The sequence below is a fragment of the Chelonoidis abingdonii genome, chromosome 1 (assembly GCF_003597395.2).
Source record: "Chelonoidis abingdonii isolate Lonesome George chromosome 1, CheloAbing_2.0, whole genome shotgun sequence".
In the NCBI taxonomy this organism is placed as follows: domain Eukaryota; kingdom Metazoa; phylum Chordata; order Testudines; family Testudinidae; genus Chelonoidis; species Chelonoidis abingdonii.
In genome coordinates this window covers 116324182-116583627 of record NC_133769.1, presented here as the reverse complement: position 1 = coordinate 116583627, position 259446 = coordinate 116324182, and the positions used below count along the sequence as shown (strand labels likewise).

General features: G+C 46.5%; 3 protein-coding genes across 5 annotated transcripts; 1 reads left to right on the top strand and 2 right to left on the bottom strand.

Moving 5' to 3' along the window:
* The first annotated feature begins 19354 nt into the window (after positions 1 to 19354).
* NINJ2 (ninjurin 2) lies at positions 19355 to 94789 on the top strand. The gene is made up of 4 exons (XM_032796735.2): positions 19355 to 19469; positions 84908 to 85139; positions 89199 to 89379; positions 92302 to 94789. The coding sequence occupies exons 1-3, from the start codon at positions 19437 to 19439 to the stop codon at positions 89354 to 89356; spliced, it is 423 nt and encodes a 140-aa protein (XP_032652626.1). The 5' UTR covers positions 19355 to 19436; the 3' UTR covers positions 89357 to 89379; positions 92302 to 94789.
* Positions 94790 to 95286: 497 nt separating this feature from the next.
* B4GALNT3 (beta-1,4-N-acetyl-galactosaminyltransferase 3) lies at positions 95287 to 226164 on the bottom strand. The gene is made up of 20 exons (XM_032796731.2): positions 225875 to 226164; positions 135618 to 135721; positions 128798 to 128875; positions 117940 to 118035; positions 117451 to 117541; positions 115936 to 116036; positions 115493 to 115560; positions 113128 to 113206; positions 112618 to 112684; positions 111033 to 111176; positions 110537 to 110646; positions 109843 to 109943; positions 108289 to 108368; positions 106257 to 107280; positions 105124 to 105422; positions 104477 to 104630; positions 101869 to 101941; positions 100561 to 100714; positions 99380 to 99506; positions 95287 to 98590 (listed from the first exon to the last, which is right to left on the bottom strand). Exons 1-20 carry the CDS (start codon positions 226014 to 226016, stop codon positions 98482 to 98484), a joined length of 3201 nt encoding a protein of 1066 aa, XP_032652622.1. The 5' UTR covers positions 226017 to 226164; the 3' UTR covers positions 95287 to 98481.
* A 10440-nt stretch (positions 226165 to 236604) lies between these two features.
* CCDC77 (coiled-coil domain containing 77) lies at positions 236605 to 256007 on the bottom strand. 3 transcript variants are annotated; one of them, XM_032796727.2, is made up of 12 exons: positions 255935 to 256007; positions 255190 to 255244; positions 253038 to 253254; positions 251159 to 251301; positions 249699 to 249795; positions 245216 to 245288; positions 244813 to 244910; positions 242918 to 243066; positions 242346 to 242595; positions 240508 to 240633; positions 240226 to 240378; positions 236605 to 238923 (listed from the first exon to the last, which is right to left on the bottom strand). In XM_032796727.2, the coding sequence occupies exons 2-12, from the start codon at positions 255225 to 255227 to the stop codon at positions 238777 to 238779; spliced, it is 1491 nt and encodes a 496-aa protein (XP_032652618.1). In that variant the 5' UTR covers positions 255228 to 255244; positions 255935 to 256007; the 3' UTR covers positions 236605 to 238776. The 3 variants fall into 3 exon arrangements, with proteins under 3 accessions (XP_032652618.1, XP_032652619.1, XP_032652620.1); XM_032796728.2 differs by lacking the exon at positions 255935 to 256007 and adding an exon at positions 255888 to 255909; XM_032796729.2 differs by having other exon boundaries at positions 238681 to 238923; positions 240508 to 240624.
* Between the last annotated feature and the right edge of the window lie 3439 nt (positions 256008 to 259446).

Sequence of the window (259446 nt, the reverse complement as noted above, 5' to 3'; positions counted from 1 at the left end):
CAGGGCCCTAGGCTGGAACCCAGAGTAGAGGGCGGGCCTGGGTTCCCCCAAAGCTCCCAACTCCTGATCAGACACATGAGGAGTTGACCCAGACTGTGGGGAAGATCACTGAGGTGAGCAAATCTGCCAAGAAGCGCAGGACCCACCAAGGTAGAGGAGGAACTTTGTCACACTATGCAGAAGCACCTTCATTCTAAACTCGCAAGACTGGGACAACACAGAACCCTAGCGCAACCTTAATTATTTTTCTTCTACATTTTCAGTAGCTCCTGCTGATGCAAATATGATGATGCCCAGTGCACAAAAGGAGAAAATGTCCATGGCTCCCTAAGATGTCTCCACATCCCACTAGTGAGAATTTGAGGAGACAAAGCAGGACAAACACACAGTCTCTTAGCAACTTGAGAAAAGAGAAAAGATGCCAAGGGACAAAATATTCCTGGAGCTGAAGTGGGAGATAAGGAAGGAGTTGAAGCTGCAGGAGAGGGAATGAGAGAAGGAGGCTGCTGAGACATCTGGCGGATTACAGAATGCAGGACAATTAGAGACTGAGACTGCAGATGAAAAAAAGAGACCTAAACCAACACAAATACTTTTATTTATGCTCTTATTTTTTCCTATTTATACAGTTTGCTTGTCATAGTATGAAGACAACAACTTTAATAACATGTAAAATAGTGCATGGAACATGAAATCTATATCAGGCAGATGGTGATAAAAAGTTTGCCTTCATTTATTAGGCAGAAGATAGAGAGATTTCATAATGTCATGAGAAAGGAACACCAAGATCTTAGCTGAGCATAACAACATAGCATCTCCTCCACCAGCTTTGGTTAAGTACTGTACCTTCCAGTCTAACAACTCCTACTTTATATTCTTCACACCCTCCAGACTTCCCTCTGCCTAATCACTGACTCCTGCACCCTCTCCCCATCCACTCAAGCAGTTCATCTTCCATGTATTATTCTGATTGTTTGGACATGGTACTTCTGCATTAATCTACAGATTATATCCTTACCTGAGCCTTGCTTTGTCAGATTTGGTTAGTGTGTATTCAATGTTTGTCATAAAATCTGTGGTGTCATTTTTGTTGTTCTGCTAGAGGAAATGACAACTTATTTTAAATGCTTTGATGAGCGTCAACAAGAGAGGTATATTAAAATAACTGGTGATTATGCTATCAGAAAAGTGTTCTATGTTCCCACCCGTTCCCACTTACATGATGAAATACCCAAACATCATATTGGAAAAATGATGACTAACATCAGCTAATTCATTGCTCAATCTGTTGCCCACAGCAGCTACTGGACTGATTCAAACCTGCTGGCACAGAGGGGTGCAATTTGTAGCCCTAGAGCCTGAGGGCAAATTAAGTCCCAGAGGTTCTCTTGGGAGACCACAATTTTAAACTGTAGCCAGAACTCCACAAGACCCTAACAGCAGAATGGAATGTTTTGAATCAGCATGTCCCCTGGCTACCCTAGCCATGACCCTCCCTGGCCAGCACTGTCCATTTTTGGTGCAGTGTGCTAGCCAACTTCAGGCTCCCTTCTAAAGCAGCTGCTGCAGCCTTTCTGCTGCTGCATCTCTCTGGAACACAGGGACCCAAGAGGAAATCAAGCTCACTGGATCTGGATGTCCATTTATATTTTTCTCCCCATGTGCTGCTGCAGGAGCAGAACCTTGGCAGAGGGCTTCCTGTATCACATTAGATCTTGTGACACTTGCAGCAGTGTTGGACTCTAGCACCCTAGGCGTTTCCAGATGATGAGATGTAGTAACCCGTCCTGACTTCTCATTCCAGTCCTTACAGAAAACCTCCATTTTGTTTTCTCAAATGCTGGGCCAAATAAAACATGGCAAAATAATATCATGGACAGAGAAGGCACCTCGGGCCTCAGATTTTTCTTCCAGAGTCAGTTCACCTTTTGACTCTAGCTGAAGCAGTAGGTGGAGTAATCCTGATATAATCCAGGCAAGGTTTCACTAGCATCAAATTATAATCCAAGCAGGTTTGCCAAGAATTGTTTTATGAACACAGACCCCCTTTTTCTCTGGTTTGTGGTGGGAAGAGTGTCTCTTTCTGTCCCTTCTCATACAAGGCAGAGTTCTTTGTGATGACTGGTGTTCGTTGGTGGTACCACATAATGGTAAGAGGTTTAGGCCTCTGTTAGCTATGCCTCTACTCTATCCCCTGGGACATCCCCATGCCAGGAGGCAGCCTTTCTTTCATTGGGGTTTGACTTGACCCATTCTTCCAATTCTCTTTCTATACCTTCTTTCTTGCAATTAGAGTAATTGTGGACAGTTCAATGAAAACCATTCGGTACACTGTAGTATTAAAAATACAAACAAAATGTTAGGATGCAAAAGGAATCAGATGGAAAATAATACTGAAAATATTATAATGTCATTATATAAATTGATGGTGCATCCTCACTCTTCTCAGTTCTGGTCGCCGGCCCTAATTTCAAAAAAAGATATAGCAGAAAGAGAAGGGATTCAGAGATAAGCCACTGAAATTATTAGAGGCATAGGAAAAAAATCATCTGAAGAAAAAATGATTGTTGCACCAAGGAGGGTTTCTCTGGGGTAAAGGGATGGCTGCCAACTTTTGTGCTAAACGTTCCATACAGAGTACAAAAATAAGTGAGGAGTTTTGCCTGTGGCTTCCTATTGTTTAAAACTGTCAGTACTATGCTGAGATCGGTATTGTTATTGGTGTACTTAAGAATAACATAAAATAGTAGATGAGTGGAAAAAGGGGAGGGGTGAAGAAGGAATAGGAAATGCCAGTGCTGCTGGAAAAGCAAAATATGTAGGATTCTTATTTAGACCACTTTTACACCAGTTGAACACCACTGACTTTTTTGGACTGATTCCTGATTGACATTAGGAGAGGAGAATCATCCATTTATAAAGTAAAAGGCATTTAAAATATGAATAAAAATATTTAAATATAATAAATGGGGTTTTGAAGTGGGTTTTGTTTTATTTTATTTTATTTATTTATTTATTTATTTTAGGTTTTCTTAGCTGTGGAACAGCAAGTTCCATTTCTGGCAGGCTCCACCAGGTCTGAACTAAACAGAGTCCCATGCAGTTTTTTGTGGCGGGGTGGGGATCTTTCAGACTTTCAAAACTAAAGCCCAGTCCACTCTACACTTTTCTTACAAGATGAGTTTCGCTCAAGTGTGATTGAACAAAATTTCTCCTTCCCGTTTATAGTGCAACTTGCTGTGCATGAGCGGGCTGCTTCCCTCAATCCCACAAGAGGCTGCACTTCAATGGGTCAATGGCACCGATTCTGAAAATGCTTTTGTTATCTTACATTTTGAAAGGTGTTCTACAAATATACATTGTAATGTGATTATTTCTTAAAAAATTGTGCTACATTTTAGTTCCTGCTTCTGTTTCTGCAATTCAGTTTTCTAACATTTTTCTGTTGTTTAACCCGACACTCTAGCATGTTGGCATCAGGGATGGTTTAAAGCCCAGAGTGGCTCTGTTTTACATACACAAAAACTCACGCACATGTGTAGGGCCCTACCAAATTCATAGCCATGTAAAACATGTCATGGACTGTGAAATCTGGTCTCCTCCTGTTAAAACTGGTCTTTTGTGTGCGTTTACCCTGTACTATACAGATTTCATGGGGGAGACTAGTGTTTCTCAAATTGGGGATCCTGACCCAAAAGGGAGTTGCGGGGTGGGAGGGGTTGCAACGTTATTTGGGGGGGGCACGGTATTGCCACTCTAACTTCTGTGCTTCCTTCAGAGCTGGCCGACTGGAGAGCGGTGGCTGTTGGTCAGGCGCCCAGCTCTGAAGGCAGCCTCCCACCAGCAGCAGTGAAGAAGTAAGGGTGGCAATACTATACCATGCCATGCTTACTTCTGTGCTGCTGCCTTCACAGCTGAGAAGCTGGAGAGTGTCGGCTGTTGACTGAGGGCCTGTTCCAGTCTTTTTCTCACTCCTCTCCAGCCCACATACCTCCATGCCAGCGCAGTGTTGCCCAGCACACTGCCAGAAACCTTTAGAGGAGAACAGCTTGGTTTGACACTCTCAAAGTAGGGAGGTGCTTAAGGCTCCAACCCTATATTTACAGGTGATCAAAATAAAATTTAAGTTTCATGGGAAGACATATCAGTCTGACTCTTTGTGCTGTCTGACAGAGAATTTTCCAAGCACAGTTTTCAAGGAAACAAATGACTGTTTATGCAAAAATAGTTCATATATTGACGTAGAGAAAAAACAAAACTTAGCCAGAATAAAGAACAGAGGGGTTTTAAATGTATTTTTTTATCTCTACTTCAGAGCTACAGAACCAAAATGAGTGACAGTCCTGCCAGAATGGACATTCACAGTCCCCCTGTCGCATGGAAGCCGACCATTCCACTAAGTATTAAGTCACACACAGACTGTGATTCTCCCTTGCCTGCTTATGTCACAGTGTTCTATGTAACACCTACACCTTGGAATAGTCTAGAAACTGACTACCTCTGTGATAGGATCACAGATGTCTAACATAGTCAATGTTGTACTTTGCATTTCTATGAAACAGTGATATTTGTATGGAGTGGCTCTATTATCATATTTCTTGGCATCTTCAGCTCAGGCTTTTCTGTCCTACAATAACAATGTGTTTAATGGGCAAATGAAAAAATAGAATATTTTTCCTTTGGGAACATTTTTCTCTATTATAATGATAGGGTTAGCTAGAAAAATTCCTAGTTTATTCCAAAATAAACTGTTAATGTTCTAAACTATCTTTTGTAGGTTTCTATCTAATTTAATCTATCTAAAGTATTTCCAGAGCACCAGTAATCATAATACATTACAGCACTGGTCTGTGAAACCAGTTGGGGGTCTCAGTCCAGTCCCTAGTGGACAGCTATATCACAAAAAGCAATTGACACCTTTGTTGTCAGTCCCAGCAGAGAGGTCAAGGACTTAGTGGGACTGGCTTATGAATTCTACTCAGAGTTAAGACATATGATCGGGGACCAGTATGAAGTTGGGTTCTAACGTTGCTTGCGGTGTAACTGTTCTGTAGACGAAAAGAGGACTCCATTGCCCAGGGCTATCAATCTGGCACCTTCCAAAGTATGAAATTCACTAAGACCTAAGTTTGGGTTAAGTGGTTAGAAGTATTTATTTTATTTGCCGGCATGTCTAGGGTGCTTATCACCTAGTATATAACTGTTGGCACATGTAGAGTTGCCAACAGTCCCTTATTATAAAGGATGTTCCTTATTTTTTTATCTCTGTACAACAAGATTGGGAGTTGCTGAGTGCTGCAAAAAGGATCAAGAAATGCCCTGGCAAATGTAGGTAAGTACTGCTTATTATTATTAAAACAAGGGACTGTTGTCTTAGCACACCCTCCCCATCCGTCCTCCCAATAATAATTAGTATTGGGAGGAAGGGTGGGATGGGATGCTAAGAAAACAGTCCCTTGTGTTTGAAATACAATGTTGGCAACCCTTGGCACATGTAACCAGCCTCTGGGAATGGAAGGTCTCAGAGCACAGAAATTAGATCTTTTAATTACATAGTGTGGTGGCAGTGGTGTCCAGCCAGGAGGGTCACATAAACCTAAACACAACCTTGTGTGGGACAAATAGATTCTACATATTGTAGTAAGATATAAAGTCACCTGTACTGAGTTATATTTTAAGTTCAGCTTGTTTCGTATGTATTTAGATAGGTTGTTTCTATGTACAGTATTGTGTGATTACACACTTGTGTAAACATGATGACAAAACACTAAAGAACTGGCTATTAGTACAGTGTTTGAAGCAGGCCATGGGCCTTATGAAATGGTGGGCCGTGTATTGCCCATGGGCTATAGGTTGGGCACGATCCAACCTAGGGCATGGTCCAATGCCCATTTAAGTCAATAGGAGTCTTTCCCCTGACTTCAATGCCCTGTGAATCAGGTCTGTCACAGTATTCCCTCCCGAGAGTGCCCCATGGCTCTTGGTGGGGCCCTGCACTCATTCAGGACTCTGCTCTGCCATGTCTGAGTGTTCCACCACATCAGTCCCATCGTAAGAGGCTCAGTCCTCCAGCTGAGCCCTGAATAGTCCACCCCTTCCACAAAAAGAAATTAACACAAATGAATTGTTCTACAGGTGGACTAAGGGTCTCTTTCTTCAGAGGGCTTCTGTTAAGATATGGCTCCAACCAACCTCTCCCCGAAATCATAGAGAAGTAGTCCCATCAAAGATGGCTCAGCATCAGGCCCCCCAGCCTTCTTCTTTCAAGTCTGCTCTCCTCTCTGGTCTGCTACCAACTGTGCTGCATTTTATCTTTTGAAGCTCCTCCCTCCCAGTCTGACATCTTTCACAGGTGTGGTGTGGTGGGGCCCCATAAGCCCACAATAACTCATTAACCTAGTGTTGCCCGGTATGCGGTTTGTATACCGCATCACACGGCCCTTAGAACTTTTGAAGTATGCACGTGTGCAGTCCTAGGATATCTTTAGCATTCATGTCACAAAACCATCACTGCACCAGAGTTCAAGAAACTTGAGCACTTGGCATTGAACTTCTCTGATTCCTAGAGGTGGTCCCTTCAAGTTAGGGATGCGACACATTGGTAGGGTAGCATGGAGGAAAGTTTACACTGCCACTGGTCATTCTGTAGCCATATTATAGATAAAGAGAGAACTTTGTTTTGGGGTGCTATTTAGCACTTCCCACAAGTACAGTACCACATTCTTTTTAATTTTATTGTTTCAAGAAAATAATATTTTTAAAAATATAGAAATAAAACAGAAAGAGGAGAAATATGAATAATCACTCTAAGGATTTCTTGCTATAGCCTAAGACTGACTCCTAACATTTCTATTGCACCTGTCATCCAAAGATTCTACAAGCACTCTACCAGATAATCACTAGTGTGTATATAGTATCTTTCATCCAAAGATCTCAATGCACTTAATAAGCTTTACCAACTGCATATTAATTCTATATACAAATTGATTTTCACTCACCACTGAAATTCAGCCATCTTTGGGATGGAAGGTAATATTTGAAATAGGGCATAGCCAGGGCCGGCGCTACAATTTAGGCAGCCTAGGCAATCACCTAGGGCACCAGGATTGTTCAGGGGGCGGCATTTTGCCAGCGGGGCTGCAAGCGGCTCCGGTGGACCTCCCGCAGGCATGCCTGCGGAGGATCCGTTGGTCCACGGCTCCAGTGGAGCTGCCGCAGTCATGCCTGTGGATGGTCAGCGGCTCCGGTGGACCTCCCGCAGGCATACCTGTGGCAGCTCCACCAGAGCCATAGACCAACGGACCCTCCGCAGGAATGCCTGCGGCAGCTCCACCAGAGCCGCGGGATCAGCACGGGGGGCGGCGAAATGGCCGTGCGCCTAGGGCGCGAGAAACCCTGGCGCCGGTCCTGGGCATAGCAATAGTATTTAATTGTTCTGGGCAGAAAGTTGAGAATACCATCTTCCAAGTGAAACTAAAAGGGAATTTTAGACAGGCAGAATTTCACTACCTATCTAGAATTTAGTCAGGATAATAGGGTTAATGATACCCCTGCTCTTCAAAAAAAAGTGTCATGGGATTCTTAATTGCCACAGATAGTCAGGACCCTAGTTTCAAAGCTGACCTGAAACACAAAACTTTCCAATAAATAGCCTGCTGGGAATTAACTCAGTTTTGACTCACAAGAAAGATTGCCACCTATTGAAATACCAACATCACTTTCTGTGGCACTAGATTTTCCTTGGGGGATATAACCCCATCCCCCAACTTCTAGCACATAGAAACTGGTAGAACCATGAAAGATGGATTTGCATGTCCACCGAAAACAGATAGGGCAGGAGATTTCTCTCATTTTGTACCAGTTCCCTTCAGTGATATCAGCATGATTTACACAATAGTGGGAATAGGTTTAATCAGTCATCTGCTGGCTGTAGACTAGCGAGGAGAGCTTATACATTGTTTTTGGTGTGGCACACGAAACTGATGGCAATTTTTTTCAGTTTACCTCCAGACACACACACACAGAGGAATGGATATGCTGATGTAATATGTTACAGGTTCTCCCTCTGGGCTAATCTGCAGAAGGTATGAATCTCTAATAGCCCCCACTTCAGTAGCCTTGCTGCTTTAGCTTGTTAATTCTAGAAGTCCCTGGTTCAATCCCTGGTATGTTGGCCAAGCTGGCTGTCATCACACTGACCCAGAAGTGGCTTTCTTCATCCATGCTCAGTGAAAGGTGTCTATGCAGACAGACTGCACCCCATTCTGCTCTCATTTAGCAATTGTGATGGGATTTCCAGGTGCAGTGGAGAGCAGGACTTGGCTTATTTGAAGATATTCATTGGACTAGATTCAGATCTCAGCTACACCTGTGTAAATTTGGGATCTCCAGTGAAACCAAATGAGTTACTTCAAATTTATACCAGAGTAAATGAAAACAAAATATGGTTCCATAATACTTTAGTTAGGCCTGCTCCTTGCATGATTCCCAGTGCTACAAGAAATTATTCTAAACATTTCTCATCCCAGAAGACTAATTAAAGAAACAATGCTTTAACAACTGCTTGTCCTCACAGTCAGAAACATAATTTCTGACTTGGGATACACAGATGAATTCTGCTGTTGATGCTCTCTGGGTTTTAGTTTCCATGAATTCATGTCCCAGACCTGGTCTCAAAAGGTGCTGAACACGTGCAGTGGTGATGCCTGAAAGCAAGTGCATCATTGTTAATGCAACATAAAAGCAACTGAAGTCCAGAATTTACTGTACAAAATTTGCATTAATCTGTATATGAAGAGAACCCTGGGCCAGTTTCTTAGACTGTTAACTTTTAACTTGTCTTTGTATGTGTTCGTACAATGCTTAGCACAATGAGTCTCTGATCCTGATTGAGTGCTACTGTAACAGAAATATGCATGTATTGTTATTACCTCAGTTCCCCCAGCGTAAATCAGAAATAACTCTGCTGAAGTAAATGGAGTTGTTACACGAGTGCAAAACTGGAGAGAGTTAGATCAGAAACGGGACCACTGGGGGAAAAAGGCCATGTTTCATTTAATTAATCCTTCCGGTATGACACTTTGGAGTATCCACTCAACTCACAAGCACATTTGGTGTTTTAGGAGCATTGTATTCAACAGTAGTAAATGTTCTCAGAAACCAAGACAACAAATGAGAAATGAACACATACTGGGCCTGATTCAGATCTCACACCGGTGTAAATGAAAAGTGATTCCAACAATAACTGAGTTTGTTCGGAATTAAGCTCTCAGAAATAAGCAGAAGAAAAGACACTGCTAGGACTGAAATTCATACATCTTGAACTACAAACTTTTAATTGCATGGCTCTTCAAAAAATTTCCTCAACAAATGTCATAAATGCTGTGGAATTGATAATACAAAAACAAAAACATTTTACTAGGTTTCACATAAGCACTGCAAAATGCAAGGTACCTGTCAGGCAGATTAAGAATAAGTTTTTGATTTGTAATTTGCAGCACAAAAATGAAGTTTGTCTGCAGGTTAAGCACACATTTTACATTCAGTTACTTGATTGTCTGAAGCCTACTGAAGTCAAAAGAGAGTCTTTCCACTGACAGACTCTAAGTGAAATGTCTTCAATACCATCGCTTTTTGAATGCTATATGTAGCGGCTCTTATTTTATGTCTTGGCTTTATGCACTGTCCTTACTATAGCATTTGTAAAACTAGGCAATTTAGTAAATAGATTGTCTGTAAAAGGTGGGAATTTCTCAGTTGTATTGGAGAAACTTTTTGAAGAGTCTAGAAATTAAATCCTTATAGTTCGCTATTTTGGGGGACACAGATCCTATCAAGGAGGGACAGCATGTTTATAGCTCACCACGATGAAACTTTTTTTATCCCCGAGACTGAGAATTCTGTCTTCAGCCCAGAATCTGATGGCAAAGGATCAAACAAATATAGAAGTTAGAAATAATACCAATAACCACATTAAGTTTTTCCATCTTATCTCCCTTTGTAGGATTTTTCCCTGTTGTTGCACACTTACTAGCTGGGATCTGTTGCGAAGCCTAATAGATCATACTGTTAGGTAGGTTTTCTGATATTCAGCCAGAGTATTTCTTTAAATTAATTCCTTTGCTCCTAGTTTACCCGTGTGTACCTCCCTAAATTCCCCTCCCACCTTGATGTTTACATGCGTCCAAAATATGCAGATTATTTTTCTCTCCCAGCTCCTTTCACTCAGGGCTAAATCCAGAGCCCACTCTTATCAGTGGGAGTCTTTCAGTTGACTTCAAGGGGCTTTGGATCAGGCCATTAATCATCATTTAGCCAAGCACTGCATACTTAACTTTTAAAAAGTTTCTTTATAAACTAGTCTTCCCGGTACCCCAGTAAATTTTTGTTATTCTTCTCTGAGTCGCCTGCAGTTTGTCAATATCTTTGTGGCAATGAGGTATCTAGAACTAAATGCAGTGTTCCAGGTGCAGAGATGTATAGAAAGACTTGTGTCTCTGCCTTTTTACTCTCCTCTTACCTCATGATATCCTCTTAATGTCCACATAGCCAGGGGTCTCATGTTATTTGACTTTGGGTGCAATGGGCATCAGATAAACAATAAGTAGAATCCTTGGCCCTAAGACTAGAAGTTCAGTAAGAAACATTTGGGTTTTGAGGCAAAAGTTTTATGTAACTGGCTCCTGGATCTTTAATTGGTTACAGATTTCACAGCTGATGTATCAGATTTTTTATTTCTGTGTTTTATCTGGGGATTTTGTCAGGCAGGGTAAGGGAGAGAATAGAGGAGACTGAAGTTTTTTACATGTTTAACTGGGGCATTAACCTGGTATAATGAGGTGGAGTGGCCTCATTCCAATGCAGAGGGGGTTAAATCACCCTATTGGACTCAGCTAACCCACCCCATCCCCCTCACAGGAAGTACAGGGTTGGGGCAGGAAAGATAAGAGCAGGGCCCTGCTGCTCAGTGAGAGCCAGACCAGATGTCCTTTCCAGGGAGCCCATGACTGGTTGTGGTGGGTGATGACTCCTGAGAGCTGGCCTGAAGAGAAGGCAAAGTGCTCCCCTGTGGAGGAGCCCCACCAGATGCCAGTAGAAAGTAGTCCAGGGAAATCAGACTTTGGTCCTGTTGTGTTGCCAGGAGGTAAGGCAGTGACCCCAAGTTTCCACGTTAAGGCTGTGATGGGGTCACCTGTTGCTTCTAGTGACTTGGGGTGGGATCTGGTGGAGTAGGGTGGGCCTGGGTCCCCCTACCCCAGGCCCTGCACTTCAGGTTGGGTGAGCGCTAACCCTTAGGCCGGACAGCCTGAGCTACTGACTGATTGCTCAGCCCTCATTCAGGAACAGTTGCCCAACTGCAAACCAAGACCCCCGATACACTGATCTGGCATGAGTGTTGATTCTCCTGATGCTGCTGAAGGGGACACCCAGACCCTGACATTCAATAAACATTACACAAGAGAATGAAGAAAGATGTGTCCATGATTTTTTTTTTTCAGGTTCACCACACAACTTCATTGTTGGGTTAATTCCTTACCGTGCTTTTCATCTTCCTAACCCACATCAGGAGACCACACTGAAAGGAAGCATGAGAGTCTGAAAGAGGGAATCAATTATCTGTTCTTTCCAGAGGCCTTCCTTCCTGCAGATGGGAATAACTTCCTCTGAAGCCAATGAGAGTTATTTTGATCCTGTGAGGGAAGAATTAGACTCCCCAAATGCCCCATGGTTGTGGGGCCCCATATGAACATCAAAACTTAGAACCTCATTCTGCCTCAAAATCATGAAATCTACATTTAGGTTAAGTCTTTTTTTGCCATGGAAGGAATTCCATGAGAATGGATCACAGTGTTCAGAGGTGGAGATTTGGAGAGAAGAGGTTTTATGTGAGAACAGTGGGAGGAGAGAGTGCAAATAGGAACACAGAGAGGTAGATCACTGTTCTGACCATTTCCCAAGAGACAGGCTCAGAGGAGTCTCCTGGAAGAAGAAAAAGTGAGTGCATAAGAGGAAGTCACATGGGATTAGTTTTCTGACCTTCTCTCATCCTCACACTGGAGGATGGTTTTGAGAACTGCCAGTCACAGCAGGGTAGGAAACACTACTAGGGTCAAAGTCAGATCTGGGGTAAATTGGTCCAACTGCATTAAGGTCAATGGAGATACTCTTAAGGATGGTTTTATCCGTATGAAGATAGTGAGTTTTTAGATTCAGAGATCCTACTGAAGGAGAAGTTCTTCTGGATGTTTGGAGAGTCAGGGGGAGGGTTTATGATGACTACTGAAAGGCTGAGTTGCTGCTAACTATAAAGTAGCAGTAGCTGGGCCCTCTCCGGTGTCGGGGGCGGGAAATAGGTATGTAAAACAAGACTCTGTGGTTGAATATAAACACAGAAAAAAAGTAAATCGCAAGTGTGGGAAGAACTGAAACAGTCCCTTTAGTCTCATAATTCATATCTACAGGTTCCTTCTCTCCCCAGCTTCTTTGTCTCCTTCTCTTTTCTAACACAAGGGCACCTATCTCTGAGTGGGGACCACAATACCAACTTGCTCGGAGACTGAAGACTGCATCTTGCAGATTGCAATCACCCTTCCCATGACACATATTTGTATTTTGCCTTTTAAAATTTTCCATCAGATTGATTAGAATCTTTTATTTGTTCTCTATTGATTTCTACTGTCTCCATTTGCTTCTACTGGTCTCCCAGTTTGAACTGAAGAATCTGTAACCATATTAACTCATAGCCCCACAAACCAGTAGCCCAGAAGATTTGTTGCTCTGTTCCTAATCCTAATTGTCATTTGGAATCAGTAAGAGCCAGCTGAAACCAATCAGCTGTAAGTTCCAGTACATATGCAGCCTATGGAAAGTGCAGTGTGTGGAGTAGCATGCATTGCATTGCTCTATCTTGATCCAAGCAGAAGGCTTTGCTCACTTCTTCTTCAAAGTACCCAGGGTGACGAGATTTTGCCTATTTCTTGAATGATATCCTCTCCTAACACTGCTGTGGTTCTAATGTCAGCATGAGGCAGGGGCTGGAGCAGCTTCCTTAATCCCCATTTCCCAGGGCAGGTGATGGTCTAGGAAAAATGATAAGCAGTCTGGCATCAAAGCCTTAAATTGAGGCTTCACCAAGATCTGCTGCCCCTAACTGATCACAGTTTCACCTCTCTGAATCCTTAACTGAAAACCAAACCAAAACAAGACTGCAAAGTTTTCCTGGGAATTTCAGGAGCCATTTAGTAACAAGAGGTTTATCTGGTAATTGGGAGCTGATCTCTTGCAGCCTGGCCCATCCTCACCACAAAATTAAAATAAATTTAGTTCTGCAGAAACAATCTCTTTCTTGTCTAGTAACTATCCTGCGTCTTCTGTTTGGAAGTAGTGTTTTTCTCTAAAGGGCAGGCAATTCACTCTGAGTCAGACCTCACTGTAATTGTAGACTGTGCCTTGAACTCCCACTATCAATCTACACATACAGGAGCTGCTTTCTCCACTGCCTAGAACCTTGCATTGCCTTTTCACCTTTGTAAAATGCCACCAAATCAGAATCATGCTGCTAGCCTTTTACACTCACTCTTCCTGGGTGTGAATGACTACACAAGGTGCTTGCAGAAGAAAACTGGACCAAGGGCCTCCCTGCTCCCACACAACCATTATCCATCTCTAGTCTGACTAGATCCTCAACTAGCGTAAACTGGCATAGTTCCATTGACTTCACTGGCGCTACAGTGATTTACTCCTACTGAGAATCTGCCCCATAGTCTCACCCTTCCCTACTAGCCAGGTTGAGAACTGAATCCAGAGCCTAAAGGTAAGGGGTTTTGAAAGGTGAACCCCTACAGAATTTCATTTCATAGGCTACCTGTGCTGTAATGTAATATCCTTGAACAAGTTAATTTGTAAAACCTTCAGCTCTTAGAAACTGCTTAAGGAACACAAGCTAATGACATTTTACTTGTCTATTAAAAAAACATTCATCTGGAGCAAGTAAGTGAGTAGAATTCCAGTGTTCTGTCTTAGGGTATGATCAGCCAATGAGAGTTCATTCTTTTGATACAGTGCCTCTATCTTGTTTTCACTGGCTGAGGATCTTTTCACTCGGTATCCTGAAGGGAAAGTTTATGGATTATAAGGCCAGAAGAGACCACTATGAGCATCTAGTTTGAGGCCATATGAATTCCCTGAATTAATTTGTCTGAACTAGAGCATATCTTTTAGGTGGACTTCCGGCAGAATGGGTCTGAACTGAAATACACTGCTACCTCGATATAATGCCACCCGATATAACACGAATTTTGATATAACACGGTAAAGCAGTGCTCCGGGGGGGTGGGGGGGCAGTGCTGTGCACTCCGGTGGATCAAAGCAAGTTCAATATAACACGGTTTCACCTATAACGCGGTAAGATTTTTTGGCTCCCAAGGACAGCAGTATAGCGAGGTAAAAGTGCATATCCTTGGTCCTGTAGTTTCAGTTAAACAATTGAATCAATCTCTTAATAAGAACAGTTGTTTTTCTTCTAACTCTCCATGAGTTTCTTTTCCTCCAGTCAGTACAATACAGTCTATATTCCCAATGGCCACCTGTCATAAACAGATAGCTAAGGGTTAATGTTTCTTTTACCTGTAAAGGGTTAACAAAGGGAACCAAACACCTGACAAGAGGACCAATCAGGAAACCGGATTTTTTTTAAAAGCTTAAGGGAGGGAATTTTGGTGGGTCTTCTTTGTCTTGGGTCAGAGTCTTTTGTCTGTCTCTCAGCTATGAGAAGGTTCTTTCTATCTCTAATCTTCTGTTTCCAAATTGTAAGTACAGGTAGAAAAACAATATAGGCTTTTATGTTGTTTTGGGTGTATTTACATGTGTGTAACTTGCTGGAAATGTTTAAATGATTATTTTTTGAATCAGACTGTTTATTCATATTTTCTTATAAGCAATAGCCCTGTATTATTGTCATCTGACACAGAGAAATTTTGATGTCTTTTTCTTTCTTTTTTTATATAAAGTTTTTTTTAAGACTATTTGAGTTTTCTCTCTGGGTAGGCTAAGAAAACAGGGAGGAGATTCTCTTTGTGTTAATCTACGGAGGATAGCTCTGCGACCAGAAGGAATTGGTGGGAGGGGGAAGAGAGAATAGAATCATTTCTGTTCCCTTGTTTTGGGGTTTGTCTCTTTGTGGAATAGAGAAGACATGCTTCTTGGTATGTGATGTAAGAGATTGCATCAATACTCTCAGGTGAGCCCAAGAGAAGTCCTGGTGGGAGAGAGGGAGAAGGAAGTGGAGTATTCCTTGCCCGGTAAGATCGAGCTTCTGGGTCTGGGTCCTTCCAGGAATGTGGGGGTACCAGAGCGAGCAGGCGTCATTCCTGTCTGGTGGCAGCAAGATAAGATCCAAGCTGGTAATTAAGCTTGGAGGTTCATGCTAAGGACCCAGATTTTGGACGCTAAGGTCCAGATTTGGGAGAAAGGCTTATGATACCACCACAGGAGGAACTGATCCTGAAAGTTAATATTTAGACACTTGGACTATGTCTACACTAGAAATGCTGAAGTGGCAGCATTGTAAGCTCTGTAGTGTAGACACTTACTATAGCAATGGAAGGAGTTCTTCCATCACATAGGAAATCTGCCTCCGCAAGAGGCAGTAGCTAGGTTGATGGAAGAATTCTTCCATTAACCTAGTGGTGTCTACACCAGGGGCTTAGGCTGGGTTAACTACTTTGTTCAGGGGTATGAGGTTTTGTAGCATAGACTAGCCCTTAGAAGCCTACATCTCATTGAAAGTCAGTGGAACATAGGCTCCTAAATGCCTACATCAATTTTGAAACTGGGACTTAGGCTCCAAAATCACATAGGCACTTTTGAAAATTTTAACCTCTCTAGTATGCCCCACAATATGGGTTATCAGTCTGGGGGTTACAATGCCCCAGAGAGAGTCGCAAATGGGTCATGATCATCCTCCTTTTCTTTGTGACAAGATTGCAGAGGTTCCCCAAAATTGTTGGAGGGAGAGTCTCAAAAATATTTTCTCTTGTAACATGGGGTCACGGTATGGAAAAGGTTGAGAACTACTACCATACAAACACACCTGTTCTCTTAATCAAGGCACAAGATTTAAGGTCCCTCTGGAGCATTGTGATGCATCTTAGAGCTCCCAGGGAATGTTTCTGAACCTCCCTAAAGACAGCATGGACTCCTCTCTGCAACCAGCAGTCTCTGCTGGCTAGTGCTGTGGGAACAGGGTCATGGCTCCATCTTCTTACCCAGTCCTGTTGCAGGAACTAGCACCATGAATGGTACTAGCACCTTAAGTGCAAGAACTCCCTTTGTACCTGGGCCCTGTGTAAGGAGTGGGGAACAAAGGGAAGAGGCTCCTGTACCCTCTCACCCCCTAGCATAAGAGCTGGGTACAATCTGGCTCCAAATGGCAAATAGCTCCACAGTCACCTCATACTGCTCTCTTCTCTTTAGAGACTCTTTCCCCACCAAACTCCCCTTTGCATCGTCAAGCGTATATACAAATTACTCTCTTCTACTCTGTTCAATCATCATTAGTTACACCAACAACCAGCTCTGGAAATCTCTTGTCTTTCTGGTGCACTCAAACTCTGTGCAGTATTTTATGTACTCTATTTTACACCTTCAGCCATGTTGGTTGTGAAGAAAAGGTGTGGAGCTTAAAAGCTTGTCTTTTTCACCAACAGAAGTTGGCCCAATAAAAAATTATCACCTCACCCACCTCTCTCTCTAAGGATTATTAAAGGCATTTTAAAAAGTCATATTTACTCTTCTTTGCAATCAGAAGTAGTGATCAGAAAACCTTTTCTATTACACTGGGATTTTCCTTTGATGAATTTCATCTTCCCCTGGCAATTCTGAGAGTTAAATGGAAACAGACCCATTTTCCTGCATGTTTAGACTCATAGCTTTACTATTGATATGATATACAAAAATAATCTCCAAGAGAGATTTTGCTGTTTGAAGTTGTATCATTTTAATGCATTTGGCTCCAGATGCCCTCAGAGAAGCTGCATAGAGTCATTATTACTAATATGCTCCTGCAGAAAGATTCTTTCATGCTATCTTGGATTTAGCTTTGCTTGTCTGGGAGGACACGGGAGTTACTATAGGTCTTGCTTAATTTCTCTGGATATTCTGAAAACACAGTTTAAGAGTATTGTTCTTTGGGATATCTCCCCGGAGAGCAAAGCAAAAGTTTCAGCATAATACTTAGATAAGTGCTGGAGGGAAACTGCTTTAAAAGACACATTGTTATATATCTTGTGTTCTGGCCTGAAATTAGCTCCGTACTCATCTTTGGTTGTCTTCTAAAATAATAGCTGGACACTTCATTCAATTGTTACCACAGAATGATATTTCCGGCCTACCACGATATAGGTAAGATACCTAAGGACAGCAAAACTTTGGCATGAACTCCTGGGTCTTTCCTCATAGACTCTGTCCACAAAGAACAAGCTTAGCATGAACTCCTCTCAGGAGTAAGTTTGAAAGATGTGGTGGATGCCAGAATCAGATAAATGATTCATTAACAGACTGCATCTATATATAATCTGAGCTGTGGCATCTTATTATAGACATCTTTAAGGAAAATAATTTAGAATAGGTAATTCTTTGTATTAGTGCCTCTGCAATAGTATGCTTATAGGGAAACGGGTAGGCAATACAGAAAGAGATTTCAATCCCTCCCTCTAAATAACAAGAAGAGCAAATCGCTGCATGTTGTTTTCAAAACTTCTTACGGAGAATTAAAAAAATCAAATGGGAAGCTGCTGTCATGACCGTCTGATGTAGATTAGGATTTAGAAGCCTGTATTCTGACCCCCAACCTGTGCATCACAGGGTAAAAGTAACAGTCACTGATTTCCATGCTAATAAGGCTCATGAATTGTGCATGATTACATGTAATGGACAGCTGACTTTAAAAACAGTTGTTAGATAAGTCTCTTATGTAAACTGATGTAAACAGTAGTCACCTTTTAAGAGAACCAAAAATGTTTTTTAACTTTTTCAGAAGTACATTACAATAGCTTTGACAGCTGCTTGCCTTTTTCATGCTTTCACACAAAAACTACATTGCCTGGCTCCCAAGGTACATGACGGGAGGAAAGTTGTTCATATAGATAAGCCACAGGACTGAGAGTAAGATGATCTGGGTTCTAGTCCTGACTCTGCTACAGATTTCCCGTGTGAACCTCAAGCATGTCACTAACATGTACTTCTGTGCCTCAATTTATCCATCTCTAAAATGAGGATATTATTATCTACTTCACAGGGATATTGTGAGGCTAAATTCATTAATGCTTTGAAATGATGCCACAGAACTGCTAACCATTAGTGTAATTGTCAAACTAGGCCTCCTGTTGAGAAGTATCAGTACAATGGCAGTTCCCACTGAGAGAGACTTCAGCACCTTTCACAGGCCTGAAGATACAGAAACTGTGATGAACACTGGTTAACTACATACATACTACATAGCATGCTTCTTAACAAGATAATCTTCTTTAGTAAAAATATAACTTTCTGTGCCATTGTAACTGATCAGTGAGGTTGTCCTTCAAAGGACAAAACCTCGCCACCTGAAACTTGGTTGATGTAAAACTTCATAGTTCCTCTGAAGTCAATGGGGCTATCCTGATTTTCACCGTCTCAGGATCCCACTTGTATTCTGTTCACGCTTTGTGACTTGATTTTGGCTGCATATATTTCCATTCTAAATCAATTTTTGGTCACTTCTCACCTACCAATCAAAAGAAAACCTCATTTGGGGCTGATACCAGGAATAGAAATTCCATACCTAAATGATGCTTTCTTGGTTGAGAAAGGAGAAGTAACTGAGAATGGGTTTAGAAAGGAAATTCCATCTCAGCCTTCTCTAGAGCTTTGCTGTAATGCTGTTCAGCAGTGAAGGAACATGACTTTCTGGCCCGAACCTTCTCAGCCCCTAGTTTTCAAACCATCGTCATGTGGTAGTCCTGTTATGAACAGAGGGGCTCTGTGGCTACAGAGAGGATTCAGGATTGTTGCTAAATGCTCTGTACAGTCTGTGCCATGACCCTCATGGTACGCTAGCTGCATCACAGAATTCCAGCCTGAGTGATCTCACAGGGCTCAGCTGGACCAAGGGAATTAGTGGAGATACATAGTGAACAAAACTGTCATAGCAAATCTAAGAGGGATGTTTATTCCATGGACCATTCAGCATTTTGAAGACAAAGAATTTGTATGCCACCCCCTTCTTTCCCCACACTCTTGTGCCAAGACGGGCGTCTCACATTAGGCAAATGAATAGCAGGTCTGTTTCAGCCACTGTGCTCTCCTAACCAGAGGAAGCAATATAGAGTCCCTGGGACTGCAGAGTCCCAAGCTATTGTGCGGTCTGCAGAAGGCTGAGGAAGAGACCTAAGGGCAAAAGAATGGCATCAGAAGGGGAAATCATCAACCTTCAAGTGAGTCCATCTTGGGGAATTACCAAGAGGGAAGTGGGAGGGTAGAGGGAGGCAGTATCAATTCCTGTCATTTACTCCTCTGTGTTGGTACTGTTTTGAAGCATCTTTGCTGAAATTTTCAGCCCCATTTGGAGAGAAGCTGATTGCAGGTTCATCTCAACACGCTGCTAATGAAAGGGCTTATTAGCTCCTTATTGGGAAGGAGACAAGATGAAAGAAGAGTTGCAGGATCTTACTAGAAAGAACTATTTTTGTGGAGAGAGTGAAACACCAGAGGTGGTTAGTGTCCAGGTCTGAGAGGGAAGCAGTGCGTATTTTACTAGCTGTAAGAGTTTGAGCTGTTCCCCTCCTCACAAAGCCCTTCTGTGTTTGGCAGAAAATGCTCCCAGTCTAGAGAGGAGGAAAAGAAATATATATAGCAAATGCTGAGAGAGAGCACAAGCCGGGCTTTCCTATGTGGGGTTGATAGAGAAACAAAACATACTGGTAAAGCTCCTTCAGTCCTATGTGTTTCTTTTTGCAGGTGTTTGTTTTTTAAGAAGGGTGTTTCTTTGGACTCAGTATGTCTTTTAGGAAAGGGCAACTCTCCAAGGGTTTGGAAAAAAGTTATTAGAGATTGAAATCAAACCCCCTGATTAGAAACATTTGCCAAATTTGGGAAAGTTCAGATTCACATCTGCACCTGGCAGCTGGCCCCTTCTCTAGAACTACTCCAAACATAGTCCTAGACTCAACTCCCAGTAGGGTGACCAGACAGCAAATGTGAAAAATCAAGATGGGGTGGGGGGTAATAGGAGCCTATATAAGAAAAAGACCCAAAAATTGGGACTGTCTCTATAAAATCGGGACATCTGGTCATCCTAACTCCCAGATTTGGGGAAGTTTGAACCAGTATCCAAACTTTGTAGTTGGCCTCCACCTTTAGAGTGGCCTAAGCCAAATTCTTAGAACTGAACAGAGAAAAACCTTAGGGAAGTTCAGATCTAGGTCAAAATCTCTAGAGACTATAATGCAAAGAATTGGCCTGTTGTTATGGAAATCATCAAAGGAGTAATGAAGAGGACTCATTCCCAGAATCCCAAAATTTGATAACAGGGAATGGCAGAACAATGAGAGTGACTGGCTGGGGCAGGGGCCTGATGCAGGCAGATTCACAAGGTCACTTCAGCAGTGGAATGAGATGCAGTGCAAGCTCTTAAAGGGCTGGAACGGGTGTCCTCAGATACAATAGGAGGAAAAAAGAGCAGTATTCAAAGGTAGCTTTGCCAAGTGGTGAAGCTGGATACTGCTACGGATGCTTCTGTTTGATCAGGAAAGAGAGAGGGGTGATCTTTTCCAAAACAAGGTAGAAAGGGTAAAGGCAGAGAGGTATACAAACCAGAATAATTGTAAAGGGAAACAGGTCAAGAAACATAAATTAAAGACAAGCCAAAACCCCTGCATCTGAATCTACCACAATTGGGAAAAATTCAGATTTGTATCTGAGTTTTGTGCATGAACCCAGCCTCCATAACAGGACAAAACAACCCCCTGGATCCAGATACTCCTGACATTCAGAAAAGTTTGGCTCTGCATTTAGATTTGAACCTTGCAGCTTGGGTCCATCTCTAGTGTGACTGAAGAGCTGTTAAGGATCACTTCAGTCAAGGGAGATAGTATGTGAGCAACTGAGAAGAGAGAGATGGTCTGAATTTCAAAACTAAACTTAACGTGTTTGTTTCTGAACCAGGCAAGGGCAGGATGTCATCCGCTTCTCTGCAAAATCCCACAAGACAGAATGTTTTCCTGAGATTCTCCTAATGACACCTCATGGGGATTTTGGTAAACCAGACTTCACAAAACTTAGGCAAATATTCATAGGTTCCTGCATACTTGTCACTAGGAAACCTCCTGGATGATACTGGCAAAGGAAAGAGAGCATTATGGATCATGTAGGTGAGGAAGTAGAGGGGTCCTTGGAGGGCCAGAGTGTAAAATAGCCTTAAAGGCAGAGCAAAAGAAGCAGGAGATGAAAGAGAGAAAAAAAAGAAGAGTGAGGGAAAGATAGTGTATACACTCTTTAATTAAAGACACTTTTGACAGTACCCCTTGGTTCTTTGTTCTGGCTAATAAAATGCAGGTGTCCACTCTGAAGTCCAACAGCTACAGCCCTGGAGACCCCTGCAGGTATAAGCACTGCACACTCTGGGGCAATCCCACAGCTGCTGCATGAATCTTTACCTGAAGGAACTACTGTATGCTATTACAGTAGTAGCCAAGAATTCTAACGTACATTTATATTGTTTTCATTTGGTTTTATTTTGTAGGCATTCTGTGCCTAAACGGCTGCTCACTGCCAACTAGAATTTTCATAGTGACTCACATTTAGAGGCTTTCCATTTGAGAAAAGAATTCAAAACTTATGATCCTTTAGCCTGCAATGGAGGAGGTATTTAAGATTATGAAGGCTCTAGTGAGAACTGATTGGTCTCCTCTTTTTTTAGCCTGTCCCATAACACGAGAACAAGAGCTCAGTAGATGAAGTTAACAGAATAAAAATAAATACTTTTTCTCTCAGCATGTAGTCAACCTGTGGAATTCACTGTGTCCTGGAGCAGGTCAGAGAGTTAAACATTGTAGCTAGCACTAAATAGGGGACAGGATAATTTTATGACCAATAACAACATTTGGAGTTATGCAAGCTACATGAGGCACTTTCAGATCTCCTACTTCAGCTAGTGGTATATGGACATCAGGAAGATTAGCCCTTCTGCCACCGAACAACACTATAAAATTGCTCAGGTACATTGAAAAGGATACCTGCCAACTGTCCCAGCGTAGGAGCCACAGCTGCTTTCCTAAAAGCAAAGTAGCTAGCATTTCCCACTCTCTTTGCCCCCCAAACTCTCCAAGTCCAGAGCACTTCTGTGGAGTTTATTTTTCAACTCCCACTTCTAGGCACACGTACAAAATATCAAACTACACACCGATCCTAAAATGAGACAAAACCTGAGTAAACAGATAAAACTATAACCCGAATTCAAAGGTGTATCTGTATTTTTCACCCCAACATCTCTATTTATGGCTTTCAGATTTTGCCAGCAATAGAAGCTTAATTTTTCTCTATAAAATACTTGGTATTGGCTGTTGACAGGAAGTCAGACTAGGTGGACCAGTTTTCTGATCTGTTATGGCAAATTCCAAGTTGAGATAACTGGGAGCTGAAACAGCATTTGGGATATTGACATAAACAAAACAAAACCCGTCACCAGGCAGCCCATCCTGCCTCAGAGTTGGTGTTTGATACCAAGGTGATGAGTCCATTAGAAATTAAGAGATTGGTGAAATGTATTAGAGTTAGTGAATACCACAAGATAATATCAGTGAATGTATGCTCCAATTCTGATTGGCCATTCAGTGAGATCATAGTTGCCACCTTATTATTTGTTATCCATATATATCTGTGCGAATGGGTTTGGATTCAAAGGGATGCTCACAGAATGAATGTTGTTCATATTCCTATGTGAACAATGATATTTGAAGATGACTGTTCTGTATTCACTTTTGTCAGTTTTTTAGATAGCTGTTCTTCTTAAAAAGTTCCAGTCATCCAATGCATGGGGCAGAAATGATACCTTGCAATCTAAGTGATCGATCACACAGTATAAATAAGAAAGAACGAACACATGAAGTGAGTAGTTTGAGAACACCCCATAGGCTGAAATTTGCTTGCATAAACAATTGAGTGATTACTTATGAATATCAAGTACATTTCCAGAAATCAGAATGGATTCATAAACAATTTGTAACCAGAAAAAAAAGAGTTAAATTCATTACATAATTTACTCCCAACTGGTAGTTTGATCAGATCTAGATTAAATAGATTTTAGACAGGCAGATTAATAGAATTTGCATGACTTAATGAGTGGCAGCTGGGACTTTTCTAAAACATTCACAAAATGAATGGAAAGTCCCACATAACTCATAAATTCTCTCTCCCACATCTCACTTTCACACTGTGCCTGATGAAGGAATGTAGTGGGTTTGTTCACAACTGGATGAGACTTCTGTTTATTCTTGTTTTTGTGGCTTCAAGTTTTGACCTCAGGCAGCGTCGTGATTACAAGTTCTCTGTCTGGGTACATAGTTGTCTGCTTCTTCTGCAGGAATAGCCAATTTGTGCTTTCTAGTGCTGCAGAGACTTTTACCCTCATTCATCAATTTCCAAGAAAAACACCTCTATCTCAATATAACGCTGTCCTTGGGAGCCAAAAAATCTTACTGTGTTATAGGTGAAACCGCATTATATCGAACTTTCTTTGATCTGCTGGAGCGTGCAGCCCCGCCCCCCTAGAGCACTGCTTTTCCACATTATATCTGAGTTCGTGTTATATCGGGTCACGTTATATCAGGGTAGAGGTGTATGATAATGTGATGTTATAGTCCAAGCAGTGTTCCTGTCCCAGAGGGCTTCAGTAATGTCATTTCGGCACCGGGCAGAATTATAATACTGTATTTTAATAATGATACTCTGCATTCATACAGATCCTTTCATGTGAAGATTCCAAGTGCTTTACAAACAGTAAGTAAGCCTCATAATATCCTTGGAAGGTAGGAAAGGATTATCCCTATTTTTCAGATGGACAAACTCAGCCACATAAGTGACTTATCTAACTGTATGCGGTAGTTATTCAATGGCAGAGAGAGGAATAGAGCCCAAGAGATCTCCTGTGCTCCCAACCTCTAACTATTAAATATCATTAACTCAAACTGTGAAATTTAGGGAATAAGAACAGATTGTATATAATGAAAAGTCTAGGGTAGGATGGAAGGAGTGTAGAGGGCTAGGGAGAAAATTCACTGTGAAAACACAGCTCTTCTAATGTAGTCAGCAAAACAAGAGATGTGAAATCTGATATCAGACTGGGGAAAGGGAAAGATCTTATGTCTGTTTCCCAAGTCATAGGGACTGTGATTCTGCACAGCACTATCCAGGCTATTCTCCAGGCTGCCTGTAACACTAATGCTAGAAGGCTTGGAGATGTGGTGCTAGCACATCGCTGTGGAGAATGGGATTTTTTTACAGCAGTACTAATTTGATCTTTGTTCTCGAATAACATTGTGATATTTCTCCTCACTCCTACAAATTCCTCCTGCTCCCCCTCTATTCCTCTCCCTGGCTGTGGACAGCAACTTTACTTAGAAAGGGAGAGGCACAATGGAAATTTTTCAAGCACAGTATTTTTTGGGGAGGGAGGAGGGGTCTTGAAAAAATTGAACCGGTGCTAAAGGAGATCTAGAAACTGAGAGCATTGTGGAATGTGATGTGTTCATACACACACACAGATTAGGGGCCAGATTCATCCATGGTGTAACTCCACTAAAATTAGAGGCCTTCAACAAGCATTAATTTGGTCCCAGGTGCTCCACCTCAGGGAGTTTTGATGAGAGAAAGGTATCAATATTTTAATGAATGTTATTGAGGAGTCTTATCCATGCTACTCATTCAGAAGCACAGGGCCACAATAGGGTTACAAATGTGAAAATATATACGGGAGTGGAAGATATTAATGGGTATTCTCCCATTATATGCAGAACACACTAAATACTGAATTAATCCTGCTGACTGTCTGTAATTCTCCCTGAAACAATGTGCATGAAGAGGGATCACTGGATACCTGATCTTCCCCCAAATGCCACATTCAGAGACCCCATCATACCATGTTCCCGGTCCTTCTAACCAAATGCTCTCCTTCATTCCCATTGTTAGATATACTGAAATATATATAGAAATACTGTTAGATGTATTTCACCTTTTATACACTGTGCACATGGGCTCCCTCATTGAGTGGATCGCTGCACAGCAGAGAATCTGGCCCTCTGTGTCCTGACATTGCGTGGAAATTGACAGTGCTGCATTACCCCAATACATCTTTTGCTAGGTATCAATGCAGAAACATTCTCTTCTTGTTTTGTCACCTCCCACATGCTAAGTGGAGGTGTTCTGCACTGTAATGTGATGGGAGATCCTCGAGGATACCTAACTGAAGGACGGAGTGGTGTTTAATGTTACAGTAGGTGGGACTTCTGATCATTTGTGGGCATCATAGAATCCATAGCATTCTTTGGAAGTTATATTGGGCCAGACCCTCAGCTGGTGTAAATTAGCATAGCCCTACTCAAATCAATGGAGTTTTGCGAATTTACATGACTTGGGGATCTGGCCCTGCTGTTCTGGCCAAAGTACAACAGGGGTAATTATGTTCTCCTACCTAAACTGCCTCTGCAGTTTCTGCTGGAAAACAGACTCTTGACTTCCAGTCTTTAACTGTTGTATAAGACTACTGTATGCTATTAAACAGTCACTCCACTTAACCCTAGGGGTGGATGGAGTGAATATCCTGTGTCAAGTTTGAAGATTAGTTTATAAAGTACTTTGTGATGAGAGTGCTACTGTACATGAAAACAAGATGTTATGTTTACTCTGTGCTGCCAAGCAACAGTTTGAATAATCCATGGCCTCACTCATGGGTAAGATTAGCATAATTCCTGCTACTACCAGGACCAGTATTAGAGGAGGAAAAAGTCAATGACTCAACACAAATGGTACCATGAACTTTCCCTCAGGTACAGTGAACTTTCCCTCTAGTGCCTGTAAAGGTCACTTGCCATGCTGTAAATTACTCAAGTGAGAGGAAACAGATTCTGAAGATTCTTAAACTTAAGCCATGCTGGTAATGAAGTCTGACTCTTGGCCCGCCTGAGTGGAGGACTGAGCAGGTGTAGCTGTTACATAAGCAATGTCCCTCTCTATGCAATGGAAAGGGCTAGTGATGAACAAGCCTCACAGGGTTTGGATGAAGATCCAAACATTGTATCTACGCAGGTTTCTAAAAGGTAATCTACCTCTCAGAGTGCCTTCAGGTGCCAAATCTGTCCTTAGGGTAACTCTACTGAAGTCAATGGAGTTACCTCAGGGATAAATTTAATCCCCTAAATCTGAAATTCATGGAACAGCAGGCTCTCTCAGGAGGTTGTGGATGCCTTCTTAGAACACCCTTCTTTATGGTTATTAAATATATATATTGCAGTACTGCCTAGAGACTTCAGCCAGATCAGGGCCTGATCATGCAAGGCACTGTACAAACATATAATATATGCACCAAAGAGTTTTTGTGAACCCTTTGCACAACGACCGGTGCAAGATCCCTTCTCAACTCTAACCAATATGGGGCACAAGATGACAAACTACAGCAGTTTAGTCTGTCCCTGTTCTACAGTATCAGACCCATGAGCCCAGTCCTGCTCCCATTATGTTTGTACAGCTCTGAGCACTCAGCCAGAGCTCATTATATAAAAATACTATCATCTGCTTCATTGCCTCACAAGTCCTCCTATCCCAGCCAGGATCCTGAAGTGAACAAACCTTTTCTGAACATTTCAGAACCACCAAAAACAGTTAGTTCAACTCTGGAACTAGAAATAGACAAAGGTTCTGGGAGTTTATTGTATAATAATCTGGAGTAATTTACCCACCCCTAAAGAGGACAAAGGTGCGGCTGAGTCATCACAATGCCTTGAGCCAGAGGGATTCCAGCAATGGATCATATCCAATGCTGCAGCATTCTCCAGGGTGAGCAAAAACAGTGCTTGTGGATGTTGTGGCATAGGGTGTTGAGACCCGATGAAGTGGGTATTCACCCGAGAAAGCTCATGCTCCAATAAGTCTGTTAGTCTATAAGGTGCCACAGGACCCTTTGCTGCTTTTAGGGCATTGATACTAAAATCAGCCAATAGGATGAATGAGATGGAAGCACATGCTTCTTTGTCAGCAGTGCTTTCTGTGGATAGGGGGACCCTGAAATGTTTGGAAGCATGCAGGGTGAGACACAATGAGTTTGGGGAATGAAAGCATTTTAAAAATAAAATATAAGTGTTTTTCTTTGTCTGTTATTAAAACTCACAAGAATGGAGGAGGAGGTAGTGGAGGGGGATGGAAAGCTTTGGAGAACCACAAAAACAGCAGGTGCATGGAAAGAGAGATGAGACACTCTGCGGCTGAAGGGCCAAGACAAACCCATGTGGTTCTTGGGGAGAGGAATGGGGATGCCAAGGGCCTTTGCATTGAGTGGTACCATTTTCACGCAGAAAGAGGCAGCAAGTCTGCACAGCTGCACCATGACCATGAACGAGGGGCAGCTTAGAAAAACAAGGTCAGCTGACAGGCGGAGTAAATAGGCATGGGGACAAAAACATCCCCTCTTCCCTGTGCTCTTCCCTCCAGCCCATCCTGGTTTGTTTGGCAGCTTTTGTAGGTCAGTGGCCTTTGGTATTTTATTGTTTAGTTTCAGAGACTCCGCCTCAGCACACGATAAGCGGGAGGCAGTCCAAAGCCACCTGGGAGCTCCCTTCCCTCAGAAGGGGCAAAGGAGAACACATGGCCTGTGAACTCCCCCACCCGCTCACAGGAAGGAACATTACATGGCTGACAGTCCAAATGCCAAACAGCGAATGAGCTCTTGATTTCTGCTTAACATCACAGGGCCAGTTGCATGCCTCTGAACTGAGGGCCAGCCTGTGGTAAAGTCCCCTTTAGGGAAGGGCTGGCCAACCTGAGCCTGAGAAGCAGCCAGAATTTACCAATGTACATTGCCAAAGAGCCACAGTAATAAGTCAGCTCCCACCCTCTAGCTGCCCCGCGGATCAGTGCCTCCTACCATCAGCTGTTTTGCATGCGCAGGAGGCTATATGGGGGAGAGGGAGGAGTGAGGGCATGGCAGGCTCAGCGAAAGGGTGAGAGTGGGGGCAAGGCCTGGAGCAGAGCCAGAGGTTGAGCAGTGAGTACCCCCTGGCACATTGGAAAGTTAGCATCTGAAGCTCCAGTCAGCGCCTATGCAAGGAGCCGCATATTAACCTCTGAAGAGCCACATGAGGCTCCAGAGCCACAGGTTGGACATCTCTGCCTTTAGGGGGTCTCACCCTCAGTACCAGCATGGAGTGTAGCTGTCTCTGTTTTTTTCCAGATGGAAAAGCAGCTCTCCTTAGGCTCCTCCATCCTCAGTGTATCCCTTAAGAGCTCCTCCGTGCTCCTGCTAGGCCACTACGCAGCCCCTGCCTCCATATACAGAGGCCTATGGTGCAACCCCACTGGACTCCTCATTATTCAGTGCCAGTCGGTATGAGTAGAAGAATGGGTTTTGTTCAGCATATAATCATAAGCCTAAGCATGGCTATGGTGATTTCGTGATCGTCCAGCTAAGATGATGAATTGCGATCTCAGAATAAAATAAAACAAATCTTCCCCAGAGCTGATGGTTTTTGCCAGTAGATGTGTCCTTTGTAACTTACAAACCAAAGCAGATTAGCCAGGATGGATAAGGAATGGTGTCCCTAGCCTCTGTTTGTCAGAGGATGGAGATGGATGGCAGGAGAGAGATCACTTGATCATTACCTGTTAGGTTTACTCCCTCTGGGGCACCTGGCATTGGCCACTGTTGGCAGACAGGATACTGGGCTGGATGGACCTTTGGTCTGACCCAGTATGGCTGTTCTTATGAATGACACGCCATATTGGTTTCCATGTCTTTCCCTAACGAGAACTGCACTTTATTGTCTACATCAGTCTGGACCTCTCCTCAGTTTCCATGTTCTCCCAGTTCCTAAGAATTGAGACGTTGTACCCATTCATCTTCCCAACTAGAGATCTATATGCTATGGTAATACAAATAATATATAATAATCATCACCTACCCTGCCATCTCAACAATTTAAACAAGAATTTAACTATCTTCATCTTTCTTCATGTCCTTCTTCTGAGAGCGAAACTCTTATGCTCGAACTGCCCCCGAGAGTGTGTAATCCTTTTACTAGAGCTTGTCTCAATTACACCAAGACCCCTTTTATAGTAGGTGTTATTTACATCCACTTTAATACCTCTTTACACTGTTAGAATGGTGTACAGTCACCTTAGTGCAACTGAAAATCAGGCTAATTTTTGGTGTGAGTCTCTGTGTTAGCACCTGTCCTCTACCCTTAGTTGGATCTCAGATGCCTAGACGGCATGCTGATGGGTGCTCTAGAATACATATTTAGATGGACAGCAAGTCTCGAAGTCCCTTCCTTCAGCACCAGCTTTTGTGCATCTTGCTTCCTTCCCTGCTAGAGCTGGGCCAATCCAGTTTTCACAGCTTCTGAAAGAGTGGCTAAATCTGCTGCAGTAGCCACTAGATCTAGGGGATGTAAGACAATCTTTCCGAAGACTGATGATGTCTCTCAGAAGTTGTGGTTTCTACACCTGCCTCTTCAAGAGAGGTGCTGGCTCTCATTCTCCATGGCCTAAATGCATAGCTGTGCAAAGTGGATGTCATGAGCTATCATTCTGATTCTGTAGCATTTTATCCCCACTTTGTGCAGGTGTTAAAGATGGCCGAAAGGGCAAGGCAAGAAAAAAAATCAGACCCATTGTGTTAATTTCAGCAAACAATCTGGACCAGAATTTTCAAATTTTGCCCCACAGCAAGGCCCCAAGATTGCTATTTAGGCACCTAAATAAAGGAAGTAGAGGGACCTGACAACCAAATCTGCAGCTCTCATGATCTCCAGTGAGAGCCAAGGGTGCTCAGAAACTGAAAAAATAGGCCACTTGTTTGGGTGCTTGATTCTGGATGTAGGGGCATAACTTGCAGCCAACATTTTCAAAGTTGTCTGGTTAAACTGGTCAGAGCTTGCTTTCTTGTCTGTAAAATGACGATAACATCACTTACCCGCCTCACAGGGAAGTGAAGAGCCTGAGAGTTCATATTTGTAAAGCATGTTGAGAACCTTAGCTAAAAAGCACTACCAAAGGGCTAACTATTATTATACAAAGTGCCTGCAAAAATCTGCCTGTGTGTATACCATCACGTACAGATGGAGATATGTCCACAAGTGCAGGATTTGTGCTGGTACAAAGGGTGCAGGGGTGTTTTTAGTGGCATATCCATTGGGTCCACATTTGAAAATATGGCTTGGGAGTCAAATGTGTATAAAAACATCTCTGGAAGGATGGGACGTTCCTGAATCATCTGTACCTCATAGCACTCACCAGCACTATCATTTTGGATAGCCCCCAGGCTGGGACTATGTAATAAGGAGTGTGAGAACTACGGCTACAGAAATCTGACACTAGTTTCTTTTTGCCTGGGAGAAGGATACACTCATGGACGCTGCAAGAGATTTGCATGTTAATGGCTACAGTTATAACTCATTGCAGCTTGTACACTGGGCAAGTCATAATTCCCTGTCATGTTACATAATGAAGTTGTGTGATGTTATAATTATGGTTGTAAAAGCATTTCTATCCCGAGCTCTTATATTCATGCACTTATAAAATTTTCCCCAAAATAAAGCCCTTTGGATTGAAATTTCTCATGCATATTCTCAGCTCAAAGGTAAATTGATTCTGGAAAGTTTTGTGAAATCCCATCAGTTGTTCTTGAGTGATCACAGCATGAAAAAAAGTTGTTGGGTTTTGGTTTCACCATTTAAAGATATTTTCAGGTTTTTTAATTTGCACACAGATATCACAAATACAGCATTTTTTTAAAGATCTCAAATTCATCACAAACTTTGTTCCTCTGAAAGAACTTGTTTTTCTTCAATAGAAATGAAAGTGAAAGTACTCACCCTCACTATACTGTGCCTTTGTGTTGAAAGGATTCCTATTCACAGGCAATAACACAGTGATGCTTTATTCTTCCATAGCACTTTTTATTCCAAGATCTCAAAGCTCTTTGAAAACATCAGTGAATTCAGCCTCACAATTCCCTTATGAAGTAGGAAGTCTTTTTATCCCCATTTTACTGATGGATAAACTGAGGCCCAGATGGATTAAATTACTTTCCCAAGATCACACAGAAAGTCAGTGGCAGAACTAGAAATGGAAGACAGGTCTTCTGTCACCTAGTCATGAGTTTTAAACAACATATAGTGTGATAGATTTTCTTAAATAAAGCAGTAGCACCAAGGAGGCAATCTGCTTTGAGCTTTGGGACATGGCTTGGGATTGATTAATATTTGGTGGTCCTGCTGACAGCATCAGTTTTTGAAAAAAATATTATTTTTTTAATCCATCACCATGGTATCTGGGCACCTCACAAAACTTAAAGTAAAATATTAATTGAAGATCTCAATGACAGGCTGAATATAGCACTATTCTGCTACCTGTAGCAGAAGCTTTACCAGTCAGCTGGGAAGCAAACGTAGGACTTGTCTACAGATAAAGTGCTGCAGCTGCAATACATCTGGTCAGCATAATAAAACCACCTCCATGAGAGGCAGTAGCTATGTGGCGGGAGAAGCTCTCTTGCCGACATAAGCACCTGTGTGGACAGCACTATGTCACTGTAACTTATGTCACTCAGGGGGGCGGTTTATTCACACCCCTGAGCGACATAAATTATGCTGACATAAGCTGTAGTGTAGAAGAGCTTTAGTAAATTGGAAAGGCACAGAGGTGTGTCTTGCACCTTTTTTGTGGCCAGATTCATGCTGAACCATATTTCTGCAGGGAGCAATTCCAAAGCCTTAGTATAACTGAGAATCAGGTCTCAAGCTGGGTAGGAAGGAAATCTTCCAAAGAATAACCAGTGCCCTCCCATCTTCCCAAGTCTGCAGACAGATGAAATTATAGCTATTTAAAAAGGTGTTGAATGCCCCCATCCATCTCACTACAACATAATGATGATTATTTAATTTACCACATTTATTTCACTGTTGATCATTTTACCATCTGGCTCCCTTGGGATAATGGGTAGAGGCCCTGTGCTGATTTGGCTGTTTGCTCCAACCCTCCTCCTTTGCCCCCCTCCCTCTCCCTCACAGTATCTTCACCTCAGCTTCTCTCCACACTAGTGACCGGCCCCTCTTGACCATCCCTCCCCTTCCCTGTCTCTCTCACCCTCCTTCCCTTTCTATGTAGCTGATCCCCTCCTAGGTAAACACAGCCAAAAAAATTTAATAATCATGGCACTAACATGACATTTGCCACATTATTCACTCTGCTTGTGTGTTTTATCCCTTCCCTGTGTCTCTCTTGCTGTGAGGGGGCACATAGGCCCCACATAGGCAGCAAGGGGATTAATGAGGCATCTAGGCTCACTCTGGCAATCAGAGGATTAAGGAGCGTCTGTTGGCCCAACTCTGCTACATCTGCAACACACGTCAGGCATGGAGAGGGGCATTAAAAGGAGGTGACATAGCTCAGCTCAAGGCTGAACAGGGAAGAGTGCACAGCTCTGCTTCGTCTTTGATGAAGGAAGCCTGGTTCAGCCAAGATCCTGAGACACTGCTACCTGGACAAGCCTCCTGCTGGATGGGACAACTAGACTCAGGAAGACTGATAAGAAAAGGACTAATTGAGACAAGCTCTGTGCAGAAGGGTGAGGTCTGCCAATGAATCCCGAGACTAGCCTGATTTTGAGTTCACTGGTTTTCCTTTCATGCTGGACCCTAATACCCCAGAAGAGGTACTTAAATCATGATCTGAGGACTTCAGTCATTCAGCCAGTCAGAGATTATGGGCCCATTGCAAGTGTGGGTGGGTGAGGTTCTCCGGCCTGCCACGTACAGGAAGTCAGACTAGATGATCAGGATGGACTCAAGTGTGCCATAGGCAAGCACCATAGCAATGGACCTGCAAGGAGCGATACTTAACTGTTGGGACCTGCAGCTGGGTGAGCTGCCCCATGATGGGCCACAGGAGGGGACTGCTTAGCAGCCTGGTTACACTTGTTCATTTAGATGAGGTTGCCTATTTGTTTCCTTGTACTCTCCCATCTATGGTCTCTTGCCATATACATTAGACTGTAAATCCTCTGGGGGCAGGAACTGTCTGTTCTGTTTGCACCTAGCACAATGGTATGTGACTGGGGCTTGGAGATGCTATGATAACACAGATTACAATAAAATGCCACTTGTGATATATGGAATCTATGGCCCTTCTTAAACAGAAGGCATTTAATAAAGAAAAACATAGAAATACAGACACAAAGAAAGGGATTTCCACACATGAACTCCAGATTTTTCTGGTTTGTTGACCAGGCACCGCACCCTGTTTGGAACTCTGTACAGCACAGCGAAACAGCTAGTGACTGAATAGTGTATTGCAAGTAAACAGAATACACCACCACTTTTTCTTTCTCTTGTTCAGACTAGCTTTGACCTCTGTCTTGATGTTCATGTGCTAGATTCTTGGGAGCTGGTGCTGGGCTGATTCCTTAGGCAGACCCCATTTTTGGCATGTAATTGTGAAATAGTTGCTTGAGGAATATACACCATTTCAGTCTCACTGGTGAGCTTTGTCAAAAGGCTTTTGCTGTGACGTGGTGGCTCCACATATATTTCTAAGGAATTTGGAGCTCTCACAAACTGTGGTTCTCCCTCTGGTGTTTGCTGTTCAGCTGCTCAGCAGCTTAACCTTTAAAAAACATTGTGAAGAGGATCATGGGTGCCAACTTCATGGGTGCTCCAGCGCTGGAGCACCCACAGGAAAAACCGAGCGGATGCTCGGCACTCACTGGTAGCCCCATTGATTAGCTCCTACCCTTCCCCCCCAAGTGCTTCCTGCACACTGACAGATCCTGCCAATCAGCTCCTCCCTCTCCCTCCCAGCGCCTCCTGCCCACTGGGAACCAATCAGCTGTTCAGCAGCGTTCAGGAGGTGCTGGGGGGGGGGAGTGGGAGCAAGAAGAGGCAGTGGAGGGAGCAGAATGGGGCAGGGTGGGAAGAGGAAGGGTGAGGATGGGGGGTTGGGGGAAAGGGTGGAATGGGGCCTGGAGTGGAGCAGGGGTCAAGAAGCCCCTGGGAACTGGGGAAGTCAGTGCCTCTAAAGTGTATTGATTACTTGTGAAAACTGTCAGCCTATTAAATCCTGGGAATGGTGAGCAAAGCCCACCAGAACAACAGAACCCCCCTTCACAAATGCGGGCAGGGCCTCAGAACTTAACTGAATAGAGAGACAAAGAATGAAAAAACAGGGCTAGGGTGCAATCTGTCTGTCTTCTGCGAAAGGCGGATGTGAGCCTACAGGAACAAAAGGCCCACCTCCCTTGGAGGAGGCATGGATCAGGAAACACAGGATCAGGAAACTACTAAATATAGGGGGCAATGAATGACAAAACAGGGACATGGAGTGAGGGTTGGGTAGACCTGGAGACTGAAATTCTCTATCCACAGAAAAGGGACAGCACAGACTTCCCCATGATACCCTGCCAATCAGCCACTAGCCTGAGCTGGAGGGACTCTATCAAGAGTGGGAGGTTAATTTAGTCTGAGCCTGCTGCAACAAAGGGTACAGTTAGCACCAACTGTGCTGTGGATGATGTTACAGAAGTGCTCTATGTCTGTATCTTTACACGGAGCTCCTAATAACCACTAGGGGCTGGACTCATTTTGCAAAGGCCACTGAAGAACAGATAGCAACAGCTCTTGGTGACTACCGGCTTGAACCCGTTTTCAGTGTGATGTAGACTTAAATGGCTCAGGAACCCATTACCAGCCCGCTGAGATATCTCTGGCAATGAACCTCAAAGCACACTTCAGAGCTGCTGAGCTCAGTCAGCATTATAAGATTCACTCTCCGTGCAAGTTGAGTGGGAAAACAGTGATTTGCTGGGAACTAGTAATGGGGGAACAGTCTCAGAACTCTGGGAGTGGGACCACTGTGTTGGTGAGTTCAGGTGTTTACAACTCGGGTGGGGCAATGCTGATTTTAATAGGTCATTTTAAATCATTTCCTGTTGGCTCATTCCCACAATGTATAAACTGCAACTTTATATCTCCCATGGGAGAAGCTGACTCAGCCACTTGGCTGGCTGCAGAGAAAGGTGTTTGTCTAGCAGATTAATACACCCATGACAACCCATGGCAAAAAGCAGAGAAGAGATGCACCACCACTTGGGCACGTATAAGAGAAATCTACTTCTCTTTACTGTTATCTGAGCATAATTCACTTTCTTATCTGGTTCACTCCCTCTATTTTCTCCCTGTCTGATGAGAATTGGTTTCTCACTGGGCTAAGAGTAAGCAACATCCTGTCTATCTATTAGTAATGTGCCCAGCCCATTGTACCTGCACCCTAAAATGGCTTCTACTTTTGCTTACTTTATTAAATGCCATAGACATATTAAAAAGGGAAATGCACATGCTAAACTCAGACTGGTTAAAATGGTTAAGTGGGAGCAATGAGCCCTAGGTTCTACTCCATACTCTGCCATTGATCATGTCACTTAATTGTTTTGTGTCTCAATTTACTGTGTGCATGTTTGGGTACGTCTACATTATAATCAGAGGACAGATTGCAACTTGGATAGACATGCTTAAAGATAGCTTTAATAGCTAGCACAAATACCAATAACAGGGGGAAGATGCAGTGGCACAGATGTTGGCATGGGCTAGCAACACCAATAGGTACCCAGGATTCTGGGCAGGTCTGTGCAGCCTGTGCTGCTGCATCTTTGCCACTATTTTCAGAAGTGCCTGCATGAACTGCAAACCACACGTCCAATTCCAAGGTAGGCATATCCTAAGTGTGTGTGCATGTACTGATAAAGAGTTTTGTGATCTTCAAATGAAAGGCACTATACATGTCCAAAGTGTAAGTCTGCTAGAGAAGCTCAGTATGCTGTGTTCCACTTTAACTGTTTTCAGATTCTGTTCCCTGCATACACTTCGCTGGGATAACCAGACAAAGTTTCTTATTATCTGTCCAATCCTTACACCTTCTGAAGCAGATTCACTGATACTACTTGAGGAAGGAGACCTAGGGGAGGAAAGTCCTCCTTAACACAGGGCAAACACAAAGACTGAAGGGATTCTGGGATTTACTGATCACAGCTTTCTTCCGGGAAGATTTGTCTTACTCCTGGAGGGATTCTGCGGGACTGCCCGCAGGAAACACACACACCTCCGCAGATTTCCTGTGTTTCCCTGCAGAAAATGGCAGGGAAGCAAAGGGAAGCCACGCTGGGGGAGGGACCCGCGGGGACAGTTTTTTGGGGGGAATTGCCCCCTCCAAACAGAGGTGAGGCAAACAACGTTACATGCCACTGCCCCCCCCCCCCCTTCTGCTAGCGCAGAGCAGCTCTGCTGAAGGACGCTGTGTCTCAGCTCGGCTGACTCTGCAGCTGAATGCTGCCTCCTGGGTCCTAGTGCCAGTCGATCTCCCCTTCCGTGTGCTGGGACCCTTCCTGTTTTCTATTCTGTGCAACAGTGAGTGCCCACGGTGGGGCTGGGTAAGTGGGTGTGAGGGGAAGAGACAGTGGGGAAGAAAGGGCATGGAATAGGGCAGGGGAAGGGGAATGTGGGAGTGAGGGGAGGGGGATGGAGAAGAAAAGGGGATAGGAGAATAGCAGGGGGAAGTGGGAGCCCGGCATACAGTGTCCCCTCGGCAGCAGCTGAGGCTCCCCTATTAATCAGGCCCATAGAACCCTCAACCTGACAAATCCTACCCCCCTACACCTGGACCCCTACAGTGAGTCTCCTCCAGGCTCCTCCCCCCACCACTGATCCCCAACCAGCCGCACCTGGATCCCCACCCCATCAAGTCCCACTCCCCCAGCACCTGGACCCACACTGACCCCCTGCTGAGCCCCATCTCCCCACACCCAGCCCCCTCTCCTGAGCCCCAACCATCTTCACCTGGATCCTCTGCAGAGTCTCATTGCCCCTGCACCCGGAACCCTCCAAAGAGCCTTTACATCCAGATCTCCCACTGAGCCACCTGTACCCAGATTTCCCCACACAGAAACGGCTCATTCTACACCTGTATCCCCCCACACTAAGTCCCTCCACACTTGGATCCTGCTGGGCTGAGCCTGCATACTCACACCTGGTGTGCCTGGGGCGGAGGGGCGGGGCCCCAGGGTGTTTCTGAGGCAGGCCCAGCCCTTGCACTGTCAGGGTCGGGTGCATTCTCACTGCCGAGTCTCGAGTCTCGGTACCAGGGGAGGTGACGGTTTCAGAGTGATCTCCTACCTCAGTGCAGCCAGTGGCCTGTGCTCCTCACTGGCCATGCTGGAGCCACATTTATTTACTGACAAATAACATTTGCAGAATTTTTCAGAATTTTAAAATATTGTGTGCATAATTTTTAATTTTTGGCACATAATTTTTAGGCACAGAGTTCCCTCAGGAGTATAATGTGTATACCATGAGGCCTATTCTCCTCTCAATACACTGGGGATGGAGGATATACCGTTGTGACTTCTGAAGCTAGTCTCTCTGGACAAAAAGCTCTGGGACTATTAGATTAGCTACCGAGCAGCCTTTGGTCTGATTTTCACCCGGGGTAACTCTTGCACTTCTAGTCAGCACTAATATACCATAGTCTGGGAACAGAGAGAGGGCCATGTTAGGTGGATGAGGGCTGCTGTTTCTCAAGGGTGAAGGTATTAGGCAGGTTGGTACATGCTAATTTTGCAAAGCTGTAAATAGGGAGATGTATAGGAAGATGAATGGGGCAAACCTTTTAATAACAGCTAAATACACAAGGTTGGCAGAGTTAAGAGCCTCAAATAGGCTTTGGAAAGAATTATTTAGCATATTTTTTTTTCAGAATATGCTTGACTTGGTCAGAAGGATCAACACATGCATGAATATTTGGTGCCAGATTCAAAGACAGAGGAGAACAAGGGTGACAATTCTACTAAACAAATATCCTCCCGAGCAGGGGTGTCCAGCATCTATGGAGGAATGTAGAGTTAGGAAGATGGATTATTGGAAATTATATTCTAATTTACTGAGGGAAGGGAACTTCTTTCCATACCCCCTTCTCTAATGGAGTATCATCTCCACTGCAGAAATGTTCCTATATTTAGGAATGCCATACACAACATGATGGAAGGATGCCTATGGTAATAGCAACAAGAAACGAACCTGCATGCACTTTTAGCTTGGAAGGGTGAGTCGAGGGGTGGGAGGAGTGGGAGAAGGGCAGCACAAAGCAGCTTCATGAGACCCTGTGCAACTTATAGGAAGTAAAGCTTATGGGACATGCAACACGGTGAGATGTAGATACCCTGAGACAAAGAGAATTACTGCAAAATAGCAAACCGTGGGGGAATTACTGGCACCTTTGCCTTTGCCTCCCCTGCCTTTGTGTCTGGACTTGTGTATCTAACTAGATGTGCTATTGAGCAATAGGAGAGCAGGAGTACTGACTTCTTTGAGGATCTCAAGATAACCCTGAGGCAAAATGTCTGCTCCAGATTCAGACTTCCTATCGCGTCCCTTGCCACCCACCCAACCCCCTACTCCCAAAAAATTCAACAAGTTATTTGGATCCAAAGTTTTGTTCAACCCATTCTAATAACTAGCTTTTGCTGCAAAATTTGGGTTCTGGTTCTGAAATTCACCAGAAATCAGAGGCATTTGTTTTGCACTGACACGCTCCCCTCCAACTGCCCCCCTTGTACAGACTCAATAGAGGATGGATGTCAGATATATTAACAAATGCATACCAGTTTCTGAGTGTTCCTGTTTGTTTCCTTTGTCCTGCCTTGGTGACTGAAATTTAAGTGCTTTCTAGGCTTCAAGGAATTGCATATTATGTAATGATAATGTTCTAGTTGATAGGCATTCCCTTCGACATCCCAGCTCACAGGGACTTGCTCCCTTAACTCAGACTTTCCCCCTGCCTTGCACTAAGTTCTCATTTGCTATACTCACTCATGCAGCCAGGCCCAGCCCACAACATTTTGGCATGTGAGGTGGGGAGCTCAAATGATGCCCCTTCACTTGGGTCAAAACTTTGAAAAGTCTCAATTCTGCCTTCTTCCTGTTCTCCTCCTCTCATGGTACTGCTCTGCTACCTACCCCAATAAAGGAGAACTAACAACTTAAAATGCCTTGTTCAAAAATTTGAAGTAACACTCAACTTTCAAATGCCTGAACAGCAAATGTAACTTTTTTTGTCTGCATAATGAACACTGGCATTTTTATCTGTTTGAATAATCAAAGTGGTGCGTTCCCTGCCTTCTTGGTTGCAAAGATCTGAACTGCTTCCTGCTGATGGTCCACAGTCTGGGCCAGCTCATGCTTTGTTGAGATGATTGCAAGGCTGACCAGCTTCTCCTGTGTCATTGTGGAGCATAGATGCATTTTTATTAACTTCAACTTGGAGAAGCTGTGTTCTCCACTGGCAACTGTTACAGGAAGTGTTAGAAGTATGCACAGAGCAACAAAAACATTTGGAAAGAGGGTGGTCATCTTTTTTGTGCACATATATTCCAGAACAGCCTTTGGAGTTGATCCTGCTGAAGGTATCTCGAAAGGGCTTTCAGTTCATCACCTAATCATTCGCATCAATATTGCGCATGTCATCATGTGTCAACGCTGTCTGTAGTGCCCTGCATTATTGGTGTAGGTCTTCAGGTATAGTGAGGAGTTTTGAAATATCGTACAAAATCCCAAATATACTGCTGTGTTCCTTGGGCTGCATGAAACGTTCTTCAATTGACTGTATTGCACAATCTAGCATCTGGTTAAAGAATTCAACTTTGAATTGTTGTTTGGGGTCTCTTATGGGATTATCCCATGCCTCGTAATCAAAATGCCATCTTCTTCGGTGACTCTCGTATTCTCGAATGGGTGGGAAAATAACTTCAGTGTGAAGTTCCTCTGCCAACTTCTGTGCACTCTTCAGAACATTTTGAAATCCCTTATCTGACTGATAAGACTGCCGGTATGACTTTACTTTGTCCAGTTGTTCCACTGCTCCAGATATATCAACGTCAACACCTTGGAGTTGGAAACTATAACATTTATTTCAAACAGTATGTCATGCCACAACAATAAGCCACACAGAAATTTGAAGTTATGTATGTTTCTGGTGATTCCATTTCCCTCTGCCGCTGTTCTCCCATGAACAATTCCTGTATAGCATTATCCTCCATAATGGCAACCATGGCATCATCGAACTTTCCAATTTGGTGTTTGATAGGCTTTATCGCCTCCACTCGACTTTCGCATTGTGTGGCACTCAGTGGTTTCAGTGTCAGAGAGGATGTTCTCAGATGTTGCTTCAAAATTTGTCATTAATTAGTTGATGCAGAGAAAAATACACAGATGCTCTGAATTACATTAAAAAATTCAGCAGCCTCACTAGAAGCTGATGCTGCATCACTGAGCACCAAGTTCAGTGAATGAGAACTGCATGGGACAAAAAAAGCTTGAGGGTTTAACTCTCAGAGCCATGTCTGCATTCCTCTGTTCTTTCCTCTCATGCTGCCACCATTATCGTACCCCTGACCTCTCATGTCAGCTATTGCAATTCCCGTATCTTTCAGCTTTTTAAGAAGCACATTTGTCATACCAGCTCCTGTTTATTATTCAATGTCAATACATTCTAGAAAATGCTCTCTGACAATCACCATTGCAGGGATATTTTCACTAGGTTCTGTTGTTCTTACAAAACACACCATTAAAGTCATTTGTTCCATATTGCTGATGTCAGGTGTGCAGTTCAGAATAACAGAGTAATATCTTGCCGACTTCAGAACTGCCATAATCTTCTGTTTGACTTTTATTGCCAGTAACTGTATGATCTCATTTTGAATTGTTTTTCCAAGGTAGTGGTGTGTGTACATTTCTTGGGTGGTGACTCTTCTTAGATGCTCCCGGCGTACAGCATCAAACTCAGCCCTCAGCTCCATAATTTTAAGGAAGTTTCTATTGTTTGGCACATACAGCTGATCTGAAGTGCCACGCAGTGCTAGGTTTTGGGTAGTAAGCATTCTCACAACGAAAATGAGCCTTTTCAGAACATTTTGCCGGTAAAGAGACTCTGATGTAATCTTCTCTTGATGCTGATCATCTATGGTGGCCTTTAACCGTAGTCTCATCTCAAGCTCTTTCCACCTATGGAATGTTCTCTGGTGATTTGCTGCCTTCTCATGGCATGCCAGATTTCTAGCCAGATTTTTCCAGTCCTTTGTTCCTGTAGAACCCAATGTGGCTGGAACATTAGACTGGAAGAGTTTGCAACAAAAACAGTATGCAGCATTCTGGGTTTTTAAGTACATAAGCCATGGCTTCTCCACTTTGTCATCATTGGGGATTTTGTGCCAGTAATGTGTTTGATGGAAACTTTTATGTTCATTGTTTTGGGGGAACATGAAGTTTTTCACTTACTGGGCCCATGCAGTACAAGGAAGTCCCTCAGGCTACTGCTCAAGTGGGTCCACAGTCCTGTATCATCTAGACTTAAGGAACTAAACTCAGCAGGAACTGTTTCTTGCGCCTCCACTACACTCTTCTCTGATCTACACTTTTCTTCAGGAATGTGCATAGTTACATCCATTTGAGATGGAGATATGGATGCTGCAATAGCTGCCAGGTCACCTACACTCTGACTAACTGGAAGATAAGGCATCTCCTCACCACTCACATCCTCACTGGGGCTGGAAGACTCAACGTGAACATCCGTGTCTATGTATCTCAGGGAGAGCTCCTCCCTGCTTAGATAGAAAAGCTTCCTTTGTTTTCTTTCTTTTTCTGAATGCTGCCCCAGAGGGACGTTTTCTTCTTTCACTCATGACTGCTGTTCTGTGCCAGCTCTAGTGGCTCTCAACACTCAATTGAAGGGGACAAATAAGCAGGCTGGTAGCAGAGCCTGAGTGAGGGAAGATATCAGGGTCTTAAGGGCCTAGCTGGCTCCTACTACTTTAGTTGACTGCCTGTTCTCCTCAAGTGGGTTCAGGGAAGCAGCAGGAAACAGGAAGCTTCCTGAGAAGATGGTGTTAATCAGTGCAAGCTTCTGGGGTGCTAGAGAGGTACATAAGTGGCTCCTCCTCCTCTCTCTCCCTGCAGCTCCTGCTGCTTTCTGTTATTCCCTCTCCCCTTTTCTCCTGCCTGCCTCTTCCGTCTCTTGTGCCCTCCTTCCTCCAGCACAGCACTCCACCATCTCTGTGCATGTAGAGCAGAGAGAAGACATATGCTCCAGCAGCACACACAATTTCCTACACTCTGGGTCCTAGTGGTGCCCACCCCCACAGTCTGGCAACTGAGGCTGCCACCTCAGTTCTCATGGTAAGCCCAGCCCTGCAGGCAGCATAGCCCAAAACAGCCCTGGAAAAGGTCAACAAAAATGACTGCTGCAAAACAAAGTCCTTACTGAGAGAGCACGGGGATCTCACTGATTTCAGGGTCTATTGTGCAACAGCTCCCATTGCACACCTATCAGCCTCCCAAGGTCAGTTCTTTAGTATTCAACCTCTCCACAGTATTTAGAGTTCACTGTGAAATCATGGGCCTGATTCTCCACCAGTTTGCCCTTTCACACTTGTGCAAAATTGGATGTAAAATACTACCAAACCAGAATTTCCCACTCATTTACATCAGTGTTAGCATTTTAAACCCACTTGGCACAGGTATTTATTTTTTAAAACACCCTAGTAGCAAGATGGGGAGGGGGGGAACAGGCTAAACTCTAAATGTGGCACCTGAACTACAAAAGGAAGGGGGCTGACATTGATCTAATTTGAGAACTCAATTCAAGGACACATGAGAAAACAGTAAATTTAGAGAGGATACCTAGGAATAGTTGTTGAAAGATTCAGAGGGTGTTCCTTTTGGCAGGACATCAGGTTCAAACAACAAGCACTGAGCTAACAATAACAATAATACTTTCTACACATAGGTAGTGCCTTTCATTTAAGGACCACAAGGGCTTTTACAAACAATTAATGACAAGTTCTGGAAGAAAGCGGAATACAGACTGTTGATAATTTGGTAGGTGCCACAGATTCACTGATGTTGAAAAGTGGGCTTTTACATACATCTGGCGTTAGAGGAGATGGGGTCCCCATGTTAGTATTTGTGTGAAGGCCTTGTGAGCATTCTTTGTAGTAGACTTGGGTAAACTTAATAGGTTAGTATTTTATTTTTTCAATAACCCAGATGCCTGACTGGTTACATGCAAAAATGTGTGTAATCAGGTAACCATGCAAGCAAAAGATTAAACTGCATGTACTAGAGAGGCATTCGGTACTTGCAGTACAACGACCTGGTTTTGAATATGCATTTTCATATACTGCGCTTGCAGTTGCCTGCATGCAGATTTATGTATGTTTTCTGGGATGAATTCAGTGACTTGTTTTTGAAAAATATCCATATGAACATATGAAAGGAGAGAGAGGCCCAAACTGAAACCTTATCTCTAAGTACGCCCAGACTCTGAATCCAGACTCAAACTTTGCAGTTTAGGACTATCTCTGCTAGAAAGCAGCTCTAGCCTGTGCTACTTGCCTTTTCATAAGAACAAAAAAACATGGCCATCCTTAACACACCTCCACTGGCTTCTTGTCCCTTTCAAGATGTTCCTCTGTTTTTAAAAACTTCCAAGGACTTGCTCCATCCTACCTCAATCATGTTGGGCCAAATACATATGGGAGTCTATGGCAGTCTAAGATAGTGTACAGTTACACCTTCTTTCAGGCCATTAGGCACAAATTACACCATGCGGCTTGTCTACATAGCACTTTATTACAAGCCAGAGTGTGAAGCTACAGTGTACCAGTTTGCCACACAGTAACGTCCCATGCGGACACTGCAACAGCATACTGAATATCCTGGAGTGTGGCGTAAGCCTTTAGAGTACCCCGTGATTTTGGCACCGTATCTCTTGCTTTCTCTCCTCATTCACCACAGTCCTTATTTCTGTCTCTTAACACAGTCTCATCATATTTCACACAGCAAGAGCTGATGATAAAGTGCCAGAGCCTTGTGACTTGTGCCCCTAAATCACTTAGCCACTTTTGAAATCTCCACCCAGAATCTGCATAAAAGAAGCTGCACAATGTGAGATATTTCTCTGTATTGCATTGTGGTAATACAGAGGCTCCCTGGGTTATGCAAGACCCGACTTACGAAAATTCATACTTATGGGAAAAGTTCCATAAACCAGAAATAGGATTTTTGAGTTGTGGAAACTTTTGCATAATGTACAGATATACATCTCCAACTTACTCAAAATTTGAGTTACGGAAGACTTTCTGGAACGGAACAATTGTGTAAGTTGGGGAGGGGGTCTGTAACTCTGAAGACTATGGCATGGTAATCAGTTTGAGGCATGAGTAACAGAGAGAATGAAAATCAGAGCCGTGCGGATTTCACAAAACTATTCACTTTGTTTATGGTTTAATTGCTTTTATGTGGATGATTGAACCTTTTTTTCTCTTGGTATTTGGAGTAACAGTCAGGGCTGTTACCAGGGCAAGTGGGGCAGCCACTCAAGGTGCAAAAATGTCCCATTCCCCCCAGGAGCTGGTGGATTGAAAGCTGCCTGGCCCACTCAAGCTCCTGGCTCTACATGCTATGGGAGCTGGTGTGCTGGCTGGCTGCCTACCAGCCCTCCCTGTCCTGCTTCCCAAGCCTGGCTGCCTCTGCACTGCCAGGCACTCCCCAGGCAGGGTGGATGGCACGGCTCCGAGCTGCTCCTCAGTGTGCTCTTGCCTCTTCTCCAAAGGAGCCCAGCGCTGATCGGCAATGCCCACTGGAGCTGGCCCCTGCCTGCCAAACCCGGCTGCCATGAGACGCTCCCTGAGGTGCTCGCTTGCTGCTGCCCTGGTGCTCCTGGTTCTGCTGCTGCTCCTCAGCCCAGAGGTGACACACAGGGCAGTCATGTGGCTTATTCACACCCCTGAGCGACACAAGTTATACCGACGTACATGGCAGTGTAGACATAGCCAGAGTCTGGAAGTGAATTAGCAAATAACTGCTTTAGTGGGAAGCTAAATTCAACTATTAGAGCAGGAGAAAGAAAAGACCGTCACCACTGTCTGTGTCATTCACTAGAGAAGCTTCTGCAGCCTCCTGTCTTAGAATCTTAAGGAAGATTTTATGCTCAGGTATCAAGATATATTTTCTACTATACAGGTGTTCATGGAATCCCATTACTCCAGACAATATACCTAAAGCCTGTTTATTTGAGTATAAATCCTTTCAGATCTTATCCATCTGTGTGACTCATACTCACTGGGCTTCTCTCTGTCATCGGGCACTCTGTGAGCAATCACAGCTTCTACTTCAACTGGGGAGACATCCCAAGCCAAGATTACAGGTACAGTGTGTGCCCGAAGGTATTGACACCTGGGCAAGTGGCTAAGCCTGCTTCTCTGCACCCAATGGTTTTTGCAGTTTGTGACTCCATAGAAAGCACTCAGCATCTCACTTGCAGGATTGGGCTCTGATCAACAGCACATTCAGACAATGACATACAGCAGTTTTGAGAGAGCGAGAGAGAGGGAACACTGTCCCATGATTATTTTCCCCATGCTGTATAAAACATCTGCCCAAATGCTTACCAGTTAGGTACACACAAAATGAATTTTTCCATGGTCGTTTGCAAAAGCCGCTCCTGATCAGCACAATATTGATGCTAACTTTATTACAATTATTTGTATTACCATAGCTCCTCGGAAGTCCAGTTGCAAGCCAAGTCCCTATTGTGGTAGGCTCTGAATGAACACAGAACAAAGACAGTACCTGTCCCAAACAATTTACAAATTTAAAAGGGTGAATTCCTTCAGCATCTACTGCGTCCTAAGTTATAGTATCTCAAAAAGGAACTTATTCCCTTTACTCTGAACCTGTAAACTTGTAGATCACTGAATATCACTTCCAAGGGACACAAGTACAGGTCTTTATTTCTTCAGATAAAAGATGGGCCTGTACCAAGCCTAGTTCCTCAAGCTTCATGCCCTGACCTTCCTTTTTTGGGGAAGGCTATCAAGAAAGTTGTGATGAAGCCACTTAAATATCATTTGGAATCCTCTGATTTTCTTGGCCCCTTTCAGTGTGGGATAGGATTGATAGCTGCCCAGCATCTCTGAGCGATCAACAAGGTCAGGTGTTGATATCAGTCCTTTTGGCTGCATCAGCAGGCTTGGATACTATTTACATTGATGTTTTGTTGACTCCCTTGTAGCTCACAGTAGCAGAGAAGTATAACTCTTTAATAATGGTTCTGTTCTTTCCTCCTACACAGAGCGCCCAAAAGGTAGTTATTAATTATACTGATGTATTTACTACAGCACCACAGCTATATTTATCTCCAAAGCACCCTATGTGCAAGAAGACAAGTCTCCTGTCCCCAAGACTTTATGATTTAAGGGCGCAGTCATGCAAGGTGATGAACACCCTACATTCTTAATTGCTTCAATGGGAATGAAGGATGCTCAGTACCTTGCAGGACTGATCCCTAAATTAGACAAAGGAAATTGATGTAACAAATTATTTTAATAAGCATTGTTGAAGTTTGGCAGTTATCGTGTAGCTCCACAATTTCTTTCTGAAAATACTGGGTATTACAAAAAAGTGAGCTTTTAGGAGGGATTTGAAGGCGGCACGCAAGGTGGCTTGTAGTGGATCAGGGATGCTACTCCAGGAATACTGGGCAGCAGGAAACAATTGCGGAGATTGTTGCATTTGCAAAGAGCAAAGCTGCATGGAGGTGAATTTGAACAAATTGAACTTTATTAAGCCCGTAGACTGCTCTGTCCAAATGGCTGATTTGTTTCCAATCTAACTCCCCACATTCCTTGTTTCCTGAGTGTCTCCTCAGTAACAGTCCATGGGCTGTCTGACTCCAGTTCTGCTGAACATGGCACAGAGATGTGAGTAAGAGGAGAGGAATGGTTTGCTGTGGCCAAACGCATTGATAGAATATAGTGCATAAGCAGGGGTGTAGTATGAGTGAGGGCAAGCATTTAGGTATAATTTAAACACATTAAACAGCTGCCTGAAAAGCCCCACCTATCACCACTCCTGTTGAACTTCCATGTCAGGACACTGGAGGTAAGATGGTTTGGGCTGAAATGCCTTCAGCATGTGGTGGATACACAGACTGATACCCCCCTTATTTTTTAAAATCAGACCTGGATGGTGCAGTCTCTTTATTAGTTTTCTCTTATCAAAGCTCCTGTTGCCATTTGGTGCTGAAGAAGCAAAACCTTTTGTCAAAGAAAAAAGAAACCTGTTGGTGGTAGGCAGGGAGGAGGATTAGGAGAGGAAGGTGGGTGTGGTGTCTACTCCTGCTATAAAGGGGCGTGTCTATCCTCTTACAAAGAGATCTGCAAGCCAGGGGTATTGTATTACATTGTATTATGATAATGGGAACGTATAGAAGACTTTTGTGTAGTGTCAGCAGTATGAAACATGTATAATGGAGAATATGAAACTGGTTGTGTTATACTGTAATATTAGCTTTGTTTATGGTTTCATTCCTTTATATACAAGTGATCCTGAATTTCCAGATCGAATTGGTGGCCAGAAATGCCTCTTTTCCAACTGCAGTGGGCTAGGTAGTTGCAGCCCATTTCTCTCTGATGCAGACCCCAATTCTACAGTGCAATGATTTTTCAAACAGATTACTACAACATGCTCTACAAAGGGGTATGTCCTGGCAAATTTCTTAGACGCTTCTGAGAGCACAGAAAGGGACTGCTGGCTTACTTACCCATGTCAGCCACATCAAGCATACAAGACCTGCTTTCTAATAGAGTTCCTGGTTTCCAATTCATTTCTAGATGTAATTTCAAGTGGTTGACTGTGATCTTGAAAGTTCCATATAATTTATGTCCTGGCTGTAGAAGAGGCCACCTCTCACCAGGTGTATGTAGCCACAATAATTCAGATCAGCTGGGTGATTTTGCTAAGATTCCATAGGTTTGAATGTCTTGGGGATAGCAGCAGAGCTGTTTTGACAGAGGCCCTTGTTCTGTAATGTGCAACTAGTCCAGGCCTGCGCGGCCCGTGGAGCCTCACTGTGCGGCCTGTGGGGGGATTCTAAATCCCCCGCACACGGCGCTCTGCGGGCAGCCCAGAGCCCTTTGAATCCTGGCCGCGGCTCCAGCGGATGGGCTGGGGCTGTGATTTAAAGCGTTCGGGCTCCCCTCAGTGGCAGGAGCTCTGGGCCTTTTAAATCCCTGCCCCAGCCCTGGAAAGCTCAAGGTTTGCCCAGCCACTGGAGCCCCGGGCCCTTAATTTGCCCCTGAGGGCTCCCAGCTGCCTCTTCAGCTGGGAGCCCATGGTTGATTTAAAATCAAGTATCACCTCCCCACCCCCAACCTTCCTTTTTGACCCACAGCTCTTTTGGTGGGGCGGCGCTTGGGAAGGAGGGTTTGTTTCTGCAGGGCTGGGCAGTGCTGGAGCAGGGTGTTTTCGCGGGGCCGGGAGGTACTCGGGGGGGGGGGGGGTGTTTCCACAGGGCCATGGGGTTTTGGCCCTCAGCTGTTTTCTTTGGCATAATGTGTCCCTCGCCGCTTTATGAGTTGTGCAGGCCTGAACTAGTCCATTGGGGCCCAAATTGTTTAGTATCTCACACTGTGAAAATGAATCACTTGCGCTCTTGCCTGAGTGAGAGTTGACTGCTGGGCAGTTATCAAGGTTTTTTTTTTTTTTAAAGATATTGGAGTCCATTTTGTATGATATTAACCAGTTGTGGGGATTTGGAATTTTTTGTGTATATATCCAGATGTTGTATGAATAGGTACAGCCCTGCACAGATACAATGTTTGTATCCACATCTGATCCACAAAAATGGTCTTTAGATCTCCACATTTGCATCCATGGATGCAGATATTCACAGATTTACAGGGCTCTATGAATAGGTACGTGTTATCAAGGTAAGAGGCCTGAAAAAACTAAAACAATTTCCCCTCATGTTTCACACTGCCAAACTACATGTTTTCTGTACCACATCACTGGATAGCAGCTTCACCTTTAAGATACTTCTGTAAAGTTACAGACAACAAATAATGATCCCCCCTGTATTTTTCCATTCAGCTCTCTACATCACTAAAAGTCAGCATTATCACATGCTGTTTTACATATTCACACTCTGTTCATTACATAAAGGCCCAGTTGTTTCATTATCTGACCATGTTTTCAAAACCAAAAACAGACATTATTATAGTAACATGTTTTAGGGTGGCAAAATACTTCTACAAAAGACAATTGTTCACATTTTTAAAAGTGTGCTGTTGTCACTACTGCCAGTTTCTGCCTCAGCAGTGACAGATGTGTATTTCTTGGGGAGGAGGATTTTTTCTAGGAGTTTAGATTGTACCGAATGAGTTTTTCATGAAAAAGTGGAACAAGTGTTGTTACTGGTCACTTGGAGAAAAATGAACAACTGGTCAGTGTGTATTACAGATCTTCCTCTGTGCTTGATCCACAGAAGATGCAAGTCTGTTACTTCTTTTTTCAGCTTGAGAGCCTGGTTCTTAAACTCAAGCTGTAGAGACTTATACTTTCACCTCTGGAAATACCCAGTTGAATCCCTGAAGTCAGCTCAAATAGCAAGTGTCACACAATAATATCCTATACTAGAGCTGTGCAGGTATTGGAATTTCTGTTCTGGGGAAGTTCAAAGTTTTTTTTCTGTTCTCACTTGGAAAGAAGACAAATAATTTTGAAATATCCCATGAAATGAAATTTCAGAAAAAGGTGGTGTGTGTCAATCAAAACATTTCAACAAAATCAAAAACTTTGTTTCAGTTTCAATGCTTTAAAAAAAATTATATTATAAGAAGAAATTTTAGAAAATTAAAAGTAGTTTTGAAATGAAAAATCAAGATGTTCCATTTCAAAAGTGTCAAAATGGAAAATCTTGACCTCATTTAAATATGTTTTAATTTTTTGCCCCTGAAATAAAATTTTGTTGAGATCTACATGTACACACAGGAAGCTGCTTTTGTCAAAACCAAAACATCTTCTGGTGGAAAATATTGACAATATTTTTCCATCAGCTCTAGTCTATCCTCATGGGATTTTCAGTTCCAGAACTGTTAATCACAGTGAGAACTTGTTCCACTAGGCTGGTTGTTTCTGGTAAGCACAGAGCAAATTCTACTCTGTGTAGCAATATGTCTTGAACTAATATTTTGTAGTTAAAATACAATTAAAATGTTTTGATTGATTCAATGACAATAGGAAATTTCAGGTTTTCTGAAAAGGCATTGGGTAGAAAACTGGGATTCTCGCAGTATAAACAGAACATATTTCCCTTTCTTTGCAGTTCTTTTTTCAAGATCTTTTGAAGATGTAAGACTAGCAGAAAGTACTCAACCATCTAGGACTTGCTTGTTGATTATTACACACACACACACACACACACACACACACCCCGTTAGCATTCCTGAGGTGCTAGGACAGAGAATGATGTCTGGGTCATGCTGATGCATTTTACGTCTTCTCCCAGTCCCCTTTCCCTGACCCAAAGACCAGCCTACCAGCTCCCTCCAATTCACCTACTCAGCTGAGCTTTTTGAGCTTGCTGGCCTTCATAAGGATCAGATGCTCTTCAGGCTATCCCCTGGCCCCAAGCCTCTCAGCCTCAGCTGGGAGGCAGCTGGTCAGTCTCCCCTTAGAAGAGTCAGTTACCCTGTGACATATCTTGCCCCAGGAGTCTTGCTGGGTCCCAGGATAAGTTCTACTCTCGATACTCTCACCCACAGTTCAGTCTCTACCTTTTAAGCAGCCAACTCAGCTTCCAGGGTCTCTAATGTCTCATTCTTTTCTGCCAGGCTCTGGCTCTGCAGAAGGATTTCAATGCCCAGCTTCATCAGCTTCTCCTCCTGAAGCAAGCGTTGGTGCTGCTCACTGTTCTCTTCTTTTACTCCAAGGCAAACCAGCTCCTGCTCTCTTTATGGCTTGCATCCAAACCTTATCCCTGGATGAGCATGTTTCTTCCCGCTCCTGCAAGCACTCTGCCATCTGAGGCAGTAGGGTGCTAAGTTGTGCAAAGACTTCAGCCCTATTCTTGTCAGCCATAGAAACCCTCTTCGTCCGATTTCTCATCTGCTCCTAGATTGGTTTGCTCAGTAGCTGTCCGGACCGCTACCATCACTGTCAGGTCTGCCCCACACACCACCTCCAACTTTGTGCTGGCCTATAGATCCAGTCCTCTACATCCCCAGTGTGGGATAGGACCCCTGTGTCCTCCTGCTTCACTTCAGGTGCCTCGGGCTGACATGGTTCAGTTAACAACCTGTGCTGTTCTCCCCTGTTTACTCTGAGGCCTACCTGTCTGTCCTTTGGGGCAGAGACTGTACTTTCCTGAATGTCTAGAAATCACATTCTGGATGCTATCATAAACACATTTAACTAGAGCAATTCTTTATAATTGCAAAATGACTGTGTCCATAGTGGTCTCATGTTGAACCAGCATGAATATCAAGAAAAGTACATGCCAAAGTTCAGCCCTTCCCAAGACTTTCAGTGTGAGAAACCCTGTAATACAACCCAAGCGGAAGAAGTAGGTCACCACATCCTGAATGTGGATGAAGCTTAAACACACAGAGAAGTGAAGTGTAGGTAGGCTCATTAATCTATGCAACAGGCAGTGAATCTGGAAATATTTTTAAGTCCTTTGCCTTCTGTGATGGGGTGTTTGCCTCACACCTGCCCTGAAAGGGTTAAGGAAGCTGAGAAAAGGCCACTTAGTGAGACAGACCACACAAGTGGCTTAGGCTGGAGAACAAACCCCTGACTGAAAGATGAAGCTCAGTTGAGCAGATGTGAGCTAGGCAATTATGAAGCCAGGAAGCTGGAAACAGAAGTGGCTGTAGTGAGAGAGAGTCTGTAGTTACCCTCTGTGCATTGGAGAGGGAAGGAGGGAACCCAGGGAAAGAATAGGACCCTGGCCCTGAGGGACGGGCATACCCAGAGAGAGAAGGGTGAGAAAAAAGCCTGTGAGCAGGGGTAGACAGCTTGGGGAAAGAGCAGCAAGGTTGGAGACTGAACAGACCATGGCTTTGTGTTGTAGGGGCCCTGGGTTGGAATCCATAATAATGGGTGGGCCCAGCTTCCACTACCAGCCACTGATGTAGTAACATAGCCTAGACAGCAGATCCACTAAGACTCCACACCCTGGAAGGGGGATGCCACTTAGTGACCTGGCTGGAAGGCCAAGTCATGAAGAGGGAGGGGCCACAGAGCGTGAGAGAGAGAGAGAGATCACAAGGAGAGGCGCTGCACCTGCAACAGAGATAATCCAGGTGGAGGTACCACCTGCGGTGAGTGAGTACCCTGTGACATCCTGACTAAGGGACCAGATAAGAATAGCTAAGACATTGCTCTTAAGGAGGTCGAGGAGCATTTCATTCCCCCCAAAAAGGACATGATACATTAACCGGCATGCTTTTACCAGTGCGTGCAGAGGGAAAGTGTGAGAGCCTTTCTGAGGGTCCTGTATCTACAAGTAGCGCACTGTAACTTTGGCTTCATTGAGAAGGAACCTGTGAGCAGTTGTCCAATAGTAGAGGTTTTAAACCAGGAACTTTAAGGAAAATTACAGTTAATGTTGGAGTGTCCTCTGGGTGCCAGTGGCATGGACACCTGAGCTAGTGAAAATGCAAGTCACCCAGTGAGAGAGAATAGTGGGTGGCAGTATGCTCCAAGAAATAGCAAAGAAATAATTCCTTTGGGGAAAAGGGAAGTACCATTTTAAAAAAAAACCTATGGCTCTTAAAAGGACTAGTAGTGCGGGCAAAAGACATATCTGGCTTAAAGACTAAGCTTGATAAGTTTAAGGAGGGGATGGTATGATGGAATAGCCTAATTCTGGCAATTAATTTGGCAACTGATCTTTGATTATCACCAGGTAAGTATGCCCAGTGGTCTGTGATGGGATGTTAGATGAGGTGGGATCTGAGTTACTACAGAGAATTCTTTCCTGGGGGCTGGCTGGTGAGTCTTGCCCACATGCTCAGGGTTTAACTAATTACCATATTTGGAGTCGGGAAGGAATTTTCCTCCAGGGCAGATTGGCAGAGGCCCTGGAGGTTTTTTGCCTTCCTCTGCAGCATAGGTCACTTGCTGGAAGATTATCTGCACCTTGAGGTCTTCAAACCATTATTTGAGGACTTCAGTAGCTCAGACATAGGTTAGGGATTTGTTACAGGAGTGGGTGGGTGAGATTCTGTGGCCTGCGTTGTGCAGGAGGTCAGACTAGATGATCATAATGGTCCCTTCTGACCTTAAAGTCTATGAGACTAAATTCCATGGACAGAAATCTAGCAGGGAAGCATACAGAGAAGATACACATGATAAATGTTAGTCACATTGTTCAGTGCCCTACTAGAAGGTGCTCAGATACTATAGGGATAAGCATGGTATAAGAACCTACATAATGTCAGAATAGATTGGACAGACTGCATCTGTCCTGCCAGGTGGACTTGCATGAAGGAAATGTAAGAGAAATAGCCAGGAAGGGCATCTCTGTTACACAAAGGAATGAGGGAAGACAGGCAACATGGACCTTTGCTCTGATCTATTTCCTACCACCTTTGTCCAAAAATGGCATTCATGAAACAGGCTTGGACTCTTCATCTCAAGGTTTGCAATACTGTCATATTTTAAACTGATCCTGGGAGCGAAGTAACTGATTTATAAAGAGACAAGCCCAACCCCTAACTTGTAGTGCTCAATAGCCCAGCGGAACAGATAAGTTGCCTGGGACAGTTCATGAAGTGAAAAGACAAGGAGTGTGTATTTCACACCTTGGTCATTGCATCACAAGTAACAGCCAAGATTGAACCTCAGCCATTGAGATGGGCCTCTCAAAATGCACATAGGAAGTTGGGACAGCATTAAATGAAAATAATCTTCTTAAAGAAAAATTAGTACTGCACAGATTCAACTGAGAGTCGGGTCAATGTGTCCTGTTGCTCAGCTCATCCCAGAAGATGCTAACTCTGCTGTTTCCAAAGAATAGAGATCATCACTGGGCTGACATCATTCTGTCCCCCTACAATGACTGTTATGAAAGAAAAACAGACATCTCTATCTGCCTAGAACTAAAGAGGTTCAGTGAAGCAGGAAGGAGGGAAAGGTATGTTCTTCCTGCCATGAAAGATAAACTCCTACATACTGGGTACAACAGTAATTCTTATCACTGGGTGCAGCTAGTGGATTCTGGCAAATTCTGGTCCACCTTGACAGTGCCAAGCTGACAACTTTTCTAAAGCTATTTTGAAGATACAGCTTTTGACGCCTCTTACTGAGCATCAAATACACCAAAACTCTTCCAAAGTAACATGACTGAAATTTTGCAAGGCCCCTGGGGAGTTTATATGCATGACACTTTAAACATATGGCAAGTCAGAGGAAGAGTGTAACATAAGGCTAACGCAAGGTCTGAAGGTAACTGAAGTTGCTGGACTAAAATTAAAGAAAAGTTTACATTGCACCATCAACTATCATTGTTAGACCACATGACTGATTAAAAAAAGGGGGGTACAAACAGATCCATGATAAAAGTCAAAGGGATAATTGGAAATCCACCACCTAAAAAATGTTTAGAATTGATGCATGGTCTGTGTCGGACCAAATAACTAAATCCATTCTTAACCTTCTTCAAAAGGCCAAGCTTTTTATGAATTGCTTAGAACAGACTCTGTGTGGATGTGGCATAAAGGCCAGGAGTGTACTGCTAAGGATTTAATCAATCTTTTGACCATAACCTCAGTGCTGGCATGTTATGGTGTTTCCAAGTCTACAAATGTGTCAGCAGTGGTTGAACTGATCAAGGTAATCAATCCAGAAAAAAAACAGGAAGCTTTCTGCTGTTTCTGAACCCATCTGGACTACTGTGTGATGCTAGTAGCAATGGTACTGCACAACCCAGCTGTTATGAAGGGATGAAAATTGATCTGAGAAGAGTTTTGCTAAATCCTATTGAACATGACTCTCCATCTTTTGGAATCTGATAATCTAGGTGAATCAATAAAGCAATCCTCAGTGCCAGAAGGTAAACAGACCTGGATGAGCGGTCAAGACAGTAACACATGAAGATTTATGTTATTAAATATTGTCTTGTTAGATTGCTTACACCGGAAAAGTAAAAGGGCTATGCATGCAAGGGAGGGTGTAGCAGAGATCTGAGGATGTACGTCCTGTTTCTTTTACTCAATTGCAGGAGTGGGGATGGGGAAGGTTTGCAGCAGAAGCTCTATCACCAGACAGCAGAGGGGGGCAGAGGGGCAGAGGCTTTAGGGAGAATACTGTTTCCCTTATACTAATAAAACTCCTTGTTCAGAATAGAAAGAAAAGTGACTGTTTCTTCAACCTTGTCACATGACAGTCCGATCTATGAACACACTTGATGCTGTAATCTCTTACTCCTACATCTCTGCCATTAATGTTGAACTCTCAGTTAAAAACAAAACCTGATATACCTACTGGATTAGTTGGGAAGATGAAAAAAAACACAACACTAATTAAGTCTACACCACGCCTATAATATTAGATGGATAGCTTAATCCACCACTGAAATGTGGCATCTTTAGGGTGGAAGGCAATGCTGTTTTAACAGTGCCCACCACACCTTTAAAGAGTTTAGAAGAGCAAGTGAAGAGTCAGATTTTATTTTTGTTAAAAAGGCCAGAAGGCATCATTATATCATCTAGTTTGACAGTATCTAATGGGCAATAGAATTTCATCCAGTTACTCCTATATTGAGCCCAATAACTTGGGTCTGGCTAAAGCATATCTTCCAGAAAGCCATCCAGTCTTGATATGAAGACAAAGAGATGGAGAATCCACCACTTCCCTTGGTAGCTTGTTCCAATGGTTAATCACGCTGACTGTTAACAGTTCTTAGTACTAATTTGAATCTGTCTGGTTTTAAGTTCTAGCCCTTGGGTCCCGTTAGGCCTTTCTCCACTAGATTAAAAAGAGTCTTTTAGTACCTGATGTTTTCTTCTTGTGATGGTTCTTCTTTACTATAACAAAATCAGCTCTTGATAATCTTTTTTATAAGCTAAACAGATTGATCTCCTTAAGTGTCTCAATGCGAGGGTCAATTTTTCCCAGTTCTTTAACCATTTTGAGGCTCTTCTCTGCATTCTCTTCAATTGTTCAACATGCTTCTTAAAATGTTGACACTAGAATTATATCCAGTGTCCATCTCACCAATGCAGCATAGAGGTAAAAATCACCTCCATAATCCTATGCCCCACTCCCATGTTTATACAGCTAAGGATCATATCAGCTCTTTGTGCTACAGTAGCTGTTCTCAGCCAGGGGTACATGTACCCCTTCAGGCACACAGAGGTCTTCCAGGGGGTCCATCAACTCACTTAGGTATTTGTCTAGTTTTACCACAGGCTACATAAGAAGCACTAGTGAAGCCAGTACAAACCAAAATGTCATATGACGACTTGATTATACTGCTCTATATACTATACACTGAAATGTAAGTACAATATTTATATTCCAATTGATTTATTTTATAGTTGTATGGTAAAAAATGAGAAAGTAAGCATTTTTTCAGTAATAGTGAGCAGTGACACCTTTGTATGTTTATATCTGATTTTGGCAAGCAAGTAGTTTTTAAGTGAGGTGAAACTTGGGGGTACGCAAGACAAATCGGACTCCTGAGAGGGGTCCAGTAATCCGGAAAGGTTGAGAGCCACTGTCCTATAGCACTGCACTGGGAGCTCATGTTGACCTATATATCCATTTTGACCCCTAAATTCTTTTCAGAGAGTCACAACTTTCCTGGATCCAGTCCCCTATTTTATAGATATGGCCTACATTCTTTGTTCCTAGATGTATGACCTCGCATTTTATTTTCATGAGCCCAGCTTACTAAGTGATCCAGATTGTACTGTCCGATTGCCCAGTCTGATCATTATTTACCATTGCCAATCTTTGTGCTAGCCACAAACTTTATGAGCAGTGATTTTATATCTATTTCCAGCTCATTGATGAAAATATTGAATAGCATCGGGCCTAGAACTGATCCCTGTAACATCCCACTAAAAACACTCCTATTTGATGACTATTCCCCTTTGACGGTTACTATCTGAGATCTGTCAGTTAAGCAGTTCTTTATTCATTTAACATGCTTTATTTATATTGAATATTTTACTTCATGTATCATGTACTAAGTCAAACACCTTACAAAAATCTAAGTATGTTGGTCACTGCATAGATGTATAAACCAAACTTATTATTTCATCAAAAAATAAAATCAGGTTTGGTTGACAAGCCCTATTTTCCATAAAACCATGTTGATTAGCATTAATTATATTCCCATCCTTTAATTCTTTATTGATTGACGCTCACAACAGGTTTCCCCTTATTTTGCTCAGGATTGAGGTCAGGCTAACTCCCTTATAAATGGCACAAGTTATTCCATTTGCCTCCCACTCTTCTAGAGTTAGTCAAGACTTATTACAAATTAACATCAGAGAGCCAAGTCTTTTAGGATTCTTGGGTGCAGGTTATCTGGGTCTGCTAATTAAAGCAAATGCTTTCTAACATCCTTCTTAATTACTAATGGACTAGAATATACTTCATCATCCTCACGGCATATGAGTCTATTAACCTGCTTCTTTCCAAATACAGAACAGAAATATTTATTTAACACTTCACAATCGTACCATCTGCCTCTTGAAATGAGTCTACAAATTTGTTAGGATTTCTTTTGTTCTTGCTGTATTTAAAAACTCTTCCTTACTGTTCTTAGGGAAAAATCCATGGCTGTCAAGGCTTTCTCTTTCCTTTTCTATTGATTCACATCGTTTCCTCTTTTCCCCCCCTATTTGTTATACATATTTATTTCAAAGTGTTATTTTTCACTTCCCCGCTTAACCAGGGTGGGGTGGCTACATTCACAACTGTGGAATTGTAGCTTTTGGGACATCTTAAAATAACTCCCAGTGTTCATTCACATTTTTCTATCTAGATTTTTTTCTAGAATCAACTTCACTTAATTTCTTTAGCTTTTGGGAAACCACCCCTTTTGAAGCACTAAGAGCATTCTGGTGAAATTTCAGATATAACTGAGGCAGAAACTAAATAGTGTACGTGAGTGAAATTTGGCCAGGGTCCTGTGATTAACATGCCAACTCTTACAAAAATTGCACTGGAATAATGATCACAGGAAATTAGGCCCCTGCTTTAACCATTCAGCAAAAATACAGTGCTTCTAGCATCTCTTCGCACTATAGTGGGACATAGGTTCAGTACTGGCTCAAAGGCATCACAAACAATCATTAATACTAATCATTAATACCATTTCTTAGTGCCTCCCATCCACCCATTAATCAAGAGCTGCTTAGTTATGAGATCATTCAAACATTTGTTGTTATTCCCAGTGATACAGTTGTTGGAACAAAGGTGAGAATAGAGAGAAAAGACCCGAAAGACTCAGAAAAGCATCCAAATTTTCAGTGCTTACCCATCACACCTTCTGGAGGTCTTCCAGTTATTAATGGCAATGACTGACCAGGTGTCGCCCCTCATGAGCTATGGGTGAATTAGAATTTTACCAGAAAAAGTTCTGGCTGTGGGTTGATACAGCAAGATCATCTATAATGAAATTTGGAACATCTTGTTTATTGAAGCAAGCAGCACAGAACATATAAAAAAAAAAAAAAGGATGAGGTCACCGTCTTGTTGTTGCTTTGTTACTGAACTCTGGCCCTGATTGAATGCGGTGAGCAGGGGCAAACCCTAGAATTTTTCTAAAGAGAGGACCCAGATTACCTGCACGGCTACCCCAAATTTGAGTGGTGTTGCCATGTTGTGCACAGGGTCACAATGCCACTCAAATTTGGCTCAGCCACCCCTCTATCATGCCATCAGAGAGGGGATTCCACTGTTTCACCACCCAGCTATGACCTTGGATGAATGCAGTGAAGCAGCAACTGGGTGTCTTTGGCGCTGGGGTAGAAAGCTACTGAATTTCAGCAGGGCCCACAGAGTGGCCAATGACAAAGAGACTAAAGCCCTGATCCTTAAAGGTATTTAGGCTCCTAACTTCCAGGGTCTGGGCCTAAATGGATGTTTTCTTCTGTCTGTGCTCATGAGAAAAATAGCTACACTGGGAAACGGCTGCTGTTCTACCTGTGGAGAAGAGAGTAGGTAGAAAAGCTAAAGATATGAGACACTGTGTGTGGAAGGGTCTGGCTAATGGTGACATGCACAGGTGAGACAGCTGATCAGAAAGGAAATAACAATCCTGAGTTTCAACAACTGGCTGATTCATCCCAGAAATATTTTATATTACCACTGCAGGCAGTATAATGACTGTTGGGGAGTGTACTTATGCATAGTATTATAGTGTAGGAATAACAAAACCATAGTTAGATTTGATTTCATTGCCAAAAAGAAAAAAAAGTTTCACATCAAGATAGCCATTTCATCGTAGCTAACTCAAGGTAAAATCTCATTGGAGACAAGACACTATAGTTTTTACCCTGACATAGCTAGTTGAAGTCAATCCTGTACCCTTCACTGGGGATTGACCTCAACTAGCTATGTCAGGGTAAAAACTATAGTGCTTTATTCCCACTCAGATTTTACATTGCTAGTTAAGATGAAATAGCTGTCTTGATGTGAATTTTTTTTTTGGCAGCGAAGACAAAGCCTGTAAGACTGTGCAAGAGAATTGTGTTTAACATGAGGGGAAACTGATACCTGCTAAATATTTTACTACAGGAAAAAAGCTGAAATAGACTACAAGAGGGCTTTTATTTTTCTGTGCAGTTGGAATCTGTAGAGAAGTATTTTGGAAATAAGAAAAGATGGCTTTTAATATTGGGTCCTTATCTCACTTATTTTGGAAACCTTTTGGAAATTATACATATGAAGACTCCACATTAAACTTCTGGTCTAGTTTGTGTGACCTTTACAGTAGATACCACATTTATATTTTTTCCATTTGAGAATTTGAGAACAATGATTTTTATTTAGTAACAGATTTGCACCAATTTGAAATGGCCATATTATTATTAATGTTGCTTCATAGGCTGCCACCTGTGCAGATACATAGCAGCAGATTCATCAAATTCCAATGGCCCTGTTTACTTTAGTGTCACCAGTTTGAAAAACGCTGCTTTAACTAATGGTGACATGCTTTAGAGTCCATCTCTTTTACACATGACAGCAGATTCAGTTTACATGGGCACATTTAATCTAATGTTCACATTTCTCCCTAGTCGAATTTGCACTGCAGCTGCCATGTTCATTCACTACGTCGCTTACAAAGAATGATGACAGTTTGCTTTTTATATTCCTTCCCTCGCACCCATCACCAATTTAGTTTCTTTAAAAATTAGGGAAAGTCTCAAGAAAAAATTTGTTTAAGGTAAGTTATGGGTGCTCTGGGATACTTTAATAACATTTCCCTCAAACACTGACAAGCTAGGCAATACAGAGTTATGATCAAGAACTACACTTCTGTCTACCTACCCCAATACAAAACTTATCAGTTCTTTCCTATTACTATCCTCCTTCTACAGCATGCTTAACACACTCAAGGCTTCATAAACTACCATGCAGCCTTAACTCAGACATACATGCATGCTGAAAGTAACTTCTTTTAAGATACAAATCTCTTTTTGAATTTCTTGCCGAGCGGGGGACAGGGTGGGAAATATGTGTTTTTCTTTTATGTAGGTTTCTGCTAGGTACAAATAGTTTCTCCAGTACTGCCACAAAGGAGAGTTATTGGTTTCCATAATGGGAATTGTTATGTATTTCTTGTTTTGGTCTGCCTCATAACCGGGAAGGTGATGCAGTATGTTTGTGTGGTGCTTTTGTTGAGAGCAGTGCTGTGGCTTTGCTAGTGGAGATTTCATGGAAATGCTGAATTCTGGTGGGGATGATGAGAACAGTGAAAATGCTGGTTAAAAGGTCATGTTGGAGGCAGTTGTGGTTGGCACTGATGCTCACTGTGGTATTAAAATATGCATGTTGTTTCTTAGTGAGTGGAGGATCTTTCTTCCAAAAGGCTGTCTGGTGAAACCAGAAGCAATTTTCATCTTTCCCCTAGACGGGGAGTGTGCTGCTTTCTACATGTGAAATAATTATGAGCTGAATGTGAACTGAAGGATCACTTCCTCCTGACCTACTTCTTAGGCAATAAAGCAGAACTCAGTCCCCTCCTGTTTGGAAAGGTAAAAGTTATCTCCACATTCCTCAGGCTCCATATAATCCTCCATTGTTTGGTGATAACTGCCCAGCTAATTACTGCACCTGAGATGCAATTTCCTTTCACAATTTCCTTCTATCTCCTGTCACCACACAGGATGACTAACTAGACTGGTTTTTTTAGGCAGCTGTGTCCCTGTTTACACCTGTAAAGAAATGTCTCATTTTAAAATGTTTACTTTTACAGAGTACACATTGAAAGTGACAATGCAGGGTTGGCTTGGGAAAGAGGCAGATCAATGTGAAACACTAGTGGATTGTGTGTGTCTGAATTGTGGTGATAGCACAATGGCTAGTAGAGTCTATTGTACTCAAGAGGCTGAGGGATGCATCTTCTTACTTGGTCCCTGATCTATGAACCCAACCATCCTTTCCACTGACTCCTAGGGGGTTAGATTAGGTCCAGAGTCTGAGTGTATGAATGCTGGTACTAGTTTTCTGGAGTTAAAATCTCAATGCACAATTATGGAAAGAGGCATTGTGCATCACTTCCACTACACTAGTGGTGCATGGATCCCACTGCATGCAATAATTTATAGACTCGCCTGCCTCATCAAGATAATGCTAGGAATGCCAAACGGGCATTGTTTCACATCTCCCCAAGAGCTTGTTCTATGGTCCAATAGCCATAGTATGGGCTGACATTCTACCCACAGATGAGGGTATAAATAAACAGAGAAGTGATGCTATGCAATGCGGTCTACATTCTTACTGGAGGCTGAAGAATTATTCCTGAATTTTTTAGTTACACTGTTTCTTCAGACGAGTGAATCTGGTGGGACAGTTGGATGCAGAAGAAATTCCCACTAGCAAAATGTAACAAATCATCTGTTTGTTAAACACAACGCTGATTTCAGATCTCATTTCCAACAATGCAAATCAGAAGTAGCTCCATTGAAATCAATCGAGTTACAGTGGCACAAAAGCTGTATGAGAAGAATCAGACCCAGTAACTCTTTTTCTGACCGCTTTGCTTAAGGTAAGGCCCTGAAAACACACCTTTTCTTGAGTCTCCTGCAGGATATAGCCTGAATGACATCCAGCCTTTCAGAGCCGGTGTATCTGAATCACCTGCCAGACCCTGGAGTGTGTGAGTGAGAAGAGTAGAGAGGTTGAGGTACTGTTGAATTGCAGCATCTCTAGTTAGAGTGGAGACTATAGATAAAATGCAGAAGAACAAACCAGTGAAGATAACATGCCATTCTAATTACTCTCCCTTCCCCCCAACCCGAATTTTCCAAGTCTAAAGATTATTTTTCTAACTTCCAGTGCTGCAAACCACCAGGAATCTGAACATTCAGCTAGGTTCTTTTAGCATCCGTGCTTTCCAATCCATAGTTGCTATGAAAAGCCTACACATTGTAATGAAGAGTTTGGCTAGCAACCATAAATTATAATGTGACCATATTAGAGTCCATATTTGTCTGATCTCAGTCTGTTTCCCTCCAGAGCTACACAATGCACTGACAAAGCTCTTTCCACAGAGAATATATTTCTGCTGTCAGAGGACCAGTTATCGGAAATCTCCTTAATGAGATTTGTGTTAGAATAATTTTAAAATAATTATGCCAAATCCCAGCTTAGTGTAAGCACATACAACTTTCTTGCCTTCGATGAAGTTGTGTTCTCTTCCATAAAAGTTTGAATTTGTCCTCATTTTCTTAATTTATTCCTCTGACTTAATTAGAATGCTTGGCATTTTAAGACTGGCAAATATCTGTAAAAATAAGGAGATCCACACAAGAACCAAGAAATTTATACAATGCTATTGATACCCCACATTGTTATATGCTTTTGAAACTTGGCAAACGCTAGTAACCCACAACAATTAACTTAATGCATCCCATCAGAGATGCTTGTAGAGAATACTTGGTATTTGCTGGTGAGATAAAGTACCCAATGCTGATGTGTTACGAAGGACTGGACAGCAAACTGTAAAGACAATGATTGCCGAAAGGAGGCTGAAGTGGTCTGGACATGTTGCATGGATGTCAAAAAAATTATATTCCTAGCTCTTGACTGGGAAGGTGAAAAGCCCTGGTGGGAAAACAGAAAGGAGGAGGAGAACAGATGACATAAGAAAACCACTGAGAAAGATGCTGATGTCATGGGAACAGGTTATAGCAGAGCAAGAAACATGGCATCAGACTGGTGAAGGTGGAGAGACTGAGTTGCCTTATGTGTCACAAGAGCATCTAGTAAGTAATTAAAATGCGTATGTTTTGTTAGAAGATGTCTCCATTTATACAAATATGGTCTGATTCACAGAAGCACCAGTATTCACAAATCCCACTGAAGTCACCAAGATGTGCAGGGGCTCACCACTACTGTCCATTAAATGCCTGATCCTGTTCCCCCTCTGAAGTCAGTGGAACTTTTCCCTAGCTTTCAGTGGGTCAAGCATTGAGTCAGGTCAATGTCCAACAGGATCTTTTATTTAGTGTTGCAGGAACTGACTCATTGTTCAAAACAAATTTGCTTAAATACTGCCTGGGCTAGCCTGACGCAAAGTGTCTCCCTTTGAACTTCAGATACACCAGCAGAGGGAATCTCATTGCACATTTCCAATCTCAGCCTCTTTCCAAGGGACTAAGTAGTTGAAAGTTCTACACAAGCTCCAGTTTAACCCTCTGCTATATTGTTAAAGAGAACAGTTTGTGGTTGAGAGAAGATTAACAATTCTTCTCTTACAAAATTAAAAATAAATACTATGGATAAATCAACTAATGTTCCTTGCACCAAGGACTCTACACTGTTAGCTCCATTTCTCATGGGTCTCATTTACCACTGTCCCATGGATTTCAGGATGGGTGACATAATAGGGGTGGCTCTCTTACATGCCCTGATGGAGTGATCTGAGAGAGGCCTCTGCAAAGTCCTGGAACTCCTGCAGTGCCAGCCAGGAAGTCAATATGTACCTTCCCCTCAACACATGGCTCATGTTTGTACAGTGCTGTAATGGACTGGATTTTAGCCATGTGAGTGTCTTCAGTAGCCTGCCAATGTCGATCAAGATGCTGGATTGATTAACTCCTTTCTCTTCAAGTTTCCACAGAGCACCTGCCATACTAAAAATATCAAAACCTAGACAGGTCCCATTTTTCTGAGATTCTAATGAGTCTCTTTGACAGCCTATTCCCTTCCCTTGTTCCCCCAATCTACAATCATGTTCTGGGTTACTGGCAAATGCTGAGTGTCCCTTCTCCCATTACACTCTGGTCAGGAGTAGATTTGCCTTTGAATAATTGGACTGAAGCATTCAGGGCAGGATGAATAGCTTCCAAAACTGAGACAGATGAACAAAATTCTGCTATTGCTTCTACCCTGTTCATCATCATCATTAAGTTAAGTGACGTTTAGGTCAAGGGTGAGTTGGGTCCTAAGACACTACAAAGAATCTGATAATTAATATTACCCTAGTAGAACTGCACTGGTGGGAGAGACTATGCCTGAGGCACAATCCCTTCCCCAGCTCCTTGTGCAGCCTTCTTATCTGGTGCACCACTGTGGAGGGGATGGCACAGCCATGACCCCCACATTTCCCCCATTTTGGGGTGATTTGCACTCCTGGATGCTCCAGGAGGAAGCTACTATTATGGACCTTTCAGAGGTGGGAGTGAGAAGGGAAAAGGCTCCTGTACACCCAAGCTGTGACTAGGCACAACATAAAACTAAAGTGACAGGGACGAGATTTGGAAGCAAGAAGTATAGACAGCCCATAAGGCTTGTCAGGTAGGGATCAGACAAGCCTATGAGACTCAGAGGACTTTGCTTGAAGACAGAAGGGAAAGTCTTTACTGAGATAGTGTTTGGGGTGTGGGGTGGGGAGGGAGGGGTTAGAAATCAGGGGCAGTGTGGTGTTTGGAAGGATAGTATAAAAGGCCACAGAGCATTTAGAAAAACCACCACAAATTTATGAAGCTCTAATTTAACCTACATGATCAAAAGAGGGAGAACTCTCCCAGCAGGACAATCACTGAGTGACACCTTCATCCAATGAAACAAATTGGAATTATTACGTCATTAGAATGCTTTGGCTGTCCTGGAATTGTTACCAAGGTTTAATATTCTAGTTACAGTTTACTCCAGGATTCTATTCTCTTCATAGTTCTAATTTTATTCTCTTCATAGTTTTTTCCCCATAGATTACTTATATCAGGAAAGTTCATATGGTGTTAGCTCACAGATGTTATATTTTCAATGGTTTCAAACCCTACAGCATCAGTTCTGAATCCTAAATAAGGTACATAACATATGTTGAAATAAAACCTAACATTTGCCTTCTGAACTCTTCACCCATAGACTTCATCCCCTAATCATGTAGGCTGCTCAGCGCAGCTTCCAAATTACACAAGTGCACTTGTGGTTTCTCCCAGAACTAGGATATTATCCAGATAACATATGACCCCTTTTAGTCATTCTATCTAAATCCATAATGCTCTGAAAAGCTGCTGGTGGTACATTAGCCACAGCACAGGGTAACTGATTATGTTGCAAAATAATCCTTTCAAATACATTCATAACTGTATTGTTTAGATTTACTACCCAGCACCACCTGCTGGTTAGCTGGTATCAAATCTAATTTGGTGACACTCCCCCCACCCCCGGTCCCTCCTCCCATAAACATTGGGACAAATCTTGATTTTTAGGAGTGGGATATTTATCTATATAGGACTTGCCATTTGACCAGTTCAAAAGAATTGGTCAATTAACAAGTCAAATATTTTAAAGCACTAATTTATTAGAACATTAACAAAAAATGAAAAACCACCACAAGACTATAAAAGCAGCAGAGTCCTGTGGCACCTTATAGACTAACAGATGTATTGGAGCATGAGCTTTCCTGGGTCAATACCCACTTTGTCGGATGCATCCCATGAATGCTCATGCTCTAATACGTCTGTTAGTCTATAAGGTGTCACAGGACTCTTTGCTGCTTTTACAGATCCAGACTAACATGGCTACCCCTATGATACTTGATACCACAAGACTATGGTCTCTAATAGGTTTAACCTTAGATAGGTATTTATGCCTAATTATGAGAGACAAGTTACTTAACTGAGTTATTTTAACTCAAATACACTCAAATACAAAACAATTAAATGAAGTTCTAACAAAAGTAAAATAAAAGTTATAGAAATGTAGGGCTGGAAGGGACCTCAAGAGGTTATCTAATCCATCCCCCTGTGTTGCAGCAGGACCAAGTAAACCTGGAAGATCCCTGACAGGTGTTTGTGTAACCTGTTCTTAAAAAACCTCCAATGATGGAAACCTCCATCCTCCCCTGGAAGCCTTTCCAGAGCTTAACTATCCTTGTAGTTAGAATGTTTTTCCTAATACTTAACTTAAATCTCCTTACTGCAGGTTACTTGTCCTACCTTCAGTTGATGTGGAGAATAACTGAAGATTGTTATAAAGGGGATGGTTATCAAATATGTTAAGGGCAGTTACGAGGTTCCCCTTCAGTCTTTTCTCAAGACTAACCATACCTAGTGTGTGTTTTGTTTTTAAAAAGCCTTTCTTCATAGGTCAGGTTTCCTACGCCTTTTATCATTTGTGTTGCTCTCCTCTGGAATCTCTCTAGTTTGTCCACATATTGCTTAAAGTGTGGAACCCACAACTGGGTATAGTATTCCAGCAGAGGCCTCACCAATGCCAAATTGTGGGACAATTACCTCCTATGTCTTACATGACATGTCTGTTAATATGCTCCAGAATGATATTAGCTTATTTCTCAACCATTCCATGATGCAATCAAAAAAAGTAGGCAGCTCCCTATATCAAGGCATTTTTGCTGGAATATTTGACCGTGGTCAATTAGGTGGTCGGCTCACTAGTCTGTAGACATTCTCTGACCCTTTAGTTGACCAGCTTGCCAAGTCTAGAGCCATAAAGGATCAAATGTTTTAACTGATCCTGCTTGATCTGACAGTGACGTTTGTTCCTGGGACCTACCCCTGAACTTCTACCACTTGAGAAAAAGACTAAGCTGGAAAAAAATACACAAACCTCATGTGGACTAGCCTCTAAACAGGGACAAATGCCCATCTTCTTCTAGGATGTGTTACGATTGTCACCAGATGTTCCTCACAAAATTTTCATTCCACGTCATTTTAGATACATACACAAAAGATGGAGCCCACTAGCCAGGAACAAAAATGCAGAAGCTATTCCTTCCTTTTCTAGCTAGTACTGTTAGTTGCTGATTCCCAGCATGACTCAGTGAGTAAGGCACTGGCCTGGTTTGCAGAAATTTTAACTGGCTTTCCTTGAAAAATAATTTAGTCCCACATCCCTTAACCATCATTTTATTTGAACATAAGTCATATTTAGTACCCATTTCATCTGTGTTTCAATGGTTTGGTTAACTCTTGGTCAGTCTAAATTTAATTTCTTAATCTAATTTTGAATAAAAATACAAATGTTGTTTATCAATGTAATATTAGATCATCTGATCCTGACAACTTACTTGTGCTGGCATTTTGCCCACTATTCTAGCTATTGCACAGTCAATATGGTCAGAACTACATTGATGGGTTACTATTTAAGATGTCTGAATTTAGGTTACAATATTCAAAGCCAGCCAGGTGATTTAGCCACGCAACTTCCATTATTTCAATAGGAGTTGCGTGGCTAAATCACTTAGTCTGCTTTGCCTGTATCAGTTTTAGTCTTCCATAATTTTTCAGAAATAAGATATTCTTGCTCAGTAGCCATTTCCACTCTGATGCATACACCACTTCAGTTCATAATGTATGTAAACTACACTGAATCATAGTGTTCATTATATAGAGTCTCATATTAGTTCCCTCAGTTTTCTACATTTGGCTTCCCTGTTGTCATCAGGGCAGGGTGGAGACTGGAAGCAGACGTGCTCTGTGTGCCATATTCTAAACACCAGCTACTCTACAAGCCACACAAGAAATCCACCAGGAAAACCAGAGAAGACCAAACTTGACATTTCTAATGTTAAAGAAAAACAAGCAGAACACCCCTACTCCCACCCCCATCCCTTAAAAACAACCAACTTTCCTGGCCTTCACTATTCATCATAGTGAAGTGAACAATCCCAGCTTAAAATGTAAGTATTCACAGGCGACCATTGAACACTGGAATCAAATATTTCCAACTTAGATGCCTGAAGTTTAAAACCCACATAGAAGAAGCCTGATATTCAGTTGTGCTCACCTCAAGATTTCCCCATGGACAAGCAGATGGATAGACATTAAGAAACGGCAATGAAATAATCTGTTACTGGTGACAAGCGAAGAGCTCCGGGTGTGAACAGGTAAGTTGTTTTGCTAGGTTTCTGTGCCCTGCTGCCCTCTTGTGGAACAGTAAGGACCTGCTCGGATGTTCTTTGTGGATGGAAGTGTTCATGCTCTGGGAAGGAGAGCTAAGCTAGTCCAGCTGCAGAACTTTGATCCAAAGCCCCTGGGTGCTATTATTTAGCTTCTCCATCTGGGTGGGAAGGAAAATATTTCAACATGAAAAATCATTTCTCTCCCCATCCTGTTCTCCAGGGGTGACCTCCTGATAGATCATTAGAACCTACGGGGCTGGAACTATGGTTCAGGGTCACCAATGCCTCCGCCTTGCCAAAAGAGGGTTAGGCTGGTCTTCAGTGGGAGCACTCTGTGTAACTGGGTGCTACAGGAAGTACTGCCCAGCAGGATCAGGGTGGCAGCCTCAGACACCTCCCTCATTGGCTGATACCAGTATATATACAGGGAAGCCATAAAGGGGAGCTGTCTGAGTAGCAACACAGACTTCCTGCCTGTCTCTGTTCCAGACCCTGCTCATGGGAGACCCTACAGTCTGGCTTCTGACCCTGCCTGACACCTGACTCACTGTGGCCTACCCTGGACTCTGACCTCCCAGTACCTGGCTCCTGCTCTGACCACTAGGGATGACCGTCCACAACCTGGTTATGAGAGGTGCCTGCTGCTTGAGCAGTCTAATCTAGGAAACAGCATGAGAGTATCATGGTAATCCTGCTGCAGCGATCTTGCATTGCAATTCAGGGTGAGAGTTCAAAGAAGGGGGGTGGCCCTACCTGGATTTTCCAGTTGGTTCAGAAATGTAAGTTCTCTGAACAGCTGAATTCCAGGGCAAACCTCAATATTTCTTTGGTGATATCTCATCCGTAGAACAATAGCTCTGCTCAGAAGAGCCTGTGTCATGGAGGATTAAGCATGCAGAGAAAAAAAGGGAAAGCTGGAGAGAAAGGGCTGAAGGAACTGGACTAGGACTCAGGATGATGATTAAAGGATGTGAGGCAGAGCTGTATGTTTCAGAGAAACTTGTTCAGATTCTGGATTCAGTTCCCAGCTCTACCATTGACACTTCCCATGTGACTTCGGGCAAGTCTGTGCCTCTGATCCCCATTTGATGATTGAGAATATAATCTTTTCCCCATGTCTTCACTGGTCTTGTGTATTTAGACTCTGAGCTCTTCAAGGCAGGGACTCTCTTACAGGGTGTTTGTACAGGGTGTAGCACAGTGGTATTCAACCTGTAGTCTGCAGACCCCAGGGGGTCCACAGACTATGTGTAAGATTTCAAAAGGGGTCCACACCACCATTTGACTTTTTTTAGGGGTCTGCAAAAGGGGGGCAGGGGTTGAAAACCACTGGTCTAACATAATGGGGTCCCAACCTCAGGGGTTTTCTCTAGGCATTATATGAGTAAAGATAGCAACTACAATGTCAACCCGGCCCAACTCTGGCCCTCCTTGCCACCTAGCTGAGGTTGGAACTGAGGTGGCACAATCACCCCCTCACAGTTTGTCCAGAATGCGACCAACCTGAGGGCCAGTCCTGGACCCACTGACCTCAATAACAAAACTCCCATTGACTTCAGGGGGCACAGGATTGCACCCAAGATCCCTGTAACTGGATGTAAATCCCACCAAAGCCTTACCCAATGGGATAATACCTTCCCATCTTTGGTTTCAAATACTCTATTTGATACAACCTTGTCATCGACTGACCTGTTTTGCAGCACCTAAACAATATGCTTCCAAACAATTGCTTGGTCCACTGGCACAAAAAAGAGAAAAGGAATTTAAATAAATGAATCTCCTCTCAGTGAAAAAGGTTAGGGACAGACCTTAAAGAATCAGTGTCCTAAGTGTAGCTGATAAATGTCTGCTATCCTAATTTGTGAATTAGTTGCGCTCAGCTATATTAATGAAAAATAAAAATTGTACTTTTCATTGCTGGGGGCTATCTCATGTCTTATTGCTGGGCAAGTTACTTTCTCCAGAGGCAGTAAGAGTGTTGATAGCCAAGGACTGGGAGGCAGAAAGCCTGGGTTCTACTCCCAATTTCCACAATCTGTCACGTTACCTCTCTGCTCCTTTGTTTTCTCATCTGCAGAAGAAGGGATAATGATCACATGGGAAAGGTGTTGAGCTCCTTGGGTGATGAGTGCTGCATGTGAGTAAAGTAGTAATCCTTATTAACAGGAAAGTTACACTTTTAGAAGCCTATTCCTCCAATCTCATCTGCACTTTATTATCTAAGACTACAACTGAGACCAGGCCCCTGCTCTGCAAGATGCTGTACGTATATAAAGTAGGAGCCATTCCCTGCCCTGAAAAGCTCTTGATTTAGATGGACAAGTAATATTATCCCATTTTACAGATGGGAGGCTGAGGTGCAGAGTTTAAATGACTTGCCCAATGTCATGCAGGAGTTCTATGATAGTGCACAATTTATCCCAGATTTCTCAAGTCTCAGTCCAATGCCTTAACCCGCAAGGCCAACCTTCCACTCATAAGAAAAAACCCACTAAAAATGTAATTAATAAATGGGCAGCTTGCCAAAATAAATCCCAGAACAGGTGCGATACCCTAGCTCAGACAATAAACAGAACGTATCCATAAGTGCAATAAGTTAACCCCACAAAAAGCAACATAAACTCAGCAATGTAAGGACAAAACCAAGCAAAGTCCTGAGCCTTGCTCAGAAGATGTTTCAGATGTGATCTGGGGTACCTGGAGGTGCTCACATGGACACAGTGGAGAATTGTGCCTCCTGCTAAGCATGGTGTTTCTTGTCCTTTCCAGACTACATTATGGAGAGATCAGCAGTTCCAGTCTTGACAAGACAGTTTCAATAACTATTGCCACAGCAGAACATCTAGAAACAGGGACAGCTCCTCAAACAGGCAGTTTTAGTGGAAGGTTTTAATACTGACAGTTGAAAAGCCATTGCTGTGCAGCACTGTGCATTTTCTCACATAAATGTGGTAGCCATTTGCTAGACCACTCCCCTAATGTGTTTAAATCTCTTTCCAAAAACAATCCATTCTGTTGCTCAAGCTAATAACATTTCCAATTTTTCTGCTACTCTGAAGGCACAACTGTTATTAAACACCACACTGAAAAGAAGCAGCCCACTGTGGGCTTCCCTACGCTACCACTCATTGATAATGATAATTACCTGCCAATTTAACCAGCTTGCTATCTTTATTCAATATTTGACAAAAAGCCCAAAACAACCCCACCCCCGCACCAACCATTTGTGTATGGTTCAAGGGTTTATTCAAGTCGAGATGGGCAACGGCACCTGTTTTTTGCTTTTAAATGACACAGGGCCAGCTCCTCAGCTCATGTAAGTTTATATAGCTCCACTGAAGTGAGTAGATCTGGCCTTTTAGATCCAAAGATCCTTTTAGTCATAGGACTAAATCAATCACTGTGTAACTTTTCTGACTTCAGTGCACTTAAATCAGAGATTGTCTGGTCCATGATGTAGTACATAGAAATAATACTTGGCACTTCTTAGCCATACATTTCACAGGACTTCACAAAGGTAAGCCACTCCCATTAACTTCATTTGACAAGTAGGGAAACTGAGGCACAGACTAGTAACTTGACATGTCCAAGACCCCACAGCAAGTAAGTGACAGAGACAAGAATAAACTCAGACCTCCTGACTTGAAGCCCAGTACCCTATCCACTATGTTGTCTGTGTTGTTTCAATATGCCTTAGCAAACTAATGAAGTAGCCACCAGAAGCTCAGTGTTCTCTCAGTATCAGAAATAGACCTGACCCCAAGCAGCAGTCACCCAAATCTGAAAGAAGTTCAGATGTGGGGAACCAAACTTCAGACAGACACTAGCCAATGGGTGTAACTAAAATGATGGGCATGAACACACTTTACCTTTAAATCTGTCTTCAATCTATGCAGCCCAGGCCCAGCTTTTCTGAATATTTCAGAACATAAGCTATTCAGGCCTGGGGATTTATTCATCTTTACATTTTTAGCTTCGTAAGCACAATGCAGTAGTTACTGTTGTGCCTCCTGGCTGCTTTTCATTGTTGTATTGGCTCATTTTCTCTGCTAACCTACTTTTAAATTTCTCATGCAAAGCTGGATGGCTGGTTTTAGTTTCTACTTGCTTTCTCAAGCACTAGGATAAATCTACCTCGGGTGCTAAACAGGAGTTACTGCAGTGTCTAGCCTGTACATCCTGGCTTTAATAGTTGCTCCAGCTAATCCTTTTCGGTGCACTCCCAGTGTTCCGCATATTAAAGGAGGTTCCTCCTTCATGCAACTACTTCTATTCATCAACCAACCCTCCCCGCCTTCCCCCCCGCCCCCCAATCAGCAAGTAGTGATTGCTGGGGCCATGCTGCTCTTGGATTTCAAGTTCATTAATTCCTCTGGATTATGGAAATAGGCTCCCCCACCAGCACCCCCTTCAAAGCATCCTGACAATTTAGGAAGGAAAGTTATCTTTCTTCTAATAGCAGCTCAATCCTGCTGCCTGCCAGTTGATTCCTGGACATCTTCAATTCGGTATTGTAAATACACTTAACTGGGAGGATGGATATATAGATATTTATTTATTTGATAGGACAGTTATTTAAATGATACATTATTTATGTTGCTCTGTAGCCCAGAAAGCCATATGGCAGCTGAGATTTGAATGGATCTGAGAATATCCTAGCGCAGCAGTGCAGAGTGCCACTATGTGTAAGGAAGAAAGAAGGAACACCTATGGACACAAGGCAGGGGAGAAAAGGGAGATGGATCTGCACAAGAGAAAGGCAGAACTCAGTGGAAGGAGAGGTGAAAGAGAAAAGGGGGAAGTACTGAGTGAAGAAGCAAGCAAGGGAAGGTGATGCTAGATCAAGAAAGAGAGAAGAGAAAGGGAAGATATGGGGCAAGCCAGATACTAAGATAAAAAGACAAGAGGAGTTGGAGAGAGGCAGAGCACACATTTGATCCAACAAGCAGGTCTCTGCAGGCTGTGAGCACCCAGACAGACAGCTGGGAAGTGGAATCCTGTTGTAGTGTCAGCCGGAGGGCAAGGGCAAGAGGAGGAGTGTGAGTGTACGTGCAGCTATGTTACTTCATTACTCACCCAGGCTGCTCTTCTGAGTTCCACCTAGTCAGAGGACCCTTCTGCGAGCCACAGCCAGGAGACAGCCTGGGCTTAAATATTCCTTTCCAGACATTACCCTGAAGATTTTAAAGGCTAAATTCCTTATCTTTGTGTGGTGCTAGGTTTCCATTTTAATCTTCTGTTCTTGGATATCTTCAGTACAGTAAGAAGTAATCAGATGAGCTATTAGGCAGACTCTCAGCTGGTATAAATCAGGGAGGCTCCATCGATTTCAACTGGCTGGCACACTGGCTGAGAATTTGACCCATTTTTAAATATTACAGTAGTACTTAGGAACTCCAATCAAGGAGGAGGGCCTATTGTGCTAGGTGTGAAACAGGAAGACGACATTCCCTGTCCCAGAGCATTTACAGTCTAAGTGCTAGACAGGACATAACAGGTGAATATGACAAATTAAAGGGGTTTGAGTGTGAAAAATAGGCATCTCAGCTGGCCACTTGCCTGACCTTCCATACCAGAAGCAGAGCTGGCTCTAACCCCTCAGGCAGCTATCAGCTTGCTGGAAAGTTCCTTTCTGGTTTCACAATTCTCTTTTGAGTGTCTGGTTACTAAGACCATTCCTTCACATTTAGGTGCTGCTCTGACTCCAGGAGGGCTGCATCTCTTGTCATCACCGGGATACATGAACTCTCTGAGAGGGGCTCTTGATTAAGGCCCTCCAGGGGCTTTACATACCAGAAAGGTATCTCTATCCTGATTCCTGGGCCTGATCCAATGCCCGCTGAAGTCTATGGGAGTATTTCCACTGATGTCAATGGGCTTTGGATCAGATCCCTAGTGAGCAGAATGGGTGGTCCATATTACAAAAACCAACCACTACAATTGACTTCCTTGCTGGAAGCCTCAATAGAGAGGCAAAGGAGGGAATGGGCCCTGAAGACTGAATTTACCTTTTGCTTGTAGCCTGCATGGCAGGGTTTATTATTACTTGTATCTGATGACACTGCCGATGTGTTTGTTCTGTACAAAACCCAGAGATAGGCACAATCTCTACCTAAAGGGATTTATAATCTACACATTTTAAATCATTGTCCATACTGCTCTGTACGCACATGCCCTTGTATATGCCTAATAATCCAGGACCATTCATGTCACCTTTCTACATATCTGTCCATGTCTTAGCACATGTATGCTAGCATGTATCTCTTTGATGAGGGAGCTGTCACAGGGCATGCTCACCTCCAAAGCATCTCTCTTTGTACCAGGCCATGGCATGGTAGTGGTTATGTTAGCACCACTTTGTCCATACCTGTTCTGCAACAGTGGAGCTTCCATAGCCTAGCCCTCCAGCCCTATCACTTCACTGTCCCATCGCTTTCTAGGGTTAACAGGAAAGTCCAAAATAGGAAAACTCAGAGTCTAGAGGCCTGCATGCCAGGCCCTTGGTCCCCAGCTGGGGCTCATCATTCTTGACCTTTGTCCTGTACTTCCTTTTCCTCTTGGTCTGGAGGAGAGGTAGGGGGAAACCAGGCCCACCTACCTGCCCACCCACCCTCTCCTCTGGGTTCCAAAGGCAGCCAAGGACTGATCCTGCAATCCCTCACCACTTCTCTCTACTGCTCCTACCTTTTTCCTGTTTGTCAGCATCTTCCACAGGTCTGGTAACTCCCCTATTCCCAACCTTGTGTTTGTGGCTCAACAGCACTTTTCCCCAACCAGCTACTGAGGAGCTTCCTCAAAGCAGCTCCCAGCAATGCTGTGTCCTCTCTGGCAACAGCTGGGCAGTATTTCAAACAGTCCTTCTAGTATCCCTCATTAAGACAGGAGTCCCTCATCAACTCTCATCCTGGAGCTGGAGTTATAATTCAGCCAATCCCTTTGTTTCTCCCTAAGGCAAAAATCCACCAGCTTTCTTTCCTGGAGCTGACGTTGTAAATTAGGCCAGCTGTAGGGCCTTAGCTAGTTTCTTCTTCAGCTGGCCTCTCTTTTCCAATTGGTCCTCAGGTTCAGAGGGTTTACCAGGCAGACCTCTTTCTGTTACAAGGGAAGAGGCAGTGTATATGCCGTGCCCCTTCCCAAGGCTCATCCCAACTGGCTGAGAGAGAAGGGAACCTTGCCCAGCTCACTTCTGCAAGGCTTCGGGTCTCCAGCCCTTAAAGAAACAGTAGTGGGATTTCCTTCCAAACACTATTCCCATGACTGCTTCTTCTCTGCCAATAACTATTTTTGTCTTTTACCATTTTTCTGTACCTGAACAAGATCTGTGTAGCTCGAAAGCTTGTCTCGTCCACCAGCAGAAGTTGATCCAATAAAGATATTACCTCTATCTTGTCTATTTGATATCTCCTGGGACCTCTTATATATCAGATGCCACAAAATCTTAAAGAGCCACACCACAGGACATAGTGGGCTGACTGCTATGCCCTACTACCCTTACAGAGACAGACTATCCTGTCACAGAGAGGAACATGGTTTAGTGGTTAGAAAATGAATGAGGGGGAGCATAGTCTACTGGCTAGAGTAGAGGTGGGGAATCAGGTGTATCCAGATTTTGTTCCCAACACTATCACTGACCCTGTGCGTATTTAGGCGTGTTATTCAGGTCAACATTTTTAAAGTGGCTTCTTATTTTCAGTACCCAAACTTGACTCACTTTGGAGTCGATATTCAGAATTACTGAGTAGTACACCCCCAATACCAGATGAAATGGTCTGGAGCTGCAGGTGCTAAGCATCTCTGAAAATCAGGTCATAAGTGTCTAAAACAGGGCACCTAAAAATAGAAGGTATTTGAAAATGTGGCCTTTAAACCCTGCATCAATTTCTTCATTTTTGTAAAATGGAGATAAGGCTACTTTTGTACGTTTCAAGGTTATTATTATGTTTTTAGCTTGGTCAATAAGTGTTTACAAAATACTTTTAAATTTTCAGAAGCAAAATGCTATGGAAGTGCCAAATATTTGTGTGTGTGGTGTTCTCTATGCATGTTTTCATATGTTTGCTGATGTGTGTTCTTCTGAATTCAGATGTTTATCTGCTAGGATCTAGGAGCGAAATGCATGTCTTTACTCCTTTCCCTATGTGTGCTTTACCTCTCTCTCTCTCTTTCTCTCTGTGTGGTTTATTTGGCATTCCACAGCAGCTCTTTTGGAACTGATGCTCCATAGTACAGTGTTTCCCTAGACACTCCCTCTGCCGGCAAACTCTCATGAAGAAGATTATCATTCACATCTTTCTTTTCCTGTCTCATGCTGTTCCAGTGTCTCTTTTAGTCTCTCCTCACGAGTGTAATAAAAAACAGATTTGCAATAAGAGCTGGTCTGAAAAAAGTGTTCCTACTGATGGAAATTTTCAACATAGAAAACTTTTGCTTCTGCTGAAATTTTCTATGTATATTTTCAAGGTTGGCTGAAAACCAGAAAGTTTTTGGCCAAAATATTTTGACAAAAAAATTAAGTCTTCATGAAAAGCAGATACTTCTTACAAAAAAAAAAGTGTTTAATCAAAACCCTCCTTTTCCTTTGAAAGACCGTTTCGATAGACATTTTTCTACTAGCCTTTCTTGCAATGGAGTTGGCCTATGTGACTCAGTACAGTAGTAGGCAGAGGCAGTTTAGTGCACCCTCTTGTGGTCATATGGAGAATATACTGTCACTGTGACTTCATAGTTTGCTACAGTACATGCTCAACTGAAAAAGTCATAACTTAAACCCACCCACCCCCATTTCCCTACTCTCATTTGTAACACCATCAACAAAAAGAAGTTAATCAAACCTACATTTTAAAATGCATTTGTTTTAAATGAAGGAATGAGGTTTTATAAAACCATTTTTTTTTATACAAAACCTAAACATTGGACCCAAACAACCCAAGTCTATCACTTTAATAAATAATATCATTGTGTCATATTTCACAAAAGGGAAAATAAAAGGAATTTGTCCAAGATAATAGTGAGTTTTGCACCAAGGATAGTAGTGTCACGGGCAAGAGGTTTGCTTAATTTGGAACAAATAGGACAGGGACACAGAGGACCTGGGTTCTCTCTCCAGCTCAACTTGTTCTATGATGTTTGGCAACTCTCTGATGGTCTGTGATATACAGGAAATCAGACTATGTGATCTGGTGTTCCCCTCTACCATTAAACTCTACGACTTTACGTCTCTGTGGCTCAGTTTGCCTGTCTGTAAAAGAAGGATAATTATACTTGTCCATCTTTGTGATGCATTTTCAGTTGAGGTTTGCCTCATACTGGTCATTGCTATACATTATTACATATAGCCCAGCTTCAGGACAGTGCCTGGTGTCTGACTGCACTCTTCCCTGACAACATGGAGGGAGAAAAGTAGATTTCCTATGCTACAGGAGAGTGAATAATTTCAAGATGGGTCAAGAGCTCAGTTCTTTCAAGTCAACATATAAAATACATCAATGAACCCTCTTGCGTGTACTTGGCTTTGCTTTATCTCAGACGGCTGCTGGCTTTGATAAGGCTCATATTGTCAGCAATCCCAGAGTAAAGGGACAACCTTGAAGCCACTCCAGGGCTGTCTTTATCCTGTGAGCAAGTGTAACATTGCTATCCAAATGTTTATAGGAAAGTTTGGCGTTACTGTTGTAACGGGGAGAATCCTCTATAAAGGCCAAAACCTGAATGCACTGAATTTCTGCAACTCAGCTGAAGTCCATGGGAGCTCGAGGTGCTCAGCACCGCTGACCAATCAGATCATTTATTTAGTTGCCTGAAGATAGCTATCAGTGCCTAACTTTTGGCATCAGGTGTGAACATTTTGGTTACACTGCAGTGACAAGAGCTAAGCAAGGGGAAAAAGAACCACAGACCCAGAAGAGGAAGCATTGATTGGAGAAGCCAGACCTTTGGCAGTGAGTGAGTGTGTGCACCCATGCGAGATATAGCACTGTCTTTGGTCCCAGTGAGACAGAAAAAAGTTGCTTGTTTGTATTTTATGCCCATTCCAAACACATACAGCTCATCACCTTTTCACACTGCACCATGCTAGTCACATCCATTTAAACAAGGAGATGAAAGAGGACCCAGGGAACTATTGACCTGTCAGCCTAACTTCAATACCTGGAAAGATACTGGAACAATTTATTAATCAATCAATTTGGAAGCACCTAAAAGATAATAGGGTTATAATGAATTCCCAACATGGATGTATCAAGAACATACCATTTCAAACCAACCTAATTTCCTTCTTTGATAGGGTTACTGGCCTAGTGGATAGGGGAACAGTAGCCATTAAATATCTTTATTTTAGAAAGGCGTTTGACACAGTCCCACATAACAGTCTCATAAGCAAACTAGGGAAATGTGGTCTAGATGAAATTACTGGGTGGGTGGAAATTGGTTGAAAGACCATATTCAAAGAGTAATTATCAATGGTTCACTGTCAAACTGGACATTATCTAGTGAGGTCCTGTGTGGGGTCTGTCCTGAGTCCGGTACCATGCATTACTTTAATTAACAATTTGGATAATGGAGTGGAGAGTATGCTTATAAAGTTTGTGAATGACACCAAGTTGGGAGGGGTTGCAAGCACTTTGGAAGATAGGATTAGAATTGTGTGACTTTATCTGATAAAATATGACCATGCTGATCATTGTTTCAACCACCATTATATATTTACAACAAATTTTGTATAAAGCTTGTAAAGTAAGGTGTCTATGGAAAGAGTATGATTTGCTGAATATGATTATGCTATTTGTATGCATGTGTCATTTTTGTACTTGAAGCTACGAGTATTGTCTCTATTCCTGGATTTCAAATGTTTGTTCCTGGACTAACACCTGCACATCTTGAAGGGACTATTCAAATTAAGTGGCTCATCCAGGGACACTTAACTCACAATCGACTGTGAGAGATGCCCATCTACACTAAATGGACTTTCCTGTGGACGTTCCATCTGTAGTATAGGTAATGGCTTCCTGCTGTGACTAAGCGAAATTGTGCATAGACGTGACTTGCCCAGGTGATGCCAAACATCATCTTGCCACCTGTGATTTTTCACCAGCTGTGCTGAGGGCTTTGTTTGAAACAATGGTTTTCCCTCTACGTGGCAAAAGCTGTAAAGGCCATGGAAACACCTCCATTTTGCCTCTTTCCTGCTCAGACCTCTGGACTATGGACTTATACTAATGGGAGCATTCTAACCAAGGGATTGGGGACCTTCCAATGATTTGTAAGCAACCAGAGACTTGACTTAAGCCTGCAGTTTATTCCATCACTGCTACAAGCCTGATCCAAGAACTTTGCAATTATTTGATGTATTTGATTCCTTTAACCAACTTTAACTCTCACTTTTCTGTTTATAAATGAACCTTTAGATTTTAGGTACTAAAGGATTGGCAACAGTGTGATTTTTGAGTAAGATCTGAGATTTATAGTGACCTGGGTGTGTGGCTGGTCCTTTGGGATCAGAAGAACCTTTTGTTTGGTGAGACTGGTTTTAAAGAACCACTCACCTTTAAATCCAATGTTCTTGGTAGTGATACAAGAACTGGAATGCCTAAGGAAACTGATTTTCTGACTTATTAGCCCGTGTGGTGAAACAGAAGTTTATTTTTGTTGCTGGCATGGTATATTTCATGGGTGAATAACCTCCAGTTTAGTGGTGTATCTGCCCTATTTTGTCCTGAATTTGGTATTCTGAGTTATGATCCCCAAAGGCATGATTACATCTTGACAAATTGGAGGACTGGTTTGAAATCCACAAGATGCAATTCAATATAGACAAGTGCAACATGCGACATTTAGGAAGAAAAAATTAAATGCACAAATACAAAATGGGGCATAAGTGTCTACACAGTAGTGCTGTTAAAAAGGATCCGGGAGTTATGGTGAATCACAAATTGAATATGAGTCAATAATGTGATGCCATTGCAAAAAAGGTTAAAATCATTCTAGGATGTATTAATAGGAGTGTTGTATGTACGACTCAAGAAGTAATTGCTCTACTTGGCACTGGTGGGTCTCAGCTGGCGCACTGTGTCCAGTTCTGGGTGCCACACGTTAAGAAAGATGTGGACAAACTGGAGAAAGTCTAGAGGAGAGCAACACAAACACTAGGTTTAGAAACCTGACTTCCAAGGAAAAGTTACAAAAACTGGCCATGTTTAGTCTTGGGAAAAGAGTGAAGAGGAGCCTGATAACAGTCTTCATATATGTTAAGAGCTGTTATAAGGAGGACAGTGATTAACTGTTCTCCTTGTCCACCGAAGGTAGGACAAGAAGTAACTGGCTTAATCTGTAGTCAGAGTGTTTTAGGTAAGATATTAAAAACCTGTCGAACTGTAAGGATAGTTAGGCATTGGCATCCAAGGGAGGTTGTAGAATCCCTGTCATCTGAGATTTTTAAGAACTGGTTCGACAAGCACCTGTCAGGAATGGCCTTCTAGGTTTACTTGGTCATGCGTAAGCACACAGGGCTGGACTAGTTGATGTCTTGAGGTCCCTGCCAGCCTTAAATTTCTATGATTTCTCACTCAAGCTAAAGGGCTCAGTACCAGATTAAAAAAAGGTTTTAATTTGAAAAAAAAAATTGCTTTATTTGCCTCTGGGTAAGTGACTGGGAACAGATGGTTAAGCCTACTTGTGCCAGTCACTTGTCTGACAGAAGCACTGTCTTGTTTGCTTAGCTTCATTGTTCTCACATCCTTAATGCATCATTACACAAAGAAGCTATCAATGCCTAGTGTTATCTCACTGGGATGATGTGCTGCCTCCTCGAGAATGGGGAAAAAACCACAGGAGAAAACCATATAAATGGAACAAACTACAGTTGCTTTACTCTGGCTCAGTACCCCACTGTATTGCTCAGGACCCCACTGTATGGCCACCAATTTGTTGTTGCGAGTGGACCCACTCGCTGGGTCCCACATGATTCCAGCTCAACTAGCTACAGGTAGTGTCTAGTCACTGTGTCAAGGTTTCTTTCCCCACTCTGAACTTTAGGATACAGATGTGGGGACCTGCATGGACACTTCTAAGCCTAATTACTAGCTTAGATCTGGTATACTGCCACCACTCAGAATTCCAGTGTCTGGGGCACTCTCTATTCCCCCAAAACTTGGTCCCCTCCCTGGGCTGCCTTGAGGGACGTCACCAATTCCCTGGTGAACACAGATCCAAACCCCTTGGATCTTAAAACAAGGAGAAATTTACCATCCCCCTCCTTTCCCCCCACCAATCCCTGGTGAGTCCAGATCCAATCCCCTTGGATCTAAAACAAGGAAAAATCAATAAGTTTCTTAAAAGAAGCTTTTAATTAGAAAGAAAAGGTAAAAAGTAATGTCTGTAAATCAGATGCGAAAATGCTTTACAGGTAATCGGATTCCTATAGACCAGAGGGACCGCCCCTAGCCTTAGGTGTCAAACGTTACAGCAAACAGAGTAAAATCCTTCCAAAGCAAAAAGAACCTTTATAAGTTAGGACAAAATAAGACTAACATGCCTTGCCTGGCTAATACATTACAAGTTTGAAACTGAGAGACGGAATTCAAAGATTGAAAGAGCTGATTACGTCTGGTCCTTCTTAGTCTCAAGAGCGAACAACACCCAAAACAAAGAGCACAAACAAAGACTTCCCTCCACCAAGATTTGAAAGTATCTTGTCCCCTTATTGGTCCTCTGGTCAGGTGTCAGCCAGGTTCACTGAGCTTCTTAACCCTTTACAGGTAAAAGAGACATTAACCCTTAACTATCTGTTTATGACACACTGTTTCTAGATCTGGAACTCCAGGACATACCCCTAGGCTCCTACTGCTTGTCAGATGCCTTTCCTTGGACATGGGATGCCACTGTCCAGCTGCCTTAGACCTTGAAAGCAGTGTCTCTCCTGAGCTCCCCGTTCACTTACACATGCTTCCCTAAAGCTCCACCTAGGCTGTGGGCACTCTGGGCTTTTAGTGTAACCCCTCTGGACACAAAGTGGCAGAAAAGCAAGGAGCACAGGCTTAGCAAAGGAATTTCTTAACTACAGTCTAATCTGAAAGCACTTGAGAGTTACAGAACGTTAGACATAACAAGAGTTCTCAGATGCACCCTCCACTAGTCTGAGCTCACCCCTTCTTTTGAGTCCAAGGGTCAGCAGTGTTTCAGCATGCACAGAGTCCCTCCTGCCCTCTGTCTCCTGTCAGTACTTAAATGTGGCAATGGTTGGCCCCCCTCTGTCCTGCCCAGAGCAGAAGAACCCTGTTCTTGAATAGAGCCTCTGTCTCCAAGCCATGTGGACAGATGGTATAGTTTCAGATCCAGCAGTCAGGTCTGTGTCCCCACCCCATGTGGGCTCATGTAGAAAAACCATTGCTTCCTGGGAGTGGGTCAATAATTGAGAGATAGATAAAATCACTGGCCCTAGCATGCAGTGTGATGGCTCTTAGTGTAGTTTTTCAATGAGATGTTATAAACACTTCTCCTGAGCTGTGCCCAGTATGATAGGTTGCCCTCAGACAAGGTTAGCCTAGTAGTCAATATCTCTACAAAAAGAGCTCATAATTTGATACAGACATATCCTATAGTGTCACCAGAGTCCTCTCCTGCCAGGAGATAGGGATCAACAGCTTACAGTACAGGGAGCTAAAATTATCACCTTCAGGCTGCAGCTGGTTCTCTCTCACAGACTTAAATGGCACAGCTAATGGGAGATCCTATGAGGAAAAGCTCAGATAAGGTGATAAACTCAAAATGGGGAGTTCAGTAAGGGCCCTGTGGTCAGAAAACCATGAGGTGGCTGATTTTCCAGCTTTCTAAAGGCTCTGGGTGAGAAACAGCCTGTTTTCCAGAGCTGCAGCCCAGCATGCTACAGATTTCAACTAGTTATATCTTTCCTTTACTTTGCTATGGTGTTAGATTATCAAGGTTGGAAGGGACCTCAGGAGATCATCTAATCCAACCCCCTGCTCAAAGCAGGACTAAATCCCCAACTGACCGTCTCAAGGATTGAACTTGCAAGCCTGGCTTTAGTAGGCCAATGCTCAAATCACTGAGCTATCCCTCCCTCCATATTCTGCTGATATAGTCCGATCCTTCAAGATCTTGGCTTTTTCCTTCACTTGAGATTTGCTACCACGTCACCACGCTGCCAGTGAATATTTAATTAAAGATCATCAACTCCTTCTGCCCCGTGCTTGTCTCTCACACTCTGCCGGCCCAGTGGCCATTTGGGTCAGGGGAATGAGTCTAAACAAGCTGCAGGACTCAGAATTTAGTCAGGATGGCTGACAAAGGCAAGGGAGAGGAATTAGCTGATTGGATGTAGTAGTAGCTGGCTCTTCTCTGTACTCTTTATTAAGTCAGGGTAGCCAAAGGTGCAATCTGCAGGCTGAATGTGGCCCAGCAAGCCCTAAAATGCATCATCCCACAATTGCCTTCATGTCCACTACAAGCTGCAGCTCACAGACTGCAAGTCCCAGCTTCTCCTACTGAGCTTGGCTAATATCTGGTATATTTACAAGTGTACCCATCACTCCATGCCTCTCCTGCTCCCTGCAGAGGCTGACCTACACCTACAGACCTTGTGTGTCTGTGTTTTAAAACAGCTGACAGTTTGGAGGAGTGTTTCAAGAGTAGGAACATAGGAACTGCCAGATTGGATCAGACCCATAGTCCATTAAGTCTGGTAGCCTGTCTCTGACAGCAGCCAGCACCAGATGCTTCAGAGGAAAGTGTGTAAGAACCCTGCTGTAGGCAGACCTGGAGTACCTTGTCCATGGGGGAATATTGCTCCCTAATCCCCCATTAACATAAGGTTGCTTTGTGCCTCGAAGAATGAGGGTTAAATATCCTTTCTTTCATAACTCCTGGATTTTGTTAAGCCATATGACTAACACTGGCTGTTCTTATTAATCATACAAATGTCCAATTCTTTTTTTAATCCTGCTAAATTTGTGGTCTCCCCAATTATCTTGTAGCAATGAGATCCACAGGCCAATTGTGGTCGGGGGGAGAAGGGTTTCTTTTAAATTTTCTGCCTGTCAGGTTCATGGAATGTGCCTTCTGAAAGCTTTCGAGATTTACCCCCTTGGTGGGGCTAATACTCAAGCCAGAATGGACGGCCAGTCTGCTTAGAAATCTTACTCTCACTCTCCATTCTACCCAGGCAGGGAATCCTGGATCAAGGAGGGACAATCCAATCAACATCAACCACTATGCAACTAAGAAGAGTGTGGCAGAAAGCATGCTGGATGTGGCGCTGTTCATGGCCAATGTCACACAACTCAAAGCGGTGCTGGAGCAGGGGGTTTCATTCCAGTATTATGCCACCCTGATATCGCTTATCAGCATCTCTCTCTTCTTCCAGGTGGTGATTGGAATTCTTCTTATCATCATTGGTAAGATATCTTCTGAGCTTCTGTTCGCCTCCACTGTCAGCAGCAATCAGGGTCATGGAAGGAGGAATGGGTGGCTGGTGCAAAGACCCACATTATTTTCCCTTCAAATTAGAGAATCTACCAGCAAATGCATTTCTTCCTTCTCCATCTTAGCCTCGAGCTTTACCACTCCTTCACTCCTCTGCTTTCCCATCACTGCACCCCTGTACTAGGGATGGGAAATTGTTTCTGCCATCTCCCCACACTGCTCTCCTTCATGTTGCACTCCCCCAGCATGACCTGCACCACATCCTTGCACTCTGCCCTCCTCCATACTGTCCCTGGCTTGTGGCCTAACAGAATGATTCAGCCTGCAGTTCTATCCAACCCTCATTTAATTGATCCCAAACCTGTCCTTGTGCTGTGTGTACAAGAGCTAACTGGGGTTGTTTCAGCTGGTCCGAGACATGTGCCCAAAGGCTCCCTGCTGTTGTGGTTTGTAGCGGTTCTGTGGTCCTCCTCCCTGTCAGACTCAGAGAGAGGCCACCCTGTCTCACAACATCAAACAAGAAGCAGTCAATTAGCAGACTAGGGCTCTGGCCCTCTGGTCAGGGCAGAGTAAGAGGGACTCTGTAGTCCAAGAGACAATTTACACTGTCCGTAGGTCTGGCCCTCTGGGCAGGGCAGAACAATGAGCAGTCTTTAGCCAAAGCCTCCTGGCTTGGGTAGACAGCAATTAACACTTTGGGCTCAGTCTTTAGCTTTAGCTTCAGACTTCAGGCTGGAGCAGACAGCAGTCACAGTCTAGGGCAGAGATCCCCAAACTGTGGGGCACACTCCCCTAAGCGGTGCAGAGGAACGTTCAGAAAGCGTAGCTGGCCCGGGCTAGCCCCCCTGGGGGGCAGGGAAGGAGCACCACCCAGCCCCTCCCCTCCACCAGTTCTGCTCCAACCCTGGCCCAACTCTTGTCCCTGTGCCTGGCCCCGTCTCCAGCCTCAGCCTCAGCTGCAGATCCACACCCAGCCACAGGCCCAGCTGCCAGCCCCCACTGCAGGCTGGCTGTGGCTCTGCTCCTGCCCCAGCGTTGGCCCCTGGCCACATCCCTGCTCTCAAACCCACCCTCAGCTGCAGCTGCAGCCCCCTTACCTCGTCCATGCCCCACCCCCCAAAGCTGCAGGCCCTGCTCCCGGTCTGCGGGGTTGCAAATAGGGGCAAAGGGGGGGCGTAACCCTGAAAAGTTTGGGGACCACTGGTCTAGGGGCTTTCAGCCCCCTGGCTGGGACAAGCCACAAACAGGGCACAGGCCTGCTAGCCTAAGGTAGTAGGCCACCTCCCCAGAGGTGGTTTTAGTAGCAAGGGGTAGGGATACCCATGTTCACACTGCTCCACCAGGTCCCACCCCAGGGCCCTAAAGTGTCGGTGATCCCACCACCTGGTCAGCGGGGAAGTCACCAAAACATGCTGACTCATTTCCCAGCAACACAACTGGACTAAAGTTTGGTTCCCCTGGGCTACTTCCAACCACCCATCCTTGGCGTGGCTCTGTAGTCCATGGGTCCTCAGGCTCCTCGGGGTAAATGGAGGATGGCAGTCCCAGCAACTCCTCTCCACAGTCAGTCTCCTCCAGGGGCAGGGCATGGCACTGCACAGCTCGGTCCCTGGTCCAGAGTTCAGCAGCAAGATACAGCAACTGAGCTGAAGGGCCCATCTTGTCCTGCCCCCTGCTGCCGGTACAGGAGACAGGGCTGTCTTGACTTTGCTCACCAGGGGCATGGGGCAGTTCCTCCCCGTCAGGCTCAGAGGGAGGCCACTCTGCCTCACTACAGGGTGCCTGCTCTGTCAGCACACGTGTCTCCAGGGCCTCCCACACCTGCTCTGGCCCCCTTCTCCACACACCCACTTTGAAGGAGGAGCTGGAGGAGCCAGCTCTCCCTAAGCACCTTTCCCCTCCCACTGCCACCTCATCCAGTGCCCTCACCACTTGTGGAAAACTTTCCTGACCCTCATTGACAAACACACCAGTGCCTCTATCATTTGTATAAAAGCCTCCCGTTGCCTCCTCCCATGATACCAAGAGCCCTTCCTTTGCACCTCTGGGCTGGGCTATGCTAGAAAGTTAGGTTGACCCAGCTAGGTCACTCAGGGGTGTGAAAAATTTGCAGATTTACCACAGTAACAGGAGATCCCCTTCCATCACTGTAATAAGAGTAAACACTACAGCGCTGCAGCAGCACAGCGGCAGCTCTGCTGCTCTAGTGTTTCTAGCTTAGACATAGTCTTACTTGGCAAAAGTCTCTACAGACCCCATCAGGCCTGGAGCCTCCCTTCAGCTGATAAACAAAGGCCTATCATTGTCGGCACTTGTGTGTGTTCCTGTTTGGAGCTGTAAGGAATGACAAGGGAGCATGAGCCTGGACTATAGACAAAGGTAACTCCCTTGTTATTTACGTAGGGCCTGATTGTCAGATTGACGTCATCGGGAGCTGTGGGTGTGCTTTAGAAAACAAGGCCCCTCTTGGTAACTTGCACTGTTCTGCCCCCTTGCCCCCAACTCACAAACTCTGTAATATAGTTGTCATGGTATAAGTCCCCACTCTGAACCTTAGCGTCCAAAAGATGGGGTACCAGCATGAATTCCCCTAAGCTTAATTACCAGCTTAGATCTTGTAGTGCTGCCACCAACCAGGATTTGCAGTGCCTGGTACTCTCTGGTCCCCCCAAAACCTTCCCAGGGGACCCCAAGACCCAGACCCCCTGGATCTTAACACAAGGAAAGTAACCCTTTCCCCACCGTTGCTCTCCCCAGGCTTCCCCTCCCTGGGTTACCCTGGAAGATCACTGTGATTCCACTCCTGAATCCTAAAACAGAGAAGGAATGTCACCTTCCCCCCTCCTCTTTTCCCCCCTCACCAAGGCAATACAGATTCAAGCCTCATGAATCTAAAACAAAGAGGACATTCACCTTCCCCCACGCCCCGAGAGAGAAGAACAGTGACTAATACAGAGAGAATCAGGTTTTTCCTCCCCGCCTTTTTTCCTTTCTCCCACCAGTTCCCTGGTGAGTACAGACTCCTCCCTGGAGTTTTACACAAGAACCAAAAAATCAATCAGGTTCTAAAAGAAAAGTGTTTAATAAAAGAAAGAAAAAAGTAAAAGTTGTCTCTGTAAAATTAACCTGGCAATGTTACAGGGTCTTTCAGCTTATAGACACTAAGAAAATCCCCCTCCCCCAGCATACATACAAATTGCAACAGAGATACAATTCTTCAGCAAATACACATTTGCAATAAAGAAAACAATCAAAAGACTAAAACCGCCTTATTACCGACTACATATTCTGAACATATAAGAGACTGTATCAGAGAGATGGAGAGAAACTTAGTTGCACGTCTAGTCACAGTCCAGAATCCCAGAGAGAACAAAGCAAAACCCAAAAAAACACAAACAAAGGCTTCCCTCCACCGAGATTTTTAAAGTATCTTGTCTCCTGATTGGTCCTCTGGTCAGGTGTTTCAGGTTCACTGTTTGTTAACCCCTTACAGGTAAAAGAGACATTAACCCTTAACTATCTGTTTGTGACAATAGTATTAATAAAATCATCCTCCCAGCTCCAATCCCTGGGACAACTTGCTGCCACTACCTCTCATGTGTTCAGCAGTCTGACCAGGACATGGCTCCTTTAGGCCAGGGTTTCTCAAACAGGGGTTGTCGCTTGTGTAGGGAAAGCCTCTGGTGGGCCAGGCCGGTTTGTTTACCTGCCCTGTCTACAGGTCTGGCCGATCGTGGCTCCCACTGGCCGCGGATCACTGCTCCAGGCCAATGGGAGCAGCTGGAAGCGGTGGCCAGTAAGTCCCTTGGCCCGCGCCACTTCCTGCAGCTCCCATTGGCCTGGAGCAGCGATCCGCAACCAGTGGGAGCCATGATCGGCTGGACTTGCGGATGGGGCAGGTAAACACACCGGCCTGGCCTGCCAGGAGCTTTTCCTACACAAACGGCAACCCTTGTTTGAAAAACCCTGCTTTAGGCCATAAGGCTTTGAGCCAGTTTTCAATTATCTCTTTATTTTGTGCTGTATCTCAGCTCGGCTGAACCTGAACGATGTGTCAAAGCAACATCGCCTGAATGTGCTCAATAACACTGCCACGGCTCTGATCTTCATCACTGTCATCCTCAACATCTTCATCACTGGCTTTGGCGTGCAGAAGACTGGTCTCTACCCTACCAGGAGACATTACTGAGGCCTGGAGCACAAGGGAATCAGGTAATGAAGGGATGAGGGTCCACTACTACCCAGCTTTGGAAGGGTCAACTGCTTCGGCAGTCAAAGGGTCTCAGAAATCATCAATGCTGTTGTGGAAGGGAAGGGGGGGACAGTCCTACACATACACACATGGCTCCTTTTGTGCATAGTGTTGTCCCTTGGAAAGCCTGGGCTGTGTGACATGATCTCTCAGGAAAAGGAATTTCCTTGCTCTGTCTCTAAAGCAAGGATGTCATGAGTCCACATTTATGGGATTCATCAGATATCTGGTAGCAGCAGCTGATGTCCAGCAGATAACAAATCCCAACCTGGATCACGATAGGCACTATGAGAGAGGAGTCAGACAGTGGAAAGTTGGGTGTGGCAGGTATGTGGGAAAGCACCTGGTTCCCAAGAGCTATTCAGGCAGTGGGAGAGATCAGAAGAGGGACCAATGCTGGCAAAGGTGGTGGAAGGAAAGAGAGGCAGTAGGGAGGGAGCTTTTCAAAATGGTCACTGCTATGTGGTGGTGGTGACTATTTTAAGAATCTGATTTTTGACCTTTATTCCTGGATAAGAGTCATGTGACTAGGAGTCCAGACAAATGGCTGGGTTTCCAAATCAAATCCAAACCAGGGATCACAGCTTTAAATTAGAGTGGGCTCTCAAGCCTGACAGGGAGCTAATGGCTTGTAGCTCTTGCCTTAACAGTTCCCACCAATAGGGTGACCATATTTGCCTATACTGAATATGGGACACCTGGTAAAATTACTTGTATTCAAGTGAGTTCAATGGCAATCAATCGTACAAACATTCAAATTAACATTAAGTTGACTGAGCCCCTGTTAAAAAGAAATACCGTTTAGTTTTTATTTACCTTCTTATCTTTAAGGCTTTAGAGCTCACATGGGGAGGGGTGACACACACACCTCCCCTCCCACATCCCCTGCCACACACACACATAGGAAGAGGTCTCTCACACACACACATACACACACCCCCCTCCCTCGTACAGGGTGTGTATGTGTGACTGACTGACCGGACCCTCCCTGCCCGGTGATCTCCACCTTCCATGCCTGGCTGGGCCCCCGGGACAGACCCGCCTCTCCTGGTACCTGGCATTCTGTCTTCCTATGGCAACACGTGGGCAGAGGGCATGCAGGGTCACATGCCTTCCCTTCCCAGATTTCTGCCAGGATTCACACCAGAATGTGGCCAGCAGCAGCCTTTCAGCACTGTGCGAGAGGGAAGGGACAGGAGCTGCTTCCAGCTGCATGGGAAGAGGAGGAGGAGGCATGACCTGGTCTGTCTTTGCAAAGCTTCTCTTCCCCCCACCCCCACATGTGTGGCTGGAAGCAGCTTGTCCCTTCCCGCCTGCACAGTGTTGAAAGGCAGCTAACACCTCTAGGCTGGCCACTGATATAACCCAGCTGCCTCCTGTCCCCGCACTACAGGGTGGGCAGGAAGGGGTTAAGCCCAAAGGATACATTGTGCATCAGGGCCCAAGGAACCTGACTGCAGGGGCTTCAGCGAACCAAGCCAGAGAAGTGGCTCAGCAGGGGAGGGTATGTAGGGGACAGAGCAGCCCCACGCTCCCTGGGAACAGGGCCCAGGGAGGGGCGGGGGTGGGAGGTGCAGATGAAGAGGGTGCTAAGCCCCTGCCCCAGGAGCTGCTGTAGACCCTGCAGGTTTGGGGCATAAACCGGCTGAAAATCACTCCCACGCTGCTCCAGAGCTTAGCTGAGGGGCAGAGAGGCTTCCCTGTGCCAGCGCTGTTCGGGGCTTTGGCACATGCAGGGCTTGTCTCCTCCTGGCCAGTGCCCCAGGCACGAGGGTCTTGGGCTTTGCCAGGATGCCAGCCCAGCCAGAGGCAGTTGGGGAAGGAAGGAGCCTGCTTGCCAGGCTGCTAGTGAGCTGAGTCCTGGGACACTTGCAGGAGGGCTTAAATACAGTATTGTCACTTTAAAAATTGGACATCTGGTCACCCAACCCCCAAGGATGCTGGGGCAATGGCCAGCAGGAGTGTCTTATGGAAATTTGGATTGGAGAGGGAGGTGGGATCCTGGATTCAGTGCAGAGGCACAAGGCTTCCATGAAGATGGCACTGGCTTTGGAGCTTGTGAAATCTGTGGGATTTAGAGGCCGAACACCATATTTATTGCGGCAGCAATTACTTCCCCTTTGAGTGTGATAGAGAACAACCCCTACAGATTAATACACAGGGAACCATACAACATTTTTAACTCCCCTCTCTGGATTTTACTTCCATAGGAATCAGTCAGGACTGGTTCATAGAATGCTTTGAGATTCTTCAACTTGAAAAGCATGAAATAGCGTTGTAAGGCCTCTAAATGCTACCATAAGTCCTGATCCTGCAATACTTGTGCGCATGTTAACTATAAGCACAGAGGTCATCCTGCTGGACTAGAATGATGCAGTGCTAGAAGAGACGGGGATAGGGTGATCACCGTTGCTGGATGGAAATAAGGGAAAACTAAATGAAAACTAAGGAACAATGCTTTATTTTAAGGGACATTTTAGGGAAACTGCCATTTCCCTTAGCATAACATGTATTTTCTTTCAAGGGTATGTTTCTACAGCCTTCAAGTTTACGATACAATTCTCATAAGCTTCAATGTTTAAAATGGTCACAGGACATCCCTTAAAATAAGGGACTGGCAGTCACCCTAGCTGGGGATCCAGTATGAATTAAGGAAACTACTTAGGGCAAATAGCATGAAAAAATGTTACAATGGTGGCATGCTTTCTTGGAATGGCCCTGTAGATGGGGGGTGGGGGAGGGAAATGGATTGCGATAGGTAACACTGGCAGATAGTAGAGGGAAAGCTGTCCTAGGATCCTGCTTATGAATCTTCTGTGAAATACTTGCTGACTTGAGGAACCTAGTGGATTCTTATCTTGCATCTTTTGTTTTTCTTGCAGGTTGTGTGTGTGGCACCAGCTTTAGGGTCCCTTCTTTCAATTTTTTTTTTACTGACCTCAGCAGAATCCTACCAGCTGAGTGGAGACAGAGAACTGAATTACTCTTTAAAAATTGTTTGCAAAGTATTTTATGCAGGTTGTTTGTATAAAGCATGTGTAGCTTTGCAGGAATGAAATTTCCACTGATTTTTTTCAACGCTAGTGCAAGCTGTGCAGTGGTTTCTAGAAAGCTTCACAAAAAGTTGCAAAAAAGCACTTTCCAAACATGCTCCTGTGCACAGGTAACAACAAACTTTTCTCTGATTTTAATTCTCTGCTTCTCATATTCAGTATTAACTAATTTTATACAGGGGGCCGAGTTCCAGGCTGAGTTATATTTATTTGGTAAGCAAAACTAACCATACCCTGGCCAGATATTTTGTAACTGGCAACACTTAAAGTAACACTATCGAACAGTTTATGTTTCAAATATAGGTTGGTTGGTTGGTTGTTTTTGTGGGAGGAAAGGAGCGGGTGAGTGTGTTATGATGACTAATAGGAATAAAAATGTTTTCTTCAAGGTTGCTTAAAAAAAATCAAATGAGATGTTTTTTGAAAACCATTGAACATTCCTCTGCAGTGCAGGAAACTTAAGCCCCACAGCAAATAGATACTTATGCTTAGATACCACCACAAGGACCTTGTTAGAAATCCTCTATGGATAACATGGGGGTACTGTAGGAGAAATAGGAAATGAAGCTGACTAAACACAGAAAGTGAAACAGACCAGTCTAGCTTCACTTGTCTACATTAACTGAAGTGCAAAAAGTAAACAAACAGCATCTACACATTCAAGAGCAAACTGGGTTTAAACCTTTTTTTGGTGTTATAATTAAAGGTTATCAGTAACAGGTATGCTGTTAAATACATGATTTTTATCCTGCTAGTCCTGATGAGAATTCTACTGTATTAGAAAGTGGTTTTACACAACCTCAAAGCAGTAATTTAAAAATAAAAAAAGTTTCTTCAGATCATTCTGAGTTATTTAGCAGGTTCTTTCTGGCAGCCTGATTTTTGGATTATTGGTGTTACACTCAAAAATTGTATACTTTTGACTTGTCAGTTATTTGCATACTTGAGTACTATGTTTTCCTGTTTATTAAATGATTTTTCACTCAAAGGCAGAGTCAGATTTCAATATGGGTGAAATCCTACGTATCCAAGAAACCGATAGAAAATTCCTAAGGTTGACATCATGCACATTCCCATCACAGCTGGATAGGAAAGGCAAGGCAACGGCAATTGCATGATGATATTCACATATTCTCCTCAGAAGAGCTTCTAAGAGATACTGGATACTGCTAATATGGTCGTTGCTGACATGACTTTGGCTGGTGTCACTGTTTACCTCCCACAAGCTGAGACGACCTCCTATGTGTTTGACTTTTCAGATCTCCTTCCAGAAATCTACTCTGTTGCATTTCAATTTAAATCGGAGGTATTATCGTCATCCTGGAGACAGGGGCAAATGACATTTCTATAGTGTGTTCCACCCACAAGTTAGCTGACTATAGAAATGCTGAGGCATCATTACATTCCTAACTCTCCAGTAATTAATCTTATAGGATATTGCCTACTGATCCTTCTGAGGGTTCTTCTATAGGCCAAAGCCCTATGGTGAGTATTTCTTAGTAGTAGCCATGACAGACTGTTTAGATTTTCTTGCTTCAGACTATACACACAATAATATTAATGATTACTTTGTTGTCATCCACCTGTGGTTATTTTGCCCAGGGGTAACTAAAGCTGCCTCATCTACGTGCTAGAGGCACCATCTCTAAAAGTTAGAGGGTTGTTTGTTCTCTGTGCTTATTTCACTCCTTGGACTCTCTATGGAGGCAGCCAAGAAGTTGCTAGCAGGCACAGCAGTGAGGATTTATGAGGTCGATATTTCCCCACTAGCAGCTACAGTGTGAGGGTATTTCAAACAGGCCACCAAGGAACTATCAGGTCATGGCTTTCAACTACTACTGACCTGACTGGGTTTAGGCAAAGGTGACAAGCTTCATATCCTTCTCTCAGGTGCCAATCCACCCACTCCCTCATGGCCACAGCCTGCTCCACAGAGCCAGGGGCTGAGCAGTAATGGCTGAATGTCAAACAAATGACTCAACAGAGGTGGAAGAGTAAACTTGGATGGCCTTCTCTCTCACAGAGATGCCAAGCCATGCAGTGCTGCATGTGAGGCATATTTGTGTGGAGACTGCTTCCCATTACTGAACATGACACAGCAGGAGACGAGCACACAGTGGGCAGAGGTGGTCTGCCCTTTATCACCTCTCGATCATGGAGTCAGAAGCACTGGCACTCCTGGCTGCCTTCTCACTTCTATGTATCAGACCTCAGCTCTGTTCTGAGCTGCTTGCACTCCCGTAGGCAGCAGGGAGGTGGTTGGTTGTTTTTTTTTTAAACCAACCTTTTAAATAAACAATGTCTATGAAAGAACTGATCTAATGTTTGTCCACTGTCTGTCTCAGAGGCTGGGCTAAGCTATGTGTTCCCTCCTGCACCTTACTCCATGAGATGGCCCCTGCCAGCTGAGGGAAAGACTGGTTTATCATTATGACTCTGTCACATTCCCTATAGTGCTCCTTGCTGCTTGGGGTAGAAAACTAACCTGTATCAATGTTCTGTTCCATTTCCTGTGATGCATCTCTGATTAATAGGAGAGAAGCTCCTCTATGTCCTCCTGTCCCATTCTCTGCAGCCCCAATTGCTTTAGTGGGGGAAAAAATGATCATGATCTGACCCTTGAATCCCCCCTCTTTGTGTTGGTCTCTGAAGCACCCCTGCTGGGGTACAGAGTGATCTATACCCCATGTATTAACTTTGTCTTTTGCTGGGTGAGACAAAGAGAGGAACATTTGACCTTTAATCACTTAAGAGTGTTGTTGGCAGATGTCTGAGGAACACACATAGACATAAGTGAGCTTTTGTAGGAAGAAACTGTATTTATAAACCCCTTGGGGTGCCAGCCTATCCTCCCTCCTAACAGAGGAGAGGCCTGGGAATCATCTTAAAGGCACAAAGCCACTTTAAGGTGTGGAATTCAGAGGTACAGTACAGAATTAACACACCAGGCATTGGTGTCTGGATAACATTTCAGACATTTACAAGCAATGAGAAAAGGCAAGACATTCATATGAGGGAAACGTTAAAGACAAAGACAAAACAGTCACATCATGTTCACGCAACAGATTCTTTCATGATAAAACCCATTCTCTCTCAACCCCTTTGTTGGATTGCGAAACATCATGGAGTTCACAAGGCAGTGGAAAGGGTCGGATGCCTTCAAATAATGCCAATGGAAATGAGATTGAGTTTTTGGAGAAGCCCACTTCCCCACTTTGGTAAAGCCAGGCTCCCCGTAGCCCTTTTGTGATCTCTGGGGAGCTGCCATTCCTGAGACATGTCTCCTTTCTGATAGAGGAGAACCCCATGACCCACCCAAATCCCATCAGTGCGTAAACTAGAGTGACATAAGCCAGAATCCATGAGTCTCAGCTTCCACTCTGTTCTTGATTTTGATTAGGGCAGGTGGGGGAGAAGCAGCATCCTTGGGGTTAAACCCTTGACTTTTTCATATGCATTTCATGCTGGCCTGACAGCCCTGGAGCAGATACTCCTCTCTTTCCCCACAACAAGTGGCAGTCTCAACCCGGACCTCTACTGACTACTTCAAGGGCTGACAGGCAGGTTCAGTCTCCATGGAGAATTTCCTCTGAGGATTCTCTGCTGAGGCTGCCAACTAATGCCAATTGTGATGGTGGCTTTTGTGGTGTGCATAATTGCCCTCTGGGAATAGGACTGAGACTCTACCACCTATTTCACATAGACAACCAAAGAGCCCTTAAGGAAGTAAACAGTTTTGATCATTACCAATCTCACTGAAAGGCACAAGGAAGGAGCATAGCTGAGTGAGCACCAGAAGACCCTGGGTGAAATCCTAATCCCGCTGAAGTCAATGAGAGTTTTGCCATTGATATTAATGGAGCAAGGATTGTACGTAAGAACATAAGAATGGCCGTATCGGGTCAGACCAAAGGTCCATCTAACCCAGTATCTGTCTACTGACAGTGTATCTCTTTTGATATGCCCAGCTCTATTACTGTGAGCCCTACAGGCAGTCTCTGACCCTTCATGCTTCACTTTCCCCATTGGTAAAACAACACTCTTCTTCGAAAGTGCTAAGTAATATTTCTAATTCATTGGATCCCACTGCTTATCTTCTAGGTCAACCAGTCCCCATTCCACATGAATTTCTTTACAGAGCCAGTTCAGACATGCTATGAGACTTGCCATCCCAAGGAATCCAGAGTTTGGAAAGAGGGTTTGCAAATATTAGAGATTTGTTATGCCCTGCAAGTATGTGCACAAGCCCCTGAATAAAGCAGCCTGATAGGACATGCACTAAAGATGCATATCAACTATTCCAATCAGAAACAATCAACTGCCACATTATTAAACTTCTAAAAACAGAGAGTTTTCATCTACCACCTCTTTTCCCCTCCAAAAATCATTTTCATGTTATTTCTCAGTCTCTAAATATGAAAAGTACCTTCCCTAGTTACAAAGACTGCTGTGATTTGCAGTGGGTTTGATACTGCATCTTCTTAGATCCCAGATGGCTACAGTCCTACAAATATTTAATGGATTAAAAGACTCAGTAGCCCCTTGTACATTTTTCACCATTGCTCCACTCTGCATTGCATGCCCTCCCCAAACCTGGAGGTTGATGGTTGGTGGAGCATTGACTTAGCCCATACCAGCCAAGCTGTGGATCTCTGCACTCCTTGAATTATGAGAAAGGACCATACCCCAGTCATTAGGGGTGAAATCTTACCCCTACAGGAGTTTTACCATTGACTTTGGTGGGGGCAAGATTCCACCCTAGGTTTTGGCAGAGTTTGAACAAGGTCTCCTCCAAATTCCTTTCACCAAAGCAAAAACTCCTTTCATCAGTGCAGTCACCAAACTTCCATGGTCCTGTCACCAGTGCAAGCCCCAGGTCCTAAATCCATCTCACCAGTGCCAGCACAAGGCTCATCTGGTCCTTCCATAAGTGCAACATTGTGAACTGCTCCTGTCCTTCCACTATGCAAACAAATAGTTCTTCACACACATAGAATCTACCATAGAAAACAACTGTGAAATCATAACTTATTAAATTAACCCCCAGATGCTGTGTTATAGACCAGGTCTGAGGAGCAAAACAGTTCTCCTTCTCACTGACAAAGATACAGTATTTCAGACAATCAAATATTCCATTTCCCTCTGTTACGAGTTCCCAGCTATTGCCGGGACACACCCTTGTCTGACTGGGCTACAGCTGTTGATATGGCTTCCCAGTTCCTACTGAGATGGCCTCACCTGTCCTCTCCAAGTACCCAGCATGAGCCTCAGGCAGGAAACAACTAACCAAAGTGGTTCTTAACATTAGCCCCAGCCAGCTGCAAGCAAATGAGGTCTCTCATGAGGGAAAAAAGTGTTTGAGTCTCCAGATACAGCCCATGGTTTGTTGAACAGGAGTGTAGATTTTCCCAGTGATTTAGATGAAAGAGTGGCAAATAGGGCTAAGCACTGGCAGCCTAGAGTGCCTAACAGCTTCTCAGACTTTTCTGGGCTGGGCAGGTACATGGGGATGAGGACACAACACAGTTCAGAGAAGTTCCTTTGGTCCTCTGTCCAAAGACATGGGTGTTAGAGTTTTTCAAGTATCAGAAGAAGCTGCAGCTTTATTGTAAATAATCCATTCTGGTTGTAACTGGGATTTGTTCCTTTTCTTAAATTTGCACCATGCAAGACACTCCAGACAGCTTGCCATCACTTCTATCGTACCATCAGTCAGGGGCTCTAGGTGCATCAGTGTCAGGGGTAACCAGTCCTTCGCTTGTCTAAGGCTCCCCCAAATACAGAGCGAGTCACTGATCCCCATGTCTGAGACCCAATGGCTCACGAGTGCCAAAGATAAGTTCCCACTCCTATATACTGATCATCCCTTTTCACAGGCACCTGTAAGTCTGATCTCCTAGGATGACTCCGGAGAGAGGAGGAGTGTGTACTCTCGGCTATGTGCCTAGACGAGGTGCATGTGCTGATATAAGGGTGGCTGGCTCTGCCGGGCAGCTTTGTGGCCGAACATTACAGTGTCCTCAACTGTTGTCGGTTCCACATGCCCCGCTTGGAGTGAAATCGGTGAAAGAAGTTCCTCAGGGACAGTCGTTCCACTTCCAGGCCAGCCTGCATGATCCTGTGGGGGAAGGAAGAGGAGAAAATTCAAGAGGAGATTAGTTCAGTAAGACACTCCAAGGACGGGTTGGCAGGAAGGGTGGCTAGGGTGATGTGAAAGTCGCCTCTGTAGTGTCGCATACCAAACCATTGCACTAATATAATGGCCCAAAAGATTGCTACGGCCTACAACCAAGGGCTGCTGAGATCTAGGACTTGTACAGCATGCAAAAGAGCTGTCTGGCACGAAGGGGTGAGGGAAAGGGATGCCTCATATCACAAACTTTTCAAAAAATGTAACTGCACCCCATGGCCCCGGATGACCTTACTCCAAATAGCTGCCTTGTTGGGCATTTATTATGTGTGTTATTATGGAGCCTAGAGGCCTCAGCTGAGATCAGGGCCCCATTGTACTAAACACTGTTCAAAGATCAGGAAGGGGTCGAAAATATGCACTGGGAGCATCTGTATGTGTCTGATTTACCCAATGCCTGCCAAGGGGGTGGCAGGAAGGTACCAGGATTCTGGAGATAGCTCTCCCCTTTCCTATGTCAGTGGCTACGATAAGGCATTCTGGTTACAGTAGCCCCCTTAGCTCTGACAACCAATGTGCTGCTCAAGGGGATATGCTCAGGGAGTCGCCCACTGACAGGGAATGCACACTGTGACCTTTGTCACCTTCATTTCTTACTGCTCTACTTCAGCAGGAATCCCAGCTCACTTCTCTCTCCGTCCCTACCACCTCAGAATCAAGGGGGACTGCTCTACTGAACTGCAACATGGGCAGAGCTGGTGGAACATCTCCACTCACCTGTCCACGAGTTCCCAGTCCTCTCCTCCCCAGCGATCCCTGAACTCTTTGGTATTCATCCCTCCAATCTGATCCAGGTCAGACTTGTATATGCCTAGGAGACCAAATCCATTCACCTCCCAATAGCCTGCGAACAAAACTAAAAGTCATCATCCATGCTTGCACCCTCAACCACTATTGAATGAAGCAGGAGATTCCCAGCCCTGGTGTTTCCTGCTTCCACAGAGACAAACAACCACACTTCCCTGGGACAATAACTGAGCCAAAGAACTGGAAGGGACACACAAACTAATCCCAGCACCTCTAGTCACAACAAATCTAACACCCAGCACCAACGTACAAGGTGTTAATGTTTAGGACATCCCAAGAACAAGTTCTGAAAGTGGCTAGAGAGCACATGCTCCTTTTAGCTCTGACAGATGCCCTCATCTCTCATGTGAAAGCAACACACTTTCTAATTCACCTGTATTATCCCAACATCGATGATCTGTCCCTGTCCCTTGGGTGTTAATACTGAAACTGGAATTTTGCTCTGATTTTGAGAGGATCATAGGAAGTCCCAGACTCTCTTCTTGGATGGCCCTCTGTACCTAACAGCAGTGTTGCACTGTGCACATCTATACAGCTGTGCTGCCCCCTGACCCAGAGCCTGCTGTCTCTCAGCTCTTCTCAGCAGGGATGATCTATGCCCACTGAAAACAGACGAATGAGCTCAGACCAAAGTGAGACGCTCTAAGGCAGTGGCTTTGGTGGTCCTTGCATCAGTCCTCTTTGGGTCAGTTGTGGGCCCAGCGGAGATGAGTCTGGGAACAGTTATGGCCACAGCAGAAAGACAAGGAGCTGGAGTGAGGGGAGAGAAGCTGAGAGAGAGGAGGGATTTTCTTGAGGAAGCCAAGTGTATAAAAAGACCCTAAACGGTGTCCAGTATAATCTTCACGCATCCTGCATCAATACACCACTCACATGCATTATATGGCTCTGCTTGCTTAACACTGCGATACAATGCACAGTAACAATCCCCTGTTGAGATGTTGGCACCTGGCATTGAGATTTTAGCTCAGTTAAACCCAGTCCTACATCTAGTCACTCTCTTAGTGGCCCTGGTAATACCCAGAAGGTCAAGATTTTGGACAACCCCGATAATAGCGAAAGAAAATATCCATAGAGCCCTGGCCTCTTACCCTCAGGCCATTGTGGAGATGCGCCACACTGCAACCTCATAACCATGGGTGCAAAGGCCATCTTGCCCTCTACGCAGTGCTTCCGAATCGAGTCGATGACCCCAGCTGGGAAGTGGATGTGGAGATCACACAGGAAGATGATACTGTGTGGATCCTGGAACCAATCACACAGATATCAGTCATAAGGAGATTTCATCCACTGCCACAGACCTGGCACCACAGTTTATCCATGGTGGGTGTGCGGGCACCATCTCGCTGACACTGCTATCAGCCACAGTATCCTACACTCACTTTTGATGATCTGGACTATAAAGCTTTTACCTATTATTAAAACTGTTGAACTAGGGCAATTTTCCAACCCAGTCCTGCTGAATGATCCTAGTTATATACAAAGACTAGAATGCCCACCTCTCTCACAGCCCAGGTAGGCAAAAGCCAACCACCAGCCAGCAATTGTTGCCTCATAGCTGTCCATGATCCATAGGGTCTCATCCTCTTTCACAGTAGGGTCCCGTCACACTGCTCTGACATATAACGCACACCCACTTTAAGGCCCCTCTATACTGACAGAGAACTGTAAAGGGGCCCTTGTGTAAATAAGAATCAAGCCTCTAGTCTCTGCCCCACCATCAAGCCCAGAGACCCTGCCTTACTTGGGGCCATGGCTCTCGTGCCACAAACAGCACACCCTCAGCTCACAAAGGGCCCAAAAACCTCCTCTCAGATCTTAAGCCTGTACTGTGGCAGCATGATCAAACATGCTTCGATGTGATCTGTTCCCACATCTCACTCAGAGCCTCACTGGGGAGTCTGCCTGGGGGATGGTGCTTTCTCATTTGGAAAATACAGACTGGATTAAAACAGGCCTGTCTAGGATGACCAAGTGGTGGGGGGTTAGGAATGAATTAAAACAGCCTTTCACCTCTAGGTCACAAATCCAAATCCAGCTTCAGGTTGGTAAAGTTGTTGCCATGCAATGGCTGTTCAGTCACTTGTGTGAAATACGTTGTTGCCACAGTCTAGTTCCTTGCAGTCAGTGTTCACATCACAAAAACTACTATTAATATAGTCACAGGGGGGTTAAGAACTGAATGGGCCACAGAAACTGATCTCCTCAACGTGGCCTCTCCAGGTCATGATTGAGGCACACTGTCAAGGCAGCATGAACAGGACACTTGCACTGACCCTGGTCGCACTGAACGACCAAGGTTTCAGTATGACAGGTGATGCATGAGTACCCAGTGTCTGTGCTGTATAGAGACTACAGATCTTTCTGTAGCTCAGGCTCCACAGCAGCCAGGCACTCACCTTCACTAGGTCGATCCCAGCCTGCAGCCCTGCAGAGCGCTCAAAATTCCCCGTCAGCTTCAAGTACTGGTAACTGTTGGCAAGACAGACAGGAACTGGGTTAAGTTCCTTAACCACACAACAACTTCTTCTGGCGAGGGATAGTGGGAGAGGAGAAAGGCCTTTGGTTCACTGCTCACTTACAGCTCAGTTTTATGTGTGGATGTTATTGTATTACACATTCACCCTTACCGTCAATCCCTATGCAGCACAGTGAACACCTTCCAGGGCCCAACAGGTGCCTGATATAATCAGGGCCTGGACAACCGAGATGTGTGCTTAACTGAGACCTGCATTCCAGAACAGATGTCTCAGAAGTGCTTTGAGACCCACACACAGGTGCTTTGTCAGCACAAAACACTGTTAGTTGTATGATTTGGCACATATCTGAGATCTCATTCTGTGGAACTGCTCCTAGCTGGTTCCAAAGCAACCAAAGGGCAGCTCCATGACATGGTTACGAAAAAGGGGAAAACACATTTGTAACTTTAATCAAACACTTTGTTAGTTCGCATCCCAGTCTTGTGTAATGAGGCTGTATTGTGCCTTGTTTCTTTTTATTTACAGTATAGGGTCTCTTGTGAGGGCAATCATCAGTAGCCTGTTCAGCACCATTTGGCATTCCAGAGGCGTGGACTAGACCGCGAATGAGATGTGCTCTAGAACGGGGGTTCTCAAACTTTTTTTGCTGGGCCCATCTTTGAAAATATTTCAGGCTGTGATGACTCCCCCCACCCCTTCCAGGGTTACGACATTTCAAGTTCCCAAATAGAGGACACTGCCAGGAGATGTTGGAGAGGGAACAGGGGTACAGCCCTCTGGCTGCCCAGCTCTGAAGGCAGAGCCATCACCAGCAGCAGTGCAGAATGGTGGCATGGTATGGCATTGCCATCCTTACATCTGTGCTGCTGCTGGCAATGACACAGCCTTCAGAATTGGGTGCCTAGCCAGCCGCCGCTGCTCTCGCGACCACTCTACAATAGCCTTTTACCTCCTTTTGCGTCGGAACCCCCAGTTTGAGAAAGGCTGCTCTAGAACACAGAGGGAAGGTGTGACAGTCTGTAACTCGTGGGAACACCCTATACCCCCATGTTCATCCTTATAAAATGACTGTGTGGTATCCAATGCAAAGTTTGTCATGTCAGGTGTTTCTGGAAGGCTCATGATGCACTGAGCATTGTTGTTATAGTGATGTTATAGTAATTGTTGTTATAGTAATGTTATAGGTTATAATTTCATGTATATAGTTATGAGGCTGAAAATGTGTCCTCATGGCTTAAATAGGCCCAGGCAAAACTCTTCAAGAGCAGAGGGGCAGTTCGCACCTCATCAGGGCATGTATGGGACAAACCCAGCCCAGCCTCACAGGAACAAAGGACACTGGCCTAGGCAAAAACAAAGGATCTTTTGGACTCTTGAGTGAGTCACTCCCTACTTCCTTTGGTCAGTAGGGACTATGATGAGGTAATGCTCACATGACTCTGAAGGGGGGTGAAAGCCAAGAGGGAAGAAAGAACATGATAAAAGGGAGAGATGTTTGCCATGCTCTTCCTCTCTCTTCCACCTCCATCTACAGACATCAGCACCAAGCAACTGAAGCGCTGATCAAAGGGGAGAGCCTGGCTGAAGGGCAACCAGCCAGCCTGTAGTGAAAAGCATCTAAGTTTGTAAGGGCACTGAAAGTGTTAAGATCAGCTTAGAATGCATTTAGCTTTTCTTTCATTTGACCAAATCTGACTTATTATGCTTCGACTTATAATCACTTAAAATCTATCTTTGTAGTTAATAAATTTGTTTGGTTTGAAGCATGTCAGAGACTCCCCTTGGGATAACAAGCCTGGTGCATATCAATTTCTGTGTTAAACTGATGAATTCATATAAGCTTGCAGCGTCCAGCAGGCATAATTGGACACTGCAAGATGGAAATTACTAGGGTTGTGTCTGGGACTGGAGATATTGGCTAGTGTCATTCGACTGCACAATCCAAGGAGCAGCTTACATGCCAGAGACTGTGCGTGAACAGCCAAGGAGTGGAGATTCTCACAGCAGAGCAGGGTAAGGCTGGCTCCCAGAGTCAAGGATTGGAGTGACCTAGCTGATCACTGGTCCAGATATCACCAGGGGAACATCACAGAAGGTCCTGATGGTACTGTGTTGCAGATGACCACTTTAGATAATTGCAAAAGTTAGATACACAAGTTGGCTGAATGTGCAGCTTTCTAAATTCTCCCTTCTCTCAGTCCCATTTGTCACTGATTTGTCACCTTCTTGGTCTTTCCCCTTTCTCCATCACTAGGAGACTTGCCTTTGACCTTTTACTACAAACCTGCAAACAGGAGGTACAAAGAGGGATATGCATCTAGATGGATGGACTGTGCAATAGGCATATGCGTGAAGTCAGATGGTAACACTATACATGGTATACAGGTGCAAGAGTGTGTGCGTGGCTTGTGTCTGTAGGGATGCATGTGTTTGGCTTGCTATATGCAGATGGATGTGGATGGCCTGTATGCAGAGATTAATGTGTGTGCTGTGTTATGCAGTCCATGTGAATAGGTGTTATTCTCACCTGCGTAAGCTGGACCTTTTCAGAGCCTTCTCTACATCCATGTCATCACTGCTGTAGTCTGTGATGATGACATTGAAGTATGGGTCCTTGGTGACTCTAGACAGTTCCTCCATGTCAGAAATGAACTGCAGCACCCAGCGTGCCTGGTTTTTCACTAATCATGGTGGGGATAGGGGTAGGGAAGGAACAGAATCAAAGCAAAATTGATTTCATGCCTTGAAATGATTGCAGACAGCCAAGATTTTCAGTCTCCTGTCAGATCCAACTGAGACAGACAGGGGAGTCTGAGAGCAATCTAGGGACAGGTCTAAACTAAGCTTCGGGGCCATTTGGATCCAGATCTTAGCACTGCAGGGCAAACCCATTCCTAGTGTATTTTGGGAGTCAGATTTCAGAGAATTCAAACCACTCGTGGGGGCTGGACCACTTATATTTCTGATGCAATTTCATTTGGAGGGGAAGGAAATTGAGAATGAGGTGAACAAGGTGGGGGAGACTGGCACAGACACGGTGTTCAGAGTAGTCTCAGAACCGGTCCCTAGCAGCTTCACACTCAGAGGCTGGCTCAGGACCAGGCCCCACAACCTCCCCATTCATGTTTTATTTTGGAAGCACCTGGATCTCCTGCCCCATTACAAGGCCCTTACCTGGCACTATGAAGTGGACAACAGCACGATGGTTCCAGGAGAAGCCCAGTGGCCAGCACAGGTCTGGCTCCTTTGCAACTTCCATCAGTTGGCGCCGGCGGCCCCATGCCAGGTTCTTCATGTTCATCTCCTCCTGCTTGTCGCCATTGACGCCCTGCCAGCCTCGTGCAAAGATATACTCTGAAAAGCGCACAAGTTGCCCTCCCCGCTCCAGCAGCTCCAGCTCTAGCAGGTAGCGGCTCCCACGCAGGCGGTCTTGGCGCTTCTCCACATTCACTACGCGCTGCAGGTGGAATCTCCTGCAGGGACGCAACATGGTTATATATGTTCCCCACACCAGCGCCCGGCAGCCACTTCTCCCCTGTTCATCTCAGCCAGTCCCTTGTCCAGGAATGTTTATTAACCCTTTCACCCCCAGTCCACAGCTTTACTGCACCACCCCAGAACCCATGTCAGAGGGTTTAGGTTTTTGATTATCACCTGGCCTCAGGACTATTCACTTGGGATTAGACCTGGAATCCCAACAAAGATAAAATAGCTGATGAAGGAAGGGAAACAAAGATCATGCCAAAAAATAACTGTTTAAAAGTGAATTTAAGTTATGTAGGTGCTGTATGCACAGCCCTGGAGACTACAGGCTTCTTGGGCACAGCATGGGTGACTGTAGCCTTCTTATACCCTTTCAGTGTATCTGAACCCTCAACTGGCAGGGAGAAGTTAGCTCAGTTCCTATGTCCATTCAATGCCTGGCTGTTCTGAGGAGACAGCCAGCAGAGGGGCTAATGATGATGCTAGTTTACACATTCTGGGAACGCGCTTACTGGGAACTGGACTGAAACCTCCATTTATTTCACACCAGCCACCACCCAGCTGTCAAAGACCTTTCAGCCACTACTGACCTGGGTTACTGACCTCTTAGTGAGCTACAGTGAAGGTGTTTCTCCCATTCTCATTCCACTCAGGTGTTTAGTGCCCCCTCCACCTTCACAGTTCATTTCCTAGGGCTGTATTTTTCACCTCTGGAGTTTGCTCCCTAACTTCTATTGGTTCCTTACACTGTCCTGTTTTCCTATGCAGCGTGGTATGGAGACCATAGGAGAGGACCACGGGCTGCGAGAGACCATTTGCCTTACCCTTTGTTTCTCTGGTTGAGTTTCTTCAGGAAGACGCGTGTGACCTCCAGGGCCTCCCTCTCTTTCAACAGCAGGTTCCCCGATGTGTTGCACTTCAGGTCGATCCAGTCTGTCCGCAGCGCGTGGAAGTCCAAGTTGCTTGCGCTGAAGGTCTGTTCCCAGTTCACTACCTGGTCAAATGGTATGTACTCAAATCCCTCCTTCTCCCACTCTGCTTCCCCTTCCATCTCTTCTTCCTCCTCTTCCACTGCCGGCACAGCAGGCTCAGGCTGAGATTCCACCTGCACCCTTTCCACATCTACCTCAATGCCATCAGCTGCCTTCTGCTCGGCAATGTACGACTCCACCTGGTTTAGCCACTGGGCCTGGTAAAGGGTCTGCTTGCTGAGGCTGGCAGCACTCACAGCTCTACTACTTATTTTGCCAGAGACTAGACTTCGTCTCCTTGCTTGCATGTTGCCTGCTGGCTGGTCCTTGGTGGTGGTTGCATTGAGGTCTGTCTGAAGAGGCCTTCCCTCCCCTGGAATCCTGTCAGTGGAGTTCCTGGAATTGCTGGGTATATGTTCCCAGGGCTCGTGAGGTCTTGTGCTAGAAGGAGGGTCCTGGCCTCCCACACTCCTCTTGGGCAGTGACTTCCTATGGATGCCCCTAACATGATGAGGAGGGTTTCTGGAACTGTCCTTGATCTTGATTTTTAGAGGGGGCCTCCTCATTGGTAGGTTTCTTTCTAGACCAGTTTGATTGATGCTCTGGTTGGCTGAAGTCCTGTGAGCTGGCTTGATGAGGGGTGTTTTTCCTCCTCTCTTTTGCAGCACCTCTCCCACCTTACCATCTATGAGCGAGAGGAGCTTCCGACGCCCCAGGAGGGAATAGTCATTGTAAATGTCATCATAGCCTGCTATCATGGGGTTTGCCTCGACTCTCACCGGCTCTGCTCCCCACTTGCTGGGATTCCTTGTGGGATTGGTGCTCTCTGCATCCTGGTCTGTGTACTGAAACTCATCAGGATTCCCATCCTCAGAGCCTGCAATATCAATCCTAGTTACATCTCTCATACCCGCTCTGCTGCCCCTGCCGCTTTGACCCACACCCAAAAGGAGAAGGGAGTTAACCCATCCGCTCATCCCCTTTATGTGTCCACCACTGAGGGAACTGTCTTTCTTGTTCTCATTCACTGTCATAGTGTGGATGGTGAATATTCCCTCTTCCAATGCCCTGGGGGTGCTCTGGGGAGGGGAAGTGGCGCTAATTCTTGTACTAGTCTCTTTGGCATGTGTGGGCCAGTCTCACCAATGGCCATGGGTCTCTGGCATGTGTAAACTTGCCCCTCCCACCCACCTATGGCCCTCTTTCACATGTGGACCAGAGTGGCCAAGTGTGCCCATTCGGCACTTCTCTCATGCCAGCCTGCAGCTCAAGTGGAATCTTACGTATGAAGTTGTGAGCAGGAAACGCAGTTCCTACTGAGGCCATTAGAGCCCATTGTGGTGCCTGACAGGTGCCCATCCAGCATGGAGCCTGCCCTGAGGAAGAGGCACGGTGACAGCAGGGATCAAGGAGAACAGTGAATGAAGAGCACTAGATTGTGGAGGGGACTGAATGTTGAAACTGGGCTCTAAGGTGTGGGAGGGGACTGTGGTTTAGGGAGCAGATGGGGGAGAGAATAGGGCAGGGTCTGAAAGGGGCACGGGGAGGCTGCCCCAGCCTGAGCTCTCCGTGATACCTTTAACCAGCAATATATCCACATTTTTTTTAAGATGAAGTTTAAGGTTTTATGCAAAATTATTAGTAAATAGCCAAGTCACATAATTAAATAATTTGCATGATGTGTCACATGCCGTTTCACAAAACTTAGCAGGTCTGGTAGCCCTGCCCCCTCCTCCTGGCCAAGGCTCTCTGGCACACAAGGGCCATGCTTTTCACTGCATGTGAAATCAGCTTTGCATCTTCCATCCATTCCAGGGACAGGGAGAGAGAAAAAAATATTTGACAAACCGGAGAGTCCTCCTGTCTCTCGTATTAGGGTCTCTACCTGGCTGCTTGGTTTTCTCCCCAGACTCCAGATTTCTCCTCTCTGGATGGTCGATTTTCATATACTTATAGAATCCAAACCTTCAGGAGTAAGGAGGCAATGTTAAGCACAACTGTATGTTACAGAGGAGTGTTTCTCTGCTGGAAGTATCACACCATGATAAAAGCCATCTTACCATCCCTTAAATCCATTCAAAATACAGCTGCAAAGACCATGTCTCATCACTCTGACTTTCCCAACTTCATTCTTGGCATCCCCTGATCCCCTCTTTTCCTCTGCGTCAAACTACTTGTCTTCATGCTCATACTCATCTCTAACACAGTTTTGAGTCATCAACCCCTCCTTTATTGTTCATCTTGTCAATGTCCCCTCAACACTTTCTTTCTTTCTCCCATGCTGCCTCATATGAATGGGAAGAGCTCTCATTCATATGGAGCAGCAGGTGCTGGGTGGTTACCTCTCTGCCCCTCAAAGATAAACCCTTCAGGGGGAAGGGAAGCCTTCCTAGATTCCATTTGCAAGGTCCAAAGTGACTATTGTGATCATCTAGTCCAGTGGTTCTCAACTTATTTACCACTGTGGGCCACATATGCAGCTGTTTGTGTTTTATGTGGATTGCATCCACACAATATATATATTATCTGTATGGCCCTGAGGATGTCACATGGGCCGTAGCTGTGTGCTGATTGGGCCACAAGCAGCCTTGTGGGTTGAGAACCACTGAAGACTGACTTCCTGCATAGCACAGGCCATAGAACTTCCCCAAAAGGATTCCTAGAGCTGATCTTTTAGAAAAACATCAAATCTTGATTTAAAAATCGTGAGTGATGGAGAATTCACCATGACACTTGCTAAATTGTTCCAATGGTTAATTATTCTCACTGTTAAAAATGTAAGCCTTATTTCCTCGCTTCAACTTCCAGCCATCGTGATTGTGTTATACTGTTATCTGCTAGACTGAAGAGCCCATTATTAAATATTTATTCCTTGTGTACATACTTAACATGCTGTAATTAAGTCATCCTTTAGCTTAACAAAGAGAAGGTAAAATAGATTGAGCTCTTTGAGTCTATCAGTATGAAAGGCATGTTTTCTAATCCTTTAATCATTCTCAGGGCTTTCTCTTATAGAAAGTCTGTATGTCAATACTATTATCTTTATCAATCAAATCTGCAATCTCATCAAAATGAGGTATCAGTTAGTTTGACAGGATGTATTTTCCATAAACCCATGTTGATTTCCATTCATTACATTATCCTCTGGGGGGCAGTTTTCTTTTAGGAGTTAAAAACATTTTCATTTAAAAAAAGTACATTGGCTATCTGCAGGATTTTAAGCTCCAAGCTGGCACACTCAATTCCCATTAACTTCAGTGGAGACTCTGGGTGTTTAATAAGAGAATTCTACAAATTTGCATGTGAAGTTCTATCCCAGTTCAAACCCTCGTACTTCTCTGTTCCCCCTCCAGTGGTTAAATCCTAGAGCCTCAGCTATATGGCAAGGCAGTTGCCTCACCAACCAGTCCTGGACTGTGACTCAGGAGGATTGTTTTACCTCTCCAAGTAATAGTTGCTCTCCTGGTAGAAACATTTGTTGTCTGTCTCCATGTGGCTCAAGCGGCTGTAATCATTTGGGTAAACAAAGGACAAATGAACCTGGGAAAGAGGGAAAAAATGCATTCAAAAAAAATTATTGTATAGATGGGCATGAGCATCAGTGTTCAAATCCAGATGTGAGCTGTCAGAGCATGCAGATCTGGGGTTGATCCATTACAAAAATCCAATCTGTCCTAGGGATGTTTGGATCTAGAGTTTTGATTTGGGCCCTGTATGAAGCCAGGGGTGAGCTGCACAGTTCAGAAACTTATCCCAAGTTTTGCAGTGTTTGGCACTGTCTGGACCTTGGGTTTGAGCCCAGTTCTGTTTAATGTATGGCTTCAGAACTGATATTGAGGGATATGTTCTTCAAACCCCTCATTTGCATCTTGCTGTGTGTATCCAGCTGAGTAACAGCTCCCGCTGAATAAGGAAATAGGGAAGCAGACATTGGATTGTTCTACAGACAATGGAAGCAACACCCAAACCTCAGCAGGTATCAACTCTTGGGCTGCTCCATACATTATGAAAAGTACACCCTCCCTGCAAGCAGGCATTGGTCCCAGCTACATTCCATGTTCCACTGAATGTACACTTTTCCCCACCGCAGGGATGAGTTGGGCAAACATCTCTGTTTAAGGAATGAGACTTACAAACTGGAGTCCCTGATAGCGCTGCAGTGGGAATCCATTCACTAGGTAACTGGGCTTGTAAGGGCAGTCTGGTAGGGTCCTGCGCAGGCGTGACTTACTAATCAAAGGCACTGAGAGGTAGAGAGAGAGACACACACACAGAGAACAGTTGCATGGGCAATGCACCAAACCAAATCTACCCTAAACTGATGCAATAGGACAGCTATCACTGTGGCCATTCCCTATTAACATATACCAGTTTGCCACCACAGTGATGTCAGCTGTGTTAAACATGCCATCCCACTGGGGTCATCTTGCTACACTAACCTTTTACATTTATAATTTCTCCTTCATATGCTACAGCTCTCTTGGGTGTCCTGAAATGACAGGGCAGAGTGTGGAGCAGCTATTTCCTTATCTCAGTTTGGGGGAAACAGCTTATGAAAAACCACTTTACTCAGTTGCCCCAGTTCATGTGATATGATGAGCTGCAACTGTCTGTTTGATGGTGTCTTACCTTTATAAATAGTGTCTCGAGAGTCGGGCTTCAGCATGTCAGCTGGGTGTACCATGTTGCCCAGACTGGCTATAGGTGGGCTTGCATGGGTGGCCAGTGTCTGTGGGATATGACCAACCTCATCCATCCTCAAGAGAGTCTCATCTAGAAACCAGAAACAGAAAGAGAGAGGGAAGAAGGAACGATCCATCATTTCATCCATGCTAGTATTGTTCCACTCTTTGTGGGCTCACCCTCCAAACTTTAGTCCGTCTAAAATTTCGCATCTCATCCCCAGAAATGGTTACATATTATTTATATGATGGCAGTGTCCAAAAGCCCCCAGACAGGGTCAGGTCCTCATTGTGCCAAGGACTGTACAGACACTTCCCTGGAAAGCTCAAAATCTAGAAGACACCAGAACAGATGAAGGGTGGGGATGAGGAAATCACACTCAAGAAATGAATGTAGTGACAACTGACACCACTCTGATAATTTTCTGATTTGTTATTTGAAAAGGGGGCAGTGGCAGGGTGAAGGGGAATGGAGGAATTAGTAAGAAGCAGGGAGTAAGGAAAGGAAGGGGACTGTCACAACTCATCATCTGCCTAGTCATGGTCACCTGGCAGGTTTTGAAGACATCACAGCAGAGGTGGTTTTCAAAGAAGTATTTGAAGAAAGAAAAGGTAGTGGCAGTACAGATTATATCAGGGAGTCTCCCCTATCCAAAAAGCGTGGCCTGGGAGAAAGCCCAGGTGTGTTTGAGAGTGAAGCTGACACTGATGGTCAGTAAAGGCTGGGAACACTGGCAGAATGAAGGTGGAGTTGATACTAGTGACACTAGGTAGGGCCAAGCTAAACTGTGAAGGGCCATAACTGTAAAGACAAAAAACTTGTATTTGATGTTATGGAGAAAGGAGAGCCAGTGGAGGGACTTAAAGGGGGAGGGTGACAGGGTCAGAGGAACAGGATAGGAAGATCTCAGCAGCAGCATTTTGAATGGACTTGAGGGGGTCAAAGCTGTAGTTGCATCCTCAGATATCTTCGGTGGCTTCCCTTTCATTCATCATCCAGCACGAGAACTTCCCTCTAGCTTTAAAAAATTCTTCACAGATCCATCCCCCTCATCTCACTGTCCTCATTCCTGTCCATCTGCCAGCACATTCCCTTGACTCTCATATTCCAGGCTCCATTCTGCTCCCCTGGGTTCCTGCACAGCAGGCAGTAGATCTTTCTCCTATACTACCAACACCATCTGGAACAGTTTCTCTGTTCCTTGCAGACTCCCTCACGCTCTGCAGATCCCATCTCCTCTTCCTTGCAATGGACTCCAAATGTCTCTACACAACACTGAGATCCCGCTCCATGAACCTCCCAATTTCCCCATGCTTAATAATGTGCTCCAAAACTTGGCCAGAGCGCATCTTCTGACCCAGATCCTGTTAAACCTCCAGCTGCTCCATGTAACATGCTGCATACATTGCACATTATTTCCATGTGCCTGGATAGGCTGCAATCAGCTGTGAAGCATCTGTGATGCTTTGGAATGAACAATGAGATACATAGACAAATCTGTGAGGCATCAGCCTGTGGAGGAGACACTTACTAGCAAAAAGGGAGAGGAACTGGGAGTCTATGACTGTGAACTTAGTTTCTGGGTCACTCAGTCTCCACTGGAATAGAAAAAGAGATTAGTATGAAGTGTTTATTTAATTATTTCATCCAGCAGGAAAGGAAGAGAGCGCATCTGTCCATAACCATATGGGACCTCTGAAAAGCTGCTTTCCCCAAATCAGTACAGAACATCTACCAGGGAAGGGAAGGGAATGGGAGCAAGTCTAAAATTCCCCAGGACTCAGTCTAATGGCAGGAAAGGGAAAGGATGGAGAGTGGGGGAAAGATGGAAGAGGTCAGGGACTGAGTGGGCCTGTCCCAGGCAGAATGAGATAAGGGGTCATGATGGAAATAGGGCTGTCCGTCACTGAACAATGTAAAGGCTCAGGATGAGACTTCCCGGGCAAAGTGGGGAATTGGTAGGGGAGTGAAGCTGTCACCTAATCTCACTCTCAAACTCCATCAGTGCACACGCAGGACCTGGCTGCACAGGAGCACTTACTGCTACTTCCACATGGTCTGTTCCTCTGTCATCCTGTTTGTGAAGCACTTCAAAGTAGTACCTGCCTGAAGCTGATAATCTGTGAAAGAGAGAAACTCAGGTCTACCACTGGAAACATTCAGTGGCATTTGCTTGCTTCATTGCTCTCACACAGGGATCGTGGAGCAATCCTAGCACACCTTGGCTTTGCAACCTACCCTGCTCTCAAACTAAGCAAGGTTGGGCCTGGTCAGCTGTGGGATGTGAGACCTCCAGAGGAAGCCCAGATGCTGTAGGCAGGGCGTGCTAATGAATCTGTACATGGCACTCTTCCCTGGGAGACAATATTCAACCAATGCTCCCAGCCAGTCCTCTCCATGCCCTCAAAGGCTGCAAGGTGAGCCTCTACTTTCAGCTAATAATTCTGAACACTGGAATTTTGGTCCCTCTGTTGGGTTTCTTGGCCTTTAGGAAACCTGGTCAGTTGCTAGGTTGAACACTCTGCGAAATGTTGAATACGATCTCTCTCTCTTTTCTTTTTTTTCTAGAGGAGATTGTTGGATTCTTTTATTTTAGTGTTTGTTTCTTTAGGAGAAACCATCTTCTCTCCTCAACATCACAGTTCCCCAAGGAATTCTAGTAGGCAACCACCAGGGGGAACACTACCACCATTTTAATGTACTCTGGATGAATCTGATAGGGATTCAAGCAGTTTTATAATCTAGCACAGTTTCCCCACTTTTAGGTCTCTTTCCCAGTATTGCCATCCTAAAACATTCAAAAATCATGACATTAAAAATATATATTTTTATTTCCCTTCTGGTTTCTGAGCCCTTAGGGTACATGGATTCACTCAAATCACATTTTCAAGCTTTTCTCCACAGTCATTAAGGCTAGAAACTTGCTTTTTTCTTAAGGAAAGTTAGGAGTCTCATGCAGACACTTAACTCCAGAAGCTGAGGTTATCAGTAAAATATCAAATACCACAGAATTTGCAATAACATTGCAAGAACTGACAACACTGTTTTCTTGCATGGTGGATTCTGTACAATTTGTCATCTGCTGGTGTCATGGATACCCAGAGCAAAGATCTTGGGGCACATCAGGGTTTACCAGGCCTGGAATTATTGGCCTTGGCCTTTTGGTAGGCCATCATAAGCTCCTTGGTCTCCCAGCACAGTGGTCCAGTGTGGTGGATTCCCATCTCGGCCAGTGTAGAGCTTTGCATTTCAATTCTTGTTCCAAAGCAGGGAGTCCTGCATCAAAATTCCACGAATGCCTCAGAAATAGCCTCTGGCCAGCTAGTGGCACACTCAGAGCATGTCTACACTTACCTCCAGAGCGATCGATCCAGCGGGAGCTGATTTATCACATCTACTGAAGACACGATAAATCGACTGCCAAGTGCTCACCCATTGACTCCGGTACGCCACTGGAGCAAGAAGCATATACGGAGTCATTGGGGGAGCGTCAGCAGTCAACCTATTGTGGTGAAGACACCGTGGTAAATAGCTCTAAGTACGTTGACTTCAGCTACACTATTTTCATAGCTGAAGTTGCATAACTCAGATTCACTTAGCTCCCTCCCCAGTGTAGACCAGGCCTCAGACAATGCACTCAGTGGGCACCGTAGAAGCTCCATACCAGAGATGGTTGAAGCTGCTCGCATTGGAAGTTACATGTGACTAGGAACCAGGACACTGAGCAGCCTTATATACAATGGTCAATGACTTCTAGCCAGAGAACAGAAAATAAATAGATGGCAAGATAGGCCACTGGATGTAGAACCTAGGGGGTTGTCAGAAGGCCCGGGAGGACCAGTAGCCATCGGCTACTGTGTTATGGCAGTAACCTGAATTCACACTAGAGAAAGGGAGGGAAGGAGGCTCATTCAGAGTCTGCTTCCCCAACCATGCCACCTACCCTGAGGAATGTCACCAGCAACACATGGATGGGGGGTTGTGTCTGGATAGGAAGCAAGTTAAAGAGAGCAGTCAAGCAATAACTTCAATTCAATTGCTTCAATTCAAGCCCTTACATATAAGAATGAAACAAACCACTGGATCCCAGCCCTGCATTCACACTCTGCTAGTAGGGAATTAAAGAAAGAAAAAAGGTCCATTTTGAAAAGACATTTTTTAGTGTTGAACCCCTGGATGTGATTAAGATGACCAATCAGAACTGGGGGTGGGGGGAACAAACAGAAAACAAATGAAAACCAAAACCGGTAAATGAAAAACTGAAAATGGTAAATGAAAACCTTTGTAATTATAGACACCAATAAAGACAAACCGCAGGAAGTCGTTAAGTTTGGGACTAAATCCAACATGTGTAGATAGTGCTCTGAGCACTGGGGGAGTTGCAGCAACCCTTCCCGATCACTTACCTCACAGGCTTTGATTGCTGGCTCTGGAACTTCCCAAATTCCCCTGGTGCAGTCCACTCCTTGCCAGTCTGTGAAAGACAGAAAATTCCCAGGTTGTAATGCACTTCTTCACCCAGGTTCCCTGGTTAAGGTCCAGCTGTGGGGATTGCGCCCATCCTCCTGGGAAATCTGACCATGAGCTCCATTAGCTGGAAATAGAACTAGGTCTGTTGATTACAGCCCAGGACTCCAGCAGCTCGGGAATAAGCCAAGCTGCCCCAGATATGCCATGTGGTGTAAATCCTCCATTTGCGGGGGCCTCCCACAGTTTGATCAGGGGGACAGCTTGGCTATTCCAGTCACCCTTTCTTCCTCCTGAAACACAACATAAACCATGAGGATTTTCATCCCTGCCCAGACATATTAGAATCTTGACTACAACAGCCATGCAGCATGCACTGTACCTTGCCTACACTGGCCAGCAGCTGGAGACCAGAGGTCCTTTCATCTGGACTCAACCAGAACTCGGCATTGTCATCTGCAGCAATAGCAAACTCAAAGTCCCCTGCCAAGAGATTTCTGGGATTAAGTGGTGCTCTCCATTAACAGGATCTATACACAGACAGAAAAAAAGCTTCCACTCCTAGAGAGGAGTAGCCTGAAGGACTGGTGCTAGGGGTTTTAGCGCCCTAGACGCACGGCAATTTTGCTGCCCTGTGCCCTGGTCCCACGGCTCTGGTGGAGCTGCCGCAGTGGTGCCTGCGGAGGGTCTCCTGGTCCGCGGCTCCGGTGGAGCTGCCGCAGTGGTGCCTGTGGGAGGTCCACCAGAGCCGCAGGAGCAGCCGACCGTCTGCAGTCACCACTGCGGCAGCTCCACCGGAGCCGCAGACCAGTGGACTCTCCACAGGTATGACTGCGGCAGCTCCACTGGAGCTCCACCTGCCGCCCCCTCTGGCAAAATGCCACCCACCAATAATCCTGGTGCCCTAGGCGATTGCCTAGGTCATCTAAATGGAAGCGCCAGCCCTGGTAGCCTGATCCCCTCTGACACAGCACTTTCCCTGTGCCCAACTACCCCTTCCCCTCTCTCTTTCAGAATTGTTAAATACACCTGATGCTTTTAAATCTCATCTTCCCATTGCAATAAAATGAAGATTGTCTTCTTGCTCTCTACTTAGTGCAATTCCCCGTGCTATGCAGTTTGGCTGAAATCTAACAGAGGGGGAAGCTGAGAAGTCCACACAGATTCTCCTCAGTTTCTCCTTTCCTTCCTGAGTGTATGTCTGGGAATGTGCCCACAAAAGCACAGAGGCAGGCACAGATGTGTGGGCTTAGGTGTGCATGAGGCTTTGGAGTGCTGACCAGGATGCATGGGTGGAGGATTTCATAGGGGCTCAAGGGTAGTGTGTGCAGGTGCACATGGGTAGGGGTGGGTGCTTGCAAGGAGGCTGTGCATAGACAGAAGCATGTGAATGGGTGGATAGGGATGGGGTGGGTGGAAGGGGCATGGGTTGTGTGGATGCAGATAGGGACAGTGTGTGTGTGTGTGTGTGTGTGTGTGTGTGTGCGCGCACACATGCAGGAGAATGTGGGCATGCGTACATGTGTGCATAAATGCTGGTAGGCTGTGTGGATATGCATGTGTGGACAGCTATGTGCTCATAGGGAACGTGCCTGAGCGTGTATTTGTGTATGTGAATAGATGTTGTGTATGCAGGAGTGTCTGGTTTGCTTGCTCAGAAATTACATATCTGTTTTCTTCTGTTTTCTCCCTGCCCTCCCCCCAGTGAAGAGCGTGCACATATTATCCATGCCAGCCAGTCTCTGTTGGAGTCAGAGCTGGACAGTATCCCTGGCTCCTGGCTAGAGAGCCATCAAGCTAGGATTGCCTGCATGAGAGCGTTTCTGTTCAGTCTCAAGCAGGGGAAGGGAGGGCTGGGGCAGCATGACAACCCTGATCTGCCATGGCTCCTCCTCACCATCAGTGAAAGGATGCAAATAACCGAAGAGACGGAGCCCATAGTTTGTCCATTTTGGTGACGCTGCCAGTTTCTTCAGTGTGGTTCGTGTCTAAAGGTGGAAGAAAGAACAAAAGTAATGAAGTGGGATGGGATTGGGAGGTATCAGTATCAGACGGGAGGGGACTGAAAAGGAGAGAAGGTGAGGGGGGCCAATGAAGGGAATAGGATGGACGGAGGGGCAGGTGGACCTGAAGGGGATGGGAACGGCAGGAGAGGGGGCAGTATGGGCAAGGGAGGAGCAAAAGGGAAAGAAGTGCCCAGGAGCAATGTCAGGAAGATGGGAATGGGAGGAAGAGTGAAAGGTAGGCTGGAGAGGGGAGAAAAGGGAAGAGGAGGAGGAGGGGCAGCGAGGGCACAGTTAAGGGAAAGAAGAGGAAAGGAGGGGCAGTCTGGAGTAAAGATGCTGAGTTGTGCAGGGAAGGGGATAGGGAGTCTGCGTACACTCACATGGGGGTACAGTGGGAAGTGGAGGTTTCTTCTGAGCTGCTCGATGGAGCTGCCACACCAGTCCTCAAACACATGGAGATTGACTTGACCCTGGAACTCCAGGAACATAGAAGCACAAGGAGAGATTCCATTAATGGCTGCATCCCTCCTGGCTCCTCTTAACTCTGCAGCAGAGCATGTCATTTGAGGACCCTGTGCCTTTCATGGGAGAGGGTGGGTGACACTTGCCATTACTCTGGGAGTCAGTTTTACGGCAGCTGGCCACTTAAGGGGGGATGGGTTCAGCTCCTCCCCTGTGACCAACCAGCTGCCTCCCAGCTGAGTCTGTGGGGCCAGATGACAGAGGATAGTCTGAAGAGCACCTGATCCTTCTGGAGGCCAGCAATTGCTCAAGTGAATAGGTGACCTGGGAACAACTGTCCATGTTGGACTGAGGAACCACTTTAGATATTTTGCCCAAGTTTTTATTTAATCAGTACATTGCATCCTGAGGCAAGGGCCTGAATCAGAGTTCAGTGTGGCATCAATCTGTCCTGGGCTGTTGAGAGAGCGCATCAGCTTACACTTGCTGAAGAAAGAAAGCATGTGGATTGGCCCCTCAAAATAAGATGAAATTGAGGCAGTTACAGAAAAGACAGGGGCCAAAAAAATTTTTAAAAAAAATATAGTTGGTGAGGTTTCTCTGGTGGACCCTCCTTCCTTCACCTTTTTCTTTGAAAGCAGGAGGCAAAAATACTAGCAACAGGAGCGACTTCTGAAACAACTAGAGAAATAGGTTCCTGGAAGTCTTGCTGGTCCTGGCAAAGGTAGCACAGGCAGGCTGGACTGTGGGTTACTGATGTTGAGGTCAGAAGATAAATGCGAATGGGAAGCCAGAGCTGCCAGCTGGGAGGAGTCAACTTGGGTGGCCAGAGAGGTACCATTTCTGAAGGGAGGGACTGGGCAGTGTGCTGAACCTTGAGCAATGAGCAGTCTGGCTCATATCCTTAGGTAAAAGCTGCCATTTTAGACAAATTGGGTCTGACTCCATAGGCATATTGTCACCAGTTCCACATTGAACTGTTTCCACTGGGACCACACCTGAATGTAGTGGCACAACAGTTGCAGGACCTTCCTACCTGTTGGTTGTGTCCAGAGATGAGTTCTATTGACAGAATCAGGAACCTGGCGTGCTTGCAACAATTTTGGCAGGTCCTGTGTAACCAGACTTTTGAGTCAGGAGCTGACTCAATAGCCTGCCACACAAATCCCCACCAGTACAGGTTAACCGGGATCTAAGTGGAAGACCAACTAACAAGTAGGGCCACAGCTAAAGGGCTAATGAAAGGGAGAAGCAATCCCTGCAGCTGGGAGCTAATCAATAGAGAGGAAAGAAGCCCTGGGAAGGGGTGATGCAGAGCCTGAGGAAGGCAGAGCTGGTTGCTGCTAGTGCTGCTCTCTGTTTCTCTAGAAGAGAGGAGCTGACTGGGACGTGTACATATGTTAATAGTACTACGGGCGGTGGCCTCACAGAACACCATAATAAACAGTATGGTGATGAAGGTGGCCTGAGCATGGTTTGTATCTAAGGCAAGAGAGATTCCCAGGGGATCACCCTGTAACATCCTGCCCGTGGGAAACTCAAAGCTGGGCAAGGTGTTTCTGACCATCATCTATGGTGAGGCAGTGGACAGAAGGTGGAGATGAAGGGAGCTGAGCAGCATGCCAAACCAGGAATGTCCCACTTGGCAAGGCAAGAAGAGGTGATGCCTTAACCTGGGGAGACCTCTGAAGGGGAGAATGTCTTTGTTAACTCTAGCCATAGAGTTCTGGATGAGCAACCAGCCTCCAATCATTCCCACAACTTGGGGTAGCGGGGAAACCAGTAGTATACTTTTCATGAGGGAAAGCAGGACACATCAAAAGAATGCTCACTAATGGGGTGCTATTTCACCCAAGTGGGTAGGCTGGGATCCTCTATGAACAGCTTGTCCCCTAGGCTGTGAGCAAGGTGTATCGAGTCACAGCAGTGGAAAGGTCACCCCAAGATCTACTTTGGATGCGTGAAGATATAATATGTAGTGAAGGCATTGACTTTTGAGGACTGGGACCTCAGAAGTGGGTGATGGCCCTGAGAAAAACAGGGTCTGTGAACCAAGAGAAACAGTCCTCAGGCCTGAGAGTAAATGGGGGAGAACAGCGCAGGTTGTTAACTGAACCATTTCAATCCCAGGCACCTGAAGTGAAGCAGGAGGACACACGGGTCCTATCCCACACTGGGGATGTAGAAGACTTGATCTATAGGGCAGTACAAAGTTGGAGGTGGTGTGTGGGGCAGACATGACAGTAATGGTAGCAGTCCAAACAGCTACTGAGCAAACCAATCTAGGAGTAGATGAGAAATCGGACGAAGAGGGTTTCTATGGCTGACAAGAATAGGGCTGAAGTCTTTGCACAACTTAGCAGCCTACCACCTCAGATGGCAGAGTGCTTGCAGGAGCTGGAAGAAACATGCTCGTTCAGGGATAAGGTTTGGATGCAAGCCATAAAGAGAGCAGGAGCTGGTTTGCCTTGGAGTAAAAGAAGAGAACAGTGAGCAGCACCAACGCTTGCTTCAGAAGGAGGAGCTGATGAAGCTGGGCACTGAAATCCTTCTGCAGAGCCAGAGCCTGGCAGGAAAGGGTGAGACATTAGAGACCCTGGAAGCTGAGTTGGCTGCTTTAAAAGGTAGAGACTGAACTGTGGGTGAGAGTATCGAGAGTAGAACTTATCCTGGGACCCAGCAAGGCTCCTGGGGCAAGATATGTCACAGGGTGACTGGCCCTTCTAAGGGGAGACGGACCAGCTGCCTCCCAGCTGAGGCTGAGAGGCTTGGGGCCAGGGGATAGCCTGAAGAGCATCTGATCCTTATGAAGGCCAGCAAGTTCAAAAAGCTCAGCTGAGTAGGTGAATTGGAGGGAGTTGGTAGGCTGGTCTTTGGGTCAGGGAAAGGGGGCTGGGAAAAGTGTGGGAAAAGCCCCTGGGAGCTGTAGCCCATATTGGTCAGAGGCATTACTTTATTTTGATGCTTTGCCCAAGTTTCTGTTTAACCAATAAAATTGTACCCTGTGGCAATGGCCTGAAACGGACCAGCTTGGCATCAGTCCTTCCTGAGCTGGTGAGAGAGCCCACCAGCTTACAGTCAGTGCTCCCACTACCGCTCCTTGTGAACTGTGCTCTGTGGTCCTGCACATAAAAATCATCTCTATGCATAAGAATACACACACTTTATTCACATCCACTGCTCTTCCTACCTGGTTTCTCATCAGCACACCACCCTCTCTAGCTGAGCAAGAAATGCTCCTGTGATGAGCGCTCCACTTAGTATGACCAGACAGCAAATGTGAAAAACTGGGACAGGGGGTGGTGGGTAATAGGAGTCTATATATATATAAAAAAAAAAAGACCCAAAAATCGGGACTGTCTCTATAAAACTGGGACATCTGGTCACCCTAGCTCCACTAGCTCTGCATGGGTTCAGGGTTTGCATTAGAACCAGCTGTACTTCGGCCATGAGCCCGTTGTCTCCTCCTTTCCTTCTCTGCTGCCTTCCCACAATGAACGCAGTACTGCCTATCAGAAGTAAGGCTACAGAAAAAAGTTTAATTCTCTAAGGTGATGCTAACTGAACTGTTCAGAATTACAGAGAGGAGCAATAAAGAGGGTCCGGGGCAGTGAGTTTTCTCTGGTGAAGGATTCAAAATCCTTGGAAGGATCTCACTGTTGGGTACTTGTGAATAAGCAGAGCACTATGATAGAAAGCATCTACTATAAAGGTAGTAAAGATGGAATAGATCTCTGGTTGAGGTGAACAGACAAATATACCACACAGTTATATACAGATTGTGGCCCAACGAGCTCAATGCTTTTCCTCAAGGCATGTAAGTACTGTTATCCCATTTTACAGACAAGGAAGCTGAGGCCCAGAGAGTTTAAGTCACTTGCTCATGGTCCCACGGAAAGTCAGTGGCAGTGTCTGGAATAGAACTCCGGTCTTCTGACATTGGGTGCCACTTTAACTACTAACTAATGTTGTCTTCTCCTTCACTTTCTGGGGAGGGAATCACACATATCCCTGCACTGTGTGCAGCAAGTACACTGCAGTATAAAATGCCTCTTGCAGAAGAGCACCCAGAGGCTGTGGAGAGACTGGGCTGTTCCTTTATTGCCCCACAGACCCTTATTTCATGGGTAATAACGCAGCTCTGTAGGCTCTTCTCTGGATCCAAGACCTCAGAGGGCAGCTGAGACACCAGAGCAGGACTTAAGTATGGAAAGCTCAAAAGACAGTGACTAGACTTGCTCAGGTTATTGTAGGTGAGACACAAAGCAGGCCAGTCATGGTACAATTCACTTCTGAAGGAAGTCAGATAGTAGATTTAAAGAAGCTGAAGGACCAATAGCCCCATTTTAACTACTTTGTAAGTTAAGTAAAGTGCACTCAGATTTCATGCTCCAGGGCATAAACTGATCACTGCTGGAATTGCCTCACCCCCACCTACACCACTGAACAATTAAGTGCATCTTTGAGGGTGAGGTTGATCTTTATCTTCCTTCAAAGCATCAGATGTCAGCCACTTCCAGAGAGATACTATAGCTGAATCAACAGCCTGATCCATTGCAGAATTGTCATTATTAGGACTGTAGCAATGCCTAGAGACACCAGTCAAGGATCAGAACCCCCTCTATGCACAGTAAGACAGTCTCTGCCCTAAATCTAGGTTATTTTAAGAAGCAACAGGTGGAGGAGAAGAACAGATGGGGGTGGAGGAGAAGAGGTCACAATAAAGAGAGTTAATAGGATATCTGATTAGACAGAGCAGTTGTTTGGTCAGGACTACAGAAGGCAGCGTGAGAGACTAAGACCAATGGCCTGATATGGCACAGCAAATACTGTAGGACATATTCTTAGTAACACTGGGACCCCTTCATACCACTTTGGCAGTGTAAAGGGACCTTAATATAAATGAGAATCTGCCCCTAAGTCACTATGATCAAAGGCAGCAGAGCAGGGCTTTACAAGGTGACCTGAGGGCAGCCTCTGGTAGGCCCAGCTGTCAGGAGCTGATGGACTGGCCTCCCTTTGCTGGGCTCATGGCCATGAGAAAACATAAAGGTAAATAATGGTAATTCCTAGCACAGCAGTGCACAGGTTCAGAGTGGCATTTCCAATGCAGCAGAGTTCAGTGGTACCAGAACTGGAGCAATCCAGTTTTACCTATGGGGAACAACAGGAGCTGCACAGACGATGTTTCTCCTGGATGTGGAGCAGAGGAACGCTATCAAACAGACAAGTGCAGGTTGCTGAAGGCGCTGCAGGAGGGAAATCTGGAATTGGGCTTTAATTTTAGGTCCTTAAGAGTCATCAGCACAGCAGCTGCAGACTGAAACCATATAACCCTTAAAAGCAGCAGAGAATCCTGTGGCACCTTATAGACTAACAGACGTTTTGGAGCATGAGCTTTCGTGGGTGAATACCCACTTTATCAGATGAATGTAGTGGAAATTTTGAGGGGCAGGTATATATATGCCAGCAAGCAAGCTAGAGAAAACGAGGTTAGTTCAATCAGGGAGGATGAGGCCCTGTTCTAGCAGTTGAGGTCAGAAAACCAAGGGAGAGAAACTGGTTCTGTAGTTGGCAAGCCATTCACAGTCTTTGTTCAACCCTGAGTTGATGGTGTCAAATCTGCAGATGAATTGAAGCTCAGAAGTTTCTCTTTGAAGTCTGGTCCTGAAGTTTTTTTGCTGCAGGATGGCCACTCTTGTTTTCTCCCAGCCTCTCCAGCTCAGGTCACAACTCCCTCTAGGAAGTGGGTGAGAAACTACTTTGGCTGCCATTGGGGACAGTAGAATAAAGGAATCATCGTTGGCGCTTGTCACTGCATATCACAATGGCAGGCAAGTATCATAGTCATTCCCATTTTACATATGGGGACACTGAGGCAGAGAGAGGCCGACAGTCATATTTTAAGACGTGGCTTCTGATTTTGGGTTCTGAGTTGAGGCATCTCAGGCCTGGTTGTCAGTGATGCTAAGCAGCCTCCATTTCCACTGACTCCAGTGAGGCTGTGGGTACTCAATACTTCTGAGAATCAGGCTTTAGGTGTAACATGTTGAGAACCCAAGAAAGTGGAAGCTCTCACCATCAGTGGCAACTTTGGAAAATTTTGGCCTAAGTGATTTCCTTAAGGCCACAAAGGAAGTCATTGACAGAGCTAGGCACAGGACCCAGGAGTCCTGACTTCCAGTCCTGTTTCCTAGCCACTGGACCATGCCCCTGCCCAGCTGTACTACCAGCCTGTTCTCACCTTTAGAAAATCCCTATACTGCTAAGGATTATTTCCCACATACCCCTGAGTCTCCTACCCAGTAGAGGACACCTCCTGATGTGAAGTGTGGATCACTCCCTGAAGCTGCATCCTCTCTGGGCCACAATGAGGAGAGGCTGTCATAACAAGATCATCTGTGATTCCCAGTTAAGAGAGCTCCATTTTTGTCCCAGGTCTCTCCCCACCACCTTCCTGTCTCACTGCCTCTACCCCTCTTCCATTTTACCACATCCTATGGAGGTGCTTACTCTAAACACCACCCCCCAGAATCAAAATGGCTGTAGGGGTATGGCCGAATCATTTTCACAGTGCACAGGAGAGTGGGCGCAGCAGTCGCCTACAATAGTACTAGCAGAATTGGCACCAGGGATAAAAGGAAATTGTTCAGCGAGGATGGTTTATCGCAGGCCAGTATCACCCTAAACTAGATGTCAGGCTGAAAGGAAGGGGCTCCAACTCTGGAGGTGAGAGGATCCAGGCAGTATGTGATCACTATAAAGTAGCATTTGCAGGGAAGGTGGGGAGCAGATACTCCCAGTTTCACATGTTGAATTAGCGCTAGCACATTTGAATCCCTGGTTTTATATTAATAGGCTTAAGTATTTCCACTTATTCCAGCAAGAAGTTTCAGGTTATCAGCACCCAGCCCCACCTGGAAAAACTACCTCAAGGAAGAGGCGGGTTCAGACACAGCTAAAGTTTCTCCTCACTGCCTGTCTTCCTCTATTCTGAAACCACCACACTAGGGGCTCATCACAAAATAACACTTCTGTCTAGAGTGACAATGCCTGGGGAAGAAACGCTAAAAGGGAGCAGAGATGAGAGACCCACATAAAGCACTGCTACACACACAACCAGAAGAAATGTGAAGGGACACAGGGGCAGGGTTACAACCCTGGAGAGGTGACTCCCTAGATTGTAACTGGAGCAGGAGGGAAGGAAAGGCCTTGCCTAATTTAATCTTCGATGGATTGGTGTTTCAGGGGCAAATCAGCTGCTTACAATCCAAAGAATGCACAGCCCTGGGGAAGATAAACTAGACAAAAAGAGGGTCTGAGCCAGGGAAGAATGGAGACGTGCTGACGATTAGAAATTCTGTAAGACGAGTTTATAAGACTCTTCTGTCTCCTCACAGCAGCCCTGGCCCCCTCCTCTCGCCTCCATGAGCTCCCTTGACTGGGTGACATTCAGGAGTGAGCAGCTGGATGTTGCTGCAGTGTCTTCTGAAATGCAAGGGGGGGGGGAATCCCTCCCTCTCTGCACTGCACTGTTGCAAAGTCACTCAAGCCCCTTTAATCATTCAAGTTTGTCAGCAATATACATCACCTGTTCAGACAAAGCCTGGCTTCATGACCTGTAGGAACTGCCCCTTCCTCCCCCATCTCAGCACAGGAATCAGGCTGCAGTTATATTCTTATAGATGTTGTAGAGGGGACACAATAGGACCATAGATCCCATGTAATTAATTTGTGCAGAGTTAAGCCTCTAAAACTGTCAACAGGTGATTAACAGGAAAGCAAGCAGCTCTCTAGTCCTTTCTGTTCCCTCAGTGGCTGTGTTATACCAGGCACAGTGTAACAGGAACACTCGAGTGACTCAGGGCTTGGCTACACTTGCAAGTTGCAGCACTGGTGAGGGGGTTACAGCGCTGCAACTTACCAGGTGTCCACACTTACAGAGCTCAGCCAGCGCTGCAACTCCCTTCCTGCAGCGCTGGCTGTACACCTGGTCTCCGCTACGGTTTTCTGTAGCGAATCCAGCGCTGCTGATTGCAGCGCTGCTCATCAGGTGTGGACACTCACCAGTGCTGTTATTGGCCTCCAGGGTATTAGGAGGTATCCCACAATTCCTGTATACAACAAACCGGAAGGTACTCCCGGAGCTACTTATCTAAAAAACAAACACAGCTGCTCTTTGCTGCAGCGAGCGAGCGAGCCGAGGCTTTGGAAATGTTCACACTGTTTGCTTGAGGAGACAAACAGCACGGCGGGGGGGTGGGGGGGGGGGAGGGAGTCCGTCGGAGAAGCTGCTTATCTGGTCTGAAGCCTTTTTACATTAAGAGTGATTTGAGAGAGGGGTGGGGGAAATGGCCAGAAATTTGCAAGGCAGGGAGCTGTCACACAGTGTCTGCTCCAAAATCCACTCTCTCTGTCTCCCCGATGCTCTCTGTCACACCCACCCCACCCCCGTCTTTTGAACTTGCAAGGCAGGGAGCTGTCACAGTGTCTGCTCCCAAAATCCACTCTTCTTGTCTCCCAGCAAGCTCCCTGTTCACACTCCACCCCACCCCCATCTTTGAAAAGCACGTTGCATCACTGCTGAACGCTTGGATAGTGCTGCCCACAATGCACCACTCCCAACAGCGCTGCAAATGCTGCAAATTGTGGCCACACTGCAGCGCTGGTCGCTGTCAGTGTGGACACACTGCAGTGCTGGCCCTACACAGCTGTACGACCACAGCTGTAACTACCAGCGCTGCAAAAATGTAAGTGTAGCCATGCCCTCAGATGACTTCAGTGACACATTTACACAGGTGTAACGAGTAGCTAGATTTGACCCTTTGGGTACAGGGACTGTGTCATGACCAACACAGGGGCAAAAAATATAGACAAGGACTGGGAATTGGTGAGAGAGGCCCTCACAGGGAGGGGAGCAGAGCAGGAGGAACCTTATGGGTGTGGGGGAGGACAACTGAATTGCTCACCCTCCAATGTGATTATTGTATCCACCAGTTTTCTCTTGTCAGATACCTAAAGACTGAAAGCCCTTTGGGGCAGGGACTGTCTTTGTTAGGTGCATGTACAGCGTCTACACTATGGGGGCTCAATCCATGATTGGGGCCCTCTAGGACCTACTACAATAATATTAATATTAACAACAATAATCCTGTCCCTCCTTAACCAAACCTTGCTCTTCCTCTACAGCTCTATCAGAGCAGCCTTGCTACACAGCATAGTTTTTTACAGAGGGCCATACAGAGAATGACACAGGATGTCCTGGTCCCAGGCCCTCACCAGCCATTGGTGGGGTGCTGCCCTAACCAAGGCTGAGGCTCTCTCCCTTTGCTTTGCATGGTGCAGCATCGCTTGGGACTCCCTACTTGTTTCCTATTTGGCAGCACTGCAGGAGGAGAAGGTTTATGCCCTTGCTCTGTGCTTTGCCTGGCACAGCACTGCACAGGGGAGTGAAATTGTCTCATGTCTGGCATGGTGACGGTTGGCACTTGCCCTGCTTGTGGTGTCCTGCCTCTCCAGAGTACAAAGCACATGCCACAGTCACACTTCTGTTACTGCAAACATGCCGAGCAATGGGTCTTCCTAAGACAAATCACACAGGCACCAAAGCTGTCACCAGAGACAAGCATGCTTCACATTGTTCTAAGCAATCGCTGGGAATTAGAGTCAATGAGCAAAAACCTTATGCTGGCCAGGGAGGCACAAATGCCTGTCACTGACACTGTGGGAGAGGAGAGAAGAGAAGTTAGACATATCATGTGCATAGCAGCAATACCAACCGTGACATCCTGATGCCCTTCCGACAGTAGCTGCTCATGAGAGATGCAGCCTTGAGGCAGGGCAAAGTGCGAGGCACACAACCTACCACTGGGACAATGCCACGCAGGGGAAGGACTACATCAGACTCAAGCTGTTACCAGTCACCACAGCAGTTGCCTGCACAGGAGAACACAGTAATGATCCATCATCTAGACTGGTTTTCTGTAGCGGACAGTGGCCACTACTGAATGCTTCAAGGAAAGCTTTAACTCCCTCATCATGCCCCAAGCTGTCCAATGCTATAGCCAGCGGGGAAATTCCTTCTTGCTTCCAGCTGGTGATCAGCTTATGTCTTGAAGCATCAGGACTGTAGTTTATTTCCTAGCTAGAGCAACTGCACAGGCGATTCTAACTTGTGTGCGTACCCAGTCAGCTTCTGGAACTTGCTAAGTTAGCAAAACACCCAGTGGTTGGTGCTTCTCTCATTATCAACTTGCTGCACTGCTCCATTATCTGAAGAGAAATACTACGATAAGGGGACAGTGAAGGGAAGAGTAAATGAGGCATAAAAAAAACAAAGGAAATATTTACTCAGGTTCTCAAAGGTCACTCGAGAAGGTCTCTGCTTACCAGAAGGGTCAGTGAAGATACAGGGATTGGATAACAGGCAAATACCAGAACAATAGCGTAGTGTGAGGCACTCACATGCCACAGTCATGTATTTGCCTGTTGAATTCTTTGTACTATTTCTCAGCTCTGAACAAACATCACCTTTAAGGAGGAAGCAATTTGGCTGCTTTCCAGAGGCTGAAGGTGGATTCCTGGTGCCTTAGTGGCTGGGTCAGAAGCCAGATCTCCAGGAATCTAGGGATTCCTGTATTTCCAGATTTTTTCTTTGGTCTGCAGAACCAAAGCTTTCATTAAACAGGGATGGTGGTGGAAGACACTGGACTCCCAGAGAAGCAGAGGTCTCTAGTTACAATCCTCTAATAGGAAATGGTTCCAGAAAACACCAACCTCTGGGATCCAAGGGACGTAGATTTCCCTGGCTGGATAAACAGACCCATTCCTCACACCTCTTTGCTGCTCTTGGTTCTAAGAGACATGGAGATAAAAGAAAAATAAATAATCTTATAAGTGACTGATCACATACACACAAGGTAGAAAAGCTTTCACAAGTCCATGTGAGCATGGGTACTGGAACTGGTGGGGCAGGAGGTGCTGACACACGCTCTGGTTTGAATGGTTTCTATCATATACAGGGTTTACAGTTTGGTTCAATAGTTCTCAGCACCCCCACTATACAAATTGTTCCAGGACCCCTGCATGTGAGCAAACAGCAAGTACCCAGCAGTTTCTAAAAGGCCACAAGTAGTACTGGGTGGGAAAATGTCCTCTCAGCCCAGGGAATTTTTTGAGACTGATAGTTTTTCCAATCCTGAATCAGATTGAAAAGTTGAAATTGCAAATTTGCACAAACCAACAACCATGGGGAGGGGAGGGGTATATTGGTGTGGGTCAGTTGAACATTTCATTTTGATTTTGACCTTTTAAATTTTGTTTCAGTTTGTTTTTACTATAATTAGCTTAAATTTCTAAACAGTCATTTTGAAAGCCCCCCCTGCCCCACCAAAAAGGGAATTTCTTATTTAAACAACGTTGAAATGAGATTTTTTTTTTAATAATATTGCATTTTTTCCTCCCAAAACTTGTCAAGGTGAGAAATCCATCAAAATTGATCTTTTCCCCATGAAACAGTTTTGGTTTTGACAAATCAGCATTTTCCCAATGGAAAAAACATTGTCAAAAAATTCCTGACCAGTCACAGGTGTAGCGAAACATAAGCACTCTCTGCCTTTGGGACTGATGACTAAGGTTTTGTCTACACTACAGAGTTTTGTCGGCAAAAGTTTTGTTGATGATCAAAAAGCACTATAAGAAAATCGGTACTGCATGTTCACACTTCACTCCCTCTGTCTGCAGAGTGTGCCCACACTTGGGGCACTAACATTGACACTGAGAGCTGTGCACTGTCGATAGCTATCCCACAAGTTCAGCTCGACACCCTCCTCTGCTAGGTCTTGTGGAAAGGTGAAGTGGATTGCAGCACACCATGGGTCTGGGCTCAATATCTCATGATGCATTGCTTTCCTTCCAAGCATTCCAGGTGCTTCTGTCTTTGGTCTGTGGCATTTTTCAGCGGCCCTTGTTTGCTGTTCGTCCCACCATCTCTGTGTGAACGGATGGATCCTACACTGCGCTCCAATGCTCTTCTGTCATTAACACATCAAGGATGGAAGTGCAGTTTATTGTGAAGTTCCTAACTCAACAGGATTCACAGTTGCCTGATGTGCTGTCTGACATGGATAGGAGTAGCATTTGATTACTTTTGGCATTCACAGATGAGTTGCACATGATGGACTGTCACTTTTGGACTGAGTGGTGGGATTGTATTGTCATGCAGGTCTGGGATGACAAGCTGTGGCTACCCTCCTGGAACTGTGTGCAGAGCTCACCCCAGATCTGTGGCACAAGACCACCAAAATGAGAGCTGCCCTCTCAGTGGAGAAGCACATGGTGATTGCATGTGGAAGCTGGTGACTCCAGATTGCTACCAGTCAGTCACAAATCAGTTTGGAGTCAGGAAGTCAATCACTGGGGATGAGTTAAAGCAAGTGTGCAAGTCTATTAATCGCATCCTGCAACGAAGGACCGTGACTCTTGGCAATGTGTGTGAAATAGTGGATGGCTTTTCAGAAATGGGCTTCCCTAACTACGGAGGGGCAACAGATGGCTCACATATTCCAATTTTGGCACTGGACCTCTTTGTAATGGAGTACATCAATAGGAAGGGGTACTTCTCCATGGTGTTGCAGGCACCTGTGGATCACCACAGACGTTTCACTGACATCAAGGGTGGTGTGGGTCCGGAAAGGTGCATGACGCACGTATCTTCAGGAACACTGGTCTGTACAGAAAGCTGCAAGCGGGGACTTTCTTTCCAGACCGGAAGATTAAAGTGGGGAATGTTGAATGCCCAAAGTGATCCTGGAGGACCCAGCATACTTGTTAATGCCATGGCTCATGAAACCTTACATGGGAAACCTAGATAGCAGTTAGGAGCGGTTCATTAATAGGCTGAGTAGATGCAGGATGACCATGGAATGTGCATTTGGTAGATTAAAGGCGCACTGGTGATGCCTTTATGGTAGGTTAGAGCTCAGTGAGGATAATATTCCCATGTGTCACAGCCCTGTGCTGTATGTTGCACAATATTTGTGAAGGTAAGGGTGAAAAGTTTGCTCAGGGGTGGACTGCTGAGGCAGGTTGCTTGGCTGCTGAATTTGAGCAGCCACATACCAGGGCTATTAGAGGGGCACAAGGGGAGTGGGGGCAATTGGAATCAGGAGGCTTTGAGGCAACACACTGAAAATGAGAACCAGTAATGTATATTACTATGCTCAGAACTGCAATGCTTAATGAAATTGAGTTTTCCTAGGAAGTACTTGTGATTTTTGTGGCCTAGGATTCCAGTAAGCAAATGATTAAACTGCTTGTGTATGTCTTGCTGCTGCCTGCTATCACATTTTTCAGGAAACAAATAAAGATTACTTATCATTCAAAAACTTTGCTTTTATTGCACAGAAAACACCATCACCACACACACGTTTGTTGGGAAAGGAGGTACCAAGGAAGGGCTGACTTTCAGAGCTGTGCATAAATCCAGCTATCATTTGAAAAAAAGTGTCCATGGAGTGGAATGAACAGGAAAGCGAGAAGTCCAGGAAAGCAGAAAGGAATACTCAGGTGGAGTTTGGGGAGGGCATGGGAAACAGTTCTGAATGTGCTGAAGGGGAGGGTAGGCAAGCATCTGCTCAGTCTATAGTGTTATGAGGGACTTCAGCATCTTAGTTTGCTCCTCCATAACTTTAATCATCCTCTTAGTAGTGTCCTTAACAAGTACACATTTTTTTTTCCAGTCCTGCCTTTTGATTTCCCTCCACTCCATGCGTTCCCTCTCTTCTTCATCCGAGTATCGCAGCAGCTCCCAGAACATGTCCCCCTTGCTCCATCTTGGGCGTTTACTTATCTGGTGGAAGCGCTCTGCTGGTGTGTAGGGGGTGCCTCTGAAGGCCACATCTGCAGAAGCACAAGGAACAATACACAGAAGCATGATTGTTAAGTACATGTACAGCATGGAAACAGTACAGTAAAATACATCTCTAATAACATACCAATCACTTTCTCACTGACCCTTGACAAGCACACATGTCGAACACCCCAAGCTTGGTGAGTTTACCCTGGGACAGAGGGCATTCTACATGGGGAGAAAAGCAATATGAAAAGGTTGATGGGCAGTTGCCTAGGGACAATATTCTAAATTTTCCCACCCTTTTCCACAGGCAGGTGTCATTGTACTAGATACCTCACTCCTCAGGGTAAGCAAGAAAGCAAGAGTGCATCTAGTGCACAGTTGTGGCTTCTGACTCAATCCCTATTCTGCTCATCTGTGTGCTGCTTTGGTCCCTGTGCAAGTGATTGCAGAATGGCACGGCAAAGTTTCCTTCAATGGAGAAAGGAACAAAGCAGCTCTCCCAAGGAACATTTGGCAGAGGATTGCTGGGTACCTCCAGGAAACTTTCCTAGAGATCTTTTTGGAGGATTCCCGTGAGATCTCAGTGAGCATCAATACCCTGTTCCGCTGTACGTCTTAGCTGCTCAAGGAAATATCAAGCACATGGAAACACAGCAAGCCTTGTACATTTCTATGCCCTCAATCCACCTCCGCACTTCACAAACCAAAGCCACTTACCAGGTGTCTCTTCTCCTGCTTCTTGCTCACTGGAGTGTGACTGCCGAGACTGGCTAGACATCTCCAGAGTGGAGAACAGCTCCTGACTGGACACACCCCAGGGCAACCCCGCAGTGGGCTCCACATCGTCTAATTCTGCCTCTTCTTCAATGACTTCGTCCTTTGGGCTAGGCCCACTTTCTGCCAGCTCCAGGATCACTGAAGTATCCACGAGGTTCTTGGCACTGGAGGTGGGGTCGCCACCGAGGATAGCATTCAGCTCCTTGTAGAAATGGCAGGTGCTTGGTGCACACTGGAGTAACAGTTTGCCTCTCTTACCTTCTGGTACCCCTGCCTCAGCTCCTTGATCTTTGCTCTGCAATGCACCGTGTCCTGATCATAGATCTCTTTGCACAAGCCTCGATAAATCTGCCCGTAAGTATTGAAATCCCTATGGCTGGAATGCAGCTGGGACTGCACCACCTCCCTCCTCTCCCATATACTGATCAGATCCAGCAGCTCTGCAGTGATCCAAGTGGGACAGTGTCTGCTGTGTGGAACCGTCATGGTCAGTTGGGAAGGTGTGATGTGAGCTCTCCACGCTGAGCAAACAAAGGAAAATTCCTGGGGCTTTAAAGGGCAAGGGGCAGATGGTTGTTTACCTGGCTGCAGGGCAGCAGAATTGGAACTGGTGACCAGAGTGGTCAAGATGGGCATTGCGGGACACCTTCTGGAGGCCAATTAAAGTGATAAAATCATTGGCGCTTTGTCGACAAAACTTTTGCACAAAAAGCTATATGTCCCTCGTTGAGGTGGTTTTATTTTGTTGCCAAACCGGAAGAATTTTGATGCCAAAAGTAGTACTGCAGCGTGTACACCTTCACTCTTTTGCCGCCAAAAGCTGCCTTTTGCCAACAAAATTGTGTAGCGTAGACAAGGCATAAGCTAATTAAATCCATTTTTTCATGTCTCAATATCAGTGACATCATAACAAATTTTGAACAGCCTTCACGATCCATGACTAACTTCGAGCACTCAGCAGCTGACCTTATAGTGATCTGCCGCACAACATCCATCCATCCATCTCCTTGCTGATCATGCCGTACTACAATGACCCTCCACCATTCCTTCCATAATAACTTTCTCAAGGTTATTTCCATCTCTATGCCTAATGTGACCAAAATATAGAAGTTTGAGTCTGTTGATTTCCAACACCATGGTCTGCTTCTCTCCAATAACATTTCTACATAACTAGCCTGCACTAATCTAGTCTTTACTTTCATTCATGTCAGCTGAGGGATCCAACTCCCTTTGTCCCCTTCACAAACTTTGAGCTAGTAGCAGGGTGGTTCCCTGCTCCTGCTCAGAAGGGCTTAAAACAGCCCTGACAAAGGGCTGGGGCAAGGAAAAAGCTGGGCTGAGTGGGGAAGTGGCCGCAGCTGGGCCATGCCCCAATCGGGCCACAGCTGGCCTGTATAAAAAGTCTGTGAGCCAGAGGCCCAAGAGAATTCTTTCTCTTCCTCTAGGCTGGGAGAGAGCAGGGCTTGGCTGCCAGCAGGAAGGGTACTGGGAGTGAGGCAGGACTGGGGATAACCAGCAGAGCTGGGGAGCTCCAGGCTGGCAACTCCCCAGGCTGCAGGGCCTAATCCAAGGCCCATAGGGGTACTGGAAGGCAGAGGAAGGCAGCAGGTCCAAACCCCCTTGCCTATGATGAGTGGCTTTTACACTGCAGTCTGCCTCAGGGAGCGGGGGCTTGGTGATGACTGGCAGTAGCCTAGACTGAGGCACGGTGGGGATTAGAGCATTGGAGGTTCCCCAGAGAGGGGAGACCCACAGAGACTGGTGGGGGTGTTGCCAGGGGGCAGCCCCAGGGTAAAGGGGCACCGGGGTCCGGGCGGGACACAGGGCCAGCGACAAGCGGGATACCCGCCTGCAGAGGGTGCTCCGGAGGCTGAAAGAGCTAATTCCCAGAGACGACCAGCAGGAGGCGCTGCAGGGGTGAGTCCTGCACCTCTACAGAGCTGTAAATTTAATTGTTAACGTCTGTTTATTCTCCAGTGCTTTGACCAATCTCTAACACTTCCTTTGGAAGATTATTCCTTTGTGTGATACATCTCACCATTCATTACAAACTTTTCCCTAGCAGCGATGGGGTGTACCAACCCTGCAGTGCCTGACCAATCACCGTGGGCACAGGAGACCACACCCCATTGCTCCTGTTGTGCATGCTCCAGGTGGAAGAGACAGATAAATGGAGGCAGGCCAGCTCAATCTGGGCTGGCTGAGGAGGAGGAAGGATGTGTGCTGCAGGCTCCTGCGACTTTCCAAGTGGCAGGAACCATGGACCTGGACTATACTGAGGATGACCAGCTGACTGCAGAGACTGATTGGGATGCTGAGCCACTGCCAGCCAAGGAGATGCCTGAAATGCACCTTGCTGAGGAAGTGACCAGGGAATGTAATAGAAGCTGATGCTTAAACCTTTAATGGGGAATATCCCAACTTCATAAGGTCCTGGGTCAGAACCCGGTGGAGTAGGGTAGGCCAAGGTTCCCCTACCTCCCACACCCACCCCTGCCACTAGGCGTGGTTAGTGTTTGCTGGCTCTGCCCCACCCAGGGGCTGCAGACTGATTGTTTGCTCAGCCCCAACAGAGGTCCTGAGCCCTCCTTACAGCAATTGCCTGATCTCACAGGGACACCCGACATTTGTGTGACGGGGTGTACCAACCTGGCACTGGGCCAATGGGGAGGCCCTGCTCGAACAAGCAGGACCCCATGCGACACTAGCTTTTAGCCTAAGCTCTCCTTTTCTTAATTGCATCTCCTCATTCTTAGTTATCCCTCCATTGTACTGATGTAAATCCAACATAACTCCATTGACTGCAGTGGAGTTGTTCTGTATTTACATTGGTGTAACTGAGATCAGTATAACTGAGATCAGAATTTGGTCTCGTTCTGTTCATGAAGGAGTTGGGATCTGCCATGCAGATCTAGAGGGAGAATTTTCCCCTGAATGTTTAAGAAGACCTCTAAGCCTCCTTACCTGGTGTACCGGCTTCTGAGGATAGTAAAACTGAAGGTTTGGGTCTACAGCAGGGATGTTCCTGTTTGCCAGGGCTTTAGCCAGTTCCCTCCAGCTCCCATATCCTGCAAAGAGGAGGGGAAAAGAGATGTCAAAACCCACCTCAAAGAAAACAAAGAACAACAGTGATGACTTCAGGTTGCACCCTCTCCTTCTGGGGTTTTACAATAATGGGAGCCTAAACCTCCCTCTTCCCCCAGAAATATTCAGCTTGACCAGTCAGTGACACAACTCTTGTTTTGTTATTGTCCAGCACCTTTCATTCAAGGTGCCCAAAGTGCTGCACAAAAAGTTAACAAATCAAGTCTATCAGGACCCTGCTATTGAAGCCAGGCCTGCCAGCTCCTTAGGAGGTTTCCTTAGTCACTGAGCCATCGCGATACATTGAACAGTGCCCTAACCAACAGCCTTAGTGCTCAAAGCTTACAGGCCCACAGCAGCCATACCACAGGCCCCTGATTGGATGGACAGGCTGCACTCTCATTAGATATCTGGGCTTTATAAAGGCCCCAACAGCAAGAGGACCATTGCCTGCTGATTGTTCCCTAGATCCTCTTGTCCTGCTGCCTCACCTGACTCTACCTTGCTGCTTTGCCTGACCTCGCCTCCCCAATCCAATGAACCAGCCCCTTGGATTGGATCTTCTGGCTACTGATGCCTGAGAAAACTCTGACCGTTGCCCCAGATTGTTTCTGTTATGAATTGACCTGCTGGTTACCTGACCACTGGCACATACTTGAGTACTGCTCCAGACTGCTCCCAATCCTGCCTTAGCCACCAGTTTGCTCAGACCACTTCCGTTTCTTTCTAGACTCATCTTACCTGAAAGGGGTATGGAACTCACGGGTACAGCCAGGGGTGCTGGAACAATGTGTATAATGGGGGTGCTGAGAACCATTGAATCAAATTGTAAACCTTCTATATAATGGAAACCATGTCAAGCCAGGGGGTGCAGCACCACCCCAGCATCTCTAGTTCCAGCACCTATGGGTACTGTGCCACAGGGGCCACTGAGCCTGTAGGAGCAGCCCACTCACCTACAGGTGGAAAACCAAGCCTTACACGTCACAGTGGACCAGCTTCAGGCAAAAAAATGTACCCTCTAAGAACAGATCATAGGGCCACAGGTGGGAACATCTCCCGCAGCCCCACGGTACTGTTACCAGAGCTCTACAATGGGACCCTTAGCAAATTTGGGGGCTCCATGTCCTGCCATGGCCCAATGCCTACCAGATGGACCAGGCAAAGGTGGGACTAGTCATGATTTTCTAACAGGTGAGGGCCTGGACAGGATGACTGCTCTGCTAGAGAACCTATGCCTACCCCTACCCTTCTGCTAGAGGCCTACACCTTCCTGAGGGCCATTATGACAATCTTGAATGACCCACACCAAGCTCGCACTGCAGAGGCACCCCTACAGAGACTCTATCAGGCCTTGGGGTCAGCTGCAACATATGCCACCTGCTTCTGATTCCTGGTGGCGGATAGGGCGTGGAATGAGGCGGCCCAGCCACACCAATTCTGTCTTGCTCTCAGCGAAGAAATAAAAGATGAGCTTGCCTGCGTGGAGCCTCCCACTGATCTAGATTCATTTATTAAGCTGGGCCTCCAAATCGACACCAGACTTAGGGAATGGCATCTCGAAAGGAAAGGAATTCCACCCTGCATCCAAGCACTGCCCAAAACCCCTGCAAAGGCCCCCCACCCAAGCCCACTTAGGTGGACAGGGCATGGACCTGGCTAGACCAATGGTGAGAGTACTTGTGTTTCTACTGTCGTGGCAATGGCCCCATGGTGTCCGTCTCTCTCGCTATGTCTCTGAACGATGTGGTTCCAGGAGACAACCACGCCCAGCCTTGATAAGGGAGTCACACCTGAGCAACATTGAGAAAACTCCTCTAAATCCCCTCCAGCAATCCATTCTGGCTGCCTGGCCCAACATATTGAAAATGTACCTACAACTCCAGTTACGACTCTGACTTTGGGACTCTGGACAGATACTTTGGCCCCAGTGTCAGTCAGGGCCGTCTGTGAGGCATGATAACTTAATGGACACTATCTTGGCTCATGTACTCAGCCTATCCAAACAACCTAAGATAGCCCCCTGATTTAGTTGAGACAGTTGATGGATCACTGCTCACCTCCAGGCTCATCAGTCAGAAGACTATAGTTTTGGAGGTGATGGTTGGGGAGCACTATGAGCTTCTCCAGTTTAGCCTGATCTGGTCCCCATGGTTCCCTTTGATATTCAGAATCTCCTAGCTAGAGAAATGTGACCCGTATTATCTCCTGGTGTCAGCAAACCATTATATTTAATTCTAAGTTTTGCCAGGACATCTGCCTCCTGACTTCCAAGCTTGAGACTCCAGAACCTCAGGTTGGATGCCTTGCCTGAGCTTCAGCAACAGGGAGAGATGTTTTGGCAACACAGCAGGCCTACTTGCTACTAGGGTCAACTGTCACTCTCTGCAAAATACCAACTTTTCAGACGTATTTGAAAAACAAAATGGAGACACTACTTTCTCACAGGAAAAACATCTGCCTGATTGACTTAGAGCCTGGGGCCAAGATTCTGTTCAGCTGAATGCATTCCATATTGGAACACGAATTAGCTGCCCTTAAGGATTACAGAATCTGAAGAAGAGTTTCCTCGAGCAGTCCACATCCCTGGCTTGGGCCCCTGTCTTCTTTATGAAAAGGAATCTAGTCTGACCTCCTGCACAACACAGGCCACAGAATCTCACCCACCCACTCCTGTAACAAACCTCTAACCTATGTCTGAGCTACTGAAGTCCTCAAATTGTGGTTTAAAAACTTCAAGGTGCAGAAAATCCTCCAGCAAGTGACCTGTGCCCACGCTGCAGACGAAGGTGAAAAAACCCAGGGCCTCTACCAATCTGCCCTGGAGGAAAATTCCTTCCTGACCCCAAATATGGCAATCAGTTCAACCTTGAGCATATGGGCAAGACTCACCAGCCAGATACCCAGGAAATAATTCTCTGTAGTAACTCAGATCCCCTCCCATCTAATATCCCAAAGCATCTCAACACAGGCAGATGTGTATGTAAACTAGACCATCAAGTACATAGGACCCTACCGGATATGCAGGCAAATAAACCCAGTAACCTTTGAACTTCAACCTCCCCGTTCCTTCAAGGTGCACCCTCTATTCCATGACTCCCTCCTTAAACCCATCTCTGACAATCCCTTTCCCCCAAAAAAACAAAAAAACAACCTCCCACTCCGCCAATCCAAGACCAAGAAGAGGGTCCTGGGAACCTCCTCATATGAGGGTCCTGGGAACCAGACCATTTTGTGCACACTCCCAAAGAAGTCAGAGCGTTCCACACAGCCCATTCCGACAAGTCCAGCCCTTTGGTACCCCAAGGTTGCCCCAAGGAAGGAGGATGATGTCAGGATCCCAATACTGAACCCAGGCCTGCCAGGTCCTTGGGTGCCCTCCTTAGTGCTTGTGCCACAGTGATTAACAGAACCGCTGACCCTGACAACAGCCTTAGTGCTAAAGGTCCACATGCACATAACAGCCATGTCCCAGGCCTGACAGGATGGACAGGCAGCACTCATTGTGTACCTGGACTATATAAACGCCCAAACAGCAAGAGGAAGCTGTCTGAGTAACAGACCACTGCCTGCTGGTTGCTCTTGAAACTGCCTTGCTCTGCCACCTTGCCTGACCCTGCCTTGCATGACCTTGCCTCCCGAAATCACTGACTGGGCCCCTTGGATCTTCTGGCTATTGATACCTGAGAGAACTCTGACCACTGCCCCAGACTGCCTCTGATATGGATTGACCAGCCAGCTATCTGACCACTCGAGCACACTTGACTACTACTCTGGGTTTCCCCCAATCCTACCACAGCGAGCAGGCATTAGTCTCACAAGCCCCTCATAAACTGGGTAGCGCTATCTGCATTTTGTAGATGGGGAAAGTGAGGCATGGAGAGATTATGTCACACAGCAAGTCAGAGGCAGAACTGGGAATAAAACTCTTGGGCCTTATTCCTCTGCCACAGGATCTGAGCAACTTCCACTGAAACCAACAGGGCTCGTTATCTTGACTTAAAGCTAGGGTGACCAGATGTCACGATTTTATAGGGACAGTCTTGATTTTTGGGTCTTTTTCTTATATAGGGTCCTATTAGCCCCCACCCCCTCTCCAGATTTTTCACATTTGCTGTCTGGTCACCCTACTTCCAGATGAGGCCCGAGGGTTGCCACTGTGACCCTTGGTGTTACGAAGTCTATTTCTCTTTCTCAACAATTCTTTGGGGTGCCACTTTGGAAAATACCACTGTTCTGGGGGTTAATCCCAGAAACCTTCACAAAACACAAGGAGTGACCTTCAAAATCAAAGACTATTAGGTTAAAGATGCTGCTATTTTCAAATTAATAACTCAGTCTTCTTCTTGCGGGAAGTTTTAAATGACTGTGATGACAGTCCCTAATGGGGATGTTCAGCTGTAATGACTGAATTATTAGCAGTAAAATCATTAACAATGTCAGGATTTAAGTGGCCAATTGTCAGTTTCAAATTTAACTCCATTAGATACAGGGAAGAGACCCCTGTCATCCCACAAACACCGGTTATCCTGCCACAAGCCTCAGTGAAGCCTCAGGCCCAGATCTGATCTGATTTGCACCACTATAACCTCCTAATGTCATTGGGATAACCCCTGATCTACACTGGGTTAAATGAGAGCAGATCCAGGCCCTCTGCGTAACCAATCAGAGCATACTATTCAGCACAAGCCACACCTCCTTTCCAGAAACCTTCCTATGCTCAGCTATTCATATTCCAGGATGCCAGCTCTGAAGTCCATCTGAGCCAGTCACCAGTTTTATTAGCAGTGCCAAAACCAGCATGTGAATTGGTGCCCCTCAGAAATAATTGTTCTGATGAGGATGCTGTGGAAGAGCAGTATTTCATGGTCATGGGTAACATGCTCGTACTAGGTGGTTTTCAGGTCTGATAAATGCCTTGTCCTGGCTTTAGAGAGACAAGGTGGGTGAGGGAATATCTTTGACTGGGCTAACTTCTGTTGGTGACAAAGACAGGCTTTCGAGCTTCACAGAGCTCTTCTTCAGGGCTGGGGAAGATAGCTGTCTTTGCTTTGGCAGTTAACTGGCCTGGCAGGAACTTAAAGCCTTGTGTACTGTTTGAAACAACACATTATAGCTTAATTAAGATGAAGGGGGAAAGCTCAAACACCTCTTGCTGCAGCTGTTTCAGTCTGTCTGGCTGCAGTCCAACAAAGTATCTGGGTTCAGGTTAACTTATCAGAGCTTTTTGTCTCAGAAGCCACTTTTTCTTTAAGGGAGAGTTTAGGTGGTAGAGAATACAGCAAATCTGTAGGAAGACCTTACATTCTCTGAGTCACCCATGCCCCCGGATTTCTGTTGCCCCAATATGAAATGAGAAAACATACCCACTGAAGTAGATGAGAGAGCCAGATGAGAGAACTGTATTTATACAGATACCACGTTCTGTCAGGATTCAGACAAGTTACACAACTGATATGGGCTTTGCTCTGGCTCTTATATACAGCTCTTACAGCGCAAAGTGAACTAAAAACTGCCCTAAGTGGATAGCAGAGGATTCCCTTGACAATGAGGAATCATGTACTGGCATAGCCATCTCTATGCCACCATCCTGCTGCACATGCTCCAGCAGGTTCCCTTGGGGGATCATGACAAGATAGCATTCTCTTGAGCACTTCCTGACGCTTCTTTCAACTGTGCTGAGGACAGTGCCAGTTGAAATCTAACCCCAGGAATTGGATGCCACAAATGGCTCCCTTTCAGCAGCCCTTTCAACTGTGCCCAGCCCTTTATCCATGGATTAGATCTACAGACAAGATTAGGGAGCTCCATCAGCAGTTGCTCCTGAATCTGAATACTGTGGCTCAAGACCACTGGCTTGCATATGAGCAGACTTCAAAGGAAGGGTGATTTAGCCTGGAATGAAGGCAGAGGGAGGAGGGGCCTGATTGAAGTGTTGTAATTGCGAAGGACATAGAGAAGTCTTGTCGCTTTCTCTTCTTTACCCTGCCCCCTAATCTGTGAGACCAAAGGGATCACTCAGCAAAATTAAAAGGCAGAAAATTTAGAATAAAAGGAAGGAAATAATCAGAGAAACCCAAGAAACCAAAATTCAGATTCAGTTTAGGATTTCACACTCCGTGAAGTTCAGGGACGACTGGATCTGAAGTCGAAGTTCAATTCAATAGAATTCAGCTATAAAACTGAAATCCAGGTTTGGACTCCAAATCTCATCCCACACCCTCCAAAATTCTGATCTGAAGTTTTGGTCCATGCTTAGAAATAATACTTCACACTGTGTATTGTTAACCTGTGGAACTCGCTATTGCATGAAGTCATCAAGTTGGCTAACCTAATGCAGTGAAAAACCTTTCCAATTATGCAACCTAATATCTAATCAAATGTCATGCTTCAAGGCACTAACTGATTACTACAGAAGTCAGGAAGGAATTACCTGCTTCCCACATAAGCAATGCACAATCGGCTACTTTCATCATTATTTTCACTTTACATCATCATTTTCACTTTACACTGAAGGACTAGTCATTGGCTACTCGTTCTGAAATATCTCTAGATGAACCAATGGTCTGGTCTGTAATTGTGGCTTGAAGGAGTCTTATTATCTTCACAATTTATTTTACCAATTTGGCTGCATCTTCCATAGGAGAGAGTGAAAAGAACGGAACTGTTAAGGTTAGAGAGGAGACAGATAAGATGCAGGTATATAAAATGAAGAATGGTATTGAGATGGTAAACTGGGCACTCTTAATTCACCCTTCCTGATAATAAAAGAACAAGGAGATCTTTGATTAAGGTGAAAGGTGCCATTTATCACTGATAAATAAAAAGGGAATTTTATTTATTTATTACACAATTCAGAATTAAACTTAATGGTTTAATGAGTCTTGAAAAGTGCTCAGCTGCCATGGTGATGAAATGTCTGGAATCAGCCCCTACTGGAAACAGAATACAGGAACTTGGTGAACCACTGGTCTGATCCATTGTGGCAATTAAAAAACGAAAAATTTCCTGAGCACAGCTGGCACCAAACCCATTCCTGTAACGAATACAGAAGCCTAGCTTGAAATGAATGCCAGCTGCCAATATCTTGCTGGCATCAGCAGATGGCCTCAGCGATGACGAAGGAAGAGGTGGGGCTAATTCTCAGCACTGTACAAATATTTGCCTAACACATCAGTCACACTAGGAAACAGACACAAAGCAATTATAAGTTATTTGAGTCAGAGGTTTCCTTGCTATGTAATTTGTATTTCTATGGCTCACTAAGATCCCAGGCACTAGGAAATGCCTGGGAAGTGACTGAGAAAATAATGAGATCAAAATCCCTACCCCCTCCTCCCTTGGAGAAAGCTCTAGGTCTTCCCTTGGATTTCCCAGTTTCACCTCAGAAGGGCCAGCCTTTCCCTTGGGATTTCACACCTTTAAGAAGAAACTGACTTTTCCCCTGGAGTTCTTGGTACCTCTTGGAGAAATGGGAAGAGGGATGTATGGAAGGTGAGACTGAAAGGTGTAAAACAGATGGGCGAAGGGGAAAGACAGGGCAGACAGAGTGGTACAGACAGGGAGTCAGAGACATAGATTGTAACCCCCAACCAGATTTGCAAAGTCCAGTTGATGGCATAGAATATCTACCCTATTCTCATGGGTGGTGCATGAACCCCCCATTCAGGGAGGCTAGCCCCCGGTCTCACTCCTTCTGCCTGCTAGGGCCAGAGGAGCCCTGAGCCCCAAACTGTGGCCAGAGCTGCCCCAAGCGCAGCTGCCTGGAGGAGTCCTGAGCCAAAGAGGAAGCAGTTCAGGGCTCTGCTCTCCCACTGGATCAGTTGACTCAATGTTTCAAATTGCTTCTGGCTCATACAGGAAGATGCACTGGGTGGACACTTAGGGGAAGTAACTGAGCCATTGGCACTATTGTCAATGTAGGCCTCAGCTGGAAACAAATATTCCAATGTCAGACCAGCCATCTAAGTAGCAGCGGTACTTGTGGCTTCCAGCAGTTGAGTCCCTTCATCCTCCATACTGAGGTGTGACATGTTGCAGGACCAGCGATGGAACATGCAGCATTTAGCAGTAGGGCAGTGTAAGGAGGCGCCCTGGCTCCCCATCGCACCTGAGGGGGACGAGCCAGAGCAGGCACCCCCGTGGGCGGAGCCACTACCGCCTGTTCCCGCCCCCTGGAAGTCAAGGGGTGGGACAGGAAGTATAAGAGCCAGGGTTCAGAGCTCAGTTCAGCGCCGGCCGCCGAGGACGACGGACGTGGAGGCCCGAGCTCCCGCTTGGCCCAGCCTACCTCAGGCCCACTACCCAGAGGAACGCTGGCCGGAGCTGCCCCGGGCCCACTATCCCGAGGAGCGTTGGACCGACCTGCCCCGTGCCAGGTACCCCGAGGACCTCCAGCTGCAACGACCATGTGCCGGCTATCCGGAGGAGCCACCGGACCCTACTGCCTCCCAGGTCTCCAAAAAACCCATGGTCTGGGACCCGCCGACGTACGCCGAGGAAGGACAGGTACCGGGAGAAGGGGGGATTGGAAGTAGCCCGGGGGCGGCTGACCACAGTCAGGCCGCAGAGGGCCCCGAGCCTATGGTCATGTGTATCGGCCACGATCCCTACCGATCACCCAGTCAGTGTGTTTCGGTGTGGATCCCCACTGACCGCCTTAGCGGCGACAGCCGCTACTAGGGCCCCGGGCTGGAACGCAGAGGAGTGGGTGGCCTGCGTTCCCCCTGCCACCCGTAACCGGGTGGCAGTATCCCCCTTCACCCAGAGCTACAGTTGTTTGCTGCTCTGCCCTGCTCCAAAGGGTCAGAGCCCCATGAACTGCTTGTTGCTCTGCCCTGCTCCCCAAAGGGTCAGAGCCCCTGAACTGTTTGTTGCTCTGCCCTGCTCCAAAGGGTCAGAGCCCCTGAACTGTTTGTTGCTCTGCCCTGCCTGAGGGCTCGGGCTATAGACTTTGTTTGCTCCGCCCCGAAGCTGAGCCTGGACTGTTTGCTGCCCTGCCCTGCCTGAGGGCTTGGGCTATAGACTCTGTTTGCTCAGCCCCTGAGCTGAGCCTGACTGTTTGCTGCCCCGCCCTGCCTGGGGGCTTGGGCTATAGACTCTGGTTGCTCAGCCCCTAAACTGAGCCTGACTGTTTGCTGCCCCGCCCTGCCTGAGGGCTTGGGCCATAGACTTTGTTTACTCAGCCTCGAGTACGGGAGCGAAGTGTGAGCCGTCCGGCCGCCGGGAAGGAGGCGCCCTGGCTCCCCGTCGCACCTGAGGGGACGGGGCCCGAAAGCACCAGCTTACAACGTGGTACCAGAAGTGGGGAGCCAGCGCCTAGAATGTGGGCGCGAACCCTCAACGCCGGCGACAGTGGGCCGACGGGCGAGGGAACACCCTCCCCCATCATGGATGTTCCCCAGCTCGCCGCGTTGCTGGCCGAGAGTCAAGACCGGCAGCAAGCGGCGCACTTGCGGCAGCAGGAGGAGCAGCAGGCCACCCAGCTCCAGCAGCAGCAGCAGCTCGTGGACCAGCTGGGAACGCAGCAACACCAGCTGATCCAGGAGCTGATAAAGCAACAGCAGGAGTTCCAGCTGCAATGCCTGCAGCACCTGACGGCAGGCCGGGGTACCCGCGAGGGGGGCCCGTCCAGAGGCCCTGAGGGGACCCAAGAACCCTGGCCCCCATATGACTGACCAAGATGGGCCCCGGTGACAACCCCGAGGCCTACTTGGTCACCTTTGAGCGGGTGGCGGCGGTCGCGGGGTGGAACCCCGACCAATGGGCCTCCATCCAGGCCCCCTACCTAACCGGGACGGCGCAGACAGTCTACCAGGCCATGTCGACCGAGGCCGCCCACGACTACAGTCAAGTGAAGTCAGCCATCCTGGACGCACTTGATGTGAGCCCGGAGATGTTCCGCCAGCGCTTCAGGAGCCTGACCTACCCCGCCACGGCCCGGCCTCGTATGGTGGCACAGGAAGTAAGGGAGACCTGCCGACGGTGGCTGCAGCCGGACCGGCGGACCTCTGAGGAAGTGGCAGAGCAAGTAGCCCTGGAGCAGTTTACCCACATCCTGCCCTCGCGGGGAAGGGCCTGGGTCTTCCGTCATCGGCCAACGACTTTGGCGGACGCCGTCAGTCTGATGGAGGACTTCCTGGCAGCCGAAACTCTGGTGGGCCCCACTGGATCCGCAGCCCCGGCCGGGCTGGGACGCCCCCGCTCAGAGAGGAAACCCGTTCCCGCCCGCACCACGGCCCCAACAGCCCCGCCGATCCCGGCCCCGGTTCCCGCAACCCGCACGAGGCGGTGGAATCCTCCTAAGGACCTCCCCAGGGGTGGGGCCCGGCCAGGACGAGGTGGTTTGGGACCCTGTTTCTCCTGTGGCCGAACCGGACACCTGCAGAAAGACTGCCCCCAGAGGGAGTGTGCATATGCCCAAGTCTGCTCCGGGGAAGGTCGCGCCCGCTGGTACCAACCAGCCAAAATCACGGCACCCGTGATGGTTGAGGGCCACGCGACTGTAGCCCTCCTTGATTCAGGATGTGGCCAGACGTTAATCTGCGACCGCTTAGGCCCCCAGGCAGATACACGCTTCGGGGTCCTCCGCCTACAATGTATCCATGGCGACGTGCGGCCCTACCCCAGCGCTTCGGTCCAACTGACAGTCGATGGAGCGACTCGCCAAATGGTCGTCGGCCTCGCCTATCCCGTAATCCTGGGCCGGGACTGGCCCGAATTCCCCGCCGTCCTTCGCCGGCATACTACAGATGGCCAGAGACCGATACCGGCACTGGAGGGAGAGAACCCCGAGGAGCCGGGGGACGACCAGGGAACCCCGGAGACGGGGGACAACCAGCCAGGTCCACCAAAACAACCCGCCGAGAGGGAAAAAGGCGATACTACTACCCCGAGGGAAGGGTTAGGAGACGGCTCGGCCCCAACAGACTTCTGCCGCGACCAAAGGGCCGACCCCGCCCTCAACAGCGCCTACGAACAATTCGCCGCCATCGATGGAACGGTCCTCGACCCAGACTGAGCAGCCCAGTGGCCGCACTTCGAGCTGTGGCAGGACCGCCTCTACCGGGTCGAAAGGGACCCACAGACCGGGGAGCCCCGAACCCAACTCCTGGTTCCCCAGGGTCACTGGCGAGCCGTCATGAAGCTGGCCCATGACGTCCCGGCCACAGGACACTTAGGATCTGAGAAGACCCTAGTCCGCATCCTAGGGCGCTTCTATTGGCCGGAGATCCAGCACGAGGTAAAGGAGTACTGCACCTCTTGCCCGAAGTGCCAGCTGGCAGCCCCGGCGCGGACACCCAAGGCCCCGCTGATTCCGATGCCACTGGTCGAGACTCCCTTTGAACGAGTGGCTATGGACCTGGTAGGGTCCCTCCCCAAGAGCGCTGCGGGCTTCCAATATATTTTGGTAATGCTGGACTATGCCACCCGGTTCCCTAAGGCGATTCCCCTCCGGAGCATTACTGCTCGCACTATCGCCACGGAAGTGGTCACGGTCTTCACCCGCGTCGGCTTGCCCCGGGAGATCCTTATAGACCAGGGGACCAGCTTCACCTCGCGGCTGTTCCAGCAGGTGTGCAAGCTCTTGGGGATCCGATAGCTGCGAACCTCCATGTACCACCCTCAAACCGACGGCTTGGTGGAGAGGTTCAATCGGACCCTCAAGGATATGCTGCGGCGATTCTCCCCAGAGGACCTTCGCCGGTGGGACCAGCTGCTTCCCCCCCTGCTCTTGGCGGTGCGAGAGGTCCCTCAGTCCTCCACCAAATTTTCACCGTTCGAGCTCTTGTATGGCCGCCAACCCTGGGGGCTTCTAGACCTGATGAGGGAGACCTGGGAACAAACTCTATCACCTGCTCAGGGGCTCCTGAAGTACGTGACCCAACTCCAGGAGCGGCTCGAACAGGCGGGGGCCTTGGCACGGGCCAATTTAAAAACGGCTCAAGAACAGCAGTCTCGGGCGTACAACAGGGGTGCCCACACCCGTGACTACCAGCCTGGGGACCGCGTCCTACTTCTACTTCCCTCCACTGAATCCAAGATCATGGCCCGATGGCAGGGACCCTATGAAGTAGTGCGGAAGGTAGGCCCGGTTCCTTATGAGATCTGTCAGCCGGACCGCAGAAAAAAGCTGCAGCGGTACCACATCAACCTCCTGAAACCCTGGCGGGAACGAGAGGGGTTATTAATTAACCTCTACCCCCCGGAGCCTGAGGTAGGGCCCCCGGTGCCCCCTCAGGAAGACATCCAAGTACCCCAGCTGGGGGAAACCCTAACGGAGGAGCAGTTGGAGCAAACCCGCTGTCTTCTCCGCGCCTTTCTACGCACGTTCACAGCCCAGCCCGGGTGCACGTTCCTGGCAGCCCACCGCATTCAGACCGAGCCGGGGGTGGTGATCAGGACTGCGGCCAGGCCTCTGCCGTATCACCGACGGCAGATCGTGGACAACGAAGTACAGGCTATGTTAGAACTGGGCGAGTTTGAGCCCTCCCAAAGTGAGTGGCGTAGCCCGGTCGTCCTAGTCCCAAAACCCGACGGTTCCCAGCAGTTCTGCATCGACTTCAGACGTGTCAATGCCATCTCCAAGTTTGATGCCTACCCCATGCCCCGAGTGGATGAGCTGCTGGCCCGCCTAGGGGACGCCCACTACATTACCACCTTGGACTTGAGCAAAGGGTATTGGCAAATCCCCCTAGAGACCACCTCTAGGGAGAAAACCGCATTTGCAACTACATCCGGCTTATATCAGTTATACGGAATGGCCCTTCGGCTCCTGGGCGCACCGCTACGTATCCCGCGTTGATGGAATCTCCTCTCCACATCACGACTATGCCGCTGCCTACCTCGACGATGTGTCATCTATATCAACATGGGAGGACCCACTTGGACAAAAGCGCCGCGTCCTCTCGATCACCTACGGGGGCTGGGTTAACCCCACCTAAGAAATGCCGCATTGCTGGCGGGGAGCCACCTACCTGGGCGTACCTGGGGAATGGCAGGTAAAGCCGCTCGTGGACAAAGTGCAGGCCATCGCCGGCCTTGCCTCCGCCCAACAATGAAGCCCACGCCGTCAGTTCTTGGGATGGCGGGTTAATTATCGATCGTCATCCCCAAATTTGCGGCAGGGTGGCCGCCCCTTTGACGGACCTCCTGGACAAAGGACAGCCCGCCAACAGCTTCGGTGGAGCCCGATGCGATGAGGCGTCGCAAATCGCTAGGCCAGCCTCTGTAGCGCACCCGTCCTGCTCAGCTGACTTCCACGCCGTTTGTCCTGCAGACGGACGCTTCCGGACTATGGGCTCGTGCTGTCCTTCCAGGAAGTGGACGGGGAGGAGCACCCTCTATACATTCAGCCGAAAGCTGGTCCTGACGGAGCAAATACGCAGAGTGAGGGAGAAGGACCCTGGCAGCAAAGTGGGCTTTGCGACGCCCTTCGCTAACTACCTGCTGGGGTCCCTTCACGTTGTCACGACCCATTCCGCACCTCCAATGCGCCTATACCGGCATGAAGACAATAATATGCCCTCCACATGGTGTTCTGGCAATGCAACCGTATGTCTATCACCGTCCGACACCCATGCCGAAGACCATGCCAAATGTGGACTTCTTTCCCGCCTGGAGGTTATGGACTTGCCTGTCCGGTACCCGAACCAACCTTTTAGGGGGTTGTGTGTGTAAGAAGGCCCTTGGCTTCCCCGTCGCACCTGAGGGAATGAGCACAGAGCAGGACCCCCAGGGCGGAGCCCGACTACCGCCTTTCCGCCCCCGGAAGTCAAGGCGGGACAGAAGTTATAAGAGCAGGCTTCAGAGCGCTCAGTTAAGCGCAACCGGCCGCAAGAGACGAGGGAGGCGAGTCCGCTGGCCCAGCCTACTCAGGCCATACAGAGACGCTGGCCGGAGCTGCCGCCCACTATCAGAGACGCTGGTCGGATGTGCCCCGGCCCCTATCCGAGGAGCTTGGCCGACCTGCGCGCGCAGTACCCGAGTGGACCCCCAGCCACAACGACTTGCGGCTATCTGGAGGAGCCACCAGACCCTAACTAGAGCCTCCCAGGTTTCCGAGGAAAACCCCATGGTCTGAGACCGCGCCGTAGCGAGGAAGACAGTACTGGGAGAGGGGGATTAAGTAGCCAGGGCTGCTGACCACAGTCAGGCCGCCAGAGGCCCCGAGCCTATGGTCATCGTATCGGCCTGCGATCCCTACTATCACCATCAGTGTGTTTGGGCGACCCCACTGACCCGCGCTTTAGCAGTTGACAGCCGCTACTAGAGCCCGGGCTGAACTGCAGAAGAGTGAGTGGGCCTGCGTTTCCCCCGGCCACCTGTAACCGGGGGTGGACTATCCCCCTTCACCCAGAGCGACAGTTTGCTTTGCATGCTTCAGAGAGGGTCAGAGCCAGCTGAATGTTGCTGCTCTGCCTGCTCCAACGGTCAGAGCCCCCCTGAACTGTTTGCTGCTCTGCCCTGCTCCAAAGGGTCAGAGCCCCCTTAACTGTTTGCTCAGCCCCCAAGCTGAGCCTGACTGTTTGCTGCCCCGCCCTGCCTGAGGGCTTGGGCCATAGACTCTGTTTGCTCAGCCCCTGAGCTGAGCCTGAGTGTTTGCTGCCCCGCCCTGCCTGAGGGCTTGGGCCATAGACTTTGTTTACTCAGCCTCGAGTATGGGAGTGGAGCGTGAGCCGTCCGGCTGCCGAGAAGGAGGCGCCCTGGCTCCCCGTCGCACCTGAGGGGACGGGGCCCGAAAGCACCAGCTTACAGGCAGGTACTTCTGTTGGACATGGCAGTGTAGGTGCATATGTGGGCAAACCAGTATTGCAGGGCCAGCTTTATGATTAGTGAAGATCCCAGCAAGAACCCAGGGGTGGAACTGGGCCTTGTGCATCACCGCTTCTCCAGTCCGGCTGCTGGAGGATGACACTGCGTGGTGAGTGAATACGTTCCTCATTGGTGTGACGAGGGAGCTGAAACATGAATTGCTGATGTTACTTGAGTCCATGTGCTTTAGACCAGCTCTGGATTAGTAACAACTAATCGCACCTAGTGAGACCTCACTTTCAAGCCAGTAGCCACTGTTCACAAACTGATCTGCATCCCTACCCTGCACCCGTAGACACAGGGGCCAAATAGAACAGGGGGTGCAAATAGTAGGTTTAGACACTGGATGTGAGGCCATCAGAAAATGGACGTAGCCTACAAACCAAAGGGCCAGAAAGACAGGTAAGGAATATAAAGAACACCCTGCTGGTAGTTGGATGCCTGTCTCCTTATACTAGGCCTGGTTAGGGCCCAGGCACTCTCTCCCTCCGAACGATGGCTGTTATTGCAGTCACGATATGCTAGTCTTTCGGCAGTGACAAGGTCAGCAAACACAGACAGAAAGAGAAAGAGAGAAAGAAAAGGTCTCATGTCTCATTCAACAGCAGGTGCTCCAGCTAAACAATTCAGCCTAAGCCCTCCTATAGAGCTAACAGTCCAAGAACCAGAAATAATGACATACTAGAAGCTATCAGGCTTCAGGTAAGGAACATGATAGGAGCTGCCATATCTATTCAAACCTTAGGGTCATCAAGTCCATTGTCCTGCCTGTGGCCCCAGCCAACACTGATGTTTCAATTAGCCACATAAAGCACCTGGCCAATTGTGCAAGTGAAAAGCCTAGAGCCTGTCTGCCACTCCCTCACATGATCAGTTGACACTCAAAAGGATGAGAATTGACTCCCCTTGTGTCATTACTGTCGCTTGCTTAGCCACAAATGCTATTAATGCCCATAAATTATCCGGCCCTCATGATTAAGGCTGCGAGTTTGTCATGGATTCTGGGACCTCCGTGACTTCTGCTGAGGTTGGTGCAGCTGGCCTGGGGGCTGCCTGAGAAGCTCGGGCAGCCCCTGGGCCAGCCACACTGGCCATGCCTGGGGTAGTATCGGGCCACAGAACTTCCCCTCCTCCCCCCACAGCAGCAGGAGTTTGGGTGTGAGAGGGGGCTCAGGCACAGGAGGGGGTGAGGGCTCTGGGCAGCGCTTAACTTTGGAGTGGCAGGGGGCTCCCTGGAAACAGTGACATCCCTCAGCTCCTAGGTGGAGGCATGGCCAGGCAGCTCTGTGCACTGCCTCTGCCTGTAGGCACTGCCCTTGCAACTCCCATTGGCTGTGGCTCCCAGCCAATGGGAGCTGCGGAGCCAGTGCTCAGGGTGGAGGCATCACGCAGAGCTGCCTGGCCATGCCTCCACCTAGGAGCTGAGGGAAGGGGATGTCACCACTTCCGGGCAGGCACAGAGCCAGGTAGGGAGCCTGCCAGCCCTGCCAACTGCCTCCCCAGCACCAGCGAGGGTCACAGGCTGCGTACTGCCCCCCGCCCTTCCCAGCACCAGTGGGGGGTCCCAGGCCGCCCCTCCCAGCACCCACGACACCCCCTAGCCACCCCTCTCCCCCAAGGTTTACTGAGGGGTATATCATACAAGTCATGGACAGGTCACAGGCTGTGAATTTTTGTTTACTGACCGTGGCCTGTCCGTGACTTTTACTAAAAATACCCATGACTAAAATGTAGCCTTAATCATGATAAATTATTTGATTTTTACAGCTTCCTGTGGCAGTGAAGTCCATAGGCTGGTTTCATACGAGGTATACAATCATCGTGAAGTGCTAGACAGGACCTTGAGAGATCATCTAGTTCATTGCCCTGCTCTGAGGCAGGATTAAGCATACCTAGGCCATCCTTAGACCATGTGGAAACATTTTCTTTTGATTTTAGTGTCCCACACTGTTCTCATGTTATAGGGACCGGGTTAGGAAAAAAAGAAAAGAAAAGAAGGGCAGACAAGGCTGATGAAAGGAGAAGACTACTGCACCAGCAGTTTTATCCTCAGACAGTCTGCAAGCAAGGACCAAGGCTTGCAGACACTTTTGCTGGAAGGACTGCTTAGTTCTACGGTGAAAGGCAGCTTCCGTCTTCAGGACCATCTGCTGAACATGGGCTTCCCAACATTGCTGCACCAAGGACTTTAACTCTGTCCTTGATAGACGTACCCCATAATCATTCTGACCTTCTCCACGCTGCTCCAGCAATAAGACACTAAATATACCTCCCAATGAGTGTCATACAGAATGAGGAAAGGTTTCAAGAAGAGGATACACTGGGGCCTTGTATACATTGCAGTTACAAACATATTAGGTTCTGTCCTAACCATGTCACAACAAGGCTAGGTTTCTATGTGTTGACCTGAACAAACTATGTTATAGCCAAGTTAACCCTGAGGGTTATAGCACAGTGCCCTTCACACAGCTATAACATGATATGATCTGACCTATACAGAAAAAAATCAAAGCAAAACTGGTGTAACTAGGTTCCCAAACCTGGCTGTAATTGTAGCATAGACAAGGCCAGAGAGAGGAAGACACAAGGGGCATGAGATATGGATGAAGGAGGATTACAGAGAGAATGCTATTGAAACTGGAGACTATTCCAGTTTGTCACTCTTGCCATGTGCTTAGCCCTTGCAGGAATCTATGATGGATCCTTGTGGTCCTCACATGCTGCAGCGTCTTTCACACTCCCTGATGCACAGGTCCCATTTAGCTTTGCATCAAGTATGTAAACTCTAAATGAAGGGCTCCCAGGCTGAATACCCTCCTGCCACTGAAAAAATATCTACACCAATGCTGAAACCTGCTAACTGCTGTGATTCAATTGCATTCCACTTCTAAATAACACTCCTGTCTGAGCAGCAGCCAGTACCATACACTTTCCAAGTATCAATCAAGGTGCACAAGAGAAATAGGCCTGAGAAGCCTGCGTGGTTGTTTGGAACAGTGCTGGGCAGAAGGTGACAGAGGTGCTCTGTTCAGTAGAAGAAGGAACTATTTTCAGTGTTTCACATACAGACACCACGCCATGATTGGTTACAGACTGTGACAGACCCAGGCCAGTGGGGTGCAGGAGTCTGGTCCTATTGGCATCCAGCGGGGGTGGGCGGGCAAAGCCCACCCACTTCTAAAGGACCTCCCCCCAGCCTAAGGGGAGGATCCACAGGTCTGGGACCCCAGGTTACGTACATGGGACAACTAATGAAAAAACAGGATCGGGAGTGAGGACATAGGGCTAAACAAAGGGAACCTGATGGGGACACCGAGCAGAGAACCCCGGACAACGCCCACTGCTCCTCAAAGGCGTCAAGGGAGCCAGAGGACGCCACCCAGAGGAACTTCACCCGGATGCGTGAACAGACGGAGGAACGGAAATAGGCCTTACACTCGCAGGAAATCCCGTCGGCCAACCTCCTCTCCCTGGTGTTGTAGATGGCTAGTTTGGCCAGGGCTAAGAGGAGGTTGATAAGGAGATCCTGCGACTTCATGGGGCCACGGATGGGGAGTGCGTAGATGAACAGGTGAGGGAAAAAGTGCAACCAAAAACGCAATAGGAGGTCCAAGAGGAGCCGGAACAGGGGCTGCAACCTGGCGCACTCCAAAAATGTGTGCCAAGGTCTCCTTCGCGCCACAAAAAGGGCAGGTGTTGGGGACAGGGGTGAACCGCGCCAAGTACACGCCCGTGCTCACGGCCCCGTGAAGGAGCCGCCAACTGACATCCCCGGCGGGCCTCGGAACCAGGGCAGAGTACAAGTTCACCCACTGGGGCTTCTCACCCTCGAGAGGTGGCAGGAGGTCCCACCATTTGGCATCGGGGTGGGATGCGAGGGTGAGGTAGTGAAGGGTGTGGAGCACGAGTGCGTACAGATGTTTCCGTGGCGCGGTCTGGAACAGAACCTGTGCAGCCGGCTTGCAGTGGAAGGGTGAGGGGGCCGGGGCAGGGGCTCAATAAAAATGTCCACGGGGCCCGGGGTGGAGGGCATGGGGCCCGGGGTGGAGGTGGCGCGGGGCGTGCCCTCTCGTAGGACCCGGTCGAGGTAAGCCGAGCAGCAGGCAGCAAAGTGCGGCCCTCACCTCCTGAAGTACGCGCCAGGGAGTATGAGGTCTGGAGAGCCCCATGCGCCGGGCGAGAGCGTCAGGGATCCAGCCAAGTCTCCCCGGTCCGTAGTCCAGGAGGTCTCCGACCCTGGTGACTCCCGCCAAGACCAGCCTCCGGCGCACCGCGGGGACTCCGCCACCTGCACACGAAGCTGGGGATTGTGTAGCAGGGGCTCCGCGAGGAGGTCGGCCCCACGGTGGCCGCCACGGACCTGGTCGTGGAAAAGAGCTTCCAGGTCCGGAGGAGGTCTGGTAGAAGACGGCAGCCGGAGAGGTCTCGCGGAAGAACCTCTCGGGTTGGAGGTAAAGAGCTGCGGTCGTATCGGAGCCCTCGAAGCGGCGGAGGAAGGCGTGCGCCAGTACGCTCCACGCCGGACTAACCGCACCATACAGGAGCCTCTGCAGGCCTGGAGGCGGAAGACACGGACCTGAGTGCGCAGGCACTTCAGGCCCTGCCCCCCCTTCCTCCAGGGCAGGTGGAGGACCCCTGCAGAGACCCAGTGCGTCCCCTGGCCAAAAGAACTCCAGAATCGTCGTCCGAGGTTGGGCCAGGAAATCCGGGGCCGGGACCAGGGTGTTGAGCCGGTACGATTCAGAGCAATGGACAGGACCAGTTGATTAAGCACCAGTGCCTCCCCGAAGGGAGAGGCACGGAGTAGTCCTGTCCATTTCCGGAGCCGCTCCCCACCCTGCCTCCAAACCGTGCCAGTTCTCCGGCGGAGACGGATGCGTGGCAGAAAGGTAAACGCCGAGATAGAGCAGCGGACCGCGCTCCACCGGATGGCCTGAAGCGTGGGTGGGAGGGAGCTCGCCTGCCACCCGTCCCCGACCACCAGGCCAGAGCTCTTGACCCAGTTTAACCCGGGCGGAGGAGGCCGCCGAGTACACAGCCTGGCAAGCCTCCACCCGCGCCAAGTCGCCGGGTCCTGGACCACGAGGAGCACATCGTCAGCGTACGCCGACAGGACCAGCCGCAGCTCCGGCTCCCGAAGCACCAACCCCGTCAACCTCTCGCGGAGGAGACAGAGGAAGGGCTCGATCGCCAGAGCGTACAGCTGGCCGAGAGGGGGCACCCTGCCGCACTCCCGCCCGAAGCTGACGGCTCGGTCAGGGTCCAGTTGAGCCTGACCAGACACTCCGCAGAAGCGTACAGCACCTGGAGAAAACCACAAAACGGGGTCCGAAGCCGAACGCTCGCAGAGTACCCAGGAGATACCCGTGATCCATCCTGTCGAACGCCTTCTCCTGATCCAGGGACAAGAGGGCGAACGACAGACAGACCATCCCTACACCCTAATCCAGAAGGTCCCGCGGACCAGATACAAGTTATCAAAGATAGTGCGGCCGGGACGGTGTAGGTCTGGTCTGGATGGACCACGTCCGCCAGCACGGACCCTAGCCACGCAGCGAGATGGCCTTGCAATGATTTTGTAGTCCGTGCTGAGGAGCGAGATGGACGCCAATTCCGTAAGTCGCGGAGGTCCCCCCTCTTTGGCAATAAGGCGAGCACGGCTCGCCTGCACGAGAGAGGGAGGACCCCGCTCTGCAAAGACTCGGCCCAGACGGTGACCAGGTCTGGGCGAGAACGTCCCAGACACGACGCGGTAGAACTCCACGGTCAGCCGTCCATGCCCGGAGATTTATTGGTGGGCATGCGACGGAGGGGCTTCCGAGAACTCGGCCAGAGTGAGAGGCAGCTCTAGCCGGTCCCGGTCGCCCATGGCCGACCGTCGGAGTCCGTCCCAGAGTACTCTGCAAGCGTTAGGATCGGTCGGATCCGGGGAGAAAGGGCCGCGTAGAAGGCCCTGGCCCTCCCGCACATCTCCGCCGGGTCCATGAGGGGGTGCCTATCTCCGCCAGGAGGCAGGTGACGTGCTTCTGGCCCCCCTCCTTTTCTCCAGGGCGTATAGAAGAAGCGGGAGCCGCGGTCCATCTCCCGAAGGAGGTGATGCGGGATCGAACAAAAGCACCCCGGGCCCGATGGTCCTCGAGGGCCCGAGCTCCTCCCGCTTCTCCGGCACGCTCCGCAGAGGGATGGATCCTCGGGGCTGGCGGCCAGACGCCTCTCCAGCTCCAAGACCTCCCGCTCCCAGCTGCTCTATGGCCGCATCCCTCCGCGGCTGGCGCCCCGGGTGTAGTCACGGCAGAAGAGCCGGGCGCGCACCTTCCCAGATCCCACCACCGCCGCGCCGAGGAAAAGCGCGCGCTGCCTCGCCAGGCCAGCCAGAACTCCCGGAAGGACGCCACGAAGCCCGCATCCTCCAGCAACTAATTATATAAAGTGCCAATAGGCCGGCCCGGCCTCTCCGCGCAGAGAGAGGCTGTCACGGTGGCAAGATGTGATCCGAAAAGGGGCCGCCGAACGCCGGAGGAGTGGGCCCGTAAAAGGTGGAAACATGACAAAATGTCGGTCCAGCCGCGGAGTGGCGGACCGATGGGCCCCACCCGGAACGAAGGTGGAACGTCAAGACGTCGTCCGGGTGGTGGTGCGCCAGACGTCCACCAGGGAGTGGCGTTCGAACAATCTCCCGGAGGACGTCCGCGGCCGGCGGCTGGCACTGCTTGGTCCCCGAGCGGTCCGTTCCTCGAGGGTGGTGTTAAAGTCCCTCCCAGGACCAGGCACTCACGAGGATCCAGGGAGCCGAGAAGGCGGACGCCTGCTGATAAAAACGCAACTCTCCCGGGCCCGATGTCGGGGCATAAGCATTGACGAGATTAACCACAAGCCCCTCCATGCGGACCCGGAGGTGCAGCAGGCGCCCGGCACAGCCTCGGCGACCCCCGGCAGCACCTCGGCCGTAGGTCGGGGAGAACAGGGTCGCCACCTCCAGCCGCGCAAACTGAGAAGTGGCTAAAGTAGGCCTCGTTCCCCCACTCCAGCCGCCAGCTAGCTTCAGCGGCCGGATCCATATGGTCTCCTGCAGGAAAATCACAGAGTACCCCCCCCTCCGGAGTAGGAGAGCACCTGGTTCCTGCGGAGACCCATCCTACAGCCCGGGTGTTTAAGTGGCAAAGATGATCGGTGCATGAGAGGGCTGGGGGATCCTCGCCAGCAGACACGCCCACAGCCTCCGGCAGGCCGCGCAGCAATCCGTGACCTACCCCATAGGTGAGTAAAGAGTCACGGAAGAGGCGGACCCGGTGGTAGGACCGCGGCGGCCTGCTTCCCAGCCTCTACCTCTCCCCATGAGGGCCTCGAGGCCCGGAGGACCGATGGAAAGCCCCCCACCGCGGAGCGCAAGCTGGGACTTGTTACGGAGCCACGGACGTCCTCGAGGAACTCCCGCAGCTCCTCCCTCAGCGCATGGGGGGGGGTCACCTGATCGACGACTGTCCCCAGTGGGCGCCCGTCACAGCCCCATGGCCCACCGAGGCGGGCAGGCAGGGGGCAGACCCCCGACGTGGCGTCCGATGGGCCGATGCACGCCACGCCGACCCCCGCTCCCCGCTTCAACAAGGCGGCGGAAGGAGAACAGCAGCCCCGGTGGATCGGACAAAGAAAATAACGAGAGCCGCACGCCTGGGTATCCAGGCGGCACTGGCATCACAGGAGGTTGGGGGACAAGGACAGGGCTAACAGCAGTAGTGGGCGGGGATCAGGAGAGAATCTGTGAAGGGGCAGAGGCAGGATCCTGAACCCCCAATAGTTGAGCCTGGACGGGGCCCTCCTGGCCAGCTCAGGGATCTGGGAGTGGGAAGGGGACCCTAATGATGCCGGGCGCAGCCACTGTGGCACCGTGTGGCAGCCTCGGCATCTACAGACAGTTTCGTCAATGGGGTCCTGCGCTAGGAAGGAGGGCGGGTCCCCACACCCAAAGAGACACCCCCTGGGAACCACTGGTCCCGGCAGCGGGCACTGGCCCGTCGCGCCAATGGGCTCGGCGGCCATCAACAGGGTGCCACCGCGCACCGGTCGATGGAGGAACCAGGGGACCCTCAGAGTGGGAAGCAGAAGCAGCGGTCAGGGAAAGGAACTCGGAGGACAGGGGGACCCGGGTGAGGTCGCCCAGGATCGAGGCCGCTGGCAGAGGGTCCGTCGCTCCCCTGTGACTGGGGTCCAGACCCAGGCCTCGATCTCCTCATAGATGGAAGGGAGATCGCACCCCCTACCACCCCAGGCCCTCCTACACGCTGAGCACCCGAGTGACACACACCTCGGCATCTCGCAGAGGTTGAGTGGAAGGGGTGAGAGAGGCTCCCTTTGGGCTTCCCACGGGAAGGGATCCTCCGGAGGAGGTGGCGTTATCCTCCGGTGCTGCCACGACATTCCCCAGCCGCACAACAGAAGGGAGTTCAGCAGGGCAAGGCGGAAGGCTCGTCATCGGCGCCCCCCTTCTCTGCTTACGGGGGGCTCCGAATCGAAGGATGAATGAGGCTCGAGCCTTCCGCTTGCCCGCTTCCCCTGCACTAAAGACCAGCCCTCCATGGCATCATCCGGGGCCTGCTAACAGGGGTCGGATCGGGGGGCAAGGCAATGGCTCAGGGACTCCGGGAGGCAGTGGTGGGACGGGCAAAAGTGAGGAAGAGTCCCCCTGGGATGAGCCCTCTCCCATACCGCGGTAGATCTCCGCTGCACCTCCTCTTACATGCGAGTGATGGACTTGAGAAGAGGAGGAGGGGCAGCTTCGGTGCCGGGAAACCAGAAAAAAGAGGGTGCCGAGTGATGACAGGGCCGAAGAACCATGCCGGGCTCAGGGGTCCCAGGACCCTCCTCCATGCTGGGCCAAGGAGCAATCCCTCCGGACGTGGCCCATCGCCGGCAGAGGTAGCACCGGGCCTCCCCGTCGAATAGTGCACCCGGTAGTGGGCCCCTGGTAGGGACCAGAAAGGACCCCTCGAGCGCTCCCTGCCACACGCCGCTGGCGGCAGTTGAAGCTGCACTTGCCGCGCGAACGAGAGGACGTGACAGAGGGGGGTCCTTGCAGCCCAAGGGGAAGGGCTGATGAACGGAGATGGGGTGCCCCCAGGCAGAAGGCCGGGCAACAGGGCGGCATGGGCAGAGAAGGGAAGAACAGAGGTCCCAGGATCAAGCGGACCCAGTCTCCAACAGCTCAGGGACGAACCACGCCCCCCACCGCCGGGCCCCTCTCGATACCGCTCCTGGTGGCAGCCGCCGATCGCGAGGAATCGAGCCAACCTCCCCCGGTAGTCTTGTGAGGCGCGCACGATGGCCGTGGGCCCCACTCATCACTCGCTCAACAAGCCCGCATTGTAGGTCTCCACGTTGGGCGCGGCGGGCAACCAGGGAGGCAATGGAGCACCATGACGCTTCAAGGCTCAAGGTCGGGAAGCGGTCCCCCGGCTGCTTGGGTACGATGGTGGTGGGAAGCGGTGGTCGAGTATATAGCGGGGGCAAGGCTGGATTGGGGCTGCTATCAGCCATCTTTTTGGGCATACGCCCTGGGGGCCACGGAGAAGAACAGCTGCAAGAGCTGGTGGAGGGATACCGGGGAGGGGATGCCGGCAGCCAGGGAGCGGGCTGCGGCAAGTGGGCAGAGTTTCCGCCATAGAGGGCCTGGCCTTTTTGCGGGCCCCTTACCCTTCTTCCACCGGAACCTCACACACACTGGCTGGGGTGGTCTCCCCGAATCAGAAGGGGTGAGGGACGTGGCAGCAGGCTCGCTGCTGCCGAGTGCCTCCAGGCAGGGGCGGAGGCTAGGTGATCGGCAGCGGCGGTCGAGGTAGAGGCTCGGGCAGTGGAACACCGGGGGACAGGTGGAGGACAGGCAGTGGGCAACATTCGCGAGGGGTCTCCCCTGCCGTGTCCCCCGCCAGAACAAGAGCGGGGAGGGGAACAACAGCAAGGGAGGGGAGAGAGAGAGGCAACCACCTGCCCCGCTATGCTGCAGGCAGGCCAGGAGGCGCGCCAGAAAAGTGGAGGCTCAAACCAATGACGGCTAGGGGTGGGGGTGTTACAAGGGCACCGAAGCAGAGGGGAGTTCTGGCTCCTCCCAGTTGCATTAGGGGATGAAGGGGGACAAACGGCGGGGGTGTGTGTGCAGTGATACAAAGGGGAAAACGTCAAATGGGGAAAGGCACAAGCGCATGGAGAGGGGCCTGGGCACACAAGGGGAGGGACTCGACTGCAAAGGGCTGGCGGAGCACGGGTGGGGGGAAAGGGCAAGCCCGGAACGGGGGTAGAGGGACCACGGGGACAGCTGCAGGGGTGGGGCAGAACTAGCAGGGCCACAGAGGGAAATAGGTGGGGCGGACAAATGCGGCAAAGGAAAGGGGCTAGTCCAGGGGAAGGTGATGCGCCCACAGGCACTTGTGCAGAAATCAATGATAGGCTGCTGCTACAGGCCCAAACGATGGAAGCGGGCGTGGTGGGCCAGGGGAGCAGCTCAGTCCCAGAGGCAGGAGTCCAAAGGCGAAGGAAAACAGCCAGCGGGGGTGGTGGAGGGGACAAAAGGGAACACAGATGGATCGGGGCCAGGCTTCCCGCCACACCCCCGGTGTCCCAACAGGCACAGTCCAAACCCCCACCACAAGAGCACAGTTCAAAAAAGACTCAGTCCAGGAATGCCCCCTCCACAGTGGTCTTCATGTGGTCTCTAGCAGTGGGCGGTCCCCTTCTCCTTCCTCTCCTCCTCTGGGCACCAACATCTCCCCAGCAACTGCCACAGTAGTCCCAGCAGCTCCAGGTGGTGGTGGTCTAGTGTCCAGGCAGGAGGGACCCTGCTCAGAAGGTGACCTCAGCAACAAGAGCCGGGGTCCCTCACTCCCCCCCTCTCTGGGAAACAGGCCAGCAGCCCCCTCCCCTCCCCTCAAGGGCTGTAGGTGGAGTAACAGCAGGAACCAAGGGGGGGGGGGGGCGCGGGGAATCTACTAGCCAGCCAGTAAGCAGATAGCAGAGAGAGGGGCGGGTGGCTGTGTCCAACAGCCAGGGGAGCAGCAGGAGCAGCAGTGAGGGCCCAGTACCCAACAGCAACAGCAACAGCCCTCTCCCTCCTTCCTCCGCAGCAGAGCAGTCAAAGGGAGAGCTACTCCTAGCCCCAGGAGAAGCAGGCTTCTGTTCCCTGATGACCAGAGCAGGGGCTGTGCTAGAGTAGTCAGGAACTTGCTAGAACCAATTAGGGCAGACAGGCTGATTAGAACACCTGCAGCCAATCAAGGCAGGCTAATCAGGGCACCTGGGTTTTAAAAGGAGCTCACTCTACTCAGATGGAGGGTGAGGGCAAGGGGAGCGGGAGCGGGAGCGGGAGCGGGAGCTAGGAGCTGAGAGTGTACTGCTGGAGGATTGAGGAGGACAAGCATTATCAGACACCAGGAGGAAGGTCCTGTGGTGAGCATAAAGAAGGTGTTTGGAGGAGGCCATGAGGAAGTAGCCCAGGGAGGTGTAGCTGTCACACAGCTGTTACAAGAGGCACTATAGACAGCTGCAAATCCACAGGGCCCTGGGCTGGAACCTGGAGTAGATGGTGGGCCTGGGGTTCCCCCCAAACCTCCCAACTCCTGATCAGACACAGGAGGAGTTAGTTGATCCAGACTTGGGGGAGATCACTGAGGTGAGCAAATCTGCCAATAAGTGCAGGACCCATCAAGGAAGAGGAGGAACTTTGTCACAAGATGTTAACTGAAAAACATTCCCCTAGCAAATGTACTGACCCAACCTCACATCACACTATGCAGGAGAACATGCACTAACTTACTTTTACAGCACTCACCAACTAACCCAGACTGACCTATGTCATTACACAAAAGGAACACAGAACTTAAATTAACCTTCCTAAAGACATACAGATGTGGTGGAATGATCAGGAAAAATGAAATGCCATTCAGTGATTTCTGGCTGTACACCACGGGTGAAGTTTAAGTTAGGTGACAGAGAAGAGGGAGTAGTATCTTTAAACATAAAATGAGACCATATATACTTTGATAAATGAGGGGGGGAGGGGTAGTTCCCTTTTATGGACACCCAGCCAGTCAGTAGTTATAAAATCCCTCTTAGTAGCTGTTCTCCAATTGCTCTAGCTGTAAAGGGTTAAAAAGTCTCACTGCTATGCATAGGTAAAAGGAAGTGAGTGGACACCTAGCCAAAAGAGCCAATGGGAAGGCTAGAAATTTAAAATGGAGAAAAGACTCCTTTTGTCTGTCTCTGTTTGTTCTCCAGGGGAGAGGCAGACACGGCAACAGCTATGCTATACAAAGCTTCAGCGAGGTATGAAAAATCATCAATATCATACCTAGAAAGTACTCATTTAAAACCCCAGATATGTAAGGAGATCAGGAAATGTCTAGGAAGATGGAATTAGGTTTATCCCTTTAATTTCTTTATAGCTTGTGGATTTCTCTGTGCTAACCCTGGGTGCTCTTGTTTTGCTTGTAACCTTTAAGCTGGATCTCAAGAAAGCTATTTTTGGTGCTTAATCCTTGTAGTTGCTCTTTTAAAATCTAGCAATAACCTCAATTCCCAGGTGTATTTTCTTTCTTTTTTTAATAAAATTTATCTTTAAGAACAAAATTGGATTTTTGTGTCTTAAGAGGTTTGTGCATGTTGGCTAATTAGCTGGTGGCAAGAGCTGATTTCCTCCCCCACCTCAGCTTTTCCCTGGAGTGGGGGTAAATGGGTTTGAGGATACCTTACAGGAAGGAATTCCCAAGTGGGCCTTTCTGGGCTCTCAAAGGGGTTCTACACTTGGGTGATGGCAGCATTTACCAATCCAAGGTCAAAGAAAAGTTGTAACATTGGAAATACAAGCCTAGAGTGACCAGTATTAATTTGTAGATTCCTTGCGGACCCCCACCTTTTGCACTCAAAGTGCCAGAGTGGGGAATCAGCCTTGACAGATATGAACAAAAAAATCACTCCAGGGTGGAGATGGCTGTGATATGGATTCTATGTGATTAAAAATTCCAGTTAATAAAATCTATAAGCACAAAGGAGTGAACCCATGCCCCCAGATCTTGAATCACTGTAAACATGAGTGTCACTCTGATTCTGAAGTTGCAAAATCTGCTTAAGAGTAGGAGGAAATCAGCGGAAACCCTCCCATTTCTGCTCTGCACAGGATTCTGCAAACCCCCTTGTTGGTCTTGCTCATGCAAAGATCCCAGGTTGTGAACAGCTTGGATTTGTGCAAACACAAATCCCTCCATTCGACTAAGCTCAAACACCTGCATTCAGGGGTCTGGTTCATTGCTTGCAAGTTTGCAGGATCCCAGTGTCTGTGAATTTGAGAGAGTCTGTGGGATCCTTCCATTGTTAATGCATAACCAAACTATTAGTAAAGTCAGACTAGGGTACTGCATGTAGGAATAAAGGTGATTTAAAAGAAAAAAAAAAAAGCTTTAAACAATATACACAGGCAGCATCAGTTCCAGAGTTACACTCAAGTCTACTCTGGGGGTGGGAGCTCACTGTTGTTATTATGTAGCAATAGAGAACATGATTGTAGCAAAAAGGCCAAAAATGGCTTAGTGGGTAGAGCCCTAGTTTGGGCGGTAGAAAATCTGGGTTCAATTCCTGTGCTATTAAAAAAAAATCCTTAGTGTCTGTGGGTATGGCTATACTTGCAGCTGTACAGCACTGCTGCGGGAGCGCTCCTGTGGCAGCGCTTTGAAGTGCAAGTGTGGTCACGGTGCCAGCACTGGGAGACAGTTCTCCCAGTGCTGCAGGTACTCCACCTCCCCGTGGGGATTAGCTTACAGTGCTGGGAGCCGCACTCCCAGCGCTGGGGCACTGTTTACACTGGCACTTTACAGCACTGTAACTTGCTGTGCTCAGAGGGGTGTTTTTTCACACCTCTGAGTAAGAAAGTTGCAACGCTGTAAAGCACTAGTGTAGCCAAGGCCTGTGTGTGTCAGTTCCCAATCTACAAAATGGGGCTAACAGCATCTATGTCACAGGGGCATTGTGAGGTTGAAGATTCTGAGATGTGAGGACAATGGAGTCTGACCTCAATGTATGAGGAGTCAAGAAATGTTATAGTGAACATGTATTTACAAGGTAAGACCAGTGCAAGAACTGCACACACAGTTACACATGGGATAGACAAGATTGTCCATGACCATTACAGGCTGTTAAGTTCTTACTTTGTGCTGTTCATAAGGTGTTAATGTGTCTTGCTTCAAAACAGTTAATGGCAACGTGACAAAGCTACTCTGTCATGAGCTGTTGCTTCCTAATTGCTGGGGTCAACCTGATATGCTTTCAAGTTTGACTTCAGTGTGCCTTTATATTGTTTGTACTGGCTACCAGGAGACTGGGTGCCCAGCTGACCAAAAAACATGGCGGTGGGTATCCTCAAATCAGTCACATGAACAAGATGCTCAGACCAATGTAGCTGAGCATTTACAAGCATGCTTTGAATGCCAGACATCTGACAATGATTATGGATTATGATATTGGGAATCTTGTCCCCACTGTTTAACCCTGCAAACAGACCAAAGTCAGCACATATGGAACTTATCAAGTTTCTTAATGTGGTGCCACATGAGGCACTCAGGTAGTACGGTGATGGGGGGCACTACACAATAGAGAGAGAGCAGGGGTAGGCAACCTACAGCACGGGTGCCGAAGGTGGCACATGAGCTGATTTTCATTGGCACTCACACTGCCCAGGTCCTGGCCACCGGTCTGGGGGGCTCTGCATTTTAATTTAATTTTAAATTAAGCTTCTTAAACATTTTGAAAACTTTATTTACTTTACATACAACAATAGTTTAATTATATATTATAAGCTTACAGAGAGACCTAAAAAACATTAAAATGTATTACCGCCACGCGAAACCTTAAATTAGAGTGAATAAATGAAGACTCGGCACACCACTTCTGAAAGGTTGCTGACCCCTGAGAAGGGGCATCCAAGCTGAGCACTGCTGTCAATCATAGCTCCATTGGGTTACAGTGATCATTGCACAGGAAGGATAATAGCATTCCTAACAGGGGCTTCTCCTGTAAGAGGGAACTATACAAGTTCATGGAGGATAAATCCATCAATGGCTATTAGCCAAGATGGACAGGGATGGTGTCCCTAACCTCTGTTTGCCAGAAGCTGGGAATGTGCAACAGGGGGATGGATCAGTTGATGGTTACCTGTTCTGTTCATTCCCTCTGGGGCACCTGGCATCAGCCACAGTCAGAAGACAGGATACTGGGCTAGATGGACCTTTGATTTGAGCCAGTATGGCCGCTCTTATGTAACATTAGGGGTGAAATTCATCCCTATTCATAAGGGCTTCTGAACCACTTAAGTCTCCAAACCAGCAGCGCCTCTGCACATGGGTGAATTTCACATTGATAGAGTAGAATCCAAAACTAGGAAGAAATACTGAATGGGAGATTGAAGGGCGAAGTAGAGTCTATAAATGTAAAACCCACTGAACATTTGAGAACATCACACTATTTTCATTATTATCGGCATTCAGTTTGAATTAGAAGTGCAAATGGTTTAAGCAGCTCTGAGCACAAACAAACAAAAACATACCACATCAAAAAGAGGAAGTAAAATCTGCCTGGAGAAATATAGGAATTTGTTTGTTTTTGTATAGAAATTCATAAAAAAGTGGAAATCCTGTCAAACACCATGAACATAATTGAAACCCAGATTGTGTAAGATTGGGATGGAAATGAAATGTAAAAAGAGAAACAGGTGACAAATTAAAAAAAATCACCCAAGATATTTAGGTGGTATTTTAAAAAGGTGTTAGGCAGCTAACTCATGGTATAAGAATTTCTGAAGAACAGAATAATCCTTTAAGACTGCAGTAAACTGACCTTTTCCCTAGTTCACAAAGGACTCACTGCCACACCCGGAGTCTTTTTCCAGGTGGTTTAAATTTCACAACATACACACCATTAATAAAACCAGTTCCACAGCTCATCATGGGCTACAGCTGCCAGGGGATTTTCCCCTTTACCTCTCACCCTTCTTGCTTCAGGGTTTCCTGCAGGAATCTTCCATGCTCTATTCACTGAGCACTACCACCTAGGGCTTTCTGCATGGAAGCCTTTTTTCTCTAGCAGGTTCCCACTGCCTCCCATCCCTGGGGACTCTGGCAGCCTTTCCCAGGGGACTTCCACCTATTGCTAGTTCCTGTAGCTCTCTATGGGTATGTCTACACTACGAAATTAGGTCAATTTTATAGAAGTAGATTTTTAGACATCAATTTTATACAGTCGATTCTGTATTTCCACACTAAGTGCATTAAGTCGGTGGAGTGACTCCTCACTACCGTGGCTAGCATTGACTTACGGAGTGGTGCACTGTGGGTAGCTATCCCACAGTTCCCACAGTCTCCATTGCCCACTGGAATTCTAGGTTAAGCTCCCAATGCCTGATAGGACAAAAACATTGTTGCGGGTGGTTTTGGATACATGTTGTCATTTGCTCCTCCCTCTGTGAAAGCAATGGCAGACAATCGTTTCACGCCTTTTTTCCATGCAGACACCATACCATGGTAAGTGTGCAGCACACTCAGCTTAGCTCACCGACACCGCCGCTGTTGTATCCTGGGTGCTGCTGTCAGTAGATGGTGCAGTAGGACTGCTAACTGTGATCATACACTGCTTCCGCTGCAACTCTGCTCTGCTGCTCTTGTCTCAATAGCGAATTTCTCCATGTTGTCTGTCATGTGCTCCTGCGTACATGTGTTTTTGCTCGGGAAATGTGCACGGTGCTAACCGTCATCCTCCACCGCTTCCGCTGCAACTCTGCTCTCCTGCAGACGCCATACCATGGGAAGCATGGAACCCATTCAGATCACTGTCATCATTGCTGTTGTGAGCATTGTAAACACCTTGTGCATTATCCTGCAGTATGTGCTGAACCTGCAAAAGCAGGCGAGGAGGCGACCACAGCGCGATCACGATAGTGATGGACATGGACAGAGACTTCTCTTAAAGCACGGGGTCTGGCAATTTGGACATCATGGTGGTAATGAGGCAAGTTACTGCCACGGAACGCCAATTCTGGGCCCAGGAAACAAGCACAGACTGGTGGGATTGCATAGTGTTGCGGGTCTGGGATGATTCCCAGTGGCTGCGAAACTTTCGCATGCGTAAGGGCACTTTCATGGAACATTATGACTTGCTTTCCCCTGCCCTGAAGCGCAAGAATACCAAGATGAGAGCAGCCCTCATAGTTGAGAAGTGAGTGGCGATAGCCCTCTGGAAGCTTGCAACACCAGACAGTTACCGGTCAGTCAGGAATCAATTTGGAGTGGGTAAATTACTGTGGGGGCTGCTGTGATTCAAGCAGCCAATGCAATCATTGAGCTGCTGCTATCTGCGGTAGTGACTGGGAAATGTGCAGGTCATAGTGGGTGGCTTTGCTGCAATGGGATTCCCTAACTGTGGTGTGGTGATAGATGGAAGGCATATCCCTATCTTGGGACCAGACCACCTTGGCAGCCAGTACATAAACTACAAGGGGTAGTTTTCAATGATGCTGCAAGCACTGGTGGATCACAAGGGACGTTTCACTGACATCAGCGTGGGATGGCTGGGAAAGGTACACGACGCTCACATCTTCAGGAATTCTGGTCTGTTTGAACAGCTGCAGGAAGGAACTTACTTCCCATACCAGAAAATTACTGTTGGGGATGTTGAAATGCCTATAGTTATCCTTGGGGACCCAGCCTGCCCCTTAATGCCCTGGCTCATGAAGCCATACACAAGCACCCTGGACAGTAGTAAGGAGCAGTTCAGCTACAGGCTGAGCAAGTGCGGAATGGTGGTGGACACAGGCGTGCGCAGCACATTTCATTAGGATGTGCACCCAGGGAATTTTATTTATTTATTTATTTTTAAAGGCGAACATTTATTGAATACTCATTCATAAAGGACATTATTTTTATTCATCAAACAAACTAAAGACACTAAAACTTAAAAATGAGATACCGTTCTTAACCGAGGAGTCCGAGGTATTTGCACTACTATCAGCACATTCATTATAATTCAATTTGTCTGCTCCTTTTCTTAACAACAAACCGATTCATATTTTAAAATTAAAAGGGGGTATCATTCAATTGAATTAAAATGTAAAGCCATGGGCTTGTTATGCTATTTCAGTAGAGTACACGCGACAAAGATTACAAACACTGTAGACACTGTGCTGGGCATACCTGATGCGGCCGCTTACATAGGTCAAAGAATTTTCTAGAAGAGTAGTTGGAGGGGGAGGGGAGGACCAATGCTGCATCGCAGTAGTGGGGATGCATGCTGTGAGCAAACACGGGCTTTCTATACATTTCTACAGCATCTATATTACATAATTTGGCACTTATTGCATAATACACCTCTATCCCGATCTAATGCGACCCGATAGAACACGAATGCAGATATAACACTGTAAAGCAGCGCTCCGGGGGTGGGGTGGGGCTGCGCCCTCTGGCAGATCAAAGTAAGTTCGATATAACGCGGTTTCACCTATAACGCAGTAAGATTTTTTGGCTCCTGAGGACAGCGTTATATCGGGGTAGAGGTGTACAACAATCCATACTTTAAAACTAAAAGAGCATATCATGTGATTAAATTAAAACGCAAAGCCACTTTTTTTTTTTTTTTTTGAGGCATTATGGCAGGGATAGGCAAACTTTTTGGTCCGAGGGCCACATCGGGGTGGGGAAATTGTATGCAGGGCCCGGGCAGGGGGTTGGGGTGCGGGAAGGAGTGTGGGGTGTGGAGGGGTGTAGTGTGCAGGAACAGACTCAGGGCAAGGGACTGGGGCAGAGGAGGGGTGCAGCATGTACGAGGGGGCTCAGGGAAGGTGGTTGGGGTACAGGAAGGGTGTGGAGTGCAGGCAGGGGGCTTAGGGCAGGAAGTTGGGATGCATGGGGGTGCAGGGTGCAGCGGGGGCTCAGGGCAGGGGATTGGGGTGAGAAGTGCAGGCAGGGGGCTTAGGGCAGGGAGTTGGGTGCAGAAGGGGTGTGGGGTGCAGGCAGGAGGCTCAGGGCAGGGGGTTGGGGTGCAGGTGTGCAGGGTGCAGCAGGGGCTCAGGGCAGGGAGTTTGTGGTGCAGCAGGGGGCTCAGGGCAGGGGGTTGGTGTGCAGGAGGGGTGCAGGGTGCAGACAGAGGGCTTAGGGCAGGGAGTTGGGGTGCAGGAAGGGTGCGGCAGGGGGACCATCCCTGACAGGAATTTTTCCAACCTGTTATTAAAAACCTCTAGTGATTGGGGGATCCACAACCTCCCTTGGAGGCTTATCCCAGAGCTTTAACTATCCTTATAGTTAGAAAGTTTTTCCTAATACATAACCAACATCTCCCTTGGAGATTTAGCCCATTACTTCTTCTCCTACTTTCAGTGGACATGCAAAACAATTTATCACAGTCCTCTTTATAACAGCCCTCAGCATATTTGAAGACTGTTGCCAGGTCCCCCCTCAGCCTTTTTTTCCCTCAAGACTAAACATGCCCAGGTTGTTTTTTTTTAACCTTCCTTTGTAGGTCAGATTTTTTCAATCTTTTTCATTTGTGTTGCTCTCCAGTTTGTCTACATCCTTCCTAAGATGGGGTGCCCAGAATCGGACACTGTACCCTCCAGCTCAAGAGAAACACATCTTGGGTGATCTGTGTATCAGTAAAGGGCAAAGAGAGAGCAGTCACTATTGTGGGTTTTTCTGTGACACTGACAAGATCAAGGTCTGAGAACAGGGACACACATGCCTGGAACACATGATCACTCTGAATAGGTGAGAGTGTGGCATGGTTTTATGAGGCTGAGAGGTAAAGAGGGAAATTAATGAGGGTAAGGGTATGGCTACACTTGGAATTTCAAAGCACTGCTGCGGCAGCGCTGTGGGAGCGCTGCTGCGGCAGCGCTTTGAAGTGTGAGTGTGGTCGGAGCGGCAGCGCTGGGAGAGAGCTCTCCCAGCGCTGCATGTAAACCACATCTTTTACGGGTGTAGCGTGCAGCGCTGGGAGCCGCGCTCCCAGCGCTGCCACCCTGATTACACTGACGTTTTATAGCGCTGTATCTTGCAGCACTCAGGGGGGTGATTTTTCACCCCCCTGAGCGCGAAAGTTGCAGCGCTGTAAAGCGTGAGTGTAGCCATACCCTAAGGAGTTTGTTAGGGGTTAAAATACATTATTTTTAGGCTTGCCACAATTATGGCACAATTTGATTTTTATTTTTTTATAATTTTGATAGATAATATCCATGTTTATTTTAAGAATATTTTCAATTTTTATCAATTTAAAATCTCACAGTTGAGGGAAATTATGGGGGGGCAGAGAGTGATTATTTAAGGACAGTAGATGTTGAAATTCAAAAATTTAAAGCTTTATAAATGTAAAGCTTTGTTAAAACACAAATTCTAACATTATATGTCAAAATATATGAAGTAAATATCCTTAAATTAAACTCTAATAAGTTCTCAAACAACATTTTTCTTGCTTTGCCTATCAGTAAACTTTGATGATCATCAATGGAAATATTGTTTCGTTGGTTTGTATGCGTATTGTGATACAGCATGGCCAGAAGGCAGCATAAGAATGTTAGCAGGGGGCCTTATTCCCTGCCAAGGGAGGAAGGTTTGCTTTAGATTAACTAGAACAGCTGTGGCCAATTAGAGCACCTGACTCCAATTAGAGCACCTGACTCCAATTAGAGCACCTGACTCCAGTTAGAGCACCTGACTCCAGTCATGGGATATAAACCCCTGCTTCAGTCAGACAGGGTGTGGTAGTTGAAGGAGAAAGGTTGGATTGGAGCAGAGTGCAGATTGCAGAAGAGAAGAGTTTGTCCAGAGAGAAATAGAAGGTTTGGAGGAGTGCTGCGGTGGATTGGGAAGCCCAACAGAAACCCTAGGTAAGGGGCACCAGGCTTGTATAGAAGAGAGGCGAGAAGCCCTTCACAAGCTGACGGGTATGAGAGGGAAGTAACCCAGGGTAAGAAAGCGCTAGTCAAGTGGTTCACCACAACCCCAGGGCCCCTGGGTTGGGACCTGGAGTAGAGGGCGGGCCCAGGTCCCTCCCTCTCCACTCCCCTCCTCCAAGGACACTAGGGGAATGATTAAGAACTGGTTCAGAGGCAAGCAATAGCGCCCTGAACCTACCCCAGAGAAGAGAAAGCGCGAGACCCAGCAGAACAGTACTGGCAATTTGCCACAGTATGGTGTAATGGATATTTACTGAGCTTTACAGATTAAAATCTATTCCTTTCAAGCCAAATTATTTTCCTCATTCAGTATTATTTGAGATGATGGAGAAACTCCTTTTCGGAGGACACTTTGTATGGGAAATCAAGAATGCTCCCCTGACGTAGACTGACATCTTGAAGAAGGAAGTTAAGAAGAAACTCGAGACTCTCAAGTTGTAGGACCAGATGATTCTTATCTGAGAGTTCTCAGGGAGATCAAATGTGAAATAGCAGTAATACCAAGGAGGAAATGCAATATTAAGCAGCAACTGCTCCCAAAGGCAGGAAAGACAAATGAGTATAACCCTCAGAGAAGTAGAACCTGATAAGGTAAAAGCAGAACAGCTTATGTGGGGAGAAATTGTGCTCTCTAACCTGTGGCAGTGCTTTGGAAAAGTTAGTAGAGAATGCTGACTCAGTGGACACAGTTTACTGGGATTTGCACAAAGTTTTTAATAAAGACCCTAATATAAGCCTGTTGTTAAAGAAAATAAATATCCAAGGATACGATGGGAAATATTGTCAGAGCTTAAAAACTGGCTAAATCACATGCCAAATACCCTTTGTTAACATGGAGTTAAGGTTGCTGGCACTCAGCAGTGCCCTGTGCTCCTCATGCCCTTCCAGAATGAGTGTGTTTAATTCCCAAAACTCAAACACTTACAAACATTGTCAGGAAATGTAGAGTTAAGATCCCATTGCAAGGTAATTACTGGTACAAGAAAAAACAAAACATCAAAATACCAGGAAGTGTGAGGTTAAGGTGACTATTCACACACTACACTGCACAGTAAGTAACCATTTTAAGAGTAGGTTAGATAAATGTCTGTCAGGGATGGTCTAGACAGTATTTGGTCCTGCCATGAGGGCAGGGGACTTGACTCGATGACCTCTTGAGGTCTCTTCCAGTCCTAGAGTCTATGAATCTATGGTGCCACCAAACAGAAATCAGATGATTTCAACGAACAGTAGCTTCTCACAGTGGGGAGAAGTTAATAGTGGGGTATAGGGTTGCCAACTTTCTAATTGCAGAAAACCGAACACCCTTGCCCTGTCCCCACCACACCCCTCCCCGTCCCCTGCTCACTCCATTCCTCCCTCCCTCCATTGCTCACTCTCTCCCACCCTCGCTCACTTGCTTATTTTCACTGGGCTGGGGCAGGGGCTTGGGCTCTGTGGTGGGGATAGGGATGAGGAGTTTGGGGTGTAGGAGGGAGCTCTGGGCTGGGCCAAGGGATTTGGAGTGTGGGAGGGGGCTCAGCCTGGGGTTAGGGCACAGGAGGGGGTTCAGGATGCTGGCTCTGGGCGGCATTGACCACAGGTGGCCCCACTATTTCCCGGGGATGGAGGAAGTCTGCGCATCTCCCGGGAAGTGGTAGCATGTCCCTCCAGCTCCAAGGTGGAGGGGTGGCCAGCGGGATCTATGTGCTGCTCCTGTCCACAGGCGCTGGCCCCACACCTTCAATTGGCTGTGGTTCCCAGCCAATGGGAGCTGCACAGCTAGTGCTCGGGGTGGTGCCTACAGGTGGAGGCAGTGTGCGGAGCTCCCCTGGCCACCCCTCTGCCTAGGAGCTGGAGAGATATGCCAGCCACTTCCCAGAAGCTGTACAGAGCCTGCTGACCCCTACTGCGGGCAACCAGACTTTTAGCGGCCCAGTCAGCTGTGCTGACTGGAGCCACCAGGGTCCCTTTTCAAATGGGTATTCCAGTAGAAAACTGAATGCCTGGAAATCCTAGGAGGTATCCTCATGCACTGTTTCAGTGTCAGTATTATTTTATTTGTGTATTAATTAGAGATGGATTAACAGGTTGGATTCAAAGACCATTGAAGCCAATGAGAATCTTTCCATTAATTTTAGATGGCTTTGGATCAGGCTCTAAAACTGATACCTCCCTTGAATTCAAACTCCTAGATCCAAACTCACCTCTATGGTTTAGGTTCCAAATTCAAATCAGAAGGAGACTGTTTTCTGGTTTGGATTTGAATGTGGCCAAACTCTCCCAAGAATATTTTAGCATAAAACAAGGAATCTCATGTCATCAGTTGAGAGTGCATGAAGTTTTATGGAAATACCTCCTGAGATGTTGACCCCACCAATTGTGAACCCAAAGTGCCCACCTAAATCTAATCTGGCTCCACCTATAAACTCCACCTCTTTGGAAGAAATTCTTATCCCAGTCATCAGCATGTAAACATTGCCTCAAATTGCACCTAGCTGTTTGTGCACTTTTCATCTCCCTATGAAGCATAAGGTATTGGCCACTGGCAGAGGCAGGTAACCTTGCAAGCTGGTTTGATCTGCTATAGGAAATCCTATGGTCCTTTGGACTAGCCCTCTTAAAAACATAATAGGCCTCTCACACAGCATGGGAGTCAAGAGCTCTTCCAAACTCATAGACAGATGGCACAGAATCAAAATTCTCACACACAAACCAGGCCGCGCACCCTCCCATTCCAACACCCTGCCTCAGAGGGAACATACATTCCATAGTGGAAAGGACCACACTGTAGACATTGAGTTCTGGGATTCCTTTACCAGGTTTATTTATATAGCCCTGCGTTGCCATGGCGAAGAATATTATTATGTAAAAGAAACTCTCTCTGTAAACCTCTTACTCAATGGCAACAGAATGCCAAAACATGAACTTTTTTTATATTGTTAATCCTCCTCCTGCTGTGCTAACTTCCACCTAGCATCCTGCTCAAGGGCTCAAGCCTGCCTGTAAGACATTTATGGCAAACTTCGTCCTAGGGATGAAACTAATCAGATTCCACAGAAATTAAGCTAAAACCTATAGCAGTCACTAGATAACTGTCTCCTTTTGATAGGTGTTTTATCCATTCCATAGAAGTGATATAATTCTCTATTAAACTCCATAGGATGGTTCAAAAAACCCATAATAAAATTATCACTTTCAACTAAATTCCATTGGAATTTTCCATCTGAAGAGGAAGAAGGGCTCTTATTGTGTGATTCCAGGCCAGTAGGTGCCAAACAGATTCACAGGGCCAGAAGAGACCATCATGATCATCTTCCTATTGACTGTAAATCACAGGCCAGAGAATGTCACACACTGCCTCCCACATCAACCCAATACAGGAGTATTAGGATTAAAACCCTGCAGAGGCACTGCCAGCCTCACTTACTGGCTCTCATAGAGGACATTTACAGCCTCACCTGAGACTTCATCCAAAAGCTGCTTCTGATCTTTATGGAAAAGTCCAATAGAATTTACCAAGATCATAATCAACTGTCTATACAATTCTAGAGCAGGGATATAATTCCTTAAAGCATTCTACAGGTCGGTTCTAGAAAGTCTATAGAAAGGCAGTCATTCTCTTTTAAATTCTATGGGTTCTTAGAGTAATTTCTAATGAACCCTTTTGATTCTATCCCTGCTCAACTCCACATTACTTTTCCATAAGGAGAAGTTTATAAAACCATCTGTCAATATATCAATTTCTAATTACTTCTGCACAGGCTGAACTAACGAGAAGGCAGCTAGCCTGTTTACTATCTTTTTCATGTGAACCCCATGGGACAAGTTGTTAACCATCTTTTCCCAAGTGCCAATCAGGTACGCACTCATGAAGCTCCAGGTACATTTAACTGGAAACGACAGAGCTTCAGACCTCAGTCCTGACTGCCCATAAATGTATACTGTGACTGACATGTTACATATGTTATACAGCAATGAATTCTTGCACTACAACTCTTTCTGGGATGAAAGTGACTCCATAACTTTCTAACATCCATAAATAGTCCATTGTAGTTTACACAATGATTGCTTGCTAAATCCATTCATGTTCAGCGCACTGACACTCCTAAGATACTTTGCAGATTCATTCGGCACTGAAGGACAAACAGCATTTGTGGGAGTAAACTCATGTCAATGTGTTGGTAACTCTGAAACCCAACATTTACAATTAAAGGGTGGAAAACTGCCTAAGTGACTTAGGAGCAAAAATCCACTGGAAAGCACTGGGACTTCTGCTCCGAAGTCCAACAGGACCTTTTGAAAATCCCACCCTAAAATGGCAACATTGTGCTGATTGGTTTACCAGAAGCATCCAGCTACAGTAGCTCTCCCAAAATCCTAAACTACATGCCAGATCTTTTCAGGTTCCAGGTATCTCAACTGTTCCCTGCCCAGCTGTCAAAATATCCAGCTTCACCCTGACAACTTTCAGACACAGTTATCACTACAAGAATCTGCAGCATATTAAACACAGAAAATGTGGGGACAGTGTTAAATAAATTTCATTTACTATCAAAATTAATTCCACAAGAGTTACTGGGCTAAGTGTATTATTCTTGTTCTTAACATATTCATGAAAACCTTTTATTTTTCATTTTAATGATGCTGCCACAGAATTTTCACAGTGCCAAGGGACCCAGGAATCTTGTTGTAGAATTTGGGCCTAGCTTGCTATGGAGTACACAGGATCTTGCCTATTATATTGTGCAATATATACAGACTACATTACTACAGCCTACATACAATACCCAAAGTGGCGAAATTAGACTAACCCATTACCAGTGAACTTACACACAAAAAAAGTTCAAAATGTGGGTGCAATCCACTCCTGTGTGCTAGAAAGTTAAGACACCGGCTGCTTATGTCAGGCCAGATGCCTTGCTGATGTAAACTGATGTAAGCTCCTTGACTTCAATGGAACTATGCCAATTTAAATCAGTGCAAGATCTGGCCCATATTATGAAATGGATTCTGCACTGCTTCAAGGATTAGTCAATGGGGCTCCCTTAGAAATAGATGGTAATTAGAGGTGTACATTACACATCTTATTTCCTCATTTCCCAGATCAGATGCGCTGGTTGATAAAAAATATCTGATACAGCTCTAAGAATCAGTTTACTTCACAATTGTGACACAAGCCATTCTTGATTTCAACAGTATCTCCATTTTGGTGATGAATGGTGCTCCCAGCGCTGCACTGTGTGAAAAAAGGTCTGTATAAGATAACCTAATATTCTGACAGCCTAAACGCAGCACAGGTCATGCGCAGTACATACATAATGGGCTAAATTCAGAGCTGGTGCGAACTGGTGCTCCTCTGTAGACAGCAGTGGAGATGCACTGGTTCACCACTCCACTAGTTTAGCTGGCGACATTTAGCATATTGGTTTTCCAGTAGCACACAAATTGTTGCTTCAATGAAGACAGTATTTAAACATGGAAAGTACATATTGTCTCTACATGAACATATGTAGAGTCAAAGATTAGTCATTTCCTCTTGATCCAGTATGCCTCTAGTCACATGCTGGAATATGTGGTTCAAAGGAGTGAAACATTACAGAGTATTTGGATACTTGCAAGCAGGGGTGGCTCCAGGCACCAGCATGCCAAGCACGTGCTTGGGGCGGCAAGCTACTGAGGGAGCTCTGCTGGTCGCCGCGAGGGCGGCAGGCAGGCTGCCTTCAGTGGCACGCCTGTGGAGGGTCTGCTGGTCTTGCGGCTTCAGCGGACCTCCCACAGGCACACCTGTGGGAGGTCTGCCGAAGCCGCGGGACCAGCAGACCCTCTGCAGGCAAGCCGCTTAAGGCAGCCTGCCTGCCGTGCTTGGGACAGCAAAATGCCTAGAGCCGCCCCTGCTTGCAAGGATGTCTTGAAGCAAAACTTGCTACAACAGAGGTTCTCAAACTGGGGGTCGGGACCCTTCAGGGGATCAGGAGGTTATTACACGGGGGGTCGTGAGCTGTCAACCTCCACCCTAAACCCCGCTTTGCATCCAGCATTTATAATGGTGTTAAATATACAAAAAAGTATTTTTAATGTATAAGGGGTTCATACTCAGAGGTTTGCTGTGTGAAAGGGGTTACCATTACAAAAGTTTGAGAACCACTGTGCTACAACAACTGGTACTCACAGCCCCTAACATTCTAAGGCTACTCCCCTGGCTGCAGCATAGATGTAATTTGTAGCTTGTATTGGCACACCCATGCTAGTGCTCATCTAGCTAGCACAGCTAATTATAACTGTGAGGATGCGGTTGCGCAGGAGTCAGTGTGGGCTGCACACCTAGCCTCCCAGGTTTGCATTCGCATTGTTAGCCTGTGCTGGAGCCTGCACCTCATTGCTATTTTTAGTGTGCTACCTAGGTTAAAGCTGGCATGTGTAGGTCTGCACGAGCTGCAAATGACCTCTGGTTTCAGTGTAGCTATAGCCTAAGTTTGATGCAAAAGGATACTGGTTTGATGATACTGCTTTCACAGCAGTCAATGCAGAGTCAGTCACTTCAAAGCCAAAGTGATGGGCCTGGGATAAGAACCCATAGAGAACAGAAAAGAAATAGAAACTCATTGTGGAATTTAAAAGGTGCTCTGTATCCAGCCATCTAATATACATTCATATAGCAGATCTCCTGCACTGGTCAAAAGTGAAGTGACGAAGTGCGCACAACAGCATCACGTTGCTAGATAAAGGTGTATTATAGAGGTTTGAGCACTGGTGTGGGAGCCAGGTATTCTCAAGTTCCAATCCTAGCTCTGATACAGACTCTCACTTTGACCCCTTCTACATACAGTTTCCCTTGTGTTAGGAATCTAGTTTTGAATGCAGGTTTTCAGCATAATCACATTGCAGAAAATGTTTTGAAGAGATGCATAATATTTCAAAACTGATCAGTACCTAGTCCTGAATGCTTTACAAGAGGTTTTGCCTTTATAAAAAACAAACAAACGAACAGCTTTGTCTTGTTCACACCTTCTAACATAACAGCGTTTGCAGAAAAAACAGATTCCTAGTTAGGGCCTTAACCTCCCTGCCTCTGTTTCACCATCTATACAATTGTGAGAGTAATACTTAATTACCTCCTTTCCTCCCAGGAGTGCTGAGGCTTAATTAACTTGTGTTTGCAAAACACTAAAGATGAAAAGCACTAAGAGCCTGATTTACAGTAGGTGCTGAGCATTCAAGGTTTCCACTGACTTCATTTGCAATTGTAAGTGGTCATCACTTTTGAAAAATCTGGCCCCAGGTTTAATCAGAGCTTGTCAATGAAATAAACCATCAACTGCCACAAAAAACATGAAAAGAGATTGGACAAAAAAGAATTTTCTCATCCTGGGATGTTTGCATTTCCTATCCATTGCAAGCACTAACATTTGTAAATGAATCCGCACTGAATGTTATTTCAGTCTTTAACAATGCAGTATGGTCAGACATTGCAGCTTTCCAATTCTATGAATCTCAGCACAGCATCAAGGAAATGATGGCCACAGAGCTTTGGTGTGAAGTTAATGTACAGAGTTTGATCATATAGCTACTGTACAATGACCTTCTAGAAAGATCCTATACAACTGAATACATATTGTGACAGACCCAGGCCAGTGGGGTACAGGAGTCTGGTAAAGAGCAAATATACTGGGTCACTGGCTGAGTAGTTTTCTGTTCCCTGAGTGACCAGAGCAGGGGCTGCCCTAGAGTAATCAGGAACCTGCTAGAACCAATTCAGGCAGACAAGCTGATTAGATCACCTGCAGCCAATCAAGGCAGGGTAATCAGGGCACCTGGGTTCAAAAAGGAGCTCAGCCCAGTCAGGCATGGGGCAAGGTAAGAGTAGAGTGCAGTGCAAGAGGCACAAGGAGGCGAGAGGGAGAATTGCTGGAGGACTAAGGAGTACAAGTGTTATCAGACACCAGGAGGAAGGTCCTGTGGTGAGGATAAAGAAAGTGTTTGGAGGAGGCCATGGGGAAGTAGCCCAGGGAGTTGCAGCTGTCATGCAGCTGTTACAGGAGGCACTATAGACAGCTGCAATCCACAGGGCCCTGGGCTGGAACCTGGAGTAGAGGGTGGGCCTGAGTTCCCCCCAAACCTCCCAACTCCTGATCAGACACAGGAGGACTTGATCCAGACTATGGGGAAGATCACTGAGGTGAGCAAATCTGCCAACAAGTGCAGTACCCACCAAGGTAGAAGAGGAACTTTGTCACAATATTAATAACTGTTGTTGTCTTTTTGGACCATCCTATAGAATTTCATAGAGAATTATATCCCCATTATAGAAATGTTAAAGGATAGTTTTAAAAGACTGTAGCAAGGATCTAATTCTCTATCACATTCTATAGGTTTTCAGAGTAATTTCTGTAGAACCCTATTACATTTCTATAGAGTGCAACTGATTCTTAAATTATATAGGACTTTTTTTAAGAGTAGAGTCTGTGATGATGCAGAAGGAGAAGTATGGATAAGTGCTCACTAACCAATGCCACAGAATGAAAGGAGAAATTATATGGTACCTAGAGAGTCATCAAGTTTATTAGCAAACTAGAAAGAGATCACAGAAGTACAAAAAATGTGGGTTTTCTCTGGTCTTCAGCACAGTATTCTGGCTGGCTAGCCTCTCCTATCCTCTCCAGCACCCTCTCTCTGGTGGCTTCTCTTTATAGTTCTCTTTAACCTCCCTTCTTTCCCCAGTTATTCCACAGCATTCTTTGACTCTCCCATTCTCCCCAGTTCTCAGTGGCTCTGTTCGCCTGCCCAGTTCATTGTGACCTCTCCACTCTATTCCCAGGCTGTGGCTCCCACCGTGACTGCAAGGTCTCTGTAAAGCCCCCTCCCTCTTTGAGTCTCTCCTTAAGCATCTCTGTGAGCTCAATCTCCTTTTTCTCTCTCTCTCCATAAGTTCTGCACGAGTCTTCCAGAGACAAAAGGAAACTCAATGCTACCGTATTAATAAGTGATAGCCAGTCCCCTCATTTCCCTTTCCTCGCCTCTTCTCAGGCAGGCAAGTGCTCTGCCTCTGGAAGGGATAACAACAGAAAGCCAGGCCTCCAAACCCCCACTTTCACTCACCCCCAGCAGACCATTCTGGGGCATGCTGCAAAACAGTCTTCCAGACAAATTAGCACCTGAACAGGTGAAGAAGTGAACTAGGAGCTTGGCTACACAGGAGAGTTGCAGTGCTGGTGGTGAGTTTACAGCGCTGCAACTTAGTAACCGTCCACACCTGCAAGGCACATCCAGCATTGCAACTCCCTGGCTGTAGCGCTGGCTATACACCTGGTCTGCTTGGGGCATAATGATTGCAACGCTGCTTGTCAAGTGTGGCCACCAAAAGTGCTGTAATTGGCCTCCAGGGTATTAGGAGGTATCCCAGAATACCTGTTCAGCCACTAGGCTCATCAGTTCACACTCCACTGCCCTGGCCTCAGGTGACCCGCCCTTTAAATGCCCTGAGAATTTTAAAAATCCCCTTCCTGTTTGCTCAGCCAGGTGTGGAGTGCAATCTATCAGTGACCATGCCTCCACGGTCCAAACGAACGCCAGCAAGGAGCAATGGTGAGTTGATGGACCTCATCAGTGTTTAGGGGGAGGAAGCTGTGCAGTCACAGCTGCGCTCCAGCCATAGGAATTACAATACCTATGGGCAGATACCAAAGGCCATGATGGAAAGGGGCCATGACCGGGACGCGGTGCAGTGCAGGGTTGAAGTAAAGGAGCTGCGGAGTGCCTACTGCAAAGCTCGCAAGGGAAACTACCGCTCAGGTGTTGCCCCCACGACCTGCTGTTTTTACAAGGAGCTGAATGCGATACTTGGGGGTGATCCCACTGCAAATCCGAGGACCACGATGGACAGTTCAGAGCAGGGAGAGGAGGAGGCGGGGGGGGAGGAAACCGAGAGTGAGGGTACTGGGGTCGGGGGAGACATGCTGAAGTCTCAGGAGGCATGCAGCCAGGAGCTCTTCTCAAGCCAGAAGGAAGCTAGCCAGTCACAACAGCTGGAACTTGTTGGTGAAGAAGCAGAGGAGCGGGTTCCTGGTAAGCAGCTTTTATTTTCAAGATGGAAATGTTTAGGGAGGGGGGGGTTATGGCTGCATGCATGCATGCCTAGATGTGGAATAGCCCACTGATGTGGTCTATCACATCGCGGTAATCGGCCTCGGTAATCTCTTCAAAAAAGTTTCTGCCAGAGCGTGGGCAATGCGCTTGTGCAAGTTTATAGGGAAAGCCACTGTGGTCCTTGTCCCAGTCAGGCTAATGCGTCTGCGCCACTGTGCCGCGAGGGGTGGGGGGACCATTGCTGCACACAGGCAAGCTGCATAGGGGCCAGGGCGGAATCAGCATTGCTGTAGAAGAGTCTCCCTTGCTTCCCAGGTAACCCGCAGCAGCAAGATATCTTCCAGGATTAACTCCTGTGGAAAATGTAGGGATAGTGTTCACTGCAGGTCCCCCCCGCAGCTCTCTGCTTTCCCCAACGCACAGAAACCCCAGTGCAGCCCTGACCCAATCAGTTCCCCTTCCCAGGTGAGCCAAGGCAGTGAGATGGCTTCCAGGATTAATTAATTCCTGCACTCATTACCCCTTACTCACCATGTCTTCGCTGCTGTGGGCTCTCTGTGCTGTGTTTGGTATGTGGAAATTATGCTAAAGTGAGACTGAACACCTTCACTGTGATTATACACAATGCTGCCTTTCTGTTAAATGTTTCAATTTTTGTCTTTTTTCTAATAACAGTGTCCTTGACTACTGCTAGAAATGGACTGGCCTTGTCACAGACTGCTGAAAAGCTACAAAACCACCAAAAAGCAAAGAAGATATGGTGAAAGCAGTTATGAATCAGTCTGCCAGAGAGAGTAAGAAGCTGCAGGACTGGAGAGAGAAAATGCAGCACTGGAGGGAAAGAGAAAGCAGGAGAAAGGAATTGGCTAAGAAGAAAAGCACAAAGCAGCTGATAAGCCTCCTGGCATGCCAAACGGACTGTATCCAGTCACTCGTAGCCATGAGGCAGGAGCACTTACCGTCTGCCCCCCCGTCACAAGATCTCTCCCTTGTGCCCCAATGTCAGCTCCAAACCCCCTTCCCCAGCATCCAGGTTCTTACACCACCAGCATGCCCCAACACCCTGTACATTCACCAACCAGCCCTGAGAACACGACCCTTACTCTTGCACTCAACCCATCACAATTCAGTATTTTCATCCTGAAGTGCAGCAGTCATTGCACAGCACTCCAGACAGGACATATTCAACCTGTGAATGTACAGTTCACCACCCTAATCCCCCTGCCCTTTAGGTTCCCAAATGTTGTGTGTCTGTCAAAAAAGTTGTTTTTTTCAATAAATGAATTCTTGTCTTTGAAAACAGTCTTCTTATTATTGCAGAAAGTGAAAGATACTATAGCCAGGAAAGAAACAGGCACTGCAAATCATTTTAGGAAAAACAGATTCCTACTATTGTAACCACTGCACTTCACTCCCGTGCAAGGCACCAAATTACTGTTGGTTTTCAGCCTCAAATTCCTCTCAAGCATCCCTAATCCTTGCTAGGCCGTGCTGGGCCTCTCTTAATAGCCCTGCTCTCTGGCTGTGCAAATTTAGCCTCCAGCATTGAAACTCGGAGGTCCATGCCTGACTGAATCTTTCACCCTTCCCTTCACAAATATTATGGAGGGTACAGCATGCAGATATAACGCAGGATGCCGCTTTCCCCCAAGTCTAGCTTCCATAAAGACAACCTCCAGCGCCCTTTAAAGGGCAAAAGCACGCTCCAAGTCATTCGGACCGGCTCAGCCTGTAGTTGAACCAGTCCTTGCTCCTGTCAAGCTTCCCTGTATACGGTTTCATGAGCCAAGGCTTAACGGGTAAGCGGGTCTCCAAGGATCACAATGGGCATTCGTCCCCTCACTGTGATCTTCCGGTCTGGAAAGAGTCCGCGGTCTGCATCTTCCTGAACAGGCATCATGCACCTTTCCAGGCCAGCCTGTGTAAATGTCAATGAAACGCCCATGGTGATCCACAAGCGCCTGGAGAACCATAGAGAAATACCCCTTCCGATTAATGTACTCGGATGCTAGGTGGGGTGGTGCCAGAATAGGAATGTGTCCCATCTATCACCCCTCCACAGTTAGGGAAACCCATTTGTGCAAAGCCATCCAGAACGTCCTGCACGTTCCCCAGAGTCACGAGTTCTTCTTAGAGTGACAGTAGAATGAATTAGATTGTGAAAGTAGAATGGATTAAAGATATGCTGTCTGTTCCTTTAAGCAGGAATGAGGAAAGTTGAAATAAAGTTGTCAGGAAGAGAAACATTAAAGTATGGAACAATGGGTCCACTTAAGCTAATGGTGGGACATTAGCAGGAGAGTTAATAAGGAAATAAGATGTGTGTCTAGCCCCAGGTAAACTTATCAGTTCTGTTCTTTGTTATCTTGTTAAGTTCACACCTTTTTTATCTGTATAAATAAAGTAGTTTAAGTCTGGCATGGCACTCACACATTATCTAGGTGTATTAGCAGAGCACTTTGCTAATAAAACAGAGTGGTCTGACAAATTGTGAGTCCTGAATCTGACTTTGACAATTTGGAGTTTCCACCGAAACGGCAACTGTCTTCACTGGGGCCATGTGATTTCTGATTGTTTTTGTAGGATGACCGTGGCAGCCGGCACCTGGGCATTTGGCCCAAGTGGTTTTCTGCCAGAACGGAAGGGTGCACAACCCCAAAGAAATCTACGCTATCGAACCTGTTGGTTCCCACTCTGTTCCGGTAGGGATCTCGGGATCTGACACCAGGAATCTGGTCAGGTAATTATTTCTGTGTTTTGTCCGGAATGAGGACTGTCCTGTCTCTGTGTCTATCTGTCCTCTTGTGGAGTGTTTGAGTCTGGGTGCCATCTCCATCTGGGGATTGGCCGACCAAGGGGTTCCTGTCCCCGCGGTCTGAGTGAGTGAAATCTGCACAATGATAGCCGCACCCTTGGTGTGAAAGCAAGGGCAATTTAGGCAGTAGCCTGTGGGCTCCTTCTGTGTGTTGCACCGGGCATCACTCTGACAAACCCGAATTTCCTTCTTGTGCGACTGGTGTGTGTAAAGTCCTCCTGTATGGTAAACAGATGTCTAAGTCGGGACAGTTCCCTAAAGGAATGCCGGCTCATTTTATGCATTTTAGGAAGGGTCCAGACTGCTGTAAATGTCTGGAAAAATGATCTAGGCTAACTCAGGGGAAATCCCAAAACTCAGTGGCTGCTGTTAGGACCTTGGGACAAAGACCGAGTGGACGTCTTAAAAGACAAACTCGGCCAACCTAAAACTAAATTGGCAAAAGGAGAAGTTGATTGTTTCATGCAGTGGTGGGAAGAGGCAAATCGCAGGTGGAAAGAATCAAAATTCGCCTCTCTCAAAGATTCAAATGATAAGTTAAAAGCTTTATTGGAAGCCTCCTCTCCCACCACCAAACTGAGCGCTCCCCTTTACCCCGTTCTCCGAGAAGACTCGGATCGATCCCAACCTCTTATCCCCTTTCAAAACCTCTACCGGTCCAGGTTGGTCCCCCTTCCACGGATCATGCATTCCTTCTCTCTGATTCCACTCTGGTAAACCTTTTAGGTCAGGATCTGTTTCATAAACTTGGCTGGACCATCTACTGTTCCCCGGATGGTATCTACTTACAAATCCCTCAGTCTTCTCTGAGAGATTCTGTGGCCTCTCTGCTGTCTGAAACTTCCCTTTCCTCTACGGTCCCCTGTTGCCCATTGATCCCGTCCCTTTAACACCTAATTTCGCAGGTCCCATCCTCTCTGTGGCCAACCCACCCATCTGAAGTGGGCTGCTTAAATACTGACCCCGTCTGCCTTACTGTTGACTCCTCCAAATCCCCGCCTGTCTCAATACCCTTTAAATCCTGAAGCAGAGGCTGGCATTGCTCCAGTCATGACCGCCCTGCGGGAATAAGGCATTATTGTCCCCTGTTCCAGCCCCTGTAACACCTCTATCCTCCCAGTTCAAAAAGCTGATGGTAAATCGTGGTGGTTTGTCCAGGATCTTCGAGCCATTAACCGCATTGTTATACCCGCCTTTCCTGTTATCCCTAACCCAGCAACGATTCTGGCTTCTACCCCACCAGGTACCACTCATTTTACTGTTGATTTGTGCTCTGCTTTCTTTTCTATCCTGATTCACCCTGACTCCCAGTATCTTTTTGCCTTTTCTTACAAGGGGCAACAGTACACATGGACCACACTCCCTCAGGGGTATACTGAAAGCCCATCTTACTTTTCCCAAGCATTAGCCCGAGACCTCGCTGACCTTGTTTTCCCATCTGGGTATGTAGGTAATCTACTCCTCTGCTCCCCTTTGTTGTCTGCCTCAGAAACTGATTCTATAGTGCTCCTTACTGCCCTAGTAAACAAGGGTCACAAGGCTTCTCACTCTAAACTACAGCTCTGTCAAGCCTCTGTCACATACCTTGGCTTTCTCCCTCCCAGGGTTCCTGTACACTTTCTCCCATCCACGTTCAAGCTCTCCTTAGCTTTCCCTGACCCTGCTTCCCACGCCAGGTCCGGAAGTTTTTGGGCATGGCTGGATTTTGCAGGCAATGGATTCCCCAACATGCCTCCCTTGCAAAACCTCTACAGGAACTCACTCGACTCTCTGTGCCTAATCCCATGCCGTGGCCACCTGAGGCCGACTCTGCCTTTGTTTCCCTCAAACAGGGTTTGCCTTCTGCCCCTGCCTTAGTACTGCCTGACTATTCTAAGCCTTTTATCCTTTTCTGCCACAAACAATCTGGGTGTGCACTAGGAGTTCTCACTCAGATGCACGGAGACAAGAACTGCCCTGTGGCTTATTTCTCTGCCACTTTAGACTCTGTTGCCTGAGGCTTGCCCCCGTGTCTGCGCGCTGTGGCAAAATGTCCAAAATCCCTTGTCCTCCACACTCCTCTTACCCTCATGGTCCTTCACTCTGTGGAAACTCTCCTGCTACAGCGTAACACAGGCCTGCTATAGTGTAACACAGGCCACCTCTCCTCTGCCTGCCTTCCCAGGTACGAACTTTTACTGCTGTCTGCTTCATATATCACTATAAAGCGTTGTTCTCAGTTAAACCCTGCCACTCTCCTTCCTTTATCTGATAATGGTGAACCCCATGAGTGCTTTGCAACTGTCTCTGCTGTCACCGTCCCATGCTCTGACCTTTCTGATGTCCCTCTCCCTAACTCTGACCTTGTTTTGTTCACAGATGGTTCCTGTTTTTGAGACAACCAACGTCGTCTCCTTGCAGGATACGCTGTAGTGTCACGCTCTGAAACCCTAGAAGCTGTTCCTTTACCTTCTGTGCCCTTAGCGCAAGTCGCTGAATTAATTGCCCTCACCCGTGCCTGCTTTTTGATGGAGGGATGCTCCACCACCATTTACACTGATTCCCGCTACACTTTTGGGGTTGTACATGACTTTGGCACCGTCTGGCAAGCTCAGAGTTTCCTTACCTCCGCTGGTACCCCTATTAAAAATGGCCCCTACATTGCTGCTCTCCTGTAAGCAGTTTTACTTCTGTCTGCCTTAGCTATTGTTAAGTGCCCTGGCCACTCCATGGTGGATACTGATGTTGCTAAGGGTAACGTATTTGCTGACGCCTCTGCTAAACATGCTGCTGCCATAGAACCTTCCCCAGATGCATTTCTAGGTTCCCTTTCTATTTCTATGCCACTGCTGTTCTTCACTAACCTCACCCTGCTCCCAGACTCTGCCCCAGAAGCCAAGAGACTCCTGGGTTGCCCAAGGTTGCTCTCTACATCCTGATTCCCTTTGGCGTTCGCCAACTGGCGCCTTTGTGGCCCTTTTTTCACTCTACCCGTCTCTGGCCACCCTCCTGCACGGTGTTTCGCATATCGGAAAGGAGGGGACAGTCTCTGCTGTAACTAAGGCAGGATGGTGGGCCCCCCATTTCAGCTCTTTTGCAGCCCACCACTGTGTTGCCTGTGCCACTTGCCAAAGCCACAGCCACAACACTGGTAAATCTGTAAAAGTGGCCTGCCCCAAGCACCATTCTTGCATTGGCAACTTGATTTTATACAAATGCTTAAGTGTCAATGATATGAATTTATTTTGGTTATGGTATGTTTTATTTTCTGGTTGGATAGAAGCCTTTCCTTGTTGCAAGGCTGACTTAGTGTCTGTTGCCAAATGTTTGTTAAATCATATTATGCCTGCCAAGGGAATTCCTGCCACTCTGTCCAATGACCGGGGTACACATTTTACCAGACAGCTTGTTCAACACCTGGATCATATATTACAAATCACACCCCTGTTGCACTGTCCCTACCACTCACAGAGCGCAGGTGCAGTTGAAAGATGAAATGGCATACTTAAGAATAAGCTTGCTAAAATTTGTGACTCTACAGGGTTAAGCTGGCCAGCAGCCTTACCACTGGGGCTTATGGAAATGTGATCCACTCCATCCCAAAGGCATAAATTGAGTCCTTTTGAAATTGTTATGGGACGCCCCATGTGAGCTGTGGTACCATTACTCCAGTCCCAAACTTGAACTTGACTCACAGTACGCTCCTTCAATATTGCAAGGGACTAATGCAAGCTGTAAGTCACTTCCAATCACAGGTTCAAGCCGCCTGGCCAACGGAACCCACCTCTGATGCTTGCCATGACCTCTAGCCATGTGATTGAGTCTACATACGTCACCATCATCAAAAACACGCCTTGGTGCCCCAGTGGAAGGGTCCTCATCAGGTACTGCTTACATCCCAGATGGCTGTTAAACTATCTGGCATCACAGTGTGGATACATGCTTTGCAGTGTAAGAAGGCACCATCCCCAGTGAACCGATCGTCACCTCAGAACCACGCAGAGTCCATTTTGACTCCAGAAGACGACATAGAGGAACAGCCTGCAATACCTTACAATCTACGCTCTTATAAGAGTTACGGGAGGAGGTGTCTAGGCTCAGGAGTATCCATGCCCTGGAGAAGTATCTTGATAGTGTCCACGATGAGACGTGCAAGGCTGAGGATTCTCTCCAGGTGCAGAGGGCTCCTGCTACACCACCAGAGAAGGATGAGATGGCTCTTGCACAGGGAGGACACTGGCCCAGCGTGGTTACTTCTCGCAGCCGTCAGTGTTCCACCCCTGCTCCCATCACACCCTCCGTTCTGGTGAAGAATCGTTATGTGGCGCTGGAGATGAGGGGGAGGAGGAGGAGGAAGCGAAGCCATGCACCCCTGAGGCTGAGAGGATCCATCTACCACACCCAGGAGGAAACGTAGGGTTTGGTGATTGAGACTCCGATGCTGAGGGGAGACGGAATGCACCCATCTGTATGTGACAGGGCCTCTCGGGAGGTATGCTGCCTGCCGGGGGCCCGTATCCGAGACGTTACGGAGGGATTATCGAAATCGTCCGCCCACTGACTACTACCCCATGCTACTCCTCCATGTGGGAACCAATGATACTGCGAGAGGGATCCTCAGCAGATCAAAGGTGACTACAGGCTCTGGAGCACGGGTGAAGGAGTTCGGTGCTCAGGTGGTGTTCTCCTTGATTCTTCCGGTCAAGGGTAGGGGCCTAGGCAGAGACAGATGCATCCTAGAGGTGAATGCCTGGTTGCGGAGATGGTGTCGTCAGGAGGCTTTGGCTTCCTCGACCACGGACTACTGTTCCAGAAGGAGGACTGCTAGCAGAGATGGACTCCACCTGTCAAGGAAGGGGAAGAGCATTTTGGACGTCGACTGCTAACCTAGTGAGGAGGGCTTTAAACTAGGTTCGACGGGGAAGGTGACCAAAGCCCAAAGGTAAGTCTCAAAGAGGGAAATCTGGAGGAAGGGATGGAACTTGGAGAATGCGAGGTTTGTAATGGCAGGGAGAAAGGAGAAAGTAATCGGAACTGGGAGGTGGGGAAATCAAAATCATTGCCTTAAGTGTCCTAATGAAGCCCTTATATCTGGTGGTGTAGGAAAAGAGAACACCAGGAGACATTCAAGGAGGAGATGCAACAGGGGAAATAAGCAGCAGAAGAAAGTAGGGCAGTTGGCTGAATTTTTAAAGTGCCTGTACACAAATGCGAGGAGCCTGGGAAACAAAGAAGGAAGAATTAGTAGTACGGCACAGACAGGGAATTACGATGTTATTGGCATAATGAGACATGGTGGGATAGCTCGCATACCTGGAGCACTGCCATGGATGGGTATAAGCTGTTCAGGAAGGATAGGCAGGGCGAAGAGGGGGAGGAGTAGCCTGTATGTAAAAGAGCTGTATGAATGCTCAGAGCTCCACTACGAAACTGGAAATGAGCCAGTTGAAAGTCTTTGGGTTAAATTTAGAGGGAATGTCACAAGGGGATGTTATGGTGGGTGTCTGCTACAGACCACCAGACAGAAAGAAGAGGTGTGATGAGGCTTTTTACAGACAACTAGCAGAAGTCTGTAGATCACAGGCCCTGGTTCTCATGGAGATTTCAATTATCCTGATATCTGCTGGGAGAGAAATACAGCAGTGCACAGGCATCCAGGAAGTTTTTGGAGATCGCTGAGGACAACTTCCTGGTACAAATGCTGGGAAACCAACGAGGGGCTTGCGCTCTCGACCTCCTGCTCACAAACAGAGAAGAGTTGATCGGGAAGTAAGGGTGAACGGCAACCTGGCAGCATGATCATGACATGGTAGAGTTCAGAACCCTGGTCAAAGGAAGGAAGAGGAGAAGCAGAACGCAAACCCTGGATTTCAGAAAAGCGGATTTCAGCTCCCTTAGAAAATGATGGGCAGGATTCCCTGGGAAGCTGAACTGAAGAGGATGGGTGTCCAGAGAGCTGGCAGTTTTTTAAAAGAAACATGCTAAAGCACAGGAAAATACCATACCGATGTGCAGAAAGAACAGCAAGCATAGAAAGTGCCCAGCATGGCTTAACAGGGAACTCAGTGGTGAGCTGAAGCAAAAGAAGGAAGCTTACAAAAAATGGAAGCTTGGACAGATGACTGGGGGGCATATAAGATTATTGCTCGGGCCTGCAGGGATAGAATCAGAAAAGGCCAAAGGGCAATTTGAGTTGAAACTAGCAAGGGATGTGAAGGATAATAGGAAGGGGTTTTGCAAGTATGTAGCAACAAGAGAGACTAGGGATGGTGTAGGTCCCTTACTCAACTGAGCAGGTATCCTATGGTGGAAGATATGAAAAGGCTGAAGTACTCAATTTCCTCTTCACTTCAGTCTTTACGGGCAGGATCAACTCCGCTACTACACTGGGGAACGCAGAGAGGAGAGAGAGAAGAGCAGCCCACTGTGATAGAGGGTCAGGTTAGGGACTACTTAAAGACGTTAGACGTGCACAAGTCTATGGACCGGACGAACTGCAATCAGAGGGTGCTGACGGAGTTAGCTGATGTGATTGCAGAGCCATTGACCATTATCTTGAAAATTCATGGCGAACAGGAGAGTCCCAGAGGACTGGAAGAAAGCAAATATAGTACCTATCTTTAAGAAAGGAAAAGAAGATCCATGGAACTACAGACCAATCAGTCTCACCTCAATCCCTGGAAAAATCATGGAGCAGGTGCTGAAGAAATCCATCCTGAAACACTTAGAGGAAAACAAGGTGATCAGAAGCAGTCAGCATGGATTCACAAGGTAAATCATGCCTGACCAAACCTGATTGCTTTCTACGATGAGATACTGGACTTGGAATGGGGCAAAGTTTGATGTTGTATACCTTGACTTTAGTAAGGCTTTTGACACGTTTTCCCACAGCATTCTCATCAGCAAACTAAGAAGTATGGGTTGAGGAATGGGACTGTAAGTGTGATAGAAAACTGGTGAATCAACGGGCTCAGCGGTAGGTATCAATGGCACACTCTCTAGTTGGCAACCAGAACAAGTGTGTGCCCCAGGGGTCTGTCTTAGGGCCCGTTCTATTCAATTCTTTCATTAATGATCTTGATGATGGGAGTATAGTGCTGCACATTAAGTAAATTTGTAGATGACACCAAGTTGGGGGGAGTGGTGGTAACACCGCTGGGGAGGGCAGGGATAGGATCAGGTGAGAACTTAGACAAATTGGAGAAGTGGGCCACAAGAAACTCAATGAGTTCAACAAGGACAAGTGGCAAAGTCCTTGCACTAGGACAGAAACCCCCATCACTGCTACAGGCGGGGACTGTTTGGCTCAGTAGACAGTGCTGAGAAAAGGGATCTTGGGATTACGGTAGATGGAAAGTTCGAACATGAGCCTACAGTGTGCTCTTGTAGTCCAACAAGGCTATGGGCTAGACCGCACCCTGGCTGGGATTATTTAGGGAAAATGGTCCTGCCTTTAGCAGGGGGTTGGACTAGATGACCTCATGAGGTCCCTTCCAACCTTTTGATTCTATGATAAGGGTTGCCAGAAGCAGACGACGACCTAAAACAAGGCCCAAAAAAAAGCAGTAGCGAGCCTAGTGTCTGGTGGACGTAAAACTGTGACTGCAGTTCCCTCAGTTGAGGTTGTCAGAACCAGAAGGGCCTTGCCTCTAACATGCACCTCTGGTGGCGTCTGTTCCTTGGCTGCTAGTGTCTTAAGGTCTGGGGAGTCCATGATGACAATTCTTTTATCCAGCAGCAAGTGTGGATAGCTCAGACCCTTAATATTTCTAATTGCTGGGTCTGCAGCCACATCCCAGCCCACTCTCACGCTAGTGTTCCTGTCCTGGCAATCCCACTCAATTCCCCGGACCTCACTGGAGGACCTCATCTGTTTAACAAAACATGGAACAGCAATGACACTTGGGAAGCAGTGGGAATAAATGTATCTAAATGGATAAGTGTGGGGGAGGGGGATATGATTTTTTTTTTCTCAACCTGGGATCAAACAGAGAAATCAATCTCACGTTCCCCCTACAGTAACCTTAGTGACAACAATACAATCTTTCGATCCCATGCAAATACCACCGCTCCTCATAAGGAGAATGACCATGTGCCCTTTGGGGGATATTACTCCTCTTTGCAGATACCTATATGACAAATGGGTGCAACCGACCCTACTTGGCCTTAATAGGGCATCATTGGATTTGTGGGACCAAAGCTTATACTGCGTGACCAGCTAACTGGTCAAGTATTTGTTATCCCGCCTGACTCTTCCCACAATTCTGAGTGCTAGGGTCCTTCCCATGAGAACACCTCCCTAATTTCAGGCGGAAAAGGGACTTACCAGATGCCCAATGGTATATAAATAACATAAGCCCCTTAACCTGGGAAGAGGCTATTGGCAGTTCCTTTATCCCACTTGGGGGAGTAATACACCATGCAAAAAGGTTCCTGAGGTTACAAGCAGTAGTTGAAATAATGGCAAATGAAACCGGAGACAGTTTAAGAGCCCTGGCTAAAGAAACTGGGGTGATCCGACAGATGGCCCTCCAGAACCATCAGATATTGGACATAGTGCTGGCAGCCAAAGGATGGACCTGTGCTCTCATTGGAAAAGAATGTTATGTGTATATACCTGACAACACCAATGAGGTAATAGATCATGCTAGCCACTTAGAACAGATCACCTATCTTCCCCATGAACAGCCAAGTTCTTTATGGAAGTGGCTAAGTAACCTGTTCAATTTCTCTACCATAGGAAACTGGGTGTTTCAGGGAGCCCTGACTATCCTGTTTGGAATCCTAATGATTTTTGTATGTTTTCAGTTAATCTCCTGTTGTGTCCAAAATTGTGTAAGACATGCCACACAGATAGCTGCCCCAAACCAGAGTGCTAATAAGATGATTTTAAATATTGTTGATGAACAAAGAGACAAAGAACGGTTGATATGTGGAACCCAGTAATTGTTGGTCATTGCATAGCTTGACCAAAAGAGGGATTGTGAAAGTAGAATGAATTAATTGTAAAAGTAGAATGGATTAAAGATATGCTGTATGTTCCTTTAAGCAGGAATGAGGGATGTTGAAATAAAGTTGTCAGGAAGAGAAACATTAAGGTATGGAACAATGGGTCCACCTAAGCTAATGGTGGGACATTAGCAGGAGATCAGTAAGAGTTAAGAAGGAAATAAGATGTTTGTGTCTAGCCCCAGGTAAACTTATCAGTTCTGTTCCCCTTGTTATCTTGTTAAATTTGCACCCTTTTTATTTGTATAAATAAAGTAGTTTAAGCCTGGCATGGCACTCACACATTATCTGGGTGCCTTAGCAGAGCACTTTGCTAATAAAACAGAGTGGTCTGACAAATTGTGAGTCCTGAATCTGACTTTGACAAAGATATACTACTTGTGGCAGGGACTCTGGTGAACTTGGAGGTTAGTTGTAGTTACCCTTCCCAATGGACAGCTCCCCCGCAACCAATATTGTGCAAACCCTAGGAGTCCTTTCCCCGCAGCAGAGCATCCAGCCTGCTCATCCACATCAGACTGAGTGCCTGCTCAATGCCACTGCCCATAAGGGCCTAGTCAGTGCCCTTACTCAAAGCACCCTCATCCAACTGAGCACCCAAACCCCAACCCAAGAGAAGGGGTCTCACTCAAAAGAGCACCTGGCCAGCGTTGTCAAAGGAGTGCCTACATAGCACGCTCACCCAACAAAGCCCCCCAACTCACTGCCAGCTCAATTTAACCGTGGCAGTTCCATGGAAACGATGAGCCAACTGGTCTACTTTTCAAAGCTCCTCAGAGAGCTCAGCAGATGCTCCCTTGTCCCCTCCCTCTCTGTGCCCAGCTCTCTTGCTTATTAAACCAATTAGACTAAATGATTCATATTGCACCCTTGGGCAAGAAGCTGAGAAAACAGCTAATGAAAGGACAGAGTGAAGGGTGAATGAGTTTTGTGTAAGTGCGCTTTATAACCTCCCCCCTTTCCCTGGTCTCCTAGGCCTTTCCAGTCCAAAAATAAAAAGCAACAATTAAACCTCTCTGTAAGATTCTGAAACCTGTTGCTATGGCTGAATGCGACAGCAATTAAAAGACTGCACTGATTCCTTACTGATACCTTGGAAAAACCCTCTCAGAGTCAATGCTAATATGATGTGGGTTATTTATGATCTGGGATTTGACTTACTAGGGACAAAGAAATCCTCCTACCCCCATCTGACAAGAAGTGACATTAAGGTCTGATCAACCAGACAGATCAGTGCTCAGTAAGATATGGGTTCTGCAGACCTCAGCTTGACTCCCCAAAGACATCCATGCAGCATCAACACTGATGAACAGGTGAGGAACTGCAGCTGAGAACACCTGCCCAGGAGGCCAAGTATGTTCACTTTAATCATGCACTGAGAGACATTAAAATGCACACATAAAATTGACAGTACAAAAACATCAAGGGGTTCCACAGTTAGTCTCTCTCAACTGCTTCTTCATCCATTTTGCTCAGTTTCAAAGTCAAAAGAGGTTGTTTATTTTAACTGTCAATGTCACCAACTGCAACCTGGAATCTGAAATTCAAGCCAGGTGCTTTGTGCTCCTCAGTAGTAACAATGTTCATGTCCCTGGCACCGCATGGTCAATTACCCTACAAACTGCACAGCTGCCTACTTATATTTAACCAGTTGTATAGCTATTAGTGCTGACTGACTACTTCAAAAATAATCACAAATATTAATTTAAACTTGAAAATGAATTTGCTTGGGTCCTGTCAATACTCCTGTTGTGTTTGCTTGCCAAAAGTGTTTGTGACTGACTTATACTAGCACAATTGAAAAGAGCATAATTTAAGGCAGGGGTTCTCAAACAACCCTTTTCTGGCAATACAAATTACTACATGACCCCAGGATGGGGGATTGAAGCCTGAGCCCACCTGAGCCCCTCCACCCTGGGTGGGGTGGGGGGCCCAAGCCCAACGGCTTCAGCCCCAGGAAGGGGGCCTATAATCTGAGCTCCCGCGCCAGGGCTGAAGCCCTCAGGCTTCTGCTTTGGCCCTGAGCAGCAGAGCTTGGGCTTTGGCCCTGGGCCCCAGTAAGCCTAAGTCACCCCTGGTGACACCGTTAAAATAGGGTTGCAACTCACTTTGGAATCCCAACCCACAGTTTGAGAACTGCTAATTTAAGGTCAGCCTTTTGATTTCTCAAAGAAAACAAAATTTCAATGCACTTTCTACAAGCATTTATATCAGAAACTTGATTCCTATTCAATCAGGAGACAGAAACAATATCATGTACCAATCACAACTAAACAACACAGATCCTACTTTGTCAAACATTAAATACATTTGAGGAGAATGTGCTCTGGTCATAAATATTCCTTAAGCAAAACCCAGGTGAAATGTATTATATAAATGATTTTTTGAAAATTATGTACTCAGCACTAACAGTTCAACAGTTGTTGAATTAAACACAACACACAGAGACCTATCAGCTTGCAGATGCTGTTCAAAAGCTCACCCAAGTTTTGCTCATTTCAATTAGAGATCAATATTGGCACTTTAACTCCATGTAAGGAAGAGTTCTCTCCGAACAGGCATTGCCCACTCTACACCCTTTGCCCATACATAATGCTCTCCCTGAGCATGCAATGCAAGCCCAATGCAGGAATTTAGTGTTTATTATCCTGGATCAGACCATTGGTCCAGCCCATCAGATATCCTGGCTCTGGCAGTGGCCAGTTCCAGATGCTTTGGAGGCAGGACAAAAGAACCCTCAAGCACCTACAGTAGTATTGCTTTATGTGAAAGGAAAATGTCCCCCTGACCTCACATAGGCAATCAGCTTATGCCCTTAAGCACAAGAGCTAATTAGCTCTTTTCTTAGTATGCATAGCTGTAAATGTTATTAGTCATAAAATTATCCAGCCTTCTAAAAAATTCAGCCCGGATATTTGCCTCATTGACCTCCTGTGGCACTGAATTAATGATGTTGACAATAGCCTATCCATTGCAGGACTGATTTGATTGTAGATTTACTGCTCTTAAATGGAGTGACTCCTTGTTCTTGTGTGATGGGTCAGGGTAAAATGGAGGAGACTGATCAATTTTCAGCGTAGCCTGCATAATTTAAATACTACTTGCAGGCCTGCTCTTAACTCTTCTCATTTCTTGGCTAAATATTCTTGTGAATATCTTCAGCCCTCAACTATCTTTGTTGGCCTTCTCTGGTCCTTTTCAAACTTCATTCTACCTTTCTTAATGTTGAAGTGTCCAGAATTAGTAACAGTGCTCCACATGGAGACGTATCCTTGCCCAACTAAATGTCAGAGTGCAATGAAATCAACAGGGACTCTCCGCTTATTTCAGTTGGCTTTGGATCAGGCCCAAAGCCTCCATTCTACTTGTTTTTTTTAGCTACTGTAAACTGGACAGACAATTTCATCACTTAGACAATTTTTAATACATGAAATATTGAACATAAGAACAGCCATACTGGGTCAGACCAAAGGTCCACCTAGCCCAGTATCCTGTCTTCCAACAGCGGCCAATCCCAGGTGCCCCAGAGGGAATGAACAGAACAAGTAATCATCAAGAGATTGATCTCCTGTTGCCCATTCCTACCTTCTGGCAAAAACAGGCTAGGGACACCATCCCTGCCCATCCTGGCTAATAGCCATTGATGGACCTATCCTCCATGAATTTACCTAGTTCTTTTTTGAACCTGTTATAGTCTTCGCTTTCACAACATCCTCTGGCAAGAAGTTCTACAGGTTGACTGTGCGTTGTTTGAAGAAATACTTCTTTTATTTGTTTTTAAACCTTCTGCCTATTAATTTAATTTGGTGAGCCCTAGTTCTTGTGTTATGAGAAGTAAATAACACTTCCTTATTTAATTTCTCCACACCAGTCATGATTTTATAGACCTCTATCATATCCTCCCTTAGTCGTCTCTTTTCCAAGCTGAAAAGTCCCACTCTTATTAATGGCTCCTCATATGGAAACTGTTCCATACCCCTAATCATTTCTGCTGCCCTTTTCTGAACCCTTTCCAATTCCAATATATCTTTTTTGAGATGGGGCGACCACATCTGTATACAATATTCAAGATATGGGCATACCATGGATTTATATAGAGGCAATATGACATTTTCTGTCTTATCTATCCCTTTCTTAGGGCTTGGCTACACTGGAGAGTTGCAGCGCTGGTGGTGGGTTTACAGCGCTGCAACTTACTCACCGTCCACACTTGCAAGGCACATACAGCGCTGCATCTCCCTGGTTGCAGCGCTGGCTGTACTCCTGCTCTGCCTGGGGTATAACGATTGCAGCGCTGGTGATGCAGCGCTGCTCCGCCAGTGTGGCCATCAAAAGCGCAGTAATTGGCCTCCAGATGTATTCGGAGGTATCCGAGAATGCCTGTTCAGTGCTGTTGGGAGTGGCTGTAAATGCTGCAAATGTGGACACACTGCAGTACTGGTAGCTGTCAGTGTGGCCACACTGCAGCGCTTTCCCTACACAGCTGTACGAAGACAGCTTTAACTCCCAGCACCGTACAGCTGCAAGTGTAGCCATACCCTCTGAGATTCCCAACGTTGTTAGCTCTTTTGACTGCCGCTGCAGTGGATGTTTTCAGAGAATTATTCATGACTCCAAGATCTCTCTCGTTTGGTAACAGCTAATTTAGACCCCATCATTTTATATGGATAGTTGGGATGATGTTTTCCAGTGTGCATTACTTTGCATTTATCAGGACTGAATTTCATCTGCCATTTTGTTGCCCAGTCACCCAGTTTTGTGAGATCCTTTTGTAGCTCTTCGCAGTCTGCTTGGGACTTAACTATCTTGAGTAGATTTGTATCATCTGCAAATTTTGGAGCCTCACCGTTTACCCCTTTTTCAAGATCATTTATGAATATGTTGAATAGCACTGGTCTCAGTACAGACTCCTGGGGACATCACTAATATACCGCTCTCCATTCTGAAAATTGACAATTTATTTCTACCCTTTGTTTCCTATCTTTTAACCAGTTACCAACCCATGAGAGCACCTTCCCACTTATCCCATGACAGTTTACTTTGCTTAAGGGCCTTTGGTGAGGGACCTTGTCAAAGGCTTTCTGAGAAACTAAGTACACTATATCCACTGGCTCACCCTTGTCCACATGCTTGCTGACTCCCTCAAAGAATTCTAGTAGGTTGTTAAGGCATGATTTCCCTTTACAAAAAACATGTTGACTCTTCCCCAACAAATTAAGTTCATCTATGGGTCTGACAATTTTGTTCTTTACTGTAGTTTCAACCAGTTTGCCCAGTACAGAAGTCAGGTTTACCAGCCTGTAATTGCCAGGATCACTTCTGAAGCCCTTTTTAAAAATTGATGTCACATTAGCGATCCTTCAGTCATTTGGTACAGAAGCTGATTTAAATGATGGATTACAAACTACAGTTAGTAGTTCTACAATTTCACATTTGAGTTCCTTCAGAACTCTTGGGTGAATACCATCTGGTCTTGGTGACTTATTACTGTGTAGTTTATCAATTTGTTCCAAAATCTAGACACCTCAATCTGCAACAATTCCTCAGATGTCACCTAAAAAGAATGGCTCAGGTTTGAGAATTTCCCTCATATCCTCAACCATGAAGAGCAATGCAAAGAATTAATTTAGTTTCTCTGCAATGGCTTTATCTTCCTTGAGTGCTCCTTTAGCATCTTGATAGTCCAGTGGCCCCACTGGTTGTTAGCAGGCTTCCTGCTTCTGATGTACTTGAAAAAAAAATTGATATTATTTTTTAAGTCTTTGACTAACAGCACTTTAAATTCTTTTTTGGCCTTCCTAATTATATTTTTACACTTAATTTGCTAGAGTTTATCCTCCTTTCTATTTTCCTCACTAGGATTTAACTTCTACCTTTTAAAAGATGCCTTTTTGTCTCTCACAGCTTCTTTTACTTTGTTGTTTAGCCACGGTGGCACTTTTTTGGTTCTCTGTGTTTTTTAATTCAGGGTATACATTTAATTTGAGCCTCTATTATGGTGTCTTTAAAAAGTTTCCATGCAACTTGTAAGGATTTCACTGTTAGCGCTGTACCTTCTAATTTCTGTTTAACTAACATCCTCATTTTTGTGTAGTCCCCCTTTCTGAAATTGAATGCTACCATGTTGGGCTGCTCTGGTGTTTTCCCCACCATAGTGATGTTAAATTTAATTATAGTCATTATTACCAATCGGTCCAGCTATATTCACCTCTTGGACCAGATCCTGTGCTGCACTTAAGACTAAAACCAAGAATTGCCTCTCCTCTTGTAGGGGTTCCAGGACTAGCTGCTCCAAGAAGCAGTGTTTTAACGTGTTCTGCATCCCGTCCTGAGATGACATGTAGCCACTCAATATGAGGATAGTTGAAATCCCCCATTATTGTTGAGTTTTTTATTTTTATAGCCTCTCTAATCTCCCTGAGCATTTCAGAGTCAGTATCACCCTCCTGGTCAGGTGGTCAGTAATATATCTCCCCAGCCTAAGACCTGCAATCTTGAGTCAGCTGATCCAGCTGTGGGTCTTTTACTGCAGTTTAGACGTACCTTTGGAGTCCAGACACAGGGCTTTGCAGCAGGGAAGCCGTCAGAGCCCCAGCTTGTGCCAGGTTTTTAGAATTCAAGCTCCAAATGGTGTTCTCAGGTCTTCCAGGCTCCCTGCCAGAAGAATACACACCCACCCCTACCTTATGTCTACAATGAATTCCTCACAATTAGGCTTCTTGGCTGAGGTCAAGAGTGGACATGATTGGATAGGAAGGGAGTTACTAGCAGGAAGCGACACTCTTCATGGTATCATCTCCTTGGAAACCTATATGAACTCTCCTAAGTTCATGCTGACCTGCCAGCAGTAATTTACATTAACTCCCACTACTAGATGCCTTCAATTCTATCCCCATCCCCGATGGAAAGCTTTTGAGCCAGGCACTGTTGGATAGGTCATGACAGCAGATGACAGAGCACACGATGGCCTGGTCTACACTACGCGTTTAAATCGATTTAATGGCCGTTAAATCGATTTAACGCTGTACCCGTCCACACAACAACGCCCTTTATATCGAAATAAAAGGCTCTTTAAATCGATTTCTGTACTCCACCCTGACGAGAGGAGTAGCGCTAAATTCGATATTAACAGTTCGGATTACGGTTAGTGTGGACGGAAATCGACGTTATTGGTCTCCGGGCGGTATCCCAGAGTGCAACACTGACTGCTCTGGACAGCAATCTGAACTCGGATGCAGCGGGCAGGTAAACAGGAAAAGCCCCGCGAACTTCTGAATTACATTTCCTGCTGCCAGAGTGGAGCTTCTGATCAGACGCTGCGATGGAGTCTCAAATCCAAAACCAGAGCTCCAGCATAAACCATACGGGCGTACTAGATCTCGATCGCGTATGGGAGAACAAAATCTGTTGTATCAGCTTCCTCTCGTTACAGAAACACGAAATGCCAAGGCGATGAATAAAACTCCAGGATACCAGCGGTGCCGTGACATAGTCGTAACAGGAACAGAGACTTCAATGGAGTCTCATGGAGGGAGGGGGTACTGAGGATCCAGTTATCCACAGTCCACAGCAGTCTTAAATTATTTGCATTCTTGGCTGAGCTCCACTGTCTGTAGGTTCAAAACACGATGTCTGGCGTGGATTAGAGGAACAGCTCCTCTTCTTCCGTCCCCCACCACGTGAAAAAAATAAGGGAAAGAAATCATTCCTTGCTACTTTCATGTCACTCACTATGTGTACTGAATGCGCTGTAAGACGGAAATGCTACAGCAGTGAAGAGCAGTAAATCCGCTTCCTCTCCGTCCCCCTCCCCGGGTGGTAGACGGTGCAGAGAGACTGCCACCATCCTCTCTAGAACCCATCCTGATAATTTTTGCTTCATATCGAGAGGCAAGTATTCCTGGTCTCCTCCCAGTAGATAGGAACGAAGGCTATAATTCCACTTCATCATCGAACTGGGGGCGAAAAATTTTCTTGAAAAGCAAATGTGGGAGTGACTCGCTGCAATGAGTTCAAATTCCCCTTAGTTGGTTTCTACAGAAAGATTAGAGTCGCGTCCTGCTCTCGGACTCGCTGCTAGCCCAGGAAGCTGCCTCAAGTGCCTCCCCCCATCATCATTTTTATCTCACTAACAAGTCTCTGCTATCTTAGTTCTGTATTGCCTTTAACTCTTCAGGACCAGATGTGGGGGGGCACGGCACTATGTAGCCCAAAGGTTGAGGGGGAGGGAAGCAGACCGAGGTGGGTTCTTGCAGGGGCAAACCCTGTGAAGCTGACACGGAGCAGATGTGCTCTCTGATATACTGGATCTGTATTATCATCTTGCCTATTATTCTCTAGCATGGACGGACTCTTTATTTTAGCAAACCATCAAGGCGAGGAATTGATCTCATTGCCAGTGGTCAATCCCAATTTGCTTTCAAAATTTCAGCCACGGGGTCACTATGATGGCAGCGACAGTCGAGAGGGGAGAGATAACCGTCATCATCATTGCCAGTGTCTCCGCAGTAGAACGTAACAACGACAGGTAAACATCTCTGTATTGCAAAAAGCAAGTGAATGCTGCTGTGTAGTAGCTGGATACGCTCTCTCTCCGCGGCATCCAGTACAACAAGGTGCCAGAAAAAAAAGCTGACGGGCTGCCATGGGTTGCCGTGCTAATGGCGTCGCCAGGGATCGCAGGGAAAAACGGCCGCGAAACGAATTGTCAGTTCATGTGTTGTCTCGCGCGGAGAAGGATAGATGGACGACATTAAGCCAGAAGCCGGCCCGCGCCATTAACTTAACCCTGAATTCATAGGAGGCAGCGGGAACTATGGGATAGCTACGGAAGTGCTACCCACAATGCAATGCTTCAGAAATCGACGTTAGCCTCGGAGCATGGACGCACAACGCCGAATTACTGTGCCTAGCGTGGCCGCAAGAAATCGAAATTATAATATCAGTTTTATAAAACTGATTTTAGCAAATTTGATTTTATCCCGTAGTGTAGACGTGGCCGATGAGTACCACAGAGGTCTGAGATGCCACGTAGACACTCAGACTCTCTGCATGATCTCCCTATGGATCTGTGATAACCACAGGTAAGGAGGGCCGTACCCCTGCTAACTTTGTGGGTGGCAGTATAGGCACAGAGTTTCTAATGTGCTGGAGAGTGCTCCGCCCCAGTCCCCACCCTATTCCACCCCTTCTCCCAAGGACCCAGCCCCACCCTGCCTCTTCCCTGCCACTTCTCCCAAGTGCGCCCAGCTCTCGCTCCTTCCTCCCCAGCACCTCCTGCACACCACTGAACAGCTTATAGCGGCAGGTGGGAGACACTAGGAGGGAGGGGGAGGCAGCCTGTGGGTGCTGAGAACCCACCATTTCCCCCCCCCCCCAGGCCTGGAGCACCCACAGAGTCAATGCCTATGGGTGGCAGCGGGCCTTCTGATAGCCTAGATTGTGAGTGCTCTGGGACATGTACTGCCTTTGTGCCATTTGTCTGTATAGTGCCTTGCACCATGAAGCAGTACGGTGCTCCTGTGAAAGAACTAGTAACCAGTAATAATGTGTGTTATGTTGGTTACGTGCAGGATGTGAGGATAGGGATGAGGCTGTTTTCAAACTGTCAAAACTTAATTATGGCTTCTCAGACTTTTAGACACTTGGTTTTTCAACTACAACATTCTTCTGATGCTTAAGTTACTTATAATAACAACCTTAGCTCTGTTAGCAAAGACTTCGCCTAGAACTGTGAAGGTGCACACCTGCCAGCATCTTAAAAGGTGCAGACTGAGACATTTGGGATGACAGACAGGCAGACAACTCGTAACTTCAGCTAAAAAGATTAGACAGAAGGTATGTTTGCACTGAAGTTAGAGGTAAATTGCAGTGTGTGTATACGTACTCCACGCAGCTTTAATCTAGCTAGTTCGGGTGCAAATGGCTGTGAAGCTGTGGTAGCACGGGCTCGTCACCTGAGTAAGTGCCCGTGCTTCCGGGTGGGCTTGTAGAGCCCATGCGACTGCAGCTTAACTGCTATTGGTATCAAAGCTTGTCAGATTAATGCTAGCTTGGGTATATCTACGTGCGCTGCAAACACAACTTCAACTGCAGTGCTGACATACCCTAAGAGGCTTTTTGAGAGGGTAGACTGGGGAAATGAGGAACATTATGCTAAAAATAGTGGGGATGGTCTCCCCTAAATTGGGATTCTGGGAATGGATGGCAATAGGCATCAACAAAACATCATCATTACGATTACGGCCCTGTGCCTGGGGAGGTATGAAGATTTCATTCAGTTACATCATTATCTGGAGCCCCACTTACACTCTTGAATGAGGAGAGGCCCAGGGTTGGGATAGCAAAGGGTGCGGCTGATCAGGGCTGAGGTGCATTTGGAGGGCTATGTGGGAACTCAGATTTGACTTATCAGAGGGTGCTGAAGAACAGGAGTGAGACTTGCTGGCCAAGCAGCGGAAGGGCCAAGACTATAACAGCTAGAAATGCTGTACATTGAGGCTCTATTTCGATGCACAACCAGGATGCGTTTTTCAATCTCATGAGCTCAATCAAGTTAGCCTAACATGACTGAAAAGCCCCACTCAGATGCAGCCTGAAGCTATGTTAGCAGGCTGAGTTGTAGTTTGGGGGGAAACTTGCATATGAGGGAAAGGGGCAGGGCAAGACTGAAATAACATGAGGTGCTGCAAGTCAGGAATGAGGGGCTTTGTCAGAGCTCTGAAGAGTCCCAGAGATTCCAACCCTGGAGGTGACACCAATTCAGGATTGAAGTGCACTGGGAAAGCTATGTGAGAAGCCCAGGAAAGTGGGTACTGGAGGTTTGCACTGAGGTGCACAGTCAAAAATATGTAAGGGAAATTTGCAAATTCCATACTCACATCTTAATTTAGCTAATATCCTTCATTTCCATTAGCATTACTCGCTCTCCAAAGAAACCAGGAAGGGAAAAAATATTGTAACAGAAAACGAATTGAATAATGTGCATTGCCTGGCAGAACTGAGCAGTATCTGTCATGTCCATGTCTTTCAGGGGCAAGGGCACATGCAGGGGAGCAGCATGCATGTGTGGGAATTCTGTGGATCCAGTAATGTGTAGGTACATGCATATATGAGGAGGGGTATGCATGTGGTGCCTGTTTGAGTGAATGGCAAGAAATGTGTAGGGAGATAGTGTAGTAGGGAGTGTATCGGTATTCTGAGAAAGAATGTGGAGGAGCACATGTCAGTATGTAGGTAGAAATATGGTATGTATTCAATAGTAAATGCAGGAATGTAGTGTGCAGAAGGGAGGAGGGGCAGTCTGTATGCGGGAGAGGTGGAATTGCTCTGTGTATTGGCATTGGGTGTGCTTCTGTATGCGGTAATGTGAATGTTTACACAGGCATACGGCTGGGTGGTTTGGTTGTATATGGGAAAGGGTGCACTGCGTGAACAGTGTGTGTATATATACCACAGAGCGTGGGGATAGTATGTGTGTGGTGCATGGATGAGAGTACAGGATTGTGTAGGGAAACAGTAGCATACACAATCTATAGTGTGTGCGCACACAAATCCCTAGGATCCCATGGCTGGGCCACAGCAGCACCAGCAGGGACCCCACAAGCCATTTTTTGTTTTGAATTAACTCTTTCACCTCTGGTGCCCTCACTGATCAGTAGCTCCTACAACAGGATCTCTTGGCACCACAACTATGGCAGGGAGGGAAAAAGGCAGCAAGTGAGGTCCTATTATAAACACTCTTTATTGTTGGTTTTTCCTCTTATCTCAATGACAGAACCATGATGAAAACCAGTCCCTGCCCCAACAGGAGAATGCAGCCTCCTTCCCTTGCTCCTAGTAATGTAATACACTTTCTAAATCTGCTATCATAGGCTGTGATTTAATATTAACCCTGGGAAGTCTCACAGGCTGTAATTACAGGACACGGTGCACAGCCGCTCCACTGAGAAAACATCATTGACTACAGGCACATTAGGGAGGAGTCAAGTATCAGAGAGGTAGCCGTGTTAGTCTGGATTTGTAAAAGCAGCAGAGAATCCTTTGGCACCTTATAGACTACAGGACTAGACTTCAAAGAGAAACTGCTGAGCTTCAGTTCATCTGCAAATTTGACACCATCAGCTCTGGACTAAATAAAGACTGTGAATGGCTTGCCAATTACAGAACCTGTTTCTCCTCCCTTGGTTTTCACACCTCTGCTGCTAGAACAGGGCCCCATCCCTCCTGATTGAACTAACCTCGTTATCTCTAGCTTGCTTGCTAGCATATATATACCTGCCCCTGGAAATTTCCACTACCTGCATCTGACGAAGTGGGTATTCACCCACGAAAGCTCACGCTCCAAAAAGTGACATCCAGTCAAGCAGACAGGTAACACTTGGCCCTTGACTCTGGCACAATGCACCAGACAGTGCTAGGAGGTGGCTCACACATAACAGTGCCTCTGACAAACTGCCAGATTCCTCACCCCCTACTCCACACCAAGGGGATTCTGCACTCAATGAAGGAAGATCATGCTGAATCTAAACAAGATGTTCATTGCTAGCCATCTCCAAAGACTTTCTGTGCACAGGCCTGGCCGGTGTAACACCTTTCCTCCTCCCTCAGTGATGTGCTACATGAGGAAATTCAGACCAAAACTATGACATCACAGCCACTGGGAAAGGTAACAGTGGTCTGTAAGGTGTGTGTTCCACAGCTCCTCCACTGGGAATGCTGGGTTCTTGGGCTTACTTTCAGACAGGCACTGGTTATAATTGCTTCAGAAGCGTTACGAACGTGGGCATATTGGAACAGAATACAGGTACAAAGATCATGTAGATAGGACCCTCTCTGTCCCCCCGAACATAATACAAAGTTGTGGTGCAGCAATTTCCTTTTAAGGTTTCTTTATTTTAGAGATATTTACCAGCTGCTTCTTGGTGTCATTTCTGGTCTGAACAGCCATACACACACACCTGAATGCTCATACCGACATGACACACAAGAGCAGAGACACCAACACAAAATCATCCACAGGGAAACAGCTACAGAAAAATTTGTGCACACGTTTATTCACAATCATGCAAACATACAGAGACATGCACACTTATGGAAAAAAACCATGTATCTAACTTCCTTGCTAACCTCTTCCTGGTTTCATTCCCCCTCCCCTTTTCTTGTTCAAACACATCCAGCCTGACGCTCTCCACGAAGCACTGCCAAGTTCAAAGATAACTCTGGTAATACTCACCTCTGCTATCCTAACCAGCAGGCTTCATAGCTAGACTGATGATGCAAGCAGCCCCATGCACCCTTTGCCCAGAGGAGTCCCCTGTTACCACTCAACCAGTACCAAAGACTAAGTTACTTTTGCACTGACCTATGTTACTCGACAATAAACAAACACACGTGGACCCAATCCTAGCAATAGCTACAGGTCCCAGGAAGTGGCAGCTCTGAGTCAACCTGATCATGAAATGCTCTGTTAGCAGGTTTAAACCACACTTCTCCTGTCGGGTTGATCTGAGAATAATGAGCAATCTTAACATCTACAGATCCAAAGAAAGAGATCTCAGTGGAAAATTCAGGAGCTTAGCCCAGAGGATGGCACCACCTTCAAGAATTCAAATGCCTGGCTGGAGAAAGAGGGAAGCAAGATACTGTTACAATGGGATTTAACAGACTGGTTTAATGTCTTAGTTCAGTGGTGCCCAACCTTATTACACAGGAAGGCCACATAAACCTTGACACAACCTTGTGTGGGCCAAACAGATTCTACATATTTTAATAAAATATAAATCAATATAGGTGACTTTATATCTTAAGTTCAGATTGTTTCATATGTATTTAGATAGGCTGTTTCTATGAATGGTTGTGTATTTACACACTTAATATAAACTAAAATGATGTAAGCATGACGACAAAAGACTAATGAATCAGCCATTAGTATATTGTGTTGAAGTAGGCTGCGGGCCTTATAAAATTCTCTGACGGGCTGTAGGTTAGGCATCCCTGCCTTAGCTGATAGGGTCCAGCTAAATGTATTTGTCCAGCAGGCCCAGCTCGTCTTGATTTTCTTCCAAGTGAAGCCTCGGGGGCAGTTTGGTACCAGCATATCTGAGTGTAGCAGGTAACCTGAGTTATCAGCTCATGATAGTTACCTATCAAACTTTACCATCCAGCCCTTTAAACTTCCCATCAGTTCTGACAACAGGAATGCAAATGAAATCTCAAGCATCTGCTAATGGATTGCAGAGTGAGGAAGCGATTCCCAACAGCCCCCCATACATACAGCATTCTTCACTTGGCCAAATTCATTATCAGGATTTGAGGAAGGGGGCGGGGGGGGCTTCCTCTGAAACATCAAGCACTGGTCACTGTCAAGTGGCAGAACACTGACTTCATAGAACTATGCTCTCCTCCACTGTGTCTGATCCTAATGCATGTTCCCATGCACTATGGTTTGGGCCCATTCCTAATAAGAAAGGAAGGCTAATGGATCTACACTGGGGTGGTGTTGCTTTGATCAGCACCCCCTCCCCAGTGGCCAAGCACAAATTGTCTCTTTTTTCATGTTAAAAATACTCTGATGGCCCCAAGGCAGCTATTTCTTCTTTGGCCTCTGGCAAAGAAAATGAAAGGGAAGCCAGAGACCCACTTCAAAGTTTGATTTTCTTATTTAACTGGAATGAAAATTACAGAGTGGTGCTGCTGGGAGGGAGGTGTCCTTGTTCAGAACAGCTGTGCACGTGGTTGATATGACAGGAAGGGGGGAAGCTGTTGCTCCCTTAGTTTCTCCTTCCCTTGGAGCCCTCTCTCTCCACAGAAAACTGTCAGCTGTAGGCCCCGCTTGTTGAATTTTAACATCTAATGAAAAGGAGACCAAACAAGGGGCTCCCCAGGGTGACCAGATAGCAAGTATGGAAAATCAGGACAAGGGGTGGGGGTAATAAGGGCCTTTATAAAACAAAGCCTTGAAAATCAGGATCTCTGGTCACCCTAGGGCCCCCATACATCTGTGTATGTCCTGTCAGAGGGATTAAGTGGCTGCATCACAGCTAGACGGACAGATGCCCAGACCCTCCAGCTTCATCCATCCCATCTACCCTGGTTTCTCAGTTAATAGGGAAAGTGGGATTTTGCCTCCATTTCAGTGCAAGTTGTTGTCTAGCAACCACTCCCAGGCTTGAGATCAGGCCTTTTTGTTCTTACTGCCCTTCTGATTGTAGTCTTTCCCTCTCTGGAGCTCAGCTTCCTTCATGCTGGGCCTTTGTGCACTGCCTGTTGGCATCCCTGTTACACTATCCACGATCTGTACCCAATGGAGTATGGACATCCTGTAGCTCTTTGCTACCCTAGCCTATGGCCTCACTACCTCCTCCCCATAACATGGTCCCACCTCCCTACTCTCCCTATTTTATGCAGCCCCAGCCACAGCCACCGGGGTGTGGCAGCAAGTGGGACAATTTGACCCAAGACCCAGGCTCCACAGGCCCCCCTACTGAGAATAGCTGAAGCTCCCTCCCTGGCCTGACTCCACCTCGAGCCTCAGCACATCCAGCAGCGTCCCGAGACAGCTGCAGCATGGCTCTGACAGGGACCCTGAGTTCCACCACACTCAGAACCATGTGGTAAAGAGGCAGGGCTGCGAGCTCCAGGCCGAGTGGAGGGAGCTGAGCTCAGCCTGGAGCTTGCAGCCCCGCCCCCTTACCACATGGCTCTGAGCGGGGAGGAGCTCAGATCCTCTGCCGGCACCACGCTGCTGGATGCGCTGAGGCTCCAGGTGAGGGGGGAGCCGGGGTAAGGGGCCCGGGCCAGGAGGGTTGGATAAGGGGAAGGGAGTCCCAGGGACAGTCAGGGCACAGGGGGGGGGGGGCGCAGTTCGATCATGGGCATTCCAGGGGTCTGTCAGGACTCAGCAGGAAGCAGATAGGAGTTGGGGCAGTCAGAGGACAGGGAGCAGGGGTGGGGTCTCCGGGGCACATGAAGGGACAAGGAGCAGGATGGGTCAGGGATTCTGAGGGGGGCAGGAAGTGGGGCGGGGGTCAGATTGGGGGCAGGGCCAGGGCCAGGGCCAGGGCCAGGGCCAGGCTGTTTGGGAGGCACAGCCTTCCCTACCCTAAAGCTCATTCAGCAGTTTGAGGCTTGCAGAAGAGCCAAGGTGTTAGCTTTTCCATTAGGGCTACCATCCCTTTCACTTCTCAAATGCCAAATTATAGTCTATATTTAATTTCAGTGCCATAGGGAGATTCATGTCAGGGGAGGGTAGCTTCATTTAAAATTAGCCAGGGGGAGGGATCACATGAGAAGAGCAATATCCTTCAACCCTACCAAGGGAGACCCCCCCCCTCCCTGCATTCCCTGAGGCTTCAGAGGGGTTAATTCAGTGGTTCTCAAACTTTTGTACTGGTGACCCTTTCACATAGCAAACCTCTGAGTGCAACCCCCCCCCTTATAAATTAAAACACACTTTTTAATATATATTTAACACTATTATAAATGCTGGAGGCAAAGCGGGGTTTGAGGTGGAGGCTGACAGCTCGTGACCCCAGTAATAACCTTGTGACCCCCTGAGGGTCCTGACCCCAGTTTGAGAACCCCTGGGTTAATTTAATTTTAGCACCCTGTGTCCATTCACATGCATGTGCTATTTTGAGCATTTCAGTTTTCACAACATAGGTCATCCTAGATTCTGGAACAAGCTCAAATGCTCAGTTCGTGGAGTATGTATATAGTCTATACTAAAGACAAACCCACAGTAACAGTCTCCAGTTTGTGAGGGACCCCATGGAGCCAGTCTCTAGGAAACAGATAACCTCCATGAATTTAAGTCCATTAATGGCTATTAGCCAGGATAGAAAGAATGGTGGCCCTAGCCTCTGTTTGTCAGAGGGTGGAGATGGATGGCAGTAGAGAGAGATTGCTTGATCATTACCTGTTAGGTTCACTCCCTCTGGGGTACTTGGCATTAGCCATTGTCGGTAGATAAGATACTGGGCTGGATGGACCTTGGGTTTAACCCAGTATGGCTGTTCTTATGTTCTAACCTAAATGAACACAAAGTTATGGAGACAGATATGAGTCAAGGGAGCCAGCAGAGTATCAGAAACCTGGAAAAAAGTCTAACTGGATGGGCTCCGGCATTTGGTCACAAACTGAGGTGGTTCAAAAGTTTTAGATTTTTTTTTTTTTAAGCAGAATTTTTATTTTTTCTTTAATACACAGCAAGCAGCAAATATTTGGCCACACACTTCTGAAACCCCAAACCATACTCAGGTTTTTGCAGACTAATTTCAGCTTTTCAATTAAAAACACAAAATTTTGAAAGAAAGCAGACATTGTCCATGATTTTTTTCTGCTTTTTAAAAACCTAGTTCTCGATCCAGGAAAAGTTTTGACGGAAAATATTTGTCCAACCTGTTTAGTGAGGTTTAGTGCCTTTTCGCACTAGATGATGCTGAGAACTAGTGATACCTTGTAAAGAAGTTCTCAAAACTAGGTTTGTGCTGAGATGCAGAAGGTTTATTTTTCCCAGGGCCGGCCGTGGTGGGGGAGCAAGTGGGGCAATTTGCACTGGGCCCCACAGGAATAGTATTGCAATTTTTTTTTTTTTTTTTTAAATAGAAGGGGCTTCTGAAATTGCTTTGTCCTAGGCCTCCTGAATCCTCTGGGCGGCCCTGGCCCCAGCTCTCACACCCTGACACCCTTTGGACTCAGCTCTACACCAATCCAACCTTTTGCTCAGTATCTTAACTTTGGCCTTTAATACATTAAAACACAGGATTTGCCAAACTGGATCAGACCCAGTGTCCATCAAGTCCAGGATCCTGTCTCTGAGGCCTGGTCTACACTACGCATTTAAATCGATTTAATGCTGTACCCGTCCACACTACAACGCTCTTAATATCGATATAAAGTGCTCTTTATATCGATTTCTGTACTCCTCCCAGATGAGAGGAGTAGTGCTAAAATAGATATAAACATATCGAATTAGGGTTAGTGTGGACGGAAATTGACGTTATTGGCCTCCGGGCGGTATCCCACAGTGCACCAGTGACCGCTCTGGACAGCGATCTGAACTCGGATGCAGCGAGCAGGTAAACAGGAAAAGCCCCGCGAACTTTTGAATTACATTTCCTGTTTGCCCAGCGTGGAGCTCTGATGCAGTCCCAAATCCAAAAAAAGCTCCAGCATGGACCGTACGGGAGATACTGGATCTGATCGCTGTATAGGGAGACAAATCTGTTCTATCAGAGCTCCATTACAGAAGATGAAATGCCAAAGCATTTGAAAAAAATCTTCCAGGCTACCTGGCTGCATGACAAGCGTAAATGGAAGCCAGACGACCAAGGGAATCTGCCATGAGGGGAGGGGTATGAGGATCCAGCTATACTCCATAGTCCACGAGCGAGTCTCTGAGAAAGTATTTGCTATTCTTGGCTGAGCTCCCAATGTCTGTAGGTTCGAAAACAGAGTGTCTGGCATGATTCAGGAAAGTCCTCGGTTTTTCCTCCCCTCACCACGTGAAAGAAGAAAGGAAAGAGAATCAGTTTCGTTGACTTCTTTTCATAGGTCACCCTAAGTGTACTGAATGCTGCTGGTAGGATGCGATGCGCGCAGTGAAGACGCAGTATTCGCTCTCCCCTCTCTGTGGGCAGACGGTGCAGTAGGATGTGTAACTGTCCTCATAACCGAGGCTCCAATGCTGTGTTTAACTTGATATAGGGGCGCTCGGGTAAAAATCAGGAATGATTCCTGGTCACTCCCGTAGATAGGACAGAGACGCTAGTAACCGTCTTCATCATAGCAACGGGGGTGTGAGCTTCAAGTCAGCCCCCCCCTTTCCATATGTAAAGAAAAGATTCTGACTCGTACTGTCTAGCAGGCAGCATTGTGGCTCCTCTCCCCGCCCGCTTATTGTCGCTCCTGGACGTCATAGCCCTGGGAGGCTGCCTCCCGCCTCATTTTACTCACAACAAGTCTCTGTTTCTTATTCCTTGACTATCTATAAATTCATGACAAATGGGGGGGACAATCCACGGTAGCCCGAGAAGGTTCGGGGGAGGGATGGAAGCAACAGGTGGGGTTGTGCAGGGCACCCCGTGAATAGACACGGAGCAGCTTGTGGCTCTGATACCACGGTCCTCTAGTACACTTGCCCCCTATTGAGCGGACGACTATGTTTAGAACCATAAAGAAGGGTATGACTCGGGGAGTCATCCCAATTTGCTGTTGCGCCCCACTTGATCTCAGCCAGGGGCACGCATGATAGGCAGCGACAGTAACAGAGGGGGAGAGATAACCATTATCTCCAGTGCCAGTTTACTCCGCAAGTAGGACACAGTTACAGAACGACTGGTAACCATCTCTGCTATCACGCAAGCAAATAAATGCTTGGCTGTGTAGCGCGGAAGTATCGCCTCTGTCCGTCGGATCCAGTACCAATTACAGTGATTAATCAACTGAACGGCAATGGTTCCGCAGCATCTTCCAGGGCAATCTAGGAAACGGAGCGCGAAATGCGCATGTTGTTTTCCGGGAAGGAATGACTGACGACATTTGCCCAGAAGCCCCGTGACAATAGATCAACCCAGACCAAGGGTGGGGGACGCAGGACTGAAGCAGGAAGCACGAATGAGCTACCCACAATGCACAGACGCACAACGCCAAATTACTGTGCCTAGTGTGGCCGCGTGAAATCGAATTTATAATATCAGTTTTATGAAACCGATTTTAGCTAATTCAATATTATCGCGTAGTGTAGACGTGGCCTGACAGTGGCCAGCACCAGGTGCCTCAGGTGCATGAAACCCTGCTGAAGGCAGATGGAGGGTAATCTGCCCCCCATATTAGGTCTCATCCTGATCTCTAGTAGCTGGAGCATGGCTTAAGCCTTAAAGCAGGAGATTTAATATCCCTTCAAAAATGTGTTAGAATGATGCAGAGTTGTTATAAATAAGGCTGTTAGTAAGATTAAAAAAGGGTGGCACACTTACATGGCTAAGTTCTTTGTCACATCATCATCTTGTGGCAAAGAGTTCTACACTTACTTTTTCACAACAATGTCTAACTATTTCCTTTTATCATTTTGAAAATGCCACTTAATTCCATTGACTGTCCCCTTGTGTTATTCAACGGGGAGAGCAGATGTTCTCCATCTACCTTCTCTGTACCATTCATTGTTTGATACACTTTTATCACATATCCTCTTATTTGACTCCTTTCCGAGATAAACTATCCCAGTCTTTTCACTCTCTCTTCATCTGAGTGTTTCCAGACACTTCATCATTACCATTGCCCCTCTGAGCCACCTCTAATTCCCCAATATCCTCTTTGAGATGGGGTGACCAGTGCTGTACACAGCATTCCAGGAGACTGCATCACTGATTTCTGCGAGGCATTATATTATTCTCTGTATTGATCTCCATCCAACCTATAGGCATCCTAACATCTGGTTTGCTTTTTTGATCACAGCTGAACGTTGAACCAAGGTCTTCATTGAGCTGTCCTGAGTGACACCCACATCCTTTTCCTGAGCTCATATAGTTAATTTAGAACATTCTAAGGTGTAGGAATAGTTTAATTTTTCTCTGCAATGTGCACTACTGTGCATTTATTGACACCAAACTTAATTTGCCATCAGGCTGTCCATTCACCTGGCTTGAGTGGGCCCCTCTGAAGTTCACAGTCCATTCCAAAACCGTCCAGATAGAGGACAAAGATGAGACACTGATCAGCTGAATTCCTCTCCTCCACCCTCTCTTCTCATCTGGAGGCTACAGTCCAGGCGAGTTTCATGAGTGGGAAGCCATGAGACGTTCAAGTGTGACCCATGGCTGCCTCATTGGGCTTTGTTGTAGTAACGCACACATCAGCAGAGCAGGTTGCATAATAAAGGCAGAACAGGTGAGTGCTTAGACTAGCAGTGGCATGAAGGCAGGACAGGCTGGGTCTAGCATAAAAGACAGCAACAATACAGCCTGCTCCAGAACTCCTACTGAAGTCCATTTAAGGCTTCACATCTATACACAAAGCACTTCACAAGGATGAGTAAAGCAGCAGCAGCAATTTTACAAATTCGGTTAATTGAGGTACAGACAGAACAAGTGACCACTTAGGCAGCTAAATATTAGTGGCAGTAAAATCTTTGGTAGCTGGTTACTGAGGGTCTGGGAGGGGGTGTGGATAGATGCCCATTTTGGTAAGGCAACCACACCCCATCTCTGCCCATCAGTGAACCCCTTCTTAAGTATGGGGAAATGCCTGCTCCAAAGAGTGATACCGAGACTGATGGAAGAGTAGCGTTTCCTATGAACCCCTATGACTGCTCCTGCACTGCCCCATTCTAGCTGGGACTCCCAAGCTTTTCTTCTGAGGCACCTCACATCCCTGAGTGTGACACTTCATTTCTCATCTCAAAGGGACTTTTGAAAAACAAGGAACTCTGGGCTCTCTGCAGAGAGATTTAATACCATTCTCCTCTCTGACCCAGCCAAGCCTGGAAAGACAGACACAGCTCTTGGCAAGAAATGTCCTATCTAAATTTAGCCTCCAGCTCTCCACCCAGGCAGCTCAAATGCTTTGGAAGGCTGGACAATGGTGAGGTAATGACCGGGAGATTCTTTCTTTAGGCAGCCCACATACTGCCAGCTAAATATAAACCTGGTGAATGGAAGAACTTGTGTTGGTTCTGGATGAAGCAGCTCCCATTGAGTGTCTCACGAGGAGGGAGAAAGACCAAATTCAGCTTCCAGGGAACCTAGGGTTACCAGATGTCCCAATTTTATAGGGACAGTGCCGATATTTGAGGCTGTGTCTTCAATGGGTGCCTATCACCCCCTGCCCCGATTTTTCAAAGTTGCTTTCTGGTCACCCTAAGGGAATCAGGGTTTTGGGCGCAGGGAGATGTCACCAGTAATACTCAGTCCCCATCAAAGCACAGGTCTGCCTTTGCCTATTGCATTTTCAGGCCTCTTTCACAAGCCTATGTGGTCTAAATCTTTACAGAAAGATCAAGGCCCAACACCTTGGAAACCAGCGCACAAGTCAAAGCAAATTTATTCATTGGAACATCACATAGCTCATAAGGCATGAGTGAGAACTGGCCTCATTCCCCCATTTCTTTCCACAGTGCTACATCTAGTGGGAAAGGCACAGCTGATGAAAAGCTGAAGCATACAGCATTGTACCAGGATGCAGCTTTTCTTGAACCACTCCTGCCTCACAACTGCCTGAGTTTGCACATGCAACACAGTATGATACTAATGCCACTGGTTTCAGAGTGGTAGCCGTGTTAGTCTGTATCACCAAAAAGAATGAGGAGTACTTATGGCACCTTAGAGACTAACATTTGTTTGGGCATAAGCTTTTGTGGGCTAAAACCCACTTCATCAGATGCATGCAGTGAAAAATACATATATATACACACATACACACAGAACATGGAAAAATGAGTGCTGCTATACCAATTATAATGAGACTAATCAATTAAGGTGGGCTATTACCAGCAGGAGGAAAAAACTTTTTTGTAATGATAATCAGGATGGCCCATTCCCAACAGTTGACAAGAAGGTGTTTAACAGTAGGGGAAAAAATTAGCATGGGGAAATAGTCAAATTAATTCCAATTCAGCAGTTTCTCAGTGGAGTCTGTTTTTGAAGTTTTTTGTTGGAATAGTGTGACTTTTAGGTCTGTAATTGAGGGACCAGGGAGGTTGAAGTGTTCTCCGACTCATTTTGAATGTTATAATTCTTCATGTCTGATTTGTGTCCACTTATTCTTTTGCGTAGAGACTGTCCAGTTTGGCCAATGTACATGGCAGAGGGGGATTGCTGGCACATAATGGCATATCACATTGGTAAATGTGCAAGTGAACGAGCCTCTAATGGCATGGCTGATGTGGTTAGGTCCTATAATGGTGTCCCTTCAATAGATATGTGGACAGAGTTGGCAACAGGCTTTGTTGCAAAGATAGATTCCTGGGCTAGTGTTTTTGTTGTTTGGTTGCTGGTGAGCATTTGCTTCAGGTTGGGGGCTGTCTCTAAGCGAGGACTGGCCTGTCTCCCAAGATCTTCAAAAACAGACTCCAATGAGACACTGCTGAATTGGAATTAAATTTGCAAACTGGGCACCATTAAATTGGGCTTGAATAAAGACTGGGAGCAGATAGGTCATTACATGAAGTAAAACTATTCCCCCATGCTAATTTTTCCCCCTACTGTTACTCACACCTTTGTCAACTGTTGGAAATGGGCCTTCCTGATTATCACTACAAAATTTTTTTCCCCTCCTGCTGGTAATAGCCCACCTTAATTAGAATCATAGAATATTAGGGTTGGAAGGGACCTCCGGAGCTCTAGTCCAACCCCCTGCTCAAAGCAGGACCAATCCCCAGATGGCCCCCTCAAGGGGGAACTCATAACCCTGGGTATAGCAAACCAATGCTCAAACCACTGAGCTATCCCTCCCGCCTAGTCTCATTATAGTTGGTATAGCAACACCCATTTTTTTCATGTTCTGTGTATATACAATTTCCTACTATATTTTCCACTGCATGCATTCGATGAAATGCATTTTAGCCCACAAAAGCTTATGTCCAAATAAATGTTAGTCTTGAAGGTGCCACAAATCCTCCTCATTCTTTTTACTAATGCTACTGTTACATGTGGTTCAATGCAAACTCCATGCCCATTTAAACTCTCAAGAGACATTAGCAGTCACCTGACACAGAAAGAAGGTATCAGGCTGTTGCAGCACCAGGGCACAGGAGCTATGTGCCCTTGAGTAATCACAGCCCAACCTGACTCACCAAGGCAGGAGGGAGTAGCCTGGGAACATGTACTGTGCAAAAGTCTTGGCATCTTCACATATGCCAGTCATACATGTCATGGGTAAACAAATGGGGCTTTACAACAGTCCCTTTGTAATAATCCTATATAACATTTGTACAGCACCTTCACCACAGAGGGATCCTCAAACCTTTTACAAACTATGGGCCTCATTCCAAGAATGCTAAGCACTTGTACCTCACATTGACTGCAGTGGGAGGCACAGACTCTCAGGATCAGACCCTGCATATACACAGGAATCACATTACAACTGAAATGAAGTGCAAGTTAAACAGCCAGGCAAACATAACTTGCAGCATCTCACAGAACAGTGGTGAGGAGGTATTTTGGCCCATGACAGATAATCATAGGCAGTGTTAGTCCAACATCCCCCACATGGCCCTGCCAACATGCCTCATGACTGACCTGAAGGGACCATCTGCAGGATCAAGAGAGAAGATCAGTCTTGGTGGCCTTAGCTTGTCTGCTGAGAATGCCAATAAAGAAACCAATTATAATGGTGGTTCTTGTGATGTGGATACACATCCATTAGGGTCTGGACTGAGATCCATCAACTCCACCCAGGCAATTAAGCTGCTGACAGATGGTAATGACTTCTGCTCATTCCCAACCTTACCTAGAGTTAAATGGATGATGTAGAAGAGAAAGTCTCCATACCCCATTAGCAATAGCCAGTGGCATCTAGTGCCTCCTTCCTTTAGTTTATTAGATGGCAATCCATCCTGTGTTCTAATCTAGGGAACTAGATTCCTGAAAAATGTGTGTTTGAGGCTACATGGAAGAACATCTCCTAGGTCCTTCAAAAGCATAGGAATATCACAGGGAGACCTGGAAGTGAGGGCATTTTTCTGCTGCTAGCACCTTCCATGAGGCAATCATTTTGAAGGTATTACCTTTTAGTTTTCTGTCTTTTCCCTTTGGCTTATAGTTTATACTCAACGTGTACAAGAAAAGTACATGCAGCCAGAAATCAGTGAGTCTCTGCCCATGAACACTGCATAACTCTGCATGCAAATAATCATGCACAACACTGCAAATGTACTTGTAATGTGTGTGCCCATGAACCTCTGTATGTAAATCTACTCTGAAAGATCCCTCTGTGTTTCTGGGCACACTTGCTGCTGTGCCCAAGCACATTAAGAAACTAGAGAGAGAACATGACACACTTGAACAAACCAGGGTCAGTTTCAAGGAAGTAGCCTCGGGCTGCACCCAGCTTGCTGCTTCCCTTGTACACACATCTGCCACTACGATGTCCAGCTTCTGAGCAATTCATAGTGCTACATCATACCCTGGAGGCAAAAAAAGCCCACCCCCAGGAAAGAGAAAAGGGCCTGCTCTGGGGAGGCATAGAGGGAAGGGAACCAGGAGTTGCATGCTGGGAGAAGGAAAGAAGGTCCTGCCAAAAGAGGCCCATGGCCCTTTAAAAAGGGTATTAGCAGCTCATTTGTCTGGTTTCTTCAGAACCCTCCTCATTCTCCACCTCAGACACTGGGACTATGCACTATTGTGTTAGGAGTGCTGCTGCACTAGACTCTGGAAACCAGACAGAGCCATTTGTTGCTCAGTCCATCACAAACAAGACAGAAAGACAGTACACTCCTAGCATCAGTGAACAAAGCAGTGGGGTAGAGCTGCCACCAAAGTACCACCAATCACAGCTTCCCCCGACCACCACCACTTGGGGCAACAAAAACACTGGAGCTGACCCATGTGGCAAATTGCCAGCACTATTATGATCGGTCTCACACTTTCTCTTCTTTGGAAGGGGTTCAGGGCACCATTTCTTGCCCCTGAATTGGAATATTAATTGCCCCACTAGTGTCCTTGAAGAGAGAAGTGAAGAGGGAGGGACCTGGGCCCACCCTCTACTCCAGGTCCCAGCCCAGGGACCCTGAAGATAGCAGTGAACCACTTGACCTGGCAGTTCCTTCCCCTGGACTATTTCCCTCTCCTGCCCTTCAGCTTGGTGGGGGACTTCCTACCCTCCCTCTGCACAAGCCATATGCCCCTTACCTAGGATCTTGGACTTCTGAGCCCACCATAGCCTTCCTCTAAACTTTTCTCTGCTCTTCTTCAAACTGTTCTCTGCTCCAACTCCCACCCTGTCTGATTGAAGCAGGGTTTTTTTTTATCATGTGACTGACTGCAGATGCTCTAATTGGCTTCAGGTGCTCTAGTTAATCTATAGCAAACTTTCTTCCCTTTACAGGGAATAAGGCTCCCTTCTAAAAGTCTCCTGCTGCCTTCTGGCCATGCTGTATCACACCCTGCATAAAGAAGTGAGGAGGAACAGAGAAGAGTGGGAGGGACAGGTTTAGGAACGGCCTCTGGTTATCTTGTTCCAACCAGTGACACCCTCCAAGCAATCTAATCCAATCCTTCACACAGAGGTCTTGATTACTCACTGTGTCACTCACACCTGCAAGAAGGAAATTCAATGCTTGTTGGGACTGTTTGTACTTTTCATAGCTTCATGAGACACCTCTGCCTCTGCTGCAGAATGTATCACAGTCTATGCAAGAACAACTGATATTTTCAAAATCCCTAGCCTCTGAATTTCATGGGGTTCAAGGACTGCTTTTCACTTTGTTCACTACCTCTTAGGTGTTAACGAAAGGGAGAGCACCGGGGAGTGCAGCTCTGATTCCTCTTCTAAAAGCAGAGGAAAAGCTCCCCTGATACTTCCGGCTTGGACTCTGCTCCCTTGACATTTCCACTCCACCTTAGATGGTGACATGAGGATTCGCCAGGCAAGGGAATGTGAAATGAAAGGAGCAGGAGCTGGTGCTTGACTGGGCAGTTTCTACAGTTTCCAGGCTTTCCACCAGGGGATGGTACAGAAACAGCATCTGATGGGACAAGATGCGGTGGCTCAGCCAGAGCCCTCTATCCACCTCTGTGCCATGAAGTCAATGGTGTTGTGTGTGAACATAATTCAGAGCAGATAATTTGGCTTCCAGTGTCCTATTGAGAGAGGGCTTCAATTTCCAGTATGGTCAATTCAGCACCTTTCCAGAACAATACATTCCATTTAGAAAAAACAAAGCTACTCCATCTCCAGCACTCAAGCTGGAGGAGGCACTTGACTGCAAAGTTTTGCCACTAACAGCCCCACATCAAAGAGTTAAGCTCCTGTCAATGGTGGGGGGTAAACAAACTGTCTATGACTCCTCAGATTCCTTCCCAGAGGGTCAATTTACTGCCTGCAGCAGCTTATTTCAAATGATGACAGATGTACCCTGGGTGAGAAGAGCTGCCCATCACTGACTCACTGCTTTCCTTTCCCTGTGTTGTTTGCAGCTCATGCCAGTTTCCTTGTTTTTCCTCACTTGATTGTCAACATGTTCATTTAACGATCCTAAAAATCCCAATCAGACAAACAAGTTCTTTTACTACTACCAATGAGATGCCACATTCTTATCAGTCAGACTTCCAGGCAATAAGCAATAGCTTGGAAAAATGAAATGTGATCAGAAACTAACAACTTAATTGAACTGAAATCTGGGGGGCGGGGGGTATGTGTGTGCAGTGATTGCTGATTCGAGCATCTCTCTGAAAGCAGTGGACTCAGTCCTTCAAGGATGATGGTCCATGCTCTAATGTGCTACTTTGATGTATTCCCTTCTGTATCTATTGGGTTTCCGGGAAGTGGGCGGGCAAAGCCCGCCCACCGCTAAAGGATCCTCCCCCAGCCTAAGGGGAGGACCCACAGGACCACAGAAGCCCACTGATTACGGGGAACAACTAATAAAAGAACAGGGACGGGAGTGTGGTCAGAGGGTCATAAGAAGGGAGCCGGACGGGGACACCGAGCAGAGAACCCCGGACAGCGCCCACTGCTCCTCGAAGGCGGCAAGGGAGCCAGTGGACGCCGCCTAGTATTCCCTTCTGTAGCAGGGTGGCCACCCTGTTCCTGCCTGGAGGGGTTAAAACAGCCCTGGAGAGGGCTACAGCTGGGAAAAGAAAGGCTGATTGGGAGAAGGAGCCACAGCTGGGGTCACACCCCAATCAGGCCATAGCTGGCCCTATAAGAGGGCTGAGCACCAGTGATTGGGACAGACACTCTCTCTAGCTTCATTGAGAGAGAAGGACTTGGCTACCTGGGAAGTTGAGAAGGTTATCTAGGGTGGAGCAGTGCTGGGGAGATCCAGCCTAGCAAAGCCATAGCCTACAGGCCAAGCTAAGGGCCCATAAAAGGGTCCTAAGACTGCAGAGGGGCAGCCCAGATATAGACAGAGGTGGCTGCTCCAACCCCCCCTTGCTAATGAGTGGTTTATAGACTACAGTCTGCCCCAGTGAGTGAGGGCTAGATGATGACTAGCAGTAGCCACTAAGGCAAGGGGAGGATAGAGGGTTAGGGGCTCCCTTGGGTGTGGAGACCCAGAGACTGTGGGGGTATTGCAGAGAAAGGGCACTGGGGTCTGAGGACGCAATGGCAGATGAGCTACTGGCCTACAGAGGGTGCTCTGGGCTGAAAAAAGCTAATTCCCAGGATGATCAGTAGGAGGCACTGCACTGGTGAGTTGTTGCCCTGCCATACCTTCATTCACAGAAAGTCTCCCCATTCTATTAGGAAAATAGCCCAAACTACCCACCTCAGTCCAAACATCTGATCCAGACTGCATGTTCTGAATCAAAACTGTGACTCAAGCTCATCTGTCAGGGCATATCTACATTATGGATGGGCAGCAATTGACCCAGTGGGGTAGATTTATTGTCTAGTCTAGATGCAATAAATCAGCTGCTGATTTGCTCTCCTGTTGACTCCGGTACTCCCAGGGTGAGAGGGTGCAGGCAGAGTCAACAGGAGAGCATTAGCCTTCAACTTACGGCAGTAAGTAGATTAAGTACGTTGACTTCAGCTACATTATTCATATAGCTGAAATTGCATAACTTAGATTGATTTCTCTTCTTCCTCCCCCCGCACATCCCCCCCCACCAGTGTAGACCATAACCTAGTCTCTAACCCTTCTCTCTAAGTTTACACTCAAATGGACATTTGGAACCAGATCCTCAGCAGGAATAAACCAATGTAGATCCATTGAAGTCAATGGACACTGATTTACACCAGCTGAGGATTGACCTTTGCAGTGTATATTTAGGACCTAATTCTCATCTCACTAAGACTCACACTTGTTTAAATCCATTGAGTTTGGTGGAGTGACTTATGTGAGAGGAGGATCAGGCCTTAGTATCTATACTTCTACTTGTAGGGTCCATACCAGTGTGAGGCCATTTGACAACGTTGCCCCTCACCCTACAAAAATGTTGTTGTGGGGAAACAAAGCTTGGAAGGAACTGGGATGACTTCAGCCTTGCTCTGCAAAATGGATTCTGATGGCTGGAGCAGCAGTACAGCACTACAGCATCCTCATAACTTGAGCTCTGCTCTGTGAGTAGTGGAAATGGGGGATGGGAGTATGTCTGGTGACTCCAGATTGGCCTGGGGGGGGTGAGCTCACTTCTTTGGAAAGGATTCCATGGTCATAAAGGAAGTATCAGCTGGGCTTCAACACATACGCTATTCCATAAGCACCATCTAGAGACAATTGAGAGAACTCAGTCACAAACCTAGGAATGGAAATGGTGATCTACAGTAGGCCCCCTTCCAACCCTAACAGTTCTAGGATTCCCTGCCACTGAAGGAGAGAGTCTAAGCTCTCTTGCCTGGAAAATTACTGAAAATGAATTGCCCATGGGTTTTAAAACAACACAGAGGCTGTTGCATCAGAAAAGCTGCTAATATAAATGCTGACTGGTGCCTTGTTTTGCCTTGCAGCAGATATTTCCACCTGGGAGACTGAAAAGGAAGGGGATCCAAAAACAAAAGAAGGCTGAATAGCTCTGAAAACCTCCCTTCTCCTTCAGTTCTCAGGGGTCTCAGAAAAGACCACCACAATGGGATCAAAACCAAAGCTGCCTCTGCCCCCAACAGGTGGAACACTTACTGAGCTGCACTAGCCCAAGGGAAACAAACACTATTTGTTTTTCATTCCTACCTTTGCTTTCTTTTCAAACAAAACACCTCTTTGTAGGTAATGAGGTAGGAGGGAGAGTCACAGATGACCTTTGGTTACTGTTGGCAGTTAGCATGATCCTCCCCACCATGCCAGGAAAATAGGACTCTAGATTATTAAGGTGTTGAGGGAGACTGAGCTCTCAGAGCACTCCTTGTATATGCACATTTGCTTTGTCCCTGCTGTACTGCAGCCTAGTGCCAGCTGTTTATTCATTTTAGCATTTTAAAAGTAGTATCTGATCACCTTCCCCATAAAACCAAGAGCAAGGTCCCTAGCAGGCTTCATGGAGTCTCCAGCAGGGGGCTGGAGAGAGAATGTTTGGGGGGGGGGGGTGGTTTTAAAGAGATGTTACTAGATTTCCTTATTTGGTGGGAGGCTGGTAGGGGTGACAGGACTGTGAGTGCTCTTTTCAAGATGAAAAGGCTTTCACCCAGCACTGTCCCTGTTTTTTTTATTAGTTGTCCCCCAAAATCAGTTGTTTTTTTGAGGTCCTGTAGATCCTCCCCTTAGGCTGGGGGGATCCCTTAGCATTGGGTGGGCTTCCGCCTGCCCAGTTCCCAGAAACCCAATAGGTACAAGGACTCTTCCCATGTGCTAGTGCAATTCATACCTCCAGGAGCAGAGGAGGAAACAGAAAACATCACAATAAGGTTCACTTACTCCCCAACTCTCTTTACTTTCTTGCTCTTGCCACTTGTGCCTTCCTACCAGGTCCTCACTGCTAGTATGAAAGCTTTTTCTTTGGTGGCTCATAACATCTGAAACTATGACTCTTTTGAAATACCTCAAAATATCCCATTTTGAACTTTGTCCATGTCTCCTCATTCCTCTGTCATTTAGGAGTCTGCATTCAAGGGACACAGTTTTAGACACTTGATGGATAGATTGTACAGAAGGTATTATACAAAGGAAAATTGTATTGTACTCTATTTCCATTGTCTGCAGCAAACAAACACCAATGAATGCCCCTAGTTGTAAAAGCTGTCCATAGCTGAAGGTCAGTTTAAATCAACACTTGATTATAGAGCATCATAGCTAGGAGAATTAAACCTCTGTCATTGTTAAAAGCAGCAGTTTAACCAAAAGAAGTTATTTTACCCAAGAGAACAGAGTTGACATAACAGGTGGGCCTAGTGTAAAGCCCAGCTCCTGCAATGAACTCTGTGAAGGTGGACACCTGTGCGCTCACAAAACTCAGCCTATTGGCTCAGGTTTTGATTTTCAGAATTTAGGCCCCGATCCCCTTGTCTCTTAAAACTAAGGATCAAATGATTTAAGATGTGTGTGGGAAATGGGATGCTTAAAAGCATTAAGAGTTCAAAGCTCCAAAGTGGGGTGTGAAGAGAGACAGCTCAGATTTGGCTCAAAATGTAGATTTGCGTAAAACCCAAACAAACAGGCCATCAAAATGTTCCTATAATTAAAATAAAAAAAATCCACTCATGGAAATATTTGTTTCCAAATAAACACATGCAATAGCAGCACTTCCCAAACTTTTGAAAGTTCAGTCCTCTTCAGACAAATGAAACAAATTGTACCTGCTTACAACCCAGCTAGGTTATTAAGGGCCTCCCCCAAACAAGCAATGACTCAGAACAGCCTATGTAAATCTTCAAAATATACTTCATCTCCATTTTAACGGGCTTTAATGAAGATTGACATAGTTAACACCACTGACAAGTATCATGGCATCTGAGTGAGCACCCACCAAAATGAAGGAACAGGACAACTCACAGGAAAGAGTTATTGTTCCAGGCTCTTTGCAAACTCAGGTAAACATTGCTGCATGAATTACAGTTGGGTCACATTTTGAAAGTTTTGTTTGCATCAGAACAGGTAAGAGGCTCACAGTTTTTAAAAATGAAAGCTAAGACTCTGGAGAGCATTGCAAAGCCTGTCTGCAACCAGGGCTAATCCTTTATGCATATGCCACACTGTGGGAAACACCATTGTATTAGGAACCAATGCTTTTGCAGGTTGGAGAACCTGAAAACAAAACTGACTAAAAACAAATGGGAAACTGACTTCTTTGCTTTTCATGGCCAAATGGGGAAGAAATGCAAATACGAAAGAAATAACGAGATCTTTACCATCCTCTAGTGTTCTAATCTGTGTTACCAACCCAGGGAAGGGGATGTTTGTTTAGAAGACAGGATTAGTCTGATAGTGTCCCACGTTTATGGTAAGTGAGAGGGTCCAGGTGTTCTCTATATGGAAGCAATACCGAGCGGAGGGAAGGAAGGGCCAGGTGGCAGGAAACACATAAGATTCCCTATCACGTCAAAAAGCAGACGACAATCCTGCGCCCCCTCACCCTCCCCAATCACCCTGGGTTTTCCCCCCGCGGGCAGCGTCCGAGCTAGGGATTCCTCCTTTCAGCGGGCAGCGAGACCACTCGCCGGCGCTGGGAGGTAGGAGCCCGTCCGTGCCCCAGTCCAGATGAGCCCAGGGCTCTGCTCCGCCCTCGCCCCTTTCCGCTGGACGAATTTGTGCCGCGAGCTGCGGTGGGGCCACATGGCAGAGAGGGTGGCGGGGGGGCCAGGATCAGGGCTCCCCTCCTGGGCCGGGGAGGGTCCGCACCCTCGCAAGTCCCACGGACCCAGCCCTGCCCGCCTCGCCCCGGGGAGACTCACTGTGGTTCAGGGGGTGCCCGCTGGCCTCCGCCGACGCCACCAGCTCCAGGTAGGCGGCCCAGAGCCCCACGACCAGCACCCCGAGGGCCAGCAGCAGCCCGAACCGCCTCCGCAGCACCTTCCCCAGCGGGCGGCTCCTCATCCCGCTGCTCAGGTCGCCCAGTGCCAGCCTGCCGCGGGGCTCCGGGACGTGCTGTGCCCCCGGGGGTGGGGGGATCTCCGCCCCAGCCTTCACCTGCTCGCCCCACAGTCTCTAGGCTCGGGCTCCCCCTCCCGGCTCTGCTCGACTCCCACCCTGTCCCTCTCTGCAAGCGCGGCCGCCGAGCCCGGCTTCCCCTGTCTCCTCAAGCTCCGCAGCCCCAGGCACACCCCTCTCCAGGGCGGGACTCCAGCCTCCTTCTCCGGTTACAGTGGCTCTTCTCCGCTGCCTCTCTCGCGCCGCGCTTGGCCCTGCTCGTGGCTCAGGCGGGGGAGCCCTGAGCGCCAGCCACCCCCGGCGGGCTTTCTCTGGGGCCTGGCAACCTGGGTGGGGAGGGAGAGGATCTCGCTATGTGTCCTGCCCTGAGGGGGGGAAAGAGAGGGGGCCTGTCCCAGTCACCGGAGAAGGCTATAAAAGCCTGGGGGATCCTCTCCCCGGGAAGGTTTTGGCTAATCCTTCGCTTTAGTGCAATCTGGTGCTTTCTTCGAGAGCGCGGAGGGAGAAGAGGCTGTTCTTGGGGACACCCAGGCCACAGAGGGGCATGTGCTCCCACAAGGTATCCTCTGCTCCTCCTCCCATTCTCTCCCTCAGATCAGCAATGGCTGTTCCTTAGAGCATGGGCATCTCCCACTCTTTGCAGTCCTATATGGCCTAATTTTCCAGAGGTCCTAACCACCCACACAGGGCCTGTTATTGAATTCAGGGAGCTACAGGTGCCCAGCACCTATGCAGTTTTGCAGCCTATGTAAACATGGGCTGAGTGTGAAGAATCAAGCTGGCCACACAACAATCATATTAACTGAATCCATTTTTATAGTAGTTTCAGTCTAACATGGGTTTAAGATGTTCCTCAGGAGGGATGAGGCTACTGGGGTGTGACCATGTTTCAAACGTTGTTTTCTAAAATGGACTGCACCTCATTTTACCTGGCCCATGTCAATCAGATAAGTGTCCTTTGTATTGCATTCACACCTATAGACCCCAGCCAGGGATTGGAGCCCTCTTTGTTCTAGGCACAGTGCATACATAATGAATCTGTGTTAGATTGAAGCTCATTTTTTTAAAAATGGGTTCAGCTAACATGGGCATTGGAGGGCACAGGCCTTTAACTTTTTTGTGTGGTGTTCTGCCTGAGTGGGAGGACAGGAGAGATGAAACTTGCTTTATGTTTAGCTACAGACAAGAGTGCTGTGGCCCTGCAGGGAGCATGATGGGGCATGCAAATTAAATGGCTAAAATCACTTTGAAAAAAAGAAATGCCCTTTCTTTTTAAAAATCATTGTAGCGCCCCAAAGCCATTCCTTTACAGCAACTTAGTGAAACAAGAGGTGGCTTCGCACCCTAGCGTTGCTTGCTACTATGGCAGAAAGAATAAGAGGGGGGGAAGGGTTATCTGCTCAGATTATTTTGAGATTGATTTGCCCTAAGTTATGATTGCATTTAAGTAATAAAATGATGCCAGAGGCCTTCTGTCTATTATTAGTTATTTAGAAAGATGATGGATTTGGTGCAGGACAGTACACAAAAATAAAGACAGCTGCTGCTCCCAAAGAGCTCGGAATTTAAAAGGCAGATGTAGAAGACAGGATGCCCTGGAAAATCGAGAAGGGGCTTTGAGGGGGGAAGGAATATTAATTATATTTAATTATAAACCCACTTCTTATGAACAACAGGTCTGTGAGTGCCTCATGACATTTTCTCTCCCTCTCCTTATCCAGAGGGCTTTTATTGTGGGACATTTACAACAAGCAGAGAGATTTATATTTTGTTCTGGAGGTGGAGAGAATTGAAGTGGTTCTGATATCATTTGGAAGGGAATTCTCCGGGCTGACAAAATAGCTTTGTTTCCTGTGCCTCCAAATCTTATCCTTGTGGAGGGCTCTTCCAATCTTCCTATGGAACGTAGCTGTCATGGGAAGTCACTGCTGCAAATGCAAAGTGGCTGCTCATGCATGTGAGGTCAAGTCAATGGATATCTTTGAACAAAAGGACTGACTCTTTAAACAATATCACCCATTATTTACTGCGGAGCTAATGTAGTGAACAAAGCACAGGGTAATGTGCTCTAGGTGGCCTGTGTTACTAAGCCAGCAGGCTGCTGCATTCTCAACTACCTGAAAATGCTTCACCCTGAAAAGCTTCATTCCTAGGTACAATAGCTAAACTAGAAGTCACAAATGTGAAGTCACAGTGATCAAAGTCTGAATCTGCCACTGCAGGATGCAGCCTCCTAGTCAGCTGTTGGTGGAATTTTAGCAGACCTTGCTGTCTGGATATCCAGTAGTCATGAGTAGCCCTAAGGAAACTTGACCCTGTGAGCCATCTTGATGATCTGAAAGGTGGACACCTGGAATGATATAGTGGTGATGGTGAGTTCTTCATTAGCATTAACTCCATCTTGTTTGGGTTTATTTTCAGCCAGGTGCTCCTCATTCAGGCACTGATCTCTTTCAGGAAAGGCCCTTGTCCATCAGCACCAACAGTAATAATTCTGTGTGGTGGTATGAATCCCATGTGGGAAAGAAGCCTTTTATGAGCAGCGGGTAGGTGAAGTTGAAATAGGCTCTTTGCTAGGTTCTCTATTAGCTTGCTCAGAAAGGGGAGGTTAGACACTGAGACTGGTGTTGGCATAGTTGATTTCCTTGAGCAATGGTTTCTTCAATACTAGTCAAAAACACTGTATGTTTTAGGGGTGGGAGGCATAGTTCCCTCTTCAAAGGAAGTGTCAATAATCTGTCCGTTGAACCAGCTAGAATTTTTTGGTTAATTTCTTGATAATAAATGCAACTTTTGAATTGAGGGCCTACTCTGTAGCTATACTATACAGGCATTGTGACGGGTTGGATCACAGAAACCCCCTTGGGACTGGCCAGCTGATGTGCTGAGACTACTTCTAACCTGTTTTCCCTGCCAGCCTGGGACTCCAGAACCCTGCCTGTTTCAGCCAGATATGCTAGCCTGCTATAAACCCAGACCCAGGTCTGAACAACGTCCTGCAAAAGCTGCAGGCTTAACTCAAAACAGCTTAAGAAGTGTTCCTGTCTCCATCACCCAGATGCCCAGTTCCCAGGGGGGTCCAAACCCCAAATAAATCCATTTTACCCTGTATAAAGCTTATACAGGCTAAACTCATAAATTGTTCGCCCTCTATAACACTGATAGAGAGAGATGCACAGCTGTTTGCTCCCCCCCAGGTATTAATATATACTCTGGGTTAATTAATAAGTAAAAAATGATTTTATTAAATACAAAAAATAGGATTTCAGGGGTTCCAAATAGTAACAGACAGAAAAAAGTGAATTACCAAGCACAATAAAATAAAACACGTAAGTCTAAACCGAATACAGTAAGAAAACTGATTACAGATAAAATTGTACCCTCAGATGTTTCAATAAGTTTCTATCACAGACTGGATGCCTTTCTAGTCTGGGCACAATCCTTTCCCCTGGTACAGCCCTTGTTACAGCTCAGGTGGTAGCTACGGGATTTCTCGTTATTGCAGCCCCCTTTGTTCTGTTCCACCCTCTTATATAGCTTTGGCACAAGGTGGGAATCTTGTCTTTCTGGGTCACCACTTCTTCTAAATGGAAAAAAAACAGGTTCAAGATGGATTTTAGTACCAAGTGACATAGTCACATGTCCTCTGAGACCCCAAGCCTTCATTCCTCCCAGCCTGACTCACAGGAAGGCCTGCAAGCAAGCAGAGCCATACACAGTCAATTGTTGTGGTTGATGGGAGCCATCAAGATTCCAAACCATCATTAATGGCCCACGCTTTTCATAATTACAATAGGCCCTCAGAATTATATTTCATATTTCTAGTTTCAGATACAATTTTATACAAATAAGATGACCACACTCCGTAGATTATAAGCTTTGTAATGATACCTTACAAGAGACCTTTTGCATGAAGCATATTCCAGTTACATTATATTCACACTCATTAGCATATTTTCATAAAATCATATAGAGTGCAACATCACAGGCATCTTTGCTTCCCTTTCATCATGGGTTTGCTTTTAGTTACCAAATCACTGTTTCTACAAATGGCTTTTAGCGCTGTGCCAAGGCCCCTCCTCTGTGGAGTTGCAAAAGTTTCAATTCTCTGCCTTTTTTCCTTTCTGTCTACCACTCCCATTTCTGTCATATTTTCTCTAATTACCAGCTCTATAGTGATGATACCCAACTATACATAACTTTCAGCTGCTCTACTGACTCTTTTTTGCCCCTCCATCCCCACTATATTCTGTATGATGGTCTCAGTCACATTGTGTTTCAACCACATAAACTTGGGGCTTCATCTCAGCTTCCTTAATCAATGTCTCAAAGGCAGAAGTGTTTCTCTTAGGCAAAAGCAGTATCTTAAAACACAATTCCTAACCTCCCTTCTTGACTCAGACTTCCTATTTGTTTCCATCACCTATACCACAGTTCACCTGCTCCTTGTACAACTCCTGTATCTGTAATATCTGTTCATTGCCACCTATTACCTTCTAGGCCTCTGTATACTTGACAGTTACGTCAACATAACCACAACTGTCAGGGGTGTGGAAAAAACACACCTCGGACTGACATAGCTGTGCCAACATTACCTCGAATGTAGATGCAGCTGTGTTGACAGAAGAATGCTTCTGTCGATGTAGCTGATGTTGTTTGGGGAAGTGGTGTTCCTTTATTGTCAGTGTAGACTATGTCTATGCTATAGGGCTACGCTGGCACAGCTATAACAGTATAGTTTCCGTAGTGTAGGTATACTCCTTCACACCATTGCATCAGCAGTCCCCACTCCCTCCCCATTTGCTGAAAGCTTCATTCATGCTTTTATCTCCTCAGACCTTGACTATGGAACTCCCCAAGTTCCAGCTGTCCAGACTCCAGAATTGGTGTTGCCAGGTGTCCAGTTTTCGACCAGAACGCCCAGTCGGCAGTTCTAAAGCAGGCTAGTCTGTACCTGTCCTGTCACCGTGCTGCACCCTGGAAGTGGCCAGCAGGTCCAGCTCCTAGGTAGGGGGCCGAGACTACGCGCGCTGTCCCTGCCCCAAGCACTGGCTCCACACTCCAATGGTCTGGGAACCACAGCCAATGGGATCTGGGGTGGGGGTGGGCACGGCAGTGCCTGTAGGTGAGAACAGCACGTGGAACTTCCTAGCCCCCCCGCCTTGGAGCTGGACCTGCTGGCTGCTTCTGGGGCTCAGCACGGAGTCAGGACAAGCAGGGAAACTGCCTTAGCCCCACTGCGCCGCTGACTGGGAGCCCGCCAGAGATGAACCCGCGCCGCAAGCCCCTGCCCCATCCCTAAGCCCTCCTTCAAACCTGGAGCCCCCTCCTATACTCAAAACCCCTCATCCTTGGGTCCACCCCAGAGCACACACCCTAGCCAGAGCCCTCAGCTCTCCTGCACCCCAATCCCCTGCCCTAGCCAAGATCCCCCCTCACCCTCTGGCCCCACCCCAGAGCACATATCCCCTCCTGCACCCAACCCCCTGCCTCAACCTGCAGACCCCTCCCACACGCCAAGTCCCTCGGCCCCACCGCCAAGCCTGGAGCCCCTGTCTGCACCCTAACTCCCACAGCCCCAGCCCAGAGCCTATATCACCCTCCCACACCGCAACCCCCTGCCTCAACCCACAGTCCCTTCCCAGATTCCAAATCCCTTGGCCCCACCCCCCAGCCTGAAGGCCCCTCCTGCACCCCAAATCCCTCATCCCCAGCTCCACCCCAGAGCCCTCACCCCCTCTCACATCCCACCTCTGCCCCTGCCAGTGAAAGTAAGGGAGGGAAGGGGAATGTAGTGAGTGGGGGGTGGAGCCATGAGGAAGGGGCGGGGCTAGGGTGTCTGGTTTTGTGCAATTAAAATGAGAGTTCTCAAACTTCATTGCACTGCAACCCCCTTCTGACAACAAAAATTACTACATGACACCAGGAGGGGGGAATGAAGCCTTGGCCCACCCAAGCCCCCAATTAGGGCAGTGGGGGGCCAAAGCACTTCAGATCTGGGCGGGGGGGCCTGTAACATCCAGGAATGAAGCTGAAGCCCGAGCCCCACAGGTTTCAGCTTTGGCCCTGGGCACTGGGGCTCAGGCTTTGGCCCCAGGTGGGGGGCGTGGACTTTGGCTTCAGCCCCAAGCCCCAGCGAACCTAACGCCAGCCCTGGCAACCCCATGATAGGGGTCATCAGGTGTCCTGATTTTATAGGGATAGTACCGATTTTTGGGTTTTTGTCTTATATAGGCTCCTATTACCCCATATCCTCATCCAGATTTTTCACATTTGCTGTCTGGTCACCCTACCCCATGAAAACAGGGTCATGACTCACTTTGGGTTCCCGATCCACAGTTTGAGAACCGCTGGATTAGAAAGTTGGCAACCCTATCCAGAATGTGTGGTGTGAAGCTCCGTACCCTTTTTAGATGTACTGACAATAGTTTTAATATCAGCTCCATCTCCAAACATCTCCACTGGCTCATTCATTTCAAGATCCAAGTGAAAACTACCATCCTTGACTGCAAGGCACTTGATGTCTTCTTCTATTCAGGACCTCACAATTGCCTCTCTTTGCATATCTAGAGCCTATCTTCTCTTCATCTCTTCTCACAGTTTGCATTTTCAGTTCCTGCAATCAGGAGCAGATTTTCTGCATCTCTCCACCTCATGGATTCTCCAGCTGAGATTTTTCAAAGCAGTCTAGGGGATTTATAAACACTTGGCATTAATTGTAATAGAAGGCATATGTCTGAATCCCTTGAAAATCTCAACTTACCTCTTTTTTTTTTTTTGAAATCTCATATTAAAATATATTTGGTTCCTTGCCTACATTTCCTCCTTTCTCTCTCTCATTTGCCCTATAACTAAATGCTTTACATTTTAAATTACAAAATGTGTTGCACATGCAATATGTTTTCTGTAACTCATATACTATCCAGTTTAATTTTGTAAAGCATGTTGCAGTCATAGGCAGCAGGTATCATAGGCAAGGGAAGGCTTTGCCTCCCCAAACTGCCTAGCGTTGCCCCGCGCCTAGGCTAGAGTGCCTCCTGTAGCGACTTGGGGCCACCAGGGCAGCTGGTGCTGGCCGCTTGAGCACCGCGACTGGGGGCGCGGTGACCGCACTGCCTGGCCGCCCGGAGCCCTGGGGCTGCGGGTGCTCTGGCCACACTGCCCAGAGGTAGTGGGCGCTGAGGCTGTGGTACACCAGGGCTGGGGCCATGCCCACCCTGCCGTCTGGCGCTCGGGCCACAGTGGGGGTTCTTTGAGTTCCTGCAGGGGAGGGGGAGGCAGAAGGGAAAGGAGGGCGGGGCCTTGGGCACAAGGGGAGGCCCTGGAGGTTAGCCTTCCCAGGAGGCTGGTCACCAGCCACCCATGGTTGCAGTAGTTTTTATGAAAGATGCTACACAAAATAAAACTCTGTAGTATTGTCTCTGTGAAAATGTTGAGCAGGTTGCAACTTGCACATCTACAACTGAAAAATGATGATGTACTGGATAGAATATCAGAACTTTGGTACTGTGTGTTATAACCACAGCCTAAGATAGATGTTTACAGTAAAAGCAACAGCATCAGATCTCTAAATCAATCTAGCAGAGTTCAGAGAGTCCTGGATAAGTATGGTTGGTGAAATCCAAGCTTGTTCTTTAAATCACACTCATTTCAATCAGTGCAGCCATTGTTGTCTGTGTAGCAAGACACCCACTTGCATTGGTATTGAAGCTCTGTTGTGTAACAAAGAACCCACTTGGATTTCCTTAATAAAACAATAAACTATTCATAACTTGTAATGTGTTCCCCGCACCCAAAGCAATAGAGTTTACAAGACATAGTGTTTACTCAGTTTAAGTGGACATCCAATCCTTGTCTGGAGGCCCTGAGTATGCAGCCTGACTGCTAGTAGGGGGGGTTCAAAGCATGCAGTTGTACAACTTGTGAAGGGGCAGCTGTTTGGACACTTCAGCAAAGAGGTCCTTCCTTTCTTCAGATAGTTCACTAGTCACCGGAGGGATTAACAGAAAGCAACCAAAAAATAAAAAAAAGTTTTAAATTTGCCTAAGACTCCTTTACCCTCTTAATTGCTCAGCATTTAGTCACTTGTGATGGCACAGTTTCACTAGTTCTTCATTCACCAAGGAACCTTGCAGAGCAGACAAGGCCTGCACTCATAGGAAACACAAATAGAGGAAAAATCACCATTCCTTTTTTTGGCTCAGGCCTTACACTAAAAAGGGGCACAAGTGAAAGCCTCACTTGTTTTTATTATGGAGATCAATATTATCTCCAACCCCGTGTCCCTGCCACCCTTGTTATAAACTAAATATGTGGTGCAGAATCCCAACTAGTAGGACATCTTAAAGCTGTGTACCGTGGCAACTTGGCCCACGTGCTTGGGAATGACTGTTTAGGGGAAAACGGGTAGAATTACAGTTCAGAGTGACTTATGAATATTAGTACAAAATAGTGTCAAACTTTTTAAAGCCATCTGTCATACAATTTTTCATTTAAAAAAAAAAAGGCCCTTTGTCAATTAAAAAAAAATCAACTGAAAAATTTCAGCTAACTCTAGTGATTATGCAGTTTTGAATGTGGGAGAACCTGACCTGCATACTGGCCAGGATCCTGATTGAGCAGATCTATGTACTTTACTGTAACAGACAGTTTTAAATGCATCTGTTTGTTATAAGAAGAAATTATCTGACACCACTACACCATTTCATAATATGCAAAAATCTAACTGTACAGGAAAGTGAGAAGTTCAGGAGGGGATCTTGGTCCCAGTCAATTAAAGGCTTTAAAAGTTAAAACTGAGCTCAGTCTCATATCCTGTTGAAATGCCTGCTTGCGTTATCATGAGTTGTTTATGATTACTGGGTTGGTACATTCCAGCTCCTGAATGCTAGACTGCATGCACAAGGTCCATCTACACTAGCAACATTTGTAAGTGCTTTTCCAAAGCAGTGTTACTAACGGTGTAAGCAGTTGTGTAGAGTGGACACAGGTGTTTTTACCTCTGAGTTGTGTAAACTTGCTCTGAGCAGGTTAGCTGAGGTAATGGCTATATTATGTTGTTGATAGAGGTGCAACTGCATGATTGCTGAAAAAATCTTACAAAATATTCCACTTATAGAAAATTCAGAGTTAAGGCCAGATGAGACCATTAGATCATGTAGTCTGACCTCCTATATATCACAGGCCATTACATTCCACCTACGTACCCCTGTATGGAGCCCAATAACTTGTTTGCCTAAAGCACATCTTCCAGAAAAGCATCCAATCTTGACATGAAGACATCAAGAGAGAATCCCCCATTTCCCTTGATAGTTTGTTTCAATGGTTGATCACTCTCACTGATAAAGATTTGCAGCTTATTTAAATTTGTCTGGTTTCCGTTTTCAGCCACTGGTTTCTGTTATGCCTTTCTCTGCTAAAGAGCCCTTTAGTATCTTGTATTGTCTCCCTATTAAGGTACTTACACATTGTCATCAAGTCACTTCTCAATCTTCTTTTGAGAAGCTAAACAGATGAAGATCTTTAGGTCTTGCTGCAAGGCATTTTCTTGACTCTAACCATAAAAATGAGTAATTCTCCAATGTTTTAACATCCCTTTTAAAAATATGGATACCAAAATTGTACACAGTATTCTGGTATCGGTCTCACCAATGCTGTATACTTCTCTATTCCCTTGTGTATACATTCAAGGATCACATTAGCTCTTTTTGCCACAGGATTGCACTGGGCGCTCATGTTGAGTTGCTTGTGCTAGTCTGCTATGACCCCTAAATCCTTTCCAAAGTCTCTGCTCTCCAGGATACAATTCCCCTATTCTGTAGATATGGCCTGCATTCCTTGTTCCTAGATGTATGTTAATACAGCCAAATGCAAAGTTATACATTTTGCTTGAATGGGTATGTATGACAGCCTTCTCCTTATCATGTACCACTCCACCAGTCTCTGTGGCATCTGCAAATTTTACCAGCAGTGATTTTATATTTGCTTTCAGGCCATTGGTTAAAATGTTGAATAGCATTGGACCTAGTACCTTTCCCCATGGAACCCCACCAGAAACACCCCCATTTGATAGTGATTCCCTATTAGCTACTACTTTTTGAGATCTGTCAGTGGCACAGTGATCGGTTATTTAGAGTCACTTTTGAGCTCTGGGCCCCTGGCATGGTTTGTTTTGGAAACGGACATTGGAAGCAATGCTTTTAAATATACATCACATGGATTTATCAGATGTAAGAAAAACAAAAGTAACACTTTGTGCCTTCTGCCCTTAGAGGTGACCTATGACAGTTTCCAAAATAAAGAAAGGGATTTACAGAGTCAACAGTAGTATAAGTTTTGCAGTGGGGAGGGGTTCACGTCCTAGGGACGCACTGAAAATAAAGCGGCTTGAGCAGCACTTGGGCTTTGCTGGATAGATGCCTTGACAGGCACAAACAGCAGTACCATGAGGTTTGCTTTGCAATAAGCACAGGACAATTGCCATGCTGCTGGGTTTTGCCTTTCACATGACACTCACTACTGGAAATAGGGAGTCATAAAGAGAGAAATATTTATTTAAATAACCCAGAATTAAACAACCTGCACCTACTGGCTGTCATGTAAGGAAATGCAAATATCTAACTCGATGAGCAATTCCTTAACTCAAAGGAGCTGAAAAATTGACAGAGCTCAGGAAGCCAAGTGCTGGCTTCTTATGAGCAAAAATTTAAGGTAGGTGGAAGCTGCAGCACAAGCAGCTAACATTTCATTACATAGTGTGCTTCAGTAAGGCCATCACGAGCCAGATTTTTATATCTTAACTCACAGTGAGAGCATATGAGAAACTCCCATTGACTTAAGGGAACTCTTGAGTAATAAGGTGAGACTATTGGGACCTCTGGCCACAGAAATATGCCCCCACTCACCTGGCTAATTAGCAGGGATTGTCAGAGGCAGCAAGTCTGTTACAAAGAGAATGCACCCATGCAAGAGGACCCTTTGCCTTACCTTCCTCTCACACACAGTATGAGCTAAGATCCACTTTGGCTACCACCCATCAGCCTGACTGAGGCTGGCTATACTTATCCTTCTTGTGGGACTTTCAGCAAGAAGAAGCGCTAGCAATAGATCTGATTGGAATGGGGAGGGGGTACCTGTGTTAGCCACACCCTTCAAAGAGAGAAGAAAGGAACCACTTCCAACTTCATTTTTAATTTTAAAAGTATGGATTACAAAAATTAAAAAAATAAATCACAAAAATTGATTCTTTGTCCAGTAAAAAAATAAATTAATTTAAAAAAATCAGAAGGTCCTGGTGGGGTATGCCAGAGATCCCAGAAAGGGATCAGCTTTCTGACATCACATTTGGGGAGAATGGTATAGAGTTACAGCAAGAAACTCCATCAGGGCACTGAGACATCTTTATAAACACGTCTTCTTCCCTTAGTTTGTGCGTAGGAGGTAAGGTGGGGAGTTCAAGTTGCAATATGCTGCATTACAAGTAAAGGACTGTATAGCCTGCAAATATAACGAGGCTTTAGACTAGTTACAAACCACTGCTAAGGTCTAGCCTATGCTCCAAACGAAATCATCTTGTTATCTGGTTTGGGAACAAGGTTAATGCAACCAGGATTGTATTTATAGTATAAACAAGCTCTTTGGCCTCATCTGCTCTAGCCTTTATGCTCCTTCAAAAGTTTTCCACCATTGTTACTGCCCATTTATATCCAGCAGCAGTCAGAGGTGCCAGTGGCTGCTAGTAGTTTAACCACCGTGTTGTTCAGAGCTGTAGGGTTAGACAACATCAGCAGTTAAAAAGGCAATGGCTGGTCTATATCAGGACTTCCATCACTGGTGGAGATGAACTGATGGTGCCTACAGTGGGAACTTTTAGTGAAAAAAGTGTTAGAGAGAACACAGCTTTGGAGTGGGGGGTAAGAGATGAAAATATCACAAAAGGAGCTTTATAAGGTGAATCTTTCCCTTTCTGGCCTGTTCAGGCTGGCAGAGAATCATGTGAAGAGAAGCAATTTGAAAACACACTTATGCTGCCCAGGATATATAGGATTTCAGAGTGTTTAGGCAGAATTAAATAGACACTTTCCAGATGAAGTAGGTATCTAGTTTAGAAAATGTAAATTATATCCTAGGTGCGTTAGACATCATAATAATGTTTAGTCTTTGTTTAAAAACTGTTCTCTTAATATAGTTCCAATGACTGTAGAACAGGGCCTTATATAGTCCCTCACTTCTTGAACAGAGTCAGGAGAGAATATTTGAGTCCTGGAGGATTAGTTCCTCTCCATGATTTATCAGTTACACATGTAGCTTTTGTTGTGTTTGGCTGCATTCTGGACAGCAGTACATTTTGCCCTGTGCTAACAGTAGGTGAAGGTGCCTAGAGGCTGTAAATATGTCCTATGGAAAGACTATAGAAGTTACAAGATGACTTCGATACAGTCTACAAATGATCCCATCTACTAGGAAAGGGCAGTAGAGCAAAGTATGCTAAGATGAAAGGAATTTCCCCCCACACACATTAATTTCCACAAACTATCCAAGCCCCACAGCCCACTGATATACCCTTGATTCACAGCAGGTTATGTGTTAAGTTTCTATCACAGGATGCCGGAAAGCAGATTTATGAAAGTTTTTCTTGAGAATGTGACCATCTTAGCCTAGCACTGGTCGTGTTCCGTGCACCATTGTGCTGGGTGATGTATTTGTGTCAGCAAATCCGTAGCTCGTTCTCTAAGCCATAGATTTTTGCCTTCAGGTTTCTTAGCTCCCCTTGAATTTTCCGGGTTCGTCTGTTCCCTTGGCGGACCTCATGCAGAATTGCAAGGTCCTGGTCTGGTCCAATGTTCATGGTCACCTAGAGAGAGAGAGAGAAAAAAAAACAAAAAAACAGAAAGACTTGGTTTATGGTGTATGATCTGGAGAAAAGTTATGAAGAAGAGCAATCCTGTCCAAGGAGATTCACTGTGCCTAGCAAGGGGGAACTATAACCACAATGTGTCTGAGCTGCTCTGACATCATACATGGAAAGGAGTCCCAGAATGGATTGTAGATAATGTAGGTGTCTTGTTAGTACCAAGTGCAGTGGAAGAGAGATCTCTAAAGTGTAACTGGAGATTTATCAGTAAATGGTCAGTTGTTTAACAAATCATTTCCAGTATGATTTAAAAGGATTCATTAAAATGTGACAAAATTATATATTTCTTATTACCCAGCTTTTTTACTTAAGTCTCAACTGTAGTCTCAGGAGACATCCTCTACAGGTGGTAGTGAGGATCATACCTTGCCTTGGCAAAAAACTGCATTTGGTTATCATATAGTTCTTTTTGACCTAGAATAACCAGAATGATTTAGGATCATGGTTGTTATGTCTCGCTTGTATGTTGTATTTTACTCATGCACCCCCTTCTGGTCAAGTATGTAATAAGAACAGGACAATACAATTAGGTTGAAATAATTAATTAGGCATGGACATGGATTTGATTAACCATTTCCTTTTCTTTTCTTAATTTCTGCAAGTTAACCATTCCTTGTGGTATATCATGTGAATAACCCTTCCTATGAAGGATATTCCAGAAATCATTGTATTCTATACATGACCACCTGAACTTACTTCTGCACTTTGAGTCTTAATTCTTTGCACCAAGTACTCAGGTCTGCTCGCACTGAAGTTGATGACAAAGCTCTTATTGACTTCACTGAGAGCAGAATCAGTATCTAGAACTGTCAGGAGAAAAGCCAAACAGGTCTGCAACGCTCCATACAGAATATACTTCTGCAGTTAATACTTGCCTCACAGTGGTGTTGGAAGAATCAGATTTTGTAAAGTGCTTGGAGATACCAGATGAAAAGCGTTAAAGTAGCAGCATAACACGGTGCCCTAAGTACATCCACTGTATAATCACACCAATCCCTAGTAATCTGGATGCCTATTCAATTAACACCTATGAGTATTTTTCTCTTCACAATATACATATAACCTGTAACTTTCCATAACACTGAAAGGTACCATATGTTACAAGTATCTAAAGGCCCAAGTGAGAAAACACAGGGATTTCCAATAACTTAGGCTCCAAGGATCCGAATATTCAACCCTTCCCTGACCCTCCCACAAGCCAATTCCATCTCAGCCCTTGCCCCAAAGATGATCAATTATTACCTTGAAGAGCTGTTTCTCTATGTCCTTCAACCTCTGCCGAAGTTGCTTGATGTCATTCTTGAAGCCCTCCACCTCCATGCTACGCCGTTTCTCCAGGGCCTCGTATCTTTGGGTCATTAGCTGCAAACGCTTCCCCATCTTCTCTGAGCGCTCCTGGGGATAGGAAAGCACAACAGAATTTGTAGGGAAGGGCACCATCGACAACACAAATATGGAGAAGGGGAAATCAGACAACCCCAAGAGGCTGCAAACCCGTCCTGCAGCAGCAGACAGAGGAGTTACCTTGAAAAGTTCTCGGCCAACATCTCCTTCTTCACGAATTCTAGCCAGCTCACCCTCCAGAGCAACACACTGCTCTCGGTACATATCTGCCAATCGGTGTGCCTGTGTTAGCTGCTCCTGTAAGGACTGGAGCCCAAGAGAAATAATTAGGATTAACAGATGCTGGAGGCAGGTAGCCAGTACTCACAGCACCTCCCTCCCTAAAGAACAAAGGTGGGGACGCAAGGCAATTGTCACAGCTCTGGGAGTGCTCTTTGGTGGAGATATGGCAGAAAATAACCAAATGAGTAGCCCTAGAAATTGGAGTTGGTGCAGGTAGCCAGATAAGAAAGACTAGAGATCTAAGTATGCAAAAACTCCTTCAAATTACAGGAGCAACTCTGTTCAGATGAGACATTAAAGTACAAAACAAGCCTGGTTCTATCCACCATGTAGTCATTAGAACCCACAACACTTTTTAAAAAAGATATCAAGAGTTTGGTCCCACTGTCCTCAGTCAAAAATTCCCCATCTCACCAGGGCCGGCTCTAGACCCCAGCGCGCCAAGCCCGTGTTTGGGGTGGCATGCCACGAGGGGTGCTCTGCCAGTTGCCGGGAGGGCGGCAGGCGGCTCCAGTGGACCTCCCGCAGGTGTGCCTGCAGAGGGTCCGCTGGTGCCGCGGCTCCGGTGGAGCATCCGCAGGCACGCCTGCGGGAGGTCCATCGGAGCCGCGGGACCGGCAAGTGGCAGAGTGCTCCCTGCGGCGTGCCGCCGTGCTTAGGGGGTGCGAAATGGCTAGACCTGGCCCTGCATCTCACATCTGTTTGGTTGCTGCTCTCCATGTCAGAGGTGGCTGCATTTCAGTGGTGGATAAAGCAATTACTTTAGGTATATACCAGGGGTCGGCAACCTTTCAGAAGTGGTGTGCCGAGTCTTCATTTATTCACTCTAATTTAAGGTTTTACGTGCCAGTAATACATTTTAACATTTTTAGAAGGTCTCTTTCTATATGTCTGTAATATATAACTAAACTATTGTTGCATGTAAAGTCAATATGGTTTTTAAAATGTTTAAGAAGCTTCTTTTAAAATTAAATTAAAATGTAGAGCACCCCTCCAACCTGTGGCCAAGACCCAGCAGCGTGAGTGCCACTGAAAATCAGCTCGTGTGCTGCCTTCGGCACGCGTGCCATAGGTTGCATACCCCTGGTATATGCTGTGGTTAGTAAACTATTATGGGTACATGTAATATAAGGGGAGTACAAGTTCCCATGGTTCTCCCTGCAAGTACATTAGTTGATGAAGAAAAAAAACGAAACCGACTTGCTGGACGGGAGCAGCAGAATTGTGAGCAATGTTATTCCCAAAAAAGCAATGTTCTCACAACAGCAGGCAAAACACAGAGTGTGTTCTTCCTGCCAGCAGTCAACACAATTTATTCCAAAGGATGGTTGCTCATTTCATGTTTGGAAATACCTAGTCCTAATAAAGAGCTTGAGACCTGTGCAACGATATGCCACTTGGCAGGTGGAACAAGCTGAGGAGCTACATGCTTGTTTTGGGTGCGGAAGGAGCGGGGCATATTAGTCTTCTGAGACAAAATCCCCGGAGCGCCATTATAAACTAACAAGAGTTCTAGCATTTTATCTTTAAAGTCAATAAACAACAACATCTCCTGTATAGTGAATCTTTCTATGCCTCAGACAGCATAACAAATGTATCCCGGTATAGAGAATTCCCTCTCTAAAACAGGGAACACCAGATTCTCAGTAAAGCACCAGGGTGAGATCCAATCCTAGACTCTCTCAAACCTCCATCCATAAACAGGTGAATTTCTTTTCCAAGGGAACAGCAATTACCTTGAGTTCTCCACTCTGTGCTTTCCAAATTTCACTCTCTGCTTGAGAAACTGGCTTGATGACTCTCTCCTTCTCCTTCTCCTTCTCCCTCTCTGGCTCCCTGCTGATAAGTTGATCCCTGCTTACATCAAGCTTCCTCAACAGACAGTCCTTTTCTGCCATCCATGATTTCTCATTGGCTCGTGCATCGAACTTCAGCTGAAGGAAGTCACGCGTACTCTCATACAGCAGGTTTTGAGTCTGATGGAGCCTGAAGACAGGGATCGCACTAAAGTAATAATATCACTGCCTTCCTCAATTCCCTTCATCATTCACCTGTATTCTCACTGGGAGTTGGGGTGGGCATAGGATGAGAGAGGCCAGGAGCTTCCCTCACATATTTTCAAGGGCCAAGTTCTCCAGGGATGAAAAAGGATTTTTAGTTTGTAATTTATTCAGTCAATCTCCAATTACATACCAAGCAACTGACCAAATACTCTGCTTTTCTGCCTATTAGGTTGCAAACCCATAGGTGATTTTTATATTCTGCGTTTCCTGCCATGATTAAACCAGAACCATTCTCTTGCACTCACTTATCTGTTAGGGTTTTGATCCTGTCCTGGTCCCTCTGATGCTGGACCTGCACTTCTTCTATGTGAATCCGCCTGTCCTCTAACAGTGCATCAAGCTGCTCTTTGGATAACCGGGTCTGCTCTTCCATCTGAGCCTGCAGGGCCTCCACCTGGATTGGCCCACAGGGAAGGCATAGAGTGAGATCCTACACCAGACACGCTGCCCTGCTTGAGAGTCCTGTTTAAATTCCAGGTTAGGCACAGACACAGTGAGAAAACACCCCCTGCCCTGTAATGCTTTATTATATAGGTCTAACTTCTCTGCAGGCCTTGAAGATAGGAGCAATCTGCTTTGGCGCTCTAGAAGTTTCCTGTAATAGATCCCTACCTGGTGTGAGAGATACTTTACAGAAGGCGGATCAGGTTCTTCACTCATTTCCTGCATTGGGCACAGGAAGGAAAGTGGAGGGGCAAAGATGAATTCAAGTGCCTCTTGTGCATCACTAATTCTGGCCACTGTTGTAATTTAGAGCAGCCCTATGGCTCTCATCACCCAAATGCTTTTCTTGTTTCATGCCAACCTCACCCCCCTTGTAAGTCCACTGCAGAGAGAGCTAAATAGATTGGGAGTAAGTGGGAGGCACTGCCAAGGTAGCATAAAGGGGAAATGGGCATGCCCAATGAAGGGATAGGCAAGCAGCATGTTTGGCTGTCGTATAAACCCATGTGTGACATTGTATGGAATATGTGGAACACCGTAAGTGGGCACCAATATTATAAAATTGCAAGGAATCTGATCAGATGTTGTGTGAGGTATCTACAAAAATGTTACAATTTGCCAAGTATGATAATCTGTATTTCAAACTGTTGCTATGCATCTGGGTGACACCCCCAGACAGATTGGCATCAGCACCACTTAGCCTGCTTGATGGCCCATCAAGGGACATCAGCTGTACAATAAACCAATTAAAAGATCAGGGACCACACCTGATGAGTCAGCAAGCCATGTATGGGCATGCCTATGGACAGAGAACTCTTAAGGTTTTTCCATGTGCAATGAAGCTTGTGTTTGGAACACAGGAAGTGCAAGCCTTATGGGAAAAGAATATAAAAGGCAGCTGCATCTTCTCCATTTTGCCTTCAGTCCTGCTTCCTACTTCTGGAGTAACTTTTCTATAACTGAAGCTCTGAACAAAGGACTGAATGACCCATCCAAGCTGTGGATGTGTTCCAGATGACTTTCAAGCTAGCAAACTCACCAACACTGCTAAGAACCTGATACATCATGGACTTTGTGGTCTGATGTATGTACCAAGTTGCTTTACCATTTAACAACTCTCATCTTGTTCTTTCTTTTATAATAAATCTTTAGTTTTAGACACTAAAGGATTCTCTGGCAGTGTGGTATTTTGGGTAAGAGCCAAACCTATCCTGACCTAGTAAGGTGAGAGGTTTCAGTGGTAACTGTGTTAGTCTGTATCAGTGCAAAAAAAACAAAAGAGAGGAGTCCTTGTGGTGTCTCTAAGGTGCCACAAGGACTCCTTGTTTTTGCTTTTTGACCTAGTAAGGTGGCTGTCACTTTGGGTCAGAAGAACATTTTGTATATGTGAGCAGAGTTTTGAAATAACTCCTCATTATACTGGACCGAAGTGCTGACTGGGGGCCAGAGAACTGGAATGCAGTAAGAGGGCTGTGTGATTCCCACCCCCCTCACATTGATAACTAATGTGGGGGGATCAGAAGCAGAGTTTCTGACTGGTTGGGGAGTCCTAACCACCAGCCTATCGGAGAATCTGCTCTCCCTTTTGCAGCGTGCCCTGACCTTGCCATTTCCAGGGAAGGCACCGCTGTGTCACCACAGGTCACACCATGCACAAGCAGAAGTTGCATCTGTTGATCAGTAAATGCTCTTTTACCTGCAGTAAGAGTGTTTGATTGTCTCTGTGATATCTCTCTGGACTTTCTGGTTTCTCTCCTTTTGCTGCTGGCTTTGATGTGCTTCTTTTAGTGCCGGCTGCAGAGAACAAGATTAATTGAGATAACTACTCTACTCCATTCTCCTAGCCTATGTGTGAGACTTTGCCCAGTAGGGAATATTGTAGGTGTGCTGGCTGGCCTGAAGGAAAAGGAAAGGAAGAGCTTGCAGCTACTGCACCACAGCATCTTCCGGCAGGAGTCACTGCAGAAAACATTCTAGCACTGGCTTTGGGGAGTTCATGGCAACTGCATGCTTTTTACACATCCAGCACTATCGTGATATTTAGCCACCCTCCAAGTACCTGTCTTCTTGGCTGGTATGGAAAGTCACTTTTGAGGTACCTGTTCTGGAAGTATAACCATCGCTCCGTTCATGTGGATCCCTGGATTGGATTGGTTTTTGAAGAACGGTGACCTAGAGGAGCAAAAACAGAGTTGTTACCTGAACATTCTGCATTCTGTTCTCTGAGCCCAGTCATCAAGAATGAACACTAGAGTGTGTGGAAAAAGACTTAAAAGAACAGCATGCCCATCCGAGCAGCAGGAGCAAGGTAAAGACATTTGCAAAAGAAATACCAGCATTGAGAGCAGATGCCCGCTACGATGGGGTGCTTGAACATTACATTTTCCACCTCTTACACCATTGTATAGTTCTCAATGATTGGGGATTGGTGACTTCAATGGGAACAGGATTAGGCCTTTAGCAGAATATCCAGCATTCAGATGTGGGAGGGAAAGGAGGAGCAACAATGTGCTTTCTTCTCCACTTACCCTTTTGCTAGCTGGCGCACTGAGAAACATATATACGACAAATCTACGTATACCCATCCACTTAAACCCAGGAAGAAATCAAAGGCAAGAACTAACTGCTCGGTGCATCTATTGATCCTGATCTAACGTGTGCGCTGATTCCTCTAACTAACACCAAAGCATGAAATAGGAACAGAGACAATCTTGTCAGTGATGACTAATTTCGCAAATGATCTTCCCATTATTAATTTCCACACCACCCCCCAATTGGAGGTCTAGGCATCTCCAGTGTCATTGCCCTGCATTCACCTTCCCCATAGAATTGTTCTCGGACATCCGCCTTCCTCTGCAGCATGGGGCACGGGTCACTTGCTGGAGGACTCCCTGCACCTTGAGGTCTTTAAGCCACGATTTGAGGACTTCAGTAACTCAGACATAGGTTAAGGGTTTGTTACAGGAGTGGGTGGGTGAGATTCTGTGGCCTGCATTGTGCAGGAGGTCAGACTAGATGATCATAATGCTCCCTTCTGAGCTTAAGTCTATGAATCTATGGCCTGGTCTACACTACGCATTTATACCAAATTTAGCAGCGTTAAATCGATTTAACCCTGCAACCGTCCACACAACGAAACCCTTTATATCGATATAAAGGGCTCTTAAAACCTATTTCTGTACTCCTCCCTGACGAGGGGAGTAGCGCTGAAATCGATATTGCCATGTCGGATTAGGGCTAGTGTGGCCGCAATTCGACGGTATTGGCCTCCGGGCGGTATCCCACAGTGCACCATTGTGACCGCTCTGGAAAGCAATCTGAACTCAGATGCACTGGCCAAGTAGACAGGAAAAGCCCCGCGAACTTTTCAATTTAATTTCCTGCTTGCCCAGTGTGGAGTGCTGATCAGCATGGGTGGCCATGCAGTCACAAATCCAAAAAGAGCTCCAGCATGGACCGTACGGGAGATACTGGATCTGATCGCTGTATGGGGAGACAAATCTGTTCTAGCAGAGCTCCGTTCCAGAAGAAGAAATGCCAAAGCATTTGAAAAAATCTCCAGGCTATGATAGACAGAGGCCACAGCAGGGACTCAACACAGTGCGGTGTGTCAATCGTAACGGAAAGCCAAAGAATCAAATGGACGCTCATGGAGGGGGGACTGAAGACTCGAGCTATCCCACAGTTCCTGCAGTCTCTGGAAAGCATCTGCATTCTTGGCTGAGCTCCTGATGCCTGAAGGGTCAAAAACGTTGTCGCCAGTGGTTCAGGGTATATGTCGTCAATTTACACCCCCCCCTCAAAGAAAAGGGAAAAAATTCGTTTATTGCCTCTTTTCAATGTCACCGTATGTCTACTGGATGCTGCAGTGCTAAACAGCACCGTCCTCTCCCCACCCCTTCCCTCTCCGGTGGCAGATGGTATGGTACAAAATGACTGATAGCCGTCCTCGTCATCATCATCCCATGAGTGCTCCTGGCTAGCCTCAGTGAGGTCGGCTGGGGGCACCTGGGCAAAAATGGGAATGACTCCCGGTCATTCCCTTCTTTAAGCTTTGTGTCCTAGAGATTCAGTCCTGGCAGATGGTGCAATAGGGCTGGTAACCATCCTCATCATAGCAGCTGGAGGCTGAGCTCCTCTCTCCCCGGCCCCCTTTCATGTCTAATGGAGATTCTGGATTATCATAGCAGTGGGAGGCTGCGCTCCTCTCCCCCCCACCCTTTAATGAGTAACGGAGATGTGCTGCCTGGAGTATCATAGCAGCTGGACGCTGCCTCCCCTCATTTTATCTCACTAAAAAGTCAGTGTTTCTTATTCCTGCATTCTTTATTACTTCACACAAATGGGGGGATAACTGCCACGGTAGCCCAGGAGGGTTGGGAAGGAGGGAAGCAACGGGTGGGTTGTTGCAGGGGCACCCCCTAGAATGGCATGCAGCTCATCATTTCTGCGGGATCTCTGGGGCTCTGACCCGAAGTGGCTGTGCTCTCTGGTTCTCTAGTAGACTTGCCCCATATTCTAGGCAAGTCTGACTCTATTTTTAGACAAAACATAAAGAAGGGAATGACCTGGGAAGTCATTCCCATTTTTGTCCATGCGCCCCCGGCCGACCTCAGCAAGGCCAGCCAGGAGCACCCATGACAGCAGCAGACGGTACAATATGACTGGTAACCGTCATCACCAATTTCTAAAGCAGCAGACGGTGCAATAGGGCTGGTAACGGTCTCTGCTACCCTGCAAAGGCAAATGAATGCTGCTGTGTAGACCACTACAGTACCGCATCTGTCAGTGGCATCCAGTACGCATACGGTGACAGTGAAAAAAGGCTAAATGGGCTCCACGGTTGCCATGCTCTGGCATCCGCCAGAGCAATCCAGAGAAAAAGGGCGCGAAATGATTGTCTGCCGTTGCTTTCACGGAGGAAGGATTGAGCGACGACATTTACCCAGAATCACCCGCGACACTGCTTTTGCTCCATCATGCATTGGGATTTCAACCCAGAATTCCAATGGGTGGGAGAGACTGCGGGAACTATGGGATAGCTATGGAATAGCTACCCACAATGCAACACTCTGGAAATCGACGCTAGCCTCGGTACACGGATGCACACCACCGAATTAATGTGCTTAGTGTGGCCGCGTGCACTCAACTTTATACAATCTGTTTTAAAAAACCGGTTTATGTAAAACTGGAATAATTGCGTAGTGCAGACATACCCTGTGAATCCACTCAATAAAATAAGAAAAAGTGGCCATCAGGGAGCTGATAAGTTCCCTTGTTCTCATGGCCCTTCTGCAATGGCTCCAGCCTTTACACCAGCTGGTCACAATCCCCAAGACACAGTATGCCAGTAAGGAATCAGCTCAGGACATGTTCCTTCCCTACTCCCTCTGCCAGGGCCAGTTAAACTATCTGAACCAACTGAGAGCTCCTGCATACCAAAGAAAATTCAGGGCTGCTTTCAGGGACTTTTGCACAACCTATGCAGCGCAGAGGGCAGCAAGCAACCTTTTAAAGCTTTTTTTTTTTGGTTTTAAGGAGATTACACAACCGGGAGCCAATCACACTCTCTGGCGGAAAATTAAAACAAACACAAACAAAAAAAGCAGAAGCCCAGCTCTCTTGGGCAAGCCCCAAAACAAGCAACACAACACACTACTTAAAGAAATGAATAGGCAATTACACACACAAAAGAAGTCTATATAGGCTTGCTGGGCACCACTTGACAGCCTGCAGGAGGGATCTGACAACAGTAGAGAATGTGGCCCATTATTTCAAGTCTCACACTGCACTCTCACATCACGGAATGCCCTGGTTTTGCCCCCTCTTCATGCCCTGAATCACAGTCGTGACCTTTCTGATCAAACAGGACTTGTGTATGGGACTTCACATCCATATACGCACTGCTGCTGGGAGTCACCACTCTTGAAACCTGTCACACTTCCTCTCCTGGAGGAATACATACTTCCTTTGCAGCTCTCCTGCACAGGAAATGAAACTCGGATTTCCTAGCACTAACTACCAAGACAGAGGGAAGGCCTCACTCTTTGTCTCGAGTCCCATCACTAGTTTATTACAGCACATATCAGACCAACACAGAGCCAGCTGAATTTCAAACATCTATGTTTTCTGGCAACCCTCTCCATAGTTCTGTTTTGTCTCTTTGGCTCCTCAGTGGTAACTCACTGTGTAGAGCAGGGGTCAGCAACCTTTCAGAAGTGGTGTGCCGAGTCCTCATTTATTCACTCTGATTTAAGGTTTCACATGCCAGTAATACATTTTAACATTTTTAGAAGGTTTCTTTCTATACATCTATAAATATATAACTAAACTGCTGTTGTATGTAAAGTAAATAAGGTTTTTAAAATGTTTAAGAAGCTTCATTTAAAATTAAATTAAAATGCAGAGCCTCCCAGACTGGTGGCCAGGACCGGGGCAGTGTGAGAGCCACTGAAAATCAACTCGTGTGCCGCCTTCGGCACCCATGCCATAGGTTGCCTACCCCTGGTGCAGAGCTTCTAGGGGCTGAACCCAAAGCAAAGTTTGCCAGAGAAACAGGCTATTCCCAATGAATGGTCTTACCTTGTGTGGAGGCTCCTTATGAAAATAAGTAATTTCTCCTTTGTCTGTTCCCACCAAAGCCAAGAGATGCTGAATCTTTTTTCTGTCTTCCAGCTCCCTGGAATTCATGGAGAAGCATCAGCACATTTCTATTCCAAAATGCATCAAGCATGTACTCTCTCTAGAGATTGTTATTGTAGTTAAAGGAGCTGCTCAAACCTGTTCCTCAGATTGTCACAGCCCATGAGACAATGTTGTCCTTAAGCCAGACTGCTAGAGATCCTGTTAACACTGAAGATGCATGGGAGGAGTTTCCATTTCTGCTGGTGCAGTGAGGAGTTCCCCTTTTAGTACAGCCTGATAGTGGTACATGAGCTTATATAGAGAAGGCGGATGCTGAAAGGACAGGGTCTGTGAATTTATAGTAAGAGCTCATAGTCCCGGGGGAATATGACCTTGGGAAGATTTCAATCCTGTAGATGTTCTACTTTTCAGAACACAGAGAACCTCCTTTGCCTTAGAAGCCCATGTATTCCACCACAATCTGGAATGTGATTGATATACAAGGTTTTAGGCACCCCTTTGAGGGTACATAAGACCATTACCCACCACACATAAAAGGAGACCCCATCAAGCTAACCAAAAATCGCTGAGATTAATTCTCAGACAGAGTTCAGAAGCATCTTAGGGAGACGTGCTACTGAGAGCTAATTTGGGTGCAGCTGTGCCTATTCAGGCTCATTATCTTAAGAAAGACAGACAGGGGGTGTTGACCAGAAGACAAAACAGGTAGCTCTGGGGAAAACAGAAGAGTTACCCTCTTTGGTCTGTGTTTTCTATGAGTTTCCTGCTTCTAAAACTGCAGAGAGGAAATGCAGCTAAAGAATTATGCCAAGCTCATGTCAAGTTGAGTTAAACCAGAACCTCCAAGCTGACGCAGGTGATTTTGTGATCAAACCTGACCTTTTGGTAAACTTTTGCTCTTTGTTATACTCCGGCCGTGTTTTGTGGGCCTATATTCTGAAGCAAGATCCTTGGAGCCTCGGTTTCTCTGGGACTGCAGACTACGAGTCCTGCAGCACAGTGATCTCACTTTTTCAAAAAAAGGAAGTTTGGAATAATTGAATAATGGTCAGTACAGTAGATCTGCATAGAAGGGAGGAGTAACAGCAGCATTTCTTTTGTCCAGTTCAGCATTTGGGAAGATTGCATATGGCCTGATCCTCAGAAGTGTGGCACACCTGCAACTTCCACTGACTTTAGACCCATGTTGAGATTAATAACAACTTGTATTACAGTGCCTAAGTGCTCCAGTTACACAGCAGGACACTGCAATGTGCTGTATAGACACAGAATAAAAAGCTTTCAAGATGACTCTACTAATTCATGTGGCTTCCAGAAACACTACTTGCCCAAGAGGAACAGCCAAGAAAACTCTTCCCGCCTACCATCTCCATCCCTATCCCCTCCCAGCTCCGCACCTGATTTTCAGCCGGTCATTCTCAGCATAGAGGCGCAGCACATGTTCCCTCTCCTGGAAGAGGTAAACTTGCATGTCACTCAAAGCCTTCTGTAACTCTGCAATCTCCTGTTCCCGTTGACGCATTTCCCACTGTAGTTTGTGCTATGGAGAGAAAACAGGGCACGTGAAATGATACTGAGCATCTGACAACAAAGATAAAGAACATCTTTTGCCTCAGATGACCCTAGTCTGCATCTAAAACTAGCAGCTGTTAGTGTGTCAAATGACTAGGATTGGCAGAATTTGCTTTTTTTTTTTTTTTTTTTAATTGATTAATATTACTAATTTTATTTTTATCAATTTAAGTTTTCACGGTTGAGGAAAATTATGTTTTAAAGCATTTTTTTCAATTTTTATCACTTAAGCTCCCACAACTGTGAAAATTTATCGGGATGGGGCAGGTCAGCCAATAATTTGATGACAGTAGACATTGAGATTCAAAATATTAAAGCTTTATAACCATTAAAACATTGATTATTGTATGTCAAAACGTACAAAGTAAACAGACTTAAATCAAACTAACAAGTTCTGAAGTGACATTTTTCTTACTTGGCCTGTCCATAAATGTTGATCATTGATAGAAATACCTTTTTCATTGGTTTGTGTGTGTACCCTGAAATAGATTTATCAATATTTACTGATAAAAACCCAATTCTTCCAAGCTCACAAATGACGGTCTTAAATTGGACCACCAAACTTTAACCAGCAGAGGGCAGTATTGGCAGCTTGTCTGGAGAAGATTTTTCAACAGTGAGCAACTCCCACCATGCAATCCTCTGCCTTGATCCAAGTGATCACAAACTATTAAACATGATGGAGCAACCTACCCTAGATGTTATTCTCAAAAACCTCCCCTGGGGGAGGGGTACTGCGGGCTTTAATAATAAGCATTCTGACCGATTACAAAATTGTCTCAGCGATCATGGTTTTTACGGGGGAGAAGTAACTAATTCATCAGAAGAGCATTCCTGTAGGAAAGGGACCTGGGAGACCTGCAATGTTTGGTGCCTTTCCCCACTCTGACCCAGATGTGCAGCTGAGATATTTCCTACATCTACTGAGGGTTCTCAATCTGTTTCAGAGATGGCTGATTCACGAGCAGCTCAGTGCATAATGTTTTAAAAGGTGGTCACTCCTCTGCCAGCTACCTCCTCAGTAGAAAAAGTGCCAATTTTACAAGATACAGCTACACAGCCACCCTATGACTGATATAGTGAGGCATTAGAAGATCATCCTGCTTGTTAGAAGAGGCTCCATTTTGTAGGATAGTTTTTTCTTAGATTATAAGCTCTTTGGGCCAGAAACCACTTTTATTGTGTTTGTACAGCACCTAGCACAATGAGGTCATGGTCCATGACTGGGGCTTCCAGGTGCTACTGCAATATAAATAAAGTCTGTCCCAATAAAATGCTCATTAATTTTGGCCAAATAGCCATTCACTCTTCACAGGTCCACTGTGGAGTGCAGGGCAAAGAAAAAGGGTAGCGCAACAGACCAGGTGAACATCTAACCCAGTGTTCAAAGGTTAAGAAAAGCCCAAACAGTGTAAAGGCTTCCCAAAAGTATTGCCCAATAAACTAAAACAAAAGGACTTCTCTCAGTCAGCATTTCTCCTCCACTGGCTCCTAAACTGGGAGACCAGATGGCAAGAATTCACTCACTTCTAGTAGCTCAAGACATAGTTATTCTCCTTCAGCTCAGTCCCATCACATTCCCTAGCAATTCCCTTCATGAATTATGTCAGCTATGTTAAGTCTTCAACTAAAGGAGGGTATTAAAACTTTCTCTGACAACCAATGGTGTGTATATATATAGTCCATCACCAGTAAGCTATTTACCTGCTCATCATACGATCCTTTGTATCTCTCCAGCTTTTTCAAAAGGTCCTCGTGTTCTTCATCAAACTCAGCGATCTTCTTGCGATAATATTCCAGCAGCTCCCGGGAGGGACGGAGGAAGGCCAGGCGCTCACTGATGGAAGGAAGAGGAGTAGAATCCCCCTGACTTGGAGCTGGAGAATTGGTATATCTGGAGGACATACGGGGAGCTGCCAATCTGGACAGAATGGTGGAACACACATACAAAATTAGGTTTCAGAGTGGTAGCAGTGTTAGTCTGTATCAGCAAAAACAATGAGTCCTTCTGGCACCTTAGAGGCTAGGGTTTTAGCCCACAAAAGCTTATGCCCAAATAAATTTGTTAAAGTTGGTCCAATAAAAGATATTACCTCATCCACCTTGTCTCTTTAGTGTGGAACTGTTTGCCCACCCAAGTGTGATGGGAAGGGGGGTGCCTATTGGAGGAAAAGGGCGGGTGGTGGTTTTTGTGGGAGAAGGGTCAAGGAGAATGGGACAAGGTTGATGGGGAGGGGGAATCTGAGAAAAAGCAGGGGCAGAGAAAGAATAAGTGTTACTGGGGGTAATAAAAAAGTCTGCTGCTAGACAAAAACACACAAAAAACAGACACTAGATAGAGGATAGACACACAGAGGAAAAAGATGTGAGGTAGCAGTAAGCCAGGTCAGTCTAGGGAAAGATGTCAGAGATGACAGTATCAGAGCACTGAAGTGAAGGAGGAGGAGGGAGAGAAGAAAACTCCATTCAGTCAGAAAAGATGTCTGACTGCTGAGTCTAATGTACATTCTCAGGGTCCTACTGGATTATCTCTGCTCCTTGATGCAATAGCAGCTAGAAATGGCTTTACAAGTTCTGGTTCAACAGGAGACTGAACCCTTTCTTTTAAGCTGCACAGAAATCAAACTCTCACACACTGACAGCGAGGGATAGAGAGAAACTTTTAAATGTGTGTATTTGGCACCTAAATATGATATTTAGGGATACACTAACATCACATATATATGTCGGCATGCAAAATCCACATGCAATTGTGATTCCAAATTTTGACACAAAAATTGAGCTTTGTGAATCATTAATTTGTAAATTTGGAATGTGTTTGAGCAAGTGCAAGTGTAGATGTGCATCTGTACACAGACCTCGGGCTTTGCTCTGAAAACTTGGCCCTTAGTAGCCATGTTGAGTAGACTGCCTGAGTTTTCAGATGTCAACTCTAAAAGGACTAAGAATAAGGGTAGGTCCACACTACCTGCCAGATCGGTGGGTAGCGATCGATCAATCGGGGATCGATTTGGAGACGCAATAAATCAATCCCCAAACGTGCTCCCCGTCGACTCGGGAACTCCACCAGGGCGAGAGGCAGAAGCGGAGTCAACAGGGGAGCCGCAGCTGTCAATCCTGCGCCATGAGGACGGGAGATAAGTCAATCTAAGATATGTCGAGTTCAGCTACGCTATTCTCATAGCTGAAGTTGTGTATCTTAGATCGATCCCCCCCAGTGTAGACCAGGCTTAAGAAAGCAGCTTAAGTAAGTAATTATTTGCTAAACAAATCCATTGTCAGAACCTGGCTGGACAGTTAGACCTCAAGAGCCAGCCAGATGCCTCATGAATGCATGAGATCAAAGTGATGTTCCCATTAGTGTCACTATCTAGAGACCTGTTATCAATATTGCTGCTCACATCAGGTTTTTGATATATTAGAAACCTGAGGAATTCAAGATCTTTAATCTCCAGACATCTTAGGTGAGTGCTGAAGATACATTAATACAACCATTTTGTATAGCAGCTTTCACACCAACTGTATATGAAATTGCTTTAGAGTTAAATAATACAGTTATAGACAGACAATAGCAAAGGGAGAAAATAAATAATTATGAGTAAAAAAATGGTTTTAAATGATTTGACTTAGAGTGCTATTGAGGAGTTGCAGAGGAGAAGACTCTCACAGCAACAGTGATAACACTATAGGATAGGAGAGATTGGACGCTGGCGTTACACCAGTGTAATGAGTGGAAAAGGAAGATTGGAGCTATGCAGTATGACAGAGGTTAGAGCAAGTCCCAGGAGAACAATTTAGAAACTAAATGAATGGAGAGGCAGAGGAGCTGTTTGAGGATAGCAGCAGTCATACTGACCTTTTGGAGGTGGGGGACATTCCTGGAGAGGAATCCATGGTATTCAATCCACCACCTACAGCAATGAGAACAATGTACATTCTAGGAAGAAGAGAGCATATGGCCAGCTAGGCCGGAAAAACCTATTAACACCTCTCTAGTGACGGGTATGGAATCGGGGTCCCTGGTAGAGCAATGACTAAGACTGTGCCAAACATGCCCAGTGATGTTCAAAAACCATTGATTGGGCAGGATTTTTGCAGTTCCTTCTCAACTGCATAAAACTGGTCCCTAGATTCCTGGGGGGAGGGAGGGAGAAACCCAAACACCTGTGAAACACTTAGGATTTTCACTCAAAAAAACCCCCATCCCTATAGCTATTGAGAGCAAACACCTTGCACTTTCTAGAGTTCCTATATTTCAAATTGCCTCGTGCTGCCTGGCCAGCCGGTCCCCGCCCCACACACCCCCAGCAGCGCCCAGCCAGCCGGTCCCTGCACCACACACCCCCAGCAGCGCCCAGCCAGCCGGTCCCTGCCCCACACACCCCCAGCAGCGCCCAGCCAGCCGGTCCCTGCCCCACACACCCCCAGCAGCGCCCAGCCAGCCGGTCCCTGCCCCACACACCCCCAGCAGCGCCCAGCCAGCCGGTCCCTGCCCCGCGCCACAACAGCGCCCCCTGCTGCCCCACCGCCCGGCCGGGCCCCCGCTTCCTCCACCCTTTGCCGCCTCCCAGCAACGATCCCGGAGCGGCGCCCTCGCCTACCGAAGCGCGAATCCAAGCGCCAGCTGCTGCTCAACGGAAACGAGCCCAACCAAACAGCGCGGCAGCGCCAGCCAACCACAAGCCGCCGCTGCGCTCAGCTCCGCTTCGTCCCGCGCGCCGCAAGGCCCTCTGGGAAGCGTAGTTCTCAGAGCCCTCCCCGGCAGTGTGCGGGAGGCCGGTCCCCACAAGGCAGAACTGGGCGCTGTGTGCGTACTCAGGAGTGGTGTGTTGGGGCTGCGTGCGGACCTTATCTCTATTTGCTATTTGAATGTGTTGGAACTGATAGGCAAAGTTGGAAATGAAAAAACCCTGTCGATGAAAAGAAAAAACCCTGGAATTTCTGTTCCCATTAGTGTGTAGAAATTTTGAACTTTTCCAGATTTCCTGATCAGCTCTAATTTATGTTAAAGTGTTACCATGTACTGGTCTATGCAAGCTGTGTTGTGATGATGATCTCTCTCTCTCTCTCTCTCCTTTGCACACACTCACTTTATTTCCTGAACTGGGGTAGTTCCATGTTTAGAACTAGTTACCAGCCAGCCTTGCACAAAATACATCCTAGTTTTAATATACATTGATTCAGTGCCATATACCTTATTATTAATACCATATGTGAGTGCAGAGTTGTCTCTGTAAATATTAGGGATTAGGATAAGACCTTCGTGAAGAGCGGATTAGCCCACCTCTACCTGTTGGGGGCTTTTTTTATACCTTTCTCTTTCCTTTTATACTTCCATGGGTCTGATCCAGTTTGGCAATTCCTATGTTTCTAACAAAGCCATCAGTTGTTAAATAATAGAAAATATTACTTGTGTACATTAGTAGCATAAATCACAATGTACACTTACTGCAGCATAATGTATCTCACCTACTATTTCTTTCAAAGTGAGAAGATTATTAATTATTAAGCCTGCAGAACTGGATCATTGCTGTCTCTTGACAGAAAAAGCTGGTCAGTTGCATGGGCACTGTAACAATTTGTATAGTTGGGGTGCTAGAAGCCAATGTATCAAACTGTAATCTCTGTATATAATGGAAACCATTTCAGGCCAGGAGGTGCAGCAGCACCCCTAGTTCCAGCACCTATGATCAGTTGGTAAAAGAAAACAGAAGACTGTAATATCCTGGCAACATTTGTCTGAATGATGTATGTCTGTATGCACTAACAAAACCCAGTGTATTTTAAACTTTCTGTGAATTAGAGGCCCCAGACTCTGGAGGTTTTGGAAGCTTCTTCTGAAAGCCCCCCACATATTCTACATGTAGTTTTCTAAAATCAATCTTGTTGTCAGTTGGAGGCCCTGGTCCATTTTGCTAGGAGGGAATCTGAGGTGCTGGAAGCTCCTATGATGGAGTATAAACTTAGGATAGAGACTGACAGGGAAAGAGTTAACCTCTCCTTCTGAGTAGAGGCAGGACCACAGTGGCCTGTCATGAGGAGAGGGTTTTACATGGTAGCAAGGCTCAGCCTTCTGAGGGGAATGAATTAATACAAGCACCATGATGGAAAATCATCACCCAACCAATAGCAAACAAGTGATATGATTTAAATTCAGCTCAAAGAGGAAAGGTTCATGATTTCATTGTCAGAGATCCCAAGTTCAAATGTCATTGTTTATGGATTGTTTAGGTCAGTAGTTCTCAACTTTTGTACTGGTGACCCCTTTCACATAGCAAGCCTCTGAGTGCAACCCCCCCTATAAATTAAAAACACTTTTATACATTTAACACCATTATAAATGCTGGAGATAAAGCGTGGTTTGGGGTGGAGTCTGACAGCTTGTGACACCCCACATAATACCCTCGTGAATCCCTAAAGGGTCCCTACCCCCAGTTTGAGAACTTCTGAATTAGGTGTTACTCTTGCACCCCACAACTAGTGCTTAGTGTTATTTTCACAGTCTGAGGCTCACTTCTCATGTAAAATATTTAATCTTCTAATGCAGGGGTCGGCAAGCTTTCAGAAGTGGTGTGCTGAGTCTTCATTTGTTCACTCTAATTTAAGGTTTCGCGTGCCAGTAACACATTTTAATGTTTTTAGAAGGTCTCTTTCTATAAGTCTATAATATACAACTAAACTATTGTTGTATGTAAAGTAAATAAGGTTTTTAAAATGTTTAACCAACTTCATTTAAAATTAAATTAAAATGCAGAGCCCCCTGGACCGGTGGCCAGGACCCAGGCAGTGTGAGTGCCACTGAAAATCAGCTTGCGTGCTGCCTTTGGCACGTGTGCCATAGGTTGCCTACCCCTGTTCTAATGAAAGTGTAGTGCAAGTATGCAGGAAAAATTGCAAGTTTCCACACCAGCTTTGTTTCTTAACCCCTTTCTTAAATATTACAATCAAAACATTCTTAATATACTTATAAAGCTGTGAGTTTTGTCAGATCACTTTCCCCAACAAAACCCAGACTGACAAACATAAACAACAAGAAGACAGGAAAGTGGAAGAGGAAGAAAGAACAGATGCTTTTGTTAACGGCTCACTATTAGCTGGCTGGTGATTGTTGCCAGCTGCAGGCTGGAGTTGTGGTTGTCTCCTGGGATATGCAGAGTTCTCTAGCTCATCTGAGATCAGGTTGGAAAGGCTAGATCAGAGACGAAATCCTACAGCATGACAGTTTCCTCTTCTTTCCCAGGGGAAGGAGGCAATGCAGGTAACCTCACATGAGCAAAAAACAAACAAAAAACCCTACAAATGAATGACTGGCTTGTGTACATTGATAATATTTGATAAACACCATGGCCTAAGGTTCAAGAAGTTAAGCACCCTAAATTGGAGCAGAAAGTTAGGGGAAACAAAATTTAAAAAAAAAAGAAAAAAAGAGAGACGTGCGGGCGCGCACACACACATGGCAAACAGAGAATACAAGACAAACTGCCCTTTCCAAGTTATTCTGGGGTTTATACTCGGGGTGGGGAAATGTCTAGAGCCACCCCTAAGCAAGGCAACATGCCGTGGGGGGCACTTCTGCGGGAGGTCCACTGGAGCCGCGGGACCAGTGGACCCTCCGCACGCACACCTGCAGGAGGTCCACCGGAGCCACCTGCCACCCTCTCGGCAACCGGCAGAGCGCCCCCCGCGGCATGCCGCCCCAATCATGCGCTTGGCGCACTGAGGCCTGGAGCCGCCCCGTTAATACTTCTCAGTCCATCAGTTTAGAACTACTATGCTGCTCACAGCAGTCTTTTCCAGAGAGCTCCACTAATCTTTTAACCCAAACATTTTAAATCAAAACCAAAACAACCTTGAGCAGTCTCAAAACATATCAACTAGAAACCAGCTCTCAAAACAAGGTTCTCAAACATATTGGGCCCTTTCTAGCATGAGTTTTAGTTAAATGATTTTAGACTTTTCCCAAGTGTTCCAAGGGCCTTTCTGTTGTATGTCAAAGTTAGACTCAGGACTCACAGTTTGTCAGACCACTCTGTTTTATTAGCACAGAGCTCTGCTAATACACCCAGATAATGTGAGCACCATACAAGACACAAACTATCTTATTTATACAGAT

Bases quoted from the DNA above. Each gene is read 5' to 3' on its own strand.
- NINJ2 (XM_032796735.2), top strand. From the start codon at position 19,437: ATGGCATCAGAAGGGGAAATCATCAACCTTCAA. The intron at 19,470-84,907 runs GTGAGTCCATCT...CATTCTACCCAG, and splicing joins GGGAAATCATCAACCTTCAA to GCAGGGAATCCTGGATCAAG. The intron at 85,140-89,198 runs GTAAGATATCTT...GCTGTATCTCAG, and splicing joins AATTCTTCTTATCATCATTG to CTCGGCTGAACCTGAACGAT.
- B4GALNT3 (XM_032796731.2), bottom strand. From the start codon at position 226,016: ATGAGGAGCCGCCCGCTGGGGAAGGTGCTGCGGAGGCGGTTCGGGCTG. The intron at 128,876-135,617 runs GTAAGGAGGCTT...CATGTCTCTTAG, and splicing joins CTCAGAAGCCGGTACACCAG to AACCAAGAGCAGCAAAGAGG. The intron at 98,591-99,379 runs GTGAGTGGAGAT...CTTCCCCCACAG, and splicing joins GACTGGGAACTCGTGGACAG to GATCATGCAGGCTGGCCTGG.
- CCDC77 (XM_032796727.2), bottom strand. From the start codon at position 255,227: ATGGATTCCTCTCCAGGAATGTCCCCCACCTCCAAAAG. The intron at 249,796-251,158 runs GTGCGGAGCTGG...CATGAATTCCAG, and splicing joins AATGACCGGCTGAAAATCAG to GGAGCTGGAAGACAGAAAAA. The intron at 243,067-244,812 runs GTAAAAGAGCAT...GGGCCAATCCAG, and splicing joins ATCAAACACTCTTACTGCAG to GTGGAGGCCCTGCAGGCTCA.